Genomic DNA, 211,194 nt, shown 5'->3' on the forward strand with positions numbered 1-211,194 from the left:
TGCCACTACACACTACTCACTTACGTTACACGAGTCACGTAACCGTGCCTAGCATAGTAGGGTAATAGATAGGCATAGCGGGACGAGAACGAGGACGAGGATAAGGTTAAGGTTAAGGTTAAGCTTAAGGTTATATAGTACCTTTATAGCTATTCAAGCAACTACGTACCAAGTAATAGAGAAAACCGTGTAAAGCATTAATAAATATAAGCTAAAGTAATAACTAGCTAAACGATAAGGATATTAACTCCTAGAGTCCTTAAAGTCTAACCTTATAAAGCAAGAAGAATAGGCTAGTAACCCTAGCTTTAAGGAGCCGTCTAAGACCTACTAGGAAACGCCTTACGTCTTTATTATCCGCTAACCTAGTTTTAGATACGTTAAACGAAGAAGACCTAATAATACCTTATAACGTTTAATGGAAACTTTCTTTTAAAAATAGAAAGAAGATAACACGCTTTAAGTTAAGTATAGTAATATTAGTACGAGTATTCTAGAAGAATATCTTAAAAGGGAAGTTAAATAAAGCTATTAAAAAGATAAAGAAGACCTACGAGGTAAGTAGTATAAAAGTTATTCTATTAACCACTTATTATAGAACTAAGAATATTACATTAAGCTTTAACGCTTTAAGTATTAACTAGTAGGCTATTAATAAGTAGCGTAAGAAATAAAATAGCTTATTAACTAAACGTAATAAGCGTAACGTTATTATTATTTCTATTACCTTTAACTATATAATTATTAAAGCTAAGAAAGAACCTAACGTAATAGCCTTTACCGCTTAATTATATAATATACGAGAGAGGTTTAAAGCTAGAAATACTATAACTAGATCGGTTGCTATCTTAAAGGTATACTACCTTATAAGATGCTTAGGTCTACTATGTAAAAACGGCGACTACTACTAGTAGTATAAAGGCAAATATATTCGGCTCTTTACTTATTACATAAATGTCTTAGTAGATTATTTATATGTAAAGAGAATATTAAATAGGCATTATAATATCCTAGAAACCTTTTATTAAATAATACTAGCTAATAAACGATTACGGGAAGAGAATAAAGAGAAGTAACGCATAAAAAATTAATAATATAAACGAAAATAACACGACTTAAAAAGCGTATCTTCTAGCCCTTACTATAGGTAATTATATTCACTTAATAGCTGTCCTATAACTCTTAAAGTAGTTTTCTTTACGTTACTACTTATAGCTTTACTAGAGCCTAAGCGGGACTTACTTAAAGCGTATAATATGTAGCAGATAAATCGGGTAAGTAATAATGAAAAAGAGTTATATAAACGCACTTAATAGTTAAATTTAAAGCGAAAATATAACCTTAAAATAATTATAAGCAACTAATATAAGGTATTCTAGTATTACATAAAGAATAATATACTAGAGGGTATTATATAGTATTACGTTTATAATATTAAGGGGTTTTATAAACTATAAAAGGAGTAATATACTAAGAACGTATAAGTTAGCTAGAGAGTAGGTTATAGTTTAGTAGTGTATATAGTTCCCCTCTTTTTTTTCCTTCTTTTCTTTCTTTCTTTTTAGTTTAAGCTATTAGGTAGCGTCTCTTTTTATTTAGTATTAGATTATATTCTTTAAGCACTTATAAATATACAAATATTTCCTTTATTTTATCTCTTTTCCCATTATATTATACTTTCTTTTCTATTTTATTCTAAGTCTTTAATATAAAACTATAAGCTATTATTTTTTCCTTTTATACCTTTCTTATTATAAAATTAAATATTATGTTTCCTTTCTCCTTTATTCTAGATCTTTAATATAATACTATAGTCTATGCCTTTTTAAAGTGTCCCCGTGCCTATCTCCTACTACTTTCGCCTCTATCTAGGGTATTAATTATTATCCGCAAATAATTTTTTAAGTCCTCGTAAATATAGTCCTAACTCCTTATCCTTTATAGCTCGACTTTTTATGTGATTCTTAAGCGCGCTAAAGAAATACTTAATTAAATTTAAGTTTAAAGAGTATAGCAATTACTTTACTATTAATATGCTAGCTTTAGAATACAAATCTGTAATTATAAGAGAATTATTATAAAATATTACGCTATTTATTATAATAACTAATAAAGGGTCTAGGTATCTGCTATAGTACGGTAAGAGATTCTTAAGAAATAACTTAAAAAGCTTTAGATTTATAGTGCCTTTATATACCTTAAAGTAAATAACCCTATTAATAGTATACGTAGGGAGAAAGGAAACCCTTTTACCTTAATCAGAGCTCTTACGAATATAGTAAATACAAGTGTATTGTGTATTGTATTTTGTATTGTATTGTATTTTCGTGTATTGTATTTAAATACATTACATTACATTACTAAAATACCTATAAATGTATTATAAGTAAAAAAGACTCTTATTTTTTTAACTTAGAATTATAAGGCTAATTATAAGGGTTATAAGGGAAAATTTTATATCATTTAAAAGAGCTAAGTTAGTTCTTTAAAATGCCCTACTTTTTACTACTATAAGTTATTATCTTAAAAAGTTATAAGTAATTGAAAATTCGCTCCACTTTACTTACTTTTTATTTTAAGACATAACTTTAAAGCTTAATATCTCGCTTGATATCCACATTTTAAGGTTAATTTTTAAAGATTTAGAATCACGTGATCTTTAGCTTTATTTTAATATATAATATGCTTATGTAAGCATTTATTTCTATTATTAGATATTTTATAGCCTTATAATACATTTATAGGTATTCTTATCTTGTAATGTATTGTAATATATTATAATACAATACATTACAATACAGTATAGTAAAAAATACAAAAAATACAATACATTTAGAGGTCTAACCTTAATAAAATAGCTTTCTTTAGATTAAAGTTACCCCTTTTAAAGTATAGCTCTTTATTAGTATTACTATTTCGCGGTTATTACTAGATTTATTCATATAAATAATTTAATTAAGCTTAAAAAGAGACCGTTTATATATAAAATCGTCTTAAAGATCTTAGTTACGTTCTTTAATAATAGTTATTATTATCTTCTTTATTCACTTTATACCTTAATTAATCGTGGATCTTAAAATATAAACGCTATATAACTTATAAATTAAATTCACCTAAGCTTTTTAACTTAAGCTAAGATATTATTTTAACTTATACTATATAGCTATTTATATGCTTTTTATAACTTCTAGTAATTAACCGAATAGTTTTAAGGGTTAGTTAATTATACTATATTACATGATATTTAAGCGGGTAATACGAATAGTTCTTATTATATATTAAGGGAATATCTTCGCTATTTCCTTATCTATTATCTTAATCTCGCTTTTATGCTTATTAATAATAGTATTTTTAAAGCTTCTTTCATCTAATTCTTAAGAGTTTAAGCGTTACTTTAAACGATAGAAAGATTAAAACACGGTATTATACTAGCGTGCTATATAATGTGTTTTAGCTTACGGTAAAACTTTATTTTAAGGTATTAAATAACGTAGCTTTATATATTCTTATTAAATAATAATCTATTATATATTCCCTATTAATATAAGATAAATAGTATATAACTAAGATAATCTAGGCTTATAATAATCTAGAGTTTACCCTAGCTAAGAGACACGTGAGGCTACTAGCTCGCGTGTTTTATAGCTTTAATTATCGTAATTATTAGAGCTAAAAACATTACCTTAATAGAGAACCTTAATTCTATTTACTATATTAAAGTTAAATTAAACTAGATTAAAGCTAATTTAAGAGCACCTAATTTCTAATAACCTTAACGTATTTTAATTCTCTTTTAAGTATATTACAAATAGTAACATTAATTAGCTTACTATAAAGGGTAAGTCTTTATTATTATTTATATAAAGGCATTATTAACCTATCGTAAAAAGATATGTAAGACGTCTTATTTAGTCTTTTATTATCTCTTTAAATTCTCCCTATATCCCACCTTTTATAATTAAAAATATTAGTATATCGTACGGTTTAAAACGATATTTTACGCCTAATCTCTATTACTATTACCAATAATTTTAATTTTAATCGTATTAAACCACTTTTTAAGGCGGCGCTTACTAATAATTCACGCGATAAACTAATATAGAATTTAATTATTAAGGCCGCTCTTAAATTGATACTATCTCCTTAACCGATAATATCTTTCTTTTAATAAACGCTATAATAATATAATATAAGTAGCTTCGCTAATTCGTTTAAATATTAATAAGATATTAACTAAGTCCTTAAGGAGAAGCTTAGTCTATTATATATTAGACTTTTAAGCTTTTAAGATACGTTCTTTAAGGGTATTAAGGGTTTAGAAATAATAGTAGAAGCTATTTTCTAGAGCTATACTAGTAGTAATAATCCACTTTTTTAAGACGGTTAAGCGGGATAGCTAAATAACGCTAATTAAAATGCTATTTTATAGTAGTTTATAAATGTAATAATAAACCTAATAGCTCTTATATAATCCTATAACCCCCCTTAGACTTATTAAAGGCCTCTTATATAACCTAGTAAGCTAATATAAGGTTCTACTAGTAAGCGTAAGATAAACATTAGTTTTATTAGCGATCTAGGGGCTAAAAAAGGCTTCTAATATTACTAGTTATAAATACTCGTTCTTAAAGAGCTTAAAAGTAATCTATTAGTAGATACTATAGTAAAAGCATAGCTAGACCTTAGTAGATACGCGAGGGAGGTTTTAGCTGTTTAAAACACGCGTTATTTTATACTAGGTTTTACTCTTTATAGATCCCTAATAAGAATATAAGAGTTTAATTAACTAAGGGGTATTACTTTTAAGTAGTTTAATATTAATAAGTAAGGGTAATTATTTATATTAATAATTTTAGGGTTTCTTTAAATAAGCGAGTAAAACTTAAGATTTAATCTTATAATAATAATATATAGTAATAAGCGATACATTAAAATTAAACGAGATAGCTAGAAATAGCGTATTATCTTAAAGAAAGTTTTAAGAAGAGTATAATATATCACTAGCTAGGTAATTACCTATTAATTAGCCTATATAAATTAAGAGCTATAAACTACGCTTATTATTAAAGACTTCTAGTAATATATAGAACGTGTAAAAGAAGGAGAATTACTCTAAAAAGTAACGGAGAGAGAAGTTATTAATGTTACCTAATACTATTACTATACTATAGTTCGCGTTAATAATAAGAATAATAACGTTTTAGCGAATATTAGAAAAGGGCTAGACCTCTTAAAAGCTATTAATACGTGACTTCGTCGCTTAAATAAGTTAACTTTTAATATAAGCGCGACTAGTATACTAGGTGAAAGTCGTAATAGTAGTATTAGCGTTAAGCAACTATTTAGCGAAACTAGCTTGCTATTACTACCTTGTAAGCGCTATATCTTAATATCTCCTATAAAAGCCGGAATAGAGTAGTTATTAAATCAAGTATATTAGTGGATTATTCTTTATAATTATAGGGTTCTATTATACGAAGTAAGCTTTTAAATAGTCCTACTTATAGCTATAAAACGCTATATTAAAGGTTACAAATTATTACTTAAAGCTAGTTTTTTATATAAAGATATCTTAATTAATAATCTTATAATAAACGAAGATAAAGATAAAGCCTTTTTAATTAACCTTAATCTTATAATTAAGGTGCTATAAGTAAACGCGACTAGAGTAAAGAAGAAGACTAATATTAGAGCGTTTATAGCTATTAAAGCACTTCTTAGTAATAAGTATTTCTTTATATATAACCTTAAGTCTTTTTTCTAGGTTCTCTTTTAGATTTATATCTATTATAATAGTTTAGGTAAAGATATAAGTTCTATTAAGTTTAATAGCTAGAACTATAAGAAGAATAATAGGTTAGTTTAACTAAAAGTTAGTATAATAGGTAATAAGAGTATATTTTTAAAGATTACGAATAATAACTTTACGCCTTTCTATAGGCCTTTAATTCCATTAATAAATAAACTATAAAAAAGGATTTTTCCCTATAAAGAGACGTGAAGAACGGAAAACTTAAGGATGTATTATATAATTAAAGAAATTTTAGCTAATAGTTAAAGTAACTTAAATATACTTTAATTAATGTAAAGCGTAAAGTCCTATTTAAATAAGATACCCTATTAGTTATAGCCTATAAATTTTTTCACATAGTTAATAGCTACCTTAATTATTTAAGATACCTATAATCGCATAATACATTCGCGTTAACTTCTTAGGCTTAAATAATTTCTTAGCTGAAGTTATAAATCGTGGAACCTAAATGTAACCTAAAGAGAGCGGAGAGGTAAGGCGAGGGCTTTTTTTTTTTTTCTTTTTTTTTTTATAGGGTGTATAGTTAAGGTTACGAAAGCTAAAGGCGCATCGCCACGTCTGGATCCCGGTAAGTTCCGGAAGTCTAGTTCCTGGGTTAAGAAGTAGACCGTGCGAGCATCTTAGAATCGACACTATGTGGGTCTTAATTTTTCTTGAAGAGAGTTTCCCGAAGAGGAAGCAATAAGTGCACATAATAATACACTAATTTACTAAAGTATATTATAGTATGAAGCGTTGCATCCAGGTACCTGATCTGTTTAAATACTTTTTGCCTCCCACTATATGTAACACCACCCTCCCTCCGGTGGACGAAACGACCAAGTTAAGTAGTTCTTTGACGGAAAATACGCAGCCATGTTCCTTTCTCATAATTCATCATGTAATTCATTACTCGTCCTTCTCCAAGATACATGCCCCCAGGAGGACCTCTTACATTGTAACTGCGCAGTAACATCATCACCGGCGGCCAAGCTACAGTTTGGCCCGGCTCACCTGCTGCTCCAGCTCCCGCAGCGCGTCGTCGACGCAGGCAACGGCGTCAAGCGCCATGCCATAGCCGGCCTGGAACCCAGTGCCGCCAGCGCCATAGTTGTGCACCAGAACGCGTTCGGATCCGCCAACAGAGATGCTCTCGCGCTCGACCCTCGCTCCGCCCTCGCGTGATGGCCGGGCGCCCGCAAACACAGCCAGCATCTCGCAAGGCCCGTCTCGCAGCTCTTGCGGACAGAGGTCCCTTGTGCGGCGTACAATCGAGTCTGTTTCGTGACCATACGTGGACGGGTCGCTGCGGGTGGTTAACAGGATCAGGGACGTGGGGCGTGGGCGTGAAGGTTGCGAGCCAACTCACTTGTTGCCCTTTTGCATGAAGCCGCCCAGGATGACGTTGCCGTTGGACTGGGGCCGCGGGATAATGTACGTCTCGTAGTCACGGCCGTGGCGCATCACATTCCTGCGCATCATGGGGGCTCGTGCGAGGACGACCTGGCCGCGGGTAGGGAAACACTTGGCGTCCTGTACGCCGGCCAGCGTCCTGGCCGCGTTGCCGGTGCAGTTGAAGACGATTTGGGTCTGGGGGCTGACGTAGGCCGCCTGGATGCTGGGAAGCTTCTGCCGGAGGAAACGGACGCCGTAGTGGTCTTTGAGGAGGTTGTAGAGGTATGTGAGGTGTTTGGGCGCGTTGACGGTGACGGACGTGCAGGACATGCCGTATTCGACGCCGGGGGGGAGTTCTTGCTGGGGGATGGTTTTGAACTTTGACGGGGTCAACTGTGTTTTGCCTGCTGAATGGAGGAATGAAACGTACGTCCTTGAGATATCCTGATATGGATTCGATCTTGTCGCGGGGTGCGTGGGCGTCCCAGTACTCTACGGATTGCGTCCACGATACAAACGACTCGGTGGGATTGTGAGAGGCGAGGCTTGTGAGGTGAGCGTAGCCGAGTTTGTCCCATCGAAGCGCGTTTGCGTCGCTCCCCGATATGCAGGAGAAGTTGCAGCCGGCCCTTGAGCAGGACATGTCAGGACCAGTGTTGGTTTCGATATGGGTTTGGCAAGGACAGAGAGCATCATACCAGGGCGAGGTGTAGGATGGCGAAGTATCGCCTGGGAGGTATTCGGCAACGACGGTGATGCATTGGCCTAACCCGCGCTTGCAAAGGACCAGGGCGACATCGAGTCCAATAATGCCCGCGCTGGGAATACATGAGTATCTGGTCGAGCATCATACACAGCAAGGGAACCGGATCTCGGGCTCACCCCACAATCACGATTGAATCTGCCCAAGACGCAGTCATGGTGACAAGTTGAGAGCCCGCAAAATGAATAATGGTTCCGGTCGTTGAATGAATTGACTTTTGCAGCAAGGTGTTGACGGACGTCAAGTCCGTTATGCCGATGCAGCCCTGGTGCCGACACCGGGGACCAACTCCGCTTTCCGCGGCGCTTCCCCAGAATCCCCACCACTCAAACCCCAGCTATGACCTGATCGGATCAGGTTTTGCGTTATCACAAGGTAATTGCATAGATATAAGTTACAGTGTGCCGTGTTCTGGTATAGGGTTACGGGTTGCACCTAGGCCGCGGCAGAAATTTGTCGCGATCGTGGTCTATGCTCGGGGTTGACTGCCGGGCCGTAGGGTAAAGCCGGACGACCATGTTATCCTCGATGAGTCAATATTAAAATGAAGCATGTTTTTCATGTTACTGCCTGGTAACTTCCACTTTCAACCTCACATGGCGCGAAATGAAGCCCAAAGCAGTTCCGTGTCTTACTGCTGCCCTCGATGACTGACTGACGAGACTTACGCCGTCAACGCACGTAGCTGCGTTTGAGATGGCCAGCTTTGACACTTTTGAGTCCGTCATCATCTTCGGGCCGGCTTTTGTCTGTCAATTTCTACGTATGCCCAGTCTACTGTATGATCTGGTGGTGGCGAAAGCATCTGACCGCCTGCCGCCAGGAACTATCCCAGGCGAAGCGGGTTATCAGTTCCTATTCACGCCCTCACGCACTCGGATAGACGTTGCGGCTGCCAAGGTAAATTGTAACTGCTTAGGAACCCCACACTCTCGAGTCTCGACCGTCGCCTCGCGTATTGTTGCCAGATTTGGTCTCGGACGCTCTGCAGCCCTCATCTCATACATAACTGCTCGGTTAGTCTCGTTCCGGGGATCCTGGAGATCTCCAAGACTTCAAGCAGCATGATTGGAGTGCCGGCAGATCCAAGGGCTGTCACACATGGCGTCGTCGCAAGAAGCGGGTACGTTTATAACCCTTCTCCTTATTTCAACGTGAATTTACCTGCTCTGAATTTCCTCTCATAATAAATGTCCATTATTTGCCCATGCAAACACCTGTACTTTGTTCATACAAGTGCGACAAGAACGTCCCCTCTTGTCACCAATGGATCAAATATGGCCTGCTGTGCCAAGGCTACAGTCGACAGCTCACATGGATCAACGCGTCACATGAAGAAAAGGAGTCTGCAGACTGATGGACCCCTAGTTCCGGGGAGAAACCCAAACAAAAAGCCCCCTGGCTGCCCATGTATTCCAAAGACGCGGGCATGGTCAAAGTCAAAGTGGCGACATCAGACTCGCTGGCCGTTGCGGCCCGGGAGCAGAAATACCTCCGCATCTTCTGGAACGACTACTTTCCCAACGGGCGTGCGTTTTCCGACCAGGCGTGCTGCTGCCCACGGGGAGCTGGACGCGCGCCGTCGACCGGCTGCATGCGTCCGAGCCGTTGCTGCACAAGCGCTCAGCGCGTCTGTTCTGGGGGCGCAGAACAATGACGCGCAGCTGAAGATGAAGGGCCTGCAGACATGTTGCAGTGCCGCGGTCGACATGCTTCATGCCGTTTAGCACCGGCGGCTGTCGAGAAGCGATGGTGTCCTGGCGGCAGTCAGACTTCTGGAGTTTTACGAGGTAGATATCTTGCCCGGTATAGTGTCCACATGTAGTGTTCTCTGACTGTGCTGCACTTAAGGTCTTATTCGGGTTCGGTGCAGAGATGGATGCCGTCAACTCCAACCTGGCGAGTTGGTGGAGGCACAACGACAGCCAGCTTGCCTTGATCCTTCTTCGCGGGCCGCACTCGTTTCAGCACGGCCCGGCTCATACGCTCTTTATCGATGCGCGATGTAATACGGTGAGTGTGAAGGCAAGGCGAACAAGTGCGGGCTTTTGCTGTGAACTTCGTTGCTGACATGTTGGTACGCCTTGTCCCATCTGACCAGGAGACGAAGATGTCCACTCGAACAGCCAGACTGGATCACCATACCATGGATGTATTGTAACAAGTCCATTGGGGACAGATTTGTCATTGTTCTCGTGCACTTGCCTGGCGTAGTGGAGGGCATGGGCATTGTCCAAGATGCTGCGTCCATAGATCTTGTCGAAAAATGGAAGAAGAAAGCATTCGAATCGTGCTTGATGCTGCGAAAAGCAATGCAAATGTGGGAGCTCGACATCGGCCCCGAGCTCGAGAGATTCGACTACACCGTTTCTCCCACGCCGTTGAAACCGCCGTTCACCGACCGCGAGGTCTTACTTTTGCATCTGAGCACGCTTTTCTGGGCCATCTCCATGGCGGTAGACTCCTCTCTGGGACGTCTGTACGGACAGAGCCTTGAGTCCAGTGCCTTTGAAGCGGACACTGGAGCTGGCGTTGGCACAAAAGATCCCTTGCCGACCCCAACTTCTGTTGACGAAGCGAGACGGGAATTTGAAAGCACTGACGCAGGCCTGGGCATGCTTCCAATGTACGCGTTCAAGATTGCCCACTCTATACCGCTCCTGTTTGAGCGGGAATCGGGGGCTTTTGGCTGTAATGTCGCGCTGTTCCCGTTGCTGTCGGCGTGGCGCTTTTTCGCAACGACCGAGATGCCCGGTGAGCCGCGGCCCGAGCATCAGATTATTTCAAACTTGCTCACCAAGGAATTCCAGGGCACTAGTGTCGGGAGATTTGCAGAGACTTTGAAGCGCAATGTGTGGCAAGTGGAAAAGTGCTAGAGTTTTACCATGCAGCAGACGCTGGGCTGTAATCTAGACGGCTTTCAAGTGCCGCTGCTGGCATAGTCAGAGCTTGGTGTATTGTTGTAGAAGACGTAGAAATCACCGTGATGTAGTTTTCGAGTCGGGGACCGTAGGTAACTTGTGCATGAAAAGACAGCTGTCAACATCCTGCAAGCGATGACAAGATCCGTTTCCGAGCTTCGCCCTCGCAGCTCGCGTTGCACAACCATTATTTCCGGCAAGTACGGAGGATTGATCGACAAAGTCTCCCCAGCTCAGCAAATTGGTCGCTCCGATATTTGGACTATCAATTGATACCTTGTCTGGCGCGACCCGGATCGGGCATAGTGCTCCCGTCCTTCGCCGCGGCAGCATCGGCATCATGCAATGGCCCATGGGGATGCCCGACCCCTCATCGACTTCTCTCCGACGACTTTCCTCTTTATTTGTAGTGCAAACAGATGGTATATTCTGCATCTCGACGAAAATGTGGTCCACGAAACTTCCCACCGCTCAATTCTCGCTGCGCGCCGGCGCCGTATGCACACGACTGGTGCCGCTCACGGCGACGCGGCCGTTCTCAATGAGCGCATCGCTGGACATGCCCAAGAAGAAAGCAGCGGCGGCGGCGTCTTCTTCGCAGAGCCACAAACCGCACCCTACAGAGTCGGAGGAGGACGTCAGCGCCGACCGATCGCCCGTCGACCCTCTTCACGCGCCGAAAACGGTCGACAGCCAGAGCAAGCCCGCGGGCGCGCAAAAGGTGAAGCCATCTCCGAGTGGGCACAAGCAAAAGACGACGTCAAAGTAATTGCCTGCGCACGGGAGTACTGAGAGAGCTTTATGGAGGGAAACCTTGTATTAGTCTGCAGATACTTGCGTGTTGGTTTCGCCGTGGATGAGCCCAAGATTGGGGATTTTGATCTGGATTACCGAGTCTCTTACGTGCTCGCCAGACGGGGTTGGAACGTAAATCATAGCTATTGCATGGCTTTTCAAGGCCTGCCATAATTATCAAAGTTATTCTAATCATGGCCTTGTTATGTTCCAAGTTGCTTAGTGTTTTGCTCTATACGCCCCTGGCACTATGATGCATCTCGAATCCCATTGCTGTTCGGTCTTGTGCCGGCTAGAAAACGAAAGCGGATGCCTTGTCCTCTGTCCTCTTACGACTAGTACCAACTTTCCACGCAAGTTGTTTGACTTTGACCTGCACGTACGACGAATGGGACGTTTCGTACATTTATGGACAGCCACGTAGCCGCTAGGGTCATCTCTACCAGCTTGCGCAAGTTGAGCTTTAGAACAAGAGCAGGTAGTTTGGCGCTGGACAATATAGATGCATTATTAAGCTTTAAAAGAGGGGATTTTATGCACGTTTAGTAAAAGAAAACAATTAGCTTTATATATTATTCCAGAAGAAGTAGAGAAAAGGGGTAAAAAAAAGCACACCGAAAATCTACCAACTTTACATACACACTACCTTATAGTTTACCTTATTCTAGAGGGCTAAATACTCTCTGCAATACGATGAACTAATCAACGCTCTGGGACAAGGTAAACCAACAGACAGTGTTCATTCAAAGCTCGTAGATTTTTGGGTGCACGTAGCCTCTTTTTGTAATGGGAAAGTGTGCCCTTGCACTGTTCCGACAGACCAATTGACCGTAGAGCCCAAAGATGCGCCAGTACTGGCATCTACTTGACTTGTCCTAGACCTTGCATCAACAGATGAGGCCTACCCGCTTAGGTGACCAGCCGTGTCTGGGAACCTGAGCGCGGTATCGCCACCCTCGTATCCCCTAAAAGCAGCGAAGACTACAACTAGGTCATAGTATCCACAGGGCCCCGGGTAGCAGCTGGTGACTTCAATTGACATCAAAAATAGTGAAGATTGGAGCGTTTATGATGCAGCGTTTTATAACCTAGATTATCACGGGTACTTATATCATCATATAGTATGTTAGGGGATTAAGGTACCATGTAAAATTAAGCTTTTAATTGGTTGCTTATCCCCGCAGCTACATAATTGTAGTCTTCGCTGCTTTTAGGGGATGTGCAAACATTGAAGGAACAGCTCCTTCCCGTCCTCGCCTCTGGCGCCCCAACCCGCTCTCCCCGCATCGTGCCCCTCGAATCCTCTTCTCCGCCATCCGCCACCTACCGGAATGCGCGTGCCCACCAGATGCTACACACACGACCTGGCTTGCAGAGCCGGCCGCACGCTGCTTCTCTTCTTTTTCAGCCGGCTTGACCTGTATAGTGGCAGCGGCCACAGGGAAGATGATGCCCCATGCATCTGCACTATCCGACGGCCAACGATAGCAAATACTCCATTCAGCTCCAGCTCCACTCTTGCGGCCATGACGTATCGTTGGATCATGATGCCCCTAGGCGCCCCGGGTGTCCAATGAAGGAAGAACTGCTGGGGTGGTGGTATTGCAAACGAACTCTTGTCAGCTTTGTGTTTCCTGGCTCGAATCATTGATACATTTTTTGACCTCTTCCCGCCAAGATCCGCTTTTCTTGTAGCTGCTAACTGCTGACTGCTAGCCTAGTCAGCTTTCCCGATGGGTGTTTTAAAGTCCCTTTCAGCTGATGTCTCCCATCGTGTCTATTAAATCTCCCGCTTGCCTGCTTCGATTTCTTGGCTCCCGCAACATGCTACGTTCGTGGGGTGGTTCATTTAGGGAGCATGACCGCGACGTCGACACGCATCAGATCGCCCTTCCCTTAACAGCCAGCCAAACAACACACAAGTGCCCGACTTCATTGTTGAAAATCACACGGATTTGCCCAACCTCCTAGCTACCATGCTCAACGTCATTATTGTCGGTGCCGGAATTGCGGGCCTATCGGCAGCCATTTCGCTTCGACGGGCTGGCCACTGCGTCCACTTATACGAGAAGTCGTCGATGAACAACGAGATCGGTGCTGCCATACACGTACCTCCCAATGCGAGCAGATTTCTGACAGCCTGGGGGCTGGATCCTGTTCGATGGCGCTGGGTAAGGGCGCGGCATGCGGACTTGGTTGATCCTTTTACTCTGCAGCCGAGAGCTGCCGTGTACAACGAGAAGTCGGCTGCTTCTGTAGGCGGCCTACCCCTGTGGTTATCCCATCGTGTCGACCTACACAATGCTTTGAAATGGATGGCCACCAGATCTGATGGCCCTGGTGCTCCGGCCACGATTCACCTAGACTCGCTGGTGATGGCATTGGTATGTTTTTTATTCATGACGGACGAGTATTTTGGCAACGGCTTTTGGTCTTGAAGGTTAACAATGTGGCCACGGCTAGAATCCTTTGAAACCATCCATCACGCTCGCAACTGGGCGTGAAATATGTGGCGATCTAGTCATTGCGGCTGACGGTGTCCACTCCATCGCTCCCGAAGCCATCTTGGGCCGTAAAGTCGAAGCCGTTGATCCCGTGCACGCAAATTACTGCTATCGCTTCCTCATCCCTGTAGAGACGTTGGAGGCAGATCCTGAAACCAAATTCTTTACCGAGGGCCGTGATGGGTACAGTCAACTATTTGCAGACGACAACTCACTACGCCGACTCGTAGTATATCCTTGTCGAAAGTCAGTCATCGCATCATAGATTTACTGTTGCACCAAGACTGACAAGATGAAAGTAATACGCTTCTCAATTTCGTAGGCATTTTTCATGAACACGAGACCAAATCTGACAAGAAAGAAAGTCCGTGTCACTGGAATCCTGTTTTTGTGATTGAAATCATATTGACGGAATCTAGATTGGCATGCCACTGTTGATATACGTCGCGCCATGGATACATTTTCCGACTTTGACGAGAGACTTCTCAAGGTCATCAGGTGCACAACTCTGCTCCCCCAAGCCCGCCAGAGGACCAGCGCTGACCACCCATCAGCAAAGCAACGGATGTCAAGTGTTGGCCACTACTCTACCGACATCCCTTACCAACCTGGAGCAAGGGTCGATTGACACTGGCTGGCGATTCTGCACATCCAATGCTGCCTCGTAAGTTAAATGCCGGTGTAATGGGGTCCGCCGCCCCAATGTATGCTGACCATACCAGATCAGGGTCAAGGCGGCGCCCAAGGGCTTGAGGATGGCCTTGCTCTTGGCATCATTCTTTGTGGTGCCAAGACGCCGGCCGAAATAGAAAGGCGTTTGGAGATTTATTATACGACTCGACATAGAAGAACAAGCGTCATTCAAATTCTCAGCAACGTTGGCGCGGATCAGGCAGGCCTGGTGCGAGACGAACTACGCCAGTACATGAGCGACGACGAAATACCCCGTAAGTGTCATGGCATGGCTGTTCATAGCAAGTCCAGCTAATGGTGAACTCTTGGTAGGAGGCCATGGAGAAACCATGGCGTATAGTTTTGGGTTCGATGTCGTGCGGACGACGTTGACCGCTATGAAAGACTATGACCCGTCTTTCAGACTCCCCGATGACTTTTTTGATGGACCCGTTATTGGGGTGCCCGGGAGGTGCAAGGATTTGGTGAATGATGACTTTTTGTCCTCCTGAAAGTCTATCAACGCGGGCACATTGCACTGTTGGCAAAAAAAAAAAAAAAAACTTGGTTGGTGGATCATAAACTGTGGTCAGGCGATGGCATACTTAAATTGAAGCATTCGGAATCTCTTTGGAATCACCAATCCCGTCTCGAAGCAACCGATAAAGTTATTTACATGAATCGTCAGAACTGGGCCTCATCTACATAACGGCAGGACCCCAAGACTGTCTCCATCTCCATCCCTCGTATCGGAAAAAAGTTCCATCCTTCCCGGAAGAGCAGCTGCCCAGCTCCATGGATCCCCATCAACTGTTCCGTAACTCATCAAGTTTGCCTCCAAAGCGTCGCCTGGGTTGTCACCACCCTGAGATTTGGCCTCGTTGATGACGAGGACAACTCTATTATACAGTTCTTCAATGATGACGCGGATCTCGGTGTAGTGTTCTGGATCAGGGATGAGTTCAAGTACCGTATCAAAGAGCTGAATTGCGCGCGCAGACAAGATTCCGTCTGACAGGGCATCCGGGTGTGTGGGTTCAATGAAGAGGTTCGCCAGGAGGACCATCATTCCCGAGAAGTGAGGACAGGAGCATTGCCTAGAGCTCAAAGTTAGTATGATTTGGCCGCTTCTCGCTGGTGACCAGGAAAAATGGGTGGCGGGCATACCAGATGAGACACTCTGTCGGTATGCACTGGTCGAAGAGTCGCAAACAGCCTCGGCTCACTTGCACGACTTTGTGCCAGCTCCCCGGTAGCAACCTGACTTGCTTTTGTGACGCGGCGTCGGAATCGTGGCGCTCTGTACCCAACGCCAGGTTTCGAATCGCGTTGCGGTCCCCGGACCGAATTGCCTGGACCCAATTTGAGTCCTGGCTGTAGATGCCGTACGTCATGACGAGGACGAGCAGGTATACATGATACATCTTGGTCATGTGTATCACTGCATACTCACCGATAGACGCGTCTAAATTGTCGATGTTGAAGGCAGCCGGTATCGTACTGTACCAGTGGGTGATCATGCGGTCTAGCTGCTGCACGCGTTGCTGCCGCGCCTGGCGGGACATCTTGGCAGAGCTGTTTGAGTGAAGCCAGTCATATACGCGCCCCTGGATCTGGGCGAGGTGGACCATGGACCTGTGGTAGTTGAAGTAGGTCTGGCGGTCCTTTGTCCAGAAGACGCCGATGTCGTCGGTGGATTTGGCGGGCGGCACATCGATGTCGATGTCGCTATCCAGCTGGACGGATGGGACTTGAATGCGAAGAGAGATGTCCTTGTACGTGTTAGGCCCTGTTTATTTGCTGCGCAAGAGGAGAAGAAGGGGGGGCGGGTTACCTTGTCCAGCACGTAGGCAATCCAGAACAGGCGTTGCCGCTGCAGGTTCTCGTCGGGGGAGTAGAGTTTGGCATGTTCTCTAGAGTGCAGGCGCATTCTGTGAGCCAGTCGTATGGCTGTGCCGATGACGACGCTCGCCGGGCCCGTGTCGCTGCTGTTCTGGAACAACATGACGATGCCGAGCAGGACCTGTAGACCCAGCAGGTCCTTGTCTCTAGTCACCAGGTCGGACACGACGGACTGGGCGTTCTTGAGGAAGAAGTTTGCCCGGTGGTGCCGGTCCGAGCCTCCGCTGCCGTTCAACAACTCGGGAACGGGCGTGCGCAGGGCAATGGCCAGCACGACTTGGATGGCAGCCCAGGAGGCCTTGTTGCGCGTCGACGGGTCCACGTACGACTGGTTGAGCATGGACATGAAGGACTCCTGGTCGAACAGGGGCATGATGGGCGCAAAGGTGTCAAAGTAGTGGTTGACAATGGGCATGATGTCGGGCTGGGGCGGGAGCGGCAGCTCGTCCTTGGGCGCGAGGTCCACGGCCCAGGGGAACTTTGTCGACGTCGAGTCGAACATGGGGTCACGGAACGGGAATGCGACGTCAAAATCGGCATCGGACAGCGTGATGGCACTGTCGCCGCCCTGCTCGTACTGGGACGATGACCACGAACCGGTTGTATCTGGCGGTCTGGAAGCCTGCATGGCAATGAGCTGCTCCAGCTGTTTCTCTATCCTGGCCAGGCGGTCGTCTGTCCTGTCCGTGTTTGCTCTACGGCAACAGACGTCAGCTGCGTTGGAAAATGTCAAGTCTTTGGGAATCCGACTCACGTCGTATATCGCAGCTCCTGTTGACGATGTTGGAGGGCGGCTGCGCGCACCTTTGCCGGCGGGTTCGGCTTGCGCCTCCCCTTGCCGGTGGTGCACTCGGCTTTGTATAAGATGCAATTCGAGCAGGTGGGCTGCAGCATGTCGCATTTGATCTTTTTAGTAAAACACAGATCGCATGCTGTGCCAGAGTCAGCTGCCGTGTCGCCGGGAGCGGGCGTGTAGCTTGATGCTGACCTTTGCGGCGACCCGGTCGGCCCAGCGCGTGACTGTCTACACGCGCTGTCATGGTGGTTTGCGAGAGGGCAATATGGGGCTGTCTACGCTTTCATCAAATGAATCATAAAAACAGATCCGACCAAGGGCATCGGGGACCCGGATCAGCTGTTGACGAGACACGGTGCCGGTCAGACTTGTCGGCTTCCCAATTCTGATGACAAATTGCTGCTCTGGCCCATTCCTACAAGTCGGGCGACGGTGACGTATCAGATCGGAGGGTGAGGCACGGTCCACTTTAATTGACGGATCGAAGCCTGTGACGAAAATGTTGTGCTTGTTCAACTGCCGAAAATGGAGGACCGCAATCCGATGGACATGTATCATGCCTTGTCGTCACAAGTTCAGAACAGTGGTCTTTATTATCGTCTGGCTGAGGACTCCAATATACGCAGTTTACCCAGTTCGAACAAGGTGATAAACCCCTGGCGACAAGAAGGGCACGTCGTGGAGAAACGCCCTGTCGACTCCTTGCGACGACCAAGTCTACGACGGCCATCTACGGCAATCACAGGTCTCAATCCGGACTCCGGGCTGTGCAACATGAATAAAAGTGTAGGTAAAGACTGTAGCTGACGTCCATGACGATTGACTCCTCATCCATTTCACTTGGGGCGGCCGCCCATCCAAACTCCAAAATTGGCCGGGGACACTGGATCGCTTCATTCACACGCAGCCTCTGTTTTTTGTTCTCTTTTCTAGCAACGGTCTCGGCATTGCTTCCGGGCCATGGCACCAAAAAAAAAATAGAAAATATCACACGCAACACACACGCAACACACACGCAACACACGGGCACTATAGCACTTGAAGAATAACCATGCGGGCCTGCACGCCCGCGCCCTGGCGGTAGTCGGTCAGGTCGGCGCTGACCAGCTTAGCCCTGGACTCGGCAACGAGAGCAGCCACCCTGGCCGCGTAGCCGCCCGTCTCCCAGATGGAGGCGAGGACGGTGGCGACGACAAAGCCGGCGGGCCGGACGACGCGGACCAGCTCGGCCATGGCGTCGGGCCCGACGTGGCCCTGGGTAAAGGTGCCGATGCAGACGGCGACGGCGTACGAGGCGTCGCGCTGCGGCAGCGGCCCGGACATGTCGACGGCGTCGAGGGCGCGGTAGGCGCCCGTCCTGCGCGCGACGCCGAGCATGCCCGGGCTGAGGTCGATGCCGTCAATGGTGCGGGCGCCGGCGCGGGCGAGGTGAAGGCCGACGAGGCCCGTTCCGCACCCGGCGTCGAGCACCGCCGCGCGCGCCAGGTCGTCCGGCCCGACCATCCTGAGCACGCACGCGCTGGCGAGCGCGGGGCCCACGTAGTTTTGCGACGCGTCGGCCATTTCCCGGTCGTACGTCGAGGCCCATTCGTCGTAGAGCGCCCGCGTGGCGGCCACGTCGGACGAGGCGTACACGCGCGCCAGTGTCTCGTGCTCCATGTTGGCCGTCGTGGCGGTTGATCCCATGGCGAGCGGGCTGTGTCACGGATGGAGTTGTACCTGGCTTTGAAGAACAAAAAAGGTGGCAGACAAGCAAGTTTTGTATTTTTCAGGGCAACAAGTCGGCTAATAGTTGAGTTTGGAACAGGGGGTCCGGGCAGTCCGGGCGGTCACGTATATCCGGGTAGGTACAAGAAACTGGACTAGACGAGTAGAAAGAGCTTTTTCTTTTTAAAAAGAACGTTTCCAGGCCGTATTTATACGCATTTGCTTCCACCACCCGGTTCCGTGGTGGAGCGAGCAGCAGGCCGATTCTCCACGGGGCCGTAATCGGACCCACTTGTGGCCGTCGCTCCCATGTTCCTCCCGTCGTCTTCCGACCGCCCGAACGGGAGCAGGGCGTGCTTTTGGTCAGACTGGGCAACGTCTGGTGTCCCTGGTAATGAAAGGGCTGCTGCAGGTGAAGATGCGTTGCGCACATGACGCTGGGAGCATGCGCGTTTTTGCGCCATTTAAAAACAGCAGGAATCGAGAAGCCGGGCGGCCGGTGGTGATTGGCGTCGTGCTGCCGCACCATCGGCGCGGGATCCCTGGTTGTGGCGGAGGGGCAGCTCGTGGCCGGCGCGGGATTGGCTGGCCGGGGGACCTTCGGCGGCGGCGGAGCGCTCGTCCTGCCGAGGTAGGCAACCCGAGGGTCTGATCGGCACCGGCCGTGCCAGCGCCGCGGGCCAATCATTCAGTGTCGTGGAGGGCGGGTTGTCAAGCACGTGGAGAGTCTCTGCGGCTATCATGCGATAAAGTGTCCTGCTGGCGTACCTGGAGATTGATCGACATGTTTATAGTACCAGACTCACTGGCGGGCGAGGGTAGTGGACGACGGGCGGCCGCAGGCGCTCCACGCCGCTGAAGCTGGTGCGCCACAGTGCTGGCGCCGCTGCAGGCCGCGCCAATCACCCACCAGTTGACCTGCCTGCCGCCTGGGACCGGGCGCCTGGCACATGTCAAGCGCCAGACCCAAGTCCGCTATCAATCCATCAGTTGAGAATGGCCGCGCGACGCCCAATGACACCAGTTGCCGAACATGTTCAGATACACAAAAGAGTAAATAGACCAATGACTATAGTTGCCGATAATGTAAAAATGATCAAGTACGTACGTGAATAAACACAATGAAAATAAATCTGCCGCCAGGTATCCTCGCCAGCACCCATCCATTACACATTACACATGATACATGTCCGGTCCATAATGAAAACGCCACTCACTGCCATATGTACTTGGAATCGAATGCCATATCCCTGATCCATTCCTCATGTCCCCCAAAAAAAAACAAGGAAAAATCACAAATCTATTGCTCCCGACCAAAAGGCGCAAACTTGGGGTACGAGCCATCACACGCCTCCGTCGTCAAGTAGTTCCCAAACAGCTCCCGTCCGTCTGGGCCCTGGATGCGCAGCGACAACTCTGCCACGCTGCCGAGGTTTCCCCACATGACGCGGATGGGATAGTGCGTGCCGGCCTTGAGCATCCGGCTGACCCTCTTGGGCTCGTTGTCGCCAAAGTAGAACTGACTAATGTCGGCGTTTTGGCGCGTCCACCCCCGGTACGCCTTGGGGCCGAACCACATGAGCGTAATGTCATCCGACCGGTACGAGTGGAACGTGTACCAGCCGTCCTGGCAGGCGTACAGGAACGCGCGGTACTCGATCGCCGCGTTGGCCAGCGTCAGGTTCGTGCCGTCGTCGCGGATGTAGATGCTGTCCACGACGCGTGTTTCCATCGGACGTCTGCGCTGGAAGTAGGACGGCTGGAAGCTCCGGTAGTCTCTGCTGGGGTCGTTCTGGAACGGGTTGTAGTACATCGCGCTTTCGATGCCGGTTTGGCACGTGGGCGTCGGGCAGGCCTTGGGGTATCTGTCCACGGCGGGGCTTGTCGTTGATGTTGTGCTCGACGACTCCTTGGCCGGGTGTGACTTGCTGGGTGGACTTGGCGCTGGCGTGCTTGATGCCTTTGTGCTTGGCGGCTGTGAGCTGCTCGTGGTGGAAGTAGTAGACGAGCTCGTCTTTCGTGCATTCGCTGCCTTGGTTCTTGATGCCCTTGTTTTTGGTCGCCTTGTTCTTGGCTTCTTCCTCGTTCTTGGTCTTTTGCTTCTTGGTGTCCGTGAACTGCTCGTGGCAGTAGACGAGCTTGGTGCTTTGGTGCTTGTAATTGTAGTTGAGCTTGTCTTCGTCAAGCTTGGTGCTTTGGTGCTGATCGGAGTAGAGAGGCTTGTTTTCCTCGCGCTTGGCGCCAGCGTGCTTGTAGCCGTTGAGCTTGTCCTTCTTGAGCTTGATGCTTTGGTGCTTGTGATGATAGTAGATGGGCTTGATGCCTTGCTGCTTGATGACGACTTGGCTTTTAATTTTTTAGAGCTCGTCTTGGACTTGGTAGAATACATCGTGCTTGAACTTGGTCGGCTGGATGAGCTCGGCGCTGCTGACTTGGTGATTGAGCTCTTGGCGCTAGATACTCTGCTGCTCGACATCTTGGTGGTGGACGCTTTGCTGCTTGATGTCTTGGTAGACAATGTCTTGGTTCTGGATACCTTGCCGCTTGTTGTCTTGGTAGTGGATGTTGTAGCTGCTGCTGATTTAGTTCTTGCTATCTTGGTGGTTGATGACTTGGCTCTTGGTGCCTTTGTGCTCGATGTCTTGGCGCTGGATACTTTGGTGCTCGATATCTGAGCAGTCGATGTCTTGGTAGTTGCTGATTTGGTGCTTGAAGTCTTGGTTGTTGATATCTTGGTGCTCGATGTCGCGACTCCCGGCGACCCGGTGCTGGATGCCTTGGCGCTGGATGTCTTGATAGCTGATGTCTTGGTAGTCGATGTCTTGGAGCTTGGTGCCTTGGATCTTGTTGCCTTCGTACCTCGTCTCTTGGTAGTCGATGTTTTAGGACTCGATACTTTCGTGCTTGACACCTTCGCGCTTGAAGTTGTGGTGCTGGATCCCTTGGTAGTCGATTCCAAGGCGGTTGATGCTTTGGGAGTCGATTTCTTGCGGCTTGACGCCTTTGTAGCTGGTGTCTTGGTAGTCGATGCTTTAGTACTTGATATCTTCGTGCCTGATGTCTTGGTGCTTGACATCTTGATGGTAGACGCCCTACTACTTGATGTCTTGCTAGTAAATGACATGGTGCTAGATGTCTTGGTGGGTAATTCTTTGGCGGTTGACTCTTTAGGAGTCAATATCTTGGAGCTTGATATCTTGACGCTTGATGCCTTCGTAGCTGGTATCTTGGTGGAGGATGCTTTGGTACTTAAAATGTTTGTACTTGACGTCTTAGTGCTAATTGCCTTAGTACTCGATACCTTGGTGGTTGAGGTTTTGATAGTTGAGGTTTTGGTACTCAATATCCTAGTACTTGACGTCTTAGTGCTAGGTACCTTGGTACTCGATGCCCCGGTAGTCGATGTCTTGGTGCTGGATATCTTGGTGCTCGTAATAGTCAATGAGCTTGATACCTTGCTGCCTGGTATCTTGGTGCTCGATGTCTTCGTTGATGGTGTCTTGGTCAATGTTTTGGTACTTGTTACCTTGGTACTTGACGTCTTAGTAGTAGATACCGCGGTACTCGACATTTTGGAGCTTGTAATACTGGATGAGCTTGATAACTTGCTGTTTGGCACCCTGTTTCTTGATATCTTGGTGCTTGATGCCTTAGTCGTTGACGACTTGGTACTCGATACCGTAGCAACTAGTACCTTAGTACTTGATGCTTTAGTGCTCGAGACCTTGATGCTTGGCATTTTGGTATCCGATGGCGACGAGCTGATTGTCGTAATAGATGAGCTTGTTTTTCTAACACTTGAGGTCTTGGTTCTGGTTCCTTCAGCGCTGGATACCTTGGTACTTGGTACCATAGTGCTAGATATCTTGATGCTCTGCGTGTTGGTGCTTGATATCTTCGTACTAAATACTTTCGTACTTGATGGCTGTGAACTGCTTATAGCTGTAGTCAAGCTTGCCTTCATTGAGCTTGGGATCTTGGTACTCGGCGCCTTGCTGCTGGATGCCTCGGTATTTGACACCCGCGAGCTACTTGATGAGCGAAATCCACTTGTCTTTCTTGAGCTTGATGCCTTATCACTTAATGTTTTGGTGCTTGATGGCAGTGAGCTGCCTCCAGCAGTAGAAAAGCTCGTCATCCTCGAGCTTGTTGACTGTGAGTTACTCGTAGCGCTCAGTGAGCTTGACACCTGAGGACCTGATGCCTTGCTGCTTAGTGCCTTGCCGCCCGACACCTTTGAGCTTGGCGGCTGTGAGCTGCTTATAGCAAAAGACGTGCTGTCATTTTTTGAGCTTGATCCCTTGGTACTTGTAGCAGTAGATAAGCTTTTAGTCGGTGGTAGCTTTGGGGTGCTTGCGGCAGTGGGTGAGCTTGTAGACGTGCTGTCCTTTCCTGAGCTTGATGCCTCGGTACTCGTGGCAGTAGACGAGCTTGTAGCGCGTGATGGCTGTGAGCTGCTTGTGGCAATTGATACGCTTGATGCGCTGGTGCTTGACGTCTTCTTGCCTGATAATTGTAGGCTTCCTACAGCCGTAGACGTGCTTCCCTCTTCAGAGATAAATACCGTGGTACTTGTAGTAGCAAATGAGCTTTCAGTGCCTGATAGCTTTGAGCCGCTTACAGTGGTTGATGAGCTTGATATCTTGGTGTTTGATGTTTTGATGCTTAGCGCTTTAGTGCTTGGTACCTTAGTCCTCGACAGCTCCAGGCTGCTTATAGCAGTTGATAGGCTTGAGGCTTTATTGCTCGACAACGTAGTTCTTGACGGCTTCGGACTACTTGTAACAGTAGACAAGCTTGTCCTTGTTGAGCTTAATAACTGTGAACTGCTTGCGGCGGTTAATGCAGTTGCTACCTTGGCGCTCGATGTCATCTTGCTTGATATCCTGGTGATTATGATAGTAGACAAGCTTGGTGCCTTGGTTCTTAATAGCTGCGAGGTGCTTGCAGCCGACGCAGAGCTTGTATTTCTCGAACCTGATGCCTTGGTAATCGCAGGAGTAGGTGAGCTTTTAGTGCGCGTCAGCTTGGAGCTGCTTACAGCAGTTGATGAGGCTGATACTTTGGCGCTTGATGCCTTGTCCTTTGGTAGCTGTGAGCTGCTTGCAGAAGCATGCGTGCTTGTCTTGCTTGAGCTGGGCTGATGCGAGCTCGGCAAAGAAACTGTGGAGCTTGGATATCGTGATCTCTGTGGCAATGACGAACTTGAAGACATTCTTCTTGATGACCGCGGATTATTTGTAGGCATGGATAAGCTACTTTCAGACGTAGACAGGCGTGGGCTACTAGAGCTGACTGAGATTGATGAGCCAGGCTTCTGCACACTTGGAGAAGACGCTGAAGAGCGTGGATTTTGCGAACTCGTGAGCGACATAGAAGAACCGGAATCCACGATGCTTGATGGCTGCCAGCTATCCACAGACACGGATAAGCTACTTGTTGACATGTTTGAGTCTTCCTTCCTGGAGCTAATTGCAATGGATGAGCTGGCTGGCATTGATGAGCTGGCCAGCGTCGATGAGCTAGACTCCTTCCTGCTTGAGATAGACACCCAGGAGCTCGGGGTATGTGAACTTGAAGGTATCATACTTGATGGCCGTGAGCTGCTGGAAGACGTAGATGACCTAATCGCCGGCGCCGATGAGCTTGCTTCACTGGGACTAATTGAAACCAATGTGCTGGGCTTTTGCGAGCGTGAAGGAGACGCTGAGAGGCGTATCGTTGCCGAGCTCTTTGACGGGGTAGATGAGCCCGAGCTCGAGTCCATCGTACTTGATAATCTTGTAGTGCTTTTAGCATTATATGAGCTGGCTTTGCGTGAGCTCGGCTTCTGCGAGCTCGCGAGAGGTGCTGAGATATTTGACGATTGTGAGCTCTTTGATGCCACCGACGAGCTGGAAGGCATCATCAGACTTGATCGCTGTGAGCTTATTGCAGGCACAAATGAGCTTGCTTTACTAGAACCAGCCGCAATCGATGAGCTTTCTGACATTGATGAACCTGGTTTTCGCGAGCTAGAAGGGGGTAGCGAGAAGGTAGAAGACATTGCACTTAATGACTGCGAACCGCTTTTGGGGGGAGATGAGCTTGTTATACGTGAACTAACGGGCATCGAGGAGCTTGGAGTTTGTGAACTTGAAGAAGAGCTCGGTTTTTGTGAGCTTGCTGGTGTCTTTGATGAACCAAAAAAATGCGCACTGGATGATGAAGAGCCGCTCAAAGGCATAGAAGAACTCTTCATTCTAGAGCTTGGTTCCTGTGAGCTCCATGAAGCTGTCGAGCTCTGCTGCTGAGGGCTTGATGAAAGTGAACTGCTTGCAGACAGAGATGAGCCTGATCCGATGGAAATAGGGCTGTGCAAGCTTGGACTTTCTGAGCTTGGTTGTTGAGAACTCTGAGCTAATATCGACGAGCTCACTGGTGTCGTTGAGCTAACTGGCCTTGTCGAGCTCGCCAACTTCAATGAGCTCGCTGGCATTAATGAGCTCAACAGCATCAACGAGCTTGTTAACATTGATGAGTTTGTTTTGCTTGATTGAATTGGTTTCGTCGAGCTCGTTGGCATTGGTGAGCTTACTATTGTCGAAGTAGTTTGTTTCGTTGAGCCGAGTAGCGTCATTGACTTGGGCCTGCTAGAGCCGGTGGGCTGAGACCTTGATAGGTCCACGGAGCTTGGTTGTTGAGAACTCTTAGCTGATATCGACGGGCGCACCGGCATCGACGAGCTAATCACCGTTAATGAGCTTGTTTTCCTCGAATTCCCTGTGCTAGCTGGTGCCGTTGACCTTGCCCGACTTGACGGGCTTGGCAGACTTGACGGAGTCGCAGAGCTTGGTTGTGGGGAACTCTGAGCTAATATCGATGAGCTCACTTGTATTAACGAGCTTTCTTTGCTTGAACTAATTGGCTGTGTTAAGCTAACTGGCATTGATGAGCTAGCCCGCATCGATGAGCCAACCACCGCGGACGAGTTAAGTGGCATTGATAAGCTTGCCTTGATGAAACTCGTTGGCTTTGTTAAGCTAAGTGTCATTGACGAATTGACTAGCATCGATGAGCTTGCCCTGCTGGAACCGGTATGCTGCGAACTTGATGGCGCAACGGAGCTCGGCTTTTGAGAATCCAGAGCAGGTACTAACGAGGTAATTGACTCCGATATGCTAACTAGCGTTGAGGAGCTAAGTAGCGTTGGCGAACTCATCGACAGCGACGAGTTGAGTGGCATCGACAAGCTTACTTTGCTCGAAGTTGATTGTTCCTTGGAACTAGCTGGCATGGATGAGCTAACGGGCATCGGCGAGCTGACTACCATCGACATGCTTGCTCTGCTAGAGCCAGTACTTTGCGAAGTTGATGGAGCCCGGGAGCTTGCCTGCTGAGAACCCCGAACGGGTATCGACGAACTAGCTGACAACGATGAGATAACTGACATTGAGGAGCCAAGTAGCGTTGACGACATCATAGGTATCGACGAGCTCACTGGCACCGACGAGTTAATTAGCATCGGTAAGCTTCCTCTGCTGGAAGTTATTGGTTCCTCTACGCTAGCAAGCGACGACGAGCTCAATGGTTTTTCCGAGCTTACTGATATCGATGAGCCAATTGACGTTGACGAGATGACCGGTATTGATGAGCTGATCAACGTCGATGAGCTCAACGGCATCGACGAGCTTGGTGTTTTTTGCGAGCTCAATGACACTGATGAGTTAACTAGCATTGATAAGCTCATAGGCGTCGACAAGCTCGGAGTATTTGCCGAGCTAACTGGCAATGATGAGCTCAGTGGTTCTGACGAGCTACCTGACGTCAATAGGCTCACTGGTGTTGAGGAGCTAGGCAGCAAGGATGAGCTCACTAGTGTCGACGAGTTGCTAGCCATCGACGAGCTCACTGCTGTTGGAGAGATAACTGGTGGTATTGAGGACCTAGCTAGCATCGATGAGCTCACAGGGGACGAGCTTAGTGATTTCACCGAGCTCACTGGCATCAATGAGCTAACTGGTATTGACGATATAACCGATGTTGAGGATCTGATTACAACCGACGAGCTCACCGACGTCGACAAGCTGAGTGTTTTCGAAGAGTTCCCTGACGTCAACGACCTTACCGACGTTGCCGAACTAACTGACATTGACGCGATTGTTCCCTCAGAATTGATTGGTTTCCTCGAGCTGGGCTCTTGTGCGCTGGATGGAGCCGCAGATGTGGACTGCTGAGAATTTGATGGTCGCAAGCTGCTCATTGGAAGAGTTGAGCTTGCTCCAATGGAGCTGACTGGCAGCGATGACCCGGCCTTCTTGGAGCTTGATGGAGTCTCGGAAGACCTTTGCTCCCGAGAGCTCTTTGGCATTGTGGATGCGCCAGGCGACTCCGTGCTGGAGGCTAGGGTGGCACTCGAAGCATGAGATGAACTGGTTTGACCTGACGAACTCGGCTTCTGGAAGTCCACGGACAGCGTTGAGGAACTTGGCCGTTGTGAGCCTGTCGGCTGCAATGATGAGCTGGAAGGCATCGTGCTTGAAAACCGTATGCTGCTCGCCGGCTTCAGTAAAGCTGTGCTATTCCAGCTCACCTTGGACAAGCTCATCAGCGGCGTGAATGTCTCTATGCTTGATTGTGATTTACTACTTGCAGGCTTTGATGAAACATGACTTGACGCGCGCAGCCCGGAGGAAATCGTAGAAGACGTGGAGGAAGTAGATGGTCCCATGCTGGAAGACAGCTTGCTTGCAAGCCCTGAAGAGGAAAACGCCAGCTTTGATGATGCAGGGCTCGGTGAACCGAGCTGCTGAGATGAGCTGGGTGACTTTGAGTAGCTAGGTGTGTTGGTGCTATAAGAGTGATTGCTACTCTCTGGCTCTAATGAAGATGCCTTGGTTGAACTGGCGGCTACAGAAGAGCTAGGTCTCTGTGAGGGGCTCATGAGCCGCGATGACGCCGGTACTCTAGACGACATGAAGCCGTGTGACGTTGGCGAGCTGGACGAGGGCTCAGGAAAGCTCTCAGATGCCCTTGTGCTTGACGGTTTCATCGGCAACGCTGACTCGGAAGAGGTCGTTGCATTTGAGATATTCCCCCGTTCCTTGGAAGATGAAGTTGCGTTGGACTTGGCAGCCACGCTTGGCGTAGACTGCTGCGCTGACGGTGATGTTGCTATGCTCGAGCCCAGGCGTGAGGATACATGCTGAGCAGAAAACGCGGGTATGCCGGAACTCTTGAGCCCATTTGTGGATATTGACCTCACATGAGTTTCTTGTCTTGTAGAAGTCTCTGCAGTTCCCGTAGCGGTACTATGTGTAGTCCTGGGGGTAGTGTTCTCGGTGCAAGAAACAGGAGGTTGAGTGGGAGTCCATTCGCCATGGGAAGACTTGTGTGGCGTTTTTGACGGCTTTCTAGTTTCAGTCGATGCCGTTGTCTTGTATACTGTAGGATTCCCAGTGGGAGCTGTCTTCCCATTGCCCTCAGTGGGAATAAGCTCTTGAATATAGTCATTGTCCACAACTTGCACGCAACAGGCTCCTGGGCGACATGCTGCTTCGGGAAGTTGAGAGTTGCCCGGCTTGAGAAGAAAGAGGTCAGAGCAGCGATGCTGCTCGTAGGGCAAGTATGTGGTGACGGTGTGGTAAACTGTCGTAACCGTCCATGCTTCGTGTTCTGCGGAAACTGATGCCCCGAGGGCAGCAACCAAACAAGCATATGGCTTCATGGTGGCAGCCGCAAAGCTTGCTAACGGCCGTCGCCTCGCAGTGTATCCAATACCTTGCGTGAGAGCCTGTTCATGTTGGAGACAAGAGAGAGACGCAGACAAGATATAATCTACAGTTGGGGACCGATGGATATCATGGAACCATGGTTCCTCGGCGACGGCCCGTCTTGCACTTCATCTCAGAGCAATTTTCAGGTTTCACAACCATTTCGCTCAACTTCGTGTTCTTCCTTGGCCACAGCACCGAGTCAAATCTGTTTCCACGCTTTCACACATTTGGCAAGAGTTACGGGATTCGTGTGGACTCCCGATGGGTCTCTTGGCGAAGGATCAGGGCCGGCTGCAAGGTACCGAACTTGGGGATCTATTGATGTAAATGGTCATATTCCAGAATATCCTAGCTTCGAATAGGACCCATTGATGACGTCTGTGCCACAAGTGGCAAAACGTTTTTTGGATTTGTCTCGCAAGCACAAGCCCATGCTTGTGCTTAAGACTAATATTTGATAAAGCAGTCGGCGTTCGCTCTTCATCGTTACCTAAAGTCGAGTACACGTATGAGTATCTTCCACATGTTGCCATTTATTGAGCAGTCGCGTCAGAGATGCTTTCGATAAAACAGTCGAAATCAAAATAGCCCTGGCGTAGCTGCTCTTTCTTCAAATGTCGTGCCAAGCTGGCACTACCACTAATCTCCGAGGACATCAATATTGTACACTAGCCGTGGCCGTGATGCTCCTTGGGGAGGACAAATGCAGGCCAAGTGAACGTCGCAGATACAAATTGATTACACCATTCCCATTTTTGGCCAACCGTGATGCACGTGGTCCTCCTTCTAGAAGAAGTCTCTTCTTCGAAATGCCTAAAGGAACAAGTATGATTATTGTAAGCCTTTTCAGCCCCATAATTGACCACTGGGGACACTATGATCCATGCTAGTATCGTGCAACACGTCCACCACAGTTTCCAGATTTCCACATGGTTTTCTATGGAGGCGTGGAGATGGGCGGGCCTTGGAAGTTTTCGCGTCGCGATACGGGATTTCAGAATTACGACGCTGTGCCTTGACGGGTCCTGTGGAGAACTAGACGACACGTGCGATAAGACACACTTTCCGTGGGTATTTGCGGACTCCCCGATGGTGGGTTTTTCTCGAACGCGTGGAAATGGAGACGGCTCGGGTCATGAATGAATCCTTCGCTCTAGTTTTGTGTAACACGGTTGAAAGGTTGGCCGCCATGGGGCCGATGACTAAGCTCGCAGGCGGGCTACCCTATAGCTTACTGGTTTCCGTAAGCGACTTTGGAGCTGTCTTTCTTGCGCATTATTTTCCTTTGCCAAATTCGATTGAACATTATTTGTGAAGCACGGTCGCCCTCGCGAGCAATGGCAACCCATAACAACGCGCGTATCAGGTAAAGCAGCTATCGTCGGCTTGTTGCCTTGAGGTGGGTTTTGGAGTTGACTGGCGGCGCTGCTCAGATTTTGTGCGCCCATAGATATCGAATCTCATCTTCCCTTGACCCGACGACTTGGTCCTATCATTCATGGGTTGCTCATGGCATAAGACCACAATCCACAGCCAGGGCAACCCCGACGGGGGTGTGAGGACCAATTGCCAATTGTTCTTCTGGCGCAAGTCGAGTGACGCAATTGCCAGGTTGCACCGCAGAGCAAGTCGCTGCCAATATACCGAGAATTGTATGGAGGCAGCTTCAATGTTTGCCGACTGGTCGTATCGCCTCAGGTCAAGTTCATGCTTCATGCCGTGTATCAAAGGTGGCTCGGTACCCGCTTATCTCGGGTTGCTCTTTGTCTGGCCTTGACCGACTTTGGCCTCGTCTGGCCTCGTCTGGCCCTCGTCCGGCTTGGCTGAGCGCCTTTGCTGCAGCTTTTCCTACCAGTTGACGCTTTTTCTCTTCAGCCCACGCGTCAGCCAGCCGCACAGCAACAAAGGCTGTGACGCACAGCTTCACCGTCTGTCTTGTTTCAAGCCTGCCGTCCCGACCAATAGTCATTGTGGATTGAATCCCCACCATCAACTCCATTGACTTTTTCAAAAGAATGCCTCCCTCAAGGTGGGTTGGTTGGACCAGTCCAGTTTCCCCAGAGCTCAGGCGTCGCTCCACCGTCAGTTCCTGGACAAGAGGCAGAGCCAGTCTGTCGTGACAGGCAATTGCTGCGTCTTGCTTGATCTTGTTCCTTGGTCGTCAGAATGTCGTTATCTGGCTTGGCTAACGAACTGCTGGTAGCCGTGGCCGAATTCCTGGATGCGGAGCGAGATATTGATGCCTTTGCCAAGTCTAATAAGAGACTCTATAGTCTACTCATCGCCCATCTATATCGATACAATGCGGACAACTCCAACGCATCCGCTCTCGTGTGGGCAGCCAAGACTGGCCGAGTAGAGACCTTGCAGCGCGCTGTTTCCACCGGCGTCAAGGTCCACGAGTTTGCGCTTCTACCCATCGCCTCCGAGGAGGGCCATCTCAACTTTGCCAGTCTGCTGCTCCGTACACCCGGGGTAGATGTCAACGTGAAGAATGAAGACGGCTGGACGTCCCTGGTGCTCGCCTCGAAGCACGGCCATGTCGACCTGGTCGAACCTGCTTCTGGCTGCGAATGCCGATTTGCAGACCAACTACGCTGGCTGGACGCCGCTCAATATGGCTGCCAACGATGGCCACCTAGAAGTGGCGAGGCTGTTGTTGAAAAAAGGAGCAGATGTATCGGTCCCGAGCCAGACGGGATGGACGCCTCTTAGGTCCGCTGCCTGTAATGGACATTTGGGAGTGGCAAAGCTTCTTCTAGCCTACGGAGCTGATGTACACGTAACAGCGGAGCGAATGTGGACGCCATTGCATTCAGCCGCCAACTCTGGCCATGCCGACATCGTCGAGTTGTTGATAGACTATGGAGCGAACACGGCTGCTGCAACTGGGGATGGCTGGACCCCTCTGACATTGGCAGCCGACAAGGGCATGGTAGAGGCGGTAAATACACTTGTAGCAAAAGGTGCCGATGTTGCTCTGCCCTCTGGCAACGGATGGACACCCATCACACTGGCTTCGGACAGTGGCCATATACCTGTCGTGCAGATCCTGCTAGAAAAGGGTGCAAGCGTAAACTCACCATGCATCATTGGCTGGACTCCCCTGATTCTCGCTTCTGCAGCTGGAAAAGTTGCCATGGTTGAGATTCTGCTGGATCATGGAGCTGACATCGAGGCAACAAACGACGCTGGCTGCACGTCTCTTCTCATCGCTTCAGACAGAGACTACAGCGAGGTGGTCAAGGCTCTCCTCGCCCGCGGCGCCAACGTATCGACGAAAAATCGTGGCGGATTAACCGCTTTGCATGCTGCATCAGAAAGGGGTCACGTTGAAGTTGCCGAGCTGCTACTCGCCCACGGCGCCGACATGGCGGTAGGAAATTTGAGCGGCTGGAACGCTGTTCACATTGCCGTGCACAAAAACCACCCAAAACTCGTCGAGCTGTTCCTAAGAACCCCATGGCTTGATATCGACTTGAGAGACAACTACGGACGAACACCACTGTACTATGCAGCAATGAGGGGAAACGCGGACATGGTGGATTTGTTCCTAGCAAGGGGGGCGTCACTAACTATATCGGATTCTTACGGCTCGAAACCCATCTTCACGGCAGTTAGAAATGGGCATGAAGCAGTTGCACGCCGACTGTTGGCCGTGAGTTCCTACCCTTCGGAGCAACTGGATGGCTTTGGACACAACTTGCTTTGGTGGGCTCGACGAAGTGGTAGACCAGGCCTGCTGCAGCTCGTCCGGCAACACATCACCACGCACGATCCCGGCGCAGAGTTGGACGAGGACGTGGAAACGGAGAAAAACCCGGTCAAGTTCATTCAAGATGGGTGCTGGTGCAAAGTCTGTACGCAATGCACGGTACTCGGCACCACTCCATACGAGTGTCCGACCTGCGACGGTGGCTACTTCCTTATTTGTGCTGAGTGCTACGACGCTGGCATGCGGTGTCGAGAAAGTAATCACGAACTTATATCTCATTCTTGCCATTCTTGCGGCAGAATAGCTTAGGAAAGAGCCCGACCGAGTCAAAAACACAAATTTGCGCCGCGTTTCGAAGCAGGATGTCATTCCTGATCATCATGTGTAGTCGACGCCAACTTGCGGAGGAGACGTTTATCGATACCCAGTTTTCGAATGTATGTTACTGATTACTCTGAATTGAGGTGGCCATGATTGTTGATCAGTACACAGACTGGTTTCACATGTTTAGTAGGACTTGGGATCTTACGGTAGCTTATTGAAAAAGTATCCAGTACATGGAAGAAAACCATCCATCTCATCGACAATGCCGATGAATTGCTGGGGCTTCACTGTCCCTTGGCTTATGGTATTAAATGAGCCTTGTGCTGGTTTATATAGCTGGTTTGGAAGGTAGAACGACCTGGCAATCGGATGCAGATTCTGTGACCCAACAATGGACCAACAGACATGCGCTGCGTGTGAGGGAACCAGTCTTTGGCAATGATTGTCCCATTTGGGGGGTAGCGAACACACGTCGCCGTAGTTGATACGGGACATGCAGACCGGAGCTCAAACATAGTGGAGTATGGACTCTGGCAACTCCCTCTCACCTCGGCATTTCAATTGTAGTAGGGATGTATCAAAACATATCGTCATTCTCTCGGCGTGGTGTGGCACAAATGTGGATGAAGAGTGAGTCATGAGGGATGGGGGAGGGGACGGGCATTCAGTTGCGAAAAATGGCAACAACGTCCCTGCCTCCCGCAACAATCTTGTAAATTGGCAACTGCGCAACATCATGCTGAGACGGAAAAAACTATGACCGAAAGGGTATGTCACCCGACACTTGACTACCATTGGACTGGGGAATCGCCATCTGAACTGGTCGCATCACCATCATGAAGTACCACTCTTAATTGGAAGATTGTCAATAGGGTATTACACTTCATACCAACCATGCTCAACATTCCTTCAATACGCCATTGCCAAATTTCTCACGCCCTACGCATCCTCTTTTCCGCGTATATCATAGACGCCAACTCGGCCATCGCCATCACCCACAACCAGCGATTTGCTGTCTGCCGAAAACGCCAACTCGGTGACACGGGCGAGGTCTTCAAACTGCTTCAAGCCCGGCCTCGGACCACTATCCATTGCTGTTGCATTCCGATCAGGCCAGCACCACACTTCTTGGGACGACATTACGTCGATGACGGCGAGAGTTCCCCTGGCACCAATAGCTGCTCCGCTGGCGTGGCAGTATGCCACATATCGACAGTCTGGTGAGATGCATGATGTGCAGTTGGGGATTGCAAATGTTCTGGTTGAGTTTGCCGCAAGATCCCAGACTAATACATGGCGAGACGGTACTTTGACCGGTGTGAGGTTGTAGCTGTACCCTGTTCCCCCGCGAGATGCTGGCGCTAGCACGGCACGGAATGTCGCGGGGATCCATATTGATACCACGACGCTGCCATAGGTAGTGAGGTCGGAGGGGATAGCGGTGTCAATCTCCCTGTGCTGCCAGGGCCGAGCTACTCGATATGGTTTGCTTCCGACAAGCTCGTTGTCATGCGTCTCCCATGCCACCAGCAGGGTTTCTTTATCGGGTGGCGGGTGTCCTCGTCGTGGAGGTCGAGGCCCTGCGGCAGCAACAAGGAGAGGGCTCGTTGGCGACAATGCTAGTTCGGGGTATTGTGGAATGAAGGGCAGGCTTGCTTCGGCAAGATGGATGGATCTCATCTTCACAAAGGGCTTCTTTTCCCTTGTGGCCCCAAACAAGTCGATGACGCCTGTTTCGCCTCGATACGTCGCCAGACGTCCCCAGCCATGACCATACACCTCCATCTTCCCCACGGACCAGCGATCCGCATTGTCAAGGGTTTGTAAACATTTCTTCTTTTCCCAGTTCCATATTTCGATCGATCTGCCGAACCGTGTGGCAATGGCAATCAGCCTAGATGTCTCTGATAGGATGGCATGGCTTCGAATGAGGTAGTCACGCGAGCGAGACTGTGCCTCTGTATATGATGAGAATTTGATGACGCTCTCTATATCGCCAGTCTCGAGAGACCAAACCTTGACAAGGTTGTTGCCGTGTTTGGTAGCTAGGGTTGATGACGTGGAGGATACGTCCAAGTAGTAGACACTGTTGTTGATGCGCTTATCTCGGGACAAAATCATGCTCTTGAAGGAAAGCTCCAAGGAAGAGACTTGTGAGTGCTGATCCCCCTGCTGGAATTCGGACGGCGTTGTATAGTGCGTAGATGTTGGCGACTTGAAGGAAAAGGATCCGCGTGGCCCGGTCACAATGCTTCCCGATCTGTCAGAATAGTGCGACGAACGTGCGCTACTTGCTACAGATCGTTCGGATGGGGCACGTCCGATGGATCTCGAGGAGCTGTTTGTTGCCTTGGGAGGTAAGGCGGGAAGGGGTTTTGTCGGCGCAGGATATAGGCTGTGAGCTGGGTAATACGCGGAAGATGCGTTGGAGGAAGTGCGCCGATCGGATATGGGTGATTGTTCGTATTCAGAAGCAGGTCGCCTGGGTATTGAGTCGCTGGTGCTCGTCCTGTACAGTCGGTTGCTACTGCCGGGAATGCTCGAAGCAGACTGACGAGAGTTTGTTGTCGCAGCCGCTACAGAATCGTCGTCTTGGCACTCTTTCTCCGTCGCGGCCGCGATGCTGTCGCCCTTGCGTCCCTTGAGGCGGCGCATTTGTTCGCGACGGTTTGAGAAAGCTCCCAAATGCACGCGACTCCCGTTTTGTCTGGGGTGGGAAGGTTGCGAAGTCAGTCGTCTTTGTTTTTTGGATGCCCGGTTCATGCAAATGAGCCCCAGTGGCGGGGATTCATGCGCCATGTCACTCACAAGAGCTGCTGCGGCCCATCGTCAGACGAACGGGGAGGGGGATCCATCTGGGGAAATCAAGTCGGAAGAAACAAGGCCAGACCAGGTGCCAGGTTCCAGGTTCGGGGTTCCACTGCGGGATGGACGTTCGGAAAACAAAGCTTTGATGCTCGAGGAGGCCGAGACGCATGGTATAAGAGAGAGAGGCTGCGGGATTCTAGGCGACATGATATTTCGCTTCGCTGCTCATTCATCCATCCAGCCATCCCAGAAGGAGTGAGAGGGACAAAAGAACAATACAATGCCCATTGCCCACCCTCCCCAGCTCAATTCCGTCGACTTTTGTGGAGTCCTCTCAGCCTCCAGCGGATGGAAGCAACCCGTGTTTCAATGCTTCTGCGGGAGTATGACACCAGCATGAAGTCGAGACCTCCAAAAGGCCCGAACAACTAGGGGCTTAGATTCCGTGGCTTCAATGCTTGGTGAATTGGGGAACATGGGTCAGAAAAGGGCCCATCGAGCCCTCGCCTTGTCACATCTCTTGAGCTTCCACCAAGACGCCACTGCGCCACGAGAACTGGGTAAAGGTCTCCATTTAAGCTGCATCGGCTAGGTAGCCTTGAGCCGGGAAACTTAACAGGCGGCATTAGTGTTTTTTTGGCTAACCAGTCATGGCCTAGAGAAGGATGTTGGCTTTGGAAGACGGTGCAGCCTCGGGGTCTTTTTGATTCCATTCTCTGTATCTCTTCCCATGTTGAAAGCAGCCCATGCTCATCCGGCTAGCTTACCCCGTTGCTGGCGCCGTTGCAACCCTCCTCATGACAATCACAGGAGGTAATGGCACAGAACGGCGAGAAATGTCTCACCCCACGGGGCGGCTAGTCCCTAGGCAAGTTTGACGCCACGCCATGTGTCAATGTTGCGACGCTATCCGGCAAGTCGGGGGATTCTGAGTCAAGTAAAGATGTCCTCCTTGGACTGAGGGTGAGTGGGCTTTGATACAACCTCACATCGACACCACTCCACTCGGTCACAGCAAAAACACAGCTTCAGCCAAAGGGGCGGCTGAGATGCCCCAATGAACTTGAGATGAACGACTTGTTCAACCCTGCGGGTGTCAAGCCGAAAATGGGGGGGTCAAAGTGCAACGCACGGCACAGGTTGCCAACGACTGCATCGCCTTCCCGGATACGCGGCAGGTGGCGCATCGAAAACTCGTGCACATCAGACCCGCAGGCCGGCGTGTCCAGTTATGAGCGGAAGCTGGCTGGCAGAATCTGGGGTTTGCTGCGAGATTCTCACAACATTGTTGTGGAAAAGTTGGCGCTGGGCAATTTTGCTGACATTAACTTGGACCCCTGGTCAAACGCAGCTCTTGGCAACAACAGACGGAACAGGGGCTGTGCAAATTGAGTTATAGTTGCTCCGTAGTCTGGACTACTGGTGGTTGCCATCACGTCAGATGTCCAGATCTTCGCGGCGCTGTGGGGACCCTTTGTTCACGACCGCGATCGACGAGTATGCGACGAATGAGTAACTTTGACTCCCCATACTATTTGCTTGCTATTAATGCTATTAATAAAGCCCCAAAGCTATGTGAATGTCAATGTTTCCTCTCGCCTCAGCGACAAGTCGGTCCACACTACGGAGTACGAGCCGCCAAGATGAAGACATTTGGCTCCAACAGTAAGACTCCCTCTTGTCTTTCATTAAGCTCGCTTCGTCATGCCGTTTAATCTCATTTTCACGTGCAGTGTATCACACCGTCATCATGGGTATGACACTGGTTTCACAGTCAGTGCCCGAGCTTTGTTTCAAGTTCCGAGGGGGAAAGAAAAGAAAAAGAAAAACTCACAGACGCCGCGCTGGAAGTCGTGCTAGTTGCCGCGGGCACCGTCTTGCTTGTGCCAGACGGAGACGGACTCTCCTTGGGCGGTTTGCCGGTGCAACCGACGCCAGGGGCCGCAACGTCGTACGCCCAGACATCAATGGCGAAGTACTGCAGCGCGTCGGTGTCGACGCCGCTCTTCTCTGGCTGCCTCTTGGCGAGCTCCAAGACGCCCGCGTACCCGTGAGAGTAGTGGTCCACGATGCCCTCGCTGATGGTCGGGACGTGGAATAGCCTGTGCATCAGGTCCGTGGCCCAGTACGTGTTGAGCTTGGATCCGGTGACGGTGTACCCGAGATTGCAGACGGACGAGAGAGGCCGACGGATCGCAAAGGACAGCGGGCAGATGACTGTCTCGGTGGTGGCGTTTGATCCTCGCCAATGGCCGGCCCAGCCTGGCAATCTCTGTCAGTGCTATTGACCTCATTCATCCGCCCCCAGTGCAGCCTGTGGGCTGGGCGTAGCACATACCCTTCTGCGTCTCGCAGTTGCGGTCGGGATCGTCGCAGCGGAACAGCATCTCCGCCTTGTCGGCCGCGATGATGCGGTCGTACCACCCGATGGCATGCGCCGTCGACCCGTTGCCAAAGTACTTGTCTGCAAACCCGGACGCGTGCCCCCATCGCAGGAGATGGTCGCGCGCATGCCGGGCCAGCTGGACCGTCTCATCTAGCCCTTGCTGGAGCTGAGCCCTCAGCGAGCTGTTGCAGGACTCGTGGATGTTGAAGGAGGGCTTCCAGCCCGCTGCCCACTGGTGTGCCGAGTCGCTCGGTGGCTCGGTGGGCGCGGGAACGGCCAGTGTTGGTGTTTCTGCCCGCAGACCGACGGGAGATGCCCAGACGCGGGAGAGGAGCAATGCTGCGAGGACGGGATACATTGTAGCCGGCAGAATACTGAGTCAAGCATGCAACAGATGTGATGAAGGCCTGGGTTTCCTGGATTTCACCATTTGCCGTGAAAGGTCCATGTCTTTATAAGTTCGCTCCATGGTATGCCAAGACCTGCCATGGCAGGTAAATCGCTCAAAATTGTTCGTCATATTGGCAATGTGGGCGAGACGTCAAGTCTGCATTCTTGACATTAGTCGAATTCAACAGAAGAATTTGATGGGAAAATGGAATCGGTGCTGTTTGTCCGGGTCATCAGGGTGCCTTGGGACTCCAGCTGAAGGCTATCAGGGTTGCAATAGCCCTTTGCCAAGGCTGGATTTGCCGTCATGAAAGGACCATGAAGGGCCATTGAGGGTGCGTCGTCCAGTAAGAAGCCGTCAAATATGCTTATCATTTAACCCTATTCATAAACGTGGCTGGAACCCCGATGGACGTGGTTTGTTGTCGCCGCACGGTCCAGGGTATGAAGCGCATGCATGATGCGGTTGTAAAAGCTTGTTGCGGCAGCCTGCAACTATCGAGACTAGGCATTTTTTTTTCTGCTGTCCGGTCAACGTTTCCAGGTAGCATTGCATCGTTTTCCTAGAATTCGTTGAATGAAGATCCGGTGTCTACCTTGCAGAGCGACCGGATGACCGGCGGGACACTCGGCAGCATCTTGGCGGGCCAGGTTGTTGATGCTGGCTGGTAGCTGCAAAGCTGGGTGAAAACAGAGCGTTGACGCGAAAATATACCAGACGCTTTGCAGTCAAGGGCCCATCATTCATTCGTTGATGCAGCGTTGGTTCAGTACCTTTTGCCTTGCATGTATGTATTGGCTAGCAGCTTAGTTGTTGAATTGATTACAAGTCTCTGACCGCATGTCGCACAAAATATTTGCATTTGACATGGAATATCCCAACGTGAGCTAGTTTAGTCTGTGGATGTGGTCTCACCTAGAGGTAGGCCAGAGACGGACTATACTACTTGAGCAGCCTTGAATCGAATTTCAATAATATATTCACTAAATATATGTGAAAATATTAACAGAGTTAATTTTGCATATTCGCTTATAAACGCTTCATCGATTTAGCCCATTATTAGTATGGCTCACTCTCTGCATGTATATAGAGAAAGATTGAGTAGCATATTCGGGGGTTGTCATCAGGCAGCCGTCAACTTGGTCTCGTCACGTATCGCGTAACCACGGCTAGGCCTCAACTGTGTGACAGCAACTACCTCGGGCCGCGCCGTGCGTGATAGGCAATTGGAGAGCGGAGTTGCAGCCTTGTTCTAAACTGTAAGCTCACTTTCCATGCCTGCTTCGAATATCTTCTCACAACTACTTTCTTCAGAAGCGACTATTGCCTCAGGTCATGTAATCTCGAGTTGCGAACATGGCCGACAAAAATACCACGTGGCGACAGCTTCTCAGCCAGCAGAAACCGTACCTACCTTGCACGTCGACAGCTCACAGGAATACTACCGGCAAGGGCTGACCAGAAATGGCCGAGTCTGCCGTGATCTGGGACGAGTTTAGTTCGAACAAGCTCAACGAGAGCTACGGCCACGTTCTCGGTTTGGCCGTCTCAGAGCCTATGCTAGTATGCCCTCAAGCAGACCAGGTGCTGGCAGGCGTTGTGATTCACAAGGCCGAATACATCAATCATCTAATCTGCTGGACCAGTGGGCTGCTGGAGCCAACTTTCCGGTTCGCCAAGACGCGTCTCGAGGCTCAACTGTCTCCTTGGTCGATGAATTATCACCTGGTCCGTCTCACAGGCCATCGCGGTTGCTATCCCGAAACTGGGAGGGTCTAAACCGAGCTTTGCCGATCAAACAGGTACACTTATTGCCAGTTTCAGTTGGTCTTCTCAGGAGATTGTCGCCCTGATCGATACTATCGAGAAGCATGAGAGGGAGGTCCATGTCCATGACGGGCCCAGTAGACGGCACTGTGCTGTCGGCTCAATTGCACCAGACCCTTACAACTACAAACGCAAGCATCCCGCCGAAGGCCTCTTGAACCCGAATCTCCGCCCCAAGTGGGTTGCGGAACTCCTGAAGTCTAACGGTGAGCTGGGGCGCGTGGAGACGGGGATTCAGGCCCGCTTGGAAGACGTTGCTCTGGAAGGATTCTGTGATGAATTTAGTGTATGCTATCGCACCTTTGGGGAGAGTCGACGTATCAATTGAAACAAGGGCTTCGAGACGGTGTGGAGTTGAGAAACCAATTGTCGGCTTCTCATGGACTTGAAGACCATCATCAATGATGCGATCAGGACAGCTAACATCTCTCCGCCCCGGGTATCCCCATCTGGTTCGCTACGGCGATCCGGCACACGGCAATGGGGCATTTAATGCAGCATTCTTGAGTCGCCATCGTCTACGCCGAAGCTCTCTGTTGCATCGGTACCTGCGTCTTGGCCCCCGTGCCCACCTCCCTTCTCATCGCTACTAGCAAACGACCGGGGTCCTGGGATTCCAATGAAGACATGTGCGTCAAGTATCTCAGGACGCAAAATATAGGACCAGCTGCCCGGTTAAAGAAGTTTCAGATAACGATTCGGGCCTCCTCGTACCGGACCCGCACTGGCTGCCGAGGAATCAACCAGGCGAGGCGAGTCATCAAGTCATTTGGAGCCCCGAGGAGCGAACACACTTAAGAAGCTCGTGCAAGACGGTGAAAGATGAAAGGCTATCGCTCAAGGGAGGGAGACAAGATTTGACAACAACGACGACGGGAAGGCGCTTCACCTAACGGGTTGGACACATCCAGGACGGTTCAGGAACCGCAACCACAATGGCCCGAGGAACAGGATAAATACTGGGAACAATGGAGTGACTGGACCAACGAGGAAGAACAATTAATTCCCCAGGGACTGGCCGGCTCGTACGCAGCGAGGCCTCGTTGCCGCATTCTACACAAGATTTGGAACTGCTCGGAGCGTCTATGCAGTGCAAGAAAAGTTTGCGCTTGTGCGCAATCGCTCTAGCAAGGATTAGATATCTATGTTGCAACACATACTTGACAATGCCCTTGCCAGGGATTGAGAGTATCAAGGCAGGCAGCAGCACCTGCGTATAGACCGCCAATGAGCCTTGGCCGACGATTTCTACTTCTAACGTTGGAATGCCCCAGTTTACTGAGTTATACTTGTTCTCGCCTTTTCCCCCCCTTTGTCCAAGTTTATGGTTGACGAGGATTGGACCATTAATCCTACACAGCGACCTTGGCAATCTCGTGCTTGACCCATTCTGTCAGGCCCCCCTTTGCGATGATCTCTTGTAGATTCTCTGGGAATTGGCCAACCTTTCCCTCCCAGCATTCTCCATCCTTACCCTCTTGCACTTTGATGGTGCTTCGAGAGATATCCCACGTTAGGGTCCAGCCCGTCCGCCGTGTCGGCACCTTCTCCGATGAGGGAAAGGCAGCACGAAGACGTTCTACAAGTCGCGGTACCTCCAATCCCAAGAGCGCATTGTTGATGCTATTGCGGGCAAAGATACTAGACAAGCTCCCAGCCACGACAAGCGGAATTTGCCTGGCTAGGATTGCTGTCGCAGCTTGCTCTCGTGAGGATCCCTAGAATAGATTAGAGCCTGCTTTTACGATAAAGTTGGAGCAGGTCAAACGTACACAGCCAAAGTTGTATCCCGAGACAAGGATATCATTAGGCTTCGCGACTGAGCCAAAGTCGGGGTCGTAGTTAGACATGCAGACCTCCGCCATGCCCTCCTTCGTGACATCATCCTGATACGTCCATTTTGCTGCATAGATATTGTCGGTCTGGAGAACATCCATGTCAGAATGGAAGGCCACGTGGAAATAATTCCGAGGTGGGGAAGGGGGTGGGGCTCACATCAAGGTTGTCGGCGTCGCAGAATACAATCTCACCGCTGATGCTGTTGGGGAAACCCGGAAGCATCCGAGTCGTTTCCTTTGCGGCGTCGTCGCCCTGGGGGGCAGAAGGCTCAACCCCGTCGATAAGAGAATCTAGCTGTTCCGTAATACTCTCAAGCCCACTCAGAGGGGACACCGGGGAGCCTACACCATAACCAAACTCGATGCCGTTGAGGTTCTCGTGGGGCTTGTATACGCCGGGACCTGAAATCTTACCGCTAAGAGCGCTGGCGGCTACCACCTCAGGACTGGCAAGGTACGCTTGAGCAACTAGTGACGCAATCAGTCAATCTCCTGGCACAGATTTTCATGCATGGTGAGAGAACTGACGTCTTGAGCCCATCCTGCCCTTGAAGTTGCGGTTCGAGGCAGATATTCCGACCTCACCATCCTTCAACAAGCCTCGCCCCAGCCCAATGCACGGGCCGCAGGCAGCTGGGAGGGCAATCGCCCCAGCATCAAGCAACGTTTGCCAGCTACCTTGTTCCTCGGCGATCTTCTGCTCATTGGTTGAAGCTGCTGCGATATAGAGCTCGACGTGGTCCGCGATTTTGGGCGTCTCCCTGCTGCCCTTGGCCTTGGCAGCATCCTGGAAGACTTTGGCTGCAGCCTTTAGGTCAGAGCTCCGTGAGTTGGTACAACTTACAATGTAAGCCTTGTCAATTTTGATTTCTTTGGGAGCAACCTCGCTGAGCGGGGTTGATATCTTCACAGAGTTAGGTCCTGTTATCTGAGGCGAAAGGGAAGAGAGATTTCTATGACACTGTCAGTTAAGAACTAGCTAGCGGGGCACAGGAAGGACATGCAGGTAGATTTTCTTGGCGTAATGAGCTCCAGGGTCAGCCTGGATGTACGTAGGGTCGCTGTAGAGCTGATCGATCATGTCGTGTGTGATCCTCTCGCGAGTCGTGCGGTCCTCGTAGATTGCAGCCTCTGAAGCCTTTTTTCGTAGCCAGCGCTCCAGAGTCCCATCAACTGGAAACTACCGCGTATAACGAGTTAGACGGAGATACAATAGAATAATCCTTGTGCATTGGCATACCATTGCAGAAGTTGCAGACCACTCAGTCGCCATGTTGCTGATAGTAAGGCGATCGTCGACAGAGAGGCTGGACATGGTCTCCTCCGAGCCAACAAACTCCACACCATGGTTCAGCACGTCCGTAGGGAAGACGGAACAGAGAGCTAGGATGACGTCCTTTCCGGTCACGCCGGGCGGCAATGTTCCTGTGAGCGTGACCTGTGCCACCGGAGGAACTTGGAACCAGCTCTTGCCGGTCGCCCAAATGGAAGCTCCATCGGTTCTCACCACCGCGACCCCGAGGGATCCCAAGGCTCCGTACATGCAACTATGACTGTCGGAGCCCACACACAGGGTACCTGGCCAGACGAAGAGTTCTTCAATCTGGGGAGGTTAGCCCGCCGAAGGCTGAGTCAATGTGGGTGCTTACCATGACTTGGTGGCCGATTGAATAGCCCGCGGGGAAAAACGCTACGCCGTGTTTCTTGGCGAATGCCTCGATCAACTCGTATTTGCGGAGATTGGCTTCGCTCTTCAACTGAACTTGATGGTCAATCGCAAAGACCGGCTGCGTCGGGTCCTCGATTCGTGTGGCGTTCATCGACCTGTTCTGGTCAACCATGCATTCCCACACGCGCAGAGTCTGCAAAAGCAACTGGTTCGGGGGGCCCTGACATGAATTTCTGGGCAATCGGCCAGGTGTTGTCGTGACTGAGACACCTATGAGGCCGTATCTGAACGTAGTCGCCGCTACGAACGAGCTTGCCCTTTGGCAGACCAACGGCGTGGCGTTGCACGATCTTCTCCGTAAGAGTTTGCGGTGTCTTGCTTTCGTAAGGGCGGTCGCTAAGGCTGGGTCCTCTGTTTACTTTGTTCAACGAAACTCTTGCTCGAGCAGTGGTTGTAGTGGCCAATGAGCGACGAGGGGAGTGCTGATGGCATGGCAATGGGACGACATGCTGAATGTAAAGGCATCGACTAGACGGGCGGCCAGATGCGCGGCCGAGCGAGCGAGCTGCGATCTGAGAGGGTCAGTTCATCAGACAGAGTAGTTTTACAATCGTACGGAGGGGGGTCACTCACTGCTTGAAGTGGCATTGTAGGTCGTCGGAGCGGCCCAGGACTTTGGGAACAATTGATGTCGTAGGTTAAGAGAATGACGAAAGCGTCAAAATTTTGGTTCCTGATGGCTTACAGTTTAAACCCTGAATGTTTTAGCCCGGTATGACATAATAAGGGGTCTTAGAGCCAATAAGAGGTCAATAATTATTACAGAGCATGTGGGGGCGGGAAGTACCTGATAACGCGATGAAATCTCCACCAGACGTTTACTCCCCTGCTATTTAACCTATTTTATTGGCCCAAACACGACACGCACACACACAAGTTGACCCTGTACGCGATATCGCGACCTAGTCTCTGTGAAATTCTCGTAGCTCAAGCCTAAAGACTAATATAAATAAGCAGTAAACCAATCCAAATAAAGTGACTAAATGCTTTTAAAAGTTAGTAATTTCAATTGCACGTATCACAGGCTACAGCCTATCACAAATGCAAGTAAGTAATCAAGTAACGTAAACGATTTAGCTGTATAGCTCAGGCTCGCACGAGGCCGGTTAAATGATTCAGTAAAATATTAGTAAAAAAAGCCATAGAATTAATTGTGAAGGCGAAACTTATTAAATTAAAGACTTGAGAGTAAGGCTGTCTTCTTATACTAGCAATCCAGCTATGATTAAATGGTCCATCCGATTTCCTCCGAGTTGTGAGCACAAATGCCGCCACACACTATCAATCTCTTTGAGTGCGTTAAGGTCTATTTCACGTATTAAGCTAGGGTCCTAGCTAATAGAAAAATTATTAAAAGGTACGCAACACTATTGACAAATAATATGTTGATAAAAAGTACCACTAATATTTAAATTTATAGAGAGCTATATCTTGTGTTACAGCCAGAGCATTGACTGTAGTGTAGTTTTGTAGTTTTGTAGTTTTTGTAGTTTCGAATATAAAAATTTATATTAAATCTAATAAAATACTTATAGAATTATAAGTTTTACGAATAACTAGTATAAATTCTATATTATAAGCTAATAAAAAAAAGTGGGTCCTTATATAGTATTATAAGCTTAAAACTTAAAAAACTACATTTTATAGTTTTTATAGTATAGTGTAGTGTAGTGTGTTTTTAGAAAATTACATAATCTAGTTTTTAAGCTTATAATAAGCTAGAAGGACCCACTTTTTTATGTAATCTAATTGGTTATAATATTAGCTAATTTATGTATTTATTATAATAATTCAAGTATTTTATTAGATTTATTATTAATTATTTAAGCTTTTTTGAAAATTAAAAATGTAGTTTTCTTGTCAATGCTCTGGTTACAGCTAACCTTACTGCCAAAGGTTCTATTAGGTATCGCAGAAAAAGTGGATCCGATACATCGGTTAGACCTTTACGCAATCAAAGGGATTAATATTGCATAGATACAGTCAGCAGCCACTAATATAAATAAAGAAAATGCCTGGCTCTTGTTAGCAGTAAATCCCCTGTTAATAACCCCCACTAACTCCTTGTCAGGTCGCTTATGGCTAAACTTACAGGGGTCAACGGTTGTATTGCAAAGCTTAGGCTTAAAGTGGGTACATAGTGAAGCCGAGAGGAGATGCAGGAGGAGGTGCAGAGAGGATATAAGCCCAGTAGTGATTCCTGACTGGAGGAGTATGGACAGATCAAGTTTAGAATGACTCCCAGATAGGGGTCAATCAGTAAACCATAGCAATGGCTCCACGGCCGGCGGGGACCCGGGAGGCAGGCAGGACGAAGTGTTTAACAGTGTCAAGCTCAGGATTCAGGAACAGCCGTCAAGAAACCAGCGACATAGACCATGGAAATAGCTTATAGGGTGATGCCTGTGAGCAGCGCACGCTTTCGGCCAATCACATCCACCAAGAAGAGGGCATAAATTACTGTTAAAATAAACTTCACGATATTAAAGATAATAGTGATAAGAAGGCCCTCTTTACTACCGGTAATGCCGAGAATCTCGAACAGATCAGGAGCGTAGAGAGTGATGGAGCCAGCGCCAGACCATTGAGACAGCAACTGGACCATGGTGGCAAGGTATACACGGTAGAGGTTGCTCTTGTCAAGAACATCTTTCAATAAAAAACGGTTATTCTGATTTTATTCTGTAAGAATGTTTGGAGAGTCTTGTAAGGGCGCTGGATGAATTCTATTAGTGAGCAATGCGTTGATTTTGTCGCATAGTGAAACATTTGAAATGCCGGGTATCAGGGCCCATACTGCGCACAGCGTTGTGTCTCACTTCTCTCCAACAAGGCTCTGCGTGTGATATATTTGATTCACCGGGCCTATTTACGCACTGGGACAGCACCAGTGAGGACAAAGAACAAGACGTCGTCAGCCAACTATTATCATGCAGGCGACCTTGTCAAGCCCTTTTGAACCAGGTCAAGGGCAAATCGTCTCCCTCCATCCTAATGTCCAGGCCAAGCATGTCGGGTTTTCCATCAGGCCCAAGGACAATCTGGACTCTGTAGCAACCGGTTGGCCTCGTCACTGTTTTGTAGTCGTCAACAAAGAACCAAGCCAGCCACTGATCCCCAGACACGTATTGCAACTGAAAGGAAACATTTGTGCCAAACAGCTCAGACCGAGGAATAACGACCCGACACCCATCTGACGTAAGAGACAGCACGCTGGGGGACCCGTTTGCTGGTTTCCAGTCGTCACATCTCAGCGTCACATTGGCATATCCATAGCCGTCATTATAGTAGCTCCCTACCAAGTCGTCTAGTACTATGCCTGATGGCAATGCCTCGGCGCCTGTTCCCGGATACAGACGGGCCGAGCAGTTACGTAAACCATAATCCAAGTCTCTCAACAAGTCGTACCATCTGCCGCCTTGTTAATATTCCTAGTGCCTAGTGAAGGGCGTACTCACTCACCCTTGCTTAATATCATAACGGTTCGACGATGCCACCTCGAAATAGTTGAACAAGGTGGTGGAAAAGATGGAGTCGAGGGCCGCCACACTCTCCGTGTTGAGCATTATGACAAATCCAAATTTCCGAGCTGGAATAAATGCCATGTAGGACAGCATGCCGCTAACTCTTCCCGAGTGATACCAGACGGCTTCATTCTGGATCATGTTAGAACCCCAGCCCAGCCCGTAAAACTCGGTCCCAGAGTATATGCGCTTGTCCTGCTCTGACACCATGTGCGGCGCCTTAAGGGCTGCGTGGCCAGCCTTGGGAATGGGCCCCGATTCCGAAATCATGTGTCGTAGATACCGGGACCAGTCGAGGACGGACGAAATGGCCATTCCAGCAGCCGCGACGCTTCCCTCATCATTCCACGGCAACTCGCCGAACTGTTGCGTATCGTTGTTGTAGTAGTAGGCGTGGGCAAGGCGGCAGCCGCCGGCGAGTGCGTCGCCTGGGTGCAAGAATGTGTTAAACATGCCCATGGGGTGCCAGAGTCGGTCTCGGAAGAAGTCAGCCAGCCTTGTTCCGCTTATGCGCTCAACCACGTATCCTAATGTGCCGTACATCATGTTGCTATACTGCCATTTCACGCGGGGCTCCTGGGACATGGGGAGATGCCGAAATTTCCGAATCATGTCTACGGATGAGTTGCCGAACGGGCCTGAAAAGTCATGCCGTGGATAGCCAGTGCGGTGACATAGCGCATCCTCGAGCGTTATGTGGCCGGTAGCCCAAGCGTCGGATAGGACAAAGTCGTCCTTGAGTATGCTGGAGATGGGAGTGGTCCATTGCATATTGCTCCCGTTTTTGCGCTCGTCTACCAATATTGACAAAGCAGCGGCTGTCAATGACTTTGTCATACTACCACAGTAGAATAACGTCGAAGGCGTGACGGGCTCCGAACCCAGTGTTGCATACCCGAAGCCCTGTCGTCCGTGTTAGCACTGAAGCAGAGTTGTATGTGCCCGGGACAACCTTGGCCCAAGTTTTATTCCCCTCTGTAGCGGCCATGGCAAGTCCCGGAACATGCCATTCATTCATTTGCGCCAAGATGAATTGCTCGAATGTCTCGTTAGCGAATGCAACCGCATCTCCACCGTAGTGGCCGTTTGGCACGCCTCTGGTCGGAGGTGGCTGCAGTTTGGCCCCAGCTGCCGCATGGAGAAACAATGTCAAAGCCAATACAAGGGGCTTCATTGTCGAACAATCAAAGAAGAAGTAATTTATTCACTTGGCGTATTAAAGCTATGGGCGCCGGCATTTTATATGACATCTTTCTTATCTTCATCCCGGGCGCCAAGAGCAAAGGAAGGTCTAATGCCCGGGGGTTCCATTGTCTGACCGTCATTGGGCTTGTTTTGGCAGCTCATTTAATTGTCTGGGTTGAAATTGGTAATGCATTGATACTATTGGGCCTTCATTCCTATTAGATCATGCGGAAAACCAGGTCCATCTCCGGGATCCAAGACATTCAGGTGCCCATAGCACTTTCCTTACCAGGTATTTGGAGCCTAGGAATTATTCAAGAACACTTGGAAGAATCCTTCGCCTTCCACTAGTAAAAATACAGCTGCGTGATTATTCGATAAAGTCAAGTGTCATGGTTTCGTCCACTACACTCGACACCGCTTGGACCCTTCTACACACAACCAAGGGCCTGAGCGTAACGCAGAGCGTAGCATTTTCGCCGCCATAACACACCCTAGGCCTGCTTGGAGATAGGGTTGGTCCAGTCCCAGGCAGTTGCATTGATCTTGGGCTACTGTTATCAACCAAGTCCCGTATCCATGGTAGGATTATCAGACTGGTGTCCCGGAATCCGGAGTATTCCCAGCCAATCATTCACATCTCTCTTTATAGGCGACTTCTACGAGTACCTAAACGCCAAAGTAGACAGAGAAACAGAACACAAAAGGAGAGCTCTCGTTCTTAAGCACCTAAACTTGACGCCCGAGTAATTTCTCTTGTGCGTGGGTCCAGCCTGCAGGCCGGGCCCGAAGCCGAGAGTCTAAATCGAGCCATGCTGGGCTCAACCCGCTCAACTCGACTGGGGTGGTGTATTGGTATGTTATGCAGAGAGCCCATTACTTCAACAAAAACTTACAGTATACCTTTATAACGACGGCGTTAGAAGCACACAAACGAGGGGCAGGCTCATCAGGTGGTGAATCTAATTTGAAAGGGTTTTCACTCGATAGTAGTTCAAGAGAAACAAATTATCTTATGAATACATGTGTAATATCTGCAACTGCGACATTACAGCCAATTAGCAGGTAGTGAAACCGGGTCGAGGACTCGTGTTCTGGCATTCTCGTCTGCAACTACAAGCTTACCCAATGTCACACGGTTACACGAGGGCTAGATCCCCGGACCTAGGGCAGAAGGCCCTCACCGACTTCTTGTATTTATAGAGACCTTTGGTCCCTCGAGGACTTGGAGAACCAACGACCTTTGATATCAAAGACTGTTATTAAATGAATTGAGCTATTGACTCCAAGCCCTCACAGAGCCCTTGTCGCACCCAACGTATAAATATATACAGGGCCTTGCAATACGAGTACGTGATATGTGCAAGTCATTGAGAAGGACACCATGTCCATCATTCAATTCGCAAACGCGCCAAGTCATTGAGAAAAAAAAATCGAATTGCGTCGTTCCGAATCGCCTAATGTGGTGGCCGTACTCTTCCGCTTTGTACACGAGGCTCCCTCTGCTTATATCCAAGCAAAATTACCGACCTATATTCAGCTTATTGTCGCTTCTGAAGTTCTAGCACGGCTGAGTTACTGGTTTCCTATAGATAGCTGGTGCATTTCCACCGACAGGAACAGGTCGGACCCCAGAGTCTCCGAGCTCGCCGATTTTCTTTGTACATGCCTCGGTGTCTCTCGTATTCTGGCAGCTCCAGCTCATTTACGCAGACTATCTTGATAGGTGCGTCAAGCTCTGCTGTGCTGCAAGATTCTGGACGAGGGGCGTCCCCAACTCTGTTAGGAGCTTGCTCAGTCTTCCCCATGCAACACCGATAGAGCAAAACACTAGAGAGTAGTACTACAACCACACTCAGCAGAAGAAACACTATGATAGCGACGATCTACCCTCGGGTCAGCGCATTGTTTTACGCAGTAGAGAGACAATGTTGCTGGAAGGTATATTGCTTTCCGTAGGGGTGGAAATCTGGCTGAGAGAACTGGCCTCTTTTTCAGGAACGTAGAACAATTTGAGCACACACAAGAGGACCCGCGTGTGAGAACAAGCAGTTAATTCCACCGTTCGTGAAGTATTTAATGCGTAGACAGTAGTGACTGTCTCGACTTTCGCAAGAGCTGCTACGCATGCGTACCTCTATAAGCTGTATGTGCAAGCGTAGCTACTAAGGGGTGGTCAGATGGCCGGTTCCGCAACATTGGAGTAAAACATGATAGCATTTACATAGGACAGCACCCAATTGCCATATCGCCGCTGGCGAAGGACTCCCAGACTTCCACGTTGGTTGCTGCGACAAGCGTGACGCTAGGGGCGACCAGAGTGCATGTGGTATCCATCAGGCCACGCGGTGCCGGGAGAAAATGTAGAGGTCTTACGTTCTATCACGTCTTATATATAGGTAAAAGCTGAGTTGCATCTCCACAACCGTAGGAGAAAAGCGATGGACCGAGACATAAGCAATCGCTGCATCGAGGCAGTCCGGTGCCATGGTAATTGGGGCGAGCGGGCCGGCATTGGTCGTACGTGTTGGAATAGACGTTGTAGCCGTCGATTGCCTGGTTGTGCTTGTCCCCATTATCTAACAATCGGTTTGGCGACTCTTAATGCGGATGTTGGGCTATATTTGCCGGCACAACTGCGGGCCTTGCTGGTGTTTTGTGGCCAGGGAGTCAATTCTTGAGCTCACATCTTGACAAAGGTTGGAGAGTGTTGAAAAGGGACAGGAGCGCGAATAGCAATGCCCATGAAAAGTCATCTGAACCGTCGTTATTACCTACCTAGTGCCGCACATTACATAGGCGTACAACGTACAACACATCAAATACTGTGATGTGGCTTTATAACGATGACGACAAATCCAACATTGGGGCAAACACTGATACTCTACAGGCATATCCGCCGACGAGGCAAGGGTACGAGCAGATGACTCATGGGTATCGCTTTCCCATAATCACTGCGGCAAGGCACATTCCAACCCTTAGGTGTTTGCTAGTGACTTTAGCAGTTGTCTTGTTGCAGCATACCAATATTTCGAGTACGGTAAACCAGGTCTGTAAGAATCTTTTGTGAGGATTATGTTTTTTTTTTTTTACCGCGTCACGAGCTTCCTGCCAATCGTGCCAAAGCCGCTGTTGAAGCTGTTGAAGCTGTTGAAGCTGTTGAAGCTGTTGAAGCTGTTGAAGCTGTTGAAGCTGTTGAAGCTGTTGAAGCTGTTGAAGCTGTTGAAGCTGTTGAAGCTGTTGAAGCTGTTGAAGCTGTTGAAGCTGTTGAAGCTGTTGAAGCTGTTGAAGCTGTTGAAGCTGTTGAAGCTGTTGAAGCTGTTGAAGCTGTTGAAGCTGTTGAAGCTGTTGAAGCTTGTGGCAGCCCTCGGCAACGCGCTCGTCAACGTGCTCAAAACAAGGGCTCTTTTCAATGATACGCTACGCATCGCGTGCCACAGCTAAAAGAGCCTCGTGGCGGTTATCCCAATCCTTTGACTGGCGCTTACAGCTTTAAATATTACTGAGCAGCTTTAATTTTCCCTGCCAATTGGTGGGTGCATATGGTGTTAAAGGAAGAAAAACGCGTGGGAGGCTGTAAAATTCAGCCCTTAAAGTGAGGGCCTAATGACGATAAAAACACTAAAATGTATGGTGACTAAGCCTGAGGCTAATGATATTATAAGAAACCTAGATATTAATTTACCAGGGATAAACCTTAAATAACCGTGAATTATCGTAAAAACCTGAATATCGCCAAGATACAGGATCATTATAGACATGGTTTGCTGTACTTCGTATTAGGAGCTGTATGCATGAGCGCTGTAACCCACAACTAACCCGATTGGGTCGGGAGCTCCATAACCTATACACCCCTTGCTGTGTTCCACACATAAAAGAATAATTGTGTGTTGTCTTCAAAAAACGCGCTTGGTAATTGCGGTATTTTCAGCTTCAAAATTCAATGGCTTTAGGTGGCAGTAGCATTAAAAGAGCCCAGTTCGCTCAAAAACGCGAAATTAACTGCGGTTACCTTATTATTCGGGTCCTTTTTAGGTGCGCCGCCCGCCCCCCCCACACACATTACGATGCCCTCAAGCGGCTATAAAAAAAACGCGAAAATATGAAGTCGCGTATCTAAGTGATTATATGTAAGGGCGTAGCTAGCGGGATGTGCGTATATCAAGGTTTAGCGCGATATAGGCTATAGCGCTCATGCATGCAGCTCCCAATAGATGTCAACGGTACTCAATATTTCGTGAACAGCAGATAAGACAAGGCGCTGGCTATTTCGATCAGGAACACGTATGATTTTGAAGCTGGGCTGGGCAGGGCATTTTTTTTTTTTTTAAAAAAAAGGGAAGAAACGTGTTGACGAGGGAACACGGGCATTTGCTATGCGTTTTTTTTTTATTGAATGAAGAATTAATTAGTGCTATAGTACCTCCGTAGTATAGCATTTTCAAACTCATTAATGCAAGGATGTTCCGTGAGCTGAGGGTAGATAGAATACGAGTTGGCAATATGGAAAAGTCGTTGACGTCATCGTATGGATGCTGGAACTGTCGGCCGCGGCAATGCTCTTTCTCTTTCCTGTTTAGGGCGGCTGGGATGCTGCATGCCCCACAGAAAGCCGCCGATGGCTCTGAGATATTCTGGAACTTGGCCAGAACTTGGTCAGAATTTGGCCAGAACATGCCACCAGACTCCATCACCCCACCAGCGAGCCACGGCATGACCACCTCACCATTTACCGCAAGAACATGATGGCAACTTCCCGTATCTTCCACTCAGAAATGCCAAACCACGCTGTCTTCTTTCTCAAGTATAAATAAACCATCCTCATCCCCAAAGTTTTCTCTTCAAGACTCACAACTTCAGCATAATTCTTCAGATAATTTACACATTCTCAAAAAGCGCAAAAACTAACTCTTCCTACACGCGTTTCTAAACTCTCACACTCAAAATGGCTTTTTTCCCACGAGCATTTTTCGACGACTCTCACTCCTTCACCCCTCTCTTCCGCCTGCTCAACGACTTCGACAAGTACAGTCGTCAAGGCACTTCTTCCGGTGACAGCAAGCGGGGCGGCGATGCCCTTTGGCAACCCGCATTCGACGTCCGCGAAACTGGTGACAGTTACGAACTTCACGGCGAACTGCCCGGTCTGACCAAGGAAAATGTCCATATTGAATTCGCCGAGCCCCAGACCTTGATTGTTCGCGGTAGATCCGAGAGATCGTACACTTCGGGAACTCCACCCTCCAGGGCCCTTGAACAATCCAACCACAAGGGCGCCATCGCTGAGGGCAGCGGAACGTCCCAACACAAGGCGACTGTCGAAGATGCCGACCAAGGAAGCAAACAAGGAAAGCAGCCCGCTCAGCAAGGCGAAACTGCCGTTCAAAAGTCAAACGAGAAGGATTCCGAGCACGGCGTCAAGTACTGGCTTTCTGAGCGCAGCATCGGCGAATTTTCTCGAACTTTCAATTTCCCTACGCCAGTTGACCAGGATGCTGTTACCGCAAGTTTCAAGGATGGTATTCTGAGCGTTGTTGTGCCAAAGGCCAAGAAGCAGTCCTCTCGACGTATTGCTATCAACTAAAAGCACGTTTTGTTAATTTTTACTTTTAATTCAACTTTTTCATGACACTTCGGCTTCTCAAGGTATTATCAGAATTTCAGAATGTGAAGGTGCTATTGTTGTCACCAAGACCAAGTGAACCAGTCCTGCAAATCTTAAAATACATCTTTTAAGTTATTTGAATAGATGTGAATTCGTTTATTTCCAGGCCAATTCCGTACAGTGCAATTCGCTAGGTAACTACAATCCTTCCGATTCCTGCCTATTCAATTAGCCTCGGTTGTATCGCCACAACCTGCTATTAGGTATCAAAATCTTACTACTCACCTTTCTTGGTTTGTTTCCCTGCCTTTTTCTGTTTACTTTGCGGCAGGGTGCAGCCGGTCGGGCAACTAAGAGAATTCGCAGGTCAAGTGCTTTTCTTCTCTGAAGATAAGGAGCAACATCAATTTTTCCGTTTTCAGGTACTCACTGTCTGTCACATGGGTATCACACCAGGGTATCACAACATCTGGGCACCGAGCGGCCCTTGATGCTGACGATGGTTTCACAAGGGCTCAAGACCTAGTTGGAAGCCTAAGGCGTCGGTGGCTTCTAGCCCCGAGTGCTCGCCGCTGCTTTGTATAAATAAGGGCCTTCTGCCCAAGGGAACTATGAACTTTTGATTCCCAAAAGAGTTGTTAGCCTAATTTGAACCTTTATTTGCAAGTCCTGGTACTGAAGTCCTACAAGCCCTTGTCACACGAGGGCACGAGACCCCCTAGGTGGTTGACGCTCTCGCTCGCCAGGAACATTTAATCTTTGTGGCAATCTCTCCATGTTGCATGTTCAAAACTTAAACTTGAGACCACAGCTGCAGTGACTTTACAGCGTCGGGACCACTAGTTCTGCCGGAGGCTGGCCAATGCCACGTACTTGAGACGCTCAGTTGATGCTCAACCTAAAGCCTCAAGTATTTATTGGCGTGTTGGCTCTTAAGTAACCCCGCCTTCTCCTTTCGCCTCTTACTTTTGGACATCAAATCCTATACTGTAAACCGAAGAAACGCCTGAAACATGCGGACTTCAATCCACGGAGCACCGAAATCTGCTCGATGCAATTGAAGAGCTACGATCCAGGGGACTTGGAAAGTATGTTGACTCGCCGGAAATTTCCCTACTCAGCTAGTCCTTCGCCGTCATGCTCGAAACGCCGTCATAATATCTATCAATCCCGATCCGGAGAGACCAGCTGAGGAGAAAGCGCGGCTTAGACGCCTCAGCCTAGACACTCAATCTTCTGAGCCGGACGTTGGTACCATCCTTGAGAAAGCAAAGAAAGCCATGCGTCTTTCAGAAACAAGAAAGTTTGGTACTGATGTCCTCCGCATTGAGCCATGTGGTCCATTTCAACCACATCTGACTATGGTCGAACTTCCCGGGCTGTTTCGAGCGGGCAATCAAGACCAATCTGCTGAAGACGCGCTTATAGTTAGCAAGATGGTTCGCGATTATGTTAGAAGACCTCAAAGCATTACACTTGCGGTAGTGTCGGCAAAAAGCGACTTTGCTTTGCAGGTGATCACTGAGATGGCTTACGAGCTCGATCCGCATGGTCTCCGGAGTTCGCACCCTTGGCCTCATCACGAAGCCAGATGCATTGGACTCTGGATCTGACAGCGAGACTGCCCACATTAGGCTTGCTTAAAACCAGGATGTAGTATTTCGACTTGGCTGGCATGTTTTGAAGAACCAAGACTTTAAAATGAGGCACGTCAGTTCAGATGAGCGAGATGAGGCTGAAGAGGCATTTTTCTCATCTGGGCCGTGGGCTGCTTTGGATAACAAAGATCTCGGAGTGAAATCGCCAAGGCCGAAGATCAGTTACGTTTTCAAGAAGCAGATACTACAACAGCTGCCGACTTTTGTCCAGGACATTGACGTCGAGATCACGAATTGCAGGAATCACGTAAACCGACTTGGTACCGCGCGCACTACGCCAGCGGAGCAACGCGGTTATCCATTTCAAGTCAGACGAGACTTCACAAAACTTATGCGGGCTGCTGTAGATGGGAAATACAATGATGCATTCCTTGGTAGCGCCAAAACTGATGAAGGTCGTCAGGAACGCCTCAGAGCCCGGGCGCAAGAAAGTTTTACCTTCTTCGCCGCAAACCTGCGTCAACGCGGCCAGAAGAAAATTATAGTGGACTATCAAGATGAAGCGAAGCTTTCCCGGCGTCCGATCGCGAGATCTTCGTACATGAAAGAGGTCAAGGATTCAATGAGACGAAGCAGAGGGCGTGGATTGCCTGGCACGTTCAATCCACTCATCATCGGAGAGCTATTGTGGAGCAGTGTCACGACCATGGGACGGCATCGTCGCAGATGTGAAGAGTGATGTCCTCAGAATCGTTTATAAGGTAGCAAAAACTATCGTGGAGCAAGTCGCAGTTAAAGAGGCTGCAGAAGGAATCCTCCAAGTTATCAATAAGGAGGCTATTCACTAGATGTTCTTAGTGACGACTTGGACTGCGAATTCCAGAAACTGCTTCTACCGTACCGCACTGTCCATCCGATTACATACAACCACTATCTTGCGGACACCGTTCGGAAGATCCAAGAGGACAGACGCCGACAGAGGCTCAGAGAGGGATTTGGGAAGCGTTGGGAGACGAACTGCGCCCTGGGGCTCACAACGTGTACATGAATCCTTCAGAATTAATTGCTCAGCTGGAAGACCACACTGAAGTCGACATGGAATCATGCGCTGACGATCAATTACGGGGAAGCGTATTACAAAGTAAGCATTCTTCCGACTGCTTTCTAACCATTATCTTTCTAATTGTAACTGGTACATTCAAACAATATGCTAACATGACGGCCTGTTTGAAAGCTTGCTAGCAAGAGACTCATAGACGGTATCAGTGTGCTGGCTGTATAATGTCGTCTTATTAGTAGACTTCCTTCCTTTTTTCAGTCAGACGCAGGACTTGGTCTCGGTGATGAAGAAGCTCTTTGTTTGGCTGGGAAAAGCGCATATTTCGCTTCAGAGCGAAGGCTCATTAAAGAAAAACTTGCAGTTCTCGAAGTCAGCAAAGTCGAACTGAGGAAGTCCAATGTTCATCGTTCACCGGCTTCTCCCTCAGGCAGCTCATACGATGATATAATCACCGAGTACAGTAAAAAAGCTCCAAATGAGGTTGAGTTTGCGAATATTGACTCGGGAAAGCTGGCAGCGGCTCAGACGCCAGATGATGAAGTAGATGTTGAGACACATGTGGAGTCGCGTCAAGATGATGTTCCTTCCGAAAGCTTTCATCCCAATAACGTAGATTCTGGATCCTTTCAGCACGACAAAAGCTAGGTTATTATTGGGGTAATTTTGCGCTGGGCAAAAAGGATACGAAGGAGAAAAAGAAGCATGGTTTTGCGAGCGATAGACAATATACTTACTATCCTGGCCGCGCTTAATTTTGCCAGCTCAACATTACCCAAAACTCAGATATGAATTCTGCATTAGCCTTTGAGCCACGAATACGATGTGGCTATACAGGAGTGCAGATTGTGGAGAGGGGATTGCCAGAAAGGACGCCCATCTGTAACAAGGTTAAGAAGTCACAAAATATTCAGTGTATTATTGAGCGTAATAATGATTGTCAAGTCAGTTCCCTAAATTCTTGGGATTGGAAAATGCTGAAGAAGGCGTTGGAGTTTCTCCAATACTCGTATGAGCCAGCATTGGAAGCCCAAGGCGATATGGCCTCAATCTCACAGTCACTTGAGCTGCTAGACCTTCTAGGACGCTGCAAGAAGTGGAGGGTAAGCGACTATTTTCATCCATCTTGCTTCGGTGTTCACATTTTATACAACCTGCTAAGCAGAAACTTAAGCGCACTATTCGAGCCCGAGCAACGGTGATGATGGCATGGTTCGCGGTGTCAAAATATACTGGTTTGTGCTCAATAAGGATTGTACCAACACTAATAATGTCCCCGTGTACTCTGTAGCGCTTCTTCTTTATCCCTTTAGGCGCAAGAGCCGTCATAGAAGAATGCTAAACTATTGAACGGCACGATAGCGCGTTTAAAGCTGCTTGTAGCCTTTGGGAGGAAGAGTACAATCTCAACGTCGAGAGACACCCACGGAGCAATGCCCAAGTGTGTCTGTCTTGGCAAAGCCTAGAGACACTATAACTCCAAAGAGGCGCTTAGTAGTCAGAAATAAGCTGATTGGAAAGCACGCGATAAGGACGATTTCGACAGCTTTATCTCTGAAGGACCTATTGCGTGTGCTTCTGGCACTACGCTGCTTCAAGGTTAATGCAGTGAGGATTTTCGTATGGGATTCCCTCGACTTAGCCGGATAGTTATAAAAACTCTCTGTGCTGGGTGAGTCTGACGGACTAGAGAAACCTTTGTCAAGCACTCACCGAACGGGTAGACAGGACAGGCTGCATATGCTGGTTGACGGCATTGGGCAGGTTGGAGGCGTTGGCAACTGCCTGCTGAGGGGCATACAAACCCCCTTCTGGGGATGAGATGGACTTCCCCTGCGACCCAGAGTCTACATACGGTGATATATAAGAGCATCCAAGCCAAATAGGAGCAATTCCGAACCCCAGGGTACATGGGATTACTCAAAACAGTGATAGCATTTGAGTCATTTATCTTTATATGCATGAATATGTTATATGAATATGTAAGTTCCTCGATAACTTGAATGTGATATGAATTTGTTGGCATGCATATTCATGACGCCATGTCTGCAGTCAAGTGCCGAGAGGTGGTTGGCGAAAAGGCCGACGTTGGTCATGAGGTCGTAGGTTACGTACGGAGTAGGTGAACAAGAATTGATCACAAATGATAAGCCAATGGGCTCACTGATTCCCATTCATTTGAGCGGTAACGTGCAGGAAAAGTCTCTGACGGGGATAGTACCCAGTGGGAATCGAAAAACAAATCAATAGGTACATTCGTGCCCACGTCTCTATTATTACAATAAAAGTCAAGTATTACTAATACCCCTCAACACATTAATCGGCAGCGTTCTCAGCCAAGATACACGTAGAAATAGTTGACACCCTTCTGGAGCAGATTCAAAAGCCACCTGGGACATTTTCGCACTCAACGGGGCCTGAATTATGTCTCAGGTGTTCCGGCAATGGTCCTGGTTTTGGGAGATGCTTCCGCGATTGAGCGACGAGCCGTGCAGATCTGACCAGATTCGGACCTCCAATCGACTAAGTGATGACTCTAGCATTGCAGGATAATTCACAACACCCGCTGACATCCGAGGAAATCTCGAAGTAGGAATGGTAGTATTCGCTGCAACGTCCAGAGGTCGGTCAACAGGCATGCGGGGAAAGGTCCCCCCCAAGAAGAACAATCCAAACTACTATTGGCAGATTATGCAAAGAATCCGTTCACGTTTTTCTATCACGGCCTGCGGCTCTTTTCTTACACCGAGTGAATCCCTTCCCAAGTATTATCATGCAACATGTGTCCGCGTCCTCAGATGATAGGCACAGGCATAAAACTGAGTATGATGGACATTGGAGACCCTTCTGATGGAACGACTATCAATATGGTGTATGGTCACGGACTCACAGGTAAGCGCGCTTATCATTATGTGATGGTTGAATGAGACAACATAAACTGACCGTGCTGTGTGATCAAGATGGAGGGTACGTGTATTCATAGCCAACATTCATCATGTGCTCTTGGCCATTTTTGCTCCTAGTGAACTCAAACTCGCATTAAAACCAATTGCCCGCGCCGAGTATATAAGCCAAGGACCATCCACTCTCGAAACCATCTTTCATCCTTACCAGAAACTCATCAATCACACACAGCTAAACTCAAAAATTTACTTACACTGCGGGCTGAAAACCCTTAGATTGCGAATATGCAGTTTGCCATTGTTCTGTCACTCATTGCCACCGCTTCTGCGGATGGCCTTCTACCCTCTTGTTCTATCGCCAGCGGCTCTCCCTGTGGTATCGCCAGTGCCCTGGGGCAAAATATCACCTTCCCTAATTGCACGTGCAATCCTACCTGTGAGGGTACGGTCACCATCCTGGATGTTGATTTTAATGCTGTATGTCCTTCCCATGCCCTTGTATTACTGTAATCACGATCATAATGCTAACCTTTTACAGAAAATCGGCGTAAGTAGTGAGCAATGAGAAATGAACTCGAAAGGAATGTCTGCTGACGTAGTTTCGTGTTGGATCGGGTAGACCTGCGTAAGTGCTTGTATCTTATGACAGACCGTGGTATTTGCTGATTTGATTATATCTCCAGGAGTAAACTGACGGCCGGATATATACATATAAAGATACCGGTGGTGTTATAGGATTGCACATAGCGGCTGCATGCAGCCTGCTTACAGTATGGAGTGATATCATTTGACAACCTACATAGCTTCCAGTAAAATACCAAGCCCATTGTCAATGCGATGTATAGCTAGCCCTGCCGTGATATTATATCTTTTAGTCGTAAACTATCGATGCTAATTATATTGTGTTCCAAGGTGTACAAACCAGGGCGATCACAAAGTTAGCGCTGGTCACGATCCAAGCAAGGCTACCACAAACAAGTTAACCAGTGAAAGCTCAAGTATCAATATGTAGTAGCCTGTAGTAGTAGATTCTTTGAATGCTAATAAGTACCGCGACAGCCGCGACACGAACGTTGCAGGAGCAGAGCAGTGCGTTGCTTGTATTGTATTCTTTGCATCTTTGCTACGATCCAGTCGGGACAAGGCGACTATGTGAAAAACACAACCTAAAAGAGGGTACGTCTAGTAGAAAGAAAAAGACAACTTAATAAACTATATTAAGTGTTTATTCTATCCCAATGCTTGTGCAAGCACTGCATAAGGTAGGGCCCGATTGTACGAACACCGTGTGTGTAGTAGTGCCCAAAGAAAGACCCATGATATACCGAACGAAACACCGTACGTGATCTTTATGAAAGCTTATGAGAACTAGCAATTTTTAAAGCTTTATACACAAGATTGTGATTTTCAGTTTGTAATAAACTTATGATATAGCCAATGCTCGTCGAGTGCTAGTAAAGGCAGCATGTCCAGCCCGTGATGCTTATAAAGAATCCCGAAAGTCTGCCATCGTGTGACAAAATAGAATGAAGAACCTAACAACTATGCCAATTCAAAGCGGATTTGTAAAGCTGCCAGCCAGATGGATGGCCAGCCTAGAAGTAGCAACGCCCGTCAGCACCACAGAAGGTGGCTCTTGGGCCACAACATTCCCTGACACAGCAGCGATTGAGCGGGCAGCAACGCCCGTTGCAGTAGAATGGATACCCTTGTTCGCAAATTTGGGCGTCAGAGGCACTGAGACCGCTTCGAGCAGAAGGTTGTGATTCGCTTGCTTCGTTGACGTGATTAGATGTGTCCCCTTCAATGACGGGAAGCCTCTCTGCTGTCTCTCTGTGGCTGATAGAAACCGTAGCACCGAAAAACGGCAACAGAGCGAGAAGTGTAACAGTAGGTCTCATGGTTACTTAGCACGTAGGTGGTATTGTGGAAGGACAAAACAGCTTTTGACATTTCAGTGGAAAGGAAGTTGGCGGTTCCCCACGAGAGAAGTGGGAGAGCGTGGCGACGAAGTGCATATAATACTCCGTATAGCCGAACAAAATCGAAAGCCCCTCAGTTGTCGGTTGGCGATGTGCCGACCCAGCCCCGGTCAAGTTACTCTGCTATCATAGGATATTCCCGTGCGGCTGGGGGGTTTGTCTTAGACCACGGAATGCCTCCGCGACACAGCACGATCCAAACGAGAGTGACTGCGGTATACGGAGTATATGAACTCTTTCTATTCTCACGCTCTCTGCTACATTGATGAAGTTCGAAGAATCCAAGTGATCAGCCCTTTCCAGCGTTCTGCTTCGTATAACGAAAAACAAGTTCGAAAAGTCTGATAACATTGCCATTGCCCTGGTCTAGCCCTCTTTATTATGCTCCCTTCCACGCAGTCATAGCGGTTCGGTTGATGGCCCGGCCCTAAGACACTCAAACGCTCAATTTTCAGCTTTTTCTGCAATTTGACGATCGTAGGCCTGGGATCCATGTTTGCCAAGGTTGATATGTGACGAGAGTGATGGTTTCGGTCTTTCCAAAGTACAACAATGTGACAATACTGTTGGGCATCCAGCCCGAAGACAGACTGTCTCGGGCGCCCCGAAATATTCCTGAACCGCCATTGGTTATGCGCAGTGCTGTGTCTCGGAATGTGTCTGTCTTTGTAAGTGCCGACTGTGTGCAGCCCCCCAAAGGGGCCAATCTGTTTGGGAAAGTCCCAGGAGAGTAATAAGAGTTGATGAAACTTTCTTTACTCAGAGAAGGGTGTACAAAAAAGATGATCGGAGGTGCAGTATTTTATTTCGAGTTAGTCCGATCGCTCGTTGTGCTGGTGGCAGGACTTCAGCTTGTCGCAGGCGTCGGCTTTGACGAACCATGTTGGTGGTGTTGACACAAGAGATTCAATTGCAACTACAACGTATCACTACTTTCTGCACTGGTTCTTACGCAATCCAACCTCACGTAACAGTACTGTTCAGCTTGTTCGTTTGTGTGATTTGTTTACTGCCATGACGTAAAAGATACAGGGTAGTGACTAGCCACGCCTTGTATAAGCATGATGGGATGTGGACATGCATTTGCCACCGGACTTTCTCGAGCCGCACAACATCCGTGGCGTTTGTGAACAGTTTTACTGATCTCCTCATGATTCTTGTAGTCCCAATATGGATTGGTCTGTCTTGATATCTGCACATGTAGGTGGTCCGCGACCGAAGACCAGAGAACGCGGTGAGGTTTTGACTTAGAGACGTGGGGGTTGATATATTTAGTTGAGAAATAATAGGCTAGCGCAAGTAACAGACGAGGCCTGGTCGTTGCGCAGTCGCGGAGAGAGAGGCCGAGAAAGCGCCAATTCCGCCCGATACTCCAGCCGTGACCGAGGCGCCAATTTCCGTCGACTCTTTCTTGTTCCATCCGAGCCTCTCACTGTTAATCTTTGCCTTAGATGTGCTGATTTAGACCTTCTGTTCCTTGTCATCGGTGACCCAATCAGGAGCATCGGAATTGGGGTTGACATCGAGAAACGATTGTAATCCCTTTGTTTTGACAGAGTTGCGCACATATAAGCATTTACGATCGGATTGCTTTAACTTGCTTACATCAATGGCGTCTTTGGAAGTTTCCATCAGACCCTCTGAGTAAGGAAACACCTTGCCCAGATGACGCTTGGTGCTCCTGAGATGACGTTGAACGAGAGGAGAGTTGCGGATGACTGCAGCCAAGTCGACGTCACCCGTATCTTGCCGGGGAAAAACAGAGCTGTGCACAGCTGCGGCAGACAAGGACAGTGCTGTTCAGAGCATTATGTTGACCATGGCCGATAGCAGTTGGTCGGAAAGCGGTAATGCAAGTAACGAGAGTGTTATAAACCCCAAAAATGGAATGTTAGAAGGAGAGTAGAGTTGTCCGTGTTGGATATTGACTGCTTTGTCCCTTTTGGAAAATCTCAAGGCGAGAAGCTTGGATATAAATACTCGTCTAGCTGCACAATTCTTGCTCAAGAAAAAACAGCATCATGCTGCCGCATAGTATTTTGGGACCATGGGGCCTGCGAGAGGGCGAGATCTCATATCATTCGTAAACGTATCAAGATGTAACGACGTAATTACCAGCTTCGCGAACCACTTGCATGACTCGAACCAGGCTTCGATGACCTGGCCTACGTAACGGCAAGAAGAGAGTTTAGAGACAGAAACCTTTGCGGGCTTGATCATACACTAAGAGTTGTTCTATGCAACGAGCTGAATGGCATGGAAATTTGCGAAATGGTCTCAATTGCCGAGAGTAATATTGAGGGTATCGAGTTATGAATTCAACTATTACTACAAAACTCAGCTTGCGACAAGGGGGCCACAGAGTAAATCTCAGGTCCAGCCTCAGGTTTAGCCGGGGTATTTTTATGCAGAAATGAAGTAAGCGGTAAAGAATTATTATATATATCTCATATATGTTCGGTTTTATAGTAGAATGATTCGCTGCATAGGCTGGACCCGAGATTTACTGGGACCCCCATGATACAACGGTATTTGAAACCAACACTGATGGTATCAATCCTCAACCTTGTCTGAGTGCCACGTGCCACTACACAGCCCCATATTGCTGGAGACGTGTCCTAAAACCGTCAAGTGGCACCAGACGGTTGAAAGCAATTCCTTTAAGCGTGGGCTTGTTACACTAGCAGGCATAGACCGGTAGATGCCGCATAAAAGTCAAGTCTGATTACATATGGAGGCAAGACTACGCCTCGGAAGGGTTAGCTCTTGTATGTTATGCCATCAATGCTAACGAGTTGGTGAACTGCGTTCAACCAGCGACATATATCCGTGTGCCTACATATAAACCACATCCACCTCCTCAAGGGCCCATGTTTTCTACTCGTCGTGCTCGCTCCTTGATCTAACGCGGAAAGGGTGACTCATCGGCTCTCCCCAGTGCCTGCCTGGGGACCTTGTCTCTCTGTCTTCAATCTCATCAATCGACGCAGAGCCCCATCGAGTGAGGCAGCACCATCCGCCTCTTCCAAGAGAGGAGTCAAAAGATGGCGGTGACGCCGCTCAAACGCTGGCCAAATGAGCTTCTTTTGTCTCTCTTGGACTTGCTATCCTTGACTGACCTGCTCCCTATCAGTAGGGTCAACAAATCTATCCGCACCATAGCCCTGCCTCTTATCTACTCGACCGTTGAGGTAACCTGGACTTGGGATCGCACGCCGCCTGTCATACTGCTACTTAGAAGCCTTCTCAAGCGACGCGAGCTCTCCGGCTTCATCCGCAACCTACGCCTTGTGGGAAATGGGTTTGAAGATAGGCCCGAACTCAGGGAGCCGCCCGTGGTCCCCATTAGCGTGCCCTGCTCAGCAAGGCATCAAAGGTCATAGCATCTACCAGACTACCCTTCACCAAGCTTTGGATAGACGAGTTACGATGTGGCTCCGTCGACGCTATCGTGGCACTGCTTCTCGCCATGGTACGTCGCTTCATCTTGGGCCCAACTTCACCGTTCAAAGCCGTCTCTGGGGAGTGATAGATATTTCAATGCGCTCTTTGCGAGCCATCCAAAAGCTATAAATTACCCGCATATGAAAACCTACGCCTCGTCGAGTCCGAGTTTAGGTCTAAAGAATGGCACCACATCAACGCGCGACCCATGTTCTTCCACTGTTTTATCTCCCGAGCATCCAGAACCTATCAGTATCTATAGGCAACCCGGTAGAATTTACCTGGCCTTGTTCGCATCCGCCAGCCCCCTGATCGATATTGTCATTAGATATCTACCGGCTGCGCGAGTCACGCATCGGCCCCGTCCTCTCGGTTCTAAAAGGACTCCAAAGGCTGCATTGGCACTGGTCTTACCAGCCAGATCTTGACGAGGAGGTCAGTAAAGGCGTGTTTGACCTCGACGCGGCAGCAAAAGCATTGACTGAAGTTGGTGATACGCTCACCGACTTGACTATTGGTGCCATGACACGCCCCAGGATATCGGTCGGGGATTACGACCGTCCTCCGCTGGAGTGCGGGGGATCGCTGGATTGAATTTCGCGCTTGAGTAAACTTAAGAAATTATGTCTCCCATGGGTCCTCTTGATGGGGTTCTCGAAATCACAGGCTAAGAAAATCCTGAGTGCGCTTCCTTTAAGCCCTGAGTTGCTTGAGCTAAGTGGCCGTGAGGAACGGGAATGGCATAAGGACGACTCTAATATAAACGCGATAAAACTAGAGCTTGCAAGTCCAGCCTCATCGCGCTACACTTGCTTGCGTCGCATTGTTCTGCCTATTCCTTCAGAGTTCAGCGAAATGACTGATGAGCGGCAAAAGGAGCTATTGCGGGACTCGAGTTGGGGTGAATTGAGGAGTTGGAAGATTGGCAGCAATAGCCTGACAGGTATTCAGTCTCCAACGTTTCGGTTCTCCTGCAGGTAGTCAGCACCAAGTGACAATTTCACCCGGTTACTGCTGCCCTACGATAATATATGTTCTCGCAACCGCTTCCTATTTCCGCGGCGTGATGGTATACGGTCGCCTCGACGCATCTCCGGTTGGAACAGAGAGCAGGGACTTGACCGATATGTACAGATTCCATGAGGACTTGTCGTTTCAGATGGCATATTCCTTGGCCTTAAATGTCGCCCAACTACTTTCCAAGCAAGGCAAGTAAACGTGTTCAGCGAATGCGAGGCTAACCAACAGGAGAGAGCATCATTGCCATTTGCAGCATCTCACTGCAAAGCGCCCAATCAATACTCCTTTCGTTGTTCTTACTTCAGCAAACTCCTTTAATTTCTCAATATGCACTTCATGAACGACTTTGGCGTGAACCCTAGCCTTTCCAAACGTTCGGTCGCGTCTCCAATCAGCACAATCCGTGTCATATCCACAAGAAATCCATCCACGGACTCCTCGCCCTGAACAGGATCAGGGTCCTGTTCTTTCACGTACATGCCCTTCCCATCTCTCCAAATCGGCGCGCCTGGCGCATCCGCAACGTTTCCCTGCCGCCCTATCTCCCCACCAGCGCGGGAGTTATGTGCCATGCGGACGGCAGTGCTGACGGCTACGTCCGTTTGCATCCCTGCAGTTAAAAGAGACTTGATGCCTCTTTCATTGAGAAGTTTCTCCAAGGGCGAGTTGATTAACACACTATGGCCGCGCTGAGTTATGATGACTTTATCTGCCGGTGGCGCCCTCTTCTGCATTTTGGCCTCTTTCTCCGCCGCGGTCTGAGGAGGAGGCGGATCGTCAAACGTGTAGACGAATTCGAATTTCCTATGGCGGTAAACCTTACATTCGCGAGTTCTAAGAAGTCTATACCACGCTTTTGCTTGCCGTTGGCACCGTAGGGTCCTGCGTGAGAAGGGTCACTGGTGCATGGGACTGTCGGTCCAGACAGATTTATGCTTGCCGTGGATAATTGATGGGCGCTGGCCACGGGGACGTGTCAACTGGTGTCAATAACGCTGCTGCAATACTTGGTAATTGGCCAATAAATTGGCGGTTACGTCCTGTGGCTGTAGCTGGTGAAGCCAACCCTCGTGTCGCAGAGCAAAATCGTACTTGGCCCCTTGCTGAGTTGGTCCTTTGTGCTCCAGCCGGTTTTATAGGTGACAGGTAGCGGACTGGGAAGCAAATGACGCCAATGAGTGGGATATACGCGGTTTCGTATAGCATCTCGCCTCTAATATGACGGCAAGCGCCTTTTATCACCTCTGAAGCTTCGGCATTTTTTGACTTGGCCCTATGAGGTGATGTGGTACTCTTAACAACTGTCTCTGGTCAAAGTCGGAGTTGATTTAGACGCTGCTTCGGCAGAACCGCCCTCTTCATGAGCTGTAGGGAGCGCCATGCATGTGCATACTTGCCAAACTCTTGTCCGTCATCGCTGAAGATGAGGTAAATTCCCGTCGGTTTCTCCACTTTTTGTCTCCTAAAGAGAATGCCTTTATTTCAAAGCTATTCATCCTAGTTCTCCTGCACTCTCATCGTTTTCTTGTCGTTCTTATCGAGATACTGCACAAAATATCCATTCCATATAAATACACACCGCTTCGAGAATCCGAGATAAGAATCCTTCGCATCTTGTCACTTCCCAAAACTTCAGATAAGGCAGACGTAAACTGTAATATTTTTCACGTCAATCTGGCTGACAAACCAGCGTATAGAGCGCTACCGTATACATGGGGATGATTGACCTTGTAGACTCCATCTGAGTTAGCACGACCGTTGCATCTGGAACGTATACGTCGATATTGAAAGTGACTGCAAATTGCAAGGCTGCAATGAAAGCTCTATGCCGCGATGGAATCACTGCAGCAAGCCGAACGAACAAGCATATTCCTCGGGGAAGTCGATGGCGAACATATTCATTCATTCATGGCTTCTTACAGGCTAATAACGAGTTTTACTGACACCACCGCTGCGGGAGCACAGATGGAACAGAATTCGGAGTTGAGCATGTAGATGGCCAGCCTGATATTTAACAGTCGACAGTTCGAAAGTGATTTGAGATTCATGGAGGACATTCCGCGGCCATGGTGCGGCCGTTTAGGGACCTTGCAAGAAGTTGCGGTTGCCAAAGCTGTTTCGGTTCTGTTCAACAATACCGGGCTCTGGGATTGGGAAGAGCTTGACCGGCACCTTAGGACTACTGATACAAGCAGAAAAGCCCATGAGCCTCAGATTACCGAAGCGCTTCCTCGGATATTCGACCTGCAGAATTCTGTCAAGGAGCGCAGATTCAGTCTTCTTGAACTATTGATCGAGATGGGCCACTCAAAGCGGCTCGTTGAGAAAAGTCGGCGGCTTGATGTGTTATGCCTAGCATGAAATACCTCGCAACATCGGGTGACTGGTTTGCCTTCGTGGTTGCCGGACTTCACGATACAATTTGCACTCGTCGTCCTCGGATACCCGCAATCAGTACAAAAGGTTACAAAGAGAGAGCGTATCTACCCCCGGACAAATTCTGGCTATCTTGCTACACTAAAATATAGCTCCGATTAGACGTACTGTGCTTCGAAAGACCGGGACTTGACCTGGAACATTTGAGAATCCCCCGAGCGATGGCTGTGCTTTGAAAGTCCAGGGCTTGGTTATCGAAAAAGTCGCCATTTCCAGTGAAGTTTACGACGGCCCTCTTCATCCCGATCTCTAGAGCGAATTCGTGGCCAACCTCCTACGGAGGTCCTCGCATGGCTATCTTGGAACCTAGACCTGGCGACCATCAACAATTTACAACATTGGTCGCAGGACTCCTGTTTCGACTCATCCGCCCGGACACTCATCGCCGATACTGTTCTAAATGGGGGCCAAGCACAGCAAGGCCGAATGCACAAAGACGCAGAATGGGCCCAAACGCAGTTCCATCCCGAGGCCCAGTCCTTTGAATGGCGAAGTCAAGTCGAGGCTGGCAGGGAAATGCCCGAGCGTAACATGTTCCATAAACAGCGTGTGCACTGGACGAACGAAAGCTTGCCGTAACAGAAAATTGGCACTTGGCGCTTGTTCCGGATGACACCTTGGTCGGCGATGCCATCACTATCCTTGTAGGAGGGAATGTCCCATTTGTTTTGCGCAGCCAAGGCGATGAGTTTCGATTAGTTGGTGAATGTTATTGTCACGGCATGATGAAGGATGATTTCATCTCCGGACAAGGGATGCTGCGTATTCTCCTCATAAGTTTGTGATTGTTTAATAGAATCAACCTCCATTCGACGAGGTACAGAGTTTACTTCAGTGAATCACGACCGTGCCAAAATGTTATGCTCCAGGGTTTAGTGCTTCTGTAGGTATAATAGTCCATACTTAAGAGGACTGTTTGGATCCCCGGAATTTGCCTTTTCGAGGCTTGCGACAATATTGAAGTGCAAGAATATTTCCGCTTGAACAGTTCTCAAGGCTTCTAGATAACTTTTAGAGACCCTTGATGACATGCATGCATGTGGAATTATACATGATGGTACAGTTAGCTATTCTCGTTTTAAATAAACACATTTTTTCTACGTGAACCGCTTATCTTGATAGATTCCTCAGGTACGAGCCTCCAAATGATAGTAATTAAAAAAAACATCACGATGACGACGCAGGCGCGCTAAAGAAACTTGCTTTAAATTGCTTGATTGAAAAGTGAAGTAAGCGTTTATTTCCGATAGTATAAGCTAATATAACGCATTGATATATGTATATTTATAGTGTATAGCGCAGTTCATTGCGATTCTTTTGCGTACGACCAGTGACATGGTGTTAATTCACTGGGCCTTACCTGACGCAGTGCCTGCACAAACATTTCGAAAGGTCGAATGAAGTAGAAAACTCAGAGTCTAAAGTAGCGGAGTGAAACATCAAAGGGCAACTTGCGCTCCATTCTCTCGGTGGTTCACTCTCAATTGCCTGCTCATCCAGCGGTGGCGGAAAAGCCAATGACGACACCACACGATGGCGACCAGAGAGCGCGTCACCCTTCCATCATCGACAAGTGCGCCGCAGTATATAGGCGTCATGTTTCATACCTTCAGATGGAATTGCATCCCGTTTTTAATCTCATCAAAGTCGTATAATCAAGAACGAAATCAATTCCCATACTTCTACAGAACCTTTCACTTTAATAACATTGACATCAAACACTTCAAAATGGCCGCACCTCAAGCTGCTCATGTTGTCGAAAAAGTCATTGGCCACGATGACAATGCCATCACCGCCCAGGACGTGTCCAATTTCCCGGACGCGGGTGAAAGTGACCGAATGAATGCCTTGGTGTGGATGGGCAAGAATAAAGTCGAAATCGGTACATCCATCAACCACCCGACTTTGGGGAAGTAATCAGCCTGACAAGAATGCCACAGCCCAGGTCCCCAAGCCAAAAATCGTCGAAGACCGAGACGTCATCCTCAAAGTGACGGGCAGCACAGTATGCGGCTCCGATCTTCACCTCCTGCACGGCTCGATCCTGCAGCTCTTCAAGGGGGACATTCTCGGCCACGAATTCTGCGGCGTCGCCGAGCTCGTCGGCCGACAGGTGCACAATGTGCGAGTTGGCAAGCGATATGTGGCTTCGTTCCAGATTGCATGTGGCGACTGTTTCTACTGCAAGAAGGGGCAGTCTTCGCAATGTGAAAAGACGAATGCCAATGCCATGATCAACGCCATGTACGGGGGCAGAACCGCGGGTATGTTTGGCTATTCGCACCTTACGGGGGGGTTTGCAGGCGGGCAGGCAGAGTATGTGCGCGTGCCGTTTGGAGACGTGAATCTTCTCGAGCTGCCAGACGATGTTCCCGACGAGAAAGGTGAGTCCAACACCCCCATGACCTAGTTTGTGAAAGTAAACTGAAATGAGGAGCAGGTCTATATCTCTCTGATGTCCTGGCCACGTCCTACCATTGTGTCAAAGATACCGGCGTCCAAAAAGGAGACAGCGTAGCCATATTTGGCGCCGGTCCCGTCGGCCATATGGCTGGTGTATTTGCTCTTGACAGTGGCGCCAAGAAAATCATCTTTGTTGATACGGAGCCGCGTCTGTCATCTATCAAGACCCGGATCCCTCAAAAGTACACCTCTCAAGTTGAAGTAATTGATTTCAAAACAGTATCAAGCGGCATCACAAACTCCAAAACCGTAGTCAGCCAACTCAAGGAATTATGCGACAACCGCGGCCCAGATGTGGCGCTCGAGTGTGCAGCTGGAGAGTACGCCAAGGGCTGGCTGCACTGGTTGGAAATAGCTACGGGCGCGGAAACAGACACTAGTGAGATTGTGAATGAGATGATTGAGAGTGTTCATTCGTTTGGGCGATGTGGTATTACTGGTGTTTATGTTGGATACGTACGTTTTTTGGTCTCCTCTCTTTTCAACCCCCCCCCCCCCCCCCTTCTGCTATTACAGAGACTTGGGCTGACGGACCTAGACAAACCACTTTAATATTGGATCTCTGATGCAGCGCGGCATCCGATTTATCGGGAATGGTCAAGCCCCTGTTCACATGTACTGGAAAGACCTCCTAGCAGCAATTCAAAACAAGGACCTCGATCCGCTGCAAATGGTCTCTCACCGGGTTCGACTTGAGGACCTCGATAAAGTCTATTACATGTTTGACAACAAGGAGGAAAACATGCACAAAGTATTTGTTGAGACCAAGTTTTCGGCTCCTGCCGCGCAAGGCTCGCCGCCACTTACGCGATACTGATGTGGTATTCGTTTCGGCACGACGAAAAAGGTCATGATATGCCGCAGTAAACACGCAAAATGTAATCAAGTTATAGTTGTTAAGTCACTTATTTGTCAACACCCGGTTTGCGCAACCACTACCGGGGAAAGCACAAAACCCTGGGAAAAAGTAAAAATGAGTGTAACTAGGAAGGAGACTGGGGATTGGCCAATATTGCAGTTTAAGTTGCCTGTTTTGAGTGAAGCAGGGTCCACGAGAATGTAATCTGTTAAAATGTTTGCTTTGGATTCCAGTCTTCGTATCTATCGTGTAATGGGCTCAGTCCGTGTTTATTCAATAAAAGGGTGCCTCGTGTTTTGGTATTCGGCCAAGCGCAGCTATTACGGGATCTTTTTGCTCAATGACCAAACGATGAAACCCGAAAACGTCGTGACACGGTCTAATGCGACTCGTATAATACAATTGCTCACAAGAAGAAAAGATGACTCCCAAGGAAACCCCTAGCTGAAGCTGTTTACATAATATTCGTAAATGGGGATATTCATTGAATAGGCACGTCGGTTCCATCACGATGTCAGAAGCTCCCTCAATTCCAGAGACTCGACACCCTTTAGCGCGGCTTATTGAACTGCGTACAGTCAAAGCTCAAGAATCGTGTCGTCAGTAACACGTAAATATGCTGCTTTCGGCTTTCGTCATGATATCGTACGAGACCCCAATGTCAACGAGCAAGTTACTTCAAGGATAGGCAAAGCGAAGAGATCTAGAGCCGGCAATTTATTCCTTTCAAGGGCCTGGCCTTTTCGAGGCCCTTCGGGGACCCTGCCAGGGGGCCGCCTGCGGCGAGCTTGGTGGCATCAACAAACGCGATACCATAAACGTAATACTATGAACAGAATATCAACTAATTGCCGAGGAGTAATTATTTTTCTTGAACTAATTAGAGGCATAATGATGCCAATATCATATCAATTCGATTGATCAAAGAGATTTCAAAAAAAAAGGGGCTAAATGCAGGGCATCTAGTAACACTGTATTCACCATGAAGCATCGCGATGCGTCAGACACACTAGCCATGCCTATATTATATATTAAATCAAAGAGATAAAGCGGAATCTGCCTCACGTTCCGTATTCACTCACTCGGTCAACTTTTTGATCTGCTTTGCCTAATCATGGCTTTAGCTCTACGAGTTGTCTCCTATGTGGAACAGGAACATGCTAGGCTATGAAGCATATTTTTCCATTTTTATATTGTGGTAACTTTTAGAGGCTGGTTAAACCATCGCCAAATACCAGATGTGGCCCAGGCATTGAAAACTACAATCGCCCGTCCCCGAGACGGGATTTAGGTCAGTGATTGCCAGCAAGTCGGACTTGGCATCGGACGAACGACTCATGTTTAGCGCACTTATTTTCAACAGCACCAATCACATTGTACTGATGCGCCTGTGCGGTAGGTCTTCGTATACGCCTCGATGACAACGGTCGGGTAAAGGACACCATCGCAACGACCATGGAGGCGCGCCAAAAGCAGTCGCTTTAAATTACTTAGCCAGGGAGTTAGTAGGCTCTCACTCAATCAAGTACAGACTAACGTAGCTATCTAAAAAGATGAGAACCTCTCTTTCTAGAGACGGGTTCGTTCCGGGCTATGCTAGCGAGCCCTTATCGGAACATGGCACCTGTCACACAAAAAAAGAGCGTCCACGTATCTTGCGCGTGTTTTCCCCCTTACACTAACGACAGCTCCTCTATGTGGACTCAACAGGATGCGAGTCGATGGTGCGTCCAGCATTAACGCAAAACCAGCACACAAAATATTCAGGTCGTCGCCGTGCACTTCGACTCCATACTACGGATTAACGCCACGATTGTTTTTGAGTGGAAGAAAACCAGCACGGAAGCCAATGTGGCGGCTGAACCGCCATCAGCCCTGGCCGGGATGAGATCCCGTCATGACAGGATCACAGGGTATGTCTGGGCGACTCAACCTCAGCCGCACAACGCCATCGCGGTATAACGGTACAGCTCTAATTATAAGCTAAATTTCACATCCTGGATTAGGCTGACAGGGCTGCATGAGCATAACTCGCAAGCCCAAATGGTCCACGACGTGAGGGCGAAGAGATTTTCGCAACAGGATGATAGCGATGGGAAGCGGTAAGAATTTAAAAGAGACCGTTTGTCCATCGGGAAGCAAATAGTCACGTCACACTTCTTGTTGTTCATTTGCTCTTGAGAATTTGTGATCGGTCTGTCTTGCCATGACCGGGATACATCTCCGTACAATGAAGAGCCTGTTTATCTTGGCAATGGTGCTTGGCTCTCGGCCAAGCACTTGGTGTTTCGGGATGGGCATACTCTCTCGGTTGGTCTTGGGCTCAACACCAGTCTCGCCATTGAGAAAATACATTAACCGCAGGTACAGCGGCGAGATCCGACAACTCGATCGGCTCGAGTCGGTTCGACATGGTCGCTCGAGCACCCAGGTCCCAAAGGTGGTAAAGGCGGCCATAGTGGCGGTGATAGCAGCAGCAGCAGCGGTTCTGATTCTGGCTCTTCGTCTAGTTCGGGATCTGGTTCTGGCTCAGGCTCGGGATCATGCAGCACCTTATTCAGCTCTACAACCAACTGCCTGTCACCGGAAAAGGTCTGCGGTGACGCTTGTATCCCCTCCTCCGCCACGTGCTGCACATATGGGAGCAGTCTGTACTCGTACTATTGCTCGTCCACCGAACGCTGCGTATCGACTTCTTCTAGCAGTTTGTACAAGTGCTGCCTGTCTGCCAGTTCCTCCTGCACATCAACTTCGTTAAGCGCCAACTTATGCCACCGCCGGGACATTAAGACGCGGAACAAAACATGTGCCTCTGATGCTGTTCGTGCGGGGGTGAATGCGTTTGCGATTGTTCTGATGAGCAGCGTCTTCATTGGCGGATTTGTCTTGGGACGAACCTAGCAAGGTGGTTGAGGCGAAGTTGAAGGCTGTGATGGATGATGACGATTTACGATGTTGTAACTATGTGGAGGCCAGTTGGAGCACGGAGTAGGACAGGGATTGTCTGGTGTAAGAAAGAAGCTGGGGAATCGCCCCCTTAAACCTGGGGTTTGGAAGGGGAGATGTTGGCTGATTTGATGTTTTGAAGTGAAACACCATAATGTCCGGTGTATCCTGTTTCATGTCATGTAACATTAGCTGCCGTCTCATTACGAAAACAGGACGTAGTTTCTGGGCAAAAAAAAAAAAGAAAAAAAAGAAAAGAAGAAAAAAAGGTAATGCCATGAAAGTGCGTACTGTACCGACAATGTCTTTCTGACACTTGATTGCGTCAAGTGTAATAGGCACCGCCGTCCTCGTTCCTCATCATGCCTGTGACCGTGGCCATGGCGGGAGTGACGGGGCGGCTGAACTGCAGCTGAAGTCAGATGAAGACGTCAAGTCTGGTCAATGCCTGCCTTCGAGTTCAAGGCCTTAATCAGGCCAGAATATTGTGGGGAGCGCCTTGACCAGGGTTATTTGTCAACAGAAGTGTGACAACATCTGGAAACTCGGCCTCTTCAGAGCCCTCACGCACGGCGTCACGAAGTGTCATGGTGTGACAAGTCGTTTCTAACATCAGCTGCTGCAGCACCAGGAATTCGAATTAGTCGAGACCGTTACGAGCCGCGTCATTGATTGTGTCTGGTCTCTAGATGGGATGACGACTGGGGAATATTAACAAGGCGCGGCTCTGTGGATCATACGAAACGGGGGACTCTCAGGCTGCGTTTTCGATACGACGTCGGCATACCATTGCTGGTGATGAATGAAGAGGGAAAACCCCATGGTTCGTGGTTTTTTTTTTTTTTTTTTTTTTTTTTTTTTTTTTTTTTTTTTGCATATTCAAGTGCTATCAAGACTACCACGACGCAACATGCGCTGTTTGTGCGCACGAGTTTAGTAATGACTCTTGGTTGCCTGAGGAATTGAAATTCTCCATTAGCCAAGCAGCGGCAATTTCGCGCCTTTTGCGCAAATGAAAACCTATTTACTTATCAATCTGGCAGCCCGAATGGCGCACAGCTTCCTGTAGTCGGGGTAGCGGCAACTGCGATACGTCTCATGATTTTCGAAAGCAGAGAATGTGGATGAACCGGTTCTCACCATGTCGGGCCAGGTCGGTCCTTTGCGGCAAACCGTTGCAACTCCGCATGGCCTGCCAAAACAGCGGAGGCAAGAACTACACCAACCGCAACGCCTGCGGTGTAACGTCCAAGCCAAATCTAGGTTCGCCATTCACATTGGACTTCTGGCTTTCCAAGCCTGCGTGGCGCCGAGCCTCCGTCAACACGTTGCGGTGCTTGGTCGGGTGCACGGCAGGAGACTTTTCGGCAATGTGGTATCTCCAAGCATCCCAACCGGACCTTGGCATGGGGGCCATCATGGCCATCTCTAGTACGTTGAATCTCCACCAGAAAAACCCCGTTTTACGCTCGGGAGAAGCAAAAAAAAATCTCTCTCTGTGCAGTTGCGCCATTGTATTACCTCGGTTGACCCGCGTTCCGTGTCTGTGCAGTGGCGAGCGGCATAACCACCTCGCTTGCCCTCGAAACGGTTCTACTTCGCAAAGGTCGCGACGGCATGTCCTGGCCGGTTGCCGTGAAAACCGCCGCCGGCATGAGCATGATATCGATGATGACCATGGAGTTGGCAGAGAATGCCGTCGACTACCACCTCACCGGGGGTCAGATTGCCATCGATTCGCCCGCCTTTTGGGTCGCCGGTGCTGTGGCCATGGCCGCGGGATTCCTCGCGCCTCTACCCTACAATTACCTCCGGCTGAAGAAGTACGGCAAGGCCTGCCACTGAGACTTTTCAATCTTGTGCCGTTGCCGTCATACTGAGTGTGGCGTCATTGCGGTGTAAAACGGTGCCAAGGCTCCTTGCCCGAACATGTCATGGCGCCATTCAGCCATAAGCATGTAGTCTACGTGTGTGATGAAGTTAGGGATTACGAAAAGAGATGAACTCTAATTTTCGTCTTTAGTAGTCGGCGCCGAGAGCGGTAGATATACACCAAGGTTGTTGTGTTGTGCTGTCAATTCGACTCTCATCATACGTGTTGGCATATGTAGGCACGTTTCACATTCGTCGCAAATGCCAAATTGGCCCCTTACATGGTATGATTTGGAAGTTTATCATATTCCTGTTTCTCTACGTAATCCGCAGCTCCTTTTGTGCTTTGCAGCCGAAGCATAACGGAGAAGCGAGGATCATATGTCCGTAACGTCTTCTGTAACAACGTGGCTGTTTTGATCTCCCACAGTCAGTAGACGACGTCTTGGGATGGAAGGCACCGTTGAGTAAAGCTGGCTCATTCTTGCCGTCAGAGGAAACAGAACAAGGTTATCCCATCAGCTTGCCAAAGGATGTGCACCTGGGGTAGGCTGACACTCGGATGAAACGAAAGCAGCAAATGCATCTCCCTCGGCCTCCCCCCACGAGAATTTTCTTCTTCTTTTCATGTTTTGATTGGAGATCTGATAAGCCGCCCTCATGACAAAGTTCGATTTAGGAATTAGCAGCGAGAACAGCGCTGGGCGGGATTTCGGCGTCCATTCGGCTTTTGTTTTTGAGTTTGCATCCATTCAGACCACCACCACCCGGACTTTGCCGATGCATTGCGATATACACGACCCTGATGTCAAGATCCGGCACTTGGAAGATTTTTTGATAAGACGAGTCGCATAAAGCTCGGTAATGAGCACATCTAGCATGCCATTCCGATGGGCGATTTTGGTATATGCCGTTGGTAGTCCACCATGCGCAGAGTTGATCCGGAATGAGTGTAACCCTTGATACATATATTTGGAGAAGGCCTGCAGACAACTACTCAAGAGATGGTCTTGTGAGTAAGTTGATGACGATCAGCTACCTGCTCTGCAACTCTGTTCTGCATGTTCGCATATGCACAAAGACCAAACAACCCCGATTGCGTGGTGTTGAAGGTGCGAACCGCGAAATCTTAAATGATCATGTGCGTATTATCCAACACGGTAGCCAAACGACAAGGTTGGCGTTTGCCGTTTAACCGCGCAGTGGATATGTACATGGATTGACTGCATGCAACCTCGGCGGGCTGATGGCCAACTGCCGCGATTGTCCAGGACATGTAGCCAAGAAGCCGGGGATCTGGATCGAATCCAGATTCTCGGCCTTGTCCTTTCTGGGATTGTGAGGTCAATGGATGGAGGCTGGTGAAATCTGTCGCAACAAGCGAAGCCCGCATTGGAGTTTCATGAAGATCAAACTGGTTTTGCTGGCCGTCAAAGAAGCTGCGACAACACCAGCGTCTCTCACCAAGAGCTTCCAGCCTGTCGCGAGTCAACGTCGGCCCTCTCGTAGCTGGACTCGGCCGGTTTCAGGCGCAATCGGAACGTCGTACTACCGCTCAGACTAGTCAGGGAGCGCACGGTCGTGTCATGACCCCCGAGGCAAGAACTTGACAACCATTTGTCATGTACGGGGTCTGACGTACGCGGAGAACATTTTGAAGCCAAAGCGTCTCCGAGTCCCTTTGCAATACTACCAAGTGACCGCCGCCGGTGGTCCGTGGAATCGCACATCTGCCCCATCGGCAACGGCAAAGTCTATCTCGCCGTCTAAATCAGGTGGCGTCAGCCGTTGCCGCAGGCAAACCTCCGCTCAGGGTCCTTGCTTGCTAACATCATGGCACACGCTGTGGTCTGGTGTGGTCGAGTCTGTTACGCATCTTATCAGTCATGCCTCATGCTAAAGTTGGAATAGGAGTTGCAGACGAGATGCGCATCAGACGGAGACTGATAAACGAGTCGAGGCCGTGAGCCTCCACATGCGAGCACACCGCATTTCCTTTTAATTACCGGCTATTACTCTAGCTGGGGACGTTTCTTCATGTTCGTGCTCATAAATTGAGTAGCATTCGTCGTTTTGAGTCTTGGTGGCTGGACCATCAACGCTCTGTATTTGTTTCTCCGTCTGTGAGGCGTCTACCCGAGAGAACACGGCCTGTGGATGTTAATACAATCATCCCCCCCTGCCGTCCGACCTCGCAGCTAGATTAAGAAAACACTGAATGGTATCCGCGCATACTGGCGATTCGTGGTCACCATGGAAGACGTGAAGCCTCAGTGCGGCAACAAGGAGGGAGGGGGACAAGACGAATACGACTTGCCTCTTCATGTGGTTGGCCTCTGTATGTACTACCACTCGCTCTCGCATCCAAGCCCATTCGTACACTCAATCAACTAACATTGCCGTCTGCAGTCGTGGTTCTGTTCATGTCGTGTCTCGGTAATTATCCCCAACTACAAGTCCAGTATCTTGCTGTATCTAATAGCGCCCTAGGATGCGGCTTCCCCGTGGCGGCCAAAAAAATCAAATGGCTCAAGATTCCCCCCAAGGTGTTTTTTGCCTGCAAACATTTCGGCACAGGTGTTCTTATAGCAACAGCATTTGTTCATGTGAGAAGACATTTCGCACAAGATTGGAACCCAGCGCATGGACATGTTGCTAACAGTAAAGCCAGTTACTGCCCACGGCATTCCAGAGCTTGGGAGATCCCTGTCTCCCCGACTTGTTCACCAAGGACTATCCTCCTCTGCCCGGCGTCATCATGATGGGCTCTCTGTTTGTTCTTTTTGTTATCGAAATGTGGCTTAACTCCAAGACGGGCGGACACTCCCACGGCGGGCCAACGGGGGCCGGTCTTACTGATCATCATCAACATGGCGCGGGTCGGCCACAGGCACACTCGAGGGGACAGCAACACGCGCACCATCCGGCGGCTGTCTCTGGCCAGGCAATTGTTCACCAGAACCCCGCCATGGCGTCGGACCAGAAGTCACCCGTGTCGGACTACGACAGGAAGTCGTTGGGTGAGAAGTCGTTTGATGATCGGACTCTTCACAATTACGACGACTACGAGAGGGGCCGCAGGCTGTCGACAATGCCTGCCTGGTTCGTCGCCTTTTATGAGCAATATGTTCGACAGCACACGGAGATTATGGATGCACTCCAATCCCCCAAGGACAGTCTCAATGCCGTAGACGAAGAGAAGGCCCAAGTCACAATCACGGAATATGCCGTGGAAGGCGAGGAGGCCGTGGACCAGACCCTCTTGAAGAAAATGTCTACCAACATCACCTTGCTTGAGGGAGGTATCTTATTTCACTCTGTTTTCGTGGGCATGACGGTATCCATCACAATAGAGGGTTTCGTCATTCTTCTCGTCGCCATCTCGTTTCACCAGCTGTTTGAAGGTCTCGGTCTGGGCTCCCGAATCGCAGCCGTACCATACCCCAAAACCAGCATCAGACCGTGGTTGTTGGTGTTGGCATTCGGAACTACTGCACCAATCGGACAAGCCATCGGTCTCATGACGAGAAACACCTACGACCCCGACAGTGCCTTTGGTTTGATTATCGTTGGAGTATTCAATGCAATGTAAGCTTCTCGTTGGCGCGAATATTTCCGGCTTACGCGGTTGGACTAATCGGGCACAGTTCCTCCGGGTTGTTGATCTACGCTGCGCTCGTCGACTTGCTGGCCGAGGACTTCTTGTCCCAAGAAGCAAACCAGCTCATGCGCGGAAAGGAAAAGGCCAAGGCATTTGCTTGGGTTCTCCTCGGAGGTACGTAAACAATGCGAACTACCCGTCATGTATTCCAACAAGGCTAACTGGGGTGTGACTCTGTAGCACTCGGCATGTCCATTGTGGGCGCTTTTGCTTAGGTTGGCCATTGCTGCGAAAATGACTTGACACGGGGCACGATTCGTCGTGTAAAAGAGTCAAGTTGGTTACGAATTTGATGATCCGGAGGATTTACGATCGCACGTGTGTAAGAACGCAGAGATTGACAAGTTATGGTTTGTGGAATTGACTGCGGAATGCCGGCGGCGCGGGATCTGAACACTCTGCCAGCCTTTTTTTTTTTTTCGGGTGTAACTAAGAGACTACTTTTACGCGCAAGGCTTATCCTAAGGGGTCTGGTGGCTGCGTTCGGCGTAAACTAGCTTTCTTGTGCTCTTCCGAATACCCGAAGAGCTGAACTCGGGAGACCAAATCTCACCCCGCCTATTTATAGGAATCACTCGCTGTTTCTAGACTCTCTTGGAAGTCAAACATGTCTCTTCATCCAGAAGCGAAGCTGAAAAAAAAAGGACAAAAAATCGATTCGGAAGCAGGACGTGACCACGCCATCGCTCTCTCGGGCTGCCGCACAAAAAAACAAAACCATGGCACTCGCTACTGCGCATCTCCGCGTAGCCAGGCCGACTGATAACGTGGACGCGCTGCTGCCCTTCTACTGCGACGGGCTGGGCTTCCAAGTTCTGCTGCGCTTCAAGGGACACGACGGTTTCAACGGGGTCATGCTGGGACACAGAAACGCCGCGTACCATCTGGAGTTCACGAGCAAGACGGGACATGAGGCGGGGACGGCCCCGACGCAGGACAACCTCCTCGTTTTCTACCTCGCGGACTCGGAGCCATATCGTGCCGCTGTTTCGAGCATGGAGAGGAGCGGGTTCAGCCCTGTGGCCAGCTTCAACCCGTACTGGGATAAATGCGGAACGACTTTTGAAGACGCGGACGGCTACAGGATTGTTTTGGCCAATATGGCAGCGCCTATTTAGCAATTTTTCACGCAAGAGTGTTGGTAGACCATGCACGAATTACTAAATACTACATGATTGAGAATGGACGAAAAGTTGCACATTGAGGTCTCGCACAAAGGAATTCGCCTGCGCCTGCGCAGAGATGCCACCGCACCTAATTATCAACCCGTTCAATCTTGCCGCTGGCAACGTCGCAAATGTATCCCGAGATGGGCACGTCCAGCACGAGAGGACTCTTCTTCAGCACCTGAATATCGTCCAAAACACTCTGCTTCACATCGCCAAATGGGAGGAACGAGATGTGGTCTACATCCTCGCCCAGGTCCTTCCGAACCTTGGCGCGCAGTTGCTCGTCTGAAAACGTGAGCATGCCGCAGTCAGTCTATTTTTTTTTTGTTTTTCAACACCGTCAGGACATGGACCGTGGGCGGCAGCATTTGGAGGCCCTTACATGATGGACGATGACAATCTCCCGGGTCCCTAGCAGCTGCTGCGAAATGACGACCGAGCGAAGCGCATCGATGGTACGACCTCCCGCATTCCGGATTACGTGGGCGTCGCCTTCAGAGAGGCCGAGGGCTTTGGCTGGATCGAGTCGCGCATCCATGCATGCGACGACGGCGACCTTGCTATTGAGGGTCAAAAATAGGTTTTCTCTGTTGACCAATGCCAAAAAAAAAAGAGCCTGCTTACCGACTGGGCGGCAAGGGCAAGGTTCCCTTGTCAAAAGTTGCCGCGTATCGCTGGTTAGCTGCCTCGAATTCCGTACTGGCAGGCATGGTTTCAGACGATGGCTGTCAAGCGTAAATTAATTGCACCCAAATGTATTTCTCGATAGCGAGCTCCATCAGGGTTCGTACTTGCAGCTTGGACTTATATATCCCATGACCAAATGCCCTTGCTATTCGATCTTCGGCGCGGGGTATGCCAAAGTCGCCATCTCAAACGCTTCTGTCGCAATGCCATGCAGACTTTTGTCTTGGGGCCGAGCCAATGGGAACACCACCAAAACGCCCTTGTGTTGGACTAGTTTTGGTAGAAATCCCAGACAGGCTCAGCGCCCGCAGGTCGACGGTGGCCGAAGCAGTTTTGTGGGCAGAGGTCGTGCTAGGACGAGTGCATGTCGGCAATGCTGCACATGTGGTGATAAATGCCACGTGCTTAAATCTAGTGCCGCATAGCGTGAGTTTCCGTGTTGGGGTTTGCCATCTTCACTCGTTGAAAGGCTAAAGACTCGTAGTGGATTTCGCATTGGCAACTCCTGCCTCAAACTGCATTGGCGTTTTGCTCGTGTATGCCCGAGACTTGGCCAAACATTGTCGAAGGTATTCCGGATCGAAGGCCACGTTGGCAGAGGTATGCCTTGCTCTCCATATAGCTTAAACGAGTGCAATATTACTAGAAGCATGTCAGAAAAAACTTGTTTTATATTTGTCCTGTCAGCCCCGTGGTGGAACACGGGGTATGACCGGGACAGGGCTTGCATTTCTTCCCCTGATCCTTGTCGTGGTTGATTCAATGTTCAAGACAGCGGAGTGATTGTGACATCTCAGGAGCCCGCAGTTTTGCACCGTTGTCTGTTTCGCTGAACGTCCAATAACCATGTCGGAGCACGCGCAGTCCGATCCGTCTGTCATGGTCCAGCTTCAATCAATGTTCCATGCTGGTACAGAAGCCTTGCCGCCTCACCTTTGCCAGGTGTGCGCGGACATGACGGGCTCAGCGGCGGGTTTGTCTGCCTTGATTTCATCACAGGGCTACCACCACAGCACAGTCCCGCAGGTTCGACAAGCCGCTGCGGGAGGTTGCATGTTCTGCAGCACAGTATTGGACATGGTATTGACTGGCCACTTGTACAGTCGCATCCCCGGCCAAGCTGCCAAACGTCTGCAACTAGACGACACCGTCAGAGCATTGGTACGGAGCCAGGTGAGTCAAACGGCCCAATACGACAATCATGGTCTCAAGGCGCCAGTTGTGCTTCTGGAGGCCATCATTGTAAACTGGGTATACCAGGGACAAGTGTGTGACTTTCATGTACTTCGAACAAAGGTTGGCTTCTACATGGACAGGCCTATTGTGTTTGGAGCATTTACAAATGCTGCCGAGCCTGTCCAGATTTGCCTGGTGGAATCGGCAGGTAAGTCAACGGCAATGCTGGAGTTTCTGCACTTCCTGGCTTGACGAGATTTAGGTAACCCTGTGATTCTCTCCTTCAAACCGCAACCTTTGTCGATATCCACTGTCAGTGATGACATGGTTGAGGGATATATGCGACTGCTGAAAGAATGCACAACTCATCACTCGTCCGCTTGCCCCCCGGACGTGGAACATCTCCTACCCCTTCGCGTTATTGACGTTGACTGTCCGGGGACGCCGATGAATATTGGCCTCGTTAACAACGGCAATGTTCCCCGGTATGGCCGGTACACTGCGCTGAGTTATTGCTGGGGCAAACCTCCACATGTGTTTAAAACTACAACGTCCGTGATGCAGGACCCTTCCCTAATAGATTGGTCTACCGCGCCTGGTACCATCTTAGATGCCATCACCATCACCCGAAGACTTGGGATACGATATCTTTGGGTAGATGCTGTATGCATCCTGCAAGACGACGAGGACGACAAGACGACTCAAATCAAGGACATGGCGCGGATATATAAGAATTCTGCCGTGACAATTGTTGCTGCGAGCGCATCCGGCGTGAATGAAGGGTTCATCAGGGACAAGTCAGTCAAGAGCATCGCCTTTCCAGTAAATGCCATTGATCCTACTCGCAATACGGGGCTGCATGTTGGAACACTCTGGGTCCACGCAAACACTCCCGATGAGCCTGAAGAACCTGTCGATTCCCGGGGCTGGACGCTTCAAGAATCCCTTCTCTCTCCGCGAATTTTATACTACGGCTCCAAGGACGTAATCTGGAAGTGCCAAGCAAAGCCATTCCAGCCCGTCGTCGGGTCACATAACCTCTACAAACCCGAAGGCATGCGACGACTGCCTTCCATCATATTCGGCATTCAGCTGCCAAGCACGCAGTCTCCTTTGGGCCACTGGCCACACATAATGTCGGAGTATTCCAGGCGGAAACTGAGCCTGGATGTGGACAACTTCCGTGCCATAGGCGGCATCGCAGAGGAGCTTCAGATAGCATCGGGCGACACATACATTGCCGGGCTGTGGAAGAACAACATGGCCAAAAGTCTTGCGTGGTTCCGGACGGACAGGACTGTGCCAAGGCAAGCACATGATTCTTCCTTCAGGAGACCGACGTGGTCTTGGCTCACTACTCTGTTCCCTGTCGCACAGATCGGTATTGAAGCAGATGCTGGCAGCGGTGAAAGAGTTGAACTCCTACGCTGGTCCGTAGAATTAGCGGACACGACTGCCCCCTTTGGCCATGTCATTGGAGGAGCTCTGGAATTGTCTGGCCAGGTGATCAAAGCATCAGACATACCACTGGCTGTGATTTCCACCATGACGGTGATGCTAGACTCTGGAGTATCTGACGATGATGATGAGCAAGCAGGCAGGTTCGTCGGCGACGAGTACTACTACTTGCTACTTGGAAATTGTGGAGAGGGAAAGGACAGAATAATCATGCTGTTGCGGGAACTCGTCGATGGAACGTTTGTGAGATGTGGCGTTGCGCATTTGGATGCGAACAAAGCGCTATCTATATGGGAAACGGAGAGGGTTCGCAGGACAAAGGTTACGTTGGTGTAGATGTGAAACAGGCCGAGCGACCATCACAGTAGCAAAATCTTGCATGCAAGGCAATCTGTACTTGTCTCTATGCCCACCCAGACCCTGGCATGAGTAGGGCACTCGCGCTCAATACTGAAACAGCCGCGCACTGCTATTACTCCGGCTTCTCGTGTCGGGATGGCCCTATCTTTATCCGAAGATGCAGGCATACAATCCTCAATATTCAGATAAAGAACATGATATGACATCCTACAAAGTAAAAGCTACATAAACATACATGGCGGCCCTTATTACGACTGTATTCCAATACCCAGCGAATCACAAGCTGGAGCGGTTTGGCGAATTTGTTCACCATTTCTTATGTACAATCTACCTGGTACACTTTCGATTAGCTCGAGAATTCCTCTCATCGTCGCCTGGTCACCTCTTGAAAGGCTAGAGTCGCAGATAGCAGGGGGGTATAGCGGCGTCATCTCTCAACCAGTCACCCTTGGGCCTAGCCTAGTATAGTGAGGCATCGATATTCCAGGTGCTAACAGCGATTTGGAACTCTACGACAAATAGCCAGCTTATGTACTTCATGAAGCCGCTATAAATGGAGTCTCCTGATTAAGCATTTCCTTATACTAGTATCATACGTATCCAATAATCCCACGTGTATGATCGACTTGGGTGAAGACATGCGATTATCCCATATGATGCATTGGGGTTTAAGAGATCAGCACTAGTTTTCTGGTGTCAATTGACCATGTTGGAATTTTGCATCAATTCTTGATGTGCCATTTATGTAGACCCACTGCTAGAGGACTGGGTTCACTGAAAAGACTGTGCGTACCTGATCTGCGTCCGCATGGATTTATATTTTGTAATTTCTTGTCACGCCTTTGACGGAGCCCTTCCAACTACGTGGTGGTAGTTGAGTTCCCATAGCCCTCGGAATCGCCAAGATATTCCATCTTGCCTTGATAACGACCTTGATGGCCGTCTGATCTTCTCCATTGTAAGCGGTCAGCTGTATCAAGGACTCAGTATAAGAGGGCTTGGAGTACTAATTCAATTCATCTTTAATAACAGTCTTTGGTATCAAGGTCCGTGATTTTCCTCAAGAGTTAAATAACAAAGAACTCTATTTATACAAGAAGACAGCGGGAGCATTCAACTGTACGATCCGTGATTGTAGCTCTCATGTGACAGTGTGAGAACTTGTCGCTGCTATTGTGTCTCATGCCAGCCCTTTGGTGGCCTATAGCGTTTGAGCGGCAGCTGTGATAGGGAAGATTGGACTTGCGGTCCAAGTAAAGTGTTGGAGCCACCACGTTCTAGGATGACCGATTTCCTGACGGGAATGTCCTTTATTATTGTACCTAAACTCGAGAAAATTTGACATGAAAACATAAAAAAAGCAATGAACTGTTTTGAGGTTCGCAGTTTAAACGATACGAGCTTCGTCCGACCACGAAGGAGACGACAGGAACCTCGAAAAAGGATTCGCCGCAAGTTGGTTAGTAGAGGATTTTCGCTGTATAAAACAGGCCTGAATGGAGTATAATACAACGAACCTGCTATCCTGAAGATTAGCTAAAGCGGCATACCAAGCAAGAAAGACAGTGACAGAACCAATTATGCTGCCAATCTTCTGAAAGCAGAAGCGGTATTTGGATAATTCGCATGGTTCGCATGAGCCTCGCAAGAGAAGAGTCGATGTACTGTATTTGGAGTGGAAAAGAGCGGGAAGGATACAAGCATTGGCAGAAGTGTGCATAGAAGGAGTGTAGTAAGATCAACCACCCGGTTAAGGATAATCCTAGACTGGCGAAATTTCCTGCATTTAATGCAATTGGTTGAATGATACCCCAACTAGGGGTCTAAAGAGTGCCATATAAAATCCAAAAGCCGCCATAGAAACATAAAGCGGTAGCCCTTAACATATTACTAGAGGCAAACTTCCTAGTGTAATAGTTTTCTAAACAAACTCAGGGGGAAGGGAATGCTACTTACCACATGCGAGCCAATAGTGTTTACGAAATATAAGGGGGTATAGTTGCTATTCAATTAGAGAGCGTTCTTTTTTCGTGACAAATAGTTGAACCAGGCCGTCGTACGTGAGCGCTAGGGAGACAGTTATATTAGGTCCCTTGGTATTTTTACTGTAAAGGTGAGAGGCAGCGAGGACGAAAATTATTAATGCAAAGGCGCATATACTAACTGGAGCTAGATTGCCGAATTTTCGCTGCTAACAAGACTTCCATAGTTGCTTTTTGCTAAACCTCTCGAGGCGGGAATAAAACCTGGAGGTGGGTGGTAGGACTGATTTTGAGGAGCACCAGTAACGCTGTATGACCCCCAGTTAACGGCAGTGGTACGCATAACAATGTCTTGTGTGGCGAATTTTCTGAAAGAGACTAGTAAGACTAGGTAGGTCCGGTGGTTTTGCAATGTACAGAGGATTCCAGCTGGGTACTGCACTATGGAAAAGCAATGTTAATAATATAACAACGAGAGTGGGCAAAGTAGTTCGTGGAGATGTTGAGACGGCCTGCTACTTCTGTAAGCTCCCAATAAATATAAACTGGCAAAGTAAAGGGAAAACTAAATTAGGCATAGTGAGGACTTTAAAGAGAGGGTCAAGGTCCTATTACAGGCAAGTGCAGGAATACGACGTCGAATGTGTGGTTATTAATATAATAACTGATATTTCCTTTCACTATACGGCTCATAAATCTTTCCGCAGGCACCAAGATTTGAGGCATTTTGCCCAAGTCCAAAGTAAGGAGTCGTTCTCCATGCAATATGTTTGATTGGTAGAGGAGCAGGGACGACACCGACACATGGCCATTTTTACGTGTCCATGCGCGAGGCCTAAAGATACCGAAAACAAGAGTCCAAAATCGCCCTACGCCCAAGCTTCACCAACATGACAAGCTCTATATTGACAAAGCCTTCTATCACGGACTCTCGCATGATAAAGCCTTGTATGATGAACTCTTTCATGACAAACTCTTATTGACAAGCTTTAGTAGGAGACCTTTTCGTCATAATACTGCTCTTTTCGAGGAGTATAAATAACCGTTATGCCTCAAGTGCTAGTATATACAACGCCTTGCATACAACCTCTTAACATCAATCACTTAATTCGAATAAAAATGCACCCTTGATAACTTTAATACTTGAAAGACATACACTGTAACATGTCAACCACTTTAGATTTTCGTCCCGGCTACTAAGCTATATGCTACATGATTTGGTAACAAGGCAGATCTGCCTATGCCCCCTTCCCGGTATGTGTTCTCTAAATACAGCTTGTTGAAGAATTTCCATGTGTGAAGCATAAGGTTTATTATGTATTCCTGAAAATATATAGAAAGATTGCTGTGATAACCTTCATGGACGCTCTCCTCAACCCAGCCGATTTCTGAGGGCTCGCTCTGGATGATACCCATGTGATGAGAAACGGCGGGGGAAGAGTGGAAGACGTGATTCGCTCCATTATCATCTCTCAATATATGCTTGGGACGCGAGAGATTGCCATTATCCATCATTTTTATGCCGTATGGTGCTCTGGGAGAGCCTGAAATACAGCAAGTGTGGCGTATTTCTACTCTGTTATGCTTGCCAACTTAGAACCAGAGGGAATGTAGAATAGCTACCTTTACGGGGGATCAACTCCGTATCATTGTCAAGAAGGGCGCCTGGCAGCAAGACAGTTGCGGGAGCCATGGACGAAATTGACTTTCTCGAGCTTCAGGATGCCTTTGGTAGCGTGAAGGGTGTATGTGTGTATGTGACGTGGAATTGCTGAAGCATCACCGTCTCATTCTAAAAGACGGTTATCACTGGTTGGATTTATGAAGTCGAGACAGGGAGATTTCTTCATGTTGTGTAATATCTATACTCCTATTCTCGAGACGGAAAAAAAGCCAAGGAAGATAGTCAAAATGAGCACATGGGGCTTTTTTTGAGTTAAATACAACTCACTTACCTAGTAGTTACCCTATATCTTAGGAACTTGTAGTTTGACATATTTTTGTCCGGGCTTCAAGACTGGTACTAACTGCTCCTGCACGTAGGCATTACTAAAGATGATGGCAAATTCAAGGAGAACAGAGAAGGAAAATTCCCTTGACTCGATTCCTTGTCGCTAGCTTTTATTCCATTCTTTCTCCGAAGCACCCCTGAAGCGAGCCCGAAGCGGGCCGGGAGAGTCTCAGGGGATTACCATTACAGACCCGAGCTCTAGACTTGAGCCCAGAATATGGTGATAACTATTCTATATCATGACTAAGGTAAAAGATGAGAACGTGCCAAGTGGAACAAGCCGTGGTACGTGCAGCCTGGAACTAGGTTTACGGGATCAACAGATATTTTAGATTCTCCACTTGAGGTCCGTGGTACCTGCTTAGTCTTGGTCAACTCGGAGATACATTTTCTTGGAAACGTCCCCGGAAAAGCCTAGCCTTTTGACTTGTTCAAAAGGACCTGGTTGGTAATACTTTGCCCGGCAGTAGTGGAGGGACGTTATACTGTCGCACAGGATAACAGCAACTAAGGCGCCCTGCTTACAGGTGACGTACAGTCTCCCCCTGAATGTTTCTTCAGGCGTCCCTGTCGGGGTAGCTACAAGCAAAGGGTGGTGCACTATCTGTGATCTATATATTCTAGGTGGTAAAGTGTCGAAAGGCTTGTAGGGATTTATAATCAAGACCTGAGCTAATCAAGATCCCTTGGGAAATCTCAGGCATCTTTATGCGCTTATATCTTCCTCTTAACCGACTCGCGGAATTCCAACGAGACCCCGTTAATATTTGTTGTGCGTTCATGTTTGAGTTTGCGGTGTGAGTCACCGGCATAAAGTATATTTTGCTCCAGGCAGTTAACGGCTGAGGCGATCTCGCGATAATCTTCGCCGGGGCGCGCTGTGATGAATCACCAATCGGCTAGTGTGTCTAACGCATCGCGATGCGTTCATGGTGTCTTGCGTGGTAAGTTACGGATCCCTGGCATAGGTACGGATAGAACACAGTGTTACTAGATGCCCTCTATTTTTTTTTACATAAGTTGAGAATTTAATTAATCAATTTTTCTTACTGGTTATTAACCCCCCTGCCAGGTCACGCATGTAAAAACATTCAGGGGGGGACTGTATGCACTCCCGTTCTTGTGTCCGCGCATGGACCCACGACTCGGCATTCACCACGTGGCTTGCCTCCATGTATGTAGCGATAGGAACCTTTACGTTGTCTGGTCGCTGCAAAGATGACCCATTCCCGGGTTGACGGTGGATGGAATTGAAAGTCTAGTGTAGTGATTTGGGAGTGATTCATCTTCGCCTTGATATCGCGAATCACCCCTGGGAGGCTCCCTAACCCATTCTTCTCCTTTGCCACCTGTAGTACCAATTGCCAGGTAAAATGTACATGTACTCCAGAATTAAGCATAGCCTGCTGGAGATCAACATTATCCCTGATACAACCGGGAAGCCCTGGTTGTTCAGGTTTCCATCTCATAATATTCCTTGCTCAAATTGCCCTGCCCCTGGATTTGGAACCAGACCCCAACGATGTGGCACGGGCCTTTGGGACATCGACCCATGGCCTCCGCCCCCTTTCAATCTACAACGTCACGACCCGTTGACCCTTGATCGGAAGATACCCCCCCTCGAATGCCGCATCCGCGATGGCCCGGAAAATCTCTCCCCAGGTGATGCCTCCGTTTTTGCCAAAGTAATAGCCTTCGCTGTTGACGCACCCCTCGGCCCCGCGATGTCCTGCTCTGCATTGCGTTTGGACCCATCGACCGATGACTATTAGCGAGCTCTCTATTGCCCCGGGAATTTCTACAGCAAAGTCGGGTTGGAACGCGGGAGGCCTTACACTTCGGAAAATGAGTATATTGAGCCCTAAAAACCTGAAACATAGCCTAGAATTGGCCAGTATACATGGAGAACAACTTGACCAGACATAACCCACACTCACAGCACGCTGCGGGAACTCATCAGAGAGTAGACTGGTTTGCTCTTTTGGAACTTGTCTTTGATTGTTGTGGTGGATGAAGTCAATCCATCGCCTATTTTCCTAAAGACACGTCTTTTTCTTTTTTTTTTCTTTTCGATTACAGAGCTACAGAAAATCGGATTACAACCGAAAGTAGGGACGCAGTACCAACTAGACTAGCGATCGCATCTCGATAACGCAATTTCTGCGATGTGACGTAGCGTGTTGGCCACTGCACCTCCAAGAATGTATCCACATGATCGTGGAATTGCAAGACTTCTTTCCGCCGTTCTGGAAGGACTCTGAGACAATGGCGTGGTGGGCTTCCACGTTCTGCTCAATGCATGTCTCGGCACGCCTTGGTCACACGCCAATCACCGAGTTGGTCACCAAGCCTTATATTTTTCTCCATAATTGGGTCTAAACAGTGCCGTCGACTCAATAATATCACAAGATACAATTGAAACTGCTTCATTTAGCCATGCTTTCAGTTTCGCAACACGAGAGTCACGTACCAAGACCGCGGAACCCTTACTACGGCACAAGTCTCGGTCGCGTGAGTCTTGTAGCTATGGCCACGATTCTACAGCGGAGTTGATTTTATCATTGTGGGTGCAGGGACATGCTCAGCTGCCTGGAGTGAGCGAGCTAAACAGGTCTGGTGTTTGCGCATCGCCACAGAGCACGGGCACTGGCCTGTTATTCCTGTTATTCCGGGGGCTCGCTCAAAAAGGGGCTGCTGTGTTGAAAACTTTAGAGGGTGGATATCAACCTTCGTTGCTTCAACTCGCGTCTGAGCGAGGTTATGATGGTGTCGTCAATGAGGGCTAGCCATGAAAGCTCAAGGCAATAGCGAAACCCCAGAGGAGTGGTGCGGTGTGAATAACAAAGCTCTGGAAGCAGCTGCAGGGTTTGGAAGTGCCTCAGTAATTGCGTTGCCCGCTACAAAACCGACCTGGGTTGGAAGAGTGAAACCCTCAGTCGGACATCGCTTCACCTTGCTGGATCGAGGGGCTGATCTGGACGCAGTGCTTCCCACTGTACGTGGAGCTCAAGCTCTGCATATAGCGGCCATGAAAGCATCTCCTGCCAGTGTTTGACTCCTTGTTGAGTAGGAAGCTTTAGGGAATCGCACAACGGCAAAGGCACAAGATATACACCACTACACCTGGCTGCAATGTGCGCGGAGAGAACGAAGCGACATTTCGACGTCATCGGGGGTCTTTGAGCCAAATGTCGACGTTAAGAAGCGCGGGGATGGTTCCACCGCTCTTAACTTTGCTGTCAATAATAAACGTTGCGACAAGGAAAGTACCGAGCTCCTTCTGGAGTCTGGAGCTGATGTCGACATGCTAGATCCTACAGGCAAGTCACCGCTCTATCATGCGGTTCGTGACAATCGTGAACAAACAAGCCTCTTGTGGGCCGGCCGATATTTGCGGTTTATGCAAAGCTCCGTGCTTTCTGACGCCGTGGTAAGTGGTTTAGAAGGACGCGATAGGCAGCTCCTGGAGGCCCGAATCGATCAAAACGAGAGAGACAACTGCGGTAGAATAGCCCTCGACGTCGCTGTAAGTCTCCATATTCAACGCCTGCTGTCACCAGATGACCCTGTTTATCACAATTGAAAGCTACGGATCGAATTGAAAAGTGGACTGGTCGATTGAAGCCATCTAGCTAGGTAGGTTAGACCCTTATTATAGATATCGTAGGCCACCCAGCAGGCCACCCAATAAGGGGCTGATCTGGAGCAAAATGGCGGCTTAATAGGGCCGTGGCGTCAGTCTTTACCAGGTTTTGGTGGCTTGATTCGGCGATACCGACGCCCACACGGTGGTGGGATGTTTGGAGTACTGACATCATTGAGGCATGAATTTCACCGCAAGTAGTACCTTACCAGCCGACTTCATCTGTGCATATTCTAAGTCGGTTGAGGAGAGCCGGGCTGACCAGGAAGAAATTCAGGAACAAAGTTAACAGAATTACCCACTCTAATATAAACGACGCCAATTCCAGTTACATGACCAACTAAGCCAAACGAGACTATACCAACCAAGTTTTGATATCGGCATTAAAAAGTGCATCCTCATTTCCATTAGAAGAACCCTAACCCTCCCCCCTGGTGCGCTTGCGGAAATCTAAGACGGTCTTGCGCATCTGACTTGGATCTAAACGATGAATTAGAAGCCAGTCCTATGGCATCCCAGGTGCATAGTTACCAACGCTCACTATAACTAACCCGGTACTTGGTGGTTCTCATGACATTCTTTTGGTCGGATTGTGTTCCGACTGCCGAGTCGGGAAGCCATGGTCTATGAAGTGTTAGCTTCACGGCATATTCAGGTTCAGCCAAGTTTACCCATGCTCATTCCACAAACGCTGGTTTCAGGATCTGGTGACGAGCGACTTAGAGTTTTTGCGCTTATTTGCTTCGCCTTAGACCCCATTTGGGAAGTGATGACCATAGCCGTTTGATCAGTCTGCGGCGCACCGACACAGATTTACAGGCACCGTGCTACGATAAGCTTTGGTGGCAATCCTCCAGCCTTGTCACAGCTAAACGTTATGGGTACCTATAGATGCCTGGCACTTGATTGCCTATATCTGCCTCCCCGCAAGCCCTGCCTTACAGGGTCACATGTCTCCAACCCCAGCTGTGCATGTAGTGTCTGGTTTGTACGAATCAGCTCATTACTGTCTCCCGTCCCGCGCTTTGACGCCGAGAACCACGTCGTGGGCCAATCATGCTCTACAACGCAGCCTGCTCTCCTTTGGTTGAGCCATCGCTGGTGGCATTACCAAGTCGCAGAATTTGTGACTCTGCTGAATGATCACCGTGTTCTCTTACAATACAACAGGGTCGTCCGTGCTAGTTGCTAGTTGCAATCCACCTTGCTGGAAGGCGGTTGGTGTCGATCTCAATACAGCGTACGGAAGACGTCTGCCAAGTGAAGATGTTCAACTTCAGGGGCCGAAGTGGCATATATATCGTGAAGTGTCCAACCTCAAATGTATCTCCCTTCGCTTGACTTCAGTCCAACGACAACCCGTCTTTCGCTCACTACCTTGCATTCTTTTTTACACCATTCGTTCATTTAATTTTTCTTAACAAACAAGTGTTATAATCGTATAATACTTTCTCTTTCATACACTCTTTTACTCACCAAGCCAATCCTTTATAAGAGACGTAATGAAGTTCGCATTTTCGTCCGCTCTCTTCTTCGTCTTGGCGGTGCCATGGGCTTCAGCCCGGCCGGCCACACCGACAACCGCCACCAGTGCCGCAACATCTGTCGCGCTTCCTGCAAGCACGGATGCGGCCGATAACACTTTTGAAGTATGCAAATGAAGGTTAAAATCTTCCTTGGCCTCCACTAATTAAATTTAGAGCATCTTCAATCTCGGCATATTGACCGAGCGCGGAGCCGACCTTCTCCACGAGCTTCTAAATGACAAGCACGAATCCAAGCCCAAGCGATCTGTCGCTGTTCGAGAACTAGCTATCAGTTTGCGAGACCAACTTAACTCTGTACATGACCATCTGCCTTCTCACAGCCTTGTAACGTCCGCGTGTAGCTAACACTATCTCAGGGTGACGTGGACCTCAACAAGGCACTCAACGATGGTCTTCAAAAGCTCAACGGCACAGCCACAGACGTTGACTTGAACGACCTGAAGGCGCAAGGATTCCAACTTCTTCGGGAACGCATCGAAGCCGAAGACTTCAATCAACTTGCCCAGAAACTATTCCATGCTGGAACTGCGAAGATTACTAGACGAGAGGCATGGAGCTGGGCTGGATTTTTCAACGGAGTGAGTTCTCGCACCACATTAATGCCCCGTCACAAAGTAAGCGACTGACGCAACGAGCAGCCTATTCTCCGTACTGCTGCCAAAATGGGCGTCAGGATGGCAAGCAGTCTTCTTGGCAGAGTGGACCTCAACAACGTTGCTCGCAGCGGCCTCTCCGCCCTAGACAATATGGTTGGCAAAGTTGATATGAATCAGGCTGCTGGGCAGGGTGCTGGCTTGCTTAGTGGTATGCTGAGTGGGATCGATCTCAACAGCGTAGCCAAGGGAGCCTTGAAATTCTTGTTTCCATAGGCATGGTCGTGGTGATCCCATTTGGCCAGACTCACGCTGCCACCACGTGAAAAGGGGAGATACGATGGGGGAGGTGTTTGAAGAGTAGGTTTCGTCAAGGTCATTTGCCTGGGGATAAGTTCCCAAAACCTCAAGGTAAATGCCACGGGCTATACTCAAGCATGTGGAGCAGTCCGACTTTGTGTAAACTAGATGAATTTTCGCCCGAGTTCCAACGCAGTAATAGTTCAGCCGCGAGGTCAGGTCGAGCCTCAAGCTTACTTTATGTCTTGCTTTCTTAGACTTAGATAATTGGACAGGATTCCTATATCAAGCAACCAGCGCCTTAGCCTCCTGCAATAAAAGACTATCACGGTCAACAACCTTGAGTATACGGTCCGTCCATTACGACGCGCTTCGAATAACAATTCGGCGAGTACCGTAAGCACCTGGGTGATTTTTGACGGGTTTACGAGGCGTCAAAGCCCATATTGAGTGTACGGCGTAAAAACCCGTCTAGGTTATTAGCAGGACGCAAATGAGAAAGGACAAGTCAAAATCGAGACTTGGACTGCTCATTTTCCCCATCTTTCTGCCAAACATACAAGGGTTCAGCGGCATTGCGGTCAGATAAAGTCTTGGAAGTCATTCGGCGATACTGGTACCACGGGTGATTTGGGTTCTGCTAGCGGAAAGTCTCATGGACCGCATCCGAATATTGATGACGCCTAGTCTGTATTGTTGGGGGCCTAGAGCTACCTGGCGCGTCAATCACGCCATGGTATGCTCCGTCTCGATAAACTCAAAACACGTTCCGGCTTTGTGAGAATATTAAGGCAATTCAACAACGGAAAGGGGAGCAATTGGTGATGTTGATGATTTGAATTTCTGGAGAAATCGGCCTTTGAAGGCCCTGAAGATTTGACCCTTTTGTCCATAGGCAGAGCCCCTAAAACCCCTCTCGGGGCTCCTTTACCTCGAGCCCTAGAAAAGACAACTATCGCGACCACCAGGCTCAAAACAATGCCCTGTTTCTTCCGACAACAGCACATTCTGATCTACTATTGACCGCCGCATAGTCACGAAACAGCCATGAAGTCAAGCGCTAAGAAATCCGTTCTCTTATGACTACAACTAAGCTGGCTTGTGTCTGGTGTGATAGAAGAATGGGGCGCGCAAGATGATCCCTCATTTATCATGCCCTTTTGCGACCAGGCCTCAGATAAGGATCATGAGAATGGCATCAGACGCGGACGAGGATTCGAGCGCCAATTTTTTTCTGTCAGTATTGTCCCACGGAGTTATGATTTTGCTTTCATCCGGTCGCGTCTGGATGACACGCAGGTGGTGCAAATATCAATTTAACCCTCCAAACAGCCTTCCAAACCCTGCCAACGTCGGGACTACGCATCCTGGATCGCCTCCCAAACGAGCCGATGTAGATGGTGCTCCAGAATCTCAATCCTCTTTCTTACTTTCGTTTTCTTCAAGTCAACCGCCGCGCTCACCTTCTATCGACGTCGCTGAAGGAATATGAACTGATAGCAACGCATGCGTCAGAGGGACTGAGAGCCATCCTGCGTTTTAAAATTGGCAGCTGCTTCATCAGCCTGGAACTACACCTCCAGCACATCACTCCCACCTGCGCGTTATGCGGCGCGGCTGGGGGCTTTCTATTTCTTTTAACTCTGGAGCGGTGTTGCTTCAGGTGCTATCAAGAATCGCCGAAACTTACTGTCTTGACCGTGACTGCTTTTGCCACGCTCGCCCGCATATCTAAAACGAGGTTGTATCAGCTGTCGAGATGCGCTCTATACACTGTACATGGCTCAAATTCTCCCAATCACATGCCGGTTCCGCCCAAGTGCCTGATATCTGAAGGACAGGGTGTTGAAGTACTACGCTCACTCGGCACGCTTCCTCTGTACTGCGGACAACGCTCATTCTTGCATAATGAACAGCATAATCATCGTTTTATGGCAATGACCGCGTTTCCATGGTATGACGTGGATCTTGCCAAGATGGAGCGTGGGCTTCTGTGCAAGGGATGTGAACTTATGTCGAGGATTCGTTTGGGACGCCCGAGGTGTGGGATCCTTGAAATCTATATTCAACAGAAGGTTTTTTGGCTCACTTTGTGCAATGTGTAGCAGTGCGACAGCTGTGGGCAGAGAGCCAGCTTGGGACGAGGTCTGTTGAGGAGCCCTGATTCACGCGTCACGGCGGCTACTTCAGCAAGCTTGGGCCGGATGGGCGACCAAGGTAGTTAATATACTACCAGACTTGGCCGATTGCCTCACCTTGTTGAGTCGGACATAGAGACTACTAGTATATGAATTATCTTCCCTCCCGGATGAGGTTAAACTATTAAAAGGTGTTTATTTTCTCGCTAGTTCTTTGGTAGATTTTCACTAATTTAGCCAATACATTTAACGTATCGCGATACGTTCATGGTGTATTGTGAGATTAGTTACCGTTCCCTGGCCTAAGTATGGCTAAAATGTAGCATTACTAGATATCTTGTATGATTCTTTGGCCCTTTTTCTTTTTTTAATTTGACTTAATATGTAGTATCTTAAAGCCAGCGACGCTGAAATTTCTCACACAGGCATAATACCGCTCACTACATACTAACTGATTGCATATTTGGTTCTCGATGATCCTCCAAACTGTGTGTTGACGGTAGTTTTGATGAACTAGTACCAGTCATCACACAGATCCCGCAAGATATGTCGCAACATGGCGCCCCTGCAGTACATCAGTGTCAAGGCGTCATACTTGCCGGAACTTCGAATGATGTCTCGCTAATGAACACCAGGAGACTAAACAGTAAATCTGTTTGAATGCGACATCCCTCGCCAGGCTGATGTGGCCTGCGGAAGCCATTCCATAGCCATGCTGCAACGTCTCCTTGATCTATGCCTTTGAAGTTTTGCTGTGTGATGAGAATATATGCCTCGGAGCAAGGAATTGTGGACTCGTAAGGCCATGCTTGTTGGCAGGTCTCTATCTCTTGTGGGTATCCAGGCATTACGAGAGGGGTGTCCTGACCCGGAACGATGCCCTCGCGGTCTTTTGTTTTGACTGTCGGTTGTAAATCCGTTTCAAGATCATTGGAGCAACAGGTTGCCGTCAGTCTTGGCATGTGGTTTTGTAAGGGCAGCAGACTTTTAGGCTCTGCAGCGGCCTGGTCCGAGGTATGCCTTGTGCCCTGAAGAGGCTCGGTTTCAAGCTCCAATGCTTGAGCTATGAGAATAGGCGATACAGATATGGGTTCATTTACTTCCGATCCAAGTTGATTACTAGAAACCAATGGCTCGGTAGGAGCTAGGACGTGCGAATCCCAAACTCTGAGATCCCATGTATTAGAGACGGCACTGTATGGCTCAAAAGCGTGGACAGTGTCATCCTGATTCTTATCTTGATCATGCGTCTGGTAGCAGCGTCGTGTCGACGGCGTTTGCAGGGCCTCCACCTGATTCCTGAGGGTCAAGATAGTTCGTTCCGCTTCAATGAGCTTTTGTTCCAGCGATGCGATGTAATCTTTCTGACGAGCTCGATGCCGACGCTGATTATTGCGGACACGTTCCTGTGTGTGCTGGACTGAAACACGTTTAGTCTTCCGCCGTGGCATCGAAGGTGGTTCCGGCTCCATGCCGAGTTGTTATTCTCGATATGTCACCAGGGGAATGAAACGGCCCAGCATACTATATTTATCTCTGGTCTTAAAATGATGACATATCGACCTCGGGAGCTGGTATATCAGTATATCACCTTGATTGTTCCCCGCCACCGCCATCAATTATAAGCACCCGTGATTGGGCGCCACTGTATGGTGTCTGGTATATACGGCACATTAAATCAGACCATTGCATGTGACAAATCATTACGTTTAGAAAGATGGACAATTGTCTCCAATACATTAGCCTACTGGACTTGTCTAACTGATGACATATCGACGCGCGCACAAGAAGTATATAGGGCCGCGCACATTCGAGAACCCGTGTCACTGCCATCGCAGGCCACAACGCATTTATTCAATAGTCCTTTCGCCCTGGCCTGACAACATCTGACACTTACAATGGAGACTAAAGAGATCTACAACCAAATTAATAGACGATACGGTTCAATCGTCAAGAGTAGCACCGGACACTATGAGCAGAAAGTAGCCAAGGCCTTTGGCTACACGGAAGAGGAGCTCTCTATCCTTCCCGAAGGTGCGAATCTGGGGTTAAGCTGCGGCAATCCCATTGCACTTGCGAGGCTGAAAGAGGTGTGTATGTCCGCACTCTGCGGTGTTTTGTCGCCTTACTGACGATCAAAAGGGCGAAACTGTCGTAGATCTGGGTTCTGGCGCTGGGTTTGATGTGTTTACGGCTGCAAACAAAGTTGGCACAACAGGCAGGGCCATAGGAGTAGACATGAACAAGGCACGCAACATCTCACTCCGCGGCTAGAGTCGAACTCGTGTCTAATACCGCGCAACAGAACATGATCGACAAGGCAAATGCAAACAAAGCTCACGCAAACGCTCCAAACGTCCAGTTCATCGAGAGTGCCATCACATCCATCGCGCTGGCTGACAACGTTGCTGACTGCATTATTAGCAACTGCGTCATTAACCTGGTCCCTAAAGAGGATAAACAGCTTGCGTTTAATGAGATGTTCCGATTACTTAAGCCCGGGGGGAGACTTGCCATCAGCGACATACTCGCGCGCAAAGAGTTTACGGAGGAAATCAAGAATAACCTTGCGCTTTATGTCGGGTGCATTGCCGGGGCTAGCCAGGTCAGCGAGTATGACAAGTTTCTTAAAAACGCAGGCTTTGATGGTGAGCCGAATCGTCCCATGGTATCAAGATGGAGATTAATCCTTCTCTACCAGATGTTCTCATTGTGGATAGCATGAATGACTTGAATGTGTACTGTTCTGCCGCTGAGGCCAAGTCATCGTCGCATCCTGGGACAGACGCCGTGCAAGAGGAACAGACGGCATCCTCTTGCTGCATTACAGATTCGAAAGCCGCTTGTTGCAAGCGGGAAGACAAGGAGTCGTGCTGTCCAGACAACCCGTCCACGTGTTCCTGCCAGAAGCAGTCGAAATCAATGGCTACTCAAATCAGGACAATGACTAGTCAACTGGGCATCGCGGACTTGAACGAATGGGCAGGTAAGTGCATCAGAGGTCTAGCTTAATGAAAATCATCAACTAACTTGATCCCAGGCTCCTTCCAGGTCTATGCTATCAAGCCTGAGGTGGATTAAGACGATGGGTGAGGGATGAGAGCTTCAATACGTAGTCGCGCACTGTGGTGCTTTTAGGCCCTCGAGGGAAAAGTTCAATCCGGCTATTGTAGGTAAGGCAAAATAAGGCTACCAACTCACGTGGAGAAACACGGGTTTTTGTAGTTTTCGCGAAGCTTTACTCTTGTTATACAACTGCCGTGGCTATTTCTTCCTTTAACTTCTCTCTCCATCTTACTCTAAGTCAGCAATTAAGTTGCCCTGTCATCTTTCAACATATTGATTCTGTATTGGTTCCACCATTCGTAAAAGTTCCCTCATGAAGTGCGTGTTGATGGATGCCGTCGCCACATCCAAGACAAGTCCTTGGGTGTGTTATGCATGAACAGGAGTTTGTTTTTTGCTGCCAATTAACCGGACGGTAATGCGGTAGGGTCTTTAATATCAGCATCTACTCCGTCGCACGGAAAGCCTTGCGTCTTTTTCGGACCTTGGTAGCACCAGTGGTAACATAACTACCGTTTTTTTGTCTGGCTTTGCTCTTCCCGTCCGGTTTAAGAGCACTGGAAGCCGCAGACGTTATTGACTTTCTAAACCCTGGGGGTTGCCGTAGGAAGACCTATTATTGACCCGAAAACCGATTGCATATCCATGATTGCCACTTCAGGTATACTGACTTTTCTGTGTGTTGGCTTGCATTTGGCCGCTAGTTACGGGATACATACTTCGAGCTAAGATACATGTTCGCGATAAAATTTGTTACCGTTCCAGGGTCATTCTGGGTTCCTATTTCATCCCACATTTCATCTTTTCACTGATGCCCAATTTCCTTTTTATTCCATTCTTGGTAGAGGTTTTGGTCTTTGTCCGCTCAAGCGGAGAGACTACGAAACCTCATCTCTTTGCAGAGTTGAGATAACAGTGAGAATCTTGTAAAGAACCCCTACCGGTAGCGCGCCAGTAGCGATTCAGGTCGGATTAGGCGTCACTAGTAGATTACAGTTGCTATGAACAGTGATAGATCAGTTGCTCGGAGGCGGCTCAAAATTGCGTCATGCCGGATGACGCGATGTAGAAGCCTGACTCCAACGCTGCGATCAGACCGCCGGCCCAATTATGGAACCAAGTAGAAACTTGCTTCTTTGTTGACGCCTTTACATTCAAATACGGTGTTCCCTTGTAAATATAGATAGAACTACCATGTAGACTAATAACCCATATCCATCCAACATGTGAACAAAGGAGAAGAACCCCGGTGAAAGCAAAGACTATTTTCCGTGCCCTCTGGTTGCAGTATCAATAATGAGTGATGATGGCCGAGCAAAGTCAAATTACGAGTAGTGGGGGTGCACCTGCATTGGTGGATGAACTCCAAGGACACTGCTGAGCATCTGCCGTCCACAGCGAAAGCATATGCAATGTGACGGCAATACAACAGTGGGATACTTCATCCAGGTTGCCAAGGCTGTGGAAGCCAGTCTAGCAAACCGGTTCCCGTATGCAAGAACGATACCAATTTCATCAGCCATCAAATTCCCTCGGCACAAGAGCAGTTCTTCCCATGTGGTTATTACCCTTACCCTGAGTTGATCGCTATAGCTGTCAACGAGAAGCCGACATAGGCTTCCATCCTCGCTGCCGTGAGGTACACAGGAGCAGCCGAGGCAGCAGACCAAGTCTTGGCTTTGAAGTGCTCGTATGATGTCTAAGTCGGTGATCCATCTTGACCCGTCGTACAAGGATATCAGAGCCTCGCGCATCACTACATCCGCATCGGCAGCGCCTGGAGCACTCGCCAATGGGAATTTGTAGTCGGTGAATTTGAGGCGTAAGGAAGTTTGAGTGAAAGAATTTCCGGGTGTTCCGTCAAAACTCGCTGCCTGGAAAACCTTCCACGGGTTGGATCGACTTGCATTACTCGAGGCGTTAGCGGCGGCACGAGTATGACAATACCCGGATAACCTAATTTGCCGCGAATACTCCGGATGCCCTTGAAAGCCCGTTTACCGGAATTATCTTGTAAAATGGGGTCCTGGAGGAGGGCTTCTGGGGCAAAGATGGACTTCCCAGTCGCCATAGCGATAACCAACTCAACTTAGTCGGGGTGTATGCCACATCCGCCGGATTCAATCATTGCCAAGCAGGAAAATTTTCGTAGCCCTCCAGAATATTCATTTCCCAATCACAGTCTGGTTGCAAAGATTGGCAGCCCAGTGCGCATGTCCTATGGGCTTCGTCGTGATGCCAATACAAATTGTAGTCTGGGAGGCGCTGTTTGCCCCTCCGGGTTTGGCGGCACCCCGATCGGGCCCTCGCCGCCATTGGCCCGCCCCACGCCCATGACCCCACCCTCCAGGTCCCGAAGTATAAGTATGTCGGACCTCCCACCACCTAGCACACTTGTACCAGACTCTTGACTTCAGTCTCCTCCTCAACCGATGCCTTTTCCCTCGAGGTCAGCTCATCATTTCGGTTTCACTATACCCGCTTGCGCAGATCCTTTCATTTCCAGCCCTGTCATTACGCCCCCCGGAGTCAGCTCGCCAAGACGCACGCCTGCCCAACAAGCAAGATGCCTCCAGACGATGCAGACGCCAACCTGTACGCTTTCCTTCCTTGACGGAATAGCTCAACGACGTCTGGCCCTTGCGATTTACGGGGTGACGATACTCTAGTGCGCAGTTACTTCTTTGCACTTCTCTTCTGTCTTCTCACAAGGGCAATGACTTTATTGGGACAAACGTCTTCCGTTGGGTATGGGGCTTGAAACACCCTCGCGACAACTAAATCAGTAGAAAAAATGCCTCATATCCGATATCGACACGTCATTAATATTGCCTCGACGAGCTGAAATGCATGGCGTGCATTTGAGTCGGCCCGTCAATGCATGCGCGGGGCGGCAAGATTGGAACTTTTGGAAATGAACGATGATACAGAGATTGCTCGTCATAGCGTCTTTGGTCGGTCATTCAACGCCGAACATTGAAATGTATTAATGGATCGGCATCCATGGTCTCCCGCACGAGACCTGCACGCCTGTCACCGAAACGACTAATGAGTCATGACGACGACATGAGCGAGGGCAGTGGACAACGTGTGCAAATTAGTGGGGTGTTAGGCTGATCGGAAGAATCAACCAACGCAGTAAAGGCTGAATCTGCGGCGGTATTGCCTAGGTGAGAAGTCCGTCCGGAAGGCGGTGCGACAAATGCGGCCCGGCATCACCATGATTGGTGGTTAGAAAGACTTCCTTATCAGACGGCTTCAAAGCAGGCTTCGACTAGTTGGGAGGTCAAGATCTGGTTGATGGAACGGGCAGAGGGGAAACAGCAGAAATGGCATGAGCTTGGGACATACTAGACCGTTCTCAAATACTTAAGGCGCTTGTCTTGCGCTCTGGAGTCAGGATCACATATTCCTCATCTCTCAATATAACAGTCACATGCACTTATGATGGCGACGCTTGTTTCTCTTGACGACTAGCATATTTAGGTACCACCAAAGCACAAGTCTGCCAAGGAATCTTTCGGCAAGGCATCGCCCTACAAGCAACAGGAGTTATCGCAACATGACGGAACTGCTAGATCGCAACAGGACGGATCTGTGCTACCCAGAAGCGTGCTGTGGCATTACGAGGTGACCAGCAACGATGTCATTCTTATTTCCTCCGATGAGGAATCTCACACGAACGATGAAGATAACGGTGTCAATGACACACTGCAGGGTCCTCGGCCACATGAACCGCATTCCTCCGTTACGGGAAGCGATGCATCCGGGGAGTGGGTTGAATCTTACCACGGAAGAACCGGTCAGTAGGCCCGAGGCAAATGAGTCCCAAGAGTTCATTACTAATGATAGGTCCTCAGAAAAGGCGACTGATACATGGGCACCCGGGTGCCCAAATAGACTAGCGCACCCAGGTGCCCAAATTATGTCAGCACTCCTCTAGCGCTGGGACAGACCCGCAAGACCCGGCTGGAAGATCATTTCAACTAGTTACTCTCTCCAGTTTAATCTACAACTTGACAACAATGCAATCCTCCGTCGCGCTATTCGCTGAGTGCAAAGCTTGTTGCTCATTACTGTCTACCTCTATTCTCTTCCATATTTCTTTCATTCCTCTTCTCTTGTTAGCCAAAGGATGATCACCCATCTCCCGAGCGACCTGGGCTTCAATCCGCTCATCTTCCTGGTTGCTCCAGTCTAGATACGCCATCATTTCCTCTTTCGTCCATTCTCTGGACCCTGTCGCAGTGACGCGATGCTTCGACATTTGTTTGTAGTCCAAGCACCACTCGTAACTCCGCTTGTCGTATCTTTGTGGGAGCCCCATCGCTTTGCGATATTGCTGGTTGGTCTTGATGCTGCCAGCAGGTTGCGCAGCGTACCACGCATTTCTAGCAGCTACATATCTCTCATAAATGGCACCCGGGGAATCGTACCGCGGCTCTTCCAAGGTGACACCAGACAAAGACTGGACTTGCTCAACCGTTGGCCCTTCAACGGTCAACATTGGCGGACTGCCGGGCGCGTTGTTTGATGTGGCAAGCGACCCCAAGTCAGTCGACGTATTAAATCTCATGAGAGGAGATGAACGGATGGGTGGCATGCGTGCTGCAAAGGAAGAGGGTTGATCAATCTCTGCCAAGGCATCCGCCACTGCATTTGAACATTGCGACTGCTGGGTCGTTGGCACGATTTCCGGGGGGGCCTTAGAGACACCCGCAGGAGCCATTTCCGCCGTGGCACCTGAAAATGTGACTGAACTTCGAGCTTCCGGCAGAGGTACTACCGGCGACCCCTTGAACTTCAGCGGACAGGACCTCGAGGTCATAATGTGGCCTACCACGTGGCATGCGCTGCAAGTGGGAGCCTTTCTGTTACCCTGGATTCTCTCGAAACCGGATGGTTCGCGTCTTGTGCTCGTTAAGGGTTGAGTCCTATTTAGTTGGTTTGCAGCCCGGCGAGGTTCCAGAACAGGTTTTGGCAGTGCCACCCCTCGCTTTAAGTGCCAATGTGGGTGAAAATGCTCTAACAGAAGACCCTGAGCTTCTTCTTCCAGCTTCTCGAGGGTGTGGGAGCACGGCAACCCATGTGACGAAGTGAAAGTCTGACTACATAGAATCTGACGTGGCTCTTGTAGACATAACTGCCGTTGCCCCTGGACTTTGCGCAAAGCATCATGCGAAACCCTACCTCGTACTGCTTCGAACATGAGCCCGGATACATCTAGAGGTGTGCGTAACTGTTGCGAAGCTCGAATATGTTTAAGTTCCTTGAGTTGGTTTGCGATGGCATGCTTCATGGCTTGCCAAACGTCGAAAAGGTCCAAATTCGATTTCTTAATGTGTGCTTTCATCAGTGAATGGATACCCTCGGCCCTGGGAACGTTCCATTAGCGTCTTGTCAATTGCATATAGTATAAGCCACCTGCCTCGAGGTGGCCACATTGCCGAAATGCAAGTGCATATCCACCCATGCTTTAATGATCATCTCTTTGTACGGCTCGAGCCAATACATCTTGATATACCCTACACACTCTGGATATTTTTCGCCATACTTCAGTTCAAACTTGGCCAGGCGCTCGTCAAATATCTTTTCACTTGGTGAAGCAACAATCGAGTGCCAGGAGGTGTAGAATTCTTCCCATGTGTCATTTTCTGCCCGCTCTGAGGTTTCGTTTTCTTTCTGCACAAAAAAGGGCCGGCAGCGCTGGAGGACCGCTTTGTTGACATGCCAGAGGCAGAGGAGCGCTTTGGTCGTTGGAAACCAATGTGCAGCAGCGTTCATTGCAGCTAGGCATCGATCAGTCAAGACAACTGACGGAAGTTCACGCTGGTAAAGTGACCTGAGATGTTGTAACGCCCAAGAGTAATCCTCTTCCGATTCACCGGATAGAAATGCAAATGCGATACAGAACGACCGCTGGCTAGAATCTACTCCGACCATGTCGAGTAGCGGCATACCGTGTTTATTCGTCTTGTAGGTACAATCCAGCAATAATACGTCCGGGTTGCATTGTAAATACGCCACAGAGTCAGGATGGGCAAAGAAGATAGCCGTCAGTCGATTGTCTACATCCAAGCGGACGCGACACCAAAAGCCCTCGTTATCTAATTGGTCGACTAGGGCTTGAATGCTGCTCTGGCCTTCGCGAAGATCTCTCCTGGTTGCCGCAATCCGGTTGTATATATCCCGCTGAGTTGCAAGTGTTTCTGAGTGGTTATGGAGGTAGGTCCTTATTTCTCGAGGGGCAGTTCCAGACTTCACGAGTTTGGAGACGATCGCCGCATCTTTTCCCACAAGCTTGCGGTGGGCAGGGTGTGCAGAAGGATCATCGCTGGGCGCGTGATTATGTTTAGCACATTCGATGTCTGGTCGATGGCTCAAGACCCATGTACTACCATCTAGCGATTGCTTGGCTAGAACTGAAAACTTGCAGCCAGTTCTTCGGCTCGAAGTGCGTCGCACTCGATCAGTAGAAGGGCTTGGAGGAGGTTTATTCCTATCACAAGCGAATATTACTCTGACTCTGCCATTTGGTGTCTTGAGGGATTTCCCTGTTGTAAATGCGTACCCTCGAGGTTTCGCCCAAGAATTGATAGCATCAAGTAAGGACTCGCGTGATTCATATGTGCCTTCGGGTGGAAGAACGTCGTCAGGGAATGCTGCCTGATCCATGTTTCATCAATCTGATTGGCGCTGCAATGTGCAGTGGCTGCAGGAACATGCTGGGGCACAGGTTCTGTCCCAGCGCTAGAGGAGTGCTGACATAATTTGGGCACCTGGGTGCGCTAGTCTATTTGGGCACCCGGGTGCCCATGTATCAGTCGCCCTCAGAAAACCCTCCTCAACTTCTTGGCACGGCAGATGATCATACTATCACTTCTCCACCACCGGATGAACAAGACCCAGCTTCGACAGCAGTAATAAGTCCAGCACCATCTCGATATATGGCCAATGACGCTATGGAGACCCCGTTTAGGCAATCTGTATCCGTGCCGCGAACTTCAGGCTTCTCAGGCGAAGTTGCACCCAAACGGGCAGACTCCTTTAAGGCCGCTCCAGAGTCTGATGACGAACTCTGCCCTTCTCGTCAGCTTGAGACTTGAGGCGCGACTATGCCGAACCATAAGGATTTTGTCGACAATAGCGATAACGCTGACGCTGCGTCCAATGTCAGGCAGCAAAGAAACAGCTCTCCCATGCTTGTGCAACCAGGTGACGATGCGACTGTCGGAAATCCAATCCATGAAAGCGAGCTCTCGAATACATCAAGCGGCGATGCACAAGAATTCTTGGGCTGTGGTCGTCAAGGGTGCCACCCAGTGGAATCTGGGACGCAGTCTCTTAAGGAAGCCCATTCCTGCGTGGCTACCAAGGAAAACGCAGAGGGAAGGACTAGAATGCCTAACGCCTCTGGCGGTAGCAACAAGCGACGGCGTCGTAAAGCTCGTGAACCCCCGGGCGAAGGAAGCGACAGCGATAGAGAATTTATCCCAACACGCAAGCTTTAAAAAGCGAGCTCGCGCTGTCACAAATAAAATCTAAGCTATTATCGCAAATCTAAAAGATACGTCGCTGAACCGCAAACAAGGAACCACAGGAAGATTGTACCTGCGAGCGGGGATCATAATATGGATACCACCATTACAAGCTATAAAGAATAGCTTCTTTTAAATGCCGTGCTCAAGTGTATACGCGATAACGGTACTATAACGTTTCAAATGCAATTCACCCACACGCCCTCCCTGTGGCATTCACACCAATCATCCACAACAGACGACAAATGAGTCACCCAAAGACACGCACCAGCTGCAGAGCCACGCAATAAAGCCTAAAGACCGTCGGTTGCTTGATAAGAACTCTTTGACACTAAAGCAAGACATTCTAACCCATCAAGCATCGCCGAACGACTCTGACGATACGAATATCTATAAAGCGGAATTACTAGCACGGTGGGGTAAGAACATCTTCTTCCTAAGGTGGGACGTTGACGGCAGTACCGGCTGGGAGCCGCGAAGGAACATTCTGGACAAGAAAATGCTACAAAACTTTGAGTTAACTTATGTAGGATTTAATGAGGGAGTCAATGTGCTGAACACACGGGAAAGTAAACGGCGTAAGCGACAATGTCTCTTACATTTCCACGGTCGCCCGCAAGCCGAGGACTCTTGGGTAAAAGAGGAGCTGTTGAGCCCCAACCTCCTGGGAAAAGCCAGGCAAAGTGGGTTGGATGTTGGCAGACATTGTGCGGAAACTTAGTGTGCCAGGTAATAAAGGCACGCGTTTCGTATCGCCGAAAAGCACATTGTCGTCCGTCTTATGAATAAACCTGAAAGGCTAGTAATATATTAAATTGAACAGACTGCACTTTCAAGTCGACCCATCTCCTAGACAGGCCAAGCAACGCGTTCTTTATGGCCGGTCACCGTTTGTCTGCACTCCTCAAAGCCATAAAGCTCACCATAACGACGATTGCTGCCAAGTAACCTGTTACTCCAAATGCTCCTTGGACGTCCAAATTAGATATACCCCAACAGATTCGAAGATGATGCTGCTGATAATCGTGGCCATGGAGGCGAATAGGTATATGGTCTTGAAAATTCCACCCGTCTTCACTGAATTATATTTATAATTTACTTATAAATATTATATACTTTTATCTTTTTACTTATATAAGCTTTAAGCTTATTATTGTAATATAATTATATAACTTTAAGAGTATATAATGTAATAAAGTTATTTTTTACTTTATATTATAGGCTCGAGCTAGCAGCTTGGGCCTAGGCCGGACCCGATGCGAAGGCAGCTCGGACCTAACTCGGATAATTTACGGGCTAGGTAAGGATATAAAGGGGGGTAAGAAGGGGGAAACCTTTATTCTCCTTTCTCTTTCTTCTTAAGTTTATTCTTACTTTCTAAAGACGTATACTTATAGTAGTGTTATAGGCTCGAGCTAGCAGCTCGGGCCTAGGTCGGACCTAATACGAAGGTAGCTCGAACCTAACCCGAATAATTTACGGGCTAGATAGGGATATAAAGGGGGGTAAGAAGAGGGAAACCTTTCTTCTCCTTTCTCTTTTCTTTCTAAGTTTATTCTTACTTTCTAAAGACGTATACTTATAGTAGTATAGTATAGCTAGTCCTTAACAAGTAGTATGGTATAGCTAGTCCTTAACAAGTAGTATAGTATAGCTAGTCTATAACACTTTAAGTGTAAATTATTACTTTGATAATAAACTTATATAAGCTTTTATTAAAGTAAGTTAAAGAAAAGTAAATAATATATTAATTAAGTAATTTAATTAATTAAAGTTTATTATATTTTAAAGCTTATTAACTTAAACTTAACTCTTTAATACTTTATATTAATTATACTTTTTACTTAAAAGCTTTAACTTTAACTTAATTAATAATTAAATACTTATTAGAGTAGAACTATAAAAGTAGTATAGTTTTATAGTTTTATAGTTTTATAGTTGTATAGTTTTTATAGTTTTTCATATAATAAATAATATTAAATTGCCTTTATAGCGTAGTGGTTATTAGTTAAACGCTATAGAGCCCTACCTTAGCCTAATAAAGAGCTAGTTTAAACTCGGTTAAAGGCACCCCTAATTTTACGGCTTAATTACCCGAAAAAGAAGGGGTTAACTCGTGCCTAAGTATGTGAGTTTTAGGGGTAAAATTAAGTTAAGCTTACCTTAAAAATTAGCTAATAGGCTTAAAGCTTTAAGGTAAGGGAAAATTAAGCTAACACGTATTATATTTATAATATAATATATTATAAGAAAATTATAATAATAGGTTAAGAATAGGTGAAAGTAAATAATTAGCACTTATAACTTATATAAGAAGAAATATATCTTATATATAATGTAATATAAGGTAAAGAAGACTTTATAAATATAAGTAGATTTTTCTTCTCTTAAGGGTTTTCCTACTTAAAATAAGGGTTAATATACTAGAATAGCTTTAAAGCTCTAGTATACTTAATAATAATAATAATAATATTAAATCTAATAAAATACTTATAAGATTATAAGTTTTACGAATAAATAGTATTAATTTTATACTATAAGCTAATATAGAAAAGTGAATCCTAATATACTCTTATAAGCCTAGAACTTAAAAAACTATAAATGTAGTTTTTATAGTATAGGCTGTATAGTATTAGAGCATTAAAAGTAGTGTAGTTTTGTAGTTTTTAGTGAATTTTAGTGTAGTGTAGTATAGTGTAATTTTACTACACTATATTACATTTTAAAAATTAGTGTAATATATAATATTAATTAATTTATAAGCTATTATTAGCTAATATAATTAATAAGCTAAAATAGAGCTAAATTTACTTGCTAATATTAGTATTAATAAGTAGAGATTAGCTAGCTTAAATAAGCTAAAAATAGGGAATAAAAAACTAATAAAAATAAAATAAAAATAAAATAAAAGGGAATTATAAGGGAATTATATTAAGTAAGCAAGTATTACTTTATATTATTATTATAAGTAAAATATATTAAACATAATAAATTTAAAAATTTCTATTATTTATATATAAATATCTTATAAAATAATAATATTTATAGTATTACCCTATAACTTAAATATAAAATATTAAAAATTAAAGTTATAAGAAATATATTAAAGTTATAAATAATATATTTAAATACCTTAAGATTTTTCATATAAAATAATATTTTATACTTTCTTTTTATATATATTATTTCTTATATTATAATAGATTTTATATTTCTCACTTAACTTTTTTATTTTTAAATTTTATTATAAAAAAGTTTTACTAAAAAAAAGCTTATATAAGCATATTATATATTAAAATAAAGCTAAAAATCACGTAATTTTCAATCTTTAAAAATTAACCTTAAAATGTGGATATTAAGCGAGATATTAAGCTTTCAATCTCTTATGTTAAAAAAGTAAATCTTAATTTTTTAGCTAAGATTTAACCTATTATAACTCGCTTAATTTATAAGCTATACGTATAAAAACTAATCCATTATGAAGAGCTAAATTAGCTCTATTTAAGTATAATATTTATAACCTTATAAGTCTTATAATGAACGTTATATTTATAATTAACGTTATATTTATAATTAAAATTTCCCTTTATAATTACACATTACACTATAAATGTAATTATAGTGTAGTTAAACTATACTAAAACTATAAAAACTACACTACACTAAAAACTACACTAAAAAACTACATGTAGTGTAGTTTTTTTGTTAATGCTCTGTATAGCATAATATAGTGATTTTTTAGAAAATTATGTAATCTAGTTCTTCTATCTTATTAAAAGCTAAAAGAATCCACTTTTTATATAAGCTTATTAGTTATAATTGTAGCTAATTTATGTATTTATTATTATAATTTAAGTATTTTATTAGATTTATTATTAAATATTTAAGCTTTTTTAAAAATTAAAAATATATGTTACGAACGACACTGCATAAGACACGGGACGGGACCGCACCGGCTAGGACAGGCACGACCTGTAGGCATAAGAAGAAGGTAGGGGCACGTGACTAGCCACGTAACCTAAGAGGCAATCAAAGAGGTTAATATTTAAACATATTAACTAAAGAGAATTAAACTAATTAAACCTTAAGCTAGTTAATTAAGGTTTAAAGGGATTAATGGTTAAGCTAATTAATCTAGGATTATAATAGAGAGATAAACGAATACTTAAGGAGAAAGTATTTCTATAATTAGATAATTTAATTCTCTATTAATTAATCTAAGTAATAGTTTTACTATTAAGAGTTATACTCTTAACGGCCTTATTATAATACTACTTAAAAAGCTACTTTATAGTATTTAACCTAACTTACTTTCTAAGAAATAAACCTACTATACCTTAGAACCTAAGCTACTATTACATTTTAATTAATTCTATTTAATAAGTTACCTTAAAACTTTAAGTAGTAATAACTTTTAAGATATTTACTTTAAGCGGAAAGATTACTAACCTTAAAGAGATAATAAAGTACCTTTATAATAAGATTACTAAGCTTAAGAAGTAGAATTAATAGCTTCTTAACTAATAGAATAATCTCTACAAGAAACTTGAGGTATAAGAAGAGAAACTTATAGTAATTTAAAATCTTACACTTATATTCTCTATTAATAACAATAATATGCTAAAATTCCTTAAGCCTAAATTATATAATAATTATAAGGGTAATATAAGGAACTTTCTTACATAAGCCTAAGCTTACCTATAAGTTAACGAAAAAATCTACACGATACTTAAGTTATAAATTCTTTATATTAGTAACCTCTTAACTAGGAAAGTAATAGAATAGTAGGAGCTAACCCTTCGCGTATATCTTAAGCATAGCGTTAAAGCTAAAGTGAAAGTTATTTACATCTTCTTTAATTACGAAACCTTTAAAGAATAACTTCTCACTACATTTAAAAACCCTAATAAGTATAAAGAAGCTACACGATAGCTTACTTAACTTAAGTAGATCGGATCTATAGCTTATTACGCTAGGGAGTTTAAACGTATTATAGTAAAACTTAACTAGAATACTAAACTTAAAATAAAAGTCTTTTATTAAGGACTTAAAGAAGAAGTAAAGGATAACATTTATTAAGAAGATTATTCTAAGTTATTTAATAACTTTATTAAAATAGTTATTAAGGCAGATAACCGTTTATATAAGTAACGTTATAAAAAAAGTTATAGGAAATTTAAATTATATATTAGGTTTAATAAACCTAATAATAGCAAGCTACGCTAAATATTAATAGTATACGAGTACTACGCTAGACCTATAGAACTTAACGCTACGAATAAGAAAAAGGGGAAGACTTATTATAATTATAGTAAGACTAGACACTTTACGAATAAATATAAAGCCCTAAAAAAGCTATAGAAGCTAATTCTTAAAGGTAAAAAGCTTTATACTATAAACTAAGAAAACTTACCCACGCGAAATCTTAGTGTAATAAGTAATAAAGGAAGCCCCACGTTAGTAAATAATATTAGTTTAAATAAAGATTAGAAATTTAAAACCTAACTAATACCTAATAACTTTTAGGAATACTAAACACCCTCACTAAAAAGTAAACCTTTACTAGAACGAATCTAAGAAAAAGAGAATCATTTAATTAAGAAAGATAAACCTAAAATTAAATATAAACTCCTTAATTAAACCTTTTATTATAATAATAATTACTACACGTATCTTAGTAGTAAGTAAGGTAGCGAATAGTTTCTACGAGAATAAAAGGGAAGAAGAATAACCCTTATAATACAATTAAAATTACGATAAATTAATTTAAAGATATTAAACGAAAAGTTATATTATACTAAGAATAACGTATATACTACCTAAGCTATAACCTTATAATATAAGGAGAAAGGGAATTATGTAATTACAAGTAACTCGCTTAACTTAAGTTCAATTAACATAAATAGTAAATTAAGCGATTACTAAGAAAGCTTTAATAATGCGTTAAAAGACAACCGCTAATAATAGCGCCTAAAATAACGCGCTAAAGAATAATATAAGAATAGAATTAATAAATTAAGAAACGATAGCCGTTATTATAATTAAGACTAATTTCTTAATAAAGATCTAATAGGTCTTTATATACTATAAATATTAATAGTATAGCACACCTTATAATTAATATAACTATAATAGAATAAAGAATTTAAGTAATAATTAATAGCAGAGTATAAGGAAATTTTATCTTACTAAATCTTATTAATAGATTATAATTACCTTAAATACCTAAAGATAAGCTCTATTAACTTACAATTATAGAAGGAACTACGGTAAAGTATAGCTAAGAAGTAGTTAATATAGAAGTTACGTAGCTTTTAGTTAATATATAAGGCACGAAACACTAAGTTACACTAGATATTATAGTAATCTTAAAACACGATATTATATTAGGGATACCCTAATTATAAGCGAGTAATCCACGAGTTAATTAGAGAACTAGTTAACTTTAATAGGATTTACTAGAATACGGTTATAAAGCTAAGAGCAGCCTATAAAGAGCACCTTATTTAAACTATAATAGGCCTTTAGGAATATATGTAATTACTAGAGAGCTAAAAGCTAAGATAATAGAGATTTCTAAGGAATACTTAAAGTATAGTAAGCTATTTAGCGGAGAGCTAGAAATAGGACTACTAGAGTATTTACGCTAGGACTATAAGATTAGACTCTAGTTTAATACTAAACTAACGTTTAATAAGATTTATCCTTAAAACCTTAAGTAAGATAAGGCGCTTAAGGAGTATCTAAAGGACATGTTATAAAAGGGATATATAAGACTATTAAAGTCTCTAGTAGAATACCTAATCTTATAGGTATTAAAGAAGAACGGGAAACTATAATTATACATTAATTACTAACACTTAAATAAGATTACAATTAAGAATTAATACCTATTACCGCTTATAACGGAAATTAAAGATAAAGTTAGAAAAGCTAAATAGTTTACCACACTTAACTTAAAAGGAGCCTATAACCTTATACGAATAAAAGAAGGCTATAAGTGGATAATAGTATTTTAAACTAGTAGAGAATACTATAAATATTTAGTAATACCTTTTAAGCTTACTAACGTATTAGTAACCTTTTAAAGAATAATCAATATAATTTTACGGAAATAACTAGGAGTATTTATAGTTATATACCTTAACGATATTCTCATTTATTTAAATACCCTTAAGAAATATAAATAATATGTATATAAGGTACTATAAACTCTATAGGATAATAAACTCTTAGTTAAAGCCTTAAAATACTAGTTCTACTAGAATACTATACACTTTCTAGGGTACGTGCTTATATATAAAGAAATACAAATAAGCCTAAATAAGATTAAAACTATTAAGAAATAGCTTACATTAAAGAATCTAAAAGAAGTTAGAGAATTTATAGCATTTATAAACTTTTACCGTAAGTTTTTAAGCGGATATAAAGACATTTTATAACCTCTTATAAACCTAATAAAGAAAGAAGTTAGCTTTTAATGGAACGAACTAAAAGCTATAGTATTCTAAAAGATAAAAGATTTAATTACGTTAAAACCTATATTAAAAGCACTTAATTAAAATAAACCTTATAAGCTTAAAACGAACGCCTTAAACTTTATACTAGGCGAATAGCTTAAATAACGAGATAATTAAGGAAGATTACACCTAATTATATTCTTCTTAAAGAAACTCTATGAACCTAAACTTAATTATAGGATTTACGATAAAGAACTTATAGCTATTATTAAGTGCTTTAAAGAATAAAGATACTATTTTATAGAAGTAAAGCATTAAATTAAGGTTTATACTAACTATAAGAATCTTATATTATTCTTAACTATAAAGAATTTAAATAAACGATAGATTAAATAGTATAAAACCCTTATGAATTATAACTTTAAAATTATATACTATAAAGGATCTAAAAACGGAAGAGTAAACGCGCTTAGCCGAAGAGAGAACTTAAAATCAAATAAGTAAGTGAGTAATACACCCTTACTACGTGCTATTAAGAATAGGAACCTTATACTAGGCACCTAAGAAATTAATATAACCTAGTAAGTTAAGCTAAATAAAATATAAATGTATTAAATCGCATTATATATTAATAATAATAGCTATCTAGATAATTGGGAAACGAAAACGCATTTATTTAAGAAAGGTAAGACCTTCTTATATAATAAACGGTAGTATATTTCTAGTATACTTTAAGAATAGCTTATTAAGGAAATATACGAGTACCTACTACACGAATATTAGGGTGTAAGGAAAACAATTAATAGGCTAAGAAGATTATATAACTTTCTAGAAAGTAGAAAAATAGTATAAGAAGTTATTAAGAAATACGACACGTATAATAAAGTAAAATTAGCGCGACACGCATTATACGAAGAATTATAACCGATATTACTACTTAAAAGAGTATAGTAAACTATTATAATAGACTTTATCGTTAAACTACTAAAGTTAAAAGAACCTATAATAGGAGTAGCTTATAATAGTATCCTAGTTATTATAAATAAACTTATAAAATACGCCTATTATATTCTATATAAGGAATTAAGTAATACTAAGAACTTAGCGTATATATTCTTTAAAACAGTTATTATATAATATAAATTACTAATAAAGCTTATATTAGATCGCGATAAATTATTTACCTTAAACTTTTAGAAATACCTTATAAAAACTATAAAGATTAAATAAAGCTTATTAATAGTATTTCACCTATAATTAAATGGATAAATAAAAATCTTAAACTAAATACTCGAATAATATTTACGAAGCTATATTAACTACTAATAGAATAATTAAGTAGAATAGCTACTACTAGTATAATAGGCTTATAATAGCTCTAAGATTAATAACATAAAGATGTTACTATTTAAGGCAAATTACGGATTTAACCCTATTATTAAAATACATATAACATAAAATATAAACGCGCTAGTAGCTATAACGCATATAGTAACTATAATAGAAATACAAAAACACTTATAATAGAAATAAATATTTTTATAGAACCGAATAAAACACTACACGAATAAAAAGAGATTACTAGCGCTAATCCTAGAGGAGAGATATAAAGTATACCTTATTCGTAAAAACATTAAAACTAAGTAACCTAGCGATAAACTTAACTAAAAGAAGATTAAACTATTTCTTATTAAACGAAAAATCTTAAATACTAATTATAAACTATTATTACTAGATGGAATAAGAATCTATTCTATATTTTATATATTACTACTAGAGAAAGTACTAGATAAATCTATAATTGCTATAAATATTATAATAGAAAATACTAATAAATACGAAGTTAAACGGATACTTAAAGCACGGGGAGACATAAAAAATTATTATTATCTCATTAAATAAAAAGAATATTTAAACTCTAAAAACACCTAAAAACTAGCTAAAAATCTCACGAATTACTTAACGTTACTTAAATAGTTTTATTCCTAAGAAACGTATCCCAATTAATCTTCTAAGTATTATTTAATAACTTAATACTAAATTTAATATCTAAGAAACAAACTAAAATAGAATCTAAATTCTTAGAAGAAGTAGGAAGAACCCCTATAGTCTTTTAAAGCTATTTCGCTTTCTTACGTTTTACACGTTCTAACTCTTTAACGTTATTAATACTACGCGTAATTACACGTATTATTTTCTTAAACTATAATTTCTTTTATTTTTATAAACGTAAGACCTTTTAATTCTCGGCTAAGGCACGCTTCTTAGCTTCTTTAAGCTCCCTCTTAAGCTTATAATATTAATTCGTAATACTACGAAGCTATTAAGGGGTTACCCTCGTAATATTATAATTCCCTTACTTATCCACCACACACTTTATATAATAACTTAAATTAGAAACGAAGGCTTTACATTAGGGAAGTCCTATACAAGCGTAATAAGTGCAAGCCTTTATAAAGGATAAAGACGAATTATTAATTATCGCAGAAAGAAGGTTATTTTAGCGAAGAGAAGAAGTAAATAAAGCTTTAAACCGCTATTTTAAGATATAATTAATTAATATAATAGCATATAATAATAGAAGAAAGAAAACGTATAATACTTAAACCGGCCTGTTTTAATAGCCTTAAGAATAAGACTAATAAAGGAGAGGTATAATATTATAAACGACACTATATAAGACACGGGACAGGACCGCACTAGCTAGAATAGGCACGACCCGTAGGCATAAGAAGAAGGTAAGGGCACGTGACTAGCCACGTAACCTAAGAGGCGATTAAAGAGGTTAATGTTTAAACACATTAGTTAAAGAGAATTAAACTAACTAAACCTTAAGCTAGTTAATTAAGGTTTAAAGGGATTAATAGTTAAGCTAATTAATCTAGGACTATAATAGAGAGATAAACGAATACTTAAGAAGGAAGTATTTCTATAGTTAAATAATTTAGTTCTCTATTAATTAATTTAAGTAATAGTCTTACTATTAAGAGTTATACTCTTAACGGCCTTATTATAATACTACTTAAAAAGCTACTCTATAGCATTTAACTTAACTTACTTTCTAAGAAACAGACCTACTGTGCCTTAGAACCTAAGCCACCGTTACAATATAGTTCTCTTATTATAGCTTTATATAAGAGTAATATTAATATTTATTAAGTATATAAGTATAATAAAATAAGTGTTAAAGTAATACTTTAAATACTTAATTTTCTTTAATAAAAGTTATAAGAGATTTAAAGTTCTTTTAAGCTTATAATTATTATACTTTAAAAGATATTAATTATTTTAATAATATATATATATAAGTTTATATTTAATTATAAAAAGATAATTATATATACTCTTTTTATAAGTATATTTATTATTATAATTATTTACTTATAATTAAGAGCTTACCCTTATCTAGGTACGCGTACGTAATTGGTACCCGTAACGGGTGACTCATTTTGATAATATTCCAGTGCCGTGACCCCGCTGTGTAGTTTCTCAAGTGCCTTCAAGCGCGGGCAAGTTTAATCACGGATACACTTTCTCAGCCAGCACTTAGCTTTTTTGATCATGGAGGAAGCTAAGCTGCTACCGAAAGACACCGAGGCTCCTGCATCTGTCGCGCGTGAGCAGAATGTTACCCCTTGGAGCGTGAAGGGCGAGGTCGGAGAAGACGGCGAAGTGAAGGCGATCAACTACAATAAGCTTGTCGAACAGTTTGGAACCAAAATCATCGACGATGCCTTGCTTGCGAGGTTCGAGCGAGTCACTGGGCACCAGCTTCATCGCTTTCTCCGACGACGTATCGTTTTTTCGCATCGCGACCTCGAGTTAATCCTAGACAAACATGAAAAGAAGGAGCCCTTCTTCATCTACACTGGCCGCGGCCCCAGCAGTGACATTATGCACATTGGACACATGGTCCCTTTCCAGTTGGCCAAGTGGCTATCGGATGTGTTTGAAGTGCCCCTCATCGTGATGCTAACGGATGGTAAGTATGAAAGCGTCCCTCTGCGCCCCGCTTGTGAAATCTTTGCGCTTACGCATTGCTTAATGGCGCAGATGAAAAGTACCTCATGGGCAAGATGGATCGGACGGTGGAAGAATACGAACACTATGCGCGAGAGAATGCCAAGGATATTATCGCAGTTGGCTTCGATCCCGACAGGACCTTCATATTCTCCGACTATGAATTCATGGGCGGCGACTTTTACAAGAATATTAGCCGTATAGCCAAGGTCTGTTCTGGTCTGGAATCGACGCCACCGTCTGCCGTGCTGATCGAGTATAGAGAATCAACAGAGGGACAGCAGACTCCTGCTTCGGCTTCAACTCCAGCACAAGCATTGGGAAGGTAGGTGCCTCGGTTTCTTCTATTCATCTACACTACAGTACCAGCTTGCCTGTGAATGCTAACATAAGCCCAGGTCCACTTTGCTGCTGTACAAGCAGCGTCATCGTTTGCAACCTCATTTCCATTCCTTTTCGGCGCCAACAGGCTCCAGGCGGCTAAGATCCCGTGCCTCATACCCTGTGCAGTCGACCAAGATCCGTACTTCCGCCTCACCAGGGATGTCGCTAGTCAGCTAGGATACACTAAGCCGTCACTCATACATGCGAAATTTCTCGACGCCCTGCAAGGGCCTGGTTCCAAGATGTCTGCCTCCGTTGAGGCAAGCTCCATACTTCTGCGAGATAGCCCTAAGCAAATATTGAAGAAGATCACAAAGTATGCCTTCAGCGGTGGCCAGGAAACACTTGAGGATCACCGAGCCAAGGGAGGTGATCCAGAAGTCGACGTCAGCTACCAATACCTGAGATTCTTTTTAGAGGTTTGTGCATGCTCTGACTGTCAGTAAAGGTTGGCAGTTGTACTGTCCTATAATAGGACGACGAAGAGCTGGAACACATTCGTCATGAATACCAATCCGGGAGTATGACAACTGGTGAGATCAAAAAAAAGTACCGCCTACCCTCCCTCCTCTCTTTTTTTCCTGCATATCATGTGTGGAAAGGGTTCAATAGCTATAGATGTCAAGAGATAAATTGTGCTGACTTTTATATAGATGCGCGGACGAGTTGGCCAAGTTTTGTGTCTCCTTCCAGCAGCGACGTTCTCAAGTGACAGATGAGATGCTCGATTACTTTATGACCTCCCGGCAACTCTTGTACAGAGGTGTGAAATTTGATACGGTGCTGCCCATGCTGGACGATGAGTCGGCAAAGTCTAGAGATCAGGAAAATGGCAAGGGTTCCGAGTCGAAGAATCAGGCGAAGAAGAATGAGAAGATACGGCTTGCTGAAGAAAAGAAGAGGCAAAAAACTAGGGAAAGGAGCAGTGCCAATACTAGAATCAGTTCGAATTCTTAGATATCCTACGCTACCTGCTAAGCTATTGAGTATACGAAAACACGAAGACTTTCAGCTCAGTCCTCCAAGAGAGGGCAATTGGTGCAGCGTCCATGGCTACACGATGGACAGGTTTTCACATTATATGCTCCCCCATTGCATCTGCACTTATCCCATATCGATGAATCAGTATCGGAGTCAACCAGGGTAATGACGGATGGTGTTCTATCACTTACACATTTCGAGTCCCAAGTAACCCACCCGTTCACGTAGACCTACCAATCCGTATTAGTGAAAAGGATATTACAGGCATAGCCATGCGCGTCTCTACTTGCCTGGGATGAATATATTGCGCCCATGTCGATGTTATGGACCAAGACTGCTTTGAATGATCAAGGTGTGCGATTATTTGGCCACGAGCAGTGAGTTACTGTAGTTATAGAACGTTTGACTCTACTTGTGTGCCCTATGAGACATCCACCTGGCATCGGAAGGAACTGCGAACAAGACAAGTCTGGTGGTCTTACTCTGGGACGCAGAGGTCCAGCCCCCACAATCAACTAGCACTTGAGGCTTTTGGGGGATTACACCGCAAGCTCACACGATGGTGATCAGGGCCATGTCACCGATAGTGGTAAACTGCTCCGCAACGCCAAGGCGCAGCCTCGTGGGCTGGCCCAAAGCTAGGCGTAAACGGGGCTACGTCGACCCGGATGACAGACGGCCGAGACCGCAATCGATGGCATGGAATTGGGCTGGGGATGAATCTGCTTATACACCGACGGAAGCGGCATCAACGGTCACTTCGGAGGCGGCTGCGGTCGCACCAACCCTCCAGATGGAGTGCATCTGCGCGAAATGAACTCAGTGCATGGGCACATCCAACACTTCTGCCGTGTACGCAGCGAAATTGAGGGGACTAGTATCGGCATTGCAATTAATTACCTTTCAACATACAAGCAATTGGTAGCCCTCCCCTCAGTCATGACGCTGATCATAACACTCGTGACTTTTGTAGCACTCGTTCGTCAATTTTCGTAGTAATCCTGATTTGTTTACTTTCTCTCATTCTAAAGATCAGGGCGTGGAACACGTATTAAGTTTACGATAAGAGGCGTTTAGATAGCATACTGTTTCCTTTATTTCTTTATACCTAGTCCTCGGTAACAAATATTTGCGCCTTTTTAAAGTGTCCTTTGGCCTACCTCTTACCATTCTCACCGTGTCCCATAGTATATACCTTCATCTAGAAATAACTTTTAAAATCGGCTTGTATAAGATTCTTATCCTCCACTACACGACTTTCTAGGTGTTTCTTGATTGAGCCGAAGAAGTACTCGATTGGGTTTAAATCCGGTGAATACGGCGATTGAGCTTCTAATAACACACTAGCTTGCGCATACATATCTTTAATCCTCACTAAAAGATCATGCTATAATGCGTTGTCCATGTGGACAATAGATTTTGGCCCTGGATATCTACCGTAATAGGGAAGAAGCCTCTCAAGGAAGGCTTTAAATACATTATTATTTGTATATTCTTCATAGACCCTAAAGTAGATAATTCCATCTAAGGTGTACGCTGGTAAGCATAATACTCGTTTTCCTTGATGGAATCGTTTGGTCTGCACTAGTCGTACACCTTTTGGAGCATATCCTCTTTTCGGTATCGCCCTACCTCGGTCGTCGCCGGTTTCATCGACACACACCATGCATTTTGGATCAATATGGGACCGTTTCTCTGTGTAAAAAATTCGCAACTCTTGGTAACGCTCTTTCGCCACAGTGTCCATGACCTTCTTTGTCCATACTTGCCGCTGTATACCTCGGCCGATCGTAGCTCTGGTGTCACACGGATTAGGTCAAGCAAGGATTAGAAGCCCTTTGTTACACAAGGAGATCACGAGAACTATGAGGCACACTAGGCACGGGCCGTTCCTTTTATGTATATAAGATGGTCTCCCCTCGCCTTCTGGCTTGGAGGAACCAAGGACCTTTGACATCCTACAAGATTATCATTGAATCGAGCCCTTTTGCTTCAAGCCCTCTAACGAGTCCTTGTCACATCTGGAGACACGTGCGCCATACTGCTTGAACAGAAAGTCCGCTAGGGCTTATTAACTTAAACCTGGACACTGTTCCAGTTCATACCGTATGGTAAGCCGCATGTTCTCCGTGATCTCCTTTGGTCAACCATGCGTTTTTGCAGGTGCATCAATCGTGCCATATTAAAGTATGTTTGAGCGAGCGTTTCGCACAGATCGTGCTGTGGAGTCCATCTATTAAGAGCTATATGTATGAGCGTTGTATGTATATAATTAGCTTGATTTAATTAGGGACTTTATAACCTATACCTCTTAGTGTATTTTACACATAAAAAAATAATAACATGTTATTTTTAAAAAACGCGCTTAATAATTTAATAATATTAAGTAATAATAATATTAAAAGAGCTTAATTTATTTAAAAATATAATTTTTAATATTTTATTTAAAATATATATATTTTATTAAGTTAATTATTAATTTAAGTTATTTAAGAGATTATTATAATAATAATTTTCTTCTTTATAATTAACGCTTATAATAAATTACTTTTAATAATTAATACGTTTATTAATTTTATTACTCTATTAATTATAGTATTTTTAAAATAAATTAATAATAAGTTACCTTTATTATTACTTTATATTTTTAATTATAATTACCCTATAATTTTAGCTTATATAAGAGTTCTTTAAATATTAGAATTAAGCTATTATAAGTCTTATTAATTTAAGTGTTATAATTATAGCTATAAAGGTAATTTAATTAATTAAGGTAATTAAATTACTTATAATAATTAAATTATTATTAAATTATATAATTAAGGGTTAATTTAATTATTTTAAGCTTCACGTATATAATTAACCTTAATAGAGTTTAAAATTTAAAGGGTTAAATTATTAATATTTTAAAGGTTAATATTAAATATAATTTTTATAGTATTTCCTTTTAAATTTAATTAATAACTTATTAAAGGCTTTTAAAGTTATTAATAAGAATAAATAATAGTTTTATTAAGCTTTTAATTATAGCTTTAATAATTAAGTATAATATAAGCGTAAGAAAAGCTATATTATTATTAGAATTTACAGGGTTATTCGTAAGAATAAAGCTATATTATATCTCTTTAAGTTACTTAAATAAGTTAATATTATAAATAAATTAAATTTATAGCTTAAAAGAATATTTAATAGAAAAGCCTATTAAAGTACTCTCTTTTAATATATTTAATTTATTACTTAACCTTTAATTAAGCTATTTTTTAAAAAATAATTTTAATGTAAAGCTATTATTATTTATTAGAGCTTTTAAAGTATTATATAAAGGTTACTTATACCTATAATTAAGTAACTTTTAATATTATAATATAATAATTTTATTAGATTATTAATTAATTAATTAAAATACTAATAATTTAAAAGAAAGTAAAGAGCTTATTACTCTCTTTAATTAAAATATTATTAGAATTTATATAAAATAATTACGCTTTAATACTTATAATACATATTATTTATTCTTCCTTAAATATTAATAAAGTTATTATATTAATTAGTAATTATAAGTCGCTTAAATGCCTTAAATAAGCTTATAAAGTTATTTTTAAAGGTATTATATTTCTTATTATTTATAATTTATAACTTATAACCCTATTAATTTCGTTTAATTTAAGCTTAAATAATAATAAATAAATAAAAATAATAAAGCTATTACTATTAACTAGTAGTTTAAGAAAATAACCTTTATTACGTTTTTTAATATAAGCTTTATATTTATAATAATAATTAAAGAGATATAAATATTATTTTACTCTTCTTAAATCTTATTAAATAATATAAGTATTTAATAATAATTATCTTTAATCTTTAATAATAAAAGAGTGAATATAATATTTATAATTATATTTTAATTAATAATAGCTATTATTTATATAAGGTAAAAATTATAATAATTAATCTTATAAATATTATTTATCTTTAAAATATTAAGAAAATACTTTTATCTTTTAAGGTATTTATTAAAGATTTAAATTATAGCTTAAAGCTAGCTCTTATAATATTTAAATTTGTAAGGTAAATTTTTAGCTTTAAGAGTTATAATAAAGGCTTATAAGCTATTATAACCTTTAAGAAGCTCTTAATAAAGTTAAAAATAGTTATTAATAATATTTTAAGGTATAAAATAAGAGGTTTTTAAGCTTTAAAGGCGTAAAAAGTTAATAGCCTTATAAGTAATTATAGCGTTAAATTAAGTGATTTTTAATAATAGACTTAGCTATTATATAGTGGCATTTATGCTTACAAGTTAAAGGAAGTTAAAATAGTGCATTTAATTATAGCTACGTTATTAGTATAAGAGAATAAGTACACGTATAAGTCTTTAATTTAATAAGTTTCGCCTTTATAATTAAGTTTATAAGATCTTTTACTAATATTTTATTAAGTTATTTAATTAGCCTTATATAAGCCTATACTATATAGTTAAATTATTTAAGTTATTTAATTACCTATTTACCTTTATAATAAGCTATAACTTATAATACGTATAATTAAAATTACAAATATTTTAAAAGCATTTAATTACTTTATTTAAATTAATTTATTACTTATTTAAGAACCTTATTAGTTTTAAGAAGTAAGTTATAAGAATTAAAAAGTAATTAGATTATAATATTATATATAAAGTTACTAGTATATATATATATCGCGTTTAAGCTAATAAAAATAGTAGTTTTACTTAAGTAATATTTTTATTAAGAAAGAATTATTTAATCTTTTATAAAAGGCACTTTTTAGCTATTATAAGAACGAATTTAAATAGGTATAAAAGCTTAATAATATCTACGTTTAAGAGAATAAAAAAGAACTATAATTATAATAAAAAGAATTAAAACTAAGAAAGATATTATAAGTGAATTATAAAAATAATTTAAATTATTTAATTAAGTAAAGAGAAATTATAATAAAACTAAAATTATTATAATTAAGCTAAAAATAAAGAGTTATTTTAAAGGTCTTTAATTAAAATAAGAATATACTTACTCTTTAAATATTAATAGACTTATAATTAAAAAGAAGACTTTTATTAAAATAGCTTAAACTAGTTAAAAGAGAATTAAAAAGGGAAAGAATTAATTAATTAATTAAAAGAATATAATATTTCTTATAGTATTCCTAGTAATTATAATCTTATAGCTAATTATAAGAAATAGCGCTATAACATTTATTATCTTAGCTTATAAGATTATCTTTATAAAGAAACTATCTTTAAAAGAGATATAAAAGATTATTCTTAAGTTAAGTAAACTAATATAAATATTTCTTAAATATAATTAATTAAATAATTAAAAAGAATTTAAAAGAAAAGATTTTATTAATTTATTTATTATTAATTAATAAGAAGTTATTAAGAAGAACTTATATTCTTATTAATAATACTCTCTTTAAGAATTTAACTTAAAGAAAGAAAAGCTTATAGCTAAAAAGCTAAATATTTTAAGATTAATTAATTCTATTATAACTTATAATAAAAACTTATTTAAAGTTATAAGCTAATAGAACTTTATTTTATTTATTAATATAAGCTTTAATTATAAGAGATTTATGAAAATTCTTAAAGAAGCCTTAGGTAAATAAGAAATTTTAATTATATTTTAAAAAGCTTTTAAAGTTAAACCCTTTAATAGAGAGAGTATCTTTAACTTTTTAAAGGAATTTAAGAAGAAGATAATTATCTTAATTATTTTAAAGAAGAAGTAAATAAAGATATTAAAACGTAATATTACTTCTCTTAAAAGAACGCGCGTTAAAACCCTTATAATTACTAATAATTAGAATAAAGCTAAAAAGAAACTTCTTTTATAATATAATATAATTAACTAGAATTAAATAAAGATTATAATAAATAAGCTAAAAAGTCTTAATATCTAGTATTTAAGAGAGATTTTTAAGACTCTTTATTAGCTATACCTTTATTAAAGCTTATAAAGTAAAGCTAAATCTTTTACGTAAATAAAATTTATCTTTTAATTAAATATCTTATATAAAGCTTTACTTAATATTTAATTATAAGCTTTATAAATAGGAAAGGGTATTTATAAAGTGAAATTATCTTAAAGAAGTATATTATACTTTAAAGTAAGTTAAATAAGTATATATAAGCTAGGCTTAAACTTATAAATTATAACTTAATTATACTAGAATTAAAGCACTTACTTTAAGATTAAAAGTATACCTTAAAGATTATTTATAAACTAATAAGAGGTATTTTTAAGAGTAACTTAAATAATTATAAGAAGTAAAGCTTATATTAAAATAAATCTATAATTAAAGGAGTAAATAAAAACTAAAAAGAGAGTAAAGAACCTAGCTTTATTATTAATTCTTCTTTTAATTAAATAAATGAAATTATAAAGTAACTTAAAGAGATAAAAATCGCGTTAATTAAGTAAGCTAAAAGGTAAATTAACCTAAAAGAATAACTTAAGTAACGTTAAAAAACTTACCTTAAGAAAGTAATAAGCTTAATTAAAGTAATTAAAAATTAATCTAGTTTAATTATATTTAATTTAAGGATAAAGAATTAAATAATAATAGCGCTAATAATTACTTTAAAACTAATTATATTTATATAAAAGAATATTAAGAGATTTAATACTATTATTATAATAATATAAGGTATTTCTATAATAAATACCCTTACTTAAAGTATAATTAAATGCTTAGCTTTACTTAATATAACGTAAACGCGCGTATTCTTATAATTAATATTAAAGTATAAGAATATATTATACTATTATAACTCTTATTTTAATTTCTTATTATTAAAAGCTATATAAGAAGGCTAATTATACTTTAAGTTAAACTATTTTTAAATACGTATATTTATATATACTTAAATTAAGTGAAACGCTTTAAAGATACTTTATTAAAGAAATAAAATATATTATAAGAAGAGATTAAAATACTATAAAAGAAGTTAAAGTAAATTAATATATTTAAGTAAGCGCTAAGAAAGAGTAATTCTTATAATTTACCTTTAATTAAACTCTCGTTTATTATAATAATTATAACATTTAAAATATATATAATAAAAAGCGCTTAAACTTATAATTTTAGATTTAAAGTTAATCTTTTAATAAATGTAAACGCGTGTAAATAAGTAAAGCTTAAAGATAACTTAAATAATACTAAGAATAGAAATAAAAAGAGTAAGGTTATAGCTTAAAATAATAAAGCTAAGCTAAAAATAATTAAACTTATTAAAGATAAAGCTAATAAGTAAGCGTAAATAACGTAATTAAAGGAAAACTATTTAATTAAGAGAATTATAATATAATTATATAAAGAAATACTCTTTAAAAAGATTAGCGCTTTATTAAGAGACTTATATTAATTACTTTTAAGCGCTATAACTTTAATAAGAAATAAAATTAATAATTACACTAATAGTATTAATAACGTTAAATAATATAATAGAAAATTAATGACCCTTTTAAAGAAACCTATTAAATTTATAAATAAAAATACTTTAAGAAGTAATTAAGTGATTTTAATATTTAATATAATATTAATTATATAGAATTATATTAAAAACGGTTAAAACGTAATAAAAACCTTAAATAAAGAAAGTAATATACTTTTAATAAGCGTAAACGTAAAACTTTAAGCGTTACTTATAAAAAAGCTTTAAGGTATACTTAAATTAATTAATTATTAAATTAACTTTTAGGTAAACTTAATTTTATAGCTTAAAGGGATTTTTAAGTATACGTAAGAGTTATTATACTTATAAGTGTAACTTAATTATAAGAGAGTATCTCTTATACGTATCTTAATAAATAATAGCCTATAAGAAAATATTATTAATATAAAGTTTACTTTTTAAGTAAGTTTAAAGATATATACGTTTATAAAGAATATATTTATAATCTTATTCTTTAATAAAATTATATATATATATAAAAAGGTAAAAACTTACTTTTACCTTAAGAATATATAAACTTTAATTCGTTTATATATCGCGTTAAATACTATTTATATTCTATTAGTATATTATTTATAAGACTTACTTAAGTATTATTTAATTATAGTAAAGAAAGTAAAGAGTTACTTATTTAATATAAATTTAATAGTATACGTATTATATTTTAAGTAATAGAATTAATTATATAAAAAGTATTAAATATAGCTAGTAAAATATAACTAAAAACTTACTTACTTATAATAAAAATACTAAAACTTTTTAAATTATTTAATTTTAATAATTAAAAGATATTAAGAAGGTAAGAGAATATATAAGTAAAAAACTATTATTTACCTAGTATTAAAGTATTAAACGTAATTAAACGTAATTAAATATTACGTATACCACGTTAAATATAAGAAATATATAATAACACGTTAACTTTATTTAATTTAAGTAAGTTAAACACGTTAAAATAAGTGCTAAATAGTAATTAAATAATTATAATATAAGTTAAAATAAACCTAATAATAGCTAAATATATTAAAGATAAGCTAAATTACGCGGCCTTTAATAGTTAAAATAAACTTAAAATACACGAAAAAGGGTTTATATTAATTAATTTATAAGCGGTTAATATTATTACGCGAATTATAAATAATAAGGTAAACTTATTCTTAAATTTAAGACTTTATAAAAGTAAGGTTAAATTATTAAACGTATTTTACGGTTTTATACACGTAAATATATAGCTTAAATATTATAATTATAAACTTAATATTATTAAGATCTTAATTAATAACCTAATTAAAAAGACTAAGAAGATAGAAATTTATAGTAAAAGAAATAGTATAATAATATTAAAGAAGATATTAAAGAAAAGAGAAGAGAGAGCTATTTATACGTCTTTAGCTTTTAATAAAAACGTTAATACCTATAATAAATTTTATAAGTTATTAAGAAAAGAACTTAAAGAAAAGTTTATTTCTTTATTTATTAAGAAAAAGAAGAAAATACTAGCTTTAATAATTAAGAAAGTATACTAGAAATAAAGTAAGTAAATAAAGGTAATAGTAAAGAAGCTTTAAAAGATATAAGTAATTAATCTTTAGGTAAATATTATATATAAGAGAAAAGCTAATAAAGTATAATTAAAACATAATATTCTATTAAATAAGTTTTAAATAAGTTAATCTTAAAAGGTAATTATAATTAAAAAACTAAGAAATAAAAATAAGTTAAAGACTAGATTAAAAAAGATAATAAGTACTTAAAATATATTATAAAACGGTTCTTTAAATAATTAAAAGAATTTAAAGTAAGCTAAAAGATATTTAATTAAGTACTTAAAGGGGTTAAAAACTTCTTATAATTAAAGAAAGCTTATATTTTTAAGACTATTCTTAAAAACTATAAACTAGCTCTTACGTAAAGCTTATCTTATTATAGTAAAGTAAATTTTATTATTATACTCTTTTAAGTTATTAAGGTAATTAAATATAAAGTATAAAGGGTAAAATTAATTTCTATATTATTAAAACTTTAAGTTAAATTAATTAAATTATTAAAGAAAAAAATAAAGTATAGGTATTTAAAAGAAAGCTATTAGTTATATTAAAACCTTTACTTTCTAGTAAGAAAAAAGAATAAAGAAGTGTATCTTATTCTCTTAATAATTAATTATAATAAAATTATAATATAAGATACTTATATCTTATTAAAAGTAAATAAATTTAATAAAAGATTTAATATATATAAGATTCTTTTTATTATAAACTTACTTTTAAGCTATAATTAAATAGCTCTTATAAAAGTAAGTAAGAATATAACTATAATTTTTACGTTAATAGGTCTATTATAATTATATATGTTATTATAAGAAGCTATAAACTTAATAGCTTAATTTCTAAGAATTATAAGAAGAATTTTATATAATCTTATATTAAATATATACGCCTCTTTTATAAATAATATAATAGTTAAAGGATTTACTATTACCTATAATAATAAAAAGATGCTATTAAAAGTAAGAAAATTTATATTAGAATATTTAATTAATATTAATAAAGTACTTATAAACTTTAAGCTAATAGGTTATATTATATTAGCATTAAAATTAAATTTTTATTACTAAATAGCTATTATAATAGAATTTATTTATAAAACGTATAAATAAAAGCCTATTAAAGTAAGAATACTTAAGATTTTAGAATAAAAAACGTGTAAAAATTAAAAGAATATAAGGTTCTTTTAAAGGTTAATAAACTATTATAAGGTATAAATTAAGGGATACGCTTAAATAATAAGCTTAATTATTAAACTATTAAGAAAGAATATAAAATAAGAATAAGGTAAAGCTTAATAAATAATAATAAAAACCCTAAAAAATATAATAATAAAAGCTCTTATTCTTATAGCACTTAATCTCTTAAAGAACTATAAAGAGATTATATTAATAATTAATACTAATAATATAAAATAAAGATATACTTTATTATAAATTATTAAAGGGAAATACTATTTAATAAGATATAAAGGTAAAACGTAAATAAAACCTAAAAAGAAGTATAATATTATAAAATAAGAGTATAAGGCTATTATTTATACTTTAAAAAGGCTTAAAATACATTTATATAATATTTACTTTATTTTAAAGATTAACTTTTAAGTTTTAGTTTATTAAATTAATAGAGTAATTAATAACGTATTAAGCTTATTAATTATTAAATAAATTAGCTATATTTTATTATTTAATTTTATAATTAAATATATCTTTAAAGCTACTAATAGAATTATAAATAAACTCTTAAGAAAAGAGTTTAACCTATTAAATTAAATAAATTAAGAAGTTAAAGGGAATATAAAGGATTTTCTTAACCTTTATTTAAACGTATTAACGTTTAAGTTAAAGAAGCATAAAAATTACTTATTAAAGTACCTTTAAATTATAAAATTTCTCTTAACCTTAAAAAGATTAATTTATCTTAAGAATAATAAATATAAGAAGCTAAAAATAAGAGCTAAGTAATTCTTTATAAAAAATAGCTAGCTTTAAAAGAGATTAATTAAAATAATAAAGAGATTAATATTAATAATTAATAAAGCGAACTATTAATAATTAATAATTAAGAGAATCTATGAAACTATAAGCTATAAGAGCGCTAAAATAGTCTATTAAGTAACTAAGTAATAGTATTAATAGTAAATAATATAGAATATAATTAAAGAAATAATAGTATATTATAAGACTTACTAGTAATTTATACTATAATAGCTATAAGAGATATTAATACTAATAGCTTTTAAGAACTTTATAAGTAAAATATATATTAATACTTAATATCTACTATTTAATTATAGTTTTAATTATTTACTTAAAGCTAAATATAATCTTATTAATTAGGTTAAAGTAAAATTAATTCGTAAAGTAAATATATTAATAATAAGAAAGTTTTTAAATAAAATACTTATTAGATTTAAAGTTTATAGGTCTATTATTTATAATAATAGCTTAAAAATAAGGGAAAATTTAAGGGAAGCCCTTAAGAATATTAAAGCTTATAGAATTTAAATATTAAAATATAACTTAAAAGCTAATATAATTATAAAAGCTAGGTATTAATCTTTAGCCTTAATTATATTTAAAATAAGAGAATTAGCTAAAAAATAACATTAATATTTAATAAGAGTACTATTAGTAAATAAAACGATTATTTAAGTATCTTATAAGAAATCTAGGTTTTATTTTATTTACGAATAAAAGCTTATATTACCTTTAAAAGTTAAGTTTTTTACTTAAAGGCTAATTAAATAAAATAAAATAGAATTAAAATAAAATCTCTTTAAAGTAAAGGTATACTTATTATAATAAAAAGCGAAAGATATTATAAAAGCTAAGGAAAAGGTATATAAGTTTAAGAGAAAACTAGTTAAATAAACTAACTACTTATAAGCTAGATTAATTAAAAGAGATAAAGATTAATTAAATTTAAGTAATTTTATTCTTATTTATAACGTTTATAAAAGTATTAATATATTTATAATTAAAAAACTTACTATAAGATAAAACGGCTTATTTAGAATTATTAGTTATATTATTATTTTGAAGGCTTATTAAATTAAAACGCTAAATAGGGTTATATTAAATAAAATAATCTTAGGTAATTATTTAAAGAAGTTTACGCTTAATAAAAACGGTTAATAGTCCTTTATAATAAATATTTAACTATTAAAGAAATAAAAAGAGATAAACTTAAACGCTATAAAAAGTATTAAAAAGATTAAGAGACTTTACTTAAGCTAGTTTACTTATAATATAAGTAATTAAATAATTAAGATTAAAGATAAGGTTAATTTAATTAAGAATTAAGTAAAGAAGCTTAAAGATAAGAAGGTAAAGGTTATACTTTCACTTAAATAATATTTATAATAGTACCTTAAAATTAAATTACCTTTTATTATAGCTAAGAAAAAAGATAAATTTATCTTAATAAATATATTAATTAATTAAAACTAAGAATACTTATTTTAAAGATAAAACTATTATTCTTACTTATTTTATTTTAAAGAGAAAGCTATAATTAAAGTAAAAGATAAGAGTTAAAAGAAAAAAGATTAATAAATATATTAATAATATTTAAGTACCTTTAAAAAGTAAGAAAATATTAATTAAAGAAGAAATAAACGCTTAAAATAAGAGATAAAAGATAATACTTATATTAAACGTAAGTAAGCTAATAAAAGGACTATTAAAATAACTTAAAAATCTAAGAACCTACCTTTATTTTAACTTATATAAATTAATATTAAAAATTATAAAAGTTTAATAAGAAATATATAATTTTACTTTAAGAATTATATAACTATTATATAAGATTTATATAAGTATAACCTTAATATAAGCGGTTTTAATTCTTTATAATTAAATAAAGCTTAAAAGTATTAGGTTTTAGCTTAAAGATAAAAGCTATTTTATTATTATTTATAACTAATAATATTAATTATTAATAAACCTAATTGTTTAATAATTAACCTTAATTATAAGTACTTAAAGCTAAAATAATTAAGGGTATAAAGAGATTAAATAATCTAGTATATTATAAAGATAATTATAAGCTAAAAAGGTAATTATTAAATTAATTTATTATATTAACTATAAAGAGAGAAGTAAATAAGCCCTATTACCTTAAGATAAAACTTTTTATTAAGAAGTTTAATATTACTTAAATCTTCTATAAATTATAACTAATAAAAGATACTATAAAGTAAATTAAGTAAGCTAAGAGAAGTAAAAGGTATTAATATTAAGAAAAGATAATATAAGCACTTAAAAGAGAGATAAAAGTTAATAAAATAAGATATAAATTAATTAATTATATAAAGTAAAGTTAAAGTATTAGTAAAATATAGCTTATTTTACCTATACCTTAAATTTAATATTCTTCTTTATCTTTTTATTAAGTTTCTTAATTACCTTATAAGTAATAGCTTTAATAAGTCTTTTATTATTATAAGAATAAGGGTAATTAATTATAATACGTAAAGTATTCTTTAAAGTAATATAAGGTAAAATATTTAAATTAATACGTACTTTAATAATTAAAGATAAGTAATTCTTTCTAAGAAAAGGCTTAAATAAAAAACTATAATTAAAATTATAAGGCTTATAAGTTAAGTATAAACGTTATTTATAGGAAGTAATATAAGAGTTATTTTAAATATAATTATTATAAGACTTATATAAATATATTTTAAAGAATATATAATTATAAAAAGAAGTTATAACGTATTCTTTAAATATAATAATAATCTTCTTAAAGAAGTTAAGGTAATTAAAGTATAAAATATAATTTAATCTCTTATATAATAAAATAAGTAAAGTATAAACGCGCTTAAGGTAATTAGCTATAATTAAAAGAAATTAACCGTTTAAATAGGCTATTTTAATAGGAATAAGAATTATATTATAAGGCTAATAGTAGAGTATTTTTTAGTATAAAAGTGTTACGAACGTTACTACACGAGACGCGAGAAGCTAGGCCGCACTAGCAAGGGTAGGCATAGCCGCTAACCAACAAGGACATTAGGTCACGTGATAGCTTATTAGATTATGTAAATAATCTAATAAGACGGGATTATTAGGATTATTAGACGATCTAAATAATTTAGGACTATAATAGAGAGATAAACGAGTACTTAAGAAGAGGGTATTTCTATAGTTAGATAGTTTAAATCTCTATTAATTAATTTAAGTAATAGTCTTACTATTAAGAGTTATACTCTTAATAGCCTTATTATAATACTACTTAAAAGCTACTTTATAGTATTTAACCTAACTTACTTTCTAAGAAATAGACCTATTATACCTTAAAACCTAAGCTACTATTACAATTTAATTTTAGTAAGTTACCTTAAAACTTTAAGTAGTAATAACTTCTAAGATATTTACTTTAAGTGGAAAGACTATTAACCCTAAGGAGATAATAAAGTACCTTTATAATAAGATTATTAAGCTTAAGAAGTAGAATTAATAGCTTTTTAACCGATAGAATAATCTCTACGAAAAACTTAAGGTATAAGAAGAGAAACTTATAGTAGTTTAAAATCTTACACCTATATTCTCTATTAATAATAATAATATACTAAAATTCCTTAAGCTTAAATTATATAATAGTTATAAGGGTAATATAAGAAACTTTCTTATATAAGCCTAAGCTTACCTATAAGTTAACGAAAAAATCTATATAATACTTAAGTTATAAATTCTTTATATTAATAACCTCTTAACTAGAAAGGTAATAGAATAATAGGAGCTAACCCTTTACGTATATCTTAAGTATAGTATTAAAGTTAAAGCGAAAGTTATTTATATCTTCTTTAATTATAAAACCTTTAAGAAATAACTTCTCGCTATATTTAAAAATTCTAATAAGTATAAGAAAGCTATACAATAACTTACTTAACTTAAGTAGACTAAATTTATAGCTTATTACGTTAGGGAATTTAAACGTATTATAGTAAAACTTAATTAAAATACTAAACCTAAAATAAAAGTCTTTTATTAAGGACTTAAAGAAGAAGTAAAGGATAATATTTATTAAGAAGATTATTTTAAGTTATTTAATAACTTTATTAAAATAGTTATTAAGGCAAATAATTATTTATATAAGTAACGTTACGAAAAAAGTTATAGGAAATTTAAATTATATACTAGGTTTAATAAACCTAATAGTAGTAAGCTATACTAAATATTAATAGTATATAGGTATTATACTAAACCTATAAAACTTAACGCTATAAATAAGAAAAGGGGAAAGACTTATTATAATTATAGTAAGACTAAACACTTTATAAATAAATATAAAGCCTTAAAGAAGCTATAAAAGCTAATTTCTAAAGGCAAAAAGCTTTATATTATAAACTAAAAAGACTTACCTACGCGAAATCTTAGTATAATAAGTAATAAAGGAAGCCTTACGTTAATAAATAATATTAATTTAAATAAAGATTAGGAATTTAAAACCTAACTAATACCTAATAACTTTTAGAAATACTAGATACCCTTACTAAAAAGCAAACCTTTACTAGAACTAATTTAAAAAGAAGAAAGTTATTTAACTAAGAAAGATAAACTTAAAGTTAAATATAAACTCCTTAATTAAACCTTTTATTATAATAATAATTACTATATACACCTTAATAATAAGTAAGATAGCGGATAGTTTCTATAAGAATAAAAGGGAAGGAAAATAACCCTTATAATATAACTAAAATTATAATAAACTAATTCTAAGATATTAAACGAAAAGTTATACTATACTAAGAATAACGTATATACTACCTAAGCTATAACCTTATAATATAAGGAGAAAGGGAACTATATAACTATAAGTAACTCGCTTAGCTTAAGTTTAATTAATATAAATAATAGATTAAGCGATTACTAAAAAAGCTTTAATAATACGTTAAAAGATAACCGCTAATAATAGCGCCTAGAATAACGCGCTAAAGAATAATATAAGGATAGAATTAATAAATTAAAAAACGATAGCTATTATTATAATTAAAACTAATTTCTTAATAAAGATTTAATAGGTCTTTATATACTATAAATATTAGTAGTATAATACACCTTATAATTAATATAACTATAATAGAACGAAAGATCTAGGCAATAATTAATAGCGGAGTATAAGGAAATTTTATCTCGCTAAATCTCGTTAATAGATTATAATTACCTTAAATACCTAAAGATAAGCCCTACTAACTTATAACTATAAAAGAAACTATAATAAAGTATAGCTAAGAAGTAATTAATATAAAAGTAGCGTAACTTCTCGTTAATATATAAAGTACGAAACACTAGGTTACATTAAATATTATAATAATCTTAAAATATAATATTATATTAGGGATACCCTAGTTATAAGCGAGTAATCTATAAGTTAATTAAAGAACCGGCTAACTTTAATAGAATTTACTAGAATACAGTTATAAAGCTAAGAGTAGCCTATAAAAAGCACCTTAATTAAACTATAATAGGCCTTTAGGAATATATGTAATTGCTAGAGAGCTAAAAGCTAAAATAACAGAGATTCCTAAGAAATACTTAAAGTATAGTAAGCTATTTAGTAGAGAGCTAAAAATAAAACTACTAGAGTATTTACGCTAAGATTATAAGATTAGACTTTAGCTTAGTATTAAATTAACGTTTAATAAGATTTATCCTTAAAACCTTAAGTAAGATAAGGCGCTTAAAGAGTATTTAAAGGATATATTATAAAAGGGATATATAAGACTATTAAAGTCCTTAGTAGAATACCTAATTCTATAGATATTAAAGAAGAATAGAAAACTATAACTATATATTAATTACTAATACTTAAATAAGATTATAATTAAGAATTAATACTTATTATTACTTATAACGGAAATTAAAGATAAAGTTAAGAAAGTTAAATAGTTTATTATACTTAACTTAAAAGAAGCCTATAACCTTATACGAATAAAAGAAGGCTATAAGTAAATAATAGTATTTTAAACTAGTAGAGAATACTATAAATATCTAGTAATATCTTTTAGGCTTACTAACGTACTAGTAACCTTTTAAAGAATAATTAATACGATCTTATAAAAACAATTAAAAGTATTTATAGTTATATACCTTAATAATATTCTTATTTACTTAAATACCCTTAAGGAATATAAATAATATATATATAAGGTATTATAAACTTTATAGGATAATAAACTCTTAATTAAAGCCTTAAAATACTAGTTCTACTAGAATACTATACACTTTTTAAGGTACGTACTTATATATAAAGAAATATAAATAAGCTTAAATAAGATTAAAACTATTAAGAAATAGCTTATATTAAAGAATTTAAAAGAAGTTAAAGGATTTATAGTATTTATAAACTTCTATTATAAGTTCTTAAGCGAATATAAAGATATCTTATAACCTCTTATAAACCTAATAAAGAAAGAAGTTAGCTTTTAATAGAATAAACTAAAAGCTATAGTATTTTAAAAAATAAAAGATTTAATTACGTTAAAACCTATATTAAAAGCACTTAATTAAAATAAACCTTATAAGCTTAAAATAAACGCCTTAAACTTTATACTAGGCGAATAGCTTAAATAATAAGATAATTAAGGAAGATGACACCTAGTTATATTCTTCTTAAAGAAACTTTATAAACTTAAACTTAATTATAGAATTTATAATAAAGAACTTATAACTATTATTAAGTGCTTTAAAGAATAAAGATACTATCTTATAAAAGTAAAGTATTAAATTAAGGTTTATATTAACTATAAGAATCTTATATTATTCTTAATTATAAAGAATTTAAATAAATAATAGATTAAATAATATGAAACCCTTATAAATTATAACTTTAAGATTATATACCGTAAAGAATTTAAAAATAAAAGAGTAAATACGCTTAGTTAAAGAGAGAACTTAAAATCGAATAAGTAAGTAAGTAATATACCCTTATTACGCGCTATTAAGAATAGGAACCTTATATTAAATACCTAAGAAATTAATATAACCTAGTAAGTTAAGCTAAATAAAACATAAATATAATAGATTGTATTATATATTAAGAATAATAGCTACTTAAATAATTAGAAAACGAAAACGTATTTATTTAAGAAAGGTAAAACCTTCTTATATAATAAATGGTAGTATATTTCTAGTATACTTTAAGAGCAGCTTATTAAAGAAATATACGAATACCTATTACACGAATATTAGGGTATAAGAAAGATAATTAATAGATTAAGAAGATTATATAACTTTCTAGAAAGCAGAAAAATAGTATAAGAAGTTATTAAGAAATGCGATACGTGTAATAAGGTAAAGGCAGCATAACACGTATTATACGACAAACTATAACTAATACTACCACCTAAAAGAATATAATAAACTATTATAATAGACTTTATTATTAAACTATTAAAGTTAAAAGAACCTATAATAAAAGTAGCTTATAATAGCATTTTAATTATTATAAATAAACTTGTAAAATACGCCTATTATATTCTATATAAGGAATTAAGTAATACTAAGAACTTAGCGTATATATTCTTTAAAATAGTTATTATATAATATAAATTACTAATAAAGCTTATATTAAATCGCGATAAATTATTTACCTTAAACTTTTAGAAATGCCTTATAGAAACTATAAAGATTAAATAAAGCTTATTAATAGCATTTCACCTATAATTAGATAAATAAATAGAAATCTTAAATTAAATACTCGAATAATATCTGCGAAGCTATATTAACTACTAATAGAATAATTAAGTAGAATAGCTATTACTAGTATAATAAGCTTATAATAGCTTTAAAATTAATAATATAAAGATATTACCGTTAAAGGTAAACTATAGATTTAACCCTATTATTAAGACACACGCGACACGAAATGTAAACGCATTAGTAGCTATAGCGTATATAGTAATAATAATAGAAATATAGAAACACTTATAATAGGAATAAATATTTTTATAGAATTAAATAAAGTATTACGCGAATAAAAAGAGATTACTAACGCTAATTCTAAAGAAGAGATATAAAGTATACCTTATTCGTAAAAACATTAAAATAAAATAACCTAGTAATAAACTTAATTAAAAGAAAATCGGATTATTTCTTATTAAACGAAAAATCTTAAATACTAACTATAAACTATTATTATTAAATAAAATAAGAATCTATCCTATATTTTATATATTACTACTAGAGAAAGCACTAGATAAATCTATAATTACTATAAATATTATAATGAAAGATACTAATAAATGTAAAGTTAAACGAATACTTAAAGTATAAGGAGATATAAAGAATTACTATTATCTCGTTAAATAAAAGGGATATTTAAACTCTAAAAACACCTAGAAACTAGCTAGAAACCTTACGAATTACTTAACGTTACTTAAATAGTTTTATTTCTAAGAAACGCATTCTAATTAATCTTCTAAGCACCGCTTAATAACTTAATATTAAACTTAGTATTTAAGGAACGAACTAAAGTAGAATTTAAATCCTTAAAAGGAGTAGAAAAGACTCTTATAGTCTTTTAAAGCTGTTTTACTTTCTTACGTTTTACACGCTTTAACTCTTTAACGTTATTAATACTACGCGTAACTATACGTATTATTTTCTTAAGCTATAATTTCTTTTATTTTCGTAAGTAACGCACCTTAACGCTTACCTTTTTAAGTTCTTTCTTAATAGCTTCTAGTTTAAACTTAGCTTTCTAGTATTAGATACTAATATAACGTAACTACTATAAGGTAAGAGGATTTATATTATAGTAAGACCTATTTAAACGAATACACTTATAATAACGGGACGAGTTTACGTTAAACGCCTTATAATTCTAGAGGCCTTAATCTTAGTAAAAGAAATAAGTAGGTATATTAACTAGGTTTCTAATTATTAACTTAAGAAGAGCGTTTCGCTTGTTTATTTTACGAGAAAGTTTACGGGATTAAATAAAAGGTTTTAAGATATAATTAGTTAATATAATAATATATAAGAAGAATAAAGAAGGGAAAATTACCTAAAAACCCTTAGCTAACCTACTTTAATAGCCTTAAGAATAAGACTAATAAAGAAGGGGTATTATATTACGAACGTTACTATACGAGACGCGGGAAGCTAGGCTATACTAGTAAGGGTAAGCATAGCCGCTAACTAATAAGAATATTAGGTTACGTAATAGCTTATTAGATTATATAAATAATCTAATAAGATAGGATTATTAGGATTATTAGGCGATCCAAATAATCTAAAACTATAATAAAGAGATAAACAAGTACTTAAGAAGGGGGGTATTCCTATAATTAGGTAATTTAAATCTCTATTAATTAATCTAAGTAATAGTTTTACTATTAAGAGTTATACTCTTAACGGCCTTATTATAATACTACTTAAAAGCTACTCTATAGTATTTAACCTAACTTACTTCCTAAGAAACAGACCTACTATGCCTTAGAACCTAAGCCACCGTTACAAAAAGATTATTATCTTTAAGCTTATTAAGAATAAATTAATAGAAATAATTAAAGAGCTTTATTTTACTTTAATAGCTAGCTTTATTTAAGGGAGCGCTCTTTAAAGGCTTTATATAAATAATTATCTTAGTATATATAAAAGCGTTATTTTATTTAAGGTTATATTTACTATAAATCTAAGAGTAAAAGGTATATTTAAGTTAAAGAAAGTTAATATACGCTTAAAAGAAACTCTAATTAAATAAAGAGAAGTAAAGTACTTAATAAATAATAAGAGAATTAGCTTAAAGCTTATTATTATAATCTTATTAGATTTTAATAATAATAAAAAATATAAATTTATCTTTAAGAACTATCTTTAAGATAATTAAGATAACGTTTAAAAGGTTCTTATAAATATAATAAACTTAATTACTTATAATTAAATAATTAAGAGATAAAAAAGAGAGATATTAAAAGAAAAGAGTTATAAAAAAGAAAAACTAATAGTTAAGTAATATTAAGTAAAAAACTATATAATAATTTATTATGAAGTTTAAATAAAGTACTTAAAGCTATAACTTTATATATTATAAGTATAAAAAAGTACTCTTTATATCTCTTAAGTATTTAATCTTTTTACCTTTTATATATATTAATATCCTTTCTTCTCTTTAATATAATATAGCCTTTATATCTTTTCTTTTTAAAGCTTTATAACTCTTAATATTATTATTATTAAAAGTATTATAAAGCTTTTTTACTTACCGTTTTATATAATATTAGGTTTAAGCTATTAAAGATTAAATCTTTTAGCTTACTTACCCTTTAAGTCTTACTTATAAGATATAAGAAACCTTATAAGAAGATATTTAAGTATTAATTAAATTAAGTATTTAAGCTTTTTAAGTGTTTTTAATTAAGAAAAATACCTTTAAAGAAATTAAACTTATAAAGTATTTAATTATAATCGCTTAAATATAAGTATAAGCTAATATTATTAAATTAAAAAAGAATTAAGTGTATTTATTTTTAAAGATTAAGAATATAACTATTATTATATATAAAAGAATATAATTTATATATACTAGTAAGTTCTATATAAAAAGAGAGAAACTACTTATTAAGTAAAATCTTATTAACCTTTACCTCTTTTAACTACTATTATATTAACCTTAAAAGTAGTAAAATTATAAGTGTAAAGTTTATAAGAACTTAAAAATCTCTAATAAGTATTATAAAGAATTATTACTTATATTTATAATAGTATTTAAAGAGTTATAGAATAATTACTTAATAAAAATTTATAAATTTATAGCTAAAAGCTACGCTAAGAAAGGGCTAAACTATTAATTAAATTAATTTAAATTAATAGTAATAGATTATATTATAAGAAGAAAAATCAAGAAGATTCTTAACGTTATATTACACTTATTTATTATATAAGCTAAGTAACTTATTAAGTAAGAATTATATAAATTTATTAATAATAAGGTTAAAAGACTTAATAGCACTCTAATAAATATTATATATAATATTTAATATAATTTATAAGATATTTATATATATGAAAAGAAAATATAATTCTTTATAAAGTTTATATACTTTTTAGGCTATTAAATATACTTTATATTTAATTATAAGCGTAAAATACTATACGTATTTAACTCTTTTATAAGAGGTAAAAACTAACGTTTTAAGTAATTTATTAAGGGATAATAATAAGTGCTTTAACTATTAAACTACTCTTATAAGTTTAACTATATTTTAATACTATATATACTTTATTAGCCTAAACGCAATACACATATATACTAGTAACTCTATACGCGGTATCGCGATCTAGTTACTTTCTAATTCTTATAACTTACTTCTTAAAGCTAATAAGGTTCTTAAATAAGTAATAAATTAATTTAAATAGAGTAATTAAATACTTTTAAAATACTTATAATTCTAATTACACGTATTATAAGCTATAGCTTATTAAAAGTATAAATAAGTAATTAAATAACTTAAATAATTTAGCTATATAGTATAAGCTTATATAAGGCTAATTAAATAACTTAATAAAATATTAGTAAAAGATCTTATAAACTTAATTATAAAGGTAAAACTTATTAAATTAAAGACTAATACGTATACCTATTCTCTTATACTAATAATATAACTATAATTAAATATACTATTTAACTTTCTTTAACTTATAAGTATAAATACTATTATATAAATTCTTTTTAAATAAGTAAAGCCTATTACTTTTATAAGTTAATAATAAGTAATAATAATTAAGTAAATTTATCGTATAATTCCTTAATTTATAAACTAATTATTTAATTATAATTCTAGCTCTCTTATCTCTTTACTTAGCTTTAAAGTCTTTAATATTACTAGCCTAATCTTATCTTCTTCTTTCTTTATAGCGTTAAAACGTTCTAGTCTCTTAAAGGCTTTTATAAAGTAACGTCTTATAAATTTAACGGTTATCTCTTAGAATAATTAATAGCGTTTAATAATATTATATTAGAACTCTTTTCGTATTAGTTCTTCTAGAATTAAGTTTATAAAGCTTATAGCTATAAGTAATCTATTATATATTAGTTATTCTTATACGTGCTCTTATAAAAGGTTTATTATATTACACGTAATCTTTTAAGTTAAAGAGAGGTAATAGTATCTCACTTAATTTATAAGAGCTTTACTTTAATTAAAGGTTATTATATTTAAAATTACTCTTTAAATATTTTCTTTATAGTTAAAGTATTTATTTTTTATAGCTAATTATATAACGCTAGTTTTTACTTCTTTCTTAGCCTTTTTAATTTCTTTAAGGTCTTTTAAGTAATTAAAGAGTTATTTAATAGTTAAAAGTTAATCTAGTATTATTATTTTCTCTTCTTTAATAAAGCTTTTATAGAATAATAATAAAGAAAGAGATAAACTAGTATTAAATAATAAAAGTTATTTTATTTATTTCCTTAATATTAATCTTAAAGGCTTTAAAGTTATAAAACCTTAAATATTATTCTCTTTATTATTACTCTCTTAATTAAAGTTATTAAAACTCTATTATTAAAGCGTCTTTTTTAGGTTTAATATAATAATATTCTTCTTAACTTTTCTTAAGACTTTTATAAGGTTAATAACTTTCTTATTTATTTAATCTCTTATAACCTTAAAGTATTTAATAATTATATTAACCTTACGCCTAATAATTAATTATTATAGGTTATTATAAGTAATTAGGTATTCTCTTATAATTCTAGGCTACGTTCTTTTTATATAATATTATATTTTAAATATAGCTATATTCTTATTAGCTATAATTTATTTAATTAACCTTAAATAATTATATCTTTACTAGCTAATATAAGTGTTTTTTAAGATAAAGCCTTTAATTAGTATAATAGTATTTTTCTTTACTATAAGTACGTGTAGTTTACCTTTACTTTTATAAAGACTTTAACCTAAGAATTTAAGGTTATTATCTTAATCTCTTATTACTTTAAGGTATACTTTAAGCTTATTTATAGTTATATCTCGTAGAATTTATAAGACCTTATTTACTCTTTTATTATTTATAGCACGGCTTTTCTTTAATAAATATAACTAATCTCTTAGGTATAATTTATAATTACTTTTAGCTAAGGTCTTCTCTTTAAGTATTATTATTTCTTAGATATAAATATTCTTTAATTTAGCTTATTTTCCTATTATCTTATTTAAGTAATAGCTTATAAGTCCTTTAAAGTAATTAATTAAGAATACTAGGTATACGTAATTATATTTCTAGTTTTTAGTTTATAGTATATATAATACTAGAATATAGTTAAACTTATAAGGGTAGTTTAATAATTAAAGCACTTATTATTATCCCTTAATAAACTACTTAAACTATTAGTTTTTACCTTTTATAAGAGAGTTAAATACGTATAGTATTTTACGCTTATAATTAAATATAAAGTATACTTAATAGCCTAAAAAGTATATAAACCTTATAAAGAATTATATTTTCTCTTAATATATATAAATATTTTATAGATACTATTAGACGCTATATATAATATTTATTAGGGTATTATTAAGTCTTTTAACCTTATTATTAATTAATTTATATAGTTTTTACTTAATAAGTTACCTAACTTATATAATAAATAGGTGTAATATAACGTTAAGAATCTTTTTAATTTCTCTTCTTATAATATAATCTATTATTATTAGTTTAAACTAGTTTAATTAATAGTTTAGCCCTTTTTTAGTATAGCTTTTAGCTATAAATCTATGAATTTTATTAAGTAATTATTTTATAACTCTTTAAATGCTATTATAAATATAAGTAATAGTTCTTTATAATACTTATTAGGGATTTTTAAGTTTTTAAAGACTTTACACTTATAATTTTATTGCTTTTAAGGTTAATATAATAATAATTAAAAGAGGTAAAAGTTAATAAGATTTTACTTAATAAGTAGTTTCTCTTTTTTTATATAAAACTTACTAGTATATATATAGTACGTTCTTTTATATATAATAATAATTATATTTTTAGTCTTTAAAAATAAGTATATTTAATTCTTTTTTAATTTAATAATATTAACTTATACTTATATTTAAGCGGTTATAATTAAATACTTTATAAGTTTAGTTTCTTTAAAGGTACCTTTTTTAATTAAAAATGCTTAAAGAGCTTAAATACTTAATTTAATTAATACTTAAATGTCTTTTTATAAGGTTTCTTATACCTTATAAGTGAAACTTAAACGGTAAGTTAGCTAAAAGATTTAATTTTTAGCAGCTTAAACCTAGTATTATATAAAATAATAAGTAAAGAAGCTTTATAATACTTTTAATAATAATAATATTAAGAGTTATAATACTTTAAAAAGAAAAGATATAAAAGCTATACTATATTAAAGAGAAGAAAAGATATTAATATATATAAAAGGTAAGAAAATTAAATGCTTAAAAGGTATAAAGAGTACTTTTTTATATTTATAATATATAGTATTATAATTTTAAGTACTTTATTTAAACTTTATAATAAATTATTATATAGTTTTTTACTTAATATTACTTAACTATTAGTTTTTCTCTTTTATAACTCTCTTCTTTTAATATCTCTCTTTTTTATCCCTTAATTATTTAATTATAAGTAATTAAGTTTATTATATTTATAAAAACCTTTTAAACGTTATTTTAATTATCTTAAAAATAATTCTTAAAGATAAATTTATATTCTTTATTATTATTAAGATTTAATAAGATTATAATAATAAGTTTTAAGTTAATTCCCTTATTATTTATTAGGTACTTTACTTTTCTTTATTTAATTAAGGTTTCTTTTAGGTATATACTAATCTTCTTTAACTTAAATACGCCTTTTACTTTTAGGTTTATAGCGAATATAACCTTAAATAAAATAGTGCTCTTATATATACTAAGATAGCTATTCGTATAAAGCTTTTAAAGAGCGCTTCCCTAAATAAAGCTAGCTATTAAAGTAAGATAAAGCCCTTTAATTATTTTCGTTAATTTATTCTTAGTAAGCTTAAAGATAATAATCTTTTATACTAGAAAACACTTTACTATTAGCCTTATAACGTGGTTTTTATTCCCGTTAAAATAGCTTATTTAACGGTTAATTTCTCTTAGTTATAGCTAATTACTTTAAGCGCGTTTATACTTTACTTATTTTATTATATAAGAGATTAAATTATATTTTATACTTTAATTACTTTAACTTTTTTAAGAAAACTATTATTATATTTAAAGAATACGTTATAACTTCTTTTTATAATTACGTGTTCTTTAAAATATATTTATATAAGTCTTATAATAATTATATTTAAAATAACTCTTATATTACTTTCTATAAATAATAATTATACTTAACTTATAAGCCTTATAATTTTAATTATAATTTCTTATTTAAGTCTTTTCTTAAAAAGAATTACTTATCTTTAACTATTAAGATACGTATTAATTTAAATATTTTACCTTATATTACTTTAAAGAACACTTTATATATTATATTTAATTACTCTTATTCTTATAGTAATAATAGACTTATTAAAGCTATTACTTATAAGATAATTAAGAAACTTAATAAAAAGATAAAGAAGAATATTAAATTTAAGGTATAAGTAAAATAAGTTATATTTTATTAATACTTTAACTTTACTTTATATAATTAATTAATTTATATCTTATTTTATTAACTTTTATCTCTCTTTTAAGTACTTATATTATCTTTTCTTAATACTAATACCTTTTACTTCTCTTAGCCTATTTAATTTACTTTATAATACCTCTTATTAGTTATAATTTATAAAAAATTTAAGTAATATTAAGCTTTTTAATAAGAAGTTTTATCTTAAGGTAATAAAGCTTATTCGCTTCTCTCTTTATAGTTAATATAATAGATTAGTTTAATAGTTACCTTCTTAGCCTATAATTATTCTTATAATATACTAGACTATTTAATCTTTTTATACTCTTAATTATCTTAGCTTTAAGTACTTATAATTAAGGTTAATTATTAAACGATTAGGTTTATTAATAATTAATATTATTAATTATAAATAATAATAAAATAGCTTTTATTTTTAAGCTAAAACCTAATACTCTTAGGCTTTATTTAATTATAAAGAATTAAAACTACTTATATTAAGGTTATACTTATATAAATCTTATATAATAGTTATATAATTCTTAAAGTAAAATTATATATTTCTTATTAAACTTTTATAATTTTTAATATTAATTTATATAAGTTAAAATAAAGGTAAGTTCTTAGGTTTTTAAGCTATTTTAATAGTTCTTTTATTAACTTACTTATATTTAATATAAGTATTATCTCTTATCTTTTATTTTAAGCGTTTATTTCTCCTTTAATTAACGTTTTCTTACTTTTTAAGAGTACTTAAATATTATTAATATATTTACTAATCTTCTTTCTTTTAGCTCTTATCTTTTACTTTAATTATAACCTTCTCTTTAAAATAAAACGAGTAAGAATAATAGTTTTATCTTTAAAATAAGTGTTTTTAACTTTAATTAATTAATGTATTTATTAAGATAAACTTATCTCTTTTCTTAGCTATAATAAGAGGTAATTTAATTTTAAGGTATTATTATAAGTATTATATAAGTGAAAGTATAACCTTTACCTTTTTATCTTTAAGCTTCTTTACTTAATTCTTAATTAAGTTAACCTTATCTTTAATCTTAATTATTTAATTACTTATATTATAGGTAAATTAGCTTAAGTAAAGTCTTTTAATCTTCTTATTACTTTTTATAGCGTTTAAGTTTATCTCTTTTTATTCTTTTAATAGTTAATTATTTATTATAAAAAATTATTAATTATTCTTATTAAGCGTAAACTTCATTAAATAATTACCTAAGATTATTTTATTTAATATAACTTTATTTAGCATTTTAATTTAATAAGCTTTTAAAATAATAGCGCGACTAATAATTTTAAACGGGCTATTTTATCTTATAGTAAGTTTTTTAGTTATAAATATATTAATACTTTTATAAACGTTATAAATAAGAATAAAATTACTTAAATTTAATTAATTTTCGTCTCTTTTAATTAACCTAGCTTATAAGTAATTAGTTTATTTAACTAATTTTCTTTTAAACTTATATATCTTTTTCTTAGCTTTTATAATATCTTTTACTTTTTATTATAATAAGTATACTTTTACTTTAAAGAGATTTTATTTTAATTTTATTTTATTTTATTTAATTAGCCTTTAAGTAAGAAACTTAACTTTTAAAGGTAATATAAGCTTTTATTTATAAATAAGATAAAACGTAGATTTTCTATAAAATACTTAAATAGCTATTTTATTTACTAGTAATACTCTTACTAAATATTAATACTATTTTTTAGCTAATTCTTTTATTTTAAATATAGTTAAGGCTAAAGACTAATACCTAGCTTTTATAATTATATTAGCTTTTAAGTTATATCTTAATATTTGGATTTTATAAGCTCTAATATTCTTAAGAGCTTCCCTTAAATTATCTCTTATTTTTAAGCTATTATTATAAATAATATACTTATAAACTTTAAATTTAATAAGTATCTTATTTAAAAACTTTCTTATTATTAATACGTTTACTTTATAAATTAATTTTACTTTAGTTTAACTAATAAAATTACACTTAACTTTAAGTAGGTAATTAAAACTATAATTAAATAATAGGTATTAAGTGTTAATATATATTTTACTTATAGGGTTTTTAAGGACTATTAGTATTAATATCTCTTATAGCTACTATAATATAAATTACTAGTAAGTTTTATAACACGTTATTATTTCTTTAATTATATTTTATATTATTTACTATTAATACTATTACTTAACTACTTAATAGATTACCTTAATACTCTTATAACTTATAGTTTCGTGGATTTTCTTAATTATTAATTATTAATAGTTCGCTTTATTAATTATTAATATTAGTTTCTTTATTATTCTAATTAATCTCTTTTAAAGCTAGCTATTTTTTATAAAGAATTACTTAGCTTTTATTCTTAGCTTTTTATATTTATTATTCTTAAAATTAATTAATTTTTCTAGGGTTATAAGAAATTTTATAATTTAAAGGTACTTTAATAAGTAATTTTTATACTTCTTTAACTTAAACGTTAATACGTTTAAATAAAGGTTAATAAAATCCTTTATATTCCCTTTAACTTCTTAATTTATTTAATTTAATAGGCTAGGCCCTTTTCTTAAGAGTTTATTTATAATTCTATTAGTAGCTTTAAAGATATATTTAGCTGTAAAATTAAATAATAAAATATAGCTAATTTATCTAGTAATTAATAAGCTTAATATATTATTAATTACTTTATTAATTTAATAAACTAAAACTTAAAAGTTAGTCTTTAAAATAAAGTAAATATTATATAAATATATTTTAAGCCTTTTTAAAGTATAAATAATAGCCTTATACTTTTATTTCATAGTATTATACTTCTTTTTAAGTTTCGTTTATATATTACTTTTATATCTTATTAGATAGTATTTCCCTTTAATAATTTATAGTAAAGCGTATTTCTATTTTATATTACTAATATTAACTATTAATATAATCTCTTTATAATTCTTTAAGAGATTAAGTGTTATAAGAATAAAAGCTTTTATTATTATATCTTTTAAGGTTTCTATTATTATTTATTAAGCTTTACTTTATTTTTATTTTATATTCTTTCTTAATAGTTTAATAATTAAACTTACTATTTAAGTGTATCCCTTAATTTATACCTTATAATAGTTTATTAGCCTCTAAAAGAACCTTATATTCTTTTAATTTTTATATGTTTTTTATTTTAGAATTTTAAGTATTCTCGCTTTAATAAGCTTTTATTTATACGTCTTATAAATAAATTCTATTATAATAGCTATTTAATAATAGAACTTTAATTTTAATACTAATATAATATAACCTATTAGCTTAAAGTTTATAAGTACTTTATTAATATTAATTAAATATTCTAACATAAATTTTCTTACTTTTAATAGCGTCTTTTTATTATTATAGGTAATTATAAGTTCTCTTACTATTATATTATTTATAAAGAGAGCGTATATATCTAGTATAAAATTATGTAGAATTCTTTCTATAATTCTTAGAAATTAAGCTATTAAGTTTATAGCTTCTTATAATAACGTATATAGTTATAATAAATCTATTAACGTGGAGATTATAGTTATATTCTTACTTACTTTTATAAGAGCTACCTAATTATAGCTTAAAAGTAAGTTTATAATAAAGAGAATCTTATATATATTAAATCTTTTATTAAATTCGTTTACTTTTAATAAGATATAGGTATCTTATATTATAATCTTATTATAGTTAATTATTAAGAGAATAAAGCGTACTTTTTCGTTCTTTTTTCTTATTAAAAAGTAAGAGTTTTAATATAACTTATAGCTTTCTTTTAAATACTTATACTTTATCTTTTTCTTTAATAATTTAATTAATTTAACTTAAAGTTCTAATAATATAAAAATTAATTTTACTTTTTATACTTTATATTTAATTACCTTAATAACTTAAAAGAGCGTAATAATAGAATTTACTTTACTATAATAAAATAAGTCTTATATAAGAGTTAATTTATAGTTTTTAAGAATAATCTTAAAAATATAAGCTTTCTTTAATTATAAGAAGTTCTTAACCCCTTTAAGCACTTAATTAAATATCTCTTAGCTTACTTTAAATTCCCTTAATTATTTAAAGAATCTTCTTATAATATATTTTAAGTACTTATTATCTTTTTTAATCTAGTCTTTAACTTATTTTTATTTCTTAGTTTTTTAATTATAATTACCTTTTAAGGTTAATTTATTTAATAAAAAATTATCTTTTAATTACACTTTATTAGCTTTTCTTTTATATATAATATTTACTTAAAGATTAATTACTTATACCTTTTAAAGCTTCTTTACTATTACCTTTATTTACTTACTTTATTTTTAGTATACTTTTTTAATTATTAAAGCTAGTATTTTATTCTCTTTTTTAATAAATAAAGAAATAAACTCTTCTTTAAGTTCTTCTCTTAATAGCTTATAGAATTTATTATAAGTATTAACGTTTTTATTAAAGATTAAAAACATATAAATAGCTTTCTCTCCCCTCTTTTCTAGTATCTTCTTTAATATTATTATACTATTTCTTTTATTATAAGTTCTTATCTTCTTAGTCTTCTTAATTAAGTTATTAATTAAGATTTTAATAACGTTAGGTTTATAATTATAGTAATTAACTTATATATTTACGTGTATAAAACTATAGAATACGTTTAATAGTTTAACCTTACTTTTATAAAGTTTTAAATATAAGAATTAATTTACCTTATTATTTATAGTTTATGTAATAGTATTATTTACTTATAAATTAATTAATATAAACCCTTTTTCGTATATCTTAGGTCTATTCTAGCTATTAAAGGCTAAGTAAGTTAGCTTATCTTTAGTGTATTTAGCTATTATTAGGTTTATTTTAACCTATATTACAGCTATTTAATTACTATTTAATACTTATTTTAACGTATTTAGCTTACTTAAATTAAATAAAGCTAGTATTTTATTATATATTTCCTATATTTAACGTAATATACGCGGTATTTAGCTACGTTTAATTACGTTTAATACCCTAATATTAGATAAATAATAGTTTTTTACTTATATATTCTCTTACCTTTTTAATATCTTTTAATTATTAGAATTAAATAGTTTAAAAAATTTTAGTGTTTTTATTATAAGTAAGTAAGTTTTTAATTATATTTTATTAGCTATATTTAGTATTTCTTATATAATTAATTCTATTACTTAAAATATAATACGTATAATATTAAATTTATATTAAATAAGTAACTCTTTACTTTCTTTATTATAATTAAATAATATTTAGGTAAGTCTTATAAATAGTATACCTAAAATTAAGAGAATATAAATAGTATTTAACGTAATATATAAATAAATTAAAGTTTATATATTCTTAAGGTAAAGGTAAGTTCTTATCTTCTTATATATATATATAGTTTTACTAGAGAATAAGGTTATAAATATATTCTTTATAAACGTATATATCTTTAAACCTACTTAAAAAGTAAACTTTATACTAATAATATTTTCTTATAAGCTATTATTTATTAAGATACGTATAAGAGATACTCTCTTATAATTAAGTTATACCTATAAGTATAGTAACTTTTATATATACTTAAAAATCTCTTTAAGCTATAAAATTAAGTTTATTTAAAAGTTAATTTAATAATTAATTAATTTAAGTATACCTTAAAGCCTTTTTATAAGTAGCGCTTAAAGTTTTACGTTTACGTTTATTAAAGGTATATTACTTTTTTTATTTAAGATTTGTATTACGTTTTAACCGTTTTTAATATAATTCTTTATAATTAATATTATATTAAATATTAGAATTACTTAATTTAATCTTAAAGTATTTTTATTTACGAATTTAATGGGTTTCTTTAAAAGGGTTATTAATTTTTTATTATATTATTTAACGTTATTAATATTATTAGCGTAACCGTTAATTTCGTTTCTTATTAAAGTTATAAGGCTTAAAAGTAACTAGTATAAGTCTCTTAATAAAACGTTAATCTTTTTAAAGAGCGTTTCTTTATATAACTATATTATAATTCTCTTAATTAAATAATGTCCCTTTAATTATATTATTTACACTTACTTATTAGCTTTATCTTTAATAAGTTTAACTATTTTTAGCTTAGTTCTATTATTTTAAGCTATAATCTTACTCTTTTTATTTCTATTCTTAGTATTATTTAGGTTATTTTTAAGCTTTACTTACTTATACGTATTTACGTTTATTAAAAGGTTAACTTTAAATTTAAAATTATAAGCCTAAGCGCTTTTTATTATATATATTTTAAATATTATAACTATTATAATAAATAAGAGTTTAATTAAAGGTAAATTATAAGAATTACTCTTTCTTAGCGCTTACTTAAATATATTAATTTACTTTAACTTCTTTTATAGTATTTTAGTCTCTTTTTATAGCGTATTTTATTTCTTTAATAGTGTATTTTTAAAGCGTTTTACTTAATTTAAGTATATATAAACGTATATATTTAAAAATAGTTTAACTTAAAGTATAATAAGCCTTTTTACGTAGCTTTTAATAGTAAGAAATTAAAATAAAAGTTATAATAGTATAATATATTTTTATACTCTAATATTAATTATAAGAATACGCGCGTTTATATTATATTAGGTAAAGCTAAGCATTTAATTATACTTTAAGTAAGAGTATTTATTAGGGAAATACCTTATATTATTATAATAATAGCATTAAATCTTTTAACGTTCTTTTATATAAATATAATTAGTTTTAAAGTAATTATTAATACTATTATTATTTAATTCTCTATTCTTAAATTAAATATAATTAAATTAAATTAGTTTTTAATTACTTTAATTAAGCTTATTACTTTCTTAAGATAAGTTCTTTTAATATTACTTAAGTTATTCTTTTAAGTTAATTTACCTTTTAGCTTACTTAATTAACGTAATTTTTATCTCTTTAAGTTACTTTATAATTTTATTTATTTAATTAAAAGAAGAACTAATAATAAAGCTAAGTTCTTTACCTTCTCTTTAATTCTTATTTACTTCTTTAATTATAAATTTATTTTAATATAAGCTTTACTTCTTATAATTATTTAAGTTACTCTTAAGAATACCCTTTATTAGTTTATAAATAGTCTTTAAGGTATACTTTTAGTTTTAAAGTAAGTACCTTAATTTTAATATAATTAAGTTATAATTTATAAGTTTAAGCCTAGCTTATATATACTTATTTAGCTTACTTTAAAGTATAGTATACTTCTTTAAGATAATCTTACTTTATAAATACCCTTTTTTATTTATAAAGCTTATAATTAAATAATTAAGTAAGGCTTTATATAAGGTATTTAATTAAGAGATAGATTTTATTTACGTAAAAGGTTTAGCTTTACTTTATAAGCTTTAATAACGGTATAGCTAATAAAGAGTCTTAGAAATCTCTCTTAAATACTAGGTATTAAAACTTTTTAGCTTATTTATTATAATCTTTATTTAATTCTAGTTAATTATATTATATTATAAAAGAAGTTTTTTCTTAGCTTTATTTTAATTACTAATAGTTATAAGAGTTTTAACGCGCGTTCTTTTAAAAGAAGTAATATTACGTTCTAGTATTTTTATTTACTTTTTCTTTAAAATAATTAAGATAATTATCTTCTTCTTAAATTCCTTTAAGAAGTTAAAGATATTCTTTTTATTAAAGGGTTTAACTTTAAAGGCTTTTTAAAACGTAGTTAAAATTTCTTATTTACTTAAGGCTTCTTTAAGAATTTTAATAAATCCCTTAAAGTTAAAGCTTATACTAGTAAATAAGGTAAGGTTTAATTAGCTTATAACTTTAAATAAGTTTTTATTATAAGTTATAATAAAATTAATTAGTCTTAAAATGTTTAGCTTTTTAACTATAAGCTTTTTTTTCTTTAAGTTAAATTCTTAAAGAGAGTATTATTAATAAGAATATAAGTTCTTTTTAATAACTTCTTATTAATTAATAATAAATAAATTAATAAAATCTTTTCTTTTAAATTCTTTTTAATTATTTAATTAATTATATTTAAGAAATGTTTATATTAGTTTACTTAACTTAAAAATAACCTTTTATATCTCTTTTAAAGATAGTTTTATTATAAAGATAATTTTATAAGCTAAGATAATAAACGTTATAGCGTTATTTCTTATAATTAGCTATAAGATTATAGTTAATAGGGATATTATAAGAAATATTATATTCTTTTAATTAATTAATTAATTCTTTCCCTTTTTAGTTCTCTTTTAACTAGTCTAAGCTATTCTAATAGAAGTCTTCTTTTTAACTATAAGTTTATTAATATTTAAAGGGTACGTGCGTTCTTATTTTAATTAAAGATCTTTAAAATAACTCTTTATTTCTAGCTTAATTATAGTAATTTTTATCTTATTATAATTTCTCTTTACTTAATTAAATAATTTAAATTATCTTTATAATTCACTTATAATTTCTTTCTTAGTTTTAGTTTATTTTATTATAATTATAGTCCTTTTATATTCTCTTAAACGTAAATATTATTAGGCCTTTATACCTATTTAAATTCGTTCTTATAGTAGCTAAAAAGTACCTTTTATAAGAGATTAAATAATTCTTTCTTAATAAAAATATTACTTAGGTAAAACTATTAGTTTTATTAGCTTAAACGCGATATATATATATACTAGTAACTTTATACGTGGTATTATAATCTAGTTACTTTTTAATTCTTATAACTTACTTCTTAAAGCTAGTAAGGTTCTTAAATAAGTAATAGATTAATTTAAATAAAGTAATTAAATGCTTTTAAAATACTTATAATTTTAATTACACGTATTATAAGCTATAGTTTATTAAGAGTATAAATAAGTAATTAAATAACTTAAATAATTTAGCTATATAATATAAGCTTATATAAGGTTAATTAAATAACTTAATAAAATATTAGTAAAAGATCTTATAAACTTAATTATAAAGGCAAAACTTGTTAAATTAAAGACTAGTACGTATACCTATCCTCTTATATTAATAACGTAGCTATAATTAAATGTACTATTTAACTTCCTTTAACTTATAAGCATAAATGCCGCTATATAATACCTTAAACGAAAAACTAGAAATATAATTACGCGTGCCTAGTATTCTTAATTAATTACTTTAAAGGACTTATAAGCTATTACTTAAATAAGATAATAGGAAAATAAGCTAAATTAAAGAACGTTTATACCTAAGAAATAATAATACTTAAAGAGAAGATCTTAATTAAAAGTAATTATAAATTATACTTAAGATATTAGTTACATTTATTAAAGAAAAGCTATACTATAAATAATAAAAGAGTAAATAAGGTTCTATAAATTCTACGAGATATAGCTATAAATAAGCTTGAAGTATACCTTAAAGTAATAAGAGGGAAAGATAATAACCCTAGATTCTTAGGTTAAAGTCTTTATAAAAGTAAAGGTAAATTACACGTATTTATAATAAAGAAAAATACTATTACGCTAATTAAAGGCTTTATTTTAGGAAACACTTATATTAGCTAATAAAAATATAATTATTTAAGATTAATTAAATAAACTATAATTAATAAGAATATAACTATATTTAAAATATAGTATTATATAAAAAGAATATAGCCTAGAATTCTAAGAGAATACTTAATTACTTATAATAACCTATAGTAATTAATTACTAGGTGTAAGGTTAATATAACTATTAAATACTTTAAGGTTATAAGAGATTAAATAAATAAGAAAGTTATTAATCTTATAAAAGTCTTAAAAAAGGTTAAGAAGAATATTATTATATTAAACTTAAAAAAGACGCCTTAATAATAGAGTTTTAATAACTTTAATTAAGAGAGTAATAATAAAGAGAATAATATTTAAGGTCTTATAATTTTAAAGCCTTTAAGATTAATATTAAGGAAATAAATAAATTAACTCTTATTATTTAATATTAGTTTATCTTTCTCTTTATTATTATTTTATAAGAGCTTTATTAAAGAAAAGAAAATAGTAATATTAGATTAGCTTTTAATTATTAAATAACTCTTTAATTACTTAAAAGACCTTAAAGAAACTAAAAAGGCTAAAAAAGAAGTAAAAACTAGCGTTATATTATTAGCTATAAAAAATAAATACTTTAATTATAAAGAAAATATTTAAGAGGTAATTTTAAATATAATAACCTTTAATTAAAGTAAGGCTCTTATAAATTAAGTAAAATACTATTACCTCCCTTTAACTTAAAAGATTACGTGTAATATAATAAACCTTTTATAAGAGTACGTATAAAAATAACTAGTATATAATAAATTACTTATAGGTATAAGCTTTATAAACTTAATTCTAAAAGAACTAATACAAAAAGAGTTTTAATATAATATTATTAAACGCTATTAATTATTCTAAGAGATAACCGTTAAATCTATAAAACGCTACTTTATAAGAGCCTTTAAAAGACTAGAACGTTTTAACGCTATAAAGAAAGAAGAAGAGAAGATTAAGCTAATAACGCTAAAGACTTTAAAGTTAAGTAAAAAGATAAGAGAGCTAAAATTATAATTAAATAATTAATTTATAGATTAAGAAATTATATAATAGATTTACTTAATTATTACCGCTTATTATTAACTTATAAAAGTGGTAGGCTTTACTTATTTAAGGAGAATTTATATAATAGTATTTATACTTATAAGTTAAAGAAAGTTAAATAATATATTTAATTATAGCTACGTTATTAATATAAGAGAATAAATACACGTATAAGTCTTTAATTTAATAAGTTTTACCTTTATAATTAAGTTTATAAGATCTTTTATTAATATTTTATTAAGTTATTTAATTAGCCTTATATAAGCTTATACTATATAATTAAATTATTTAAGTTATTTAATTATTTATTTACCTTAATAATAAGCTATAGCTTATAATACGTGTAATTAAAACTATAAATATTTTAAAAGCATTTAATTACTCTATTTAAATTAATTTATTACTTATTTAAGAACCTTATTAGTCTTAAGAAGTAAGTTACGAGAATTAAGAAGTAACTAGATCGCGATACCGCGTATAGAGTTACTGGTGTGTGTCACAGTGTGTGTGTGTCGCGTTTAGGCTAATAAACTATTATAATATATAATAATAATAGATTAAATATACTTATAGCTTTAAAGATTAATTATAATTATACGTGGAATTAATAATCTAATAAGTTTAAGTAAAGTTTATATTTATATAATAGAATACTTATAATTAAAACAGGTAATTAACTTACTTTATTAAAATCTCTCTTTAAAGCTCTAGTAATATTAAAGGCTTATAAGAGCTTTGGTTATATATAAATAAAATATACGAGAGCTAGTAGCTTTTAGGTAGCTTATAATAATTATTACTAGATTTTTTTATAAGGCTTATTTTATTTTTAATGTTAAATTACTATAAAAAGGTATAAATCTTATAAAATAAGTTAAACGTTATAAATAGTAAAAAACGTGTAATACGTAAACCCTTATAATACGCTTCTTATTAAATATTATAAGCTTTACTACTTAATATAATTAAATTATTATAATAATTAATAAAAGGGATAAAAGCAGCTATTTTAATAATTAAAAAATAATAAAAATAGCTATAATAAAGGTGTTTAAGAGCTTAATTAATATAGTTAATAATATTAAAGAAGAGAAAAATTTACTATAATTACCTTATTATACGCTATTAAAAATCCTATATATTATAATACCCTTAATTAAATTATAACTTAACGTAAAAAAAACGCGAAAATAATAATATATTATAATTTCCATTTAATTACACGTAAATTACATACGAGAGTATAGCAGCCTAAATATGTGTCTATCATGTTATAGGGTGATGTGAGTTACAGCGCTCATGCATACAGCTCCCAATAGATGGACTCGTGCTGTGCACCCAGTAATTTGTGTGGCTATATCCTCATCTTTAATGTCTTCCTCGCCTTGTACTCCATAACCTTGGCGCCATCTAGGGGAGGGTGGAGGGTCTGAGTTGCCACGTTTCAACGTGAGGGGCGCATCGCCACCTTGAGCGGAGGAATAGTTCGATGCTTCAAGGAACATGCTTCTCGGAGCGAAGAAGGCAGAAGAAGACGGTCAGGGTGAGAATCCGGATAATATCACACTGTCACAGAACTCTTGTTTAGGACTAAAGTTGCCTACAGCATGCTACGTTTTCGATTCAGGTGCAACCAGACCACACCGCTAAAGGAGCCCGAACTCGTGGTGTTTTTTGAATTTAAGTCAACTCCACGCAAGTTTTGTTGTATAGGACACTAACTTACAAGGATAGTATGAATTCAGCCAATACGAAAGCTCGCTCAGCAGCTCCAAGTTCTTCTAAATCATCTACATCCTCTTCCATCATAAATCTACAGGACCTACGGAGCTCCAGAAAAGCTCCAAGCGTTTTCAACGTGGATCAAACGATGAGTCTCATAACGTGACAAAAGATGGAGTGCTCGAGTGCTTATGAGCTCGTCAGCCTTCCCTGCCACATGACTGGCACTCTTGAACCACCTTGATTCATCTAGCTCAATTTCTGATGGAATTGCGAGACTTGCTTATAGCACGCACTTGAATACCGATACTAGCCCATCGGCCTTGAATCTAGTAGTACTCTCAATATTTTGAGGGTAGACCTTGACGCTAGTGTGTCAAGACTAGTACATAAAGACGTCGCCAATCGACGGATCCGAAATGCAAGCTATTGCATCCATGAGGAACAGCCTGATAATTTTGGTTCCTCCGAACATGTCAACGTGTTGAGGTCTACGAAGGCTGCCGTTCACCAGCCTGGGGCGTCTACCATGGAGAGGCCGAACGATCGCCCCTCATCTCACACCACCAACGAGTCTGTTGATACATCTCGGCTTCGGCGCCCCCTGTTAGAATCCATCACTTCTTCATAAACCATGGTCTCGCTTCCCAGCTACGGACATCCCAAGGAGCTCCAGAATTCCCCACCCCAGCACCCAGGCTGGACCCCCAACATATTACCCCATCGTTCTGGAGATCACGGCACAGCCCCTTCGGGTCTATAACGGGTGGGTTTACCTGAAGTAGGGCGATGACACGCTCTCGAAACGTTGGGAATGGAAGGGCGTCTATATAGGGGTGGTGGCTGTAGGCCAGCTGATTACGCGTTGGCTGGAGGTCCTGTTTGACATTGGCGGGCAGTCCTTGAGCTCCTTCTGCCGTGGGATCCGCACAAGTCCAGCCAAGTAAAAAGGTGAATCTGTGTCGTGCGCCAAAATCTCGGCGGCCGTTAGACCCAGCAAGGCAGCATTATTTATCATTACAGATATAAATAACATTTAAGTTATGCGTATAGTGTTAGCGTGTATATCGGGGAGCTCTGCTAGGCGTAAAGTCGGTCGCTGCAAATTGGCTGCCGTTTTCGACCGCCTGCCCGCATGGGCAAGGCGCCCGCCCCCACAGGCCCCGAGACCCACTTTCCACCTCCCGCTGCTTTAGAGAAATCTATAAGACCACCATTAAACCCAGCTTCCTTCATTCCCCCTCCTCACCACGACCTCCCCGTGGCTCTGTTGACCTTGTCGGTTCCCACCTCACTCTCTCTCTCTTGCTGTCGCGGGTCTCCATATCTTGGGCCAGTTGGCCACACCATTGTTGGGCTCAGCAACAGGCTCCGCTTCCTGTCGCAGCTCAAGGCCCTGAAAAGCATACCTCTGTTCGGCAGAGATTATCCACGATACGAGTCCTCGCGCCGTGTCGCTCAGCCCAGCATCTCTCACCCGTCTTTACAATATATTAGATCTACAAATCTACGATCTGCCGCCGAATGACCTCCAAAAAAGCGATTGCTAAACTCTACAAACACTGGAACTGAGCAACGTGCTTCTCCCATCGAAAATCTTGCAAAGATGGCCTGTCGACGATGACTTGCTCTAGTGGTGGGTTGCCTCCCAGTGCTCGGACTGTCCGGAAGGATTTGCAATGCTTGCAGTAAGGTTGGAGAGGCTGCTGACGCGGCCAAGCGTTACATTATCTCGCAAGATTTGCCTTATCCGGTCCCCTATGAAACTCATGAGGCTTTCAGCTGATCTTCTAGTGTCTAGGAATATTGGCTGCATATGCTCAGGATTGGTTCATCCATTTTGCCTTGCTATCATACCACGGCCTAAGCATGCCAGATTACGTCCGACGAAGGTCCACGACCTGCGGCCATGTTATTCACAGCGTATGCATTGTGTTAATCTCGTCACGCCTCCTCCCTTAAATCGTTAATGTCATATCTGTTTGCATCTTCCCTTACATCAGCTGAATGCTTTTACGCGAAATGTTAGAGGCTAAATGTCTTTTATTGAATGACAGGCGGAGGAGCGATGGTTCGATTATCGGCTCCTTAACTTCCCGCGCCACATTACGTGTCCCCTAAAGGTTTTAATGATACGTTATCTGACGTCACCGTTACTAAATGATGCAGTAGGACTCTTGGCCGCATCCACGGCGAGGCTTAGCTGCTCCAGGGATTTCTGGTGGACGAGGAGAGAAGAGCTGGCGGAGAAGTAGGGAGTGAAACGGTGAGCATCGCTATAAAAATGCGAATTCTTTGGGCGCGGGAAATGGAATAATGACAAGAATCAGAATGGCGTGGGCGACCATATTTGGACAATTCATGTAACTTGGATGAATGGTTTGGACGCTCAAACATATGGATCGGTTAGTGGAGGTGATGGAAACCGGGGAGGCGGTCCAGGCCAAGTGTTTACGCCCTCGATAGGTTGATACTGCGGTGGACGTGCTAGGTTCCGCCTATATAAAGGTATGCGAGTCCGTCATGATCGACTCGAATCGACTGGTCAACATGCACATTTTTTTTCTTTCCTATATTTTCGACCTCATTGCACAATGGACGGAATCTCCCTGACACAAACGAGCCCACTGCTTAAGACTCAAAATCAGTCAACTTTGTCACCTGGCTCATCTTGGGATTCTGCGATTACGATTGCATCTTCACCCAGCAGCATGTGTAGCAGCGACAGCATACATGGTGACGAATGGGATTCTTTCGGCGACTCCGGCAAAATCTCCCCAATATCTAGCCATGAGAAGCTCGACATCGATTTGGGCTTCTCAACCTCCACCATGCAACTGGTGGCGAGGCAGGAGGATCCCAAAACAGCTCTCGTACCAACACCTCCAGACGCTGGCCGTCTTTAAGCTCTTTTTCTCGAGTATGAAAAGCTTGTCAATAGGCAGGAGGTACTGCATGAACGCGAGGGCTCACTAGTCAAAAGTAAGATAGAGCCCATGCTTTGGTATGTCCCTGGTCTGACTTATTGTTGATTTGCAGATGAAGAATCTCCGCGCTCCAATCACCTAGAATCTCACCATCAAGCTATCCCACACCCGCCTGTGAGCGTTGCCCGTGAACAGAAACCACTCTCAAAGCGCAAGAACCAGCGCCGGAAGAAGGCTACTTCACGTGATTCTTTGCGTACGAAACGTGCGCTTACTAGCACTCTTCAGGAATACGAATACATGCAACTGGGGGAAGCACGTCAAGCGCCCAACGGGTCAATTAAAGTGGAAGTGTTCTGGGCACCTATCTTCTTACCTTACGACCAATTGCGTGGGGATCAGGCAATTAAGGAGGCGAAAGACTTGGTGATCAAAACGTTTGGGCACGGTGCATGGGAGACGGAAAGGACCAAGTTTGGCTGCGTGAGAGCACAAAGAAGCGCATAGTGCGGTAGATAGCGGATTGTGAATATATACACTGTTACCAGATTCTTAGTTTTGTTCGGCTTGAACGCATTCGTAACTTCCCCAGGGACTGCCACATAACGACGAGACCTAGGTCGGCGATTATCTGAAGGGCAAGAATGCCTTTGGTCTTCACCTGCCTCTCCTCTCTGTGGCGTCCATGTTGAGCGCCAAGTGCCGAACCCGTGGAATGATGCCTACAGCTCGCTGGTAGAACCGCCCAGCGACTGGTAACTACAAGGATCAACTAGGCATACGGCCTTAGTGACCAGTAACTCTAATGGAGGGGTTACTGGCAAGAATTAGGGACTGCCTCGGCGGTTACTGGCTGTCACAGGGGTTCCATTACCAGCGGCCAAAATTTACTGGCACCAAGCACACAGAGGTTACCACCGTCCATAGGCTACCAGTACCTTGCCCACCCGGGTTACTAGCACACTTAAGGCACCAGTAACTGCAGTTAGCTGGTTACCAGCACCTTCAGGTGACTGGTATTCAGTGATGGCTGGGTACCAGTAGCAGAGGCCCCAAAGTTACTGGCAATGTTGAGTCCACTAACCGCTGGTCAGGAGTTGGTGGTAACTCTAGGGTTTTAGTTGCTGGCACCAATGACAGTTTTCTGGTGCCTGCTGCACTGGTCGGCCACGCCAGGTACTGGTAACCCGACTGCTATTTAATTATCGACTGTCCTAGCCGCTTATGCAGCTATGCATCCGTTCCTTGCCTCTGAGAATTCCGCTGTTCCCGACCAGAACTGCTTTCCCTTCCGCCAAGGCGTGATTACTACTATAGGAATAGTCTTCATGACGGTCCTGTAACTATGAACTTGTCAGGCCCTTCCCGGCCTTCCTCATCTTCTATTCTCAAGTTTGTCCTACTTCATTTCTTATTTTGTGTTGCAGGATGCTCGAGAGCTGGTCTGCCCGAAGAATCTCCACGGCGGATGCTGGCATCGTTGGCTGAGCCTGTGATAACGCGGCGGTATGTTGCGTATACGGACTTTTGGCTTAGGAAGCCGTGAGAAATGGTAGCGGTTGTCATCATATTGTACGGACAAAAGTAAACCAAATGCCCACTGGGATACCTGATAAAGGCGCTGCCTTGGGTGGAAGCCATTTGCCTTTTGAAGATAATCCCCACAGTCGTTTTACATACTGCGCACGCACCGGACTTCATTGGCAAAGAAGGAAGGCGAACTAAAATAAGAGTATGCAGTTGGTTGATACCCGCATGAAGTCGGCGCTTTTGTGAGAATCTTGTCTGCTTCCTTTGGTAACCACGGTGGAGATCAGCATCAAACCGGGGCCAGGATTTGCTACTATGGTGGTAGGCGATTAAACGCCGCTTGTATTTGGTTGGTAATACCTCTTCTCCATCCGCAATGTGAATGAGGCCATTTACCACCCACCTGCCGCGGAGTTCTCATGCATAAACGAGGCGGTGGGAGCTCGCTGCTGCCTAGGCGGTTCATAATACATAAATTACAATGGCCGCTCTCGCAAAGATAATTCGCACAAGCCTCTTCATGTCCCTCAGGTAAAACTAAGAAGCTGTTATTAAAGTAAGTCATTGCGGCCTGCTGAATCTCACAATAGCTAAATATCCTCAGCATCAACTCTTTTGGGACATTATGTGCACTCAATACTACACTACCAAGATTTTCCAGTGCGGAGACCGGTACACAGAAGACGTCAATTTTGAGAGATGCGATAATCCATCTAAACCAAACCATGAACTCAAGCGACTGCCTTTGGGCTCAAAGAGAGAAGGAAGCAAATGTGGACGATATGGTTGCAGAAACCCCTGAGTTCCTGTAATATTGGCCATCTTTATCGGCGGCAACTTTGGTGAATATGTATGACGGCAAAGGACATATTTAAACGCATGCTAGGACTTAAGTTGTAATCGGGAGATACTTGCCATAATTTCTGCTGCGTGAGAAAACTTGTTGGTCCAACATCCCAAAATAATCTCTCCCCCGAAAAGACCGTCAACTTGGGGAAAATTACCAGAAGCAAAGTGATGATCTACATCTGCCTCATACTCCTCCATTTCTTCTATAGAAGTAAATTGGCCGGTAGTTGCACGAAATGGCCAATGACCTGTACTAATAGTATACAGAACAGAACCAAGGCCAAAAATATCAGCGGCATAGGTCGGTTCCCAGGTAGCATTCGGGTTATGAAAGCCAGAGTCGGGAAGCTTCCCTCCAGAAAGCTGGAGATCTTCGCAAGTTGAGCCGCCAAAGTCGCAGAGGCATATGTCAAGTGATAGAGGTAATGTGCCGTGAACGAGGAAGTTATCTGGCCTTAAATCGCTATGTATTACACCCTTACTATGGATAAACGCGATAGATTCGATCGCCTGAATAAACCATTTATGGCGAAGGCTTAGTGTAATTTCGTTGCTATGTTGATATAAGAAAGACTGAAGGTTTCCGTGGTTAGCCTCAACAAAGAGTAGGCCGGTTGGGAACTCGGTGTGTGAGCCTAGAAATCTAGAACCATCGGTAAATATAACAGAGCAAGCTCAAAGAAGCGGGTAACGAACCTGACAATCCTCGGATGCACACCGAGTCTGCTAAGTATCTGCTTTTCGATGCTGAAATAGTGATCCACGTTGTCTCGTAGTCGCAAAATCTGATCTTCTCCTACCTTAACAGGAGCTTTCAAAATGATCCCTGGCCGCAGACGGAAAAAAAGGGCGGTTGAGCCCGGGAAAGACGCGACAGGTAGCTTAACCAGCTCAGTCGTAGTCGGGTGTGACACATTGCGGCGGAAAATGGAAAGAATCAACGTATGCAACTTCAGGTAAACGCCAGTGAGAAGTTGCCGCCATTTTTTCCAGATGGACAGCTGACTTAAATACAAGGAGTGCAGCATCGTGGTTTATGTTGGGTGTAGAGAGAGCGACGTGTCAATATGGGGCTAGAAGAAAGGAGACAAATTGAGAAAGGTCACGTGATTCTACATCTATCATCAACAAGTCCTGTAGCGGGTTCATCTGTAGCGCCGTCCGCACAATGTGAGAACTACTTTTATTGTTTAGTGTTGAGATTGTACCAACAGAAGGGAGCTCCATAATATATTCATAAGTTATCACGGCTATGTGAGAATCAATTTGCTGCCAATGACGTATGCGGTCCCCGAAGAGCTGCGTGCTCGGCTCAGACCACTACCTACCTAATGCGTTGCCTAATGGCGGGGTTTCAATCACATGGGGCATCTGGGTCTGTTTCGTGCAAAAAGCGCTCTTCGGCAACGTCTTTTCGCGCCCCAAAACAATCGTCCTTCACAGTTCTGCGTATTATTATTTTCAATCGTGAAACAAAAACCATCAGCGCGTGACTGATATTTTGGTCTCCTTAAATCCCTGACCACTACGATATCTCGACATCTCGACATTTTCCTCTCTCGGCCTTTGTTATGTCAGAGGTGCGCACACTCCCCAGAGTCGACCGATATTAAGAGCTAATTTGTCCATAGAGAGAGGAAACGACGAATGGCGACTATGAATGGATCAGCTATGAAAATTTCGGGCCTGTGCCATACCCCAGGATGATGTACTGGCGGGCAGCCAAAGAAGGGAGCTATTTGGTAACCCGATCGGGTCAAGGAGGCCAGCCTCAGAGGACGAATCTAGAGAATTTGGACGGAGTAGAGCTGGACTCGTATTGTGGATTGAATGTTACCAGCACAGATCTCAAGCTAATCAAAAAATAAAGAAAAGTAAATCATCCTTCCTTTTTCAAAACCCAGATTAATAACTGTTCTGTAGTCTTCGCCGTCGCGCGTAATCTGCAGCGCGTCCGTACCACAATCCCTCCCATTTCGCCGTTCCTCCTGCATAGCCTCACTTGACTCCATCGCATTAAATAGAGTATCACCAAGGGGATGTCGAAGATTCGCCGTAGGACCACTTTGGGCATTTGAGAGAAGATCACCCACGCTAAAACAAAGCCATACTTCCAAACAATAATCTTTACCCTCAGAGGCTGCCAAATACATTGCAAGTGATAATGTGCACGTAGTCGTGGTTTCTAGACTCCTTTTTTTACTGGATATTAAACCTGTAAACAGGAGGGTTTAAAGCACTAACGGCGCCTTGTCAAGGGATACCATCACAGCCTTACCGTAATAGTGTGCATCTTCCAGTCGACCATCGCCAACCTCATTTTCTGACGGATACAGATAGTCATGTACATCTGGCCTCTAGTCAGTTCGTAACATAACCTGAGGACGATTCCCCATACCTTTAAGGTAAAGACTGGCCAACTTTTGGTTAGTCTTATGCAGTTGAATATGGCATTCACCCTAGTATTTGTATAACTTCAGGGTTTTCAGTTTATTTTTAACGCTTGTTGCAATTCCCGAGTTGTTGAGCCGCCGTAAAATCTTCCATGGTAAGTGATACGGTAAAGCTGTGAAGCTGATCACGTTGAGGTTTTTAGGACTTAAGTGGCCGTCGGTTAAATATCTCAGCCCAGCCAATCTGGGAAAGTTTTGGATTGCCGTACGGTTCCGTTCTGTGTCGTCCAGGCATTGAAGCACACCAAGCTCGAAATCATCGAATTTCCGCTTTATTCCCATTTCCCGCCTGAACTTCCGCTGAACAGGTACAAACGAATCAGGAAATGCACCTGTCTTAGACCTGGGTCGTGCAAGTGGTCAGTTTGTGAGACCTACAAGAAAAAGTCGGAGTCTAAGAACAAGGAACAAAGAAGTGCGAGAGTCTGCAATTTATTCTGCAAAAGTGTGACACTCTGCGGACCAGGTTTCAGCTGCGTGCACGTGGCCAGGAAAATGTGACACTCAGCAATTTCAATCTGTGAGAGTCCGTAATTTACTAGGAGATGATTGGCCAGGACTTGCATGTTGGTCGTTGCCTGATCGAAATGCGTTCGATTCCTCAGACGATATGTCGGATTATTCGGCTTGATTACTAGGAACTCGTACAATTTTAGCAGCTGTGCAGGGAACATATCACCCATGGTCATATGCAACTACATCCGCCGTGATGTGGCTTGCAGAATAGCTGTTGGTTTGAGAATGGAACAAGAGACGGTTTGGCATCTGCTGGATGAACATCATACTGGGGATAGTCTGATTCGATTTAGCTGGGTGCATTAAATCAATGGCGGAAATATTGCATCAAAAACAAATGGCCAGAATGCCTATATAAAGCCCACTTCTAGCAGAGCAGAATCTGCTCGTCTGTCGTGTTGATTATCTACATGACACAGAAAATCTACAGAACCCGAACTTTAACCTACTTAAAACACACCTTTTTGTTATACCGTCATTATGCCTCAACCTGTTTCTAATCAGAAGCCAGACTCCCCGAGGATGCCCCTTGCCGAACCTGCTGGTTCAGTTAAGACCTCGGTTGAAGGGTTGTGGATGAAAGGTGCGGACGGAGGTAACGAAAATCGTCAACTTTTGAAGAGCAAGCCGAATCTATATGGTGGTTCTGTCGGGAAGTAAATCTACCCCTAAATCCTTGAGTTAGATACTATATGTGACTCTACTGACCAGCAAGCAGGGACGATGCGAACCAGGCTCTTCTCGGAGCCGGACATCAAGTAGAGCCGGAGACCCATACCATACGCAACTCCTCTGTCGACGATCTCAACACACGTGAATCAAAGGGCGCAGAAACGTATGTAGCAGTTGCTCGCTTTAACCCCTTCGTCAAGACATGCTGACCGGACACAATTAGGGTACTTTCACCACCGCCGAAGCATAGGCATGGTGCTCTTACTAAGAAACTGTCGGTTGCGGCCCTGTTCGATGCTACAGAAACTGGCTCTTGCGATATATACACTGCCAGAGACTCCGAGAAAGCACCTACAGCGTTGTCATCTAGCTCTCATAAGCTTGACCTGGGCAATGGACTGGCCCATGAAGCCCATACCAATGCCAGCACCAATGCGGGAATTTTGATTCCTGAGCAGAGCAGCAGTATGCAGCACTTTGACACAGCCAAGTCTCCAGTCAGGATGTTGGAAACTAGCCATGACGTTTTTGTAGGTTCCTCCGGCTTTGAGAACATGACCGAGGAAGACAAGCTCAAGTGGGGTTAAGGCGAGGGCATTAACACAGATAATTTGCTTTCGCATTTTAACAAGTCTATTTTTAAGGATAACGCTGAAGAAACAGTATTTAATATTAAGGTTTTCGATAATGGTATCAATAAACTTCCCAGCTAAAAGCGTTACATATTTCCAAATGCACTGGCTGATCAAATGGAAGACGTCGGGGGTATAGACGCAAATGATGGCCTTCAGCCTTGGACACAGAATTCCTCTGGAATCACTGGAGGACCGTCAGCCATGGATACGACTCATTCCAGCGACGGAGAGCTCAGCACTTCATCTGTTCAACTCTCTGGTGGTCCTGCAGGTTCCTCTAGCCTTGAGAATATGACCGACGAAGACCGGTTGCAGTGGGGTTAAGGCGAGGGCATTAACATGAACGATTTGGTTTCGTATTTCGATAAAGCTTTTCCTAAAGACGATGTAAAAGAAATAGTATCTGATAATAAAACTTCTAATAATAGCTTAAATAAACGTTCTAATTATAAGCGTTACATATATAATATCTTTAAATATACCATGTGATTAAAGCGATGATATTAGGGGTATAAACGTAAACTATAGCCTTTAACCTTAAATAAATAACTCTTTTAAAGTTACTAGAGAACTATTAGTTAAGAACGTAACTTACTCTACTAAGGGCAGAGCATTAACTGTAGTGTAGTTTCGTAGTTTTATAGTTTTTATAGTTTCAAATATAAAAAATTATATTAAATCTAATAAAATACTTATAAGATTATAAGTTTTACGGATAAATAGTATAAATCTTATACTATAAGCTAACATAAAAAAGTGGGTTCTTGTAAGCTCTTATAAGCCTAGAACTATAAAAAATATAAAATGTAGTTTTTATAGTATAGTATAGTATAGTGTATTTTTAGAAAATTACATAATCTAGTTTTTAAGCTTATAATAAGCTAGAAGAACCCACTTCTTTATGTAAGCTAATTGGTTATAATATTAGCTAATTTATGTATTTATTATTATAATTCAAGTATTTTATTAGATTTATTATTAATTATTTAAGCTTTTTTAAAAATTGAAAATGTAGTTTTTTTGTTAATGCTCTGACTAAGGGACACCTCAGCCTATTATCTGTCCTATTTTCTAGCCTTTAGCCCACCCTATTACGCGGCGGAGGCGTGAATTCTTAGCGACCTGTCTCCTTAAGTGCTATTAGTTAAGCGGTAATAAGGGGCGACTATATTCCTTCTAATACTTAGCCTAATATTTAGGTTAGAACGGTTATAGTAGCTAAAAATAATCGTAATAAGTTAATAGATAATACTAAGAAGTAAAGCACTAACGCTTATTTTTAGTTAAATAATAGTGCTTATAAGATAATAAACGAGAACCGTATTATACTAGGCCTTTATAATAAATAGCCCTATAAACCTAGTAGCGTAAATACTAGCCTTTTACCTATAATTAAAGAGTCTTAGCGTGTAATAGAAACTAAGTAAACTATTAGGCGGTTTGCTTTCAATAGCTAGTTTGAGTTAATACTAGAAGCGTAATAGTAGAGAACCCTTTAATAAATACTAGACTCCCGCGTTTAATTATTATTAACGTTTATAAACTTAAAAATATGAAACTTAATAAGCCGTTTAAACTCTTTAAGCCTTTTAAGCTTAAGCTAATATAATAGAAAGAAGTTACGTCTAATATAATTAACGCTTTTAGATATAATTTCGTATAATTATTTATTATATTATTTTATATAATAAATTCTAAAACTAGAACTTATTTAATTGTTAATATTATAGCGCACCTAACTAGACTACTAGAGATAAGTAATACTACTAGTCTAATAAAGAATACTATTAAAGCTATGCCTATAAACTTTAGCCTTTAAAAATTAATAGGTGATAATTTAATTAAAGCAGATATAAAGGACGCTAATATAGCTTCTAGTAACTTTACACTACTAGAATCTTTATCTACCTTATAGAGTATATTATTTATACTTTAGACTTTCTATTACCCTAATAATTCTAATAAAGCTAGAGAACTTAAAGTAAGTACTAGTGTTTCTAGGATCTAAGTCTATTCTATAAACGTCTTCTTTTATACTATTTTAAACCTATAAGTTCTTAACGAAGTTAATATCTCTTAGAATAATAATAATACTAGAATAAAAATAGAAACGCAAGTTTCTCCTAGACGTTTATCGAACGAATAACCTGTCTGCGACGTGAAACCAGTTAAAATCGCACGCGGAAAAGCCGAACTACCTATAAGCCTAATCTAACAGTGAAAAAGACCTGGGAGAGTTAAAGCCCTAAGGGAAGGGGATTGCGTGTTATCTGGTAGCTTTCCGTAGGGATTACAGTTAATTTCGTTAAGATAGTCTAAATAATTCAAATAATCTTTAATAGTTTATACCCCGTTTAACTTATAAATAGATTAGAAACCTCTATTATAATAAGGTAATATAGTTAGCAGTTATTAACAATTAATAGAATAATAATTATGCTTTAAGGGTTCTTAAGCGTCCTTTTATTTAAATTAATAATAATTTATTATAATAGTATTACTCCTTTTAATATAATAGTCCTAAATACATGAATATATACGCGAGTAAAGGCTTCTTAAGCTATTATTAATAGGTTATTATAAACTAATCCCCTAGACTATATAGTAATATAAGCGGTGGCTCGGAGGTATAACAAGGCTTTAGCAATACACGAGGGATACTATATTAAGTTCTAACAGGTATATAAAGAGGTTACTCTTTAAGATTTTACGTAAACTTTTTAACTTTACTTTTATTATTTCTTATAAATTTACTACCTTTAACTTATAGAACGCGTAAATAATTATACCACGAATTCTAATAAACCTTTTAGCGTAAGTAGAGTCCCTAGATCTTATTATTACGTTAAATAAACAGTCTAACTAATATTAGGTACTTTAACACCTATTAGCTTAGACCTTATTAGCTTTCTTAGACGCCTATTATATAGTATACTAATATAATAGTATAAACTATAAGAGCCTATTTCTTTCTTAATTGCTTATAAACTTTAAAGGACGTGATATTAATCCCGTTTAATTTTAATTTAGGTATAAATAATAACGATAAAATAATAGAATATAGTGTCTCGCGTATTAACTTAGTATATAATTACCTTTCTATTAACTCGCTTTCTTTTATCTTTATAATTTAAGTATTTATAGTTAATAGAAATAGAGTTTTAACGAAGAATATTAGTAAGCACTTATAAACTAAGCTTTAAGGTATAGTATTAGCTAACATAAACTTAAAGAGTTTAATATAAGAGCTTTACGTTTTAAAGGCTCCTAAGAATTCTAATCTATTAGCTTTAAACCCGCTTATAAAGATGTTTTTTGCTTTAAGTATCCCTAAGAGCTCGTAGAGTACTACTAACCCTAATCTATTAGTTTATCTAGTAATATAAAATCACGATAATACGGTAAGACCTATGTTACCTACGCTAGTATAGGGGTCTTTTATAATCTTAGTAGCTTTTTAATATACCTTAGTGTAGCCTGCCCCTATCTTACCTTTAGGTAATATAGTATTACACTAGTAGTATATAGACTCTTCCTACTAGGCTCGTCTTTCGTTCGCAACTAACCTTATATAGTCGTTAAACTGGTGCGGTTAAAGTTATATAATTAATAATAACTACGGGCGTATAGATAGAGTAGCGCTATAAAGCGATAACAAGATATATTAGGTAGTTTAATTAAACTTGACTAAAATATTCCCATTAAAATGCTATTTAATCTCCCTAAAAGGAAATTCCATGGAAGCTAATTAGTAATACTAAGTAGTAGATAATAGCTTGCCGCTACTTTCTTACCTTAGCCTATTATTAAAAAGACTAGAGTGAGCTAAAGGGCGTTAGATAAGCATAAACGCTTAGTATAAAGTGAGCTAGATTAATAAAACTTACGGAAAAATTATAAAGCTATTATCTCGTTATTTTAGCTACAGAAAAGCGTATAATCTTCGTTCTCTCCCGGTTAAAAGGCGACTTATAGGAGAAGAAAACCGTGACGAGGGAAAAGAAAGGTATACGGTATACTAAAAACGTTATAAGGTTATATTACCTTAACCGAGAAAGCGTAACTTACGGTAAGGCGAGTTAGAGCTATTACGAAGTAAAAAACCACGCTTATTAAGGAAAGAAACAATAAAAGCCTACTATAACACGTTTAATATAAATAAAGGACTAGCTTATTCTAGTATTAGGAGTTATAAGGAATAATTACTTGCTAATATAGTTTTAAAATATAATAGAGAGAATAGAACCATAATGTTTTAATTATAGTTTACTAGTACTACTCTATAAAGAGCATTAACTTACTAAAACGGCCTAGCTATAAAAGATTATTAGCTATTAAATAAAGTTAAGGATAAAAGGCATAAAACTAATAAGAACTAATTAAATTAACGTACGAAAAAGATAATGCCTCTCTAGGCTACTATCCCAGGTATTTGTCCTAATATTTACCGTATAAGTTACCTACTTACTTAATAGAGGCAACACACTTTCCTAGTAGAATAGTCTAATACTATTATAACGTGGGAGCTAAGAAAACATATTATAAATAAAGGAATACTTAGTGAATTTAAGGTAAGCTAATAAGGTTTAAACGCTAGTATAAATATTTTAAGAACTCGCGTAAGAGTAGGAAAGCGTTAACGCCTTATATATTAGCATAATCGCCCGACTAAGGAGAATACGTGGGTTAACGATAAGCTTCTAAGCTTAAATCTCATGGGGAGGTGACTTGCCTAGCGATTTAACCGTTAATAATATAACGACCGTGTCTGAGGATCCTCAGGCGTCCTTTCATTTAGATCAATAATAATTTATCGCAGTAGTAGTCTTTCCATTTAAATACATTAGTTCCAGATGTATGAGTATTCACACAAATTTGAGATTTCTCGAGCTGCTAATGCGTGAGTGAACAGTGATGTACCGAGACGCGACGGCAATCAGATACCAACATTCAGGCGTTAACACGCAGTAGATCAAAATTGCACAGCGGTCGGGTTACCAGTACCTAGCGCCGTAGACGGCGCAGGAGGCACCACAACACTGTCGTTATTGCCAGCAACTAAACCCTTAGAGTTATTACTAACTCCTAACTAGCAGAGTAGTAGACTTAACATTGCTAGTAACCTTAAAGCCTCTAATACTAGTACCTAACTATCACTAAATACTAGTCGCTTAAAGGTGCTAGTAATTAGCTAATTATAGTTACCAGAGCATTGACAAGAAAACTATATTTTCATTTTTTAAAAAAGCTTAAATAATTAATAATAAATCTAATAAAATACTTGAATTATAATAATAAATACATAAAATAGCTAATATTATAGCTAATTAGCTTATTTAAAAAAGTGGGTCCCTTTAGCTTTTTATAAGCTTAAAAACTAGATTATATAGTTTTCTAAAAACTTACTACACTACACTATACTACAAAAACTATAAAATGTAGTTTTTGAAGTTTTAGGCTTATAATAGTATATAAGGACCCACTTTTCTATTATAAGCTTTTAATTTTAGATTTATGCTAGTTATTCGTAAAACCTATAATTCTATAAGTATTTTATTAGATTTAATATAATTTTTTATATTCGAAACTACAAAAACTATAAAACTATAAAACTACACTACTTCTAATGCTCTAATAATTACTAGTGCCTTAAGTGTGCTAGTAACCCGGGTAAGTAAGGTACTAGTAGCTTAAGAATAATAGTAACCACTACACGTTTAGTGCTAGTAAGTTTTATTCGCTAGTAATAAAGCTCTTATAACTGCTAGTAACCGCTAAGGCAGTCCCTAATTCTTGCCAGTAACCCCTCTATCGGAGTTACTAGTTACCAAGGTCATATACCTAGTCGAATCTTAGTTACTAGTCGCAGACACCGTGCATCTTAGAGTGACTAGTAGCTAAACCAGTTAGTTCCTGCTAGGGCTAGGCACTACACCGTTAAGTTACTGGTAACCCCGCGAACGCCTGCCTTGGAGCTGGTGATCTTTTAGTGTTATAAGCCCTCTAAAATTCCAAAGTTCAGTACTACATAGTTTGCTACTCATAAGTTGATTTAAACATTCCCACTACAGGTCGGCACCGCATACTTGCGCGAAGCCCTAGAGCAAAGGTGCAAACTATCTCTATATTGCATAAGCTAAATCTAACATTCACACGACAGGTTAGCCTATAGACTTGTGTAAAGCCGTAGAAAAAAAGTGCGAAGGAATGTGTGACTCTATGCTAGATTATCTTAGTTCACGCTCCTCTCCCGGCGCTTAAATCCTTGCTATGGCGCTTTAAGGACCCTGTCTGTCTCTACTAAAGCGTTAAGAAAGAGGAACATCCCAGTCGTCCATCCTAAAAAGTGCCGCTATGAAAAATCGTTAGTTATGACAGATAATTATGAAAATGCGTTCGGATAGCCTAGGCTCACACCATTAGGCGTGGCACATTAACAATCCAATCAAGCTTAGCAAGCGGAGCCTAGGCAATCCCATTAAGCTTGGCAAGCGGAGCCTAGGCAATCCCATCGAGCTTAGCAAGCGGAGCCTAGGCACCATTAGGCGTGGCACATTGGCAATCCCATCGAGCTTAGCAAGCGGAGCCTAGGCACTATTAGGCGCTGCACCTTGGCAATCCAATCGAGCTTAGCAAGCAGAGCCTAAGCAGTGTTTTTCTGCTGCCCTGGTGAATAATCGATCGGTTATACTAGTCTAGCCATAGCTAAATGGTCCAGCCATAGCTAACTGGTCCAGCCAGAGCAAAGAGGTACGGCGGTTCGGCCACCTCCAACTATTCTAGCTACCACCAACTAAAAGACCACCACCAACTAGTCTGGCCCACCGCCAACTATTCTAGCCACCGCTAACCGGCCCAGCTATAGCAATAGCATTATTACTAGTAACCGCCCGTAAGTTTGCAGCCCCAAAAGGCGATCGACTCATTCCATTCGGCTGGCGCTGCCCGTTATAGTATCATTCACTGTAACGCGAATGTGGCTGCCATAACATCTAGCCTCACCTGTAATTTTTTTTTATTAATTAATTATGAAGGGCTATTTGTACGTCTAACTGTTTTGTTCAAAAGAATCGCAATACCGCAACAAATGTCAATATCACCTGCTACTGCTCTGGAAGTCAAGTAACGGAGCAATAAGGGACTATTAGTCACTATCTCCCACCAAAGTCGACTTCTAAGTGGTGATAACCACCAACACTCCCTCAACAATTAAGCATAAATTCCACCGACACTCCCTCAACGATTAAGCATAAATTCCGGGATGTAGTGCGTGATTCATCCCGGCGGCTACGACTATTCGTAGTGAATGTACCTCTCAAGGTCGGGGTACATCCGCCCGCCAAACTAAACTTCAACTAGCAAAGACCATCTATCTAACAAGTAGCCTCTACGAACTAAATACCTCCACCCTTAAAATCGGTACATCCCATAAAAGAAATACAGTGCATCTGTTAAAGATAATACGTTATTATAACCGGCATCCCGCAATTCCATCCATCCCCACAAGTACGTCTAAGTATCGAATACATCCATCTTAAAAATAAATCCAGACCAAGACAGCTTATCCAGGTAACCATGTACTCCTTAGCTTCCCAGTATATACGTCCTGCTAAAATTTCAACCCCGTCCGTCAAACGCTAGATATTATCTATCAGTTAGTTACCAGATAATCTTATTTTTAATTATTATAAAGTAAGATAGTTATTAAATGCAAAGAAAATATGACCTGGTCAGCAGTTTTTAGCTATATAACCCCCGCCGCTGAGAATGGTTTTATTATACTATAAACCTTATAGCGCAAACATGGATTCTCTCATAACCATAGGACACACTAGCGGCTCGTCTTCTTAAGGCGACCCTATCTGTAATGAGCAGCACTCCTTACTCGCCCCATTAATTCTTCCGCACCCGTACTCATTCTTCCAAGCAAACTTGGCCGAAATACACGGCTTCTAGGCCAAGCTATGCCTAGATACGTCAGTGGCAGGCGCTAACACAACCATTAATAATGTCCTAGCCGCTATACGAACGGTGGACCAGATCATCTCTGACGGGGATTAAGCTTACTGGAAGCTTCGACTTGCCTATATACGGTTAGCAAGAATTCTAGCATCACTTAACCCGATTATTAACCGTTAGAAGCGGAATGGGCATATTCATGCCCGTCGGGGTCACGACAACTCCACTGTTAAACGTCACTTGCACCTTAAGGCCGTCGAAGGGTAAACTCCTGAAGCTGTTAGCGGCCTTCGCTCGCGATGGGGTAAGCGTTTGGACAAGATGACGGGTGGGTCTTTATTTCTGGCAGTTGTGTACTCAGAAAAAGCAAAGAGCATAATGTATGTATTAACGAATTTCTTAGTTACGAAATAATTTTTGATAAAACTATACAGAAGAGACTTCTCTATCAAACATGATGCCTTGGAAAGCATTGCAAATTAAGCTATAAAAGATTGCCGTCACAATCTAGGTGATAGTGCGGTGTTCCCTATCTAAGCATCCATAGATCGCAAATTTAGTTCAATTGACTGGTTCCTAACTTTTGAGTACCACCAGGGGAGTTAAAGTCTTTCCTTCGTGACCAAACATTCTGAATGTTAGAAGACTACAGTGATCCGGGTCCAAGTTGCCGCAGCGGGGCTCAATTAGATGGCGGCTAATTTGGTGGGTCGTAGCCATAAATAGTACAGCAGCAACTCTCGCTGCCGCAACTCTCGCTGCAGCATCTTTCACTGCAGCATCTTTCACTGCAGCATCGTTTTTTGCTGCAGCACCATTTTTCGCCGCAGCAGCACCATTTTTCACTGCAGCATCGTTTTTCGCTGCAGCACCATTTTTCGCCGCAGCACCATTTTTCGCCGCAGCAGCACCATTTTTCGCTGCAGCAGCACCATTTTTCACTGCAGCGCCATTTTTCGCTGCAGCACCATATTTTCACTGCAGCATCTCTCGCTGCAGCTACGCTTTTCGCTGCGGCCAGCACCTTTTGCAGCGATTACAATACTGTACAGGCCATTCGCGAGAGCACCTCTCTTCTGAATTCTCTTGCTGAAAAGCACTTTATTATCTTACTGACTTATATGTCGCATTTGTGATTTATTTTTAAACTGAGCGAAATGGAAAACGGAGAACGGAGAACGAATAAGAGACGGGGGTTCCTGTTATTATTAAAAATAAGAGTTTATTTAAGTAGCACACTATAAAGTCTCGTTCTAACCTCACACTCTAAGGTGGCTGATAAATGGTTTTCATTCTAAAATATAAAATCTAGGAAAATAATCTTCGTATATATATTCCTATATACGCATTTAAACTAGTAGTAAAACGTAGTAATTATAGTAAACGATTTAATTAACGAGTTTTATAGGTTATTTGCTTAATTATTATTATACGAGAAGCTAATTCGTGCTATTATAAAGGCGGTAGATTATAATAGAATAAATACTCTAGGGTATAAGCTCTTTTAGGCTACCTTAAGCCTAATAAAATAAAATTACTACTTGAACTATATTTTATACTATAAAGCTTAAATTAATATTAAAGGAGATACTATTATAAAAAACTTTAATATAGGTATATATTATTACGTTTAAATATGCTTTTAAGCTAATATAAGTAGCGGAGAATTAATTCTTTATAGTTTCTATTACGTTTACTTAGCCTTTTAGTTTAGTTTTATTAAGACTTAAAGTAAGATTAAAGTTAAGTAATAGTTATAAATAAAGTAAAGGGAAGAGAAGTAAGATAAAGTTATAGGTTTAAACCCTTAGTCTTATTTAAAGGTTTATAATAAAGAACCTAGTTTAGTATTTTATTTAAAACTAAAAAGCTACCTAGGTTACTTAAGCTTTACTAGTGTAAATAATAGCTCTCCCTTCGCGTATTACGGTTATTAAGCTTAATCTAGAATTAAGGGCTTTAACTTTATATTATATTATCTTAGGAAAAGAGAAAACCTTACCTTTAAAGTTTAGCTATATTTAATTATTATTATTTTTAAACGCGCTTAAAGAATATATTTAATATAATCGGCTAAATCGTTTAATTATAGCTAAATATAATAAATATAATAGAACTTAGGTAATTAATATATACCTTAGCTTCTTAAATAGAGCCTTAAATTCTAGAACTTTAAGAAGCTATATTTATACTCTAAGGCAATTTAGTGAAAAATAGAATAATATAATTAGGCTATTAGTATTACTATTATTAATCTTTTTAAGGATAGTAAAGAGTTTTATATAAGAGTTATAATAATTATTCTAGGCACCTATTAATGCAATAAATAGAAAGAACTCTCGTAATATAGATAATTTAACCTTTTAGGCGCTTACTATAAAAGCTTATAAGCGTGTGCTAATAAAGTTAGTAAACGTTTATATAGCACTTTTTAAAGCCACAGATTATATACTAGAAGCTAAAGGGCCGATTAACCACAGGATTGCATATCGTATAGGGGTAGAAATAAAAGGCTATCTTTGTAGCTAATTCGGTAGGCTAGAGTAGAAGCAGCGAGAAGCAACACACTAGCGAATAAATCACGGATCGGGTGTATATTAGATTATCGTTTATTTATTTAATAATATATAAGTTAGTAAAACTTTAAATTAAAAGTGTGTGAGAGGCACGAGGAGAATAGTTAAATTAGCTATAGACTAGTCTTTTTAAGAAGAATTCTACCCTATAGGATTGCTAATCTCCGCGTAGTTTACAATAATTCTAAGAGTATTAACCACTGCGAATGCTATACGTTAGCGATCCTGTTAGCTCACTTAGCGCCAGTGAAAGAGGCCTCCGGAAGCTCCATGATTGGGGGCCCTAGCGCCAATGAAATTTGAAAGTACACAGGGGCTCTGAAGCTCCCAATTTGCACTGCTACCTAGCAACTCTATTTAGATGCTGCAGTGCCATTAGCGGCAATGAGAACTGAATAGTCAATTTACAGCGGCCCGTAATTAGGAGAGTGTCTATAGCGTCTATGTGAGAAGAAGATAGACAGATCGCTTAAAGCAGTGCGAGTCGGGGAATTCAGGCTCACCATGAGAAATCACTACACCGCACTCTATCTAGGCTTTTGCGTTTTGCGAAATGACAATTAGTTTATAAAGAGAAGGCTCCAAATACAAAAGACCATGGAGCCCCTACGATTGTAAAACAGATAACTGAACGTACAGTCCTTAAATCATCATGTTAACTCAAATTAATGCTAACGCTATACCACTCCGCTATATTACTAGCCCCGGGCCACAGGGAAATGTGTTTTCTCTAATGCTACCTAGCTAGCTTTACCTAATCTTTACCCCCGTATTCACTAATAATTATACCGAGAGAACAATAGATAATATATTACGTTATAGGGATATTTACGGAAAATTTATTAATTTTAACGCTAAAAAAGATTTTTTAAACACCTAGAAAACGATTATTAACTCCTAGATTACTCTTCTTTAAATAATATCTCTTTTAAATAATAAACCTATTTAAGGTACGCATATTATTATAGCGGTAAATACCCTTAAAAGTGTTATTAACAGCTACACTAGAGTGAGCCTACTAGCTAGGTTTAGTTACTTTTAGTTAGTAAATTTTCTAGACGCTTTAGAGTCTAGAATTAGAAGTAAACGCAACATATAGCTAGGCGCTCTTAATAGACGCAAAAACACGTATACGATAGTCGCCTATAACATATACCTGGATGCCCTTAGCATAGACCCCAGAGCAAAAACGCCTAGGTATAAATTATTAAGAAAAAGATTAATAGAATAACGTTAAAGGGTTTACATAAAATATTCTAGTCTTTTACTTGTGGTATACTGGGACTTTACCGAGAAATTAATGTAGGTATTTATTAGTTTAAATAATTAGCGAATTAAGCTAATACTCGTATAGTAAAAGGGGTTTATTAGCTGAATTCTCGCTTAAGAAACTTTCTTTAGTAGTTCTCTAAAGCATTCCAGTTAATTTATTAAATACCTGTAGGTACATTTCTGCTCGGACTAATAGGGAGGCTAAATTAGGGTGGCCTTGGGATTTCTTAATTGTGCACGATCTCAGACGTTATATGTAAAATATTATATGTAAAATAATTTGCTTTAGTTTTACTCTATTATATTATTAGTTACTATAAATTTAACTTCTTGCTTCCTTCTATCTCGCAATTGCCATAAGATAAACGTTATGTATATGAAACAGCCCTAGATCTTAAATCGCCGCTTAAGACTAGCTAGTTTTACACCTAATTAATCTACTCCGTACGGCCCTGGTATGTTAGAGACCTAAGACACCAGGGTAATTCTATAGATACAGGCCCTAAAATTTCGAAATTTGCTATTTCATTATCCTAAATCACTCTTAAGCGTTATCTATATATTCCCTAAACCTTTATATCTATTAAAAATGTTATAGTTATAAGTCCTTTTTAAGTGTGCTAGGAAATAGTTAAGTTTATTAAACGTAGTCTTATTATCTTAGTATCTTAGCTTAAGGCATATTACTAACCTCTTACTAAGCTGTTTTAAGTGTTTAGATAATATGTAATTCCTTACTTAATAAGAAGAGTAAAATCTATAGAACCTTTAGCTTAGTAGTATAGGCTCGTCCTAGAAGTAAATAAAGCATTGATTTTTATTATAAGTTAAAGGAAATTATTTGGTCTTAGTCTTAACTTTAGTCTTTATACGTTAAGGTTCCCGCGCTCTTTCTAGGTGAATTATTATATACGTAATATAAATACGATATTTAAGCTTTATCTTATTATTTAACTTACATGTATTAGTATATATAAGCTCTACTAGTAGTTAATACTTCTTTAAATTATAATAAGGTTAGAAATTCCACGCGTTTAATATAAGATTAAGAAATAAGCTAGCTTTATTCTTTAATTAAAAGTTTATTTTAATAATATTAATAATATTAAAAAAGTCTTATCGTATTATTACCTTAGCTAGTTTTCGTAGATACGCTTTTATTAATCGCACCTTATTTTCTAGGGTATAATAAATTTATAATAATATTATACTATTAGCTTTTACTTCTTTCATACTTCTTAATTCGTAACGAACTTCTTAGCTTATAATATCTTAAAGTTTAATTAATTTAACTAATATTAGGTTTATTTTAATATTTTTAAGCTTAACTTAACTAGTATTAATTAAAGCTCTTAGATTAATATAGTAGCTTATATATTTTATTACCTTTAATAAAGCCTTATTTAAGAGACGCCTAAGAAAAGCTATAATAGTATTACACTACACACGTTAATTTATATACGTCTAGTAGGTAGCTGCGTTTATATAACACATAACTTACTAAAGTTATGCCTGCGTAGCAACCCCTTAGTAACCTTAGTTAGTATAACCTAGGTACGTGGCAATTTCTTTCTTACCTTTAACGCTTTCTCTAGAACCTCAGCGAATGTAATACGGGTTAAGGATCTGCATGAATCCCGTAACAAGCCCTAATCTCTATAGGTAGTATAGGTAGGTGTAATAACGAAGTGCCTTAGTGTTAAATGTTGTAGCCGTTCTATTATTAGCCACGGCCTATTAGAAAATAGGTTTATCTCTAATTTCCTTACGCTAGTAAAATTTAATTAAACGCTTTAAAGGCAGGACTTTTATCTTATAGAAGTCCTAAACTATTTATATATTAGCCTTAAATACTCAATCTAATAGGGTAAGAGCTAATAGATAAAGGATAGCATTAAAAAGAAGATTATTTACTTTATAGAAAATAAATGTTTTCCTATGTAATTACTATTAAATTATAAATAATAGTGTAGTTTATATATTACTTACGAATTCTCTCTTCTCTTCTAATCTTTAGTGTAATAAAGCGTTACTTTTATTACTAGTAGACAGAGCATTAACAAGAAAACTACATTTTCAATTTTCAAAAAAGCTTAAATAATTAATAATAAATCTAATAAAATACTTGAATTATAATAATAAATACATAAATTAGCTAATATTATAACCAATTAGCTAACATAAAAAAGTGGGTTCTTCTAGCTTATTATAAGCTTAAAAACTAGATTATGTAATTTTCTAAAAACACACTATACTATACTATACTATAAAAACTACATTTTATAGTTTTTACAGTTCTAGGCTTATAAGAGCTTACAAGAACCCACTTTTTTATGTTAGCTTATAGTATAAGATTTATACTATTTATTCGTAAAACTTATAATCTTATAAGTATTTTATTAGATTTAATATAATTTTTTATATTTAAAATTATAAAAACTATAAAACTATAAAACTACACTACAATTAATGCTCTGCTAGTAGATCTCTTTCTCTATTTAGATTTTTAAGGAGAAGTAACTTAATATTACTATAGGTAATTATCTTAAAGTCATTTTCTTTTAAGTCTTATTTATTTACACTATCCTTTACTTTTATAGATTTATTTTTAAAACTAAAATAATAATTACTAATTATATTCTTATTTAGCTTTTTATATGAAAAAACTTTTAAGCGCGTTACTATATACGCTTATAGTAGAATTAAGAGTACTAGTTATATTCTTTAGTATTCGTTAAGAAACATGAAAGTATCGTAAATCTAGTAATAGTATTATACTAAGTAAATATTATTAATATCTATTATAGGCTTCTTATTAATTAAAGTATTAAGTGTGTAATAAATCGTAAGGTATCTATTAATATACTATAAGTAAGTAAGTAAACGTCTTTAAAGACTACTAGAACTTTACTAGAGTAATAAACTTACGTTATTAATCTCTTTATTAGCCTCTTTATTAAAATTAATACTAATTAACTTCCTATAAACTTAAAAAAGAATTCTCTTATACGCGTAAACCAGACCTCTAAATGTATTGTATTTTTTGTATTTTTTACTATACTGTATTGTATTGTATTGTAATGTAATATATTACAATACATTACAAGATTAGAATACCTATAAATGTATTATAAGGCTATAAAGTATTTAATATTATAAATAAATGCTTATATAAGCATATTATATATTAAAATAAAGCTAAAAATCACGTGATTTTGAATCTTTAAAAATTAACCTTAAAATGTGGATATTCAGCGAGATATTAAGCTTTAAAGTTATGTCTTAAAATAAAAAGTAAGTAAAGCGGGGCGAATTTTCAATTGCTTATAACTTCTTAATGTAGTAACTTATAATAGTAAAAAGTAAGGCATTTTAAAGAGCTGATCTAGCTCTTTTAAATGATATAAAATTTTTCCTTATAACCCTTATAATTAGCCTTATAATTTTAAGTTAAAAAAACAAGGGTCTTTTTTCCTTAAAATACATTTATAGGTATTTTACTAATGTAATGTAATGTATTTAAATACAATATACGAAAATACAATACAATACAAAATACAATACACAATACACTTGTATTTACTATATTCGTAAGAGCTCTGGCGTAAACTATACTTCTTTTACGTATTCTATAATATAAGTCTAATATTCACTTTAAAAAAGTTATAATATCTTCTTTAAAGGTATTTTTAAGATAATTAACCGCGTTAATATATAAATAATCGTAATACTTAAGTGAATTAAATACGAGCGTTATAAAGTTACTAAATTACCGCTTACCTTATTTATTTTATCTTAACGCTATATATATTAACTTTAATTATATTAGCATATTATTTTCGTATAGTATTATATTCAGTAAGCTATATACACTTTAATTAATAGTATTTCACGGGATACTAAACGCATAGTAATCTTTTCTTTATAGCTATATCTTAACGGATAATAAAAGGGTTTATCTAGGAACTCACCTTAATAGCTAGGCTAAGGGGTTAGGTCCTAGTTAAATATCATAATAACGTAAGCGCCGTGTTTTATAGAGCCCCGGTGCCAAGGCTAACATAGTGTGTGGGGCTGACAGAGGTCCGTCTAAGCGCCTTGTAAATTATCCTCTAAAAGCGGTATCCTAATGTGAACCCGACCTCTAAAAACCGGCATCACGACCTCCATAAATGGAGGCACATTTACGGTGAACCTGTACTCTTATTGTAATGTTGGCGTGACAAGATCTTACTTGGCTGTGGGAGGTGTGATATACTCTGTTCCCTGTGCTATATCAGCGATCTACTTGGTGTTTCACTGTCAGCCTCGCTCGTATTAAGTGAGGTTTCTTTTAAACACTAAAGCCCAAGTGCGAGCACATCGCTTAATGCAGCACCTTTCTCACGGATGTCGTGGACAAGGTCTTGGCTCAGAGCCAGAGTCTGTCGGAACGATTGGGCAGGCAACCCCCCGCCGGCATCGTCAAACAGATGCGCAGCCACCGGAGAAAAATTGCGACTAAATGTAGGCTCTGATGTGTCGGGTGGATGTGACAATATGGACTGCCCTTCTGGCTGCGCGCATGGTTGGGCGTCATGTACAAACCGCTGACCGCTGTGGTAGCAATTGACGATGCTTTGGCTGAAGCCGTCCACATCAGCGCCTTGGTTCTGTACCAATCCAGGTGGCACCACATTTGATACGGCTTCTGCAGTGCATAAAGTAGCCAAAGCTTCGTCGTTGCCGTCCAAAGAAGGAGTGTAATAATTGACATCTGAGTCTTGGCGAGTCGTCGTCTGCGATCCAACTAGCGACTCCAATTCTTGCACCCGCTGTTTCTGCTTCAATCCTGGATGGTAAAACAGTCCTTAGAAAGGGTCTCGTGTGTTGCTTTTCAACAAAGCGGGAAAATTAACCTACTGTATATCTTCTGTGCCTTGCGATTCTGCAAGCGTCTCTTTTCGGACTTGGCGACCGTGGGGGTCTGCTGAGCAAGATGAAGTGACTTGACGCCATCATCTTTGCAGTTCACCCCGGTCGCGCCATGAGAATCGTCCTCGGGGAGAGATTCTCCGCATACATGGACATCCTTGAAGTGCTCCATGACCATGAAGAAATTGTTCTCGTCATTCCAAGTAGGGTGTAAAAGGTCTACGGGTACCCGTGTGGGTTGCTTACCCGTGGGCTTTGGGTAGGTATGGGTAGGAAAAAAAGACTTAAATGGATCTATATGGGAAAATAAGGTACCTATAATTATTTATTAAAAATATTAGGTATTTTTAAGTACTTAAATAAGACTTATATAACTTATTTTATACTTTAAAAACTTAAGACTTATTATAAATATAATTAAATATTAAAGGGTTAACGTTAATTATTATAATTAATTATTATAATTAATTATTATAATTAATTTATTTATTTAATTTATATTATTATATTATACTATTATACGTTTATAGGTATTTATAGGGTACTTATCTTTATATTAGATTACTCGTAGTATACCTAAACCACCTACATGATAAAATGGGTAGCCCACGAATAACCCAAGAAAAACTTGGATACCTACGGGTGCCCACGGGTACCCGTTTTTACACTCTAATTCCAACCACCAGTGGTGGATGATGTGGTGAGAAACGGTGGGTCTGATGACATGAGCAAACCTTGAACCCCAGATTCTCCCCGCAAGGCGGAGTTTTTGAGGCGTCTGGGCTGCGCTACAAAGAGAAGCGAAACTCCGCCTTGTCCATGTGTTTGCAGCATTCATGCATGCACTTGAGCATACCGAGTACAGCTGAAGGCCTGCGGAACTCTATTGGTAGCGAGTTTCGTCTTGGAAATGGCGTCTCACCTCAGCTGTTCACTCCCCGACTGATCCGCGATCCCCGATTCCCCTCATGTTGAGGTGGCCACCGTCTCAATCCATGCCTTGTCCATTCTATATGAGCCACGTCTATGGCCGTATAAAGGCAGATGCCTGATCGGCTCTTCATGATTCTGGTTTGAGCAAAACAAATCCACAGACGTAATACAAATCCACAGACGTAATTTCCAAAGGGAAAAGAAACCGTCCAAGAAAATACCCTAGTGGCCTCCCGCGGTTTTCACGAATCCCCAGCCATGGCAACAAAGCTAGAGACCAGACCACTTGGGCGAGGCGGCCCTCTTGTATCTACAATTGGGTTCGGGGCCATGGGTCTTAGCTCAATGTATGGCCAAGGAGGCTCTGATGAAGAACGCTTCAAAGTGTTGGATCGCGCCCACCAACTTGGCAACACATTCTGGGACACGGCAGATGTCTATTTCGACAGCGAAGACCTCATCGGTAGGTGGTTCAAGAGAACTGGGAAGCGACCTGACATCTTTCTCGCTACCAAATGCGGTGCCGTCATGGATGCAAATGGCAACAGCTCAATCCGTTCAGATGGCGAATACATCCATCAGGCTTGCGACAAGTCCCTCGAGCGACTGGGAGTGTCGCATATTGACCTCTTCTATCTTCATAGATTGAATAGAGAAACTCCTGTTGAGACGACCGTCAAAGCCATGGCCGAGTTGAAGCAGTATGTCCAAGTCGTCCGTAGGCTCATCCCGAGGAAAGCAAGCTAATGTACCCCGTCAAAGGCAAGGCAAGATCCATCATCTTGGCCTCTGCGAAGTTTCGGCCAAAACACTTCGTCGTGCCCACGCTGTGCATCCCATAACAGCCATTCAAGTCGAATATAGTCCATTCTCAGTGGACATTGAGAGCCCCCAGATTGATGTTTTGAGAACAGCGAGGGAGCTTGGGGTGGCCGTCGTGGCATATGCTCCCCTCGGCCGAGGCATTCTCACCGGGCAGATCCGATCGCCCGATGACTTTAGCGACAATGACTTTCGGAAGAACCTGCCCCGTTTTTCCAAAGAAAACTTCCCCAAGAATTTGGAACTTGTCAACAAGATCGGGAGTATTGCATCAACTAAAGGCTGCACTCCAGGTCAATTGACGCTTGCATGGCTGCTCGCACAAGGTCATGACATCTTTCCGATTCCGGGGTAGGTGGACCAACCCCTTAACTCGCCTTCACATACCATGGGTTGCTAATCTACGCTGGGCAGTACAAAGAAGATCAAATACCTTGAAGAAAACCTTGGTGCGGTCCATGTCAAGCTCACGAAAGAAGAGGAAGCCGAGATCCGAAAGGCAATTCGTGAGACCGAGGTTGCGGGAGGCCGCTACACCGATGCGTAAGGTTTCTCTTCTTTTCTCTCTTGCAAAGACTATTGACTAATGTTCCTATGACCAGAATGTCCGGAGAGCTTTTCACAGACACGCGACCTCTATGAATGGTGTTCAAGGGACCGAGGCGCAGGACAGGTAGTGGCAGCGAGACGAGCCGTTGTCTCCGCACGGTCAGCTACGGCCGACCCAGGGGACGGAGTTCAGTCAGGGATGCTAAAAGTTCTATCCGTATTTCACATTGGCGGATATGCGGTGGCATTGACCAGCGTGGGCATATCAGCTATGCAATTTTCGTTCGAGTACGTGCAATGCAACCTGCCCCCAAGTTTGGATATCACGTATATACGATCCAGTGGAGGAGGATCGGCTGTGGCAGTTGAGCGCGAAACTTCAAGGGTGATGAAATGCCTTCTCCCACTTCTTCAATAAAATCTTTGCAGGGCCACAGCTCGGACTATTGTGTTTGAAATTTTGAGGCTGCAATACTGTGTCGGCCAAGCGGAGTTCAAAGATGACAAGGAGGTGGGTAGGCAGCTCAAACCCTGCCATAGATTCGGCATTGCGACGATCCCGTATTTGTGATATCAGAGAGGGCTCCGGGTTGGACTGATGTTTGCAAGCATTACTTCCGAGGGCATTTGCTCACCCGCAGCTGAACATTTTGCTTCCACCATAGACCCAACCACTCTGCTTTCCTGAGTGGAGTCCTGACACTATCACCGTCCAAATCAAATGACACGGGTCGTAAACATGTAGGCTAAACAATAGTATTTCCTTTGATACACACAGCTTCACGTGCCATCAGCCTAGACTCTTGGTACTTATGTGGCGTTTGCCGGCGGATCATTTGCGAAAAGTTGGTGGGTGCTGGCTCCGGAAGAGTCGGCAGTGAAGTGTGTTGACTTCTATGCCTAAGATACCAACCAATATTGAACTCCGCAGAACTCCTTTGGAAAACTTGTGCGGAAATGGGGCGGATCATGCCGGGTGCCAAACTCCGCGCAGTCAGTAGATTGATATACAGCGTCAATAGGCTTAATTCACTTATGTTTAGATGGATTTATAATCTCCTCAGAGTCGGACCACTGGTAATGGATACGATGGAGATAATTATTAATGGTAATCAAGGGGACTGAATATGACACGACCTGCCTTGCCGTACCGGACCACAAGCACATAAATAGTTTCGACCCCGAGACCAATAGTTCACCAATACTTGGGTAGAATCAATTTGGTCTTTGCAAGCTATTTTTTGTCGCACATTAGTCATCTCGAAATGGCCGTCTCGCCCGCCCCAACTTCGACTGTCCATAAACAGCCTTATGCGGCCATCGACCCTGCCCGCCCTGAGCTCTCCCAGAAGGGCCGTGTTGTTCTCGTCACAGGAAGCTCCAGTGGAATAGGATTCGCAATCGCAAGAAGCTTCGCTAAAGCCCAAGCTGCGGTTGTTATTTTAACCGGACGCCAACAGGCGTCCCTTAGCAAAGCCGTTGACATATTGAAGCTGCAGTTCCCAAACACACAGTTTATCGGGAAGGGTATTGACATAGCTGACTCGGATGCTGTTGGGCTTCTCTGGGATCAACTGGATGCAGAAGACCTTGTTGTCGACGTTTTGATCCTCAACGCCGCACGCATCCAGCCCAAGGTGGCGTCTATGCTGGATTTGGGCTATGAAGAGGTGGTTGCCGACTTTGCCACCAACGTTGGTGGCAACATGAAGCTTACCGACTGCTTCTATCACCAGCGCAAACGAGATAAGGCAAAGAGATTGGTACGTTGGGGCAAAGACTGGCAGAAAGCTGTTAGGAACAATCGTCAGCCCCTCGGTTGCTAACCTCGCTAGTCCTTACTGAATGTGTCAACCATGGCCATCCACGATTTTGAAGTTGCGAGCGGCATGCCAAACTATTCGGCTTCAAAGAATGCTGGGACCATCGTAGTACAACAAATTGCCCGTGGTGTCGCTCCCAGCGATATGCAGGTCATTAGTTTTCACCCAGGTTCCATATTAACAACAGCGGCCCAGAAGTCTGGGCATACGGAAATGTCTCGTCCATGGGATAACGGCAAGTGAACCTTTGGCTTTCATAAACTGGGAATTGAAACTTTGAATTCTAACTGGCATTTTAGAGGACCTTCCGGGACACTTTGCGGTTTGGGCTTCGACCACTGAAGCAAGTTTCCTCCATGGCCGTTTCGTTTGGTCCTCCTGGGACATTAATGAAATGCGCCAGGGTGAGTTTAGGAAGCGCATTGACGATGATGACAACTATCTTAAGGTCGGAGTCATAGGTCTTTAATTTTGCAAAAATACGACACTCATAATGCTACTGGAATAACACAGTTCAGCGATAAATATGTACAACTATTCCAGTATGTCAGGTATAATTGCTATATAGTTATCTATCACCTCTTGATTATTTGCTGCTATATTGTGACCAACGGAGGAATCCCGGGACCCGTGAATGAGGTTAGGGAAGGAGGTAGGATTCTAGCTTACGACACTGGCCGTATGTAATGCCCATCGAGAAGCAAGTGCCTAGGCAGTGACAGCATCGTGTCTGTTACAAATACATGCAAGCAGCAGATGGATTCATTCCAGCACGCACCTGGCACTCTACAATGTGCAGACGACGAGGTTAAGAATCAGAGTTATAACATAATTGATGCATTTTTATTTTCCTCCGCAAGATAATGAGAACCTCCGCATCTTGCAAGGACTTTTCAGAATACGATGAAAAGTGAAGGGCTGAGTTACCAAGACTGAATAGCACGTCCCCCAACATGGAAGCCGACCCTTTTGTCCGTCCCACTCTCCAACAATAGCAGGAGGGCGATTGTGAAAGATACAACACTAGTGACGTTGATGTTGAGCTGCGTGCACGTCGTTCATTTTTTGAAGGCTGAGGAGCAAGACAACCAGAGTGCGTATGGGTTGACCCAATTTGGGTACAGCTTCATCATCTCGTCAAACAGTTGTTCTGGAGATGTTGTCTTGCCGACCAACTTTCCAAAGTCCTCAATATATTTTATAGTTGCTGCGAGATTGTTGGTCCCATCAACGGCGCCTCGTCGTTTATGCCCAGCGATGACGGTATGTGGTTTGAGGGCTGCAATATCCTTGACTATTGACACCCATGAATCTCGACCGCGTTGAGTATTTGTCTCGCCAAGGAACTGATGAGTGTCGTTGTATACACAGTCGCCTGCAACGACCATATCCAGAGACGGGACGTGCAGGTACGTCGTATTCCAGGTATCAGATTGTCCTGCATCGACGGCAAGCAGCTTATGACCTTCAAGGAGAAGGATATTGTCTTCTCCCAGAGGCTTAATTCTAGAGAGGATGCCCTCAGTTTCAATATGATTCGCAAACCGGCTCGCCCAAACCGCTTGATAAAAACGGGGTTCCAGCTCGCTCTTCATGTGCTCTATAACTTTCGAGGTTGTGACCGCTCTTGTATTCGGGAAGCGCTCGAGCAATCTTTTGAGGCCAAAGAAATGATCACCGTGGCCGTGAGTTATGTAAATTGCTGTCAAGCGTTTGGTTGGTATGACTGACGTGATCCAATCGGCAAGATCGTCAGCTTGGGCTGTTGACAGGAGCGCATCCACCAGAACAGCCTCATTCTCTCCAGATATGAGAGTGATGGCCATCGGGGACCATACTGGGGTTATGAATGAAGGCAAGTCCTCCGGAGCAGGGAATGGAATTCCCGGAGCAACGTAGACGTCGGCTCTAAGAGTGGTATGCATGACGTTGTATTGGTGTAAAGATGAGCACACTGTAAAGCCCTTTCATACAACAACAATAATAATATGATAATAATAAAAAGTCGCCTCCTTAGATGTATAACGGCACTCTACACTTTATACGAGAGAAGAGGCACCTTGGAGAGGTTTGACTTGACGAGTACCGACAATCAAGTATTCGCGCTAATGACGCCAAAGTCGCCGGCCATTGGCAGACTCGTGGAGGTGCCACATAGCATTGACTTTTATTAGTGATCAGCAGCAACTCCGCATCTTTACCATATTAGGCAATATACTGTTTCGGGTTAGCTCTTCAGAATCAGTTGGGGTCTTGGTTGCCACTCAGCTCATTTCCAGTAAAACTAAGCCTAAACCCAATTGCCTTGGCATCTCGCATCTCTATTGACGTGCCGGACCGAGTTCATGCCCGTAGTATGATATTTGATCAGTTACTACTTATAGTAATTTTCCAGTTCTAGTTAGACTACTTTCACTTACCTAGTTGTTGTTTGCCAAATCGACATATATAAACCCAGAAACGCCAATAAAACTGACAACTGGCTGATCGTACTGCTACCCAGAATTACACAATCTCTAGTTGCTCAGATCCGCATCCGCCCTCGTTTTAAATCATGGAGCACGGTACTATCACTACCAAGCGGACGGGCTCCGTCTTGACAGCGACTATCGACAACCCCCCGATCAACCTATGCAACTGGAAGTTCATGTCTGACTTTGACTCACTCCTGTCCAGCGTTACTTCAGGCGATGGAATAAAAGTCTTGGTAGTTCAAAGTGCGAATCCGGACTTTTTTGTCGCCCATCTAGACCTACTCCCTCGTTCTGGTAAGCATAGTCATGATCTACCAGGTCTTTTCATTTCTTACAGCTTGTTTGCAGAGTCCAACCTTCCAGAAATGCATCCCGAGTACCCAACACTGGGGTATTTCTTTGGCCTCATGTTTAAACTCACCAATCTACCCGTTGTTACTATAGCCCTTGTTGAAGGGCGTGCCCGTGCCGGAGGTTGTGATTTTGCAATGGCCTTTGACATGCGTTTTGGTGTAAAAGGTCGCACATTCTTATCCCACCTCGAAGCATGTCTTGGTGTTTATGCCTCTGGTGGCGGGTCAATGCGCTGGGCTCAACTGATGGGAAAGTCTCGGGCGTTGGAGTATCTCTACTCCGGGACTGACATTGAAGCGGAAGAAGCGGAAAGGTACGGCATACTCAACCGAGCATTCGAGACTCCTGCTGCAATGCGCATGTTTGTGGACAAGTACACTCAGCGCGTGGGAAAATTTGAGCTTACTGCACTTGCTTTGACAAAGAAGAGAATAAATGAGGCTACAAACGCATCTTCTCCGGAAACATTCGAAAAGGATTTCCGGGCATTTGTGGAACTCCTGTCTTTGCCAAGGACAAGTGTGTTGGTATCAGAGATTTGGACAGTGATTAAGGGGGCAACGGATTGCGATGAAGAGAGGACACTTCCAGAAGCTCTCATGGCCATGCCATCATACAATAATTGAAACAGGCCCTATATGCGCTGCTCATTCCAGCGTTGGGCCTTGCATATAGGCCAGATCCAGTCGTCTGTATCACAAAACGGCATCGCACAATGATGCGCTTTTCCTGCGCGTCTCAAGCACAATCTCAGTTTTATCCAAGCTACAAATTGAATACATGATGTCTTTTTAGTCCGGTTTTAGTATGATCTTGCTGCTTGCACCTATTAACTATAACACAAATGCCTCATAATCAGCAACTCTTCAACCTCATTCCAAACATCGAGACACTCTGCCAGAAACATGGGTGTCACATGCATGAGACCTCTAGCTAGCTCTCCCGTTCTCCTACCATTCGGAATCATTCCCTTTTCGCAGAGATCGGCAAGAAATTTCACATATTGATGCCTCTCTTCTCTCCCTTTAGCAGCTATACCCCCAGTGTTCAGAACCCAGAACAAAAGTTTTGGGTACGCAGTGCAGGCTGCGAGTGTATCAATATTCTGAATCATGTGCGTCAGGTCAGCCAAAAGCGGTGTGAAGATCCCGGCTCGCGAAGGTATTTCACGAAGTCCAACGTAGGAGTATATAATCCCGGCGAGGCAGCATGCTGTGTATAATGCAGAGGGCAGGTCAAGTAGGACATTCGATCCGGATCGTACCGTGTTTATCAGATGTACACCATCAACTTGAAACAGGTCATATGCACGTCGTTCGACATCATAAAAGCAGTCACTCAACTTCAGACTGTCCATTTCAGTGATATCAGCGCGATTGGCGGATTTGATGACCAAGGATAGCCGTTCAAGATCATGGATAATGGCGGAAAGACCACGGGTACCAGAAGGGTCTATTTGCAGTGACGAGATCTCGGCACACATGTTTGCGATTAATGGATCAACGGTATTTTGAACAGAGTCCGATGGCAGCGTAGTGGCTAGGATGTTGGGCGAATATGGAAAGCGTGGCTCCGTGTGCCGCGCGATGGCGCTGCTAAGATCTGCCCTACATGACGGTCTAAGACTCAATTCGTAAAGTTGGAGTATGGGCCTTACCAAAGTGCTTTTCTCCGAACAATTCCATCAAGCCCCAAAGCCACAAGTCCGCCCCGACGGTTTATTAGCTGCTCGAGAGCTACGATGTGAGCGCTTGCTGCTAGCGGGGAGGCATTGAGGATCTGCATCATGTTAATATGGAGAATGCTGCTCCAAAAGATAGATTATCACTTTACTTCAAGCAATGCAAGGCACGATATGGCAAGAATGGTGGAGTCGGTGTCCCTTAATGCTTGGTTATTTAGCCGATTGTTTATCACTTTGGTGACTTTGGTGTGGTGTCGAATTGCATCAACGCTGAACGTTTTGCCGCGAATAAGTGCAATATGAAGAGCCGAAATAATGAGCGTCACATGGAGAAGTGCATCGTTGGTGATGGCAAATCTTAGCCATTCAACCTTTGGGTTAACAGGTATGTTTGTGTAGTTGAATACGGCGCGGTCTGCTTAAGTTAGCCCAGCTTAAGCTCTCGCAGGTCTTGAGATGCAAAAAGCAGAAAGCAGTTCTAAAGAAAGCTCAGGAGTAAAGCCAAGGCCACACTTTCAGATATAGCATATTCTTGTTGCCGATGATGTATAGACGCAGATGGCAACTTACAATGAAATAGCAGATACTCGTCACGTTCGTTCAGCTGAAAAGGAAACCGTATGGTGCTGAATAAATCAACTGTGGGAGAGTTGGGTGTGTTGTATCCAACCGAAACAGCGCTATGCTCAAGCAAACGAAATTCTTCCGCCAACTCATCGTTTTCTAGCACATGCCCTAGTTTCAGTGGAAGTGGAACCCTCGGGATTATGAAGGAGGCGAATCCATTGCTCATTGAGTCGTTTGTAGCATTGACAGAACAGTTTGCTTTCTCAATCCGCAAAGTCTCTTCATGTACTATTTGTCTAGGGCTTTCAGGGGACGGGACCCTGTGAGTAGTCTTCGCTGCCTAAGACCGCTCAGGAGGCTATCCATAGACGTACTTGGCGGTAGACTTACCCGTATATCACGAGACAGTCGGTGGTATCGATTCATTATGTGGGAACGCGCCTTCTTTTGGGTAGATGGTTGTGAGAATTGCGAAGGACTGCTCATGTTAATAAATAACAGACTCTCAGGTGCAGAGGCCCTTGGAGGTGGGCCTGCCGCCTCAGAAACACCTGCTTTTGCATTCATGAGGCGAAAATAGCGTGAAGTGTTGTTATAGTTGTTGGTGCGGTCCAACAGCAATGGGTAGATTTTCAACCATAGCAGTTGCATTACTCAAACCAGGACGAAACAATAAGCAACGTCGACACAAAGTTTTTGGTAAATATTTAGCACGTGACTGGCACAAATTGTATTCGATTAATCAGCAGTGACGTTGGTATGCATAGTAGAGTCTGGTCTAGTTTACCAGCCACAAAGCTTGTTATTTGGGCACAGTGCATAATAGCTAACCTACACTAAGACTTGATGATAAACTCTTGGGCTTAATAGAAAAAAGGAAGAAGATGTTAGTGCTCTCCTGCAAACATTACTTATAGAGTCAGAGTAGTTGGAGACACGACACTAGCGCACGTGTACGGAAGGTCGGCAAGCTAACTAACATGATGTGTACGTGTTATTGAAAAGAGTAATTCAATTACTTGAGCAGATCCTATGTATCTCGATGCTAGGCCGGTGCAACTAAGGATCATTCTTTGCTGTCCAGTTGATTGGCAAGTCAGGAAAGCCACAAGCTCAATCTCGCTGAATGTACCACCAGGAAGCCTGGTGGCATCAGACTTCTTCCAGTCACCAGCTTTGAGCGATGTGGCAAATTTGTCAGCACAGAGCGATGCGCACCTTCACCAGAGACTGAAGCCAAAAGGCAACAGTCGTTCCAGTGGCACCCGTTATCCAGATACAATTACAAAGCAGCAATGTACGTAGCTTGCAATACGTAGAGATTACCGAGCTGTCGTATATTGACCTTGGAAATGTAGTCCTAGTTCATGAGGCAAAGCTGTGGATTCCAATAGATTATCTGAATGCACAGGGAATATTTAATGACACCATCTCGCCCTCCTTCACGGTCCCCATTCATATACGGACAATTCCACAAATACCCAATCTTACCATATTAACCCAGACCATGACGCCATCCAAGAGACTGGTCGTAGTGCTGGGTGCGACAGGATCGCAAGGTGGTGCTGTCGTCGAGTACTTGCTCGCGCACTCCCCATCCCTTTTCCAAGTCAGGGCGGTGGTGCGGAATGCCGATTCTGAGAAGGCAAAGGCACTCGCAAAACTTGGGGCAGAGCTATCCGAAGCAAACTTCGATGATGAGGATGCCTTGCGTCGAGCTCTACATGGAGCCGACGCGATATTCTGCCTCACAAATTTCTTCGACCAAAATTCGGTAGACTCTGAGCTGTACCGCGGGCTCAACATTGCAAAAGTCGCCTCGGAGATTCCAGAGCTGGAGAATTTTGTATTCAGTGCCCTCCCAGATGCGCGAGACTTGTTCGGGGGGGAATATCAGCGTAATCTGCCGTACAATGCGAAGTCGTATATCAAGGAAGGGATTCAAAAAGGATTCCCAGAACTGTGGAAGAAAACAACCGTACTCTATGTGGCGTACTATCATCAAAACTGGCTGAAGTACGCGGCAGTATTTGGACCGGCAAAGGTTGCAACGAATCAAGATGACATTTGTCCATGAGTTCCGTGCTAATGTTGATTGGTAGCAACCGGATGGGTCTTTCATTCTCAGAATGCCGCACCCTGGTAGCGACCCGGTTTCCATGGCTTCGTCCCTCGATACCGGCGCAGTTGTTGATGCCATACTGAGGGCTGAATCGAAGTACCACGGCCATACCGTAGCACTGGTTGCTGAGCGCCTGTCCGATGAAAAGAAACTTGCCATTTGGGCTGAAGGTGCGCATTTATATTAACAATCAAAAGTGGTTGGTAAACGAACTAACCATTATAAGCGTTGGGTGTCAAAGCTGTATACCAGCAGGTCACGCCAGCCGAGTACAAGAAGGGCCTGCAAGCTGCCGGCGTTCCAGTAGCACTTGCTCACGGGTTGACAGAACTGGCTGAAGTAATTGCTCGCAAGGAAGATTATGTTCAAGCCCCAGGTGTTATCAGGGGGGAAGATGTAAGTTACGCCAAATAACGATGGTGGCTCAATCGTTTTATCTCTTGAAGACTCCCACTCACAACTAAATCGACAGATTATCGAGAGGAACTACAAGCAGAAAAGTTGGCAGCAGTACGTGAAAGAGGAAGACTGGTCCTCTTTACTGTAGAAACGGCACAGGAGAGTCTAAGAGTCATCTAGATTTCGGTTATTGTTGAACCGTATTCAAGACATCCCCAGCTGTAGAGAAGTGGCGGTTTAGTTGGTGGTCAATTTTTGGCGCTCACGCTTTTTTATGTCTATATACCTATTAACACCATGTGAGCCCAGCCAGCACACAGGGCAGATGGGCTTATTGAGCCGATGTACTACTTATTCTCCTCTCGCTATCTACCTGAATACATATGTTCTGTCTCTATGAGGGTGGTTATCAATTCCATTCTATCAATTTAGCGACGAAATTGAGTTGGGTTGACAGCTTACTTAGTATTTAGCTTATATAATTAAAAAAATTACTAAATATTGCCTGTTAATTAAGTTGATTATATTATGTTGAAAAAGTTAAACTACATAACCTTTATTACGAGCTTTACTATATTCTTCTTCTTCTTCTTTATTATAATATTACTTTTAACCTTTTTAAATATATTAATTAATAAGTTGATTACTTTAATTAGCCCGCTTTAAATCTAAGATCTTAATATTTACGTAATCCTTATAATATTAGCTTTTAATTAGGTTTATCATAGCGATATTATTTGCTTATTAACGCTAAATAGCTATTTATACTCTATAAATATTACGGGACTAAGAGAAGGTTAATAGTTATTCGCGATAATCGAAGACAAGATAGACTCGAATTCACCTTGGCGGGCACTAGAGGGAGCCGGATGATTGTAACTCCATATACATAGCCTTCTTGGTTGGTGACGGTCGATGTCTCACCGGCTTACATGGAGCAAGTTCCGTGGCCGTGCTCAGTGTCACCCTGCTGGGTCTGCGGCAAGTCAGCAGCGTCCCAACCAACAACTGCGGCATACGAAAGTCAGAAACATGGAATCTCCTGGCGCTTTACCCCTTGCTGTCTAGCGACAGCATTGTCCCGAGTTTGACAGACCGTCTCTGTGTTACCGGCCCTCGGCATGTCAAGAGGACATGGGTCTTCTCGGCAAGAAAGCTACGTATGCGCACGTCCGCACCAGGGATAGATAGATTCGAGATAACCCTAACAATTGGTATCGGATGCACTATGGGGAGCTTTACAATATGTGCTATTCCATGCCTGATATCGACCTCTATCCCCAAGTCTCATTCTTGGGTGTAAATCCCCTCAAGTGAGCAAAGTTCAGCCACTGCTTCCCTTTCCACCATTACTCAACAAAACCTAATCATGTACTCTATTGCTGAGCTTGAGAATGCATTTCTACTGTTGATGAGCAACTCGCTGACCGACAAGTGGATGTTCAACCCAAACATCTGCATACATTCCTTGTCGGGCTAAGCGGGTTGTGACTTTCCGGTAGCTGCGCCTCGGCCCTAGACCGTCAACCGCAAGCGGATCATGCAAGCGGGGGGACCATGTGCCGTGATCAGGGTGTTTCGGACTTTGGCCATTGAGGCCAACATCCACGGAAGACGACTCTGTATAGGGCTGGGTCCCCTTTACCAACTGTAGCCTGTAACACGGAGTGAGAGGTGAAAACCCATATTCACGGGCCGCAATCGCACTAAATAAGACCCGGTAGACTTGCCTTTGGTTGGTATTTCTCATGGAACTGCACGTACGGTGCTAAGACCTACTTCCCTTGCAAGTTCATATTTAGTGTGTGGGGCGTTTATGTCCCAGCGTTTATACGAGGTGTTTTGTATACCCAAAGCCAAATAAACAACGCGACAACAAAGTTTCAGGTCGGCACAGAAAACTGCTGCCATGTCCACAGCCGGGGCGAGAAGACTGTCTACATCATCAGTTTCACTTCATCGTATCAGACCTTTCGCAGACCAACGTGGTCCAACCGCTTTCTCAGTTGGTCGTGCTCACGTTAGCAAGGCTGAGCAAGATGTGCGCAAGACAGCGTCCAAAACTACTTTCTCCACTTTTCCCTGTTAGGTGAGCGTAGAACTGAAGACAAAGGACCCAGTACTGCGGTGTACCGGCCGCTCAGTTGCCGTCACAGGTGTGTTGAACCATAGACGTAGGATCGACAGGGTTGACCGCGTCTTCTATACACCGTCATGGCCAGATGAGGCAGTTGCGTTTGACACTCAACATGAGACAAGTCTTGAGGAGATGACTATAACATCCAACTTCTGCCTTTCTGGTTGGTGTGAATAGGCCATCCTCCTTCATCCTTTTGCACTTCCCCCAAACCTCTCGAAATGCAACCTCGCAGAGTGTTTATCTTTGGGGACCAAACCGGTGGTTTTGCTACTGGCCTTCAACAGCTCTTGCTGGACAAGACTAATCCATCATTGGTGTCCTTCATTGAGCATGCCAACCTAGCGTTGAGACAAGAGCTGAGTCGTCTGCCCAGTATAGATCGGGAAACCCTGCCATTGATTGGTAGCGTCCAGGACATTCTAACACTACATCAAAAGGGGGAGAGAAATGTTGTAATTGATAGCGTACTGTCCACGGTTCATCATTTGGCCTGTTTCATCTAGTAGGTGTCGTGAAATCAAGTCCTTCCCAGAGACGGCTGTACTAACAAGCTCAGCAAATATGGCAACGCGGGATGCCGCTACCCCAATGGGCAAGATATCCATGTGGCGGGAATGTGCGTGGGCTCGTTGGCAGCAGCAGCAGTCAGTTGCTCCCGCTCCATAGGAGATCTAATAATAACTGGCATCGTTGCCATCCGGGCCGCCTTGAGAGTAGGCCAGCGGGCCCATCAGGCGGCCCTGCTCATCAGCAATAGAGCAGTACCTCCCACACATTGGTCGTACGCCGTTTCAACCGAGTCACTGCCGCTGGACTTGATAACCGATGCACTTGCAAAGTTTGCAGAAAACATGGTATAGTGTGGTGGTCAACAGCAAGAACGGAGAACAATTCGTTAACAGACTGTGACAGGATACCTCTCCTCTAAGTAATCCCTATATCAGCGCTATCGGTTTAGATTCAGTCACTATCAGCGGACCTCCAAGCCAACTGCATCAGTTTTGGCAAGAAAACACACCTTCACACAAACCAATCTCTATCCCCATCTGGGCTCCATATCATGGACCTCACATTTTTGGGGATATTGATATCGAAACCATTATAAAGAGTCTACATCCAATGCCCAAACTGTCCCAGCAGGCTCCTCTTGTCTCCAGCGGCAGTGGAGTGATAGCTTCACAGACTTTTGCCGACTTGATTCGGGCCGCGTTACGGGATATCCTTTTACATCGTCTCGACTTGCCGGCACTGGTGGGCCATCTGACTGGTACTTTCGGCTTATCCTCCAACGAATCCTTTGTAATAACTCCCGTCTCAACAAACGTAGCCACAGGCCTGGTTGCTGCCACGGCCAAAGCTGTAGGAAAAACGGGCAGTGTGGATAATGAAATAATGGAAGCTGTCGCACTTGCAGGAAGTCGAGGAACTTCAGCCAGAACACACGACTCAAAAATTGCCATAATTGGCATGTCGGGGAGATTTCCAGAGGCAGCAGACCTAGATTCCTTTTGGAGTCTTCTCGTGCAAGGAGTAGACGCTTATCGGCCAGTTCCTCCTGATCGATTTGACGCTCACGCACACTATGACGAAACCGGACGCCGCAAAAACACGAGTAAAGTATTGGGTGGGTGTTGGATAAACCAGCCTGGCCTCTTTGACCCCAAGTTTTTCAGCATATCGCCCAAGGAGGCCGAGCAGTCGGATCCCGCGCAGCGATTAGCTCTGCAGACTGCTTATGAGGCGCTGGAAATGGCCGGTATGGTTCCGGACAGGACACAGTCCACTCAACGCGAGAGAGTGGGAGTTTTCTACGGCATGGTGAGTGACGACTGGAGGGAGATAAACAGCGGGCAAAACATCGATACGTACTTTATTCCTGGTATGGCCCGACACCCGTGTGATTATAATGCCGCAATGAGGCTCTGACAGTTTACCCAAGGGGGCATTCGTGCGTTTACTCCAGGCCGTATAAATTATCACTTCAAGTTCAGCGGACCTAGCATAACTGTCGACACGGCTTGCTCATCCAGTCTGGCTGCTATCCACGTAGCATGCAATTCTCTGTGGAGAGGTGACTGTGATACGGCGGTTGCAGGCGGAGTGAATGTTCTTACCAACCCGGACATTTTTGCTGGTTTGGATCGCGGACACTTTTTGTCGACAACCGGTGAGCAGCGTGGGAGATGTTTCGAGTTTGAGAAACTCGTGTCACTAACCCAAAGTCAGGCAACTGCAAGACATTTGATGACGATGCAGATGGATATTGCAGGGCCGACGGCGTCGGAACTGTAATTCTCAAGCGGCTCGAGGACGCCATCATGGACAAGGACCCGATCCTCGCTGTTCTCAACAGCGCCTACACAAATCACTCTGCGGAGGCAGTCTCCATTACTAGGCCTCACGCTGGAGCCCAAGAACTCATCTTCTCCAAGTTGCTCAGGGAAACCGGCATCCATCCCCATGATGTTAGCTACATTGAAATGCACGGGACAGGCACTCAGGCGGGTGATGCTACTGAGATGAGTTCTGTCCTGCGCACATTCGCCCCTGATACTGGCCGCTTGTCAAATCAAACTTTGCATCTTGGCTCAGCCAAATCCAATGTTGGACATGGTGAATCCGCTTCTGGTGTCACGTCACTTATCAAAGTTTTATTGATGATGAAGCATAACACCATTCCTCCTCACTGCGGGATCAAGGGCAGAATTAATCATCGATTCCCAACAGACCTCCGCGAACGCAACGTCTTTATCGCCTCGCAGCCGGTTGCGTGGGATAAGCCTCACTCAGGCTCCGGTAAACGACGCGTGTTTATTAACAACTTTTCTGCTGCGGGAGGAAACTCCGCTCTGTTGCTGGAAGACGCTCCTACCAGACAGCACCCTGAGACCAAAGATCCGAGATCAACTCACATCGTTGCTGTGTCGGCAAAGTCCTCGACCGCGCTAGTGAATAACTTGAAAAGGTTGAAGGTTTTTGTGCAAGATAATATACACAACTTGGATTTACTCGCCAAACTGTCCTACACAACCACGGCACGGAGGATACACTACCCGTTCCGAGCTGCAATCACCGCTTCGTCTAGTGACCAATTGCTCCAAGGCATCGAGTCTATTCTGCTTCGTGACGAGTCGACTAAACCAGCCACAAGTCAGAAGAATATAGGCTTCGTCTTTTCAGGACAGGGAGCACAGTACGCCGGCATGGGCCGGCATCTATTTCAGAACAATGAGACGTTCCGGACCCAAGTCTTGGCATGCAATCAGATTTGTCTCAGCCAGGGATTTCCGTCTATATTAGACATATTCAATCAAGGCGTGGAAATGAACAATCTCGAACCGCTCGTTGTCCAGCTCGGCACAACTTGCCTGCAAATGAGCCTGGTGTCATTTTGGAAATCCCTCGGTGTTACGCCAGACTTTTGCATTGGGCACAGCCTGGGTGAATATGCCGCGTTGCAAGCTGCAGGAGTTCTCTCCGTCAGCGACACAATCTATCTGACCGGCATCAGAGCACGGCTACTTCAGAAGAAATGCAGTGCTGGGAGCCACGCGATGCTTGCGGTCAGGGCACCTCTGGCACAGGTCCATGGGTTCTTCAACCCTAGCATCCACGAGGTGACTTGCCTAAACAGCCCTCATGATGTCGCTATAGGTGGCCTAGTTGCAGACATCGAAGATCTTGAAAGGGAGCTTGCTGAAAATAACATTGAGGCGGTGAAGGTCAGTGTGCCATTTGCCTTCCACTCGACGCAAGTAGAACCAATACTTGATGAATTTTGCGCAGCCGCGGAAAGCGTACAGTTCCAAACACAGCGTATACCAGTAATATCTACGCTGTTGGGTGAGGTCGTTCTACCAGAAGCTAAGGCTGTTTTCGGACCGGAATACCTCAAGAGGCACTGTAGGGAACCTGTCAACTTCACAGCTGCCGCCCAAGCTGGAAAGGACGCCAATATCATAAACTCTGCGTCAGTCTTCATAGAGATTGGACCTCACACAGTGTGCTCGGCTCTTTTGAAATCCAATATCGGTCCCAACGCAGTGACCTTGCCGTCACTACATTGCAAGGACGATGGTTGGAAGGTATTGGCTGACACGCTTGCTGGGCTATATCACTCTGGGTTGAGGATCAACTGGGATGAGTTCCACCGGGACTTTGAGTCCTGCCAAGAGGTCCTTCAACTTCCGAGTTACTGCTGGGACAACAAGAACTATTGGATCCAGTATGTTCATAACTGGACTTTGACAAAGGGTGATCCGCCAGCGACCACGGCCCAAACTCCTGCGCTCGAGCTCCCGGAAAATTCCACGAGTTCTGTCCAGAAAGTCATTCAGCAGACAGATGGCCCTGGGCCTTTTGTTACCATTGTGGTGCAATCTGACTTTGGGAGTCCTCGGCTAGCGGAAGTCGCTGAAGGACATAAGGTCAATGGGGAGATGCTCTGCACTTCGGTAGGTCTCCGAAACTCTTCCTCCCCTTCTCTTTTAGATATCTGCAGAATGTTACTGACATACTTGAACCATTGATGACAGTCCTTGTATGCTGAAATTGGAATGACTCTGGGGCGTCAGTTACTCGAAAAATATAGGCCCGATCTCCAAGGGTACAGCACGGAAATCGAGGACATGTCCGTCGACAAGCCGCTTATTCTCAAAGAGAAGAACAAAGAAACTCTCTTCAGAGCAGAGGTTGTTCATGACAAAAGCACCCTGACGGCAGCCATGTCTATTTATTCTGTTGACAGTGCCGGGAAGAAGACTGTGGATCACGCCCACTGCATTCTCCGTTTCGCAGATCCAAAGTCATGGCTCGACGAGTGGGAGCGCACCTACTATTTGATTGAAAGAAGCGTCCGCTGGCTTGAAGCGAGAGTGGAGCAGGGAACCGACAGCCTCCTTTCCAAAGGCATCGTATACAAGCTCTTCTCTTCGCTCGTTGACTACAGCCCCTCGTTTAAAGGCCTGCAGGAAGTCATTCTCAATAGCAGCGACAGAGAAGCCACGGCCAAGGTGAGGCTCCAGGCAGAAAAGGAAGACTTTGACTATAATCCAATGTGGATTGATAGTTTTGGCCAACTGACGGGCTTCCTCATGAATGGTCATGATTTCACGGAGAAAGACCAAGTGTTTATCAACCACGGTTGGAGGTCAATGCGATGTGCGAAGCAGTTCCGAAAGGACGCCGTTTACCGAACGTACATCTGCATGCAAAACGTGGACAAGACCAAGTACTGCGGAGATCTCTACATAATAGAAGACGGAGTTATAATTGCAGTGTTTGGGGGAATGACTGTAAGCACCAAACTACCCTGCATAGCAGATGTCTCCGGATACATGACATGTTTGTACTGACCTGCAGTAGTTCCTTGGGATGTCTCGTAGCCTATTAGACAAGGTACTGCCTCCCAGACGGGGTGCAGATGCAATCCACACGCCTAATCCTGTGGCTGCTGCTCCAGCAGGGTTGGTTGCGTCTACAAAAGCTCATGTGCGACGTCCGTTGGATATTCCAACTCGGGCCCAGCGTCAAGCTAGCTCCCCCCAGAGTGGTGCGATACATAGAATCCTGGTCATTTTAGCTGAGGAGGTTGGACTTTCTTTGGAGACCTTGACAGATGATTTGGTCTTTGCCGACTACGGTGTGGACTCTCTTCTTTCCCTTACTATTACGGGTCGAATACGAGAGGAACTTGACCTGGACGTGGACTCGTCCACGTTCACCAATTGCAGCACCCTGGGGGAGCTTAGACTGTTCCTCGCGGCGGACCAGAAGTTAGACGATGCCGTGGCTTGCGAGTCCAGCAATGGACAGCATACACCCCAAACCAGCGATAAAGGGTCTGGTACACTAACCGCCCAAAAGCCTGACCATGACACCGATTCAGAGATGACTCTAAATAGAGTATGCGCCATTATAGCCGAAGAGGTTGGAATATCGGTTGAAGAACTTTCAAGTAGCCAGGACTTTCAGGAGCTTGGAATAGACTCTCTGTCAGCGCTTACCATCCTGAGCCGCGTCCGGGAAGAACTGCAGCTCGATCTCGAATCAGACTTCTTTGACACTCATCCCTCTTTCTACTCTCTCCAAAAGGCTTTAAGAGGAACAGAAGGGGCTTCGAATAGAACGCTGGAGCCCAATGGGGCGATTCCATCTCGCCATGATCTCAAGTCGGATCTGGGCAACATTGAGTGGCAGTCGGGCCAGAATATCGTCGCTTCAGCACCGCATGCGACGTCTATACTGGTCAGCGGCTCTCCATCTACGGCTAGAATGATATTAGTTTTATTCCCCGACGGCTCTGGTTCTGCCGCATCGTATGGCGCGTTGGCTCCTAAGATACGGAAGGACATTGCTGTGTATGCCCTCAACTGCCCCTGGCGCACGAATGGCGAAGAAATCCTCCGTCTAGGTGTCAGCTTGGACCAGATGGTCGCCAAGCACCTCATCGAAGTCCGTCGTATTCTCGATAACCATCAGCAGAGTCGCCTCAATGGCTCTATCGACTTGGCCCTCGGCGGTTGGTCAGCCGGAGGCATTCTCGCTATCGAGGGAGTGAGACAGCTACGTCAGACCGGCATCGTGGTACAGAAACTGGTCCTACTGGACGCTCCGAACCCCATTGGGCTCCAGAATCCGCCTCCTCGTATGTTCCACTTTTTGGATGAGTTGGGGATTCTTGGAGCCGGCACAGGGAAAGCCCCTACGTGGGTTCTCCAGCATTTTGATGCCATGGTAAACCTTCTCAAGTCGTACAGACCTCGACCCCTGAGTGCAGAATCTGCGCCCAAGTCTCTCATTGTGTACGCAAAGGACGGGGTCTGCAAAGACCCTAAAGGGCCACAGATGGACACAAAACCTGACGATGCGCGTGAGATGCTGTGGTTGCTATATGATCGCGTCGACTTCTCGGCCGAGGGCTGGAAGAGCTTAGTTGGGCAGCAGAATCTAGTTGTGGGCGTGGTCGAGGACGTTAACCACTTCTCTATGATGAACCCGGGACCAAAGATTATTGAGATGAGTAACTTGATTGGCGACTTCTTGCTTGGTCTGAACTAGTGTTCAGGTAATTGTCATGGTAGATTGATCGAGGTAGAGCGAGCTTGGTATAATTGGCAACTGTCATTACAGAAAACTAACCGTGGATGAGGAACATGTATGCACTGTCCTAAGAACCAAGTACTAGCTATTTCCGAGTAGAGTGAGAGGTTAGAGTATCTTTAGAAATAGAATAGAACTATCGTATTGTAACAGAGAGAAGGGCCCCTCACAGCAATTCTCCTGCCAAACTTTACAATTATGAATGGCTTCCTTTTTTCCGACCGAGGAAAAACCTTTCCCTACTTAGCATGCGATATATGTCTTTACCATGATCCGCCCAGAAATAACCTTTTAGTAAAGTACATGTAAATCTGACAAAGGTCTTCCATATCTTTACACTACCTTATTATACTATTCGTTCGCGTGTCGACCTCGGCTAAGCCGCAGTGGCAGAATACTCACGTTTTACGTATATCTATGCCGTAAGGAGAGAGAACCAGAATGCCTTGGCGCTATCTGCGTGTGCTTTTCATTCCCTCACGGCATTCCAACGAGCCGCCAGTTCAGGAGACTGAGCTGCCAGTCTCTGCCAGTCAAAGCCGCGCCTTGCAAATGCCGTCCCATTGAGAGGGTCTGTAATTGCACTTTCGCAACACAAACCCAAAATCGCATTGCTGTTTCTTGTCAAAATCTCATCATCACCTGCTCTGCGAAGAAGAAGCAGCACGAAAAAATCGTCCAGTGTGGACTTCGGCGTTTGGAGTTCAGGACGCCACCGTCTTGGCCAGAGACATGAGCCTCAGAGGCCGGCTTCGTAATTTGAGACATTTTGTTGGCCTTTAGTTTCAATTGTAGCTAATATTAGCTTGGAAGATCAATATCAACGAAACTAGACTCGTTCAAAGCGCAATCTTGTCCCAGGTGATGCACCGTCGATCAAACCGCTTTTCCGCCCTGCCGACGGAACGCTCGAGCAGGAGACTAGGGACTGTAACACGGTCTATATTCAACACATACACAAGTGGGTTGGCGTTCAAACATCTATTATGGCTCTGATACACTTGACGAAAGCGATTCAGCATTTCTCTGAATATGCAATGTCCGTGGTTTACCGATCCATAGTTGGTTTCAGTTTCCCGCTGCAGTCGTCGATGATGGCGTAACCAGAGAGCTATAATGGCCAAGCTGATTCATAATCCCCTTCTGCCTGCTTACCCATTTACGTCTTTAAAAGACTGGCCGTCTCTCCATGTACAAGATTGTCTGTAACTATTGTATTCTGTGCATTTTGCAAGTATAGAAATGGCATCCACTGAGGAAATACCCGCTCCCTGGCCGGCAAGGTGGCATTGATCACTGGGGCCGGCCCGCGGAATCGGAAAAGGCATTGCAATTGAGTTGGCCTAAACGCCCGGTGCCCGGTTATCGTCACTACAACAGTGCTGATAAGCCAGCGCAGGAGGTTGTCGACGAGATTGCGAAGACGGGCAGCCGTGCCATAGCAATCAAGGCGGATATTACCAAGGTACCCGAGTTTCCCGCCTCTGTCAGGAAGCGCTCCAACACTTCGGCCACCTTGACATTGTGGTTTCGAACTCTGGTACAGAGGTTTTCAAACCAGAGGAAGAGGGTCACGGAAGAGGACTATGACCGCGTCTTCAACCTCAATACCCCGAGCGCAGTTCTTCGTCGCCCAGCACGCCTACATCCATCTTCGCAACGGAGGCCGCATAATTCTGATGTCGTCTGTTGCCGCAAACATGTCGGGGATTCCCAACCATGCGCTGTACGCTGGAAGCAAGGCCGCTGTTGAAGGTTTTACCCGGAGTTTCGCAGTTGACGCGGTCATAAGAATATCACTGTCAATGCTATCGCCCCCGGTGGCGTCAAGACAGGACATGTACGATGCGTAAGTACTGTGAGAAATTAGTGAGAGCAAGAACAATTGCTGATGGATTTTTCCAGGAACGCGTGGCACTACGTACCAGGTGGCAAGCCAGGCATGCCCATGGAAGAGATTGACAAAGGCCTAGCAGCTTTTTGCCCACTTGAGAGAGTTGCAGTGCCTCAAGACATTGGGCGTGTGGTCGCTTTTCTTGCTCATCCTGATAGCGAGTGGGTGAATGGTATGTTTCCTTGACTCGAAAATGTTGAGAAATGTCGCTAAACTTTCACAGGCCAAATTATCCTCCTTACTGGAGGCTCCATCACCTAAACAAAGGAGTCGATACGTCGCGAAACATAAACGGTGAGATCTGTTGTGTTTTGCTGGCGTTGGCTTTCCACGCTGTGAACGCATTTCATGAGGAGGGTCCCGTTGGCATCTCTGGGGACTACTTGGTTTGAAATTTCATGTGGTCCAGAGTCGCTGGCTTTAGCCCTTTGTTGAACAAAGAGGGCCGATATCTAGTATAGTTCAATTGAAAGATTCCAGAATGACAATTACAAACTAGAAGAGCTGTTGAGTTGCAAGAGTATGCTGCGAAATTGTCCACATTTATATCGTCTTGAGAAGACAACGTTTTGCGAATATGAGACCCGCTGTCTATTACACTCCGCCTCCCTTCGCACCATGGCTCATTCTTCGTGCATTTGAATGGTGCTCAAGTATCCACATGTCTGGCCAAGCTGATTAGCAGCATGAAAGAGCAAGAGCAGTGAACATGACATGGAACGGCAGCTACATGCAGTTGAACCGTTTAACTTGCGGGGTCAAAACGCATCTCAAATCCAATGACAGCCTACATCAAAGCGGAATGGCGAGGAGAGCAGTTTGGTTGCTAGAATTCTAGGGAACATGTAATGGAAATGTAACGCGTTGTGGGAATCTCACTCTCTGCGAGTGACAGAATAAAGACTAGACTTCGTTGTTGGAAGTTGATATCATACATACATGTAAGCCAGCTTATTATACAACCAGAGACTTATCTTTTATTTGCTACCAAACTTCTATAAGCTCTTACTCACGTAGCTACGAATGTTTCTCCGACTGTGTGTAGGAGCCCTTGAAGACCTCTTCAAACTTATGTTCGTTCCATCGCACCTCTGGCTTTAAACCTGCAAATTTCCAAACCCCATCACTCTTGACGTAGTAGTGCTCGTTCGTAGCATGGCTATGTCCGCGCAGCTTGACCGTCTTCAGATCTGGGCTTGTGTAGACCTGATGCGCAGCTCTCAACTGATGATGCCCAACTACTTTGGACTCAGAAACTCGCTCCCAAGATGTTGCGCCAATCAGATGCTGTGTCTTGACACACAGATCGCCAAGGAAGTCATCATTAGAAACCATGGCCATGAAGTCGTCAGCGGACATGGCTTCCCATTTCCCCTTCCCAATCTTGGTGTAGTCAACGTAGAGTGTTGGTGCGAGGATGCCGCGCAATCGATCCCAGTCCTGGAATAAAAGCCTATGTTAGCAGATTTCGAGACTCCTTATTGTTTTATGGAATGCCTTCTTGCCTTAGCGTCGTAGCTATCTGCCCATTCAAAAATGATTGCACTCAGGTCGAGGTAGTCTGGTGAATGTTATTAGCGCCTCTTTCGTCTAGGAGTTGAATAAGCTCGCACCCTCGAAAGATATAGCCTTCGGCGGCCCTGTTTTACCGTCCGATTGGGTCATATTGTGAATAATCGTACGTATTGATCGATAATTAGGGACAGTATAGGGAGCAGAAAGCCTCAATTGTATATCGAGAGAGCAATACGGGCTTCTGACAATTCTACATCATGGATATGGTAGTAATATAGCAAATATTTCATATGTTATGGCTGTGTTGCCCTGTACTCTGCAGTCTAGTTGGTGTAAGTAAGCCGCACAGACAAACGCCAGCGCCATTTCTCCATTAGTGTCATGGGTATGGGACAATGAAATAAGTTTGCGACAATAGCCCCTGTCCGAGTGGTAGTTTTACATTTTATTTTCAGGTAGTAGAAAAATATCAATGAAATGTAGCCGA

General features: G+C 41.0%; 47 protein-coding genes across 55 annotated transcripts; 28 read left to right on the plus strand and 19 right to left on the minus strand.

Annotated features, from left to right (window-relative positions):
- Window positions 1–6,784: 6,784 nt before the first annotated feature.
- IFG3_1 (D-aspartate oxidase) lies at window positions 6,785–9,407 on the minus strand (the record flags this gene model as incomplete). Its single annotated transcript, XM_066121029.1, has 5 exons — window positions 8,069–9,407; window positions 7,885–8,004; window positions 7,617–7,815; window positions 7,161–7,564; window positions 6,785–7,097 (listed from the first exon to the last, which is right to left on the minus strand). The coding sequence occupies exons 1-5, from the start codon at window positions 8,104–8,106 to the stop codon at window positions 6,785–6,787; spliced, it is 1,074 nt and encodes a 357-aa protein (XP_065973961.1). The 5' UTR covers window positions 8,107–9,407.
- A 275-nt stretch (window positions 9,408–9,682) lies between these two features.
- Window positions 9,683–10,825, plus strand: J3458_016860 (uncharacterized protein; the record flags this gene model as incomplete). Its single annotated transcript, XM_066121030.1, has 1 exon — window positions 9,683–10,825. The coding sequence occupies exon 1, from the start codon at window positions 10,100–10,102 to the stop codon at window positions 10,823–10,825; it is 726 nt and encodes a 241-aa protein (XP_065973962.1). The 5' UTR covers window positions 9,683–10,099.
- Window positions 10,826–11,210: 385 nt separating this feature from the next.
- Window positions 11,211–11,639, plus strand: J3458_016861 (uncharacterized protein; the record flags this gene model as incomplete). Its single annotated transcript, XM_007815715.2, has 1 exon — window positions 11,211–11,639. The coding sequence occupies one exon, from the start codon at window positions 11,211–11,213 to the stop codon at window positions 11,637–11,639; it is 429 nt and encodes a 142-aa protein (XP_007813906.2).
- A 1,707-nt stretch (window positions 11,640–13,346) lies between these two features.
- J3458_016862 (uncharacterized protein) lies at window positions 13,347–15,387 on the plus strand. 2 transcript variants are annotated; one of them, XM_066121031.1, is made up of 6 exons: window positions 13,347–14,049; window positions 14,129–14,415; window positions 14,469–14,533; window positions 14,589–14,667; window positions 14,724–15,116; window positions 15,175–15,387. In XM_066121031.1, the coding sequence occupies exons 1-5, from the start codon at window positions 13,642–13,644 to the stop codon at window positions 14,920–14,922; spliced, it is 1,038 nt and encodes a 345-aa protein (XP_065973963.1). In that variant the 5' UTR covers window positions 13,347–13,641; the 3' UTR covers window positions 14,923–15,116; window positions 15,175–15,387. The 2 variants fall into 2 exon arrangements, with proteins under 2 accessions (XP_065973963.1, XP_065973964.1); XM_066121032.1 differs by having other exon boundaries at window positions 14,469–14,667.
- Window positions 15,388–15,429: 42 nt separating this feature from the next.
- J3458_016863 (uncharacterized protein) lies at window positions 15,430–18,587 on the minus strand. Of its 3 annotated transcripts, XM_066121033.1 has the most exons (5): window positions 17,732–18,548; window positions 17,498–17,675; window positions 16,676–17,438; window positions 16,009–16,613; window positions 15,430–15,938 (listed from the first exon to the last, which is right to left on the minus strand). In XM_066121033.1, the coding sequence occupies exons 1-5, from the start codon at window positions 17,781–17,783 to the stop codon at window positions 15,539–15,541; spliced, it is 1,998 nt and encodes a 665-aa protein (XP_065973965.1). In that variant the 5' UTR covers window positions 17,784–18,548; the 3' UTR covers window positions 15,430–15,538. The 3 variants fall into 3 exon arrangements, with proteins under 3 accessions (XP_065973965.1, XP_065973966.1, XP_065973967.1); XM_066121034.1 differs by having other exon boundaries at window positions 17,498–18,587; XM_066121035.1 differs by having other exon boundaries at window positions 15,430–16,613.
- J3458_016864 (uncharacterized protein) lies at window positions 18,569–19,225 on the minus strand (the record flags this gene model as incomplete). The annotated part of the gene is made up of 1 exon (XM_007815712.2): window positions 18,569–19,225. The coding sequence occupies one exon, from the start codon at window positions 19,223–19,225 to the stop codon at window positions 18,569–18,571; it is 657 nt and encodes a 218-aa protein (XP_007813903.2).
- A 1,082-nt stretch (window positions 19,226–20,307) lies between these two features.
- On the minus strand, window positions 20,308–22,985 carry J3458_016865 (uncharacterized protein; the record flags this gene model as incomplete). The annotated part of the gene is given in 6 exon segments (XM_066121036.1): window positions 20,308–21,038; window positions 21,058–21,592; window positions 21,679–22,411; window positions 22,623–22,745; window positions 22,803–22,866; window positions 22,941–22,985. The coding sequence occupies 6 exon segments, from the start codon at window positions 22,983–22,985 to the stop codon at window positions 20,547–20,549; spliced, it is 1,992 nt and encodes a 663-aa protein (XP_065973968.1). The 3' UTR covers window positions 20,308–20,546.
- A 922-nt stretch (window positions 22,986–23,907) lies between these two features.
- Window positions 23,908–25,539, plus strand: J3458_016866 (uncharacterized protein; the record flags this gene model as incomplete). Its single annotated transcript, XM_066121037.1, has 2 exons — window positions 23,908–24,250; window positions 24,407–25,539. 2 exons carry the CDS (start codon window positions 23,908–23,910, stop codon window positions 25,537–25,539), a joined length of 1,476 nt encoding a protein of 491 aa, XP_065973969.1.
- Window positions 25,540–28,167: 2,628 nt separating this feature from the next.
- On the plus strand, window positions 28,168–28,434 carry J3458_016867 (uncharacterized protein; the record flags this gene model as incomplete). Its single annotated transcript, XM_066121038.1, has 1 exon — window positions 28,168–28,434. One exon carries the CDS (start codon window positions 28,168–28,170, stop codon window positions 28,432–28,434), a length of 267 nt encoding a protein of 88 aa, XP_065973970.1.
- Window positions 28,435–30,307: 1,873 nt separating this feature from the next.
- J3458_022533 (uncharacterized protein) lies at window positions 30,308–31,021 on the minus strand. Its single transcript, XM_066123060.1, has one exon. The coding sequence runs from the start codon at window positions 30,715–30,717 to the stop codon at window positions 30,364–30,366; it is 354 nt and encodes a 117-aa protein (XP_065973971.1). The 5' UTR covers window positions 30,718–31,021; the 3' UTR covers window positions 30,308–30,363.
- A 123-nt stretch (window positions 31,022–31,144) lies between these two features.
- On the plus strand, window positions 31,145–31,716 carry J3458_016868 (uncharacterized protein; the record flags this gene model as incomplete). The annotated part of the gene is made up of 1 exon (XM_066121039.1): window positions 31,145–31,716. Exon 1 carries the CDS (start codon window positions 31,168–31,170, stop codon window positions 31,714–31,716), a length of 549 nt encoding a protein of 182 aa, XP_065973972.1. The 5' UTR covers window positions 31,145–31,167.
- Window positions 31,717–31,783: 67 nt separating this feature from the next.
- On the minus strand, window positions 31,784–35,753 carry J3458_016870 (uncharacterized protein). Its single transcript, XM_007815708.2, has one exon. The coding sequence runs from the start codon at window positions 35,693–35,695 to the stop codon at window positions 33,980–33,982; it is 1,716 nt and encodes a 571-aa protein (XP_007813899.1). The 5' UTR covers window positions 35,696–35,753; the 3' UTR covers window positions 31,784–33,979.
- J3458_016869 (uncharacterized protein) lies at window positions 31,799–33,025 on the plus strand (the record flags this gene model as incomplete). Its single annotated transcript, XM_007815709.2, has 1 exon — window positions 31,799–33,025. The coding sequence occupies one exon, from the start codon at window positions 31,799–31,801 to the stop codon at window positions 33,023–33,025; it is 1,227 nt and encodes a 408-aa protein (XP_007813900.2).
- A 1,869-nt stretch (window positions 35,754–37,622) lies between the features above and the next one.
- On the minus strand, window positions 37,623–37,958 carry PRA1_1 (major allergen asp; the record flags this gene model as incomplete). Its single annotated transcript, XM_066121040.1, has 1 exon — window positions 37,623–37,958. The coding sequence occupies one exon, from the start codon at window positions 37,956–37,958 to the stop codon at window positions 37,623–37,625; it is 336 nt and encodes a 111-aa protein (XP_065973973.1).
- A 184-nt stretch (window positions 37,959–38,142) lies between these two features.
- PRA1_2 (major allergen asp) lies at window positions 38,143–38,592 on the minus strand (the record flags this gene model as incomplete). The annotated part of the gene is made up of 1 exon (XM_007815707.2): window positions 38,143–38,592. The coding sequence occupies one exon, from the start codon at window positions 38,590–38,592 to the stop codon at window positions 38,143–38,145; it is 450 nt and encodes a 149-aa protein (XP_007813898.2).
- A 1,497-nt stretch (window positions 38,593–40,089) lies between these two features.
- Window positions 40,090–40,780, plus strand: J3458_016873 (uncharacterized protein; the record flags this gene model as incomplete). Its single annotated transcript, XM_066121041.1, has 2 exons — window positions 40,090–40,375; window positions 40,428–40,780. The coding sequence occupies 2 exons, from the start codon at window positions 40,090–40,092 to the stop codon at window positions 40,778–40,780; spliced, it is 639 nt and encodes a 212-aa protein (XP_065973974.1).
- A 646-nt stretch (window positions 40,781–41,426) lies between these two features.
- LYS4_3 (mitochondrial Homoaconitase) lies at window positions 41,427–44,688 on the minus strand. 4 transcript variants are annotated; one of them, XM_066121042.1, is made up of 9 exons: window positions 44,593–44,688; window positions 44,185–44,531; window positions 43,940–44,114; window positions 43,531–43,893; window positions 43,295–43,470; window positions 42,819–43,243; window positions 42,448–42,758; window positions 42,225–42,374; window positions 41,427–42,170 (listed from the first exon to the last, which is right to left on the minus strand). In XM_066121042.1, exons 1-9 carry the CDS (start codon window positions 44,605–44,607, stop codon window positions 41,805–41,807), a joined length of 2,328 nt encoding a protein of 775 aa, XP_065973975.1. In that variant the 5' UTR covers window positions 44,608–44,688; the 3' UTR covers window positions 41,427–41,804. The 4 variants fall into 4 exon arrangements, with proteins under 4 accessions (XP_065973975.1, XP_065973977.1, XP_065973976.1 ...); XM_066121044.1 differs by having other exon boundaries at window positions 42,225–42,758; XM_066121043.1 differs by having other exon boundaries at window positions 42,448–43,243.
- Window positions 44,689–46,481: 1,793 nt separating this feature from the next.
- Window positions 46,482–48,708, minus strand: J3458_016875 (uncharacterized protein). 2 transcript variants are annotated; one of them, XM_007815704.2, is made up of 3 exons: window positions 48,496–48,708; window positions 47,482–48,446; window positions 46,482–47,430 (listed from the first exon to the last, which is right to left on the minus strand). In XM_007815704.2, exons 1-3 carry the CDS (start codon window positions 48,559–48,561, stop codon window positions 46,965–46,967), a joined length of 1,497 nt encoding a protein of 498 aa, XP_007813895.2. In that variant the 5' UTR covers window positions 48,562–48,708; the 3' UTR covers window positions 46,482–46,964. The 2 variants fall into 2 exon arrangements, with proteins under 2 accessions (XP_007813895.2, XP_065973979.1); XM_066121046.1 differs by having other exon boundaries at window positions 47,482–48,708.
- Window positions 48,709–53,599: 4,891 nt separating this feature from the next.
- On the plus strand, window positions 53,600–54,987 carry J3458_016876 (uncharacterized protein). Its single transcript, XM_007815703.2, has one exon. It carries the CDS (start codon window positions 53,674–53,676, stop codon window positions 54,310–54,312), a length of 639 nt encoding a protein of 212 aa, XP_007813894.1. The 5' UTR covers window positions 53,600–53,673; the 3' UTR covers window positions 54,313–54,987.
- A 24-nt stretch (window positions 54,988–55,011) lies between these two features.
- Window positions 55,012–55,946, plus strand: J3458_016877 (uncharacterized protein; the record flags this gene model as incomplete). The annotated part of the gene is made up of 1 exon (XM_066121047.1): window positions 55,012–55,946. The coding sequence occupies exon 1, from the start codon at window positions 55,614–55,616 to the stop codon at window positions 55,944–55,946; it is 333 nt and encodes a 110-aa protein (XP_065973980.1). The 5' UTR covers window positions 55,012–55,613.
- Window positions 55,947–66,651: 10,705 nt separating this feature from the next.
- On the minus strand, window positions 66,652–67,071 carry J3458_016878 (uncharacterized protein; the record flags this gene model as incomplete). The annotated part of the gene is made up of 1 exon (XM_066121048.1): window positions 66,652–67,071. The coding sequence occupies one exon, from the start codon at window positions 67,069–67,071 to the stop codon at window positions 66,652–66,654; it is 420 nt and encodes a 139-aa protein (XP_065973981.1).
- Window positions 67,072–70,501: 3,430 nt separating this feature from the next.
- J3458_016879 (uncharacterized protein) lies at window positions 70,502–72,053 on the plus strand (the record flags this gene model as incomplete). Its single annotated transcript, XM_066121049.1, has 4 exons — window positions 70,502–70,655; window positions 70,714–71,157; window positions 71,214–71,692; window positions 71,775–72,053. The coding sequence occupies 4 exons, from the start codon at window positions 70,502–70,504 to the stop codon at window positions 72,051–72,053; spliced, it is 1,356 nt and encodes a 451-aa protein (XP_065973982.1).
- Window positions 72,054–74,246: 2,193 nt separating this feature from the next.
- Window positions 74,247–74,552, minus strand: J3458_016880 (uncharacterized protein; the record flags this gene model as incomplete). Its single annotated transcript, XM_066121050.1, has 1 exon — window positions 74,247–74,552. One exon carries the CDS (start codon window positions 74,550–74,552, stop codon window positions 74,247–74,249), a length of 306 nt encoding a protein of 101 aa, XP_065973983.1.
- Window positions 74,553–75,640: 1,088 nt separating this feature from the next.
- Window positions 75,641–76,886, plus strand: J3458_016881 (uncharacterized protein; the record flags this gene model as incomplete). Its single annotated transcript, XM_007815700.2, has 3 exons — window positions 75,641–75,864; window positions 76,085–76,472; window positions 76,594–76,886. The coding sequence occupies exons 1-3, from the start codon at window positions 75,844–75,846 to the stop codon at window positions 76,884–76,886; spliced, it is 702 nt and encodes a 233-aa protein (XP_007813891.2). The 5' UTR covers window positions 75,641–75,843.
- Window positions 76,887–79,166: 2,280 nt separating this feature from the next.
- J3458_016882 (uncharacterized protein) lies at window positions 79,167–80,789 on the plus strand (the record flags this gene model as incomplete). The annotated part of the gene is made up of 6 exons (XM_066121051.1): window positions 79,167–79,251; window positions 79,323–79,349; window positions 79,404–79,519; window positions 79,585–80,501; window positions 80,561–80,688; window positions 80,755–80,789. 6 exons carry the CDS (start codon window positions 79,167–79,169, stop codon window positions 80,787–80,789), a joined length of 1,308 nt encoding a protein of 435 aa, XP_065973984.1.
- Window positions 80,790–81,293: 504 nt separating this feature from the next.
- J3458_016883 (uncharacterized protein) lies at window positions 81,294–81,692 on the plus strand (the record flags this gene model as incomplete). Its single annotated transcript, XM_007815698.2, has 1 exon — window positions 81,294–81,692. The coding sequence occupies one exon, from the start codon at window positions 81,294–81,296 to the stop codon at window positions 81,690–81,692; it is 399 nt and encodes a 132-aa protein (XP_007813889.1).
- A 32-nt stretch (window positions 81,693–81,724) lies between these two features.
- J3458_016884 (uncharacterized protein) lies at window positions 81,725–82,345 on the minus strand. The gene is made up of 2 exons (XM_007815697.2): window positions 82,126–82,345; window positions 81,725–82,056 (listed from the first exon to the last, which is right to left on the minus strand). The coding sequence occupies exons 1-2, from the start codon at window positions 82,279–82,281 to the stop codon at window positions 81,829–81,831; spliced, it is 384 nt and encodes a 127-aa protein (XP_007813888.2). The 5' UTR covers window positions 82,282–82,345; the 3' UTR covers window positions 81,725–81,828.
- Window positions 82,346–83,276: 931 nt separating this feature from the next.
- Window positions 83,277–85,494, plus strand: J3458_016885 (uncharacterized protein; the record flags this gene model as incomplete). Its single annotated transcript, XM_066121052.1, has 2 exons — window positions 83,277–83,814; window positions 83,869–85,494. The coding sequence occupies 2 exons, from the start codon at window positions 83,277–83,279 to the stop codon at window positions 85,398–85,400; spliced, it is 2,070 nt and encodes a 689-aa protein (XP_065973985.1). The 3' UTR covers window positions 85,401–85,494.
- Window positions 85,495–92,205: 6,711 nt separating this feature from the next.
- J3458_016886 (uncharacterized protein) lies at window positions 92,206–93,000 on the plus strand (the record flags this gene model as incomplete). The annotated part of the gene is made up of 2 exons (XM_066121053.1): window positions 92,206–92,412; window positions 92,488–93,000. The coding sequence occupies 2 exons, from the start codon at window positions 92,206–92,208 to the stop codon at window positions 92,998–93,000; spliced, it is 720 nt and encodes a 239-aa protein (XP_065973986.1).
- Window positions 93,001–94,562: 1,562 nt separating this feature from the next.
- Window positions 94,563–95,650, plus strand: J3458_016887 (uncharacterized protein; the record flags this gene model as incomplete). The annotated part of the gene is made up of 4 exons (XM_066121054.1): window positions 94,563–94,709; window positions 94,761–94,901; window positions 94,964–95,185; window positions 95,246–95,650. The coding sequence occupies 4 exons, from the start codon at window positions 94,563–94,565 to the stop codon at window positions 95,474–95,476; spliced, it is 741 nt and encodes a 246-aa protein (XP_065973987.1). The 3' UTR covers window positions 95,477–95,650.
- Window positions 95,651–98,219: 2,569 nt separating this feature from the next.
- Window positions 98,220–99,110, minus strand: J3458_016888 (uncharacterized protein; the record flags this gene model as incomplete). The annotated part of the gene is made up of 1 exon (XM_007815695.2): window positions 98,220–99,110. The coding sequence occupies one exon, from the start codon at window positions 99,108–99,110 to the stop codon at window positions 98,220–98,222; it is 891 nt and encodes a 296-aa protein (XP_007813886.2).
- Window positions 99,111–99,536: 426 nt separating this feature from the next.
- J3458_016889 (uncharacterized protein) lies at window positions 99,537–99,912 on the plus strand (the record flags this gene model as incomplete). The annotated part of the gene is made up of 2 exons (XM_066121055.1): window positions 99,537–99,728; window positions 99,781–99,912. 2 exons carry the CDS (start codon window positions 99,537–99,539, stop codon window positions 99,910–99,912), a joined length of 324 nt encoding a protein of 107 aa, XP_065973988.1.
- Window positions 99,913–99,946: 34 nt separating this feature from the next.
- J3458_016890 (uncharacterized protein) lies at window positions 99,947–100,719 on the plus strand (the record flags this gene model as incomplete). Its single annotated transcript, XM_007815694.2, has 3 exons — window positions 99,947–100,286; window positions 100,340–100,624; window positions 100,679–100,719. 3 exons carry the CDS (start codon window positions 99,947–99,949, stop codon window positions 100,717–100,719), a joined length of 666 nt encoding a protein of 221 aa, XP_007813885.2.
- A 7,100-nt stretch (window positions 100,720–107,819) lies between these two features.
- On the plus strand, window positions 107,820–108,215 carry J3458_016891 (uncharacterized protein; the record flags this gene model as incomplete). Its single annotated transcript, XM_066121056.1, has 1 exon — window positions 107,820–108,215. One exon carries the CDS (start codon window positions 107,820–107,822, stop codon window positions 108,213–108,215), a length of 396 nt encoding a protein of 131 aa, XP_065973989.1.
- An 11,000-nt stretch (window positions 108,216–119,215) lies between these two features.
- Window positions 119,216–121,121, plus strand: WRS1_2 (tryptophan--tRNA ligase). Its single transcript, XM_066121057.1, has 4 exons — window positions 119,216–119,684; window positions 119,756–119,931; window positions 119,985–120,047; window positions 120,121–121,121. Exons 1-4 carry the CDS (start codon window positions 119,264–119,266, stop codon window positions 120,550–120,552), a joined length of 1,092 nt encoding a protein of 363 aa, XP_065973990.1. The 5' UTR covers window positions 119,216–119,263; the 3' UTR covers window positions 120,553–121,121.
- A 43,887-nt stretch (window positions 121,122–165,008) lies between these two features.
- J3458_016893 (uncharacterized protein) lies at window positions 165,009–166,366 on the minus strand. The gene is made up of 2 exons (XM_066121058.1): window positions 166,030–166,366; window positions 165,009–165,976 (listed from the first exon to the last, which is right to left on the minus strand). The coding sequence occupies exons 1-2, from the start codon at window positions 166,359–166,361 to the stop codon at window positions 165,367–165,369; spliced, it is 942 nt and encodes a 313-aa protein (XP_065973991.1). The 5' UTR covers window positions 166,362–166,366; the 3' UTR covers window positions 165,009–165,366.
- A 2,416-nt stretch (window positions 166,367–168,782) lies between these two features.
- On the plus strand, window positions 168,783–169,561 carry J3458_016894 (uncharacterized protein; the record flags this gene model as incomplete). Its single annotated transcript, XM_007817262.2, has 3 exons — window positions 168,783–168,958; window positions 169,021–169,137; window positions 169,198–169,561. The coding sequence occupies 3 exons, from the start codon at window positions 168,783–168,785 to the stop codon at window positions 169,559–169,561; spliced, it is 657 nt and encodes a 218-aa protein (XP_007815453.1).
- Window positions 169,562–185,756: 16,195 nt separating this feature from the next.
- Window positions 185,757–186,508, minus strand: J3458_016895 (uncharacterized protein; the record flags this gene model as incomplete). Its single annotated transcript, XM_007817466.1, has 2 exons — window positions 185,757–186,247; window positions 186,319–186,508. The coding sequence occupies 2 exons, from the start codon at window positions 186,506–186,508 to the stop codon at window positions 185,757–185,759; spliced, it is 681 nt and encodes a 226-aa protein (XP_007815657.1).
- Window positions 186,509–187,121: 613 nt separating this feature from the next.
- On the plus strand, window positions 187,122–189,067 carry J3458_016896 (uncharacterized protein). 2 transcript variants are annotated; one of them, XM_007817465.2, is made up of 4 exons: window positions 187,431–187,964; window positions 188,026–188,436; window positions 188,500–188,628; window positions 188,688–189,067. In XM_007817465.2, exons 1-4 carry the CDS (start codon window positions 187,522–187,524, stop codon window positions 188,725–188,727), a joined length of 1,023 nt encoding a protein of 340 aa, XP_007815656.2. In that variant the 5' UTR covers window positions 187,431–187,521; the 3' UTR covers window positions 188,728–189,067. The 2 variants fall into 2 exon arrangements, with proteins under 2 accessions (XP_065973992.1, XP_007815656.2); XM_066121059.1 differs by having other exon boundaries at window positions 187,122–187,964; window positions 188,026–188,628.
- Window positions 189,068–189,899: 832 nt separating this feature from the next.
- On the plus strand, window positions 189,900–190,700 carry J3458_016897 (uncharacterized protein; the record flags this gene model as incomplete). The annotated part of the gene is made up of 2 exons (XM_066121060.1): window positions 189,900–190,397; window positions 190,470–190,700. 2 exons carry the CDS (start codon window positions 189,900–189,902, stop codon window positions 190,698–190,700), a joined length of 729 nt encoding a protein of 242 aa, XP_065973993.1.
- An 815-nt stretch (window positions 190,701–191,515) lies between these two features.
- Window positions 191,516–192,382, minus strand: J3458_016898 (uncharacterized protein; the record flags this gene model as incomplete). Its single annotated transcript, XM_007817463.2, has 1 exon — window positions 191,516–192,382. The coding sequence occupies one exon, from the start codon at window positions 192,380–192,382 to the stop codon at window positions 191,516–191,518; it is 867 nt and encodes a 288-aa protein (XP_007815654.2).
- Window positions 192,383–193,011: 629 nt separating this feature from the next.
- Window positions 193,012–193,911, plus strand: J3458_016899 (putative secondary metabolism biosynthetic enzyme; the record flags this gene model as incomplete). Its single annotated transcript, XM_066121061.1, has 2 exons — window positions 193,012–193,225; window positions 193,280–193,911. 2 exons carry the CDS (start codon window positions 193,012–193,014, stop codon window positions 193,909–193,911), a joined length of 846 nt encoding a protein of 281 aa, XP_065973994.1.
- Window positions 193,912–194,114: 203 nt separating this feature from the next.
- J3458_016900 (uncharacterized protein) lies at window positions 194,115–194,768 on the minus strand (the record flags this gene model as incomplete). The annotated part of the gene is made up of 1 exon (XM_007817461.2): window positions 194,115–194,768. The coding sequence occupies one exon, from the start codon at window positions 194,766–194,768 to the stop codon at window positions 194,115–194,117; it is 654 nt and encodes a 217-aa protein (XP_007815652.2).
- A 2,275-nt stretch (window positions 194,769–197,043) lies between these two features.
- Window positions 197,044–198,205, plus strand: J3458_016901 (uncharacterized protein; the record flags this gene model as incomplete). Its single annotated transcript, XM_066121062.1, has 4 exons — window positions 197,044–197,580; window positions 197,639–197,828; window positions 197,885–198,054; window positions 198,131–198,205. 4 exons carry the CDS (start codon window positions 197,044–197,046, stop codon window positions 198,203–198,205), a joined length of 972 nt encoding a protein of 323 aa, XP_065973995.1.
- Window positions 198,206–200,415: 2,210 nt separating this feature from the next.
- Window positions 200,416–207,256, plus strand: PKS2_6 (polyketide synthase; the record flags this gene model as incomplete). The annotated part of the gene is made up of 7 exons (XM_066121063.1): window positions 200,416–200,699; window positions 200,754–201,051; window positions 201,110–202,076; window positions 202,137–202,364; window positions 202,424–204,651; window positions 204,733–205,491; window positions 205,562–207,256. The coding sequence occupies 7 exons, from the start codon at window positions 200,416–200,418 to the stop codon at window positions 207,254–207,256; spliced, it is 6,459 nt and encodes a 2,152-aa protein (XP_065973996.1).
- A 1,628-nt stretch (window positions 207,257–208,884) lies between these two features.
- ARP2_4 (Arp2/3 complex subunit, actin nucleation center) lies at window positions 208,885–209,453 on the plus strand (the record flags this gene model as incomplete). The annotated part of the gene is made up of 3 exons (XM_007817458.2): window positions 208,885–209,147; window positions 209,204–209,364; window positions 209,416–209,453. 3 exons carry the CDS (start codon window positions 208,885–208,887, stop codon window positions 209,451–209,453), a joined length of 462 nt encoding a protein of 153 aa, XP_007815649.2.
- Window positions 209,454–210,209: 756 nt separating this feature from the next.
- On the minus strand, window positions 210,210–210,551 carry ARP1_8 (centractin- actin- protein of the dynactin complex; the record flags this gene model as incomplete). Its single annotated transcript, XM_066121064.1, has 1 exon — window positions 210,210–210,551. The coding sequence occupies one exon, from the start codon at window positions 210,549–210,551 to the stop codon at window positions 210,210–210,212; it is 342 nt and encodes a 113-aa protein (XP_065973997.1).
- Window positions 210,552–211,194: the final 643 nt, after the last annotated feature.

The sequence above is a fragment of the Metarhizium acridum genome, assembly GCF_019434415.1.
Source record: "Metarhizium acridum strain ARSEF 324 chromosome Unknown scaffold_405, whole genome shotgun sequence".
Lineage (NCBI taxonomy): Eukaryota > Fungi > Ascomycota > Sordariomycetes > Hypocreales > Clavicipitaceae > Metarhizium > Metarhizium acridum.

Bases quoted from the DNA above. Each gene is read 5' to 3' on its own strand.
- J3458_016896 (XM_007817465.2), top strand. From the start codon at position 187,522: ATGGCAACAAAGCTAGAGACCAGACCACTTGGGCGAGGCGGCCCTCTT. The intron at 187,965-188,025 runs GTATGTCCAAGT...ACCCCGTCAAAG, and splicing joins GCCATGGCCGAGTTGAAGCA to GCAAGGCAAGATCCATCATC. The intron at 188,437-188,499 runs GTAGGTGGACCA...TACGCTGGGCAG, and splicing joins GACATCTTTCCGATTCCGGG to TACAAAGAAGATCAAATACC.
- J3458_016875 (XM_007815704.2), bottom strand. From the start codon at position 48,561: ATGAATGAATGGCATGTTCCGGGACTTGCCATGGCCGCTACAGAGGGG. The intron at 48,447-48,495 runs GTTGTCCCGGGC...CACGGACGACAG, and splicing joins GGAATAAAACTTGGGCCAAG to GGCTTCGGGTATGCAACACT. The intron at 47,431-47,481 runs GTGAGTGAGTAC...ACAAGGCGGCAG, and splicing joins CGTTATGATATTAAGCAAGG to ATGGTACGACTTGTTGAGAG.
- J3458_016876 (XM_007815703.2), top strand. From the start codon at position 53,674: ATGGCTTTTTTCCCACGAGCATTTTTCGACGACTCTCACTCCTTCACC.
- J3458_016863 (XM_066121033.1), bottom strand. From the start codon at position 17,783: ATGACAGCGCGTGTAGACAGTCACGCGCTGGGCCGACCGGGTCGCCGC. The intron at 17,439-17,497 runs GTGAGTCGGATT...CTGTTGCCGTAG, and splicing joins CAGGAGCTGCGATATACGAC to AGCAAACACGGACAGGACAG. The intron at 15,939-16,008 runs GTATGCCCGCCA...TTTGAGCTCTAG, and splicing joins CCGACAGAGTGTCTCATCTG to GCAATGCTCCTGTCCTCACT.
- J3458_022533 (XM_066123060.1), bottom strand. From the start codon at position 30,717: ATGAAGCATGAACTTGACCTGAGGCGATACGACCAGTCGGCAAACATT.
- J3458_016870 (XM_007815708.2), bottom strand. From the start codon at position 35,695: ATGCGCCGCCTCAAGGGACGCAAGGGCGACAGCATCGCGGCCGCGACG.
- WRS1_2 (XM_066121057.1), top strand. From the start codon at position 119,264: ATGGAGGAAGCTAAGCTGCTACCGAAAGACACCGAGGCTCCTGCATCT. The intron at 119,685-119,755 runs GTAAGTATGAAA...TTAATGGCGCAG, and splicing joins CATCGTGATGCTAACGGATG to ATGAAAAGTACCTCATGGGC. The intron at 119,932-119,984 runs GTCTGTTCTGGT...GATCGAGTATAG, and splicing joins ATATTAGCCGTATAGCCAAG to AGAATCAACAGAGGGACAGC.
- J3458_016862 (XM_066121031.1), top strand. From the start codon at position 13,642: ATGCTCAACGTCATTATTGTCGGTGCCGGAATTGCGGGCCTATCGGCA. The intron at 14,050-14,128 runs GTATGTTTTTTA...GGCCACGGCTAG, and splicing joins ACTCGCTGGTGATGGCATTG to AATCCTTTGAAACCATCCAT. The intron at 14,668-14,723 runs GTGCACAACTCT...ACCACCCATCAG, and splicing joins AGACTTCTCAAGGTCATCAG to CAAAGCAACGGATGTCAAGT.
- J3458_016884 (XM_007815697.2), bottom strand. From the start codon at position 82,281: ATGGATGCGCGACTCGATCCAGCCAAAGCCCTCGGCCTCTCTGAAGGC. The intron at 82,057-82,125 runs GTAAGGGCCTCC...AAAAAAAAATAG, and splicing joins AGATTGTCATCGTCCATCAT to ACTGACTGCGGCATGCTCAC.
- J3458_016893 (XM_066121058.1), bottom strand. From the start codon at position 166,361: ATGCTGCACTCCTTGTATTTAAGTCAGCTGTCCATCTGGAAAAAATGG. The intron at 165,977-166,029 runs GTTCGTTACCCG...CGATGGTTCTAG, and splicing joins GTGCATCCGAGGATTGTCAG to ATTTCTAGGCTCACACACCG.
- LYS4_3 (XM_066121042.1), bottom strand. The intron at 44,115-44,184 runs GTCAGGGCCCCC...TGACCAGAACAG, and splicing joins CCGATTGCCCAGAAATTCAT to GTCGATGAACGCCACACGAA. The intron at 43,894-43,939 runs GTAAGCACCCAC...TAACCTCCCCAG, and splicing joins CAATCGGCCACCAAGTCATG to ATTGAAGAACTCTTCGTCTG.